This window comes from Xyrauchen texanus, chromosome 42, assembly GCF_025860055.1.
Source record: "Xyrauchen texanus isolate HMW12.3.18 chromosome 42, RBS_HiC_50CHRs, whole genome shotgun sequence".
NCBI classification, from domain to species: domain Eukaryota; kingdom Metazoa; phylum Chordata; class Actinopteri; order Cypriniformes; family Catostomidae; genus Xyrauchen; species Xyrauchen texanus.
Window position 1 is genome coordinate 13,626,669 of NC_068317.1, and position 288,358 is coordinate 13,915,026.

The window sequence follows — 288,358 nt, forward strand, 5'->3', positions numbered from 1 at the left end:
ATTTTAGGTAGAGTATAGAGTCGAGTCTGAAGTCATTTTAGGTAGATTCTGGAGTCGAGTCTGAAGTCATTTTAGGTAAAATCTGGAGTTGAGTCTGAAGTCATTTTAGGTAGATTCTGGAGTCGAGTCTGAAGTCATTTTAGGTAGATCCTGGAGTCAAGTCTGAAGTCATTTTAGATAGAGTCGAGTCGAGTCTGAAGTAATTTTTGGTAGAGTCTGGAGTCGAGTCTGAAGTCCTTTTAGGTAGAGTCTGGAGTCGAGTCTGAAGACATTTTAGGTAGAGTCTGGAGTCGAGTCTGAAGTCATTTTAGGTAGTCTGAAGTAATTTTAAGTAGAGTCTGGAGTTGAGTCTGAATTCATTTTGGGTAGATTCTGGAGTCAAGTCTGAAGACATTTTAGGTAGAGTCTGGAGTCGAGTCTGAAGTCATTTTAGGTAGAGTCTGAAGTAATTTTTGGTAGAGTCTGGAGTCGAGATTGAAGTCATTTTAGGTAGATTCTGGAGTCGTGTCTGAAATCATTTTAGGTAGAGTCTGGAGTCGAGTCTGAAGACATTTTAGGTAGAGTCTGGAGTCGAGTCTGAAGTCATTTTAGGTAGAGTCTGAAGTAATTTTAGGTAGAGTCTGGAGTCGAGTCTGAATTCATTTTGGGTAGATTCTGGAGTCGAGTCTGAAGACATTTTAGGTAGAGTCTGGAGATCGAGTCTGAAGTCATTTTAGGTAGAGTCTGAAGTAATTTTAGGTAGAGTCTGGAGTCGAGTCTGAATTCATTTTGGGTAGATTCTGGAGTCGAGTCTGAAGTCATTTTAGGTAGATTCTGTATTCAAGTCTGAAGTCATTTTAGGTAGATTCTGGAGTCGAGTCTGAAGTCATTTTAGGTAAAGTATAGAGTCGAGTGTGAAGTCATTTTAAGTAGAGTATGGAGTCGAGTCTGAAGTCATTTTAGGTAGAGTCTGGAATCGAGTCTGATGTCATTTTAGGTAGAGTATGGAGTCGAGTCTGAAGTCATTTTAGGTAGAGTATGGAGTCGAGTTTGAAATCATTTTAGGTAGAGTCTGTTGTCAAGTCTGAATTCATGTTAGGTAAAGTACAGATTCGAACCTTAAGTCATTTTAGGATAGAGTTTGGAGTCGAGTGTGAAGTCATTTTAGGTAGAGTATGGAGTCGAGTCTGAAGTCATTTTAGGTAGAGTATGGAGTAGAGTCTGAAATCATTTTAGATAGAGTCTGTCTCTAAATATTCTACCTAAAATTACTTCAAACTCCACTCCAGACTCTATCTAAAATGATTTCAGACTCTACTCCATACTCTATCTAAAATGACTTCACACTCGACTCCAGACTCTATCCTAAAATGACTTCAGATTTGAATCTATACTTTACCTAACATGAATTCAGACTCGACTACAGACTCTACCTAAAATGTCTTCAGACTCGACTCCAGACTCTACCTAAAATGTCTTCAGACTCGTCTCCAGACTCTACCTAAAATGTCTTCAGACTCGACTCCAGACTCTACCTTCGAGTCTGAATTCGTGTTAGGTAAAGTATAGATTCGAATCTGAAGTCATTTTAGGATAGAGTCTGGAGTCGAGTGTGAAGACATTTTAGGTAGAGTCTGGAGTCGAGTCTGAAGTCATTTTAGGTAGAGTATGGAGTCGAGTCTGAAGTCATTTTAGGTAGAGTCTGGAGTCGAGGCTGAAGACATTTAGGTAGATTCTGGAGTCGAGTCTGAAGACATTTTAGGTAGAGTCTGGAGTCGAGTCTGAAGTCATTTTAGGTAGAGTCTGAAGTAATTTTAGGTAGATTCTGGAGTCGAGTCTGAAGACATTTTAGGTAGAGTCTGGAGTCGAGTCTGAAGTCATTTTAGGTAGAGTCTGAAGTAATTTTAGGTAGAGTCTGGAGTCGAGTCTGAATTCATTTTGGGTAGATTCTGGAGTCGAGTCTGAAGTCATTTTAGGTAGATTCTGGAGTCGAGTCTGAAGTCATTTTAGGTAAAGTATAGAGTCGAGTGTGAAGTCATTTTAAGTAGAGTATGGAGTCGAGTCTGAAGTCATTTTAGGTAGAGTCTGGAATCGAGTCTGATGTCATTTTAGGTAGAGTATGGAGTCGAGTCTGAAGTAATTTTTGGTAGAGTATGGAGTCAAGTCTGAAGTCATTTTAGGTAGAGTCTGGAGTCGAGTCTAAAGTCATTTTTGGTTTGAGTATTGAGTCGAATCGGAAGTCATTTTAGGTAGAGTCTGGAGTCGAGTCTGAAGTCATTTTAGGTAGAGTATGGTGTCGAGTCGGAAGTCATTTTAGGTAAAGTCTGGAGGTAGAGTATGGAGTCAAGGCTGAAGTCATTTTTGGTAGAGTCTGGAGTCGAGTCTGAAGTAATTTTAGGTAGAGTATGGAGTCGAGTCTAAAGTCATTTTTGGTTTGAGTATTGAGTCGAATCGGAAGTCATTTTAGGTAGAGTCTGGAGTCGAGTCTGAAGTCATTTTAGGTACAGTCTGGAGTCGAGTCTGAAGTCATTTTAGGTAGAGTATGGTGTCGAGTCGGAAGTCATTTTAGGTGAAATCTGGAGTCATGTCTGAAGTCATTTTAGGTAAAGTCTGGAGGTAGAGTATGGAGTCAAGGCTGAAGTCATTTTTGGTAGAGTCTGGAGTTGAGTCTGAAGTCATTTTAAGTAGAGTATGTAGTCGAGTCTGAAGTCATTTTAGGTATAGTCTGGTGTTGAGTCTGAATTCATTTTGGGTAGATTCTGGAGTCGAGTCTGAAGAAATTTTAGGTAGAGTCTGGAGTCGAGTCTGAAGTCATTTTAGGTAGAGTCTGAAGTAATTTTAGGTAGACTCAGGAGTCGAGATTGAAGTCATTTTAGGTAGAGTCTGGAGTCGAGTCTGAAATCATTTTAGGTAGAGTCTGGAGTCGAGTCTGAAGACATTTTAGGTAGAGTCTGGAGTCGAGTCTGAAGTCATTTTAGGTAGATTCTGAAGTAATTTTAGGTAGAGTCTGGAGTCGAGTCTGAATTCATTTTGGGTAGATTCTGGATTCGATTCTGAAGACATTTTAGGTAGAGTCTGGAGTTGAGTCTGAAGTCATTTTAGGTAGATTCTGGAGTCGAGTCTGAAGTCATTTTAGGTAAAGTATAGAGTCGAGTGTGAAGTCATTTTAAGTAGAGTATGGAGTCGAGTCTGAAGTCATTTTAGGTAGAGTCTGGAATTGAGTCTGATGTCATTTTAGGTAGAGTATGGAGTCAAGTCTGAAGTAATTTTGGAAGAGTATGGAGTCGAGTCTAAAGTCATTTTTGGTTTGAGTATTGAGTTGAGTCTGGAGTCGAGTCTGAAGTCATTTTAGGTAGAGTCTGGAGTCGAGTCTGAAGTCATTTTTGGTTTGAGTATTGAGTCGAGTCTGAAGTCATTTTAGGTATAGTCTGGTGTTGAGTCTGAATTCATTTTGGGTATATTTTGGAGTCGAGTCTGAAGTCATTTTAGGTGAAATCTGGAGTCAAGTCTGAAGTCATTTTAGGTAAAGTCTGGAGGTAGAATATGGAGTCAAGGCTGAAGTCATTTTTGGTAGAGTCTGGAATTGAGTCTGAAGTCATTTTAAGTAGAGTATGTAGTCGAGTCTGAAGTCATTTTAGGTATAGTCTGGTGTTGAGTCTGAAGTTATTTTAGGTAAAGTCTGGATGTAGAGTATGGAGTCGAGTCTGAAGTCATTTTAGGTAGAGTTTGGAGTGAAATCTGAAGTCATTTTAGGTAGAGACTGGAGTCGAGTCTGAAGTTATTTTAGGTAGAGTATAGAGTCGAGTCTGAAGTCATTTTAGGTAGATTCTGGAGTCGAGTCTGAAGTCATTTTAGGTAAAATCTGGAGTTGAGTCTGAAGTCATTTTAGGTAGATTCTGGAGTCGAGTCTGAAGTCATTTTAGGTAGATCCTGGAGTCAAGTCTGAAGTCATTTTAGATAGAGTCGAGTCGAGTCTGAAGTAATTTTTGGTAGAGTCTGGAGTCGAGTCTGAAGTCCTTTTAGGTAGAGTGTGGAGTCGAGTCTGAAGACATTTTAGGTAGAGTCTGGAGTCGAGTCTGAAGTCATTTTAGGTAGTCTGAAGTAATTTTAAGTAGAGTCTGGAGTTGAGTCTGAATTCATTTTGGGTAGATTCTGGAGTCAAGTCTGAAGACATTTTAGGTAGAGTCTGGAGTCGAGTCTGAAGTCATTTTAGGTAGAGTCTGAAGTAATTTTTGGTAGAGTCTGGAGTCGAGATTGAAGTCATTTTAGGTAGATTCTGGAGTCGTGTCTGAAATCATTTTAGGTAGAGTCTGGAGTCGAGTCTGAAGACATTTTAGGTAGAGTCTGGAGTCGAGTCTGAAGTCATTTTAGGTAGAGTCTGAAGTAATTTTAGGTAGAGTCTGGAGTCGAGTCTGAATTCATTTTGGGTAGATTCTGGAGTCGAGTCTGAAGACATTTTAGGTAGAGTCTGGAGACGAGTCTGAAGTCATTTTAGGTAGAGTCTGAAGTAATTTTAGGTAGAGTCTGGAGTCGAGTCTGAATTCATTTTGGGTAGATTCTGGAGTCGAGTCTGAAGTCATTTTAGGTAGATTCTGTATTCAAGTCTGAAGTCATTTTAGGTAGATTCTGGAGTCGAGTCTGAAGTCATTTTAGGTAAAGTATAGAGTCGAGTGTGAAGTCATTTTAAGTAGAGTATGGAGTCGAGTCTGAAGTCATTTTAGGTAGAGTCTGGAATCGAGTCTGATGTCATTTTAGGTAGAGTATGGAGTCGAGTCTGAAGTCATTTTAGGTAGAGTATGGAGTCGAGTTTGAAATCATTTTAGGTAGAGTCTGTTGTCAAGTCTGAATTCATGTTAGGTAAAGTACAGATTCGAACCTTAAGTCATTTTAGGATAGAGTTTGGAGTCGAGTGTGAAGTCATTTTAGGTAGAGTATGGAGTCGAGTCTGAAGTCATTTTAGGTAGAGTATGGAGTAGAGTCTGAAATCATTTTAGATAGAGTCTGTCTCTAAATATTCTACCTAAAATTACTTCAAACTCCACTCCAGACTCTATCTAAAATGATTTCAGACTCTACTCCATACTCTATCTAAAATGACTTCACACTCGACTCAGATTCTATCCTAAAATGACTTCAGATTTGAATCTATACTTTACCTAACATGAATTCAGACTCGACTACAGACTCTACCTAAAATGCTAGACTCGACTCAGACTCTACCTAGATGTCTTCAGATCTCTCAGACTCTACCTAAAATGCTTAGACTCGACTCCAGACTCTACCTTCGAGTCTGAATTCGTGTTAGGTAAAGTATAGATTCGAATCTGAAGTCATTTTAGGATAGAGTCTGGAGTCGAGTGTGAAGACATTTTAGGTAGAGTCTGGAGTCGAGTCTGAAGTCATTTTAGGTAGAGTATGGAGTCGAGTCTGAAGTCATTTTAGGTAGAGTCTGGAGTCGAGGCTGAAGACATTTAGGTAGATTCTGGAGTCGAGTCTGAAGACATTTTAGGTAGAGTCTGGAGTCGAGTCTGAAGTCATTTTAGGTAGAGTCTGAAGTAATTTTAGGTAGATTCTGGAGTCGAGTCTGAAGACATTTTAGGTAGAGTCTGGAGTCGAGTCTGAAGTCATTTTAGGTAGAGTCTGAAGTAATTTTAGGTAGAGTCTGGAGTCGAGTCTGAATTCATTTTGGGTAGATTCTGGAGTCGAGTCTGAAGTCATTTTAGGTAGATTCTGGAGTCGAGTCTGAAGTCATTTTAGGTAAAGTATAGAGTCGAGTGTGAAGTCATTTTAAGTAGAGTATGGAGTCGAGTCTGAAGTCATTTTAGGTAGAGTCTGGAATCGAGTCTGATGTCATTTTAGGTAGAGTATGGAGTCGAGTCTGAAGTAATTTTTGGTAGAGTATGGAGTCAAGTCTGAAGTCATTTTAGGTAGAGTCTGGAGTCGAGTCTAAAGTCATTTTTGGTTTGAGTATTGAGTCGAATCGGAAGTCATTTTAGGTAGAGTCTGGAGTCGAGTCTGAAGTCATTTTAGGTAGAGTATGGTGTCGAGTCGGAAGTCATTTTAGGTAAAGTCTGGAGGTAGAGTATGGAGTCAAGGCTGAAGTCATTTTTGGTAGAGTCTGGAGTTGAGTCTGAAGTCATTTTAAGTAGAGTATGTAGTCGAGTCTGAAGTTATTTTAGGTAAAGTCTGGATGTAGAGTATGGAGTCGAGTCTGAAGTCATTTTAGGTAGAGTTTGGAGTGAAATCTGAAGTCATTTTAGGTAGAGACTGGAGTCGAGTCTGAAGTCATTTTAGGTAGATTCTGAAGTCGAGTCTGAAGTCATTTTAGGTAGATTCTGGAGTCGAGTCTTAAGTCATTTTAGGTAAAGTATAGAGTCGAGTCTGAAGTCATTTTAAGTAGAGTATGGAGTTGAGTCTGAAGTAATTTTAGGTAGAGTCTGGAGTCGAGTGTGAAGTCATTTTAGGTAGAGTATGGAGTCGAGTCTGAAGTCATTTTAGGTAGAGTATGGAGTCGAGTTTGAAATCATTTTAGGTAGAGTCTGTTGTCAAGTCTGAATTCATGTTAGGTAAAGTATAGATTCGAACCTTAAGTCATTTTAGGATAGAGTTTGGAGTCGAGTGTGAAGTCATTTTAGGTAGAGTATGGAGTCGAGTCTGAAGTCATTTTAGGTAGAGTATGGAGTAGAGTCTGAAATCATTTTAGATAGAGTCTGTCTCTAAATATTCTACCTAAAATTACTTCAAACTCCACTCCAGACTCTATCTAAAATGATTTCAGACTCGACACCATACTCTATCTAAAATGACTTCACACTCGACTACAGACTCTACCTAAAATGTCTTCAGACTCGACTGCAGACTCTACCTAAAATGTCTTCAGACTCGTCTCCAGACTCTACCTAAAATGTCTTCAGACTCGACTCCATACTCTACCTAAAACGTCTTCAGACTCGACTCCAGACTCTATCTAAAATGATTTCAGACTCTACTCCATACTCTACCTAAAATGACTTCAGACTCGACTCCAGACTCTACCTTCGAGTCTGAATTCATGTTAGGTAAAGTATAGATTCGAATCTGAAGTCATTTTAGTATAGAGTCTGGAGTCGAGTGTGAAGACATTTTAGGTAGAGTCTGGAGTCGAGTCTGACGTCATTTTAGGTAGAGTATGGAGTCGAGTCTGAAGTCATTTTAGGTAGAGTCTGGAGTCGAGTCTGAAGACATTTTAGGTAGAGTCTGGAGTCGAGTCTGAAGACATTTTAGGTAGAGTATGGTGTCGAGTGTGAAGACATTTTAGGTAGAGTCTGGAGTCGAGTGTGAAGACATTTTAGGTAGAGTCTGGAGTCGAGTCTGAAGACATTTTAGGTAGAGTCTGGAGTCGAGTCTGAAGACATTTTAGGTAGAGTATGGAGTCGAGTCTGAAGTCATTTTAGGTAGAGTCTGGAGTCGAGTCTGAAGACATTTTTGGTAGAGTCTGGAGTCGAGTCTGAAGACGTTTTAGGTAGAGTCTGGAGTCGAGTCTGAAGACATTTTAGGTAGAGTCTGGAGTCGAGTCTAGAAAGACATTTTTGGTACCAACCACCTCACAACCACTTAGACTATATAGCATTATTATACTGTCAAATGTTGAGAGTGCATTCATGGGAATATCCTACAAAACACCAAGAACACCTTTGAAATGACCAAGAAACTACTCAGAACTATTAGAATATAGATTTCTGTCCTTTTAATGGGGCATGTATTATTATAGCAGACAGTTGAGCGAGACATGGGAACCAACTGTAGTATCACAGCTTATTCTATTCATTATTCTATTATATTCTGTAACTTAAGCTAAATCACAGATTTTATCAAGTGATCTGTGACTAAAGCCCAGAGAAATAGTGAAAATGTCAAATGATCTGACGTAATACAGCTTCTGATCCTTTCTTGCTCATTTAAGGAATTTGATTAAGAATAGATTTTATCATCATGTTTACTTCACTGCTTATATTCATGATCAAATGAAGTTTCCTCTCTGAAAATTTACCCTTAAAATCTCTCTACAAATCTATAAGATCAGAAAAAAAACATTCTTATGGCATGTTTCAAAATGCTTTTTATATTGCAGTACATTAAATTATCTGAGATTCAGCATATGAAATTTCAAGAAATAATAAATTATGTTTTCCACAAAGTGGCATTTTTAATATTTCAAGTCATACTTGCCCTTTCAATATTAAAGTAATAGTTCACCCAAAAATGTTAATTACCTCATAATTTATTCACCCATATGCCATCCCAGATGTGTATGACTTTCTTTCATCTGCTGAACATAAATGAAAATTTTTGATTAATTTCACTGCTATTTTGATCCAAACAATGCAAGCTTCAAAAATCACATGTCAGCATTAAAGTAATTAATATGAGTCCAGTGGTTAAATCAATATTTTTAGAAGTTATATGATAGATGTGGGTGAGAAACAGATCACTTTCACACTCTTCTTCCTGTGTTATTGGTGATTAATATTCTTCAAACTTATATGGGCAGGGAGAAGAATTTCAAGCAAAAACTGACTTAAATATTAGTCTGTTACTCACCCACACCTATCATATCACTTCAGAAAATATGTATTAAAATATTGTCCAAGAGTTGTAGGGATTACTTTTATGACGCCTTATGTGCTTTTTGGAGTGTAAACATTTTGGCATTCATTCACTTGCATGGTATGGACCTACAGAGCTGAAATAATCTTCCAAAAATCATTATTTGTTTTCTACAGAAGAAAGAAAGTCATACACATCTGGGATGGCATAAGGGTGAGTAAATAATGAGATAATTTTCATTTTTGTGTGAACTATCCCTTTAAATTTAGCTTTGCAGATACAATGTAAACTAGTGTGTGTGTGTGTGTGTGTGTGTGTGTGTGTGTGTGTGTGTGTGTGTGTGTGTGTGTGTGTGTGTGTGTGTGTGTGTGTGTGTGAGCGTGTATTTATCACTTTGTGGGGACCAAATGTCCCCATAAGGATAGTAAAACCCGAAATGTTTGACCTTGTGCAGACATTTTGTCGGTCCCCATGAGGAAAACAGCTTATAAATCATACTAAATTATGTTTTTTGAAAATGTAAAAATGCAGAATGTTTTCTGTGAGGGTTAGGTTTAGGGATAGGGTTAGGTTTAGGGGATAGAATATAAAGTTTGTACAGTATAAAAACCATTGTGTCTATGGAAAGTCCCCATAAAACATGGAAACACAACATGTGTGTGTGTGTGTGTGTGTGTGTGTGTGTGTGTGTGTGTGTGTGTGTGTGTGTGTGTGTGTGTGTGTGTGTGAGCGTGTATTTATCACTTTATGGGGACCAAATGTCCCCATAAGGATAGTAAAACCCGAAATTTTTGACCTTGTGGGGACATTTTGTCGGTCCCCATGAGGAAAACAGCTTATAAATTTTTAATAAAGTTTTCTGTGAGGGTTAGGTTTAGGGGTTGTGTTAGGTTTAGGGGATAGAATATAAAGTTTGTACAGTATAAAAACCATTATGTCTATGGAAAGTCCCCATAAAACATGGAAACCAAACACGAGTGTGTGTGTGTGTGTGTGTGTGTGTGTTTCTGAAATATCTGATGTTGCAACAAACTGATTCTGAGCAAGAACAAACGTATGTCATTGCTCTGCCTGCAGACATAAGAAGCAATTAGGAGATACATCAAAGTGCCAAATCATGTTTAATGGGTCTGTAAATGGTGAGAGAACAAATACACCGATCAGCCACAACATTAAAACCACCTGCCTAATATTGTGTAGGTTCTTTGTCAGTTCGAACCAGCCTGGCCAATCTCTGTTGACCTCTCTCATTAACAAGGAATTTCCATCCATAGAACTGCCACTCACTGGATGTTTTAGTTTTTTGGCACCATTCTTAGTAAATTCTAGCGACTGTTGTGCGTGAAAATCAACAGTTACAGAAATACTCAAACCAGCCCATCTGGCACCAACAATCATGTCACAGTCCAAATCGCTGAGATAAAAAAATGTCCCCATTCTGATGGTTGATGTAAACATTAACTGACGCTTTTGACCAGCACATGATTTTATACTTTCCACTGCTGCCACACGACTGGCTGATTAGATAATTGCATGGATGATTGTTGGTGCCAGATGGGCTGGTTTGGGTATTTCTGTAATTGTTGATCTCCAGGGATTTTTTGTGTCTAGAATTTATACAGAATGGTGCCAAAAACAAAAAACATCCAGTGAGGGGCAGTTCTGTGGACAGAAATGCCTTGTTGATTAAAGAGGTCAATGGAGAATGGTCTACGACAAAGTCTACGGTAACTCAGATAACCACTCTGTACAATGTGGTGAGAAGAATAACATCAGAATAACATGAATGCTATTCTGTGAAACGGTTTGGCACTGTTTTTACGGAACCTACACAAATTAGGCTGATGGTTTTAATGTTGTGGTTGATCGGTGTGAGCACATCATTTCTGCCTGACAACAGGGTGACCATTTTTCAAAAATGTTTAATGACACGATTCCTAGTCTTGCACTTTTGCCTTTGTGATTCTTAGAACTATGCATTTATTCAAAACCATTTCATTTTCAACTTTCGTTCAATTGGGAATTCACAGCCAGGTTTAATCTGTCTATAAAACAAGCAAATCCAATCATTAGATAGTGATAGAGTCAAAGTAATTAATAATTAATAAAAAAGTATTAATATTTATTAAAACATATATTGCAGAATATACGAACAATGGCTTTCTTTTCCAAACATGGACAAATCCTTTGAAGCACTAGTTTCTAGTAAGTCTCTATCTTACTCAATTCAGCACACAATTGCATTAATCCAATGAGTCTTTAAACCACAATCCTTCAGTTATCAATGTAACACTTTCTGTTTAATTTTATAGCTCTCTTCTGAAAGAAGATTTCGGAATCTTTTATCAGGAGGACAGAACATACACAGTGACATCATCCATTTCAATGCTGTCATTCTCCAGGTACTCCAGAATGACATTGCCTCCATAGTGGAGAAGAAACTCAGAGTAGGAGAGCAGTGACTGTAGGCAGACGTCCATCATAAAGGACTCCCCCATTTCAGTATGACACAAACACAATTTCTGGACAGATTATGCAATGATAATAGAACCATATAGTAGTGGTTAATATATTAAAAGCATAAATATTAAGTAGCTGATTTCACTAGTAATTTAAAAGGGGTCAAATCATACATATTTAAAATGTAGTTTCCCTGAGGTACACTTATTTCCGTTTTCCATATACGATGTTAAACGGAGGTCCTGACTCTCTGTGGTAATAAAAAACCCATGGCATTTCTCATAAAGAGTGGGGGTGTAAATTTGTGTCCCCTGTGTCATGGCCAAATTTGCCCACTGGCCCTTTATCTATCATGGCCTTCTAATTATCCCCTATACATATGAATTGGCTCAACGCTGTACTTTCCTCACCACCAAAAGCTGGTGTGCGGTGGGCATTCTGGCACACTATGACTGTTGTCGCATAATCCAGGTGGATGCTGCACACTGGTGGTGGTTGAGGAGATTCTCCCCAATGACGAAAAGCATTTTGAGTGCCCAAAAAAGTGCTACATAAATGTAAGGAATTATTATTATATTAATTATAATGTAAGTTTTAAAAACAATTGCCAAAAATAATCCTATTTTACAAATTATTTAATAAAAAAAATGTCAAGGGCTGTCAAAAAATTTCAATTTTTAATCAAATTAATTGCAGTACATGATGTGCCAATTAATGAATCAAATTAAATTGCATATATCAATAATTGCTGAGAAAGTCCCCAAAATAAATATAATTTAATATATGATAATTTAAATAAATATAATATGTCTATGCCTAAAGCACAGTGCTATGCAATACATCATAAGTCAGTGGACATGGCCATGAAGTTTTTGTGTTTTCATGCAAGCATGTGCTAATTCTAGACACAAGTGTGTTGGCGAAATCCATTATTATTATTAATCATACTGATCTACTGATACACAAATCATGTCTAGTATTAAAAGTGATCAATAGCTCTTTGATATCATCTGCTGGTGGAATCCCCAAACTGCAAATGCAGGAAATTAGTTTAGATTTTGCGCCGAGATTAGACGTAGTTCTCTAGCGCAATTACCTATTTCTCAGGAATATAGCAATATGCGTTTTGCACCACTTCATAACATACAATGTACCCACAGTTTGTGTGCATACACCCACAGACAGCGCAAACACTCCCAACTACGCCCACTTGCGCTATGCATTGGCACGTAAATTGCGCTTGAAATTAGCGCTCTCACGAAAATAGCATAAGACGCAGCACACGGTTGTTGCGTGTAGCACATCGCCTAGTGTGGTCACAAAAACAGAGTTCATTGTGTGTTTTATTTCAACATTATTGAACAAAAGCCTATTATTGGTCTACTCTCATAATAAATACATTTTTAACTGAGTTTGTCAGTCTCTCACAAGGCGCATTCTGTATGCGTTTTTTTAAATACTTAAAATAACAAAAGTGGCATGTTAATGCTGAGAGTGAATTCACCAAATAACACATTTTGAACTAAGTTAATGTAGTGCTCTGTTGACTGAACTTAGCTGACATTAATGTTATTCGTCAGACTGGCCTGAGATGCAGCAAAGTCCACTACTTTGCCGACACTATTTGGAGCTGAAGAACATTGGCAAACTTCAGTCTTTAGCTTCTTTTAGCAGAAACACCTGGAAATAAGTCTCTGTCTGAAGAGGAGATTATAACAGGAATTTCAGGGGATATTACTATATCGAGATATAGAGGTAACTTCCATGAAAGTTGCACTATGGTATAGGTTTTGCTCTAGTACCTGTACCAGGCCTTTGTCTCCGGATGCATGCATCTTAATCTTCCTCAGAGCAACTTTTGCAGCAGTTGCAGCATTTTTCACTAATTTTCTGCCTTATCCTTCTGGGGCATTCTTCTTTGACTCTGTTGGAAATATCCTAGAAATTATTATGAAGTTTTGTGATTGTCACGAGCCCTCAAGACTGGCATTAATGTAAGTATCTTCTGCCCTCATGTGGACAAGAGGAGTAAGTACACAAAAAGGATTGTCACCCGACTTGTGATACCAGCAAAAGACAATTGTAATCCAAATGGGTTTGTCAACATGAAACAGCAACCAGTTTCAGTTTCAATGTGGTATGGATCATACCAGAATGGAGCCAGATAAAAATACGAGTTTGTTGCCAACAGAGGAGGACAACTACCCTGCTGAAACACCCCTGGAATACATTTTGGAGGAAGCTTTTTGGCTGGCACGTGAGCATGAAGGTCAAGTTCTCCTTTCAGAGTATATCAATGTATTTTAGAAAGGCATAAATGTGAAGCTTAGAATTTTATAAAAACACTTACATTAATTATTGTTAACTCATGTATTATTTGAGCTATAAATTGGTTTAAATGGTCATTTTTTTCAGTCAATTTATTGTTTTGGGCATAATATCGTCATAGCAACAAAGGCTATAACTATAACTTTCAAAAAAGGTTATTAAGTGATTTTATCACACTAAAATCATGTAAACATGTATATTGTTTATGTCTTGTGACTACACTTTTAAGATGTGAGTATTTCAGCATTTATGGATTGAACTTCCATTGTAAGTGTCTCACTGTAACCTAGATTGTAGCTTTTTTTTTAAGAAAAAGAGAGACAAGTCCAAAATATATTTTTGTGGTAATCAAAGTTATGCCACAAATGCTGCCGACTGAGCTTGGCATTTATTGAACGTTGTTTCAAAGGCAGAGCAATTTATGACATTTTAATGAAAGATTTTCTTTCTACTGATTTCACCAGAAACACGTATTACAAAAGTATATAAGTTCAATTTTGATTTCAAGTGAAGGAAATACAAATGAAGCCCCATGAACTGACCCTCTATTTTCTGCACCAGTTCTTGTGTTGCTGCCATGCGAGGCTTCGGTGTCTCCAGCTTTTCTCACTTATGGTCATCTTGATGATGATGCCTGAGAACAGAGGAAAACAGTCAGGTATTTATAGGAGCAGTGTGTATTAGATCAGGATACTAGGTCAGGATTATGTAAACATAACATGTTTTATTAGTGAAATAATTTGAATGACATCTATAATATTCACTACAAGAGACATAGTGTTACATGAATTTAGAAAACACTAATGAATTAAATGAGTACAATTTCTCATATCGGATTGCCTACCTTATTTTACAAGTTCTACAAGGTTTAAAAGTAGTTTGAGGGTGAAGGGAGACTGACTTGATAGGTGGGTTTGGCATGCTTTGTTGGATGCAATTGTCTGATTGGTCAGCAACCACTGACTGACAAACAATATTCATATATATACATATATATACACTGATCAGTCACAGCATTAAAACCACCTGCCTAATATTGTGTTGGTCCCCCTCATGCTGCCAAAACAGCACCAACCCGCATCTCATAACAGCATTCTGAGATGATATTCTTCTCACCACAGTTGTACAGAGCGGTTAACTGTGTTACTGTAGACTTTATCAGTTTAAACCATTCTGTCCATTCTCCGTTGTCCTCTTTCATCAGCAAGGCGTGTTTCCATCCGCAGAACTGCCGCTCACTGGATGTTTTTTTGTTTAGTTTTTTTGGCACCATTCGGAGTAAATTCTAGAGACTGCTGTGCGTGAAAGTAGCAGGAGATCAACAGTTACAGAAATACTCAAACCAGCCCGTCTGAACACTTTTTAATTAAATAATTATACTGATCATACCTTATTGTTTTCCAGATTCCATGCCACAATTTTTTCCAACTTTCATAACAATAACCTTATCAAACATTAGGCTATTAGGCGTCCAAGCAAAGTAGATTACTTCTATTTTTTCCCTTATTCCTGTTTACATGGTGAGAGAGTAGCTAGGGTTCCCACGTTTTGAAGGGGTGGGGATCACAGCCCATAACCACATCCTCCGCAGTTTTAGCAAGAAATGCGAGTTAATATACATTAGTAATAAAAAAAATAAAAAAAATGGAATATCCTTTCTTATATGCTAAAAATAGAACTTTCCTGACCCGTGACTATAAAAAAAAAAAAAAAAAAGAAAAAGAAAAACATAATTCATATGTTAAAATTATATTTATTTAAATTTGTTTCGATTATTGTCTTCTTTATCTTATTTATGTATACATTTTGGATGGTTTATAAATTTTTCCTTAACCTGTACTTGTCTTTATGATTGTATTTATACATTGTTTGATCTTATTGAACATTTATACAGAAAAAACTCCACAGTTTTACCACCATTTGTGGACTTTTCAGACGGTCCTTTACCAACCATAGGCAAATTTTCCAATTTATATCAATGTTAATTTGGCGATCTGGAACAATTTCACCATGACGCTATTTGACCAGATTAAATACGGGACAAATTGATTCAATACGGGATGCATCATTTTATCTTTAAATACGGGACGATCCTACAAACCTACACGTCAAAAGTGACAATGGACAAATTGAGTCACCACGTTTACGTCCACAATAATATTCCAGTATAATTCCGTGATTATGATTATGATAAATAATCACTTCAATAATCAATCAGGTCAATTTTAATAAGTTGAATATAGTATAGTACTACTGTTTGTGGGCAGAATCCAGGAAATAGCACCTGCCTGCTTTTAGAGGACCCTGACAACGGCACATGCATGTGAAACTTTTCACCCCGCACTTTATATTAAATTCTGTCCTGCCAAGTATGTTTATGGGCATTCAGATGGAGTTCATTTTTGTTTGAAACTAACCCCATAATATTTATACCATGATCAATGGAAACGTGTGTTCAAGCCAAATCTATGCCCTTGGTCACACCTGTCACACAAAACAATATGTCTTGCACACAGATCTCAAACACAGGAAACTATTTTAACACTTTCTCTTTCACGGAAACTGAAACTTAAGTGCTGTTGAGGTTAGGTGATTGTGTCTCTCTGTCCGTAGGTGTACTTGATGAAAAATGGCAGAAGCTAGTATTTTATGGGCTCAGGACCAGTTCAGCTGCCCAATCTGTCTGGATCTACTGAAGGATCCAGTGACCATTTCCTGCGGACACAGCTTCTGTATGGACTGTATTACAGGCTGCTGGGATCAGGATGATCAGAATGGAGTCTACAGCTGCCCTCAGTGCAGACAGACCTTCAGTCCAAGACCAGCTTTAGGCAAGAATGTGGTGTTTGCTGAAATGTTGGAGAAACTGAAGAAGACTGGACTTCAGGCTACTGTTCCTGCTCAGTGTTACGCTGGACCTGGAGATGTGGAGTGTGACGTCTGTACTGGGAGAAAACACAAAGCTGTAAAGTCCTGTCTAGTGTGTCTGAACTCTTACTGCCAAAATCACCTTGAGCAACATGAGAGTTTATTTAAAGGTAAGAGACACAATGTAATTGATGCAACTGGACGACTACAAGAGATGATCTGCAGAAAACATGATAAACAGCTGGAGATCTACTGCCGTTCTGACCAGCAATGCATTTGTTATCTGTGTACAATGGATGTACACAAAAATCATGATACTGTGACTGCTGTGGAGGAGAGGACTGAGAAACAGGTAAGAACTGTCAGAAGACACTTACAGTACATGGTATATTGATGGATGTTAAATGCTGACTGTATATTAAATAAGAAATATAAATGTATTATGTTAAATATGTTCCTAATATTATTATAAAGTGGTCGTAAATAATAAGAATACAAATATCGTCTAAGTCGAGGCACAATGGGAAGCTTTACTATAAGGGCAAAAGGTATGGTGGCCCAGAGGTGCACAACAAAATTGGCAAAGCAAACAAAAGTTGAAAACTCCTCAAATAAACCACAACACAAACAAATTAATTTGCAGCACAACAAAATGAAGCTAATTTGTGGCTTTTGGATGTGGCTTAATTTTGTTTTGTGCTGTAGCTTATTTCAGCTTGTACTTGCTTTGCTAATTTTGTTGTGTTGTGCACACCTGGGCCACCATAGTATAAAGCTTTAAAAATAGAGATAACAAATATTACTAATAATTGTAACAACTCTTATGTAAAATGACAAGAAAGTTATAAAGCCAACAGTGCCCACCCACTTTTTTACCTGCCTGGGTTCTGGAAATATTTTTTCCATTAATTTTTTTCCATAGGGATTTCAGAAATCCTTTATAAAAAGCTAAATAACCAGCTCTGAGGTGAATCACAACACTACAAACTTTGATGTTCAACAGCACAAGATTGTGCACTTACTGCTTTCACAAGGGAATAAACTTCAATCTGGATGAAAAAACATGGAAACAAATAAAACTATTGATTTTGTTGTTGATTACAAGTATAGAAACTATATATTATAAGTTTATTGCAATTCGGTTTTTTTACTAGTTTGAGGGTGAAGGGAGACTTATTTGATAAGTGGGTTTGGCATGCTTTGTTGGCTGCACTTCTCTGATTGGTGAATATATCTTTACCTGCTGCATCATGGATAGTGTAGTTGTTTACCATACATTTTATGTAGTTCACTATTGTGTAACGTTGGGTACTTGGAGATGAAGAGAGGAGACACAGGATTGAATACATTCAATATTGTAATAATAAATGCTGGAGTGGAACAAAACAATAATGCTAAACATGCTAGCGCAATGCAACACTTTAAGGACTGACAATGGAAGAACAAAACAGGAGGGTATTTATACAAACAAGGGCAGATGATGGAATGGAGGACAGGTGTGGATGATAGGGAACAGGTGGTAGTGAATTCTGGGAGATGTAGTCCAGGGGAAAACTTCAAAATAAGAGTCCTTGGAAGACATGATGGAGACTGTGACAACCTCTGAGCTAATGGTGGGTCTGTCTTTAAATATTTATAAGTTATTGTTAAAAGAATCTTTGCATTTGGTAAAAATGTATAGAATTTTTTACTTCCGGAACCCACCCGTTAAGCTCTATTTAGCCGCGATAGGCCATGTGTTACAGGTACATAGGTAAGGAGTGTTTTTAGTTCAATAAATACTTTTATTAATTATAATTATTGGAATAAATATAGTTCATTAACCTAACTGTAAGCTGTGTGTGGTTGCTAAGTGTGTGTTTATAAACATTTTGCAACCTAGCTCATCCAATCAGAATCTTGAAGAAATATAGTTTCTCTGCAAATTTGTTCTTTGTAATTTTTGAACTTACAATAGTCTGATTTTCCAACAGAGGCTTTTGGAGGAGACACAAAGAAAATACCAACAGAGAATCCAGAAGAGCGAGAAGAAGCTTCAGGAGATGAAACAGGCTGTGAACTCTCATAAGGTGAGTTTTTTGAGCAGAGGAGAAGAATTCAGCTGGCTGCTAAATAAGTGTCTGACTGAAGTAATTTTTCACTCTCACTGAAGCATACTATTGGTAACAGGCTGTGTATTTAACAGCGCTCTGCAAAGACAGCAGTGGAGGACAGTGAGAAGCTATTTACTGAGCTGATCCTCTCTATTGAGAGAAGCTGCTCTGAGGTGATACAGCGGATCAGAGATCAGGAAAAGACTTCAGTGAGTGAAGCTGAAGGAGTGTTGAAGCAACTGGAGCAGGAGATTGATGATCTGAGGAGGAAACACGCTGAGCTGGAGCAGCTTTCACACACAAATGATCACATCCATTTCCTGCAGGTAACAGAGTTCTGATAAGCAGGACAGTAAACAATAACAAGGTCTAGTCAATAGAGAGAGTTAATTTTACTGTAATTATAATCTTGTGGGTATGATGTAGGGGACTAAAGAACACAGTTGAGGTGAAACTAAATATAGTGGGTTTTTTAAGTTGACAGGAGTTAGTTAATTAATGTTGTGAACAGAAGGCAGCGAAGGCAGACAAGGAGACTGGATCTAAGCGCAAGCTTACTTTATTTAACAAAATCAAACAAACACAAAGGAAAACCCTCAATGGGGAAATAAACACAACACTGGGAAAACGGGCAGGGAAAACACACCGGGCTAACAACGTTCAACGAAAGACAAGGACTGAAACAAAAACCAGGATATAAATACATGAACACAGGAACAAGGGACCAATGAACAGACAGAACTCCAACAAGATGACGAGGGAATAAACAGAGGCAAAGGGCAAGTTAACGAGGGACAGGTGAAAACAATGACAGAGAACACCAACGCTGACAAGGAGACTATGGAACAAAACAAGGGACAAAAGTGAAAACTATGGAATGAAAAAAGGGACAAAAAAGGTAAACAAAGGGGCAATGGTAAAACAAGACAAGGTATATGTAACAGAGCCCCCCCTCAAGGATCGGATTCCAGACGATCCGAAAAAGAAAAAAACACACCAGGAGCAGACGGGCAGACCGGGGGGGGGCACGAGAGCAGGCAGGAAGTCCAAGGGGGCACAGAGGGCAGGCAGGAAGTCCAATGGGGCACAGAGGGCAGGCAGGAAGTCCAAGGGGGCACACAGGAAGTCCAAGGAGGCACAGAGGGCAGGCAGGAAGTCCTGGGGGGCACAGAGGGCAGGCAGGAAGTCCTGGGGGGCACAAAGGGCAAGGACTGGTTCAGGTGGTCTGGGAGCTGGCCACCGGGCAGGGATAGGTTCAGAAGGCCTGGGAGCTGGCCACAGGGCGAGGATAGGTTCAGGAGGCCTGGGAGCTGGCCACAGGGCAAGGATGGGTTCAGGAGGCCTGGGAGCTGGCCACAGGGCAAGGATGGGTTCAGGAGGCCTGGGAGCTGGCCACAGGGCAAGGATAGGTTCGGGGGACCGGGGAGGAGGCCACTGGACAGGAACAGGGTCAGGGGGCCTGGGAAGAGGCCACAGGACAGGGGCCGGGTCAGGAGGCCTGGGAGGAGGCCACAGGACAGGGACTGGGTCAGGGGGCTCGGGAGGAGGCCACAGGACAGGGGTCGGGTCAGGAGGCCTGGGAGGAGGCCACAGGTCAGGAACTGGGTCAGGGGCCCTGGGAGGAGGCCACAGGACAGGGGCTGGGTCAGGAGGCCTGGAGGAGGCCACAGGACGGGAACTGGGTCAGGGGGCCTGGGAGGAGGCCACAGGATAGGGGCCGGGTCAGGAGGCCTGGGAGGAGGCAACAGGTCAGGAACAGGGTCAGGGGCCCTGGGAGGAGGCCACAGGACAGGGGCCGGGTCAGGAGGCCTAGAAGGCTCTGAGGACGGAGCTGAGGAAGGCTCAGGAGGCGGAGCCGAGGAAGGCTCAGGAGGCGGAGCCGAGGAAGGGGGTGCCGTAGGAGGCTCAGGAGGCGGAGCCGTAGGAGGCTCAGGAGGCTTTGGGGCGGAGCCGTAGGAGGCTCGGGAGGCAGAGCCGTAGGAGGCTCTGGGGGCGGAGCCGTAGGAGGCTCGGGAGGCGGAGCCGTTGGAGACTCGGGAGGCGGAGCCGTGGGAAGTTCTGGAGGCTCAGGAGGTGGAGCCGTGGGAGGCTCAGGAGGCTTTGGGGCGGAGCCGTAGGAGGCTCTGGAGGCGGAGCTGAGGGAGGCTCAGGAGGCAGAGCCATAGGACGCTCTAGAGGCGGAGCCCTAGAAGGCTCGGGAGTCTCTGGGAGCAGAGCCGTAGGAGGCTCGGGAGGCAGAGCCGTAGGAGGCTCTGGAGTCTCTGGGAGCAGAGCCGTAGGAGGCTCTGGAGGTGGAGCCGTGGAAGGCTCGAGAGGCTTGGGAGGCGGAGCCCTGGAAGGCTCGAGAGGCTTGAGGGGCGGAGCCCTAGAAGATTCGAGTGACTTGAGGGGCGGAGTTCTGGGAGGCTCGAGAGGCTTGAGAGGCGGAGCCCTGGGAGGCTCGAGAGGCGGAGCTCTGGAAAGCTCGGAAGGCGGAGCTCTGAAAAGCTCGGAAGGCGGAGCTCTGGAAAGCTCGGAAGGCGGAGCTCTGGAAGGCTCGAAGGCGAGCTCTGGAAGCTCGAGGCGGAGCTCTAGGAAGCTCGGAAGGCGGAGCTCTGGAAGGCTCGAGAGAGCTCTGGAGAGGCGGAGCTCTGGAAAGCTCGGAAGGCGGAGCTCTGGAAAGCTCGGGAACTGGAGAAGCAGCCTGGGAGGAGGAGCTTGGACTGTGGAGGCAGCCTGAGAAGGCTCTGGAGTCTCTGGGGACAGAGCCTGAGGAAGCTCGGAGGTGGAGCTCTGGAAAGCTCGGGAGGCGGAGCTCTGGAAGCTCGGAGGCTCGGGAGGCGGAGCTCTGGAAAGCTCGGGAGGAGGCGGAGCTCTAGGAAGCTCGGAAGGCGGAGCTCTGGAAAGCTCGGGAGGAGGAGCTCTGGAAAGCTCAGGGAACTGGAGAAGCAGACGCCGAGGGAGGAGGAGCTGCGGACGGCGGGCCACGGCGGAGCCCAAGAAGGCTCTGGAGTCTCTGGGGACAGAGCCGTAGGAGGCTCGGGAGGTGGAGCTCTGGGAAGCTCGAGAGGCGGAGCTCTGGGAGGCTCGGGAGGCTCAAGTGGAGGAGCCCGGAAACTCTGGAAGAGGAGTCCTAGAAGGCTCGGAGGCTCTCGAGAGGCTGACGCCGTAGAAGGATGAGCTGCGGACGGCGGGCCGCGGGCGAAGCCCAGGAAGGCTCTGGGTCGGTCGAGGCTACAGGCGCTGGCTCTGGGACGGTAGAGGCTGCAGGCGCTGGCTCTGGGACGGTAGAGGCGCAGGCGCTGGCTCTGGGACGGTAGAGGTCGCGAGGCGCTGGCTCGCTCACAGTGACATGCGTAGGCGCAGGCTCGCTCACCGTGACAGGCGTAGGCGCAGGCTCGCTCACCGTGACAGGCGTGGGCGCTGGCTCGCTCACCGAGACAGGCGTGGGCGCTGGCTCGCTCACCGTGACAGGCGTGGGCGCTGGCTCGCTCACCGTGACAGGCGTGGGCGCTGGCTCGCTGACCGTGGAAGGCATGGACACAGGCTCCTTACAGTAAGCCGCTAGATCCATATGTGGGTCTTTCGTTCTGTTGTGAACAGAAGGCAGCGAAGGCAGACGAGGAGACTGGATCTAAGCGCAAGCTTACTTTATTTAACAAAATCAAACAAACACAAAGGAAATCCCTCAATGGGGAAATAAACACAACACTGGGAAAACGGGCAGGGAAAACACACCGGGCTAACAACGTTCAACGAAAGACAAGGACTGAAACAAAAACCAGGATATAAATACATGAACACAGGAACAAGGGACCAATGAACAGACAGAACTCCAACAAGATGACGAGGGAATAAACAGAGGCAAAGGGCAAGTTAACGAGGGACAGGTGAAAACAATGACAGAGAACACCAACGCTGACAAGGAGACTATGGAACAAAACAAGGGACAAAAGTGAAAACTATGGAATGAAAAAAGGGACAAAAAAGGTAAACAAAGGGGCAATGGTAAAACAAGACAAGGTATATGTAACAATTAACTATAGATAATTAATCACTTATATTACATTTCTGTGTGTTTAAAATGTATTCATTTTCTCTCTGTAGATTTTCAAGTCTTTCTCTGTTCCTCCTGAATCTACATATGCATCCAGTATCACTATCAATTCTCTCTTTTCTTTTGATGATGTGGGAAAATCTGTTTCCAGACTGGCAGATTTCTGCAAAGAAGAGTTTGGAAAAATATCGGACGGAGGTAAAGTAATAGTCGCTCAGTTTACCCACCAGAAAATATGAATATGGAAGGGATTCACATTATTTATACATGGGAACACTAATTATGTCTGTTTATTCCATAGTAACATACAGAAAAATCATTGCTCCCAAAGAGCCTAAAATCAGAAAGGAGTTCATACACTGTAAGTTATCTTAGCGCACACGCACGCACGCACGCACGCACGCACACACACACACACACACACACACACACACACACACACACACACACAAACCTCTTGTGCTGCCTTGATTGAAAACAATTCCTAATTGTCAATGTTATTATTACACTCTTGCCAGCTTCTAGCCTGACATAAATAATATGGTTCTGATATTATGGGTATATGTGTCAATTGCAACTATAAACTCTTTAGATAAAGAATGTGTTTTATAATAGACCTCAAAATACTGTACAGCAAAATACTAAAGCCAGGGCTTCCCCTCAATTGTAAAGTATGCTTTCTGGTAGCTGGTAAGTTTCCTAGAAAGTATGCCACAGGCTTAACTATACACAAAGCATCAGACTGTATTAAGGCTCCCACCCCAACATCACAAGCATCAATGTCTAACTTAAAAGGGACAGAGAAATTAAATGAGGAGCTTTCAGTACTGGTTCATGTGACAAAATGGCTTTAACCTTATCCAAGGCAATCACATTCCACAGACCACTCAAACTTAACCCCCCTTTTAAGGAGATTGGTCAAAGTTGCAGTCATGGCGGGGCCGGGCCGTGATTCCGCACACACGGCCGTGATTCTGCAATTCCGTCCACCGAAATTGCGGGGGCCGGAGGAGGCGTGGCTGTCATCCACTAGAGAAGTGTTCTGAGAGAACAAGGGAGGAATGTGGCAGGTCGGAGGGAGGGCTGGGCCGTGATTCCGCACACCCGGCCCCTAATTAGGCTGATTAAGCCCGAGAGGGATAAAGGCAACCGGAGACGGCAGTTCTCACCTCCTCCTTTCCATTAAACTGTGTTACACACAACATCCAAACGTCCAACTTCCAAACGTCTAGACACTCTTGCCTTAAACTGCTCCATCAACATGAGCTGCCGTAACTCTTGTAAAGTGTAGACCTCACATGCTGCTAGCCACCTATCAAATACAACTTCCTGCTGTCTGGCCATATGCATATATGTATACATTTCTGCCGATATGCCTCAGGTGCCATATCGGCAGAAGCAGTGGCACACTTCAGGTAGGCTTTTTATTTTCTGCCTTCAGACTCCTTGAGTGCCTTCTCGGGGCTTTTCTTTTTTCGGTCAGTTCAATGTCACAAAAACACTCCGTTAACAAAACTTCTTGAACTCTTCAGCTTCACAGTAAAATAATACAACACACAATAAGGCACGCCAGGTGCTGCACCCTTGTGCCGTTCTCTCTCAGCTCTCTGGCATGTTTTGGCTGTTTTGAAGTCTCTCCCCGCTATCACTGTAACAAGAAACAGCTGTTAGAAATTATGTCAACCAACTTGACGAGCCACACCACTCCCTCTCTCCTGCAAACAGACACACGACCACGCCCCCATCCCCAAATTGACTGACTGTGCCACAGAGATCATAGTTAGCCAATGTTAACTGCACTGAAGTTGATGCAATAAATTTGTTTGTTTTTATCATAACACCACACTTTCCCGTAGTGCTCCTGCCGTGCTCGACCTTCCTTGAGAACGCGATCTCTGAAGCAGTGCTGGAATGATGAAAATCCTCTTGGCTCAGAAATCTGAGGGGGCACATGCCCCCTCACTGTGAATGGGCACTGTGAATGGTCAGGGGTGCTACCAAGAGCTCTAAAATACCTGAAGCACTGTTTGGCTTAAGACCTCCATAAGGCCAAAATAATGTATCGTGGGGGTCCCCTGGTGTTTTTTCATACTAACATAAAACTAGATTTTTTACGTTGGAAATTCTAAATGTACCTGAGTGCGCAGTGTGCTGTTTTCAGAAGGAGCTTATAGACAGTGACACTGGAAGAGTGGATCCTCATTTTATCCTCTCAATAATGGTAAAATATAATTCTTCTTTGATGTATGATTGTTGGTTCTCCTAAATTACTAACGTAAAATCATATTTTATCTAAAAACTAACCATCGCTACGGTTAAGTAATATAGACACACATAATATGCACATATTTTTGCCGGTATTTATCTAACACTGCATGTTTGCTCACTATCACACTGTTGAATACAACTGTATACAATTTTATAAAATTTTCTCAGCAACCCTTTAACTTCCAAGGAAAAAGCTACATAAGTGTTACACAAGAATTTATTTCTTCTACATTTACAAGTGAGTTCAAATTTTATCTTCACCTTGTATTTTGGTCTTTAGTAACTATTATTCCTAGGTATGTAATCTGATTTTTCCCTGGAATGTTACACATAGAGGAAACATCACAACTTTTAATGACCAGACAAATGAGACACTGGTGAGAACCATAACACATGACAAGTCAATGTGATGATCACCCTGGAGAGGTAACACATGTGTGCCGACATGATGCAACCAAACACAACACAGCCCACATGGAAGATATATATAGATATATAAAAAAATATATATATATATATATATATATATATATATATATATATATATATATATATATATATATATATATATATATATATATATAAAAGTAAATGAATAAAACTGAAATTAAAAAGAATAATTTAATAAAATGTTGCAGTGCAGTCTGTAAGTACATCACAGTACTCAGTTAATAAATGCACAGTTAAACAGATGTGTTTTCAGTTTGGATTTGAATGTGGCTACTGTTGGAGCACATCTGACCTCTTCTGAAAGCTGGTACCAGGCTGCTGTTGGCATAATAGCTAAACACTGTTTCACCTTGTTTTGAGAGAACCCTTGGTATTTCTAACTGACTTGATCGTGATGATCTGAGAGGTCTGAGAGAGACCGGAGGACTGGAGTAATATGCTCAGATTTTTTGGTTCAGGTGAGAATCCTGGCAGCAGCATTCTGAATGAACTGCAGTTGTCTAATGGTCATTTTGGGAAGGCCAGTGAGTAGAGTAATCCACCCTGCTTTTGATAAATGCATAAACATGTTTCTCTAAGTCTTGACTGGATACTATTATTATAACGAATCCAAATTTTGCAAGAGTTTTTAAGATGAAAGTATGTTCAAGTGAATCAAAAGCTTTAAATAAATCAAGAAAGAGCTAAATGTTATCGTGAGATAAAAATAAAACTAACCTTACATTTTTTGTGATTAAATGTTTCCCCTAAACTCTAATTGTGATTCGTCTATGATAGTATTATGAACGTCTTACAATTTTATAATCATTATTTAGAAAGGTAATTGGGTGCCAGTTCTCTAAACATTACCCATCTCTATTGGGTTTTGGTACTAAGATAATGATTCCTTGTGTCATACTTGGCGGAAGTACTTCCATCCCTAAACTGTCTGCAAAAACCTTGACCAAGAAAGTGGACACATTTCTTATACTACTCTTGTAGGATGTCTGTTTGAGAGATGCTATAATTACAAGCTTGTTTATCTTCTTCTGAGATAACCTTATTGTGATTAATTGAATCCAAAAAAGATCTAGCTTATTTTTCATTATACCTTGGCGTATAGAAATTACGTGACTGTGGCAGGGCGGAGGGCGGGGCCGGGTCATGATACTACAAACCTGGTCCCGTATTAGGCTAATTATGCCTCCGTGAGGTTTAAACGCTGACTGCTTTAAACGTTTAAACGTTTCTTAAAGCATGTATCTGAGTGTCAAACAGCATTTCCTGTGTCATTCCGAATCCGAGACTTCTCACAGTTACCCACCATGCACATTAGTTTCGCTACCTGCAATTGAACGTCTTCTGTCAGTGCATGTAATTTGCTGCCTGTGTAATTTGATACACTGGTAAAGAACATCTGGCTTTCAATGCGTTATTTAGGTTCATTTATCAGGGGTTGCAAACTCTTAATTAAGCAACTATTCTTTATTTAAAGCTATTCTATTTGTTAGGCTATTGTATTGATAATGGAAGTTCCATTCATAATGTTTCCACCAGTATAAAACTTCACACCGATGTTGTCCCTTGTACCAGTAACTAACTTGTACTAAAAACCGGTAACACCGTACACCATGGCAACCCTAATCAGTGCATAATATGGCCGTGTATAGTGTGTATTACAATATTACAACATTATCTACTTACACATTATCTACTGCATAAACAGTATATTACTTTATATAATCACTGTGTAGTTAAAACAGCTACTCTTATTGATCTTGTGTGAATTCTACTCATAACATGAGGTATAAAGCCATTGATAACACATTTTAATATCATGTTAGTTGATGTTTTACATGTAGTCTTGTGCGTACTCATATTGAAATGTATGGTACTTCTAAATGCCTCTAGCTGCATGGCCGGTTTCTGAATGTTCACAAACAGTTTGTTGTTGCTCAGCTGTTTCTAACTTTCTTTTAGCTCTGAACGAAGAAGAACTTCTCCATTAGTGTGCTGGGGCCATGAGAGTATACCATAGAAAGGCTTTCACATGAACTAGTTCTGAATTCATCACTTGGGAACCATTAGACTGTAGATGGCTAAGATAATAAATAAAAGAAAAATAGAAACACAGAAAATCTAAAATATACATATGATATATGTCCACATATAGATATGCTGTATAAGTGTTATGTTATACTGATGCAATGGCTCTTGCCTTAGAATGAACAAATTCAAACCCAAGGAAATATGTTTGTAGGAAATACTGGACAAACCACTTTAAAATATTTTGCATTTTATCTTTATCAGATTCCAGTCTGCTCTCTCTGGATCCAAACACAGTGCAAATGAACATCTGTCTGTCTGAGGAGAACAGAGTGGCTACTTTCACTAATACAGTTCAGCAGTATCCTGATCACCCAGACAGATTTGATTATTTCTACAAGGTGTTGTGTAGAGAGAGCGTGTGCGGACGCTGTTACTGGGAGGTTGAGCGGAGCGGTGTGGTGGGTATATCTGTGACATATAAGAGCATCACCAGGAAGGGGAAGGGTGATGAGTGTAAGTTTGGATGTAATGATCAATCCTGGAGATTGTACTGCTCTGACTCCAGTTGCTCATTCTATTACAATAACAAACGCACTGCTCTCCCTGCAGTGTCCAGCTCCTGTAGAATAGGAGTGTATGTGGATCACAGTGCAGGAACTCTGTCCTTCTATAGTGTTTCTGACACAATGACCCTCATCCACAGTGTCCAGACCACATTCACTCAACCACTCTATCCAGCGTTTTGGTTAAATGAGGGCTCAACATTGAAATTGTGTAGATGTATCAATGTAGATGATACAAATAATGTTAAACCACAACTTTGACCTACATGACAAATCTGAAACAGAGAGCTCAACCTCATAATATGATTAAACCCTTCACTCCAACAATTACATTTTTAAACAATGACATTATTTTTTTTTCTTCTGAGTATTGTTATGCTTACAGCACTGTATAGAGTAGCATGGCTTTTCCAAAGATGCAGAATTGGGTTTAACCTAACTGTTGCTGAGTCTGTGAGTATGTGGTAATGCATTACTGAGGCATTTTAATGGGGCCAAGCAGCAGTTTGTCTTTGAGCAAGTGTCCATGCTCAAAGTACTGGCACCCTATTATTCAGAATTACAGTTGTACTTTTACTGCCTTAAAATGGAATGACCAAACGTTAAATTATAGAAACATTAAACGTGTTGATTGATTCATTTGATTTTAAATAAATTCCTATTTGATCTTTTGTTAATGACTTATGAAGTACAGGCCTTATGACTTTTATTTCATATAATTTATTAATTTCTTTGGAAATAAATGTGACAACATCCAAAATGTCTCTTACCTTGTTTTTTGGTTTGTTTGTTTTTACATTTAAACGCCCAAATGAAAATTTCTATACAGTGAAAATGTACATTATTCATATTTCTTTATGATTACACTTGATATAATTTTGCTCCACAGTGTAAAACTTACATGCCATGTCAGTTTAAAAAAAAATACTATACACCTGAATAATGTCACGGACAAATCAATGAAGTAAAAATATATAATAAAAAGTTACAATCGAGAATTGTTATTTAGATCTATCTGACCAATGATCAGGGCCGATATGCCACGCCCATTTGTTGCTCTCAGCTATGTGCCTTTCTCTCTCGCTCTATTTCTATGGGCGTGTCTTAAAGAGACAGTAGTGTGGAGCAATTTACCTGCGCATAGGTGTTGAATTTCAAGAAGATAGGGGTTGGCGTATCGGTGTTTTGAATTAGGTCTCAAAAGTAGACAATCAAGAATTGTCACTTTCTCTCGGGATACTGTATCAACTTGGTATTTTGAACCAGCAGCATCTTTAACTGGAATTTAAAGCAAACCTTAAAAAATGAGTACAATTTCAAAGTTGTTTAAAGTGAGATCCTCTTCAAGCTCGTCCAGCTCCAGGCCCAGTTCTCGATCTGGATCAAGCTCTAGATCTCGGCACCACCGGTCCAGGTCTGGTCCTTCACCCCAGGAGGCCATCCACCGACTGAGAGAGACAGAGGCGATGCTAACTAAAAAACAGCAATACCTAGAGAGCAGAATCGAGCAGGAGATCACGATTGCCAAGAAGAATGGCACCAAAAGCAAAAGAGGTAAACAGAAATTAGGATGATGTAGCCAACGTGTTTGTGTTACAGTCTTAAAATAATTTTCTCCCACCAAAAGTATTTTTATAATCAATTGTAAATGTGAGAAGAATTGAGAGGAAAAAAATAAGAGTTAAATAATCTGTCCATGAATGAGAAATGATATACATTTGGAAAGTGTACCAACACCCCAATGAAACATGTATCTGAAACATGGCTTTTGTTTCTGTGGAGTAACGCCCTGTTACACCAAAAGCATGCTGCCCAGCTGGACACTCCTTATTGCCAATCTTCTCTTTGTACGCCTACATCAACATGTAGTTTTCACCCATGTTTTCAAAATATTTCTCTCACTTTGAAGAATGAAAATGTCTCAAATTTAAGTCTTGATGTGTATGACTTTCTTTCTTTTGCTGAACACAAACTTAAAATGAATGGTGGCTAGAACTTTGAAGCTCCAAAAAGCATTTATAGGCAGCATAAAAGTAATCCATATGACTCCAGTTGTTTAATCCATGTCTTCAGAAGCATTATGACAGGTGTGGGTGAGAAACGGATCAATGTTTAAGTCCTTTTTTTTTTACTATAAATTCTCCTTCCTGCCCAGTAGGTGGCGATATGCATGAAGAATGTGAATTACCAAAATCAAAAGAAGAACTATTTGGTGAGAAGAGCATTTGGGATGGCTCTTTGAAAGTGGAGATTTAATGAAAAAAAATTATATTTGATTTAAACATTGATCTGTTTCTCATAGGGCTGGGTATTGATACAGATTTCCCAATTCTTTTCGATTCTGATACACAAGGTCTTGATTTGAATTCGATTCATATGGGTTTATTTCAATTATAATGTCCCTTTTGCTTGCATATAAAATAAATTAGCTCCTAGCTAATGCTTTTAAATCATACATGGGACCTTTTTAACAAGGTGCATTTTGAAATTAATAATTTTACAAATTATATTTTATTACTTTTTCATCATTTTGGTCACATTGGCTATATTATTTTTGTTACACATTTATTATTAAATTGCAAAATTTGCACTTTTTACAAGTATTTACATTGATTTATTGAACACGTGCTAAAACCGGTACTGTGTCTTTAACAAAGAACGGCATTTCTGTAAAACAGCACCTTTAAATGAGTGCATGTTAACTAGAGAGGACTCAAATGGCTTCACCTCATCTGTGCGATGCATGATTTGAATAAAAAAAATAAAAAAATTTGTTTTGTTTTTGATTAACAATTGACTGTAAAGAACAGAAACAATATTAAAAGAGACCGTATTCAATGTCATTGGGTTGCATGATCTCGTCTTGGACACACATTACATGGAACAACTTTTAGTCTCTACATGCTGTGAAAGGATCTCGCTGCTGAACACTTCATGACTAAACTACACAATTACTGGTGAGTGAAATGTAAACATTTTCCAGCCTGTTGCCAAAAATATTCACTTTAGTCACATAGCGTGAAATTGTGTTGCAAATGCGAGTGATTTCCTCTCATTGTAGTAGAGGGTTGCGCATTGAGTTAAAGATTGATCTTGGGATTTAAGAATCGAAAATCAAATGAAGATCACGAATAATAGGAAAAACAATAGTTTACCCAGCCCTAGTTTCTCACCCACGCCTATCATATGACTTCTGAAGACATGGATTTGGAGTCGTATGGATTACTTTTATGCTGTCTTAATTTGCAATTTGAGCTTCAAAAGATTTGGAACCTGTTGACTTGCATTGCAAGGTAAAAGGGAGCAGATGGGGCAAAAATGGTCTAAAAGGTACAAAGAGTTCAAAATAAAAATGACTTTAATTATAGCTGATCATGTTTTGAATGATCAACAGCATATATCCTAAAAACCTATATAAACTATAACCTAGTCAATTGTCTTTAATTTGTTCATTGAAATGTTTGATGTTGATGATAATGACAACAATAAGATGCTTTATACTGGTTAGATGAGATAGTGGTGTCAACATTGACTTTAATGTTGACCATCTTGTCTCTATCTCAGCTGCACTTCAGGCTCTTAAGAGGAAGAAACGCTTCGAGCAGCAGTTAATACAGATCGATGGGACTCTGTCCACCATTGAGTTCCAGCGAGAAGCTCTGGAGAACGCCACCACAAACACAGAGGTACTGAAGAACATGGGTTACGCTGCCAAAGCCATCAAAGGGGTTCACCAGAACATGTGAGTGTCATCATTTCTGTTCTTCACACTATCAATCATTCACTATAAACTCAATTATCATTGCTTATTCTGATAGTGCTCTGATTGTTGGACTGTTACATTTCTGTGTACAATTTCATAGTGTTTGATTTGTATTATTAGCTACTTGCTGAAATCACAAAACAGTATGTGCACTTTCTTACAAGTTACCTTTGTAAGATAGAATCTGCCATTAAAATTAAAGAAGCCCTATTATGCTTTTTGTTACAAAGCACAAAGTCCACATCAAAGAGAGTTACTCTCTCCCATAGAAAACACTGCTCCTGAAGTGCCTGAAACGCCTGGTTTTAGACGGTGGGCCGAGGGGAGATTTCATGTTTTCAGACGATCTCTGGGGATGGATTACCCAGTTTTTTATATATAACCACTACAATTCTCAACAAAGCAAATACAAATAGTTGCCACTCACATACTTTGCACATTACTATAATATCGGTAACTTTCTCCAGGTTATTTTCCCGCCGAATAGAGCAGGCGGCTATGTGTGGGGTCCGACATGCATGACGTATTTGTTGCCTTCATCCAATAGCGTGCGTGGGAAAGTGTCGGTGTTGGTGACGCGTTTGTCAACACACTGGCGCGCTGATATGAAGTTGCTGTCTGTGCACATCTTTTCGAGAAGTGCTTTTAGCCCAGGAAAGATTGAACTTGTTACCTCATTTTGCCCACTTATGCTACATATTCAGTTTGACACAAAATGTGAATGTAGAGGTAACGTTATGCATTTTCACTGTTTTTATTTTATGTAACCATCTTTTGTCATACGATGTCCTGTCATTTCGTTGTAATCTTTAATAAATATACCGTTCTGATTTCACACATTTGATCCATGGTATTGCTTGGAAACACAACATTATAAAAACCATAGGATACAATGTTAAAATAGCCTAAATATAGAAGAAGACAGTATTCATCTAGAGAGAAGGCAGTATTAGTTGGAGAAACTGCAAATGAAGGTTGGTATTATATTGTATAGACAGGAGGTGCAGTAAAAGACATACAGTGCAGTATTATATTGTACAGATAGGTGGTGCAGTTTAAGACATTCGGTACAGTGTAGACAGTAGTATACATTTAAGAAAGTACTATGTTTTACAGTAATATAAATTACATAAATGTGCATAATAGAAATGGATATGCAGTATGAACAAACACATACAGTTACTGCTACTACACTGCACATAACAGTATAATAGTACAAATAATATAGTTATATACAGTGTATTAACCGTAATATAATAAAAACATCCTGCAAAAATGTACCCTTCCAATTATGTCATTATTAACATCAACAAGGCCAGACACCTGAACACTGTGAAACTGGTTTATTAACCATGTTAAGGGAACAGATGAAACCAATATATGGAGCATGAGTTTTCCCCTGCTGAAAGTTACAAACCATTTTTCTTTAATCAGTGATGTGGGGAAGGGTGCAGAACCTCAATCTATTGTTTTGCACTTTTGTTTTAGTGGTAGAGGCGGAGGATGGTGAGGCAACTCCAGTAAAAACACAGGCTCTGAGGTCTAATGCCAGTGATCTCTTCACGTCCAAGCAGGCCCCACACCTGCTTCCAGTACAATGCATTATTTGCAAACATGAGAAGTACAAGGTTCAAAGAAAAACTAACACAGTGTGAAACACTCTATGCCGGGAAATTGCTTCTCGCCGCTGAAGGGAGAAGGGATGAGTCTCTCCTTCTCCATATCCAAGACAGGGACTTGGTGGCTAGTGAAGCACGGTATCACTTCACCTGCTATCGAGATTATACCCGGTACCTGACCACATAAAAAAAATGAGAGAACAGAAACAAACATATATGAAAATGGATACAAGCACTTCTGCAAAACAGTCATTGAGGAGAGGCTTTTAAAACACCGCGAAGTGCTTCAACTGTCAAAGCTGAATTTGCTATTCAAAAAAACTGTGGAAGAAACAGAGGGAGTGAACATTGCAGCTTATAAGGCACATTCACTTAAGGCAAGACTTCAAAAGTCTCATCCCTTCTTGAAGTTCCTGAAGGCATCCACAACCTATCTTGTATATGTGGACAATCTGTCAGCTGACGAGATTGTGCATGAAGTTGCTGTCTCCTCTGCTTCCTCCTCATCTGAAGAAAGTGAAGGAGAAATGACAAGTCAAGAAGCTATTGAAAATGCCACCATCAACACAAATGATTCTCGGGTGTTATATCATGCAGCAATGATACTCAAAGAAATCATAGAAAAGACATCAAAAAGTCTAGTGCCTCACCAACTTTTTAACTTTATTGCATGGACATCAGGAATGTCATTACAACCATCAGATGAACGTGTTGATGTCACTTCAGAGGACAAGATAGCGTCCACTTGTCAGGACATTATTACCTTGGCAACCAGAGGACGGTGGCTCATGCCAAAACAGTGCTCACTTGCAATGGCAGTTCGGCATATGACTGGCTCTGCACAGCTTATAGGGTTGTTAAATGGTCTGGGTCACTGCTCATCCAATCCCAGGTCCTTGAGCATGATACTGCCCTTGCTCACCTACAAATGGAGAGAGGAGAAATATACATCCCTGAAAACATCAATGCTGAAGTGCCTGTGACTCTTGTCTGGGATAATAATGACTTTGGAGAGGAAACTCTTTTAGGTAAAGGGACAACACATAACACCAATGGTATAATAATTCAGAGGGCCATAAACAGTTATACAGCATCCTTATCAGACACATTACCCAGACAGAGAACACGAGAACGGTCTGTTCATCCTCCTCCACTGAATCTTTCAACCTACACAAGAGGAAAGCGGTCTGGTCCACAGAATTTTGCATTGAAGATAGATCTCCAGCAGGACCAATACAGATATGCCCAAACTACCGGTAGAAGAATTGATGCTGCATTCTTTTTACCTGAGTCCCAGGGCAAAGTCCTTCCTGGATGGACAGGGTTTAATATCATGTTAAAGGAAGACACAGTCCTGTCATCTACATATGTTGGCTACCTGCCAGTGATTGACGCCAGCCAGACTGATCTCAACACTGTCCACACCATCCTGAGCCGCTCAATTGCCTTTGCTGACAGCTTGAAACAAAAAGAAGTTGTTTTAGTTATGGATCAAGCCATATATGCCAAGGCCCAAGAGATCCGTTGGCAAACAAATTCTTACTCTGAGAGAATTGTAGTGAGGATGGGAGAGTTCCACACAGCAATGGCATATCTTTCATGCATAGGAAAGTTGTATGGTGATGCTGGCTTTCAGGACATCTTGATCGAGTCTGACCTGGTGGCAGCAGGCTCAATCGATGGAGTGATCACCGGCCATCACTACAACAGGAGCATACGGGCTCACAAACTCCTGATGGAAGCACTCCAGAAACTGCGTTGGTGGGCATACTTGGACACACTGACACAAGAACAAAATGGAGCTGCTTTAAAAGTAACAACAGATATGCAGGATTGTTTTCCCTGTGAAGAGTTCAAGGTCATGCTAACATCAGACACATTTCAGCAATTACTGCAAGGTTATGAAGAATTTGTGGTGAAAAACAACTGTAACCACACATTCGCATTTTGGAGCACATACCTTGACATGATGGAGGATTTGTTTCTTTTCATCAGGGCAACAAGAGAGGGGAACTGGGCTCTCCATTTGTCCACTGTGCAAAGTATGCTGCCCTGGTTTTTTGCCTGTGACAAAGTAAATTATGCCAGGTATTTGACGGCATATTGGGCTGAAATGACCAACCTGGAAGACACACACCCTTCAGCACACCAGCAGCTTCTTTCAGGTGACTTTGTGGCACAAAGACATCAAAATCATGGTTTCGCATGATGCTAGCTACTGCTAGTTAGCCAGCTGAAACTACCCTACTTAAAACGACACTAACGAGACGCTTACATACGTTTGAACAACACAGTGTACGAAACAAAATTTTTTTATAGATATCATATTCTAATTAAATGAATACTTACAATCACAAAAACAATGTCCTTGGCGATAGTCACTGTGCTGCCGCCGCAGATGCTGCTCGTGTCTGACAGCTGAATCATCCGTGTAACAGCTGTTCTAAATAAGCTACATCTGATTGGTTAATAATAATCCTATGTCAGTATCTTGCCACGCTATTGGCTCGACTGATATAGTAGGCAACCGCGTTTGCCTGCATATTTACGGTCATGCATTATGATTTCGGAGGAAAATGTGCAATAAATGGGAGTGGCAACACTTTTCATATCGTTGAGAATAAAACAACCGTCCCAACTTTACAAATTCAGGTTCTCCCTCCATGGGGATCATCCATTTCGAAAAGTAAAGCAGATACGGGCCCTCGGCCCACCGTCTATTTGCAGTCCAGCCATTACTTACGTGACTTAGCTGTGTCACTATGTAACACATTTGCATAATGCCTGCCTAAGGGCTACTTCGGTTATGGTAAGGGACGTTACATTTCCGACACATGCTCTAAGTGGTTGACAAATCACAACAGACTGGACCAGCTGACCAATCAGAGCAGACTGGGCTTTTCGGAAAGGGGGGCTTTAAAGACACAGGAGCTACAACAGAGCGTTTCAGACAGAGGGTGAAAAGAGGTGCTGCAGCAATGTACAGCATGAGAAAAAGAATGTGTTTTTTGAACATTAAAGCATATAAACCTATTCTAGTGAACCCCAAAAATAAAATTATGAACCTGTAAATGAGCATAATATGGGCTCTTTAATGCAATTACAAATATGGCCATTAACTTACAGTATTAGTATCATGCTAATAACATGCTAATTTTCTTTGGCTCACGATCAATAGCAATTTCTAATCTATTCGTATTTTAAAAGCCATTATTTTTGCACTTTTTAGGCAGGCATATCAGTAATATTCAGTTTTACCTATAGGCCTCATTGTGCTGTTAACTAACTGCTTCAGTGGATGAGCAAATCTCTCTCTTTTGCTCTCTCAAGAGATCTGGATAAGATTGATTCCCTCATGCAGGACATTACAGAACAGCAGGAAGTCGCTCAGGAGATCAGTGATGCCATCTCACAACCTTTTGGTGACCAGTTTGATGAGGTATTATCGTCAGCATTAATTTATGTTTACATTTCATGAACACAGAGTTGACTTCTAATGGTTCTTTCACTAGGTAGGTAAGCAAGGAATGCCTAAATGTAAATATTACTATTGATATTCTGGGCTGTGCTCCTCATGGTTAGTCAGACACAAAGGAAAATTGGTAGACAGATTGTTTTAGTTACTGTTTTGGTGTTAAATGTCTTTTTTCCACATATGTAATGATGGGTATCACTGTGTAGTTTGTTGACTGATTAATAATAATTTCTCTCATTTTTCAAAGGATGAATTGTTGGCAGAGCTGGCAGAGTTGGAACAGGAAGAACTAGAAGAAAGTATGAAGAATATGGGTAGATTACCAAGTGTACCGACTTCCAAACTACCCAGCACAAGACCAAGGCACCCTGCAAGTAAGTATGCAAAGTACTCATAATTTTGTACAGCACATATTATCTAAACTTCTTATTGGTTTCTCACTTTTTCAGCATCCAAGAAGAGAGTGGAGGATGATCACGGCATGAAGAGGTTGGCTGCATGGGCTTCCTAGACAGAAGTACAGACCAAAACTTTCTCTCTCTTTTTTCACTTTGCATTCTCTTGTTTTCTCACATATGTACATATGCACTTGTCAAAATCATAGACATGCACTGCCAATAATTTGTCACATTGTTAAAACTTTTTAAAAAAAATGTAGAGAAATGAAGTTGAGACAAATAGTGGATTGTTACATATGTGAGTTGATCTTTAAAATGAAGGATTACTTTGCTGGAGTCAACTTTGTGTAAATAGCAGTATTTTATGAGTGAAGGATCATGAACTGTTTATTTTTGATTACATGTAAATGTTGAATACTGGTGTTTGGATGAGAATAAAATGATATTAACTACATATAGCAAGATGATTTGAATTATTTGATTAACAGAACAGTTTTGACTAGAGTGTAGAGAAAATGGTGGGACCCTGTTCTCCTCTGAGTAGAAGTGAATGGGGACAGCCCATGAATTCCAAAACAGTCATCATTTCAAAAAAATTACATGTAAATGATTTTAGTGTGATAAAATAACTTACTAACCTTATCTGTGTAAAGTTATATAGAATATTACAACTTTGTTGTCATGACAACGAAACCCTGTAATCCTAGTTTTGGATATAACATTACACAGGAAAAGTTGTTGCTATACTTTTGTGATTTTACTTTTTTAAACCGAACCCAATTCACTTCCAGTAAGGGCTTTAGTGTTAATAAATTAGGTTAAGTCAAAATTATATAAATAATTATAATATATAATTATATAACTAACAATTCCTTACACTGTTTTAAAAAATAAATATTGGTTTTGAGGAATAATTGTTAAAAGGGCCTGCCATATCTTAAATAGAAAGAACTGTTGTGGTGTCATGGTGCAGTGATATTTGTTACTTTGATACAGTGCTTGAATTGGGGGGCTGGGGAATCCAGGACCCCCCATTAGAAGTAAAAAAAAAAATAGACTTAGGGGGGTCCCCTAGATACTTATATTTTAGTACAAAATCATATTGATACATCTGATCAATTCATGCAGTGGATACAGTACATTTTGTGAATTATTTACAATAATTTATGTTAAGTTTGTTTATAGGCTAGTTGTCAAGTCTCTTTAAATGGAAATGCCCTGCCCCACATCAAAAGACCACTTGGAGCATGACATCATTGACATGACTGCCTGCTTGGTGCGGCTCAGGTGAAGCTAACTTTAGCTAAAAAATGGAGAATAATAAACCTCCACTCACAGTCGGGAAGAGAAAGCTTATTACTGACTTTTTTGAGGGGTAATTTTCTCTCTCTCTCTCTCTATATATATCTTTCTACTATATCTATCCACTCCATGTCGGTGCTTTTGTATTCCTTGCATAAATAGGAAAATTTAGGCTTACTCATCTACCTTGTTTGCCTGCTGAAGCTTCCCAGAACATTAAAGAGCCACACCATATGCACTGCAGTGACAATCAGTCTTTGTCTGGCCTTGAATGTTGAATTATTTACTCTCTGTGCACTCATGGAAGGACTCTTCATCGTTATGTTTTCCTGGATGTTATTTGTGTCTCAGATTGGACTTCAGATAAGTGTTTTCTACGAGTGCGGTTTATATTGAATAAGAGACTTTCCTTGCATTTCTGTTTGAGTGTCATTCCTCATTTGAGATTTTTTTTATCCCTGCCTCTGAAGAAATGTGATGCTTACCAGTGATACTTGCCTGTCCTGAGTTTTGGTTTATGTCTTCACCCACTGGTTCCTGAAATTACCGTGACTGCTGTTTATGGATGAATTCTGAGTTGACTTTTGAGATTCTCCTGTGGACAGGCATATGTTAAACTTATGAACTATAGACTGTATCCTGTTTGCCCAGTTGTCCTGCACTCTTTCAATAAAGCTCCAACACCTGGGTTCATACCAAATCTCCTCTTTATAGTATTGTTACACCCTGATGGTATTTTGCCATACTTTTGCTACTGTTTAATTACCGGTAATAATAAAAAAGTAATTTTAAACAGGTCCTTTGAAGTTACTGACGGCTCCTTTATCACTGCTTTCTGAGACAATATTTTTTATTAACAGTATTGTATGGTGCCCATAAGAAGAGAACTGGTTTTGAGGAATAATTGTTAAAAGGGCCTGCCATATCTTAAATAGAACTGTTATGGTGTCATGGTGCAGTGATATTGTTACTTTGATAGTAGTCATAAATAATAATCACATGTACTTCAAAGAATACCATGCTAGTACCATGGCGACACACATAAAACATTGGTACTGCCATTGCACTTTTTTTTTGGTACGTTTCTTAACTTTGGTTGATGATCCTTTAGTGCTGAAAAAGCTCACATTGACAGTCTTTCGCTAGGTGTCGTCATGTGCTTTATGTGATAGCAGGCGCATGCGCGCGCATGTACTTCCCGCCCTTCACACGAGCAGGAAATACCGCTCTTTCTCCCCGGTCACTGACACACACGACCAAAAGTTACATACACCGTACCGACATGAACTCAGACAGACCGTCAAATCTATCCGGTAAGTACTACAGTGTGTGTGTATATATGATTAATTTTTAGCACACCGATTGACTGACATAAGCTTATGTTCCTTTAAAAGTGTCATTCACATGTGTTTATTTGACATGGAACCACGTTTAGTCCTACATCATCCCTCTAAACATGTTTTTAATCTTAAAGAACCATTTTTAAGTTAAATCAAGTCTCTAAATATGATGTTTTTTGTAGGAACAAGGATACAACTTTTAGTTCTGATGGACTTGGCAGTAAAATATGATGTGTCTACTCTATTAAAAAGCTCACCTATTTCCTCTTTGGTGGAATTTGCTCAAGGAAAAACTAATGTCATAAGATCACGTTTCAGATGGGCACACTCAGTGCTTTTTGAGCTGACCTCATTGGGAAAACCTCATTCTAGGCAATGCTTGTTCTACAAGGTTTTTTTTTAACACCACTTTTGTTGTATTGGCCTAGCTATCAAAATAAGTAGGCTAATATTCGTAACATTGTTGTGTACCTTTTAATGTTCTTTTAAAAAGATATAGAACCCTTAAGTTGTCAGTGTATTAACAGATATTTATAGAATAAATAACATTAAATTTTACTTGGAAAAATTCAAGTTCTTAAAACTGAAGTATCCAACTTTATCTGTGCCATAATACTTTCTCCTATCCAAGCCTAATATGCAGAGACAACTATAAGAAAGTCATTAATACATTTTCTTGAAAACTGGAAACACGGTGTCTCTGTAGCACTATGAATGTTTCTATTTGTTTTGTGCAACCTACTTACGCCCACCCTAATAAAGTTACTCATCCAATGGTGTGAGTTGGGGGCGGTACTAGCGCTTTGTTTGCCCAGTGGCAGACAGGGGGCATATTCAGAAAGCTGTTTTGAAAACAAAATTTAATTTTGCAATTCTGCTTGTTTGCACTATAGTGTTGCAGGAATTACATACCACAGCTTTAAAATGATATTACGTTACTTACAACTTACAAATTACAATAAATATTATCTATAGAGGGTGGCTGATGACCAGTGAAACGAGGCTAGTACAAATAATGACATGTGAGATGTTCACAAAAACACAAACATTGAAAGCAGAACATTTTTATTAAATGGTCTGCACTTTTTAATTTTAATCTTAGAGGTTACCAAAGCGCTTTACACTGTGTCCCAATCACCCATTCACACTCACACTCATACACCAATTGCAGCAGAGCTGCCATGCAAGGCGCTAGCCTGCCATTGGGAGCAACTTGGGGTTCAGTGTCTTGCCTAAGGACACTTCGGCATGTGGAGTCATGTGGGCTGGGAACTGATCCTCCAACCCTGCTATTAGTGGCCAACCCGCTCCACCACCTTGTCAAACATTGACAAGTTTCTAGAGTTTGTGATTGAAGAAAGAATTTACGTTTCTGTTGATCATCAAAGTGAGCATGGTTATTGCCAGATGCAGATAATCTCAGATAGATTGATTAATGGGCCTATCATTAACGCTTATTAAAATCCATATAAATAATTCACACATTCTGGCTGCTGAATAGTCTGACGACCCTGACACTTTGTTTCTATAATATGCAATGTAACATTCACAAAAACAACTTTTGCCATTAATAATGTAATTATACCTTACAGCTGATGACCAGCTTGACCCTGAGGATGAGCAACAGTTTGCAGCAGCCACCTGTGAGTCTATCCGTCTCCCTGAGCTTCGTTTGATCCTGCTGGGGTGGAGATGGCCAGGTAAGAGCCTGACTGGCAACACCATCCTGGGACGTGAGGAGTTCCGTCTGGAGCGTGCTGCTGAATTCTGCGTGAAACGTGAAACCGAGGTGGATGGACGCAAGGTAACTGTAGTAGACACACCTGGCTGGTTCTCAACCCAGAACACACCAGGGGATTTCCAACAGGAGATGGTCCGAAGTGTAAGTATGTGCTCAGCGGGACCCCATGCATTCCTGCTGGTTATACCTGTGGGCATGTTCACAGAAACGGACAGGGCTCATATTGAGGAGAACTTGGCGCTGTTTGGAGAGGACATATGGAAGCACACCTTGGTGGTGTTCACCTGGGCAGAGGTTTTGAAGGACAGGTCCATAGAAAGGCATATACGAAGGGAGGGTCGTGACTTGCAGTGGGTGGTGGACAAGTGTAAAAAAAGGTACCACGTCATCAATAACTATATTTTTGCTGAAAACCTGCAGCTGCCCCAGCTGATGGATAAGGTTGAGAAGATGGTGGCTGAAGAAGGCGGTTACTTCACCCTTAAGACAGATGAAAAAAAAACACAAAGTCATGCTCAGAGTCTGTTCCAGGATGACAATCTGAACACCAATGGTGTGAAAGAGAACCGAGAGCTTGGTGCGAGACCCAAACAGAATGGTTCCTGCAACTCACTGCGTGCCATGGACGTCGACCCTCCACAGAGTGAGTTAATGTAGATTTGTAATAGTCAAGATGATCTCATTCCTGTTTGTACATGGTGTTCACATACATTTTTATTTGTTTGGACCGAAACTGTAATGTACAAGATCAACATATATTGCGTGCCTTTACATACACGATCATACACTGATTATACTTAATCCGACAACTTGTAAACACCTTAAATGGCTTTCCTTTATCGGGGTAATGGCATAAATGGTTTAAGCAAAGAACGATTGGCAATGCTTGCCCTTTACCCTGATTTTGTGTTGTGTGTAAACACATTTACTAGTGTTCTTACCAGCTTATCCGATGTGTGCAAGTGTCATGTGCATGCCTGTTTACATTTTGGCAAAAGTAGTGAATAATGCAATGACTTCAAATCCCATAAACACAGGATTATGTTGTCAGTTTTTTTTTTTTTTAATAAGCTGATTTTTTTTAATGTTATCAATGTATTGCTGTGCATGTAAACACACTCATTGACAGCATCTTAAACCCTATTATGTACTAGAGGTCAACTGATTGTTGATTTTACTGATACCCATAACTAAATTGGGCAGTACCTGATGATAACCAATTAACAACCGATAGTGGGGGGGGGGTGGCTTCAATAGACAGTTCACATAGTGTTACACTTGCACTGATTCCTACTTCTCCAGACTCATAATAACAGTGAAATGCCAAATTGTTTTTATTTAGTACATTTATATGTAGAGTAGCAATATTCACAGATAGCAGTGGTATTCGGCTGAACTCGTGGTGAAGCGGCTCAGACTATGAGCACAGGCCAGGGGCTGTTCAAACAGACAGAACACAATAGACTGGAACTGAACACGAGGATCTCAAGACACATTTTCAAATTGTACATCTTTCCTGACAAAGCATTTAAACAACTCATTGCTTAATCTGAGAAATGCTTATAAGAGAGCAAGACGGAACACCCAAATACTTCCACCAATGGTAAGGGGCTGTTCACACCGAATGCTTTTGCAACCATCCATTTGTTTTTCTATGTAAACACATGCTAGACAAACGTCTTTGTTTTTGTTTATTCAGGGTCTCATGCAGGAGTGCTTTTTGTTAGATGCGGAGTCTAATTAAAAATAACTTTAAAAGCATTTTGAGACACCTGCTTTCTGTTAAACTGTATTTGTTGCGCATTGTCTAGCCTTTTTTGTACAAGAATATGATTGATCTTAAGTCATTTTATTACAGTGAGGATACAAAAAATGGAATTGATATCAGATGCGTTTCTGATTTCTTTATACGTTTCTCTCGGCTGCATGAAGATATTAATTTGCTCTCTCACATCACATGCTTTAAATATGCAACTTAGCTGGCTAACAAATACATAAATGTGACCAGCTTGATTTAAACTGATGCAAATACACTGCTTGACTATTATTAGGCAAATTGTATTCCTCTGAATTAATGTTGTTGTTGAACAAAATCAATGCTCACAGTCAATCCAAAATGTTATTGAACCTCAAACCTGAATGTTTAACAAAGGAAAAGTGAATTTTGGCTTTCTACGGGGAATATATAAGGTTACACATTTATTAGGAAACTAAATTACAAAAAAAAAAATTCCTGACTCAATTGTTTATTCTAAATGTTTAGAGTAAGTGCAACAAATAAGTAATACACCAAATAAAACAAAATACTATATGAAACATCATAAAAAAAACATCATACAGAACAATCAAATACCCAAACTGGCCAGCTGTACCATCTACCGGAGAGTAATAACTGTAAATAGAGTTTGTTATGGATCTCATAGTATCTTTCATGCTTTCACTAGAATGGACTGCTTATAAAATAACTCATGGGACAGGTATACATTTACATCTTATGTCAGAAATTAAACATTGTATGTACTTAAAATTGCCAGGTATGTAGATTAGTCAAAAATGTTCTACCCCCCAATTTATTTATTTATTTATTTTATGGTTCAGAGAAGCACAGTAACATAGAATTTATATAATCTTGTGTATTTGTTTGTTTCTCTGCAGGTTTGGTTGAAGGAGGGAGTGAATAATGATGTACAGACTAGTCCAGTGCTGCTGTGTTTGTTACCTTAATTCCATTGAACTAAATAGTGCATAGATTATTGGCGAAATACCCAAATGTGGCCCAATTTACACCTTGCATTAACATGTGTTTTCTGTGATTGGATTGCTATCGGAGAGCATTGGATCACATTAAATGGCAGTTGTTAATGCACCCAAGATTGTGACTGGGTTGTGATCAGATAACAGAAACCACATTTGGAGGTGGTCAGGGACAGATTCTGAGCACATTCAAAGAAAATATAAACACAACTGCCTTTTCATAATCCAGACACAACTATGCAAGTAATTAATTGTGTGGTGAGGTTACGTGTTACAGTCATCCGTTGTTAAAGTGCTGTGATGTGGGTTAGGTTTGTTTTGCCATCGCAATGTGAAGAGCAACCGACACCGACATCTTTCAACTTGTCACCCAAACAATGAAAAATATCCCATGAATTATTCCATTTGAATACAGTTGGAATATCTCTTTTCAAATCCCACTCGTTCGTATCTCTCTCCTGTTTTTTGTAATCACCATGTGGCATGGGCAGCGTTTCAGATGAAAAGCATATTTGGCTAATTTAATTTTAAGCCACCAAAAATGTCCAATGAGGGAAATACCTGGACTGTAGTGATTAAGTGATGGAAAGCATTTTAATTATCCATCAATGTTTTTAAATTCGCTAAAAGATGAATAATTTTCAGTTACCACAGCCTCTGATTTAATATGTAAGTAGTGTTTTCCATTTTATGCTGTATCGGATCTCTCCCTCTCATCACAGTGGAAATGCGTTTGACTGCAAGGTGTGAGTGCAATCCAGCTAAAGAATATCCAGATCCTCTCTGGATATAAAACACATGTTTAAGCAAAGTGTAAATGGGGCCTTCAGTAAGGCTTACAGTAGGGAAATATCCATGTAACTACTGAGCCTAAAGAATTTAACACATACTGTGAAGTCAAAAGGGATTATCATCATCCGAAGTTCCATTATTGTTAGTAAATCCGTAGTTCAACCTCATATACTAATTGAAAGCAAGCAAATATTACTACTACTGTGCACTGGTAACACAGAGTCATCCAGTTGGCTTATCAGGATATACATGAATTAAAGCAGTTTCTTTAGAAAATTCTTACATTAATGGAGTCATCAGTTTGAGAGAAACACTCCATGCTCAATTGTTATTTGAATTATTGAATTTAAAAGGACATGATCGCCTGTGAAAATGCCTAAATGAATGCACTGATAACAGTCATTAGAGATGCTGTGTCTGTTGCATTTGGAATAACTGAATTAGTTACATTGGCGACAGTTGTTGGGTTTTATAAATTATTCCGAAAAATAATTTCCAGTTTGTCGCATCACTGTTTGTAGATGTTTTTCTAAATAATATTGTTATTGCTGTATTATTCTATGAGTATATGAAGTGTTTTCATGCCTTAATTTATGCATTTGCTAAATGTTTTGGGATTGCTGTGATGTTTTCTTTATAAATGTTTTTTAAGACAAGAATTTGAAATCACAGATGTGTGTTGGCCATTTTTTTTTTACCTAATTCTGTACTGTTTTCAACCAAGTAAGCAATCTCCAGTTAATTGGGAGATATAACTTTTTACAAATGGTTTATTCCTATGATTGAGGCTACATAGCTGTCCTTGTATTGGCACTCATCACTGTATTTACCTAATAAGATATTATTTAAAGAAACCAAACCAATTTTATGTATAACTCAATTTTCTTCTAATAACTATATTTGAGATTATATAATGTATTCCTTTTAATTACATGTTGAAATTTCTGAAAGCCATAAAATCTCCACCAGATGTCTGTGTGATCTCTTATCATGGACTGTTTTTTAAATAAATTGTTCAGTTACGTTAACTTATAGTATATATGCTGTGACTAGTACTGTAATACAGCCAAATACACTGAAAAAATGGAAAGCAGCATTATTGAATATACTAATACAGTACACTTAAAATCAACCTCACACATTTATGTTTGAGATGAGAACATAATTATATTGTGTAAAGTCCAAGTAAAATTCAACACTCATAAAAATGTGAAATGATTACATTGATATGATAATTCTAATGGATAGTTTTCACTGACTTTTGCTGCTTTCTCAATTTACTTAAAATTGAGTTAAACCAACACAATTCTGTAGTATTTTATCTCAATTGAATTTCATTGTTGTACAACGAACTATGCTTACTTAATCGAATTGTGTTGGGACTATGAAAAAGATTTGTTGCATCAAAGTATTTTGAAACAGGACAGGGGATTTACATTTCCCAGCATACTTTGTATGAGACTGGATTGGGAGAGTACATTTTGAAATGAAGTGCTATTTTAATGTATTTCTACACAAAATGAAAGTCGGAGACTTGTTAGTGTGTTCTGTTATGTTGGGATTTAGAGAAGTTTTTATCTTGGTGGATATTTTTTGGAGGTTACCATTGTGGAGAAGAGTGAAGCTAATTGTTAGGACGAGGATTGGTGATTATCAACTTTGTTTTAAGTTGTAAAAATTAGAAAATTTTGTGTATATTACTTTTGTCTTGAAGCAAAGACCTATAGCATCCAGCATACATACTGAATGAGGATCAGTATACCCTCAACAACAACGACCTTATCGTATTGACCAAAAAGCTATTTATATTGTAATGTAGAGTAGCGGTAATAACTACCACGCAATTGCGGTAGGAAATCTTAGCATAAACCGCTTGAAGTGACACGTTGTTCTGGGTACACGCGCGAACACGCCGGTTCACGTTAAAAGCTACCAGGTTCAGGTCAGTAGTCGGGATTGTAATTTATGAAAAAAATATATATAGGCCTTCCGATCTTGTTTCACTCACACGCTTGGATACACGCAAGCGGATGAGTTTGGAGCCGTTCACACCAAATGTGTTTTTGTGTATGTTTGCTCTGTTTTTTTGTTGTTGTTTTTTCCATTGTTTTCCTATGTAAACGCGCTGGACGAACGTCTTTGACTGCTGCACCGGGTCTAGCTGTTTCTTCAGTGTCTCACGTAGTGACCGACACATTTGTAGACACTGTTTGAAGTTAATAAGTTCTTCAGGTTTCAAAAACGCATGACGAGACGCGTTCTGTTTCATTCATTTCGCTGCGTCTAGACTGCTTTTAGTGCACGTGTCACAAAGATTTAACATTCCAGATTGTTCTGCACCAAGCAAAGTTTCAGAGCTTAATACACGGCAATGTTTTCCCCCTTATCTGGTATACTGAGGGGCCACCATGCGTGTGTGTTTACTGTTACTGATATGAATGTTGCCTACGATGCTAATAAAAACACCACAGCCTTTTGCAACATGGTGAACAATACACTGCAGCATTAGAATATGAGATCCAGGAGAAAGTGAGGTAAATAACACGGGAATATAATACTCAAGTATAAATCCGCAAAGTATTAATAATAATACTGTATCATGTTATAATGACAAACTGGACAACAATAAATAGCCTACTGTAATTGATGGATTATAATATTAATAAATACCAACTAAATTCCAAAATATTACTGGGTGAAGTAGTACGTTTTTGCACACCCTGTTCAAACAAATCTTTTTTTTTTTTTTTTTTTTAAATGTATGTAGGTAAATATAGCTTCTTTTTTTTTACCGGTGGAAAACATGCATTCATTTTATATAGCTAGATTTTGATTTCATTAAACATTTTGAATGTACTTGTCTACATGGCTGATGGGATGAATTTAAAATTATGATTTAAAATCAATTTTATGTAATTTTTTAAGCATACATTTTCAAAATGGGGCCCCAGGTTGGACAGTTACTTGGGGCCTCAGAAATCTTAAACCCGCCCCTGTTAATGTGCAACAATGCTAGCAAGCTGTTAAATTGAGCAGAGAAATTTAGTTATTTAAGTGAGATTAACTTAATTCCTTTGGGTTTATGCAGCACAAAACATTTAAGGAGTGCCTACATTTTCGTTTCATATTATGGAAACACATTTTTTATGTGGAATATACATTTATTTTGTGGAACTGATGTCCATAATTGAATTACGTAAAACCAATGGAATTTCTTTTGAGTGTACCTTATGGTTAACTTTTGACTTCAACACATAAAAGAATGGATATCTGAGGGACCGTTTCCTCAAATAGTTATTGGCATTACAGTATATCTAGCACCACCAGTCGTTATAATACAAGTATAATATTAATAGTTATTTAATGTATTATAACACATATAGAACATTTAGCATACTTATTTATTCATCAGAAGTATAAATGTTCATATGTAGTATCAAGCAGAGCCATATAGAGAGAGAGTTGCGACAACGGAAGTTCTAAATGCTTGATCGTCACGTGATTCACGTAGACTTCAGATAGTTCCAGGAAGTGCTTTGGCGGGCATTTCAAACTGTTAGAGTGACAGAACTGCAATTTCTGGTAATTAGTAGTCAATAAATGCATTTATTTTATATATTTATGTAACACACCAACATATGTATGTAGCATGAGTATGTTGTTACAGCGATGTTGTTTTTTTAAAGATCAAATCAGCTAATATTTGAGGATTAGTGTTCGCTTACCGTTATTTGCCTCAATTTATTTCAGGCTAGGGTTTCTGTTGCCTTTTTATGTTACCTCATGTTCATTGTTTTCACTAATCTCATGGTAACTAATGTCATATTTATGACTTTTCAGAGACCGGCTGGTGACAGGTGATTTCCAGCTCGCACCGCACAATGGGTCAATGAACTATTAACTATTAGCAGCAGTTACGTAAATGTAAAATTTAGTGAAATGAAGCTTATTGTTTACAATTCTTACAATTCTATATATAGTAATATAATTATTTATGTATTATAAATATTATACACTCACCTAAAGGATTTTTAGGAACACCTGTTCAATTTCTCATTAATGCAATTATCTAATCAACCAATCACATGGCAGTTGCTTCAATGCATTTAGGGGTGTGGTCCTGGTCAAGACAATCTCCTGAACTCCAAACTGAATGTCAGAATGGGAAAGAAAGGTGATTTAAGCAATTTTGAGCGTGGTGGCATGGTTGTTGGTGCCAGACGGGCCGGTCTGAGTATTTCACAATCTGCTCAGTTACTGGGATTTTCACGCACAACCATTTCTAGGGTTTACAAAGAATGGTGTGAAAAGGGAAAAACATCCAGTATGCGGCAGTCCTGTGGGCGAAAATGCCTTGTTGATGCTAGAGGTCAGAGGAGAATGGGCTGACTGATTCAAGCTGATAGAAGAGCAACTTTGCCTGAAATAACCACTCGTTACAACCGAGGTATGCAGCAAAGCATTTGTGAAGCCACAACACGCACAACCTTGAGGCGGATGGGCTACAACAGCAGAAGACCCCACCGGTACCACTCATCTCCACTACAAATAGGAAAAAGAGGCTACAATTTGCAAGAGCTCACCAAAATTGGACAGTTGAAGACTGGAAAAATGTTGCCTGGTCTGATGAGTCTCGATGTCTGTTGAGACATTCAGATGGTAGATTCAGAATTTGGCGTAAACAGAATGAGAACATGGATCCATCATGCCTTGTTACCACTGTGCAGGCTGGTGGTGGTGGTGTAATGGTGTGGGGATGTTTTCTTGGCACACTTTAGGCCCCTTAGTGCCAATTGGGCATCGTTTAAATGCCACGGCCTACCTGAGCATTGTTTCTGACCATGTCCATCCCTTTATGGCCACCATGTACCCATCCTCTGATGGCTACTTCCAGCAGGATAATGCACCATGTCACAAAGCTCAAATCATTTCAAATTGGTTTCTTGAACATGACAATGAGTTCACTGTACTAAAATGGCCCCCACAGTCACCAGATCTCAACCCAATAGAGCATCTTTGGGATGTGGTGGAACGGGAGCTTCGTGCCCTGGATGTGCATCCCACAAATCTCCATCAACTGCAAGATTCTATCCTATCAATATGGGCCAACATTTCTAAAGAATGCTTTCAGCACCTTGTTGAATCAATGCCACGTAGAATTAAGGCAGTTCTGAAGGCGAAAGGGGGTCAAACACAGTATTAGTATGGTGTTCCTAATAATCCTTTAGGTGAGTGTAGATCTAATGTATAATTCTTACAATACTTATTCATATACACAATATATTCAGCTTTAAAACAACTTAAGCATACTCGTATATAAACTGCCGTTCAAAAGTAATGAGGCTGAAAATTCAGCTTGGCATCACAGGAGTAAATTACATTTTAAATACATTAAAATAGAAAACAGTTATTTTAAATTGTAATAATATATTACGATATTACTTTTTTTTTTAAAACGATGGATGAAACTGAATCAAAAGAACAGATTTTACAATTAATAGGGTGTTCGTTACTAACGTTATCCAGCTCCAATCCTTGCCTAATCTGTTAGTTATCCGATAACATCCCTTATCTCCTAATTTAATGAGTAATACTCAACTATAAAGGTTTTAATTTACAAGTTATTTTTATTTAGATGTACTGATAATATTCAGAATAAGATAATATTATTCTTTAAACGTCTCACCTTTTAAAAGTGCGTCGCAAACGGTTTGTTCTACGGCGCGGCATGTGTTTGCTGCTACTTCCGTGAACTATTGATAGGCTCCACGAGCCGCCATTGCTGTAAAAAAAATGTTCCATTGGAGTCAATGGAGTTGTCGCAACTCTCTCTCTATATGGCTCTGGTATCAAGTAAAGCCCCTAAATATTTGCTGTGCATGTTGTATTAATTAACATGAGCTAACATTAAACAATACTTATTAATCTTGGTTAGTGTTAATTTCAACATATAGTCATTTTTAACATTAAAAGTTGTATTTTAGTTAATGCACAATGAAATTTATAAATAAATATAACCTAGATAAATAAATGCCGAATAAAATATTGTTCATTGTTCCTGATTCCCAATGCATTAAATCATTTTCCCAATAACCACTCCCTCCCTTGAGAGGATAATGACTTTATTGACTTACTTGAAGTGAATTATGTTTTTGCTTTACGTTCTTGCTTCAATAAAAGGATTATTTAATTATTATAATTTTTTGTATTATTATACTCTTTCGTTTAGTTTATACATTGCAAAACTTGCCACGTTGTTAATCTCTTTCTCACATGTTTTACTTTTGGTGTCTTTTTTTTTGTGTGCCATTACCCGCCGCCTCACCCCTTTTTGGAGGACATTGGCTATATTGGCTCATTGTCGTGTTGTTGCTCTTGCAATATGTGTTGCCTTGTTACACTGATATTTGATAGTGTTTGTCATTTTATTTGTATTTAGTGTTAAAAATATAGGATTGGTATAGGGCAAACTCTCCGACCTGCTCTAGCATGCTCAAACATGACTGCAAGAGATGTGAAGTCCTGCCATGATGTCCTGCCATCTACTGGGCAACCAGTAGAATACAAATACCAATTAGAAAATGCACACTTCAGTTTTTCATTTCACCCTCATGAACGTTTTTATTCCTTTAACACCCTTTACTAGACAATAATAAAAAATGAAAAAAATCTCTGTTTCAAAACCTAATACTATTATGTTGTAGTAGTAGCAGCCTATCACACACACTTTTGTAACTCATCCAATAACTCTTCTGTATATTATTATCATCACTTACTGATAAGCCTTTTCTTTATTGACTCCCAGAGCTGTGTGGATATCGATCCAGGGCTTTCTCTTATTTATTGTGTCAGTTGTACAGCTGTCACACCTGCTAAAATGTTTCTATCGTATGTTGAATCTGTAGCTCAGCTGCGTCCTTGCTGTCGCCATCTACTGGTACAAGCGAGGTTTATTTCGAGTATTTCAATTACTGCAGATACGGATTTTTAAACATAATTTTATTGATTTTCTGTCTGCATGTCTGTCTATCTAACTAAATGTCCAGTATAAACTTCAAACCTGTAAAACTATTTCAAGCTTTCAGACAAGGCTTTGTCAAGCCAACATCAACATACTTGCATCAGATAATCTCACATGAGTGCATTTTACTTCTTTTGAAGTCAATTGAGTCAGTCAAGAACAACATTTCAAACTTGCTAAAATATCTTTTAGGGATGAACGTCAAATTATATATCTCTAAATGTATTATATGTTAACCCTTGCATTTGTACCTAAATAACTGTGCCACGCAGTTGCGTCACACATATCTGTTTCTGCGATAGCCATATGTTACAAGCTGCCAGATTCAAATCGGCTTTTGCGCCGACACAGGCTGCACTGCTTAAGTGTCTGTATATTTGCTCAAACATTTAATCATACAGTCTTTTAAACCACAAAATAGGTATTTTATTTACATACATCCAGCTTTTATATGCACAGTGAACAAATACATCAATCACGATCTTCCTCCGATGCATGCTGCCGTTTGTTTACATTAGTAGCGGTTGTCATTCGTGAAACAAAATGCTACTCAGAGTCTTTTTGAACACATCATATGTTTATTTTATATAACAAAGAGCCAAATTGTCACCAAAGTACCATGATAACAGTTCACAGCTTGTATACGCACACTAATAATTTCTAAACACAATCTTCCCATGCACGCAGCCACATCTGCTTATTATAAGGTGCAGATGCGGTTTTCATTCAAACAAACAGCGACTCAAACAGTCTTTTCAGGCATATAATACGATTTACGTTTTTTGAAACAGTACCAAACTATCACAAAATTACCAAGATAAATATTTAATCTCATATAGTCACAGTGAAAGCATGCTGATCGAGCGTGATTATCCGATGCACGCAGCCAAGTCTGTTCACATTAGAGCTTGTCTCTCTCTCTCTCACACACACACACACACACACACACACACACACACACACACACACACACACACACACACACACTTGTTTGGTTTCCATGTTTTATGGGGACTTTCCATAGACATAATGGTTTTTATACTGTACAAACTTTATATTCTATCCCCTAAACCTAACCCTACCCCTAAACCTAACCCTCACAGAAAACTTTCTGCATTTTTACATTTTCAAAAAACATAATTAAGTATGATTTATAAGCTGTTTTCCTCATGGGGACCGACAAAATGTCCCCACAAGGTCAAAAATTTCGGGTTTTACTATCCTTATGGGGACATTTGGTCCCCACAAAGTGATAAATACACGCTCACACACACACACACACTGTAATGATTACCTTGTCTTGTTTCACCGTTGCCCTTTGTTTATCATTTTTTGTCACTTTTGTAATTCTTTAGTTTTCACTTTTGTCCCTTGTGTAGCTCCATAGTCTCACTGTTAGCATTTGTGTTCTCCGTTCATTGTTTTCACCTGCCCTCTTTAATTTGCCATTGGTTTCTGTTCATCACCTTGTTACCTTGTTTGAGTTCTGTTTGTTCATTGGCCCCTTTTTCCCTTGTTCATGTATTTAAACCCTGTCTGTTTGTTCAGTCTCTGTCGGTCGTTGTTTGTGAATGGATCGTTTCATGTTTGCTGTTCTTGCCCGCTGATGTTGATTTCGTGTTTGTCCGAGGTTCCCTTTCCCCTTCATGGATGTTCGTCAACTTGTGTTCACCTGTGTGTAACTTTGTGTTTTGAATTCACTTTTCCCATCGTGGACTTTTGATTTGTTCCAGAGTTTGTGTTCTTTTCTGTGTACATACATTAATAAAAACCGCGTTTGGATCCGCATCTACCGTCTGCCTTCTCCTGACTCCCCACACCGTGACAGAACGACCGACCACTACAATGGATCCAGCGGCCCAACAGGCCAACTACCAGCTGCTCTGCTTGAAGCAAGGGGACCGACCGATTGAGGACCACGTCCAGGACTTCCTCGAGCTGGCGTTTGTCTCCGACTTCCCGGACTTAATCCTGGCATCTTTCTTTCGGGGAAATCTGAATGCCTCACTAAGGGAGCGGTTGCCACCGGCGACGCTCGGCTGGACTTTGGAGAAGATGGTGGAAGAGGCTCTGCTGGTCAGCGGTGTCAATCATGGTGTACGTGGCAGAGGAGAATCCTGCCTCACCTCCCGCGGTGGCGACCCTCAGCTCGCCCTTGGCTCTTCCCATCACGCCAGTTCCACCTGTCAGCGAGCCCATCCCTACGCCAGTCGCCCCCCACGAGCCAGCGCGTTCATCTTCGTCTGCCCAGAGGAGGAGGAGAAGACGGGCTTCCGCCTCCCGGCCCACGCATGTCACGGTGAGCGAGCCAGAGCCTACGCTTGTCACGGTGAGCGAGCCAGAGCCCACGCATGTCACTGTGAGCGAGCCTGAGTCCTCGTCAGCCACGGTGAGCGAGCCTGAGCCCTCGACCGTCCCCGAGCCAGCGCCTGTAGCCTCAGACGTCAGTGAGCCAGTGCCGATAGCCTCAAACGTCAATGAGCCAGCGCCTGTAGCCTCAGATGTCCGTGAGCAAGCGCCTGTAGCCTCAGATGTCCGTGAGCCAGCGCCTGTAGCCTCGTCCGTCCCTGAGCCAGCGCCTGTAGCCTCGACCGTCCCTGAGCCAGCGCCTGTAGCCTCGACCATCCCTGAGCCATCGTCTGTAGCCATGACGTCCAAGCGCCAACGCCTCCCGAGCTTTCCAGAGCTCCGCCTTCCGAGCTTTCCAGAGCTTCACCTCCTGAGTCTCCCAGGACTCCGCCTCCCAGGGCTCCTCCTCTCGAGCCTCCCAGGGCTCCTCCTCTCGAGCCTCCCAGGGCTCCGCCTCTCGAGCTTCCCAGAGCTCCGCCTCTCGAGCCTCCCAGGGCTCTGCCTCTTAAGCTTCTCGAGCCTTCCAGGGCTCCGCCTCCTGAGCCTTCCACGGCTCCGCCTCCCGAGCCTCCTACGGCTCTGCTCCCAGAGACTCCAGAGCTTTCTAGGGCTCTGCCTCTCGAGCCTCCTACGGCTCCGCCTCCAGAGCCTTCTAGGGCTCCGCCTCTCGAGCCTCCTACGGCTCCGACTCCAGAGCCTTCCACGGCTCCGCCTCCCGAGCCTCCTATGGCTCTGCTCCCAGAGACTCGAGAGCTTTCTAGGGCTCCGCCTCTCGAGCCTCCTACGGCTCCGCCTCCCGAGCCTCCTACGGCTCCGACTCCAGAGCCTTCTAGGGCTCCGCCTCTCGAGCCTCCTACGGCTCCACCTCCCGAGCCTTCCAGGTCTCCGCCCCTAAAGCCTCCTACGGTGCCCCCTTCCTCGGCTCCGCCTCCTGAGCCCTCCTCAGCTCCGTCTCCTGAGCCTTCCTCAGCTCCGTCCCCAGAGCCTTCCAGGCCTCCGCCTCTAGAGCTGCCTACGGCGCCACCGCCCTCGGCTCCACCTCCTGAGCCATCCTCGGCTCCGCCTCCTAGGCTTTCCTCGGCTCCCCCTCCTGAGCCTTCCTCAGCTCCATCTCCTGAGCTTCCAGAGCCTCCCTCAGCTCCGCCTCCTGAGCCTCCCTCAGCTTCATCCCCAGAGCCCCTCTCAGCTCCGCCTCCGGGACCTGTCCCTGTCCGATGGTCTCCTCCCAGGCCCCCTGAACCGGCCCCTGCTCTACGGCCACCTCCCAGGCCCCCCGAACCGGTCCCTTTTCCTTGTCTGCCCCTCGTTGCCCCCTGGACTGCCTGTCTGCCCCTCGTTGCCCCCTGGACTGCCTGTCTGCCCCTCGTTGCCCCCTGGACTGCCTGTCTGCCCTTCGTTGCTCCCCTTGGTCTGTCTGCCCACCACAAGCTTCTCCCCCCAGTCAATGGACATTTGTTCTTCCTGTTTTTTGTTATGTCACTTTTGAGCGTCTGGAATACGCTCCTTTAAGGGGGGGCTCTGTAATGATTACCTTGTCTTGTTTCACCGTTGCCCTTTGTTTATCATTTTTTGTCCCTTGTGTAGCTCCATAGTCTCCCTGTTAGCGTTTGTGTTCTCCGTTCATTGTTTTCACCTGCCCTCTTTAATTTGCCATTGGTTTCTGTTCATCACTTTGTTACCTTGTTTGAGTTCTGTTTGTTTATTGGCCCCTTTTTCCCTTGTTCATGTATTTAAACCCTGTCTGTTTGTTCAGTCTCTGTCGGTCGTTGTTTGTGAATAGATCGTTTCATGTTTGCAGTTCTTGCCCGCTGATGTTGATTTCGTGTTCGACCGAGGTTCCCTTTCCCCTTCATGGATGTTCGTCAACTTGTGTTCACCTGTGTGTAACTTTGTGTTTTGAATTCACTTTTCCCATCGTGGACTTTTGATTTGTTCCAGAGTTTGTGTTCTTTTCTGTGTACATACATTAATAAAAACCGCGTTTGGATCCGCATCTACCGTCTGCCTTCTGACTCCCCACACCGTGACACACATACACACATGTCTGAGAAGTCAAATAGTGCATATAGGCAAACCGGACTGCTTAGATTATTTGTTAATATTGTTCATTAAGTAATTCAACTTAATACATTTAATAAATAAAACAAAGCAATCAATGACAAGAAATCAAAAAAAATAAAATTAATTAAAAAATACTCCTGTATACTCTGCCCCCTCTACTGGCTGTGCAGTGTCACATGCAAAAATAACTCACTCCAGGGGGCACTGCAGGGGAATTTAGACCTTACTCATGAAAAGGTTAATATGTTATCTTGTTATGCTCTTGCCTCAATAATATCATTTGTGGTATTAAACCTCCTATTACATGTGGGTAATTTTTGACCCGCTTAAGTGTTAAAAACAGTGAAAAACTAATATTGAACTTGTGTTTTGTCAAAATGCCTTTGTATTTGTTAAAATAGGCCTATATATAAAATGTTTATGACAATTGTTTATTTTTATGCAATGTCAGGGTGTTTTGGATAGTTACAAGGGTGTTGATAGGGTGTTGCGAGGTGGTTGCTAAGGCATTACTACAGGGTTTCAAGATGGTTGCCTATTGGCCCATGTCAAAAGAGACCATCCCCCAGTCTATATGATATTCTGATCCATAGAATTGTGTGGGGACCTTGTTTTTATTTTATATATATATTTTTTTTGCTCATTGTTTGTTCATATAATTTTTTTTAAAAACAAGCCTATAGAGATGTTTATAATCAAAAGTGAGGTCCTGTATATCTACAGTACTCTAACGTGTCTTTTTTGACCCAAACAAAACAGTTCTTTGGAATTTTATCCAAAACAGAAGGGTTAATAACAGCTAGGACTAATAATGTCTGCGACAGACGTCAAACTGTACTGTGACTCAGCATGCTCTGTATATGCAGATTAGTTTTAAACCAGAGCTGTAGAACAGTAGGACAAACCTGTCTGGACATCTAAAAATACAGAAACATTTGTCCACTCCACTGTAGACTGTAGGCATTTACTACCCGTAAACCCTTTCACTGTATTGATCAGTGAAACCACAAACACAGCATTGTTTGGTGGTGTTAATAATGCTTTGCTCTTCATTTGAGCATCTTTCCTACACTTCACAAATTAGTCCACATCTGCAAATATTCTGTGATATAGTGTTGATAGTGTTGAGTTTCTATATGATCACATATAGTTCTCTTTATATAGCATGAATGACAATTAGATGAGGATTCAACACCTTCAAAAGTTATAGCTTATAGAGATTTACTTACCATAATAAGAAAACCTTGAGATAAGCAATTGAACAGTTGGAAAGAGGAATTTAAGTATTCCTATAGGACTGTGCGGATTGTCGGGAGGCTCAAATACAGTGTGTTCCTTTAGAAACATGTGTGTGTTATAGATATCAACAGATATATTTAATAATCATTTTTAGGTTAGCAAAGATTGCAAATGTTCAGTAGTTTATAACAATAAATATTGTAAAATCTCAGAGGCATTGGCTGTATAATGCACTGTCCCATTGTTCTCCATGATAATTCAAATAGTTTTCTCTGCGCTGTATTCAATGTTTTTGTATCCTAATATTATACATGTTGTATAATCTGAGTCAGCGCACACAAAACATTCACTTATATTTAGGTACTTCCCAATAAAACAGTCTGAAATTTCCAGGAACCCTCTGCCTCAGCAGTTCCTACTTTGATGACGATGTGTCATCATATTGGTTTTGTAAATACACAGCTCTGGGTGAAATCATTGTTTCCCATCAAACCAAACCAAACCCATCCCTTTGGAAAAAAAAAAAAAATGACACAAATGACTCAAATAGTCAACATCAAAGTCATGGGTTTGATTATCAGGAACACACATACTAAAAAGAAAATGAAAGCTATTTTAAGTCACTTTGGATAAAAGTAAAATGTCAAATTCACTTCTAGGTTGAGCAACATAAATATAACCAGTTTTGTAATCTAAATGCCTGTGAAGAGTTATTCTACCCATGGGGTCAAGTATGACCCCGTGTTCCCCACCCGGGTGTGTGTGGTATATCACTCTGAGCATGTGAGGGTAGTCCACTTCAGTAGGCACTTTACACAGATCTCACATTTCCTGTCCCAGGACTCCTGGATTTCCGTAGTTCCTGAACCGTTAGGTTGTGGATACTGTAGCCATTGTAACAGGCTATTTTTCAGCACACATGGTCACTTCTCCCTTCCTCTCTGAGCAAGGAAGGGACCCACAGGCATATAGTACCCAATACCCATTAAACTCACCAAAGAGAGGATTGCAAAAAGACTCAGGCTAATATGGAAACCACAGGGAAACAAATACTGGAATATATTAACTTCAAGCGTGTGTTGCTTTAATCTTGGTGAGTAGCCAAGTTTGTAGTTATGTGGAAAGTTATGGCATTTATCATTGCTATTTTACTATATACTGAATATTTATTTAACCTTTCACTTATTTGTAAAGCGCTTTGAGCTGCTTCTTTTTTGAAAATGTTTATGTTTATGATTCTAATATTAAAAGTAGTGATTGACCGAAGCCCTGACACATAATGGAAAAATGAACAGTAGCTCCTTAAATTTAAACATGTCTGGGTGTATAAAGAAAGAGATTCATTAAACAAATGATTGAAAAGTATATTTAAATGATTTTCTTTTGTATATCATTGACAGTGTCAACATGTGATTTGTTTGTTTTTGTTTGAAATCGATAGACTAATATAAGGATAGACAAAAGTCAAGAATATCTGATGTATTGCTACTGATCCTAAATTGCCTGATCAAAGTTTGCAAGAAAAAAGATCTCATCAAGGAAAGAGCTCATCCCATGTGATCTGCATTTATTTCATTAAAGCTACAAGCTGAAGTCACAAGATGAGATTGTCATCTTCCTGCTTAAGCTTTTCCTCTAAGGAATCTATATGGAACCGGTAAGACATTTTGAAAATTGCTTTTTTGAGATGCATCAGATGTATGCAAATCCAATGCACTGACAAATATAAAGTAATAATAATGATTATTGTTAAGAATAATTTATAAAACAATTAAAAGTGATATCTACACTGGTACCAATTTTTCTGTTTCAGAACGAAATTGGTTATTTAATTCACCAAAGATCACAAAGTATAGTCAGGACATTACTGATGTAAAAAAACAGCACCATTACTATTTGAAAAAAGTCATCTTTTTATAAAATCTAGACAGGCCCCATTTCCAGCAGCCATCACTCCAACACCTTATCCTTGAGTAATCATGCTGAATTGCTAATTTGGTGCTAGAAAATCACTTGCCATTATATCAAACACAGCTGAAAGCTATTTGGTTCATTAAATTAAGCTTAACATTGTCTTTGTGTTTGTTTTTGAGTTGCCACATTATGCAATAGACTGCCATGTCTTAAGGTCAATATATGGTCAAAAATGGCAAAAGAAAATAAAAAAAGAAAGAAACAGCTTTCTCTAGAAACTCATCAGTCAATCATTGTTTTGAGTAAAGGCTAAATAATGCTTGAAATTGTCAAAAAAATGAAGATTTCATACAAATGTAAACACAATAATAGTCCTGAAATACAAAGGACAACTGGCTCTAACAGGGACAGAAAGAGATGTGCAACTAAACTAGAAGATAAGTACATCAGAGTCTCTAGTTTGAGAAATAGACTGCATCACATGTCCTCAGCTGACAGCTTCATTGAATTCTACCTGCTTGACACCAGTTTCATGTACAACAGTAAAGAGAAGACTCTCAGGCCTTATGGGAAAAATTGCAAAGAAAAAAACACTTTTGAAACAGAAAAACAAAAATAAAAGGTTAGAGTGGGCAATGAAACACAGACATTGGACAACAGATAATTGGAAAAGAGTGTTTTGGATCTTAACCTCATTGAGCTTTTGTGGGATCAACTAGACTGTAAGGTGAGTGAGAAGTGTCTGACAAGACATCCACATCTATGACAAGTGCTACAGGAAGCTTGGGGTGAAATATCTACTGAGTATCTGGACAAAAGTGGAGGATTTTTTTTATGCTAAATCTTTTTAGTAGTTTAATTAATATATATATAAAGTTAGCTTGCCAATTGTAAGTCATTAAGTAATAAATAACAGAAATAATATGTAACAGAACAAAATGTTTTAATGAATATTATCCAACTTTTCTGGGATTAGTGCAAAAAATATCAAGTAATAGACTGTCATTACATTTCTCAATCTCACCTGTAGTAGTCGCACTTGTAACATTAAACATACTGACTGTCAGTAGTGCTCTCTCCAGTAGCTCACCTAGTAGTTGATAAATTATTTATCATCGTTTTATGTCAAATAAAATGTATGTGTAACAACTTTACAAGAATGGTAAAATGTTTATATTGTAATATTTAAAATAGTTAATGTATAGCATGTCACACTGCTGTCACACCGGGTTACACCCCCAAACCGACTGACAGTAATAATATTCTCAATAATATAACAATAATAGAAAAATAAATAACAAATACACACTACATAAACACAGTTATGTAGCTACAGTAGGCTACTTGTATTTTAAATGTTCACCTCCATTACCATAATTTAGCTAACTTGCCATGAACTTGCCATTTTTCAGACGTGAATAAAAATGTGACTTATCCACCTTATAAACTACTATTCCTTTTATTTTATTTTGTTTAATTTTCATTGTTTCTTAGATTTAGACAGAGACATATATACATCTATAACGTTTAATAAAGACAAACCAATCACTGGCCTGCTGCCCACAGTACCAGTGTGAGTGGGTCTGGTGGAGAGCAGAGGCATGCGCAGAGGGGTGGGCGGATGAATGTAGAGCAGAGTGGGCGCGCGTGTGTGCATTTGCACGGATGTCACACTCACCGTTGCGCATTTCACACGATCTGAGTGCAGGGAGCTCGACAAGCAGTTGCATAGAATGCATACACGCACAAACATCCATGCACGGTTGTATTTTTCGGTTAAGACATTAGCAGACTCCTGGTCGTAATCATCACGCGGACAAACGTTATGTGGGCATCATTTCACGGCGCGTGCTGCTGGAATCGCGACTAAATAACTCGAATAAACTCTGAGCTTCAGGTCCACGCATCTCAAGGGGTTGAGCACCATCTCCCGAGGAAACAACTGATTCCCCAAATAACAGGTCGCGGAGTTTCCTAGAGACAGAATCGTTTAGCGCGTGCTTGTAGTTTGTTTTGCGCGCACCGTTAGCTCAACATCTCTCCGGCCTCGGAAGTTGATTTGTTTTTGTCGTTTTAATGCTTTTGGTCGGCTGAACACACATTTTAATCTATTCTCTGGACGAAATCACGATTTAGGATGCCAGATCAAATATCGGTGTCGGAGTTTCTGTCGGAAACAACAGAGGATTACAACTCTCCCACCACATCCAGTTTTACCACCCGTCTGCTGAGCTGCAGGAATACAATCAGCGTCTTAGAGGAGGTAAGAAACAGCTTGCTTTCCCCATGCAATATGGCATTAGTGTCTGTGTACATTCACGCATTACATTAGTATACTGCATCTGTTTACATCGGTACATTGCAGTAGTTTATTGAGTCTATTTACAATAGTATTTGCACCAGTACATTGTATCTCTTTACTCTGGTACATATTACAGTGTACTGTATCTGTTAATATAGAGCATGACATCTGTTTAAATTGCATTTCTTTACAGAGCTTCATTGAATTAGTAAAGTGTTTCTCTTTACATTAGTACATTCTGTTTCATCTCTTGAGTTAATCTGAAAGGCTAGCAGCAACAGTCTGCAGTGTGAGCTGGGGTTCTGGTCTGGCATCTGATTCCACTGATGAATCATTGGGTGTACTGCCACTGAAATACCATACCAGCTTTGAGACTCATATCTTGGATGGATGTGGGTGTTAGGGAGACACATAACAATATAGATGTTTATGAGGGTTATTTTGAGTTGAATTAATGGTTAAAGGCCACAGAATTGCACTCTGTTATGCATTTATGCATGCACCATTTTTAAATGCAAATTGGCACAGGCGCTTGCAAAGGGGGTTCTGGAGCTCTGTAGTGTTAACCATAAAAACAGACAACCAGAGGAATTAAATCTTTTTAAAAAGTTTGTTGTATTTTGTAGCATTCTTGCACAACCCTTGTATGACTCCGTACTTATTTTCTATGTATAAAATTTACACACAATAGCCACAGTACAATTTTCTGCCTGTCAAATAGGCATTCAAGACACAGTTTGGGTGATATACGCCACCTTAAACCTGAAGTAAGTGGGACTTAGGAAGAAGGTGGATAAATGTAGGCTGTCAATACTTATACCGCTAGTATGGCATATGTTTAGCATTTAACGCCACACTTTTGTACCACGTCTGCCCATATTTTGAAGACAGGAAGCTGTTCTTGCAATGATTTAAACATAGATTGCTGAAATATTACTTTGCTTAAACTCCACTTCCCTTTTAATGCATGGTGAGATGGCCTTTATCAACACATTTGGGTTTGTAGATTGAAACTGTATGCTTTCTTAGAAATCATACACATTGCCAAATCCAAAAGATCAAGTGACCGTTTTGGCTTTTTTTTTTTTTTTTTTTTTGAAAGTTAACAAAAGAGTTGAGGAACACTATTTGGTTTCTTTGGGTCATATGTTTTGATAAGATCATGTATTAGAAAATGCAAATAGTCTCGAGTGTTGTCAAAGATGCAAAGTCATGCTATTTCCATTGTGTCAACATGCATCCCAAGCCCTTGATGTTGATATTGGAGATTCTATGTGGAACCAAACCGCCAGTTGGGTTAGTCGTGTTATTTGGGCCACATTCCAGTGCTTAACTGTTTTTTATGCCAAAGATCACAGATGGTTTTAAACTTTTCTCCAAACAGTCAATGGCATTGTTATGAAAGTGAACTCATCTTATTATTGGATTGCCAGAATGTTACTCTAAAATCCAAATACTGTCACTACTATTTAGAAGTGAATTTCAGGAATCACTTCTGAAATTGCAATGATTGAAATAACCATATCAACGTTGTAGCGTCTCGTAGCTGAAGAAGCTAAGTAACAAGAAGCTAAGATGCCAACAGTATGACCAATTTGGTGTTGGCTACTTTTGGCCAAAGTTATATAACAGACCAAAGATGTATTGGCCCAGAATCATACTTTTTGCAAGTACGCGTACACAGATGTGAGCGCTTGGTCAACGCATGGCCAGCGCGCAGTCCAGCTGTTGAACATACATAACGTGTGCTCTTATTGCAGCGTTGACCAAGCACAGTACTCAAGGGGGTGATGCCATTAAACTGAATTTTGTTATTATTCAGGTGAGTTGCTATTAGTGCCCGACCGATTTATCGTTCAGCCGATATTAGCCTTTCACCGATATATCAGTATTGGCGTATATGTTTACCGATATGAAAACCTTTTTTTCAGAACACATAATGCTGAAAACAATGCTTGAAGTGGTGTCATAACGTAGTTTGTCCAGTATAGCACGCTCCGACTCACTGTTTACATAGCTGAGCTGAGCTGACGGTGGGTCTGCAGACAGGTCGGAGGTAAGTGGTGTCATCTCGGTTAGTTGCTAACTAGTTTGTGAAATACATACTGGGACATTGCCTAATTGGGTAACCCTGCCCTAATGGTTCTAGCCAGTGTAGAAATACTTACTGTTGAAAGACTAACACATTTCCATGGCCTTGTTTTATTGGATACACACTAGAGATTAGTCATGGGCACTCATCAATAATTTGGTATTCAAATATTTAAGCTCATAAAAACGAATATTTGAATATTCTATTGTTTAAATGAAGATAATAAGAGACATGTAAAAAAAAAATATTTTCATAAAGGTTGCGTCACCATAAAAAAAAAAAACAAGCTTCTAATTATAAAAAAAACAAGCTTATATCATGTTCTGTGTTTTATTTGTTGCAAATATTTAAACAAGCAATGCGTGAAATCAATAAAAGTACAGAATGAAAGCATTTAAGCTGACGCAAAGAGAAGGGAAAAAAAATGCTAATGAAGTAGACTGATGCAGTTCACGTACAGAATGACTATAAACACTTGCAATATGATAGTTATATTTATATTGTATCTCATGTCATGTGTTTGTTGAGAAAACAAGCATATCCATGTGCTCAGTAAACTATACTCATTTATACACGCCAGTTTAAATGATGGGACGTCTCTTACCCCAGCTAGAAAAGTCTTTCTCGGATGCCATGTTTTTTTTGTTTACAGAAGCGTCGTGGGGATTACGTTGCTATGGGGATGCTGCTTTCTGTCGAGCCGCACATATACGGGAGTAAAGTGTACACCGCTTATCCGGTAAATTTAAACTAGCTCTCTCACAGTAAGCCACATTCATAACCTGCTTTTTGGTGTCCATCTAAATGTACTGACAGAACCATTTGCCCATCAAATGCAATCAACTTGTGCCAACTTGCACCACCAAGTGCATTCTGTTATAACTGCCAGTTTTAGTTTTTGTGTTCATGATTTAACATGCATCTCAGTGTATATATGGCCAGCAAAGCAGAACTTTGCAAAATTCGAATAATTATTGCAGAATGAATATTCGAATATTCAACTGCTCATGCAAAGGTAATTTTTTTAGGTGGTTTCAGCAAGTAACCACCATGCAATAAAGGGCCACATTACAATAGAGATGATATGCACTCTCTCACACTGTTTGAAGAACTTCATGGTATGGCTTTCTAAAAAAAAGATAGAAAGTAGAACCATTTTTCCTTATGATTTTCTGTGTTCTATTCATGGTGGTTACTGTAAATTAGGTGAGTAACCACCATGTTTTGTCCATGTTACTATCTATTTTGCATAAATGCATAGTGGCAACTGTGCAAAACCACCACATTATACCTAATAATATTAATGTATTGTGTAATTTTTTTGAACATGAGGATCCAACTTTGCAGAGAAACTACAGCTATTACATCACTTTTGTGTGCCACCATTTTCTTACGCAAATTGTCATTAAATAGAAAGATTCCTATTTTAAACTAATGCAAATTTATTAATGAAAAAAAGAATAGGTAGTTTTGCACAGTAACCACTATGCCTGAAAAGGATAAAGAGTAAAATGTTACATCAGTGATGGAGTGGGACAAAAAATTTTCCCCGCAGAGGGCAATGGTGACACCAGTATAGAAATATAAATAATTCTGCCAAGCTGAAAAATTCATAATTATGTTAGATACATATGCTTGTACACTGTCACTGATTACATACATTAAGTATTTTAAATTAATATTGTAGGTTATAAAATAATATTGTCACTGATTACATTTTTCTAAACTATTCTTTACAAAAATATGTGTAGGTTTATCCAGTAAAATAATGTTTGCAATGATATAAATTTACGTGTGCAATCAGACATTACATGTGGCACTATCAGGGCGATCAAATGTCAGGACCATTAGCATTATTATGCATTATATTTGGCATTGTATACAGTTTGTTACAGTACAGTCATCTTTAAACACAGTGCAGATTCACTCTTGGTCTGAAAAGTCTCATCTTGGTGCTCACTGTATTACATGCGCTCGCATGATGAGAAACGATCTAAAACACTTTAAACCACACACATTGAGCGTAACATCAATGAATGCAACACAATTGATTACATTGAAACTGAAAGTGCAGTATGATGTTGCACAAGTTTAATCAAAGTGATTGCGCTTCCTTTCTCCATTGCGATCGGTTTGATTGACGTGGATGCGTGCGCAGGCACACTTGATCCGTGAAGTTTAACGGAGACTCGCGTGTGGTAAAAACAGTTTTGCAAAATACGTGTCTGATTTTAAATTCATAACATGTATAAATTATAAAACAGAATATAGCAGTAAAATGTAAGTCATGTGCTGGAGAGAAACAACTCTTAAATGCATCAAACAGCACAAATTATCACTCTTTCAATGCCCCTGATGCAGCAACCGCTCCTCCACATTAAACTGTTTGCTTACTATGATCTCCTTTGAAGTGCTTTATAAAGAGCTCTCGTGCACTGGACAGCTTGGGTTGTGTTTTTCCCACTTCAACTTGTCTCATTTGTTTTTCAAACGAGTTTAATCATGCAACACATTTTCCACTGGGCTGTAAAGTGATGCCACTGACAGAGCTGCTCCATGCGCATGGCATGTAGCCAACTAGTCAATGATGAAATTTGTTGCCGATGATGTACATGATCGATAATCGATTTTATTGATTTGTTGTTGCAGCCCTAACTGTATTGTTGTTGCCTTCTGTTGGAGTATTGGTTTTGTTAACTCATACCCAAGGCAGCATTTTCTTGCTGTTTTGGCATAATTAGGAATGAATAACCTCTCTGGCTGACTGCCTACTAGCTCCGTGGGCCATGGCCTAAACACAAACCATCTGTTGGTTTCAGGGAGCTGCCATGTGCATTGGGTGGTGGTGACTGTAGCTGCCCTGGAATTTGAGTGCAGAAGGCCAAGATCACATGACGCACTCTGTTCGGCCTGTAATAAAAGCTCCGGCAAAGTGCAACCTGTCTGTCTCAAACAATAAAACCAGTCCCACACGCTTCTCTCCAGATGACACAAATGAAATGTATACTTTTGGAGGCCATCATATGTTTGTGTAATGTAATGTCTAGCTCTGTACACTCAAAAAAAAAATTTGTTTAATCAAATGCACAGGCATTAAAGGGATAGTTCACCAAAAAATAAATTCTGTCATTAATTCCTCTCCCTCATGTCATTCCAAACACGCCTTTCAATCATCTTCAGAACACAAATTAATATTTTTTTGATGAAACCAAAGGATTTCTGAACCATCAATATACAGCAACATGATTGCAACTTTCAAGGCCCAAAGGTAGTAAAGACACAATAGTCCATGTGACGACAGTAGTTCAATCAAAATGTTATGAAGCGACAAGAATACATTTTGTGTGCAAAAAACCCCAAATGATGACTTTATTCAACAATTTCTTCTAATCTGTGTCAGTCTCCTACACTGTGGATGTAGTAAATACACTGCAGCGCTTCCAGGTTCTACATCAGAACTCCACCTCATTATTGGCTAGCTCCTTCGTCAGAATCACACACAGGCGCCATGGTGCTCACGGGAACAGCATCACCCAATGGTGAGCCGGCGTTCTGCCATAGAACCTGGAAGCGCTGCAGTGTATTTACTACTTACCTTAACTCTCCCTACCAGCTTTTTTAAAGGACAAGTTCGGTAGTTTACACTTAAAGCCCTGTTTTAAGATCGTTTCTGATGAAATAGAACGGTTAAGATTGAAATTTGGACAGATGCTGCTGTCCCGAGAATTTTCGGTTTCTGTGGTAGCACCCCCCCACCTCCACAATGGTTGCATAGGTGCACTGGAACAATCCTTCATAAAACGCATTAAACTTTAGTTTACAAAGACGTGAAACTCACCGAGTGGTCTGGGGTGTTCACTGATAAGCTCACACAAAAATCGCTGCAAAAGATGCTTTCCAACAGGTTTTATCGTAGTTTTTGTCCAACTCCATTGGACTTGTGTTGGATGTTCTGAGGTACGGTATTACTCCGCCGCCGGAGTGTCTATTATTCAAGCTCTCAACGGAAGAATGTACGAGTGTGAGGCGTTTGGAAATATAGGTCCACAGTTTTACAACGAATGGTAAAACACCTGTTGGAAAGCATCTTTTGCAGCTATTTTTGTGTGAGCATATCAGTGAACACCCCAGACCACACGGTGAGTTTCACGTCTTTGTAAACTAAAGTTTAATGCGTTTTATGAATGATTCAATCAGTGCACCTATGCAACCATTGTGGAGGTGGGGGGGTGCTACCACAGAAAGCGAAAATTCTCGGCCCAGCAGCATCTGTCCAAATTTCAATCTTAACCGTTCTATTTCATCAGAAATAGGCTTTAAGTGTAAAATACCGAACTTGTCCTTTAAATAAAGTTGCCAGCCAGTGTTTTTTATAATTTTCACAAAACTTTAATGGTCTCCAAAATATTTTGTTGTATGCATTTCTGGATAAAATATTTATCAAAAGAAAGAGGCTCTGCTTTTAAACAAACCAAACCGTTTTAGGCTCTGTTCACGTTGCGTCTTTTGCACATTCAAGTTCGTTATTAGTGATTATTTGTTTTTGATGAAAGAGAACTCCAACTCACCAAATACTACTCCACCAGATTATGTGGATCTTCATTCAGGTAGATGCATAGCCCCTTGAGAATGCACTCTCGCTTGGTCTCTATGGTGCCATTCTGAGAATACAGACATAATGATACATTTTATTAAAGATTTTTTTAGTGTTGGTTATGTACATTTAATTTACATAACACCCTCCTATACAATACACATCAGCCCTTATGCACTACAGAGCATTACAAAAATAGCTTGTTGTAGAAGAAAGCAATTTAATAAAACAAACAAATAAAAACAATATAACCTGAGACATTGGCACCATCACATCCTGAATACTCCACCCCTTTTGGTATACACCTTTAGCAGATCATCAGAAAACCGATCCAGTTGTGACAGGAACTTGGATTGTAAAGGAACGGTTGTGATGCGACGAAATTCAGCATTTATCTAAAGACATAAGTTAGAGAGGTCTTGTTTATGGGCAATTCAACATAGACTACAGGACAGCTCTGATAGAAAGGAAACGTCAAATCACTTACCTTGCGCACTTGAAAAAGAGCAGGCCATCTGCTTCTGAAGGCTGCGACTAAAGGGGAATCATGGACAATCTCATGCCTTCTGTAAGCGAAAGTCATGTCCATCATCTTCCTCACGGTTTCATCATTGTTTTTTTTCTTCAGTTCAGCAAGAAGATCCACCCTCATCTTTTCCTGGCTTTCTGCTGTTTCACCTGCAGGAAATCCTGGACAGTAGTTCACTTCTGCCTTCTTAGGCTTTTTTATCCCATAGGCAGGGCTGGACGTTCCTTCTGGTTTGTGCTTAAGGGCATTTACTGTAACTTCAGGGCATCCCAGGCTTCTCAATGTGCTCCTGTAGTTTGCAAGTTTATACTTTAAACTCATCTTCCATCCACTGTAGCCGCTGACAGAACCTTGCTCTTTAAGGCATGGATGTTTGGCTACCAATGCTTCTGCCACATCACTGAACTCGCTGTCAGATGGATATGCCTTGTAGTTAATTATTTCCTCTGCCAAAGCATCAAGGATACCTGACTTGAGTTTGGGGTCAGGAATGCAAAATTTGCCATCAGTCCTGAATGCTGAGTTGCCCTGATCCAGTTTCAATTGCACATCATAAGGGAAACGAGGTAGAATGAAAGGTGTTGGCCATAATGATGACCTAGCTGATGTGGACTCAGAAGACGACAAAATGTCAGTGTCTGCAGACGAGTTCTCAGCATCACAGGAGTCAGAAGAAAGAGAATGGGCAAGAGGAGTGGACTCAGCAGGCATATGGCTGAAGGAACTGGAGCTAGAGGTCAAAAAAACAACCCTGACCGTATCTTTGTCATTGAGGTCAGAGACTGATGTCAAGTTCATGAACTCATTGAAGTCTTTATCCATATATTGAAGTCGAAATTCCTACCCTTGGAGGCCACATTCATTTTCAATCTTTTTGGAGAGTGCATTCAGAGATGCTGGCATGCCATCACTGAAAATGAGCCTCTGTGAATTGTCATTTCCCCATATTATCCGGAGTTTGAATGATGCCATTTCCTTTCTTACCTAATCTGTAAAAGACAAGACCATGTTTTAGTGTCAACCACATATATGAAACCAATTTAGTAACATAACTTAAATCTGAACAATACATAGAAAAATTACAATGTTTATAACATCATTACATGACCACGCACAGGCCACAAAAATGGAAATGTTTTGCAGAGCCATGGACATTTTTACACAATGATTATGTAAAGCAGCCCATAAAGTTGAACTTAACAAAAAGGGAAATCGCCCATTAGCATTGCTTGGGCAGAACAAACATGTAGTACTACAAGGGAAAAGTATGACTGCTGGACAACAAACCTGTCACGGTCAGGAACCGTTTCAAAGTAACCATCCTCATAGATTCAGTGGAGTAAGCTGCCAAAGGATATGGATCAGGTAAATCAGCAACTTCAAGCAAGGCGATATCACGTGTAGCATGTATTTCAAAGGCACGGTAGTGTTCTCTGTACCATGATGACAGCCTTTTTACGATGAAGCACAACCTGTCCTGAACCAAGCAGATTTGAAGGATCTCACAAAAGTCTGGCAGCCCACTTGTAGAGCCTTGTGCAACTATCATTCCATTTCTGAGCTCAACACCCTTACTGATCACTTTTTTGGTCAGGTGTACTTCACTTGTACTTGGATACTTCAACTTAATTCTCTCAGCAGCTGCTTGATTCAAAATATCAACTGAAACAGTTGATACATCATGGACTTCAAAGTCAGGCTTCTGTAGGCTACAAGGTCTCATGTAGTAAGAAATCATCAGCTGGTGTTTCACTGCTAATGACAGTGGCACATTCTTAAAGCATTTTGTATGGCGTGAGACCTGCTTGAAGAAGCTGTGCTTAGCATCAAACCGCATGGTCCACTGCCCTACAAGTGGACCATATAGCTTTGTGAGCTCAGGGTAGTGCTCCACAAAATGATGTTTGGGTCGCAACAGAATTCCTGGAAAAAGCTCTGTGTACTTCTGTCTATGTTCAGTAATTTTGCATTCAAAATATGCAAGTGTGTCATCTGTGTGAAACCTAGCAACAGCAAGTTCCACAATGTCCTTTAAATCCAAAAGAACTTGCCATGCCAATTCGTCCTCTGGAATCAAATGACCTACCATCAATGGTAGCAACCTTAACAATGTCCAATTTTCATGCCCATTGCCTCCTATGGTTTTTTTGCTTGAAATGTTATGTGGTATCACGTTTGGTTTGTTTGTCTTATCTGTTCCTGTATAAGGAAATTTAACAATGATTTTGTTGAGATTTTCTACAGTGAAATATTTTTTGGATACAAGAACAGCAAGGCACTGTTCAAGCTCAATTGGCACGATTCCCTCCAAAAGATCGTGCAAAATATCTGGTGGATACCCAGAGGTAACACAGAAGTGTTCAAGATGCTTTGTGAATACACACTCTTTTTTTAACACCAAAGGAGGGAGCATTTGTCTGCTGAGCCAGCTTCACATGAGATTCATGAACTTCTTTTGACCTTTGTACAAAAGAACCAGAGCGGACATCATTTGTCTGAATATCTGAGCGTTTCAGCTAAGCAAAATCGACAGAAATATTCTCCAGAAAAGTTTTCAATAAAGCCTGCTATCCCATGCGCTCCAAGGTTATCTGCTACTACAAAATGAAGATCCCCTTTGAGGAATTTACCCAACTGAGAGACAAAGACTCCATGTCGCTCAAGAGTACACAAATCTTCAATGAGAGGTTCCAGAACTCTGTGGTACCCAAATTTCTTCACATCATCAGTTTTACAAAGCACTGCTAAGTAAATATTAGACAAAGCTGAATGTGATCCAGGAGGTAGATTGTTTAAAATCCAATAAATAGCACAGAGTTTGTGTATTTTCCTAGAGGTACCAAGGGGATTGCAAATTTCAAAATTGTCCACATATAAACTTAAAGACAGTCTCAACTCCTCCCCTGAGAATTTTTTCTCTTTGTGAACTTTGCCGTCCTGAAAAGTTCTGTACTCTTTACAATTTTCACTGTGCAGCTGAACTCTGTGGTTCTGTACAATGCTGTCCACTACATCTTTTTTTTTCAAGATCTGCTGCAAAGATTGTAGAATGGGGATATACTGATAGGTTTTGTTTTCTTTTAAACCAAGAATGTATTCAATTGGTTCTACAACATGAAAATTGTCTTTGTAATACTTCTTGCGGTGGTATGCAGAGTTAAGAGGTCCACCCTTGCCAATAGCTTTGAACAAAGTGTTAGATCCTGAGGCTGCTGAAGCAATTTCCTGTACAACTGCTTTATCAACAATAATGTTATGGCTCTGCAACACGTCCTGAATACTTTTAATCGAGAGGGGCACCGATGCAGATGTATGCAAAAAATGCAATTCCTCTAAAAATTCATTGACTACAGTAGCTGGCACATGACTAATATGCTCTAATTTCAACAATGCTGCAGCAAGATTTGTCAGAATTATTTTTGACAAGTCTAATACTTCAGAATCACTGCTTTGGTTAACACTGACTGTTGCATCTACAGTACACGTATCGTCATCCTCCAAAATGTCATCTTGCAAGTCCTGAGATTCCCCTGCAGGTTTAACTACACCAGGCTTGAAATCTTTGACTGAATGTGGAGTATGCTTTCTGTTCTTGTGAGACTGATAAGTTGCATATATATTTGTCTGAAAGCTACAACCAATAAATACACACTGAACTGTCTCGTTACTCCGTAAATGGGTATTCAAATGCAGAAAAAATTCCCTTTCAGATGCAAGATCACTACGTGCACATACAGGGCAATTAAATTCACTGCATTATATTTGTTGACAAGGGAATTTGTTCTTGTGAGGTGTGTTTTGTGGTCTCTACTTAAATGTATGTAAAGGCTATTCCATGTTTTGAAGGTATTAGGGCAAGTCAAATATGGACATGGATAACGCCTGCTACAACTATAATGCCTATGATTTAGTCTATAATGTTTAAGCAACCGAGAACTACTGGACTCTACAACAGTACACTCTCTACACTTCCACATGCACTGAAAAAGAAGAGAACAAAAAAAAAAAAAAATATATATATATATATATATATATATATATATATATATATTAGAAAAAGGAAAAAAAAAAAAAAAAATCGCTTTGGACAAACTACATAATGAATTTGCACTTACCTCTAGTCAATTACAAATCGTTGGTTATAACAATGGTTTGTGATGATGACAGTGTACTCAAATCTAAAATAGAAAAACAGGAAACAAGTCATAACCAGTGTTGTAAATAAAAAAAATTATCAATTACGCAAACACTAGGTTTTTTTGGAATCGACTTTGACTACCTTCGTAGGCAGTGACTTTTAGAGGTCACTGTCCAAATAGGGCTGCATAATATAATGTTTTGGCATCGATATCGTGATGTGCACATCTGTGATAGTCACATCGCATGATGTGCAATGTCAAGTATAGGGATCGTAGTTGATCCGTGATCCATACAGGCAGCTGCATCCCGGTTCAGAATGCATGATTCACGTATTAATTGCAAAGTTTGCCCATCATAGTGTAAAAGTTTATCTTTTGCATGTATTTTAGGTAGAGTTAGGCATCAAGCACAAGAGGAATCGCACGCTGTTTTCTCGTGAGTTTTCTGTAGTCTATAGACAATTATTTCAGAATTAAATAAACAAGGAAGAAGGCAGTCTTTAATGAATTCATCTTATTATAATGGTCATGTGATGCACATGATCATAGTCTTAAACAGTGCTTGGACAGAAGAGTTAAATATAATGTACTCTTATTGATATGTTTATTCTTGATGTGAGTTTTTTATGATTTATGGTTAGTTTGATTATGAACATAACGTTAAGCATGGAAAACCAAATCTATATTTATTGTATTTATATGACAATTTAAACTAATGTCATGGTGTATGTATAAACTATAGTCATTATTACAGTTAACTATTTCTAATGTAATCGATGTAAAGTTAGGATAAATGCACGTGACAATGTTTCTGCGACAGCTCTCTGACGCGGTAAAATACGCCAGTGTCTAAATTCCTCGCTTCATTTATTTCTGACACAGCAACAGAGTCGACAGCGCGAGTCGATTCCTGGGCTGGAATCGATCCTGACTCTGAGGCTATTGGAGTCAATTCCTCGATTCCAAACTCTGCACGAAAACACACACAAACCTAAACGTGTGCAGATCTAAATATAATGCAGTGAATTAACATCAATCACGTCTCATTTCACTTTAATCGCAACAACTGTAACGTTAGTTTTAGGGCTGGGATAAACGATTATTTTTTAAACGATTAATCTAGTGATTAATTTTTTCGATGCATCGATTAATCTAACGATTCATTTTTTTCAGTCCGATTCGATTTCAATTTGATTAATCGACTTGTGACAGCACCGGTAATACCGGTTTCATCGGGGGTGGGGGTGTATAAAATGTAAAAAAAAAAAAAAACATTTGCCGGAAGTTTGATTGACTGGTGATCTGATCAATCAATCATAATACGCCATTTTTGTCCGACAAAGTAGTCAGGAGAGAGAAGATTAACGTCGGTGGATTTCAATTTGAATAATGGATTGTAGGCTACTGTACTGACATCTTTCCGCGGTTAAAACAACAGTTCTTCTGATGTAGGCTACATTCATGTTTAGCCTATTTGATGCTATAAATTAACCAAGGAAAAGATGATCGGTTCACGAGCAGCTTTAACTGAGGCAATCTGTCACGACACATTAAAGAGCCACAAAATAGTAGGCCTATTTATGGTTTAATTTTCTTTGAATGACCAAATTTGAAAGTTGAGATTTTATTAAATGTTACCTGCTTGGTACTGTCTGTCAGCGCTTTGTCAGTGTCCTCTATGTATTTTTCACGACATTCATAGCTATAAGCGAAAACTTTAGGTGTCGACAATGTATTATAGCCTACTCCAACATCGAGTACAAAGTGGGGAGTTGAAAAAAAACCTTACGGTTCTCTGTCATCTGCAGCTGCTCCGTGGTGCTAGAATGGAAGGCCATCTCCATTTTGCAAAGACGACATATCACGGAATTGTTTCCTTTAATGTAAAAGAATTCCCATACTTTAGAGGAACGAGTGCCTTGCACTTCTGATAGTCTGAGGAGCCACTCGTGTTGCTACTATTCGCCGGCGCCGCCATCTTTGTTTTGGGTCCGACAAATCGACGCGCATATTTTGCGTCGACGTCATCAGCCCTAGTTAGTTTCATTTGTGTGGGGAATGTTTTTCCCCTTTACCTTCAATTTGTGATGCACCTACAACCCCCGTTCATTTCAGACCCTGTGTAGTTTGCATTACGATACGTTATCATATTAAATGCTTCGATACGTCAAATCTGACCTCGTTTTCTTTCAACGTTCACTGGAATGAGCTCTGTCTGCTTTAATTTGATTGGTCATCTCAATCATTTTGACATTGACGAGCAGTTATAGGTTTGAGGAAAAACAGCCTAAAATATAACTTTCAAACCTTTTTGTCATCCTAATAACAGCTGAATGCAGAGCAACAATTTCAAATATCGGGGAGACAATTTGGCTATTTTTAATGAACGTGTCTGTGACATTGTCTGTGACAATGGCTTTGCCCTTGATAGCATAAGTTACATTATCACGGCACTGAATATATTAACAGGGTTTTCCGTCCACTGTTCCTATTATACATCGAGATTCATCATGCTATATGTTACTTTTAGTAAAAAATAATGATTGAATTTGAATATTGCATATGAATGACTGCACCACATGTAACGTCATCTACAAAACGACACTATTACCAGCTATTTTTCATACTGAAAGTACATTTTCTTTCTGGTATGCAACAAGATAACAATAAAGCACATTTATTTGTTAAATAATTTACAAAAGTATATGGATGGTGATAGATTAAAATTACCACTTACCTGTCACTCTTCTGCTTGATGATCTGCGCATGCGTCAAAGTTTTCGTTCCGTTGATGACGTATAACCGGTTTAAGACGAACGAAAAATATACATGTTGACTCAATTAAATTTTTTTTGGTAAACCTAATTTTTTTTAAAATTACATTGATTACACTTAATGAAATTAAGCTGGAATGATTTCTATGAAGAGTTGTGTCGTATGTGCTCATTTTAATTAAAGAAATTGAACAAAGAGCTAAAATCATTTTTTTTAGTGTATGAACCCACCAGATATTAGAACATTGCGTCTTTAATTTATGGCCTTTGGCCCTGTAAAGACCAGGCAGAATTCCAGCTTTCATCCAGAATCATGGAGCTGAACCTGTAAAAGTGATGATAGGAAAATTATGTGTCTCAGGTTGTGCAGGTCTTCGTATTCTCATAATCAACAAGTCGGGGGGTTGTCTGAATGACTAGTCAATAGTACTGTGTCCACTAGACTCCGTTTCATATTGGGTGTTCACAAAGGACCTTTCTTGTGTTCAAAAACAGGTGGACCGAGCACAATAGAATGGAACCGAACTCTGTTAGTGGATGACTAGTTGACCATATTGACCCATCCCTACCATCAGTTAGTTTTTTTTTTTTTTTTTTGTGCAGTTGTTTACTGCACGTGTAAATTAATATGGTTGTTCAGTAGGGATGCACCGATATGAAATTTCTGGGCGGATACCTATAACCGATAATTGACAGCTCATTGTGGCCGATACGTTATTGGTGTTTTGGCAGTGCTCTTCTGGCGGATGCATCTCGTGATTTGAGATTACTTGGACATCGCTTGTGTGTGATCATGACTGGAGATATTCAGAACCGGAGTGATAACGTGCTATTTTCATGTTGATATAATGCTATACGATTAAACGTTTAAAACGGAAATATTACTTGCTTTGATGACGATAAACCACACTCTTATTTACATATTTTGAATTAATTAATTTTACATAGCACTGACACTACACTCAAAGCTCTTTTACATGGAGAACAGGGGACTCTTATCACTTCCAGTATATTTGAATATAATTGTTCAAGTGTTTTATCTACTATTAATATTTGTATTGTACTTCACTTATCAATTTAAGAAGTGATACTCGTGATATGGCTGATACGAGTTCAATGGAAGACTTATTATTTTTTATATTGTACAGCTTCAGTTGATAATGCAAGTGAACCTTAATAATACAATATTATGTCTATGCAATACACACAATAACACTGTAAAATAAAAACATATAAGGAGCATTCAGTAATGATGGGAATAAAATATACTTTATTAAACATGAAAATAATATGCGTAAAATGCAATGTAACAGTTACAAGAAGTCAGTTTCAGAAGTCATATATATATATATATATATATATATATATATATATATATATATATATATTAGTAAACATGTCATAGTAACTTCCCTGACAATGTAGATTTTGATCGGTTAACACACGAGTAATGTTTGATTCATAAAGGCATGACAAGCAATAAATGCTTCAACAACCCTACCAGGAAACATATCCAAGCATAAAAGAAGGTAAACATCTTTGCCTAACAGATAACCATCCATCCGGATTGCTGTCCGGTACAGTGTCAGTGTGACTTACACAACTGTCGATTCTTTCTTCTTTTTATAGGCTACTCGCAAACTAAAACTGCATTATCACCATCTACTGTTTACATGGAAACAAGACAGCCGGCTCTTCTTTCCTATGTTCACGGACATAGTGTAATGACGCAAGGATGTATGCCATAAGCCAGCGATTTCGTGCCAAATCGGACCCATAGCTCAAAATAAATTACATTTTTCTAAGCTTACAGAAGTGAATTGGGGTAAGGTAAGAACATTGTTTTGAACCGTGGTTGTTTATGTACTAAATCAATAATGGAAATTTGTTAACTGGCATTTTTAACCAACAATTCATACACAGTGCAGCTTTAAGTTTGGCGGATGTAACATGAACCATGTTCTGGTTCCTCAGCCCCCACCGAAGACTGTTTTTGACCCAGGAAAAACCCTGGAAATGCACATTAAACATCCAAACACACAACACAAACCCTAATCACTGTTTTTGCTAGCATCCAGACTGCAAGTGCAGCTGTTGTTTGTGTGTGTTATGTATGTGCGAGTCTCAGTCACAGACGCTTATTACAGTGCTCATATGTAACAGTTCCATTGTATATTGAAATGTGATCACAATCATCAAAATGGGAATATGAGCCATAACGTTAGAAAAGTTTCAACATAAAATTCAGCATGCACATTCGTTTCACTCACAAATTAGAGTTTTTAGCCACCTTATATTGCTCTGAGACAATTATTTCCCACATTCTGTATGTTTAATGAAGTAATAAGTGAAAGTGATTGTCCCCCAGCAACATACATATGGTTTTGTCACCTTTTTGTTTATTGCATGAAAATAATAAAAAGAATATGGTAAATGGCATGCTGTTACTTACAGCAGATGATCCCAGAACTAAAACCAGACCCAAATCTACATAACAATGTGCAGAGATGTTGAAATAATCCTCACAGAGAGACATAAACTTAACACTCACCGTCAGACACGCTGTGTTTGTGCACGTGCACCGTTTCTTGCGGCTACCCGTGTCCCTGATTTTAGGAATGAAGTTGCAGGCAGTCAGAGGTCACAGCCATAACAAGTAATCTGTAACACATTATTGGCAAGATAGTATTTAGATTTTTATATTGGCCGCCGATATAGAGTACATCCTTGTTGTTTAGTGCCACATACGTAAACTTCATGGCTCTGATACACAAAGTTCTGCTAAAAATCAGGTCAAAAGAGTTACGCAACGGTATACTTTTGCTGAACTTTCGGATGCCGCTGGGGCTGGCGTTTAATGAAGCAATTAAATATGAGACGGACACTATTCAGTCAGCAGACTAAATGGGAAATATTAGCTAATATCTCCTAAAACTACATGCTTTCTATTAACAAAATACACTTAATATCAGTGAAAGTGATTGGCACATTAAGAATGCGGCACATGGAACATGGGAACGTAGGAAATAGTAGATCAGATATACAGTATATCTATTTTACTGAGATACATTTATGTGGTGAAGTGTAGCTTAAATAAAATGTGCGTAACCAATCGGATAACAATCAGATTGATCAAGATGCATGAAGTGACTAGTGTAGTAGCTCATCGGTGAGCATTGCGGTTGACTCTGTGCCTTATGGGTGAAAAATGGCCAGTGTAAGGTTGGTGCTTCCTCTTTCTACCTATGTGTGAATTATGTGTTATGTGTTGTTGTTAGTATTCACAAAAATGTCAGAGATCTGCCTAGGAGGATTTTATTGTTTATTTCTTGCTCTCTTTTTCTCTCTCTTGCATTTATTTCATGCAATGATGCATATTGAGGCCCTACTCTTGCACAGTTGTAGAAGAACTTCACGGTAGCACTTTTATGAAGGTGGTTTCTTCTGACAGCACTCACACTCCTTTTTTTTTTTTTTTCTCTATCTCTCTATTTTACTCTCACTCTTCCTGTGGACAGATGTCTCTTTTTCTAGCAGAGTCATTCTACTGTGTGTTGACAGGGTAAATTATGCAGAGGTACAGAGTGAATATTTAATGCTGTAACCTGAAGGCTTGAACAGGCCCACACGCAGGGCTCCAGACTAAAAAAATGACTCAGGATCCATTGGCTCCTAAACTGAAACACAGACTTGTTCGATTTAGATTGCTGTTCAGAAACAATATAGGATGATAGCTCATTAATTGGAGGCTTAATAAACATTATACCGTATATAGTTGAGAAGATAAGTTTGCATTCCCCTTTGTCTCATAAATGTTCACACCCCTTTCATAATTTATACAAATATAAGAGATAAAAGATTTTTTATTTAATACTGCTCTTCACAATCTACATTACAGATAATGACATAAAATATAGTATGCATATAGTAGTTTGCTGTCTTCTTGAGCATCAATAAATGTTTGCACCTAATAGTTTTGATCAAGTCCCTCAATTGTCCTAAGTGTCAAAAGCTTGATCTCACACACACACACACACGTATATAAATTGTTTTACAATATTGCCTTAGTCTTTTACTGTTACCGGATGTCTGAGACACAGAGACTACCTGAATGTCGCTAATGACTAGATTTTTAAATTAGTTGCAATAAATAATTTTTGGTCTCATTTGTGACTTTTTTTAGTCGCAGTCTAGAGCCCTGACATGGGAATCAGCATAAACCACATCCACTGCATCAGCCGGGATTGTCTATGCTTCATGTTTACTAAAGACTAGATGTTAGGACCTGGATCCTCTAAATTGGCAATATAATGAGAAAATTAATTTATAACTTGGAAGAGTCCATGAGTTAACTAGATGACATTGAAGGAATACTCCCTAACAGTAATAAGAAGTTTTTGTCATTCAGTTTAAGTTTTCATTTTCCAGAAGTTTCAGTTATGTAGGATCTACTAAAAATGTTTTAATGTCATACATTACAAGCTGAATTATGAGTACTTTTAGTAAGAAACCAAGTGCATGAGATTCTACAAAAAATGTAGAATATGGCTCTTTAAATAGATATGTGGTACGTACGGTTTCAGGTAACATCAGATGAATAAGTGCTTTAATTTTCATTGATCTGTCACCTAAACAATTTCTTCTTTATTTACTGCCACCTTTTATATTCTTTTCAATGCATGAACCATGATTTTATCAGATTGAATCACAATTACATGGCCTGTTAAACCTTACCTTATTTAATTAAGCACACTTGGTGTTAACGGCACGCAATCAGAATTTTAATCTGAACATCAAATCACCCTTAAAAAAAATATGTATGTGATATATATATATATATATATATATATATATATATATATATATATATATATATATATATTATTTTTTTTTTGTTCTGTTGTGTCCTGTGGGCTTGCCTCTTAGACCTTTTGTAGCAGTTTATATCTCCGATCAGTTTACTGCCTGCTATTATTATAGCTTTCACAACAAAAGGGGGACTAGACAAGATCATGAGATAGGGTACACTAAAAAATATTCTGGCAGCAAACCTGCATCCTTTCCTGGCATGATGTGATGTCATAGTAGTTTAAAAGGAGTCTGATTAATTGGCACACGCACTCTTACTGTGTTTCTCCCTGCCTCTTTTAGTTTCTCTCTCTACTCGACTGATGTATTTCGAGAACAATATTTTCTCTGCCATATCTTTTGTCATCTTGATTTTTAGGGCATAGGACAGTGAATCCCTTTCATTTAGTCAAATTTATTTCTTTTTGTTTGAGGCATTTATTATATCTGTTATAGGACATAGAAACATCCAAGGGCATTGGTATTGTGCTGGGGCTGAACGATTTGGACAAAAAAAAATCTAATTGCGATTTTATTTTATTTTTTTCAAATATTGTAATTTTGTGATATGATAAACATATAAAAAAAAAATGCAAGTGATTACCTTTAACCAAAATGGTATGCTCATGCTCTACTACCGACCAAAAATAAAAGAATTCTTAAAAAGAACAAAATTATATTCATAAATATATAGAAAACTGTGAAACACAGAGGAAAAAACGTCATGCACATTGCATCTGTCCGCTATGTACATTTTTTTTTTTTGGTACAATTTGTGAAAAAGGTCAGCTCACTTTTCATCAATCTTTTAAAAACCCAGTTAAATTGAAAATGTAATTATTGTAATATAATAATATTAATGTTAAGTTAAGAAATGATTATTTATATTTATAATACTTATTTAAATGTTATATTCTAATTATTATTATTCAATAGTAATTTATTTCTTTAATTATTTCTAAACTTGCTTGTGGCATTGCTATGTAGTCCTGTTAAACCCTCAAGCCTTTTTTTTTTTGGCAGAAGCTTTTGTTTTGGTGGAAAACGGAAGGAACTGAAGTCTCTGTTGTATGTAGTTGTTGACAACAACCCTTAAAACTCTGTGTCATGGAGTTATTTTTGAGTTTTATTGGTACGTAGTATTCACTGAAGTAATATTATTAATGATAATATTGATATGAACAATACTAATAATACAAATTAAACAATATATCACAAGCAAGAGTGTGTTGCACTGAAAAGTTTGGTAAAGAATGCAATGGTATATTTAGAAGTTATTGTTCTTGATTCAGTTGTTAAATGTTTTAGTTTTATTTTGATGATGAAATTAAACTTTAAAACATGGAATAAAAATAAATAAATGGAAAACCGGATTTGGGTAAAAAATAAAACTGATTTGCTGATTTCAAATTGTTTTGTGTTACCCTTCCCTTACTATAGATGAAAATATTCTGGTTTAAAATCAAATCCTGTTTTTAAAATGTGCAACAGGTAAGTCACGACCTCTAGGATTAAACAACACAAGTCAAACACAACTACACACTGTTCTTGTATTCAAATGAGGAGTTGTATAAATATTTTAACATTACAGGAAATTGTAATTAGTAACTTTAATAGAACTCATTTTATTGCCATTTTTGCAGACCACATTCATAAATACACAGTCACAGATGGCGGTACAAAATATGCTGTGCTAGATCAAGTAAAAAGACCTTAGTCTGCAATTTTAATCATTAGTGGACAGCATTAAATACAGGTGCAAACGGGTCCGAAATGTACAGGTCGGTGAGAAGATGAGCTTAATTACCTTATTAAAAAGTACCCATCTTCTGGTTAATTTCATACCCTGTCTGAGAGATTGAAGTATTTTGGATATTGCGCAAGTGTTGTCTTCATCCCAATTGCCGGGTATAGGGAAAAAGCCAAAATGCACATATATTTGAGGTTCAAGTTTTGGCTGAGGTAGCAAGGGTCTCATCTAATTTAAATGCGGTGGTCTACTACTGCTCAGGTGATTGAAAGCCATTTTGTCATGTGATAGGCTGTACTCAAACTTGCAGTTTGCTGCAGTATCGATATGGGCACAGTTGAAATGATACACGCATCGGCATAGAGCACATGACAATATATAGCCTAATCGATATTTTGAACGCAGCTCTACTCGGCGGTTCACAAACTGTTAAACTATAGATCTGCTTTTTTCTTATTATGCTTAAATGCTATAAAGTCGCTTGCCAGATTTCGGTTGTGAACATCTTAAAATTATTCAATGACTCACTCATAGCACATAAGACACTCATTTGTTTCCACCTAGTGGCATCTCTAGTGGTTACTAAACTAGTTAATTAATGAAACTGAACAAATTTGTGAAACAGAAGCAAGCCACAACAAAGTAGCCTTTATTTTTGCAGCTAATTCAGATCATTTTCTATACTTGAATCATTAAAATAGGTTAAGTTGGTGCTTTTAGCTTATTCCTTAAAAAATATCCCCAGAAAACATGTCCGTGGATCAGTGTTTGTCTCACCTTTTTGCACTCCTCATGAGTTTGCATCCCTGTGAGTTATAAACTTTAGAGAACGATGACAGTCAGACCACAGATTTAATTCACACTGGGTTGGTAGTATGGTGTTTCTGCCTTAACACCTCAGGATGTGAATTCATTTTCAATAATTCAACGATCAGAGTCAGCTTCTACCGTGGTTTCCACATGTAGTATGTGGAAAACAGAATCTGGTTGTAAAAATGGCATTGGAAGTAAAACGCAGAATGTCGTGGAATGACATATTTGGACGAAAATGAATGTTTGAATATACAATTAATCAAATAAAAAATATGATATGTCCTAGTGTGATAATTAAATGAAAAAAGTCTCTGATTTAATTGAATAAATAAGTAATCTGCAAGTGACGCACGCTTCAAAATGAATGCGTTTAGCCAGCCGCTAATACACTGAAAACACATTATCATGATCACATTTGTGTGTGAGATGACAGGGAGCATTCTGAAATGTGCAGCACATACAGACTATGTATTTATTTAATTGAATCACAGATTTACTGGGATTAATAATCATACTGGGCCATGGAGCAAACTGCTTATCTGGAGGTGAGAAACTACCATCAAAAACACACAGAAACGGCAAAGTAGAAGCAAGCTCAATTTAAAATTACACATGTGTTTTTGCTTAAATATGACCCTTGTTGGGTGCATAAAATGTCCTGGAAATGTCCTTGAAAATTGTGCCTTGAAAAGAGTGGGAACCCTGATTTCAGCTTTTTAATGTTCTGTTATGTTGTGTGCAAAATAACAGACCTTTAAATCATGTAGACTGTGTAATGCTTTAGATCAACTGTTGGGCACCCTGATATATCATTATCAGTCATTGAAAAACCCATTTGATAACCACAATAAAAAGCTCAACCATGATAGGAACATGACTAGTTTCTTAACCTTAGGCTTAACCAGAATTTGGGCTGGGTAAAAATTATGATTTTCTAATGAATCGTGATCTTCATTTGATCTCAATACCCATTCTTAAATCCCAAGAATGATCTTTATGCACTACCCTATACAATGCAAGTAAAACTGTCACATGTGCAAACAAATTTTGTGCTATGCAACTAGGGATGCAACTAATGCTTATTTTGATGACCAATTAATCTAACGATTATTAGAACGGTTATTCAGCATTTAGTGCAATTATTAATCAGTAGGTCTTAACTGATTATTCAGCTTGCGCCTGACTTAAAAGGTTGTATTAAATATGCTTACTAGCAATACAGAGGGCAAACGAATATTGGACAGTGAAAATGTTTGTCGACGTTTCCGCTAACGTCGACTAATCTTTTCAACTCTGCTGCTAATTGTGAGGAAGTACTCATGCTTTGAGAAACATAGAAAGCATGTCAATGTAGACACAGTTATAATATGTCTGTGGTTATTAGGTCACCATAATGAAATTTACCTGAAGATAAGTTGTCAAACAAATTCTCATTTCTTATGGTGTGTATGTGTTTCACACCTTAAGAAGTAATTTTTGTATATTTAACTTCAAATATATAAATCAAATAGTAAAATAGGGTAAAGTAATATGATTTCTTTTTAAGACTTTAAAAACGTATGAATGACATAAAAATTTTAAATATCAAAACATTTCTAAATGCTTAATGTGTCTCTCTTTTTGGTTCGCTTTAGTTTTTGTAAATTTTATATTTACACTGTTCTTTTTTAAAATAATTTTTTATATTATATTTGTTTTTATAAAAAAAAAAACATTGTTTAAATGCTCTGAATAAACCCATGTTCCCTTATTTCTCATGAAGCAAAACCTTTGACATTTTGCTTCATCATTTTATCACTCCAGTGAAATAGAGTAAGCGCGTCTACTCTTCACGGTTAATCGGTTTTACGATTATTCGCAAATTGTGTTATTATGCAACACGATTTTAAACTATATAGGAGGTACTGTATATAATAAGAGACTTCGAGACAGTTTTATCTTCTGCAACAGTTCATTAAAGAAATCCGTTGTCTGTCAGACACCCCACTATAGAGAATCGGCTGCAGACTGTCCTTTTTATCTGTCCACAACACCTCACAAATAGACCTGATAATTGGAACTTTGCTAAAAGCAGGCGAATTAAAGTCCAATAATGACTCATTTAAATTTCATGCTGTATAATATGATGAATTTGCATCCATTTTATATTCATCAATTCAAATTCATTCACAATGGCTAAAAATATCAAACTTACTATTTGATTGTTGGACGACTATCGGAACGTCCTGTCCCGTTTGTAGGAGGTTCACCTTTATATATCTTCTGTCTGCATGACAGTCTTCAGTAAACTTCAGTCATTCAAATGCTCACAAACAGATGATTTAAGTCTCTTTTTCAGTGGATATGTGTCTGGTAGATCGAATTCCTCTATACTTTGGAGTTTATATGTCGCCCAAGTTTTATGTAAATTGAAAGTTCACGTTTAGGCCTTGATACCTGGCCAAGCACCACGTGGACAACATCCATAACCATAGTAACAGCTTCAGTAAACTCCCAGGCACAAGCACAAGAGATTTTCACATTTAGGCTTACACTGAAAACTCTTTTATATTATATATTTATGTATTGATATAATATTGACTATTGTCAGTATTTTTGCCTCATGTAAATGAAACATCTTAGGGTTTTTAACCATAGATCTACGGCAGATTGCAAGCGTTTTCTGTGTGTGTAAAGTTTTCGTGGTAAACCCAAGGGACGAAAAAGGTATATAAACCAGTGAATCTGGCATCTGTGTCAGTCAGGCCAAAATTGGGATGTTATGACAGAAAATCTATCACGAGGAGGGCATATCTGGCCACGATGTCGAAGTATGTGAGACAACAGTAGGGCTGCAAATGTTCACATGAACTGTTGCCCTCTGAAGGCATCAGTATGAAGTCAGTGTACCATGAAAACCCTGTGTATTCCTCAAACACACACCACAGATGCACAGGTCTGGAGGTCTTTTGGTGGCAGCCGGTACGGTGGAGATGAGAGGTACGTGGCTGTGGTCCAAACCTCACAGCTGTGTTCTGGTCTCTCCGTGGCCCCGGCCAATACTAATTGCTGGATAGAAACAGATCCTGTGTATGATTGTGTGTGCTATGGAGAAAATGGGATGTCACACACCATGAACGTAGAGTAACTGATGTGGGTATTTTTGTTTAAGCTTACTTGACCTAGGCTATAACATATGACTTCATGTATGGTGTTTGGCGTAGAAGCTAAGCCACAGGACTGATAACTAAAGCCCTGTTCAAATTGCTGCAGGTCAGCGAGTCTCTGTTCATTTGACATTGGTAGTCAATGCAAAACCAAAGTTCTGTAAACTTGCCTTATGAACAATGCGATAGCCACTTTTTTTTCTCAAGCCTACTTGCTTGTTTAACTTTGAGGTTATTTTTCACTTTGCTGTTCATGTTCTAAAGAGCTCTTACACAATGGTAGGGGACAGCTAATTCATAATGTCTTTAACGGCAGGAAATGTGTTTCTTCCTTTAACTGGAATATTGCTTATGTCATTGAGGGTTTTTGTTAGATATATTTGGCTTGTTTGGCAGCTTTTGAACATGGTTTCTTTTGGTCCGCTCTTTCGCTTTGACTCCAATATGCAAATGTGTTGGAGTTCCAATAAATTATCAAGACCTTATCAGTTATGTGGATTGACTTAAAACATTCATTATCACTGATTATGTGTTTAACAAAGGCTGCATCAATATTACTGGAAAGATGGACATGATGAAAAAAAATCTGTTTCTTCTGTAAGTTTAGAACATTAAAAAGTTGTTTAGACTGAAATGACTAAGACAATTTGATTTAGTTTATCTGGAAGTATAACACCATTTTGCACCTATAATACCAAGTCAACTAAGTAACATCAAACCTGCCCAGTGTTCAGAGCTGAAGTGTGTGTGTATAAATTTGTTTGTGCGGCAATCATTTAGGAGTGACAGTATCTGTGTGTCAGCCGCCTCACAGATGATGCTCCATCGTCCAGGCAACCGCTCAACTCAACAACTCCCTCATGTCCTCCCACACCACATGCTAATCATAGCATTCCAGAATTGGACTGAATCATGCAGCCGCGGAGCCGGATCGTCACGATTGCCAACAGTCTCTGTCATGTGTGACTGATCAAAGAAAGAAGCCACTCACTGCATTAAAAGACACTGATTATTGTGTGTTAATAAACAAATAACTCTATCTGCTCTTTATTAATGATGTAAGTAAAGACAATTTTTTATTTTCTTTCTTCCTTGGAGCACAAAAAAATAAATGATGACTGAATTTCCAGTGAGGGATAAATAATGAACCAAATGCAAGGGGACACACTTTTTTTGTTGTTGTGATGGGTATCTGTTTTGACTGCTAATTGTAAGGAAGTACTCATGACAAACGTAGAAAGCATGTCAATACAGACACAACTGTAATATGTCCGTGGTTATTTATTTAAACAATCTAAATTAACCTGGAGTTATTTAAACATGTCTTTTTATTTCGTTATGTCATTTACTTTTTATTCATTGTTTTCATCCAGTACTAGATTCTTTAAAATGTTCTTCATCTTGTCGATCACTCAGATGGACACGCCGGTTCTCTGCGCAAAGGTTGCCGTGTACTGCAGGTCCTCCAGACTGCCAAAGAGCTTTCTTTGCACCGTGTTCTCCACACAGATCTGGTGTCCGAGGCCATCATGTAGTGGGCAGGACTGCAGTAGATGTTCTGTTTTCATGCTGCCTGTCTGACAGGGTTACTGGTCTGACTGGCCAATTCTGAACTTGGTGAATAGGTGGTGGTTCATTCGGTTGTGGCCTGTCCTCAGCCTGAATATGAGAACTTGCTCTGCCCATGAGAGCAGGTGGTAGGGGTCATTTTTTTTTTATATAGTGGGTTCTGCTGCAGCCACCTGTTGTGTTGCTTTGCCTTGATGATGGTCTTGGCTTCTTTGTAGGTGGTTGACCTGTCACACTGTTCCTTTGTAGTTCCTTTGTAGTGCCTTTCTTTGCCAGAGTGTTTAGGGTTAGGGTTAGGTTAGGGTTAAAAATATTAAAATTCCATTTATTCTATCAGCAAATGTAATGTCATGAAATTGCATGTTGTATTGCATGTTTATTGTTTACATGCATCATTTGTACTACAAATGTACATGTATTTGCATTGATATGTAGAACAAGTGTTAAAATGAACGTCTCTTTAAGAACGGCAGCAGTTCAGTGACGTAGAAAGCATGTCAATACAGACACAACATCTCTCAGAAGTATTGTGGTGGAGCACATAATGAGTGAAGTTGCACGGTTTCTTTTCCACAGTCAAGCAATGTGCGATTAGAATTAAAACATTCTTTTGTTGTTTTTGATCAACAACTGACTTTTAAGAAATGATAGAGTATTAAAAGAGAAATTATAAATTTTTTTGTTTGTTTTTCTCCTCTTTTCCTCCCCAATTTCAAATGCCTAATTCCCAATGCACTCTAGTCCTTGTGGTGGCGTAGTGACACCTCAATCCTGGTGGCAGAGGATGAATCTCAGTCGCATCCGCGTCTGAGACCACCAACCCGTGCATCTTATCACGTGGCTCGTTGAGCGTGTTGCTTTGGAGACATAGCGTGTGTGGAGGTGGCATCCACGCACATCTCGCCACTGGGCCAATTTGGTTGCTTGGGAAACCTGGCTGGAGTCACTCGGCACGCCCTGGGATTTGAACTCACGAACCCCTGGGGTGGTAGTCAGCGTCTTTACCACTGAGCTATCCAGGCCCCCCCCAAAGAGACAATTATTTTGTGTTTTGAAAGAGACATTTTATTTTCAGCATTATTTTTGGTATTATATTTCAGTCAGCACTGCTGCATGCAGGGACACCCCAACCTTTTTTAATGTTGTGTTTTCTAGTACGTAGACATTAAAGTTATTTTTATCTGGGTGAGACGGAGTTCTTCAAATGTATCTTGATTAAATGTTGTTAGCTTTTGTGCTGGACCTTGTTGGATGTCTGGAATATCAAAGTGAACATTACCTCAATTTTTAATTTACTGAAAATGTGCAAGTCTACTTAATGTTGTTTAATGTATGACTGCATTGGTTTCCTGGCGAATCTCTAGACTGAATCTTTAATGCAATGCTATTTTTGGTGTCTTAAAAGTGCTCATTATTTTTTAGAATGAAGTGGCTACAGTTTATATGTGTTGATGCACTGTCAATGAAATGCGTTATTTAAAGAATAGACTTCTCTTCCTTAACATTTGCTTTCCTGTTTTATTCTACCTCTTTCGCTCTCTGTTTCAGTGCAAACCTAATGATTTGTTTTTGAGGCACACACTCGTCGTTTCAGTGACAAGGATATAGCAAAACAGCAACATCCTATTTTCAGCCTCTTACCTAACATGACTGCAGTTATGGCCACAGGGACAGATGTGAAGGGCTGAATTATTTAAGACTAAGAGGACTGCATTCATTAAACTGTTTTATTGTTACGCATGCAGTCTCAGTCATTACCACATGCCATGAGAGAGCTGCTGAGTGGTGACATTGGGTGCTCATCTGTTTTCATATTTCTTCTCTTCATTTTGTCGCCATAGCAGACAACTGTATCCCCCATGGTTGTGAACGCCCAGCAAAAACAGGATGTAAAAGCTTCACAACTATGTTATTGATCTCAAATAGGGGGTTGGGGTGTTGTCTGTTACTATAGACTGTACTTTACTTTTACTGTAGACTGCATAATCTGCGTATAGAGAGCTGCAGAACTGCAATTCTGTACATGTCGTAAATGGGTCATTCATAGAATTTGATGACATTTCGGCTTTGAAACTTTTGAAACAAGTTCCTTCATGTTTCATCATTACAGGGACATATTCAAGATTGTATTAGTCATACTGGTCAAGATAAATTACTAAAAGAATTAGATGTCCATCCAGTTAAATGGCCAGTATCAGGGTGGGCAATAACAGTGGATAACTTTCAGTGGAAACATGAACCACTACATGGTCTGTGATTGAATTCTTGGAAACATATTAGTAAATTAATATTTATGATTTTATTTCTTACAAATACTGTATAATGGAATTTTCAAATTATATTAATTTCCCATATATCTTCCCATAATAGTGTGGTGGACATGTTAAGCTTAACCATATGACTAACACTACAAAATAAAGGAAAACATAAATAAAACAATAGAGTTATACATTTAAAATAACTCAAAGTAATTTTGCAGAATGGCTAATGTCCACCTCCAGTGTGTGTGATGTCATATCCTAACATATATCTTCAATGAAAGGTCATGGTATCATGAAGTAACAGGGTGCACAATAAATCAAGGGACACACAAAAAACCTCTACTATCAGTGTTACAATTACACATTTACCACAAATGAATACATGTTAGTGAGAGAATGTGACATTAAACTCATAACTGTATGTGGGGAAAAAATAGAAATCCAATGATTTAGCATACATTTGTCAAAGATGTTTGACGTGCAGTTTTTTGGACATGATGAAATGACAAAATGTATCTTTTAAGCCCACAGATGTGTTTAACATTATAAAAAGTCTATATTCTTTTTAACAAGGCTATTAAAATTGTAATCAGGTGAAGTTAAACAATATAAATACCACACACACTTGTAATGGGGTCTTTAATGTAAAAGAATTGTAGGAATGACCATATTTATAGGCGTTCCTGCGTGAGACACTGCTATACAAACAGACGCAAAAACGTGTTCAGTGTGAACGCCCCCTACTAAACTTAAAATGAAAAACTCTTTAATACAGTGAACAGGAAGAAGAGAGAAAGGAGAAAAAAGGTGTCACATGAAAATACTGTATTTCTCATTTGATTAGTGTCATTGTTTTGGCAGTAAATAGTGTTTATCATAAGGGAAGTGTAAGAAAATCATGTTAAGTGTTTTAACTAAACCTGTACTACTGTACATTTATTTTGAATTAATGCAGTAATGCGGTTTTTCTTACCTCTCAGTCTCTTGCTCTCTTCCAGAATGAGCTCAGACAAATTTAATAAAGTGTAATGGCATGTCATGAATAGGTGCATTTACTGGTGTTTTAAAAATCCCAATGGTGGGAAACAATTAACATGCACTTGAATGCTATATAATTTTGACAAAATTATCATGCTTCTGACAATAAATATGACCGAAGACGTCCACTGATTGCCACTGATCTTTTTCCCCAGCTCTTTCTGTCAAGTGTATTATCCTTGTGAAGCAAAATTTGTCTCTTAATTACAGGACGTTTGACATATTTCATTAATTAAATTTGCCTGATACTGACTGTCCACTCATTGGCATGAATTCCCACAGTCGACGACGGCGGTGGCAGCGGTTGTCAGGGGTGGGGAATGGTAGAATTCAAGTGATAATCACCAATTACAACAAAGAATCTCCAGTTTCACAAAACAGCATCCAATAGAGTTAAAGGGAAACTTACACGGCAGTAGATTATGGACTTCTAAATCAGCAAAACAAGTGGTTAGAAGACTTAGAAGTCATTAAAACAGCCCTGGAAATAAGTAGTCATACGCCATATACGTGCGTATAGCCCTGACTACACCAATGAAATGCACAAGGCAGATGTCTTTGGCTGTTCTTTTGCACTGTTTTTCATTGTATTTTAATATGCATCTATTTAAAAAAAAATCAACTTTAAAAAAAAAAAAAAAAGAGAATGATATTCTCCATTCTGTTGCGCTCCAGCTGCTTTTGACCACAAGAATGCCATCTCACAAATCAACTTTCGGTTACTGGAGATCTAGTTGACCATCGGAACTCATCGCAAGTAATAACATTTTTGGTGTTTTAACTGAAAGAAGTTTTATGAATTTATACTTTTCTTTGAGTCAATCATCTTTGTTTCATGTTGTGGAAAAGCTTTTGTTCTCAAGATACAATATGTTGAAGTGCATATTCCAGTGTATTTCCTCCATGGCGGGGAAACATTTTTGTGACCCTTTTGAGATTGTCAGCACTGTTGGATGATGATGATTCAGTAGATATCTTGGATCCTGCTGGTTGTAAGACCTCAACACAAATACACGTCAGTTCATGATACAACAGCTTGTTCAGAAATAGCTACTTTACAGTTTGGTCCTTCTAAAAGTCTGCTTGTCCACGTTACTCATTTTTTGCCAATTTAGATCCACACTCCCATAAAGCTATCATCTGTGAAAATGCCAGATGTCCTGCTAGAGGTCAAAATCATGAGAGTAGTGTAAGCTTTAGCTGCCATGCCAGTGCATTAGGAATAGAAGGATAGACAAACAGAGATGAAGTCAGACATGTTTAGCTCTTTATACTTAAAGCATGTTATGTAGGGGTCTAACGGTTCTCTGTAAAAAACGTACGGTTCGCCACCCACGGTTCGGGAAGCATTGGCACCGTTGGCGGTTCACGAAAAACCCATATTGTGCGCAAGTCTTATGTACTACTTTTATGTTGTTGTTTATTTTTGTATGTTTTTGTATTTTTTTGCTATTTGGAGCTTGGCAGGCATGGTCACTATGTACTGTCATTCTATGGAAAAGAGTTGCATAAAAAATCCTCATAAATAACCTTTTCTTTTAGGCTGGAAAAGGAACCACGGCTTATTAAATATAGACAGTTAAAGTTTTTGGCTGAACTAGCCCTTTAATGAACAATAGCTGGTGAAAAGAAAAGCGTTTGAGGGATTTGAGGAAAAAGTATTAAGAGAAATGTTTGTGAAGGAGGGGTGGGATAGAAGGGTGAGGGTAATGGAGATTGAAGGATCAGGAAGTAAAAGCCTCCCGGCTGTTGCTAATCTGAGACATCAGTGGGGGGGTGGAGAGAGGTGGTCATAATCCATCCCCTCCATTTTAAAATACTTGTGTGAAATACATCGTGTGTGTGTGTGTGTGTGTGTGTGTGTGTGTGTGTGTGTGTGTGTGCGCGTGCAAATGGAACAGCGATTATCAGTAACACCCCATGACCCAAACAAATGTGCAGATGGGATCCAACCATAAGGAAGATAATCAGGACGCGGGTATCAATAGTGAGGAAAGAAGGTCACAATGGTTGGCCTTAAATTTCATGTTGAGCTTCGTCTGTGTCCGATGCCATACTGTGCCAACCAGATGCCACCCATGGCTGGATGAATTAATGCTATTGCCTGATAGAAACAAACATTTCACATTTATATATGCACATAGGGCTGGGTGATATGACGGGAAAAACTGTGCATGGTAGAAATATAGGAACCGGTAGAGAGACCATTTCTCACATACCATTTATACCACTTTACATACATTTTCAAATCTTTTAGTTGGCAGAACTTGCTCGTTCAATCAGAAGAGTCGTAACTTTGTGTTTTATAAAATTGGGTTTACCGTTTTTCAGTCTTTTGTTTTTTAAATGTGATGTGAAGTTGCTTTATGACTGCTCATTCATTTTTTTAATGAATGCATTTACATGCACATTCTTACACCGTTTATGCTTATTAAACCCACAACATTTAAGGTGCTGTAAATAACTTAAATATTTTTCCTTTATCAGGGTAACACATTGATTTTTGCCCATTACCCCGATTTTGCTTCGCATGTTAACACCTTTACCAGCGTTCCTTCTAGCTCTTCCAATGTGTGCAAGTTATGTGTGCATGCCTCTTAACATTTTGATGTTGAAAGCACAGAATAACACAATGATTTCAAGTCTCATGTAAATGCAGTTTTCATGCCTTGTCAGATTTGTTTAATAAACTGATTTTTGGCAGTCATCAGCATTTTGGTGTGCATGTAAACATGCATTTCATTTGTATGAATACTCATCTTTTGGTTTGCATCCATCAAGTTCCAATTAAAAACTTGATGGATATAGTTAAATGAGATGACACACCTTTCATTTATAAAGTATTTAATTCTTAATTCTTAAAATTAGTTTATCCAATGTAGATATAAACGCATGGTTATTTTGTGAATATAAACCAGGTTTTTGTTGAATTTCCAGGAATAATAGCTTTAGTATGATTTATACCGCTATCATGATATAAAATTACTGAAATATAAGATATTGGTCATACTGCCTTTCCACTTGAAGATCCAGTTGAGGTGTTGCCTTTGGACGGCAATTTAGCAAAATCGATGTTCTGCCAAGCCTTCTGTGATTTTAATAGGATGTAGTCTAAAGCCAAGAAGAGTGACAAGTTCTTTAAAGATTTTCAGATCCAAGATCATTTTACCCTTGTCAATTCAACTATGTCTTAAAGAATGGAGCCTGAGGCATATTCCTTCTATTTCTATTTAGCACAAATATTGCTGGGCATATTGTGAAAGTAATTTGCTGGATGCACTGCTGGTTATAAGGTCATATTTTACAGGCAGACATTACAGATGGAGCTAATGGGAAGCATGATTTAGAGCTGCTGTTGCTCAGAGGTCTATCTGGCACTTGTTTAGCATTAACCAATCTAGCAAGATTAGATTGTGTCCGGACATTATTTTCTGGACATACATTATCTGACATTGAGATTACAGTAAACCTAATTAGCGGTGCTTGCAAACGTCATTGCAAACATCATTATTATTGCTGCTTATATTTGAGGTCAAAGATTTGAACAAATACTTAAGCTTAAGTATTAAGCTTCATCATGAAAACTTGTCCAAAATGTTTGTGCTACAGACATGAATAATGCTTCAAACTTTCAATCATGTTTGTTGAGACATCTCTAAGCAATCAGACTTTCAATTTTCACTTTGTGTAGCGTATGCCTTCAAGTGCACCTGGGAAGCTTGTACCTCAGAGTTGAGCATTCATAACTACGACATGTAGAAAATAATGACACCAAAAGCTCTTTTTCTATTGTACCAGTGAATAAACATAAAGAGGATAAAGCTGCATCACTTATATGCAACATATATATGATTTATTAATGCATGTCATCTAACAAATTATAAATGAATTATAACCACAAACGATGAGTCATTAGTTGACTGTCACATATAACATATTCATATTATTGAAATAAAGCACGGAACATAAAACAACTTTGCAAAATCATTGCTTTCAATTATTTTTCATGTCAACAACTCAGAAACTTGGGTATCAAGCAATTCTGAGTTTCCCACTTATAAATACGACTTTGCTGGGTCATTCATGTGCTTGGAACTCGTAATTCTGATATAAAACTTGAAGGGCACAATAAAATCGCCTTGGGCCTCTGGCCATTGACTTGGGCCAGTAAGCAACCACCTAACATCTATTTAACAATGCACTCAAAACACCTAAGTGACAAGATGGAAACTCCTTGCAACCCCAAACTACACCCTACCATCATGCCAACGAGTTATGCATGGGCAAACACCACTCACTTTTCCTCAGAAAATGTCAAATGCGCAATACCATAGTGAAAAGGCTTAAATAAAAATTCAGAATCCGTCTCAGTTGATATGGAGATTTGGGTAATAGCTGTCCTTTTAATTGTGTTTTGGGAGTGCTTTGAGGTTTATCTCTGCAGCTTTGGTGTGCTCTTTTTTTTTTTTTTTAGAGGCTTATGAAGAGATAAGTGCGTGAACTTTTACAGGCTTAAACATCACTCTCCATCATGCTCAATTTAAAAGAGGAACATGCAAGTAAAAACTGCTGCGCTTTTTCTTGTCTTTCATAATCGACACCAGGGAAGTCAAGACTGACATTTAATTTTGATACCTGCTGATTACATTAAGAGAGTTCCTATGCTTTCATCTGTTGTTCCCTGTTAACTGTTTTGTTTTAACCCATTGCGTCCACAGTCCCTGAACCACAGATGCCATGTTAGTTTGCCACATTTAGGTAGATTAGATTAATTTAAAGCTAATCAAGTTGCAAATGGTAGCTCTCAATTAGTCATAGATATTTGGGAATTAAACTACATGAATGTTGAATAGCTGTTATTTTAATTTTTTTGTAATTTTTTTTCTCTGAATGACCAATAGTCTTCCAAATTGATGGCAGTATCGTCTCTGAATTTGAAAAACAAAATAAAAATAAAATAATAATGTCATGAGTGGTTTGTATTAGCTTTTATGTAACACTGAATTTCTGGAAAATCCTGCTAAAACCAGCTTCTGATGGCAGCCTAGCCGCTTGTGTGGTTTCTGGCTGGCTGAAGCTTTTTTGTTATCAGCTGGACTAAGGTGGTTTAGATTGTTGATCAGCTGGTTACATTAAGGTCAAACTGGTTGGAGCTGGTAGACCATCTTGGCTAGACTGGTTGGCTTAACCATGAAAGCGTAAATGATTTGATCAGTTTGCCCACGTTTGCTTTGTATGACCTGTTCTTTCCAGCAAATTTTGTTTCACATTTTCACATCCAGCCCTCTATTTAATATTTTATGCAGTCTTGATTAGGGTTGGGAATCAACATTTAAGATTTTCATGACATTTAGCAAAAGCCATACAAAAATACTGCTTTGACTGTTTTCTTTAATTGGAACTCAAACTACAGCTCAAAAGCAAATTATATTGAATATTTTTAGTCTTGATTAGTATTGGGAAAACGTGATTTTTTTTATTTTTTATTTTATTCATGACGTTTAGTTCTAATCATATTTAAATACTGTATTTTAAAATACTGCTACCTCACCCTGCTGTAATGGAAACAGGCAATGAGGCTCAATAGAACTATCTATCTTGCTAATATGATATTGTTGTGTAACGCACAAGATAGCGCTGACAATGCAATACAGCTACCAACTGAACAACAACTCCAGCATTAAGACCATTACTATTTATTTTCTGTATGTACGATTTAAGCATTTTTTCATGACCATTAGCGCTGTCACAGGCAAGAAAGTATTTCTTGTTGTGATGGTTATTTTTGGTTGGCAATCCAGCTTATAGTGCATTACCACCACCGTCTGAGCAGGAGTGTGGCACTTCACAAGAAGGTCTTTCAGAGGAGTCCAACGTCTGCTTAAGATGGTGAAATTGGTGTAATATCATCGAATCGAGTTTGCACACCTTTTGTAGGATTAAATCCTAAACTAAGTATACTTTAAAGGTACACTAGCTTACTGTCTGGTGTTTACATTCATTCTTGAGGTCTAACAAGCATGTGGGTTGCCTTTTCTCCACCATTAATTTTATGAAATGTATTTCATGATATATTGAATGGTATAAAAAAATATAATATTGTGATAACATTTTTGCCCATTTCTTCCAGCCCTAACTGACAATGTTTTCTTTTCACTGGAACTGTACGCTAAAGCAAAACATATTTAATATTTTTAAACTGTCTTGATTTGGGTCGGGAATTGACATTTAAGATTTATTTTCCTGACTAATTTGAATCTGCCAAAATAGAAAGACTTGGAGCTTTGTAGTAGTCTTATACAACGATTCGAAAATAGATTTTCATCCCTAGTTTTTATTTCCTTCTAATCTCACATCCATTTTACTGAATGTAATAGTTTGTGGCTCACTCTGTTCCTACAGTGTTGCTGGATGGCTGGCTAGCATTACTTTTGGTTGTACGATGCAGTTGTGGTTCAATCAGGCAGGCATACTAATGCTTGGGGCGTAAAAAGAGTCAGCTAGCATTAGCGTGGCTCTCAGTGAGGAGGAGGATGATCTTCAGACTGAGGCTGCTTCAGCCTCACGCTGAATTTAGCATCAGGGTGGAGACGCTAGTGGTGGTGGTTGTTGCTCGCCTTGAGGCTGCACCACAGGATCCAGAAGCGCTAGCTACCTCTTTAAGCTATAGTATAGCACAGGCTAGTTTAGCTAGCTCTCTCTTTGTTAGAGGATTATTCATTTGGCCCCTAGACACACAACATGCTTGTTTTTTTTTTCCAGCTTTACAAGCAATTGAAACCGTCTATGGATCTACAGTATGTCTACATGTTGCTCAGCAGTATTGTTTAATTAATTGTAAAAATGATCTTTAAAATCCCTAATGTGTATATAATGTAATTTCCATGCTTTTTTCTGACTGGTTAATCTGTGTATTTGTGTTTTGTGCATTTGTGAGGTTGAAATGTAGGTCACTGTGGCCATGACAGTAGGGTTGTATTCTGAGCTCTCTACAGTTACTGGTTTAAGAATATAGCTGGAACCACAGGCTGCCCACTATAGTTTGAGAAACAGCGTTACTACCACTAGCCTATATAATGGCCTTTTTCCTGAAGCTTTAGGTTACTTTTCATGTACATGCTTCACATTGAAACAGTGATAGTCTCTGTATTATGCTCTCTTGACAGGACTGGACTTGACTGTTTGAGAACTGTTGGGGTGCTATATGCAGAAAGAAATGGAGATAATGTGTAGAATAATGTTTTCCATGTGATGTGGCGTTTTATCGTGCTGGTCCCTCCCTCTACTGTTCCACTCGGATGCTCTCTGATTTAAAGCATTTGTGGCTTCAGTCTCAGAAGTCTAGGTGACAGATTTTCCAGCTTTAGATTTATGCCAGAACAGGCTTTGTTCCACTTTAACAGTTTGTTTGTGGTTTTGCAGAATTTTAATATGCCAGTTCTTCCTTTTTTTATTTTTTTTTTTTGTCATGGCATTAGGGCCAGAAGGGTTTCCATTAACATAAAAATACCTAAAAAAAAATAATAATTACTATGGTCTTGCTGCTCCTTTTTTCAGTTGATGATAAGACAGGAAATAGATAATGCATACTTTTTTTTTTTTATCTTAACCATAAATGGCTCAAATCCAAGTCACGCTGGATGAGTTTGTTTATAGCTGTCAATAAATCTGTAGAACACCTGATCACAAATCAGCTGACATTTATAATTATCTTTTTATATAGACTGTTGGCTCTGTACAACATTTGTGTAGAAGTTCTGGTATGGTGTAGTATCAACAGGCTTTGGAAAAGTATCAGTGGTCACATCATGTGACTGATACAGGAACATATTGTTCACACTTGTTGCAATTAAAAGAAAGCTTGTTCACTAGTTTGAATACCTTGAATGCAATGGAATTTGCTTTGGATAAGAGAGTCTTGCATAAATTAGCATACCATTTCAGCAGTGTCTACAATACATAAACCATTTAAATCAAAACTTCGGTCCAACATGCGTTTTTAAGAGTGTTTAGTACCTTGTTAATGCACATGTTGGCACCCAGCTCTAAATATAACTTCTTTACTTAATGATTTTACTTTCTATAGGTGTGTTTCGAAAGGTTATTTTAAAGAGAGGATGTGGTTTATAAATGTGTTTTGGTCTTAAAGGATGCAGTACATTGGTACATGCTAACTGTCATGAGTGTTTACATCCTATATCCCTGCTTAATTCATTCAGAGTTACTATTATAAAACAGACTATTCTGGCTCTAACTCATTTAACACATTAGTTTCCTTGCGTACAGTAAATAAATGAAATTTAATTCACTAGATGGAACATATAACCTGCCTGTCCATTATGCAAGGAAAATGTTGTTGTTTACAGAGCAAAAAGAGGTTACTGGCATGACTGCTGCCTTTATAAAACTCTTCTTTTGCCTCTTCTTCCACACTCATTTCCTGTCTTACACATGCACACAGACTGGAATGCAAGTAAAAGCAAAACTATGCTGTGAACGCCCATAACATATAAAACCCAGAGGGGTTGGCAGCAGATTTGCATAAAGAAACGTTTTTAACTTTTTCTAATGTTCTTTTGGAAATGTGTTTGCTGGAGCAGTGGGAAAATGTAGTGGACTGAAAATTCACAACCTGCCAGAGACCTTTGAAGCTAAATACATTGTTTTCGTTCTTTGTCACATTCCCACATTTTCTGCCTGACTCCAGTGTTGGATGGGATGTAAAATAAGTCTAAAAACATTTGCTCATATGTAGAGAGAACTTGGTGGACTTCCAGGATCTCTGCTTTTAGGAAAAGTAACAGTGCAGAGTGCAATAGTATATTTTAATGCAGAACCCAAACCCACGCTTATCTGGTTCTGGACATGCTTACAGGACACAGTGAATGTTTTCATGTAATTGGATTAAAACTGAATAGAGGTGCTCACAATATATCAGTGGCAGATATGTTATGCACCAAAAAAATTGCCAGTAAGTTTCAAGAATTGCCAATGCATAATTTTTTTATTTGCTTGCCATATTTATATTATAAATAATACATACTTCACTTCCAGGTATCTTATTCTATTGTTCAATTAAAAAATTTTTTTTTTTTTTCAAATCTGCATGTAAGACCTACTAAATTAGATGTGCATGATTTTAGTGCCTGGTCAATATATCGGTCGGCCGATATTAGACTTTCACCGATATATTGTTAACGGCGTATATGTTTACCACTATTCGCATATATGAAAACTTTTTTTTTCAGAACGTATAATGCAGAAAAAAATTTGTTATAATTGTTGTCATAACGTTGTTTGTCCAGCAGAGTTAAGCGGTGCAGTGTTAAGCGATGTCTTTTCGGTAAGTTGCTAACTAGTTTGTGAAATACATACTGAAAAATTTATAAACAATGACCCCATCATTTCCCCTTTTCAGTATAACTAATATAACTTTAACCCTGTCCCTGACAACCATATCACATCTGTTTATTATGTTTGCCAGCTATATTTTGTCAGTGCAGTAAGTAATGTAGCAGATTGAAATGTAAACATCAGAGCATCTTTTTGCAGATCATCAGATGGTGCGGTGGTGGATTGTGTCTGTTGAGTGTTGATTTCACACTGTGTTGTTTCCTAGTTGGTGAGACGCAATGCTGGTCCATCTTTTACTCTCCATGATAACAAGCTTATAGCTAACTAGCTAACCATGTAGCTACTTTTATTGCTTGTCAGCTGAGTGGAAGCTAATGTGTAAACATGTATTCACCAAACTGTTTTGTTCAGGATTCGTAGTTTGGTACCCCCTTCAATCGTTGCACTTACAAAATGTAATATTTAAAAGTCTGGCTATCCACCATTGAAAGGTTCCTCTAAACTTGTATATCAGAATGTGGTGTAACACCGCTGCTGCTGTTTATCTCTTGACACGGCAACCTGCCCCCTAAATGACTGGCATTATTAAAATAGTCAGCATTTCACTGATACTAAACAGTAATACTGATGTTTATTTAGCTATTTATTTTATTTGTATTCTTTATTTAAATGGTCAGCAACTGACTGACTGAACATACAGTACTGATGTTTAAACTTATTTATTCTTTATTTTCTGTGTTCATTTTAGGGAAAGGTAATTTTGTCTTCTCGAGTACTTGGACGAATTACTCGTTGAGTACTCAAGGGGCAATTACATGTTCATAACTATATATATATATATATATATATACACACACACACTCACCTAAAGGATTATTAGGAACACCTGTTCAATTTCTCATTAATGCAATTATCTAATCAACCAATCACATGGCAGTTGCTTCAATGCATTTAGAGGTGTGGTCCTGGTCAAGAAAATCTCCTGAACTCCAAACTGAATGTCAGAATGGGAAAGAAAGGTGATTTAAGCAATTTTGAGCATGGCATGGTTGTTGGTGCCAGACGGGCCGGTCTGAGTATTTCACAATCTGCTCAGTTACTGGGATTTTCACTCACAACCATTTCTAGGGTTTACAAAGAATGGTGTGAAAAGGGAAAAACATCCAGTATGCGGCAGTCCTGTGGGCAAAAATGCCTTGTTGATGCTAGAGGTCAGAGGAGAATGGGCCGACTGTTTCAAGCTGATAGAAGAGCAACTTTGACTGAAATAACCACTCGTTACAACCGAGGTATGCAGCAAAGCATTTGTGAAGCCACAACACGCACAACCTTGAGGCGGATGGGCTACAACAGCAGAAGACCCCACCGGGTACCACTCATCTCCACTACAAATAGGAAAAAGAGGCTACAATTTGCAAGAGCTCACCAAAATTGGACCGTTGAAGACTGGAAAAATGTTGCCTGGTCTGATGAGTCTCGATTTCTGTTGAGACATTCAGATGGTAGAGTCAGAATTTGGCGTAAACAGAATGAGAACATGGATCCATCATGCCTTGTTACCACTGTGCAGGCTGGTGGTGGTGGTGTAATGGTGTGGGGGATGTTTTCTTGGCACACTTTAGGCCCCTTAGTGCCAATTGGGCATCGATTAAATGCCACGGCCTACCTGAGCATTGTTTCTGACCATGTCCATCCCTTTATGGCCACCATGTACCCATCAACCCAATAGAGCATCTTTGGGATGTGGTTGAACGGGAGCTTCGTGCCCTGGATGTGCATCCCACAAATCTCCATCAACGGCAGTTCTGAAGGCGAAAGGGGGTCAAACACAGTATTAGTATGGTGTTCCTAATAATCCTTTAGGTGTGTGTATGTATATATATATATATATATATATATAAAATAACAGGCCTGACAAATGGCTGTTGCATTGCGTCTTGTTGTTCTAGTGTATTGTCTATTTATTATTATTGGCTGTTATAAAATATTATGTTACAAAATTTACAAAAGATTGCATAATCAAAATATAATGCATCATAATTTGTCATTATGTGAAGATTCGCTGGCCAACTCTGAAAGAATGTGCAAAACACGCTTCTTTCTGTTTTTCCTTCAGGTTACCTTAGTAATCTTAGTAAGTGTGCACCAGTTTTTTAGTGACCGTCTGAACAGTATGTTTTCAAATAACAGGAGATGCCATAACCATTGCGTTTTAATATGCGTGATAAGTTGTAGTTCAGTTTTGAAGATGCTGCATTGTGTTCCATTGAACTGCGCTCTGTCTAGCTGTTTGAAACACTCACCTGCTGTACACTGCCACATGCGCCTGGTGTGTATGTGTAAGTGTGTGTGTCCAAATGTTCGCTCTTGTGAGGAAAGCTGCTATGCTCTGTATTGTTGTTGCTGTGATTCATGAAGCATTCCATTCAATTCGGAGAGTCTGAATTTCCACCATTCAGCTTAGGAAAGTGCAATGGAATGACACTTTATATCGGATATCTAACTTGGAAACTCGAGAGGAAATCGAGTTTGCAGGTGTATGTTACAGGGCAGGGAGGTTTAGTCAGTGACAATCATTCACTTCTATTAAATAATATCCATTAACAAGTCAAAGTTCTTACATTACATGATAATAATGCGTGTTTAGCAAATGTTTTACAGAGACAAGTTTTCAAAACACTTCATTACACACTCTTTGTTTTGATTATTGTAAAGATAGCATTGCAGCGTTGTATCAGTTTGTTTGCCATGAGAAGTCTCTGATAATCAATGTACCCCTCAAAGGCACTTTTAATTAATCTCAAAATTAAAAATAAGCCACCATATAGGTAATCGGTTAATTTCCCCCCTCTAAAATCGATATTTGTGGTAAGGATGTGCAAAATTGGCTAGTCGGTGGGTTATGTTGACGGCACTGATATATATAAATAGAACTGAATCGCTGATGCATCGTGAAACTGCTAGCAGGAGGTGAAGCCACCGGAAGTGTTCGAGCGTCCATCTTAGTATGCCCAACCTCTCATAGAGCGTCAATGACTGACAGTAGAAAACCCCCGTTTTACTGACTCCGACCTGTGGATACGACAGTTGCATTTCACCCTCTAGTGACGATCATGTTTAATGTTTGATTTGCTTGTTATGGATACTATTCATTATGAGGGAGAAGATAAACACGGATCGCGATGTCAAAGGGTTCACCTGTCCTGGTGTTCAGTCTATCAGTGCAGCACAACAATCACCAAGGGAAGCAGGAAAACTTTCCACAAGTTGTAATGTAAGTGGGAAAAGCTGTAATATCTGCTTGTTTAGGGTGACAATACGTCCTTACCCCCAAAAGGGACTTTAAAAAAGTCGGACCAGGATTTCTAAATCACCTTAAATGCCCAAGATTAGCTTGTTTTCTTATTGAAGCGCTCTGTTTTTGTAATAAGTTTAATTCATTGTCCTCCAGTCGAAACGGTATCGGTTTAATTTTAACCAGCCTTGCTTTGCTTGTCTCCCTCAATCTCAGTGCCCACTGCATATGTGATAGAGGTAAATGGTATAGCGCCTTTTTTAACCTTTGTGCTTTTTTAACCAATGCACTTTACACTATGTCCCATTCACCCATTTACACACTCACACTCATACACCAATGATGGCTGAGCTGCCATACAAGGCTCTAGCCTGACGTTGGGAGCAACTTGGGGTTCAGTGTCTTGCCCAAGGACACTTTGGCATGTGGAGTCATGTGGGCCGGGAATCGAACCGCCAACCCTGCGATTAGTGTCCAACAGCTCTACCATCTGAGCCTCAGCTGCCCCTCACAAGAGGGATAGAGCGTGTGTGCGCTCTTATTCAAGGGACCACGAGAACAAGGCACTTTTTGATAAACATAAATCAAGTGAAACTCTGAACAAACACTTTGATTATCACAATAAATAAGTCTGAAAATCTGTGTTTGTATCGTACCTCAGTTTCAGTGAATTTGTTTAAATCCAGTTGATCTGTTCACCACTGAAGTTTTTGTAGAGGTAGATACTGTTTTATATAGATTTATATAACTTGCTTGGGCTTTCAAGAATCAGGAAAAATTCCTGACTTTAAATAAGTACATATTTAGGGCGTTTGCGTTGTAGGGATGTACATGCAGATTTCAGATATAAAATTGGTTATTGAATGACTAATGTTTACTCACTGAAATTAGATGATTTCCTATTAAGTCAATTGGAATGTTTGGGCATAGCAATATGGCAGTGCAGTGGCTTCACTGTTATGATCTCATGAGCAATCCAGATGAATATATATAACATTGTCAACTAGTCGATCAATAAAGCCCTGTATAATTAAGCTGGAGTAATTTCCACAAGACCCCAATCAAACGTGTTTCTTAATAATAGGTTGTGGACTCTAAGCACACCGCCTCAAACAGATAGGCTTTTCAAACCTAAAAAGATTAATAACTATAACCTTTGTGTGCACAAATCTGTCAAAGTCATTAAAAAAGAGACTTCTGAAACAGCAGGAACATTGCTCTTAGCCGAAAAATCTGATAGTAAAATATTGTTGTGGTGCTTTGTTTGCTGCAGTGATTTTCACCCTTAAATGCACGTTTTGCCAACACCTTTTGTTGTTTGTGGTAGGTAGACAAGGTAGACAAGTATCTATATCCACAGTAAAACAAGTCCTATATCGACATAACCCGAAAGACTGCTCAGCAAGTAAGAAGCCACTGCTCCAAAACCACCATAAAAAGCAAGACTACAGGTTGCAAGTGCACATGGGGACAAAGATCTTACTTTTTGGAGAAATGTCTAATTAAACCAAAATTGTTAGGCAATAATGACCATCATTATGTTTGGAGGAAAAAGGGTGAGGCTTGCAAGGCAAAGAACACCATCACAACCGTGAAGCATGGGGTGGCAGCATCATGTTGTGTGGGTGCTTTCCTGCTGGTGGGACTGGTGCACTTCACAAAATAGATAGCATCATGAGGAAGGAAAATTATGTGGCTTTTCTGAAGCAACATCTCAAGACATCAGCCATGAAGTTAAAGCTCTGTCGCAAATTGGTTTCCAAATGGTCAATGACCTCAAGCATACCTCCAAAGTCATGGCAAAATGAATTAATGACAACAAAGTCAAGGTATTGGAGTGGCGATCACAAAACCCTGACCTCAGTCTGATGGAAAATTTGTGGGAAGAACTGAAAAAGCTTGTGCGAGCAAGGAGGCTAACAAACCTGACTCAGTAACACCAGTTCTGTCTGGAAGAATGAGCCAGAATTCCAGCAACTAGTGTGAGACGCTTGTGGAACGCTACCCAAAATGTTTGACATAAGTTAAACCATTTAAAGGCAATGCTACCAAATACTAACAAAGTTTATGTAACTTATGACCCACTGGGAATGTGATGAAAGAAATAAAAACTGAAATAAATTATTTTATCTACTATTATTATGACATTTCACATTCTTAAAATAAAGTAAATATCCTAACTGACCTAAGACAGGGAATATTTTCTATGATTAAATGTCAGGAATTGTGAAAAAGTGAGTTTAAATGTATTTGGCTATAGTGTATGTAAACTTCTGTCTTGAACTGTAACAAGAAAACTTCATAAATGTGAATAGAAATTAAGTAAAATCAATAAAACTAATAATAACCAAATAATGTACCAGAACAGCGTGTGGGTAACAACTGCTTACTATCGACATGATAGCGTTCATATACATTAATATCTATGATAGCGTTTGGGTGTATAAACTGAGCACAAAACAAGAAAAATAATACTAAAAGCACTAATAACATAGCCCTAACAACAGGTGTGGAATAGTGAACTTACATAGGTGTGAAATAATGTACTGCGATATAATGAGCCGCAAATTTAATCTAAATTTATTTCATAAATGAATTCCAACGGCTAAACTCTTGTTTATATTTCAACTACAGATTATTTAAAAATTATTATAATAATAAAAATAAAGAAATGTATCAAATATATCAAATATCCGGCTGAACATCAGTGTTTCTAAATACCAAGTAATTAATTTTATTCTTTAAAATTTTTTAGTCGATGTCACTAATCGACTAGTCAGTTGTTGAATGACTAGTCAAATAGTTGACAATTCTTGCACATCCGTAATCAGTGGCAGGTATATTTTGCAAAATTAAGTTAATACATTTTTAGTTCAAATAATTAGTTGATTTGCTTGCACTGTTGTGGTTTTTTGTTTTATTTTGTTTTGTTTGGTTTGGTTTTTTACGCGGGACCGTATGCAAGCATGACCCGGAAATAAATAGTCCTTTTAGCCAATTTAGCCTATCATCATTGGACATGATTAACACACTTCATACTGGCTTATTTTGGCTATTACTATTAGTGTTTTTTTTTATTCATTTATTTATAAATTTAATTTGTATTAATCAGCTTATTACCTAGCCTCTCCAGTTAACATGGTTAAAGCAAAAAATTATCAGTATCAGCCACAGCAAGCTGTTGATTATAGGTTATCAATATCAGCCCAGAAATTCCATATCATCCCTTAACTAAATAATACATCACTGAAGATTTTTCAGAAATAGCAAGAATATACACCATCATACAAACTTTGATATTGGATTTTTGCTCAGTAAAGTCTTCATTTGTCTAAATATACATGAGTCATGACACAACATATTATTGACTATTGGAGTTGTTAAACATGTTACCGCTGTCTTTCAGAGCATGCATTAGCCAATTGTAAATGCATTATAAACGCATTGTCAGATTAACATTCATAGGACACCATCAAAGGATGTCTACGATTGTGAGAAAAGATGAGTTTGCTGGAAAGGGAGCATAGACCAAGAAGCTGATTCACAAAAGTGCTTCTTCCTCCTTTTCACATGCCTTGTTACTAGGGAATCTCTTGCAAAGAAGTGACCCATTTTCACTTCAGTTTGATGAGCTGTCAGGCTTCAGAGTTGAAGAGCTAAACAGGTCTTTTGCTGTTACCCTTTCTGCTTTTCTTGTCTCTCAGCCTTAACAGAGGCATGACATCTGCATTGTTTTAATTGCAACAGTTGTGAGATGGGAATATCATGCTGTACGCTCAGTAAACAAACATCTGTCCTTGATTTAATTACCCACTTTTCATCCAGGATCGTAATCGGATAAATGTGCACTTTAATCGAGTGGTTGTGAGCGCATATGCAGTCTTGCTCAAATCAGACCAGATGCATTAATTTGATCTGTGATGTATATGAGAAGTTGCGGCTTTCGTTCAATAATGTACATCTTTAACGTGATGTTTTGATCTTTGCAATGAGGAAGAACTAAAGGCAACAGATACTAATTTCTCCCTTGGCATATTGCTCATTGATTTAAAACAGCATCAAAATTCATCCTCACCTTTCAAAGAGGGTGCTAATGGGTGGGTGAAATACCATTGTAGCGTTGCCAGATCTCGCAAGAGAAACAAGCAACATGGTCTGGAAAAACAAGCCTAAAATAAGCCACTTGCCACACCAAAATAAACTAAAATAAACAATTAATTGTTTTCGTGTGGTGGATTTATCAGCATAGAAATCCTAACAAGCAGTTAATTAACATTTTATTTACAGATCTGGAATTACTAATATTTTTTTAACTTAAATGTGCACTAGTTTTTCATAGTTTATTCATAAGGGAATGAACGGTACTTTTGAACAATTTGTTGTTAATTCACATGTTATGTAGCCAAAACTCCAGTCATATCTGTAGCCTAATATAAGCACTTCAATTAGTTTTCTTTTATCTAATGTGACTGTTTTCCCACATCATATCTTCATAGTTCATTTTCAGTGATTTCCGTTTCTCATCTGTATCTCCACAGGCTTTGGATCAGGACAGAACTTCATTACAGAAGGTCAAGAAGTCCATCAAAGCCATTTATAACTCCAGCCAAGGTGCATGCACAAATACAAATGCCCAGATTTTGTTGATTCTCCAATACATCAAGACGCAAATAAACAAGCTTATTAAATTCCCATCCTCTCACATATTTCCAAGGCAGTTTTCATGTACATGCCAAAACATTATATTTAAAGTGCTTATAGAAGAGACTGCCTGTAGTACTGTTAAAACAAATGGCTAGATTACTTGTAGAATCATCATGTTCCCAGGCTGACACCATGCCAGCTATTTTCATCCACCCCCACACACCCACCTAAGCTCTCTCACATGCACACATAGATGCAATCTGCTCCCAGGTACAAGTGTTTAATCTATTTAGCTTTCCATTTAATATTGTAGCAGTGCAGGATTAGTTTATCCATCCAGAAACCTTTTACATAAGAGTTATTGCACAGATGTTTTGTACTATAGATATCTTAAAGCAGTTTATGACTTGATACACAATCAAACACAAATTCATTAACTAGCGGCAATTAGATTTTCCAATACACATTTTTAAATATATATATCAAACATGACATGAAACAGCATTCACAAAAGTTTCATTATGTGATACATAATGCAATGCATAACATAAAAGCCCCACCCACCTAGCCATAGTCAGCAGAAAAGTAGTTTTAGACACAAATTAAATAATAAAAAAAAAAAACATTTTATAAAAGGAATAGTTTTCTTCTTAACTCTTCCATAGCATGTTATTCAGAAGGATTATTGCAGACGCATGCATATCAATTCCCATTTGTGTAAATGATTGACTGTACATCATTACTGATCAATCATAAAAGAGATTTTGTGTGGCTATTCTGTAAATGTGTAGGTAGTGGATTATGTCTTTTGCATATTTTACTGTAACTAACTGATTTGTATTTATGTGATCATGATTGCTTTTTATTGTTCAGATCATATACAAAATGAGGAGACGTACGCTCAGGCATTGGATAAGTTTGGCAGTAACTTCATCAGTCAAGATAATCCAGATATAGGCGCTGCCTTCGTAAAATTCTCTACTTTAACCAGAGAGCTCTCTACCCTCCTCAAAAATCTGGTGAGTGTTCTGTGTGTAGGTGTGGAGAATACGTCTCCAAACCAAAATGAATGGATGTCCAAGATTGAATGAAGAACTCAAAAGTGTTCATTTGGTTTAATGCTAAAAGTGAGTTGCTTGTTTCTCAGAGTGCACAGGTTAAGTCCTGACTTGAACGGTCAAAATGCATAGTTTGTTTTAGATTTTATTTACAGGGCACAACGAGGCTGAAGTCTTCACAGTGTAAAAGTCTCCTGTGATTTTATTTTCCCCCAAAACACTATATAGCAACAAAAACTACTACTGTACTGTCCTAAACAGCTGTTTGTTACTATGAACTGCAAAATATTCCATGAGATCTTTGCATGTGGTTGATTTTGAGGCAAGTTGAGCACATTTTTTATATTTTAAAATTTTTTTAAAATGTTGCAAATTTATGTAGCTAAATAATATCCCTGAAATTAACTAATTTCTTCTGAGACAAAATACTTATTTATCATTTTCAGTTTTGTTTAAGGTCATTAAATCAAAAATGTTTCAATAACTGTAAGTATAGTATTTGGGGTAAAAAGCCCCTCTGTCACAGGGGCTAAAGGTCCCTATTAAACACGTTGTTTTCCTTAAGTGGTGCAATACATTTTTTATAAAACAATGTTCAAAGTGGGCTCACATTGACTCATCCAATCATAATAGAGATTAGTTTGTTTATAGAATACTTGAGATGTAATAAAATGCCAAATGTCTTTAACAGTGATTAACAGGAAATGGTTGACTTTTTTCTGAAGTGGTTATTTTGAGTAAGCATCATCTTAATTTGTCACTCAAAAAAGCATCTTGGTGTCTCAAAATTATTTGTATTTGTTGACAAATTGTGCCCTAGAGCTATTGCCCGGTATCTACACAATATCAATCTAACCCCCTTAGGGGCCTTTTACCCCAAATGTGGGGTAAAAGACTCCCTTACCACCTTTTTTTTAAAACAGAATTTTAACTGAAACAACCTTCCATTATTAATTCATTTATTTTTCACACAAATTATGTTGCTCTGTCAATAATCAATAAAAATCCTTTTTTCTTTTCTTTTTTAGCTTGTGACCCAGAAAAAAAGCTAAATTTCCTTAAGTTTGCCTTTTAGCCCAGTTGTACCCTATGTACAAATATAAGGAGGACAGATTGTAGCTAGATTTAAGGTTTAACAGCATACAAGATCCCTTTAAAGCAAATTAGCCTCTTTGAAAGGTGTTAAAGAGCTTAAAGTGTGTGCTTAAAATATATGTGTGTGTTTCTCTGTGCATTTTTACAGGTTGTAGAGATCTGTGCGTTGGTGTTTTTAGTGGTTGCATTCAGAGAACAATTGTGAGTTGTGAAAATTGTGTATTGTGAATGCGTGAGAGTGAGATGGGCTTTTGTAATCTACCCTGCTCTATCTTCCTGGCAGATATGTGGAGATAGAGCCATTAATTTCACGTGTGGGAGTTGCAGTAGCTACAGTGTGTCTCCTTTTCACCTATCATACACATAAATACACACATTCCTAAATCACTTTGTGAATGCTGGCAAGCGCTGCAGAAGGGAAATCATATGTGTGTGAGCAGATGCTCTGTGTTCCACGACTGCACAGCTGCTCAAGGTGTGATAAAGAGAGAGAGAGAGAGAGAGAGAATGCATTTCTTTAATTTTCACCTCTGATCTCACTTGTATTTTTTATCAGCTCTCTCTCTCTCTCACCCTCTCTCTCCCCCTCTCTGTGTCTCTCACTTGTTGTCCTTTGCCTTAACAAAAAGTGCTGTGGCTGTATCATGTAGCATTGATTGTATCAGATGGTAATACCATGGTACTTTGATACATTAATCATTTTGATGGTACTGAAAAATTGCAATATTCTTTCTTTCGTGCTTTCGTTTTCTTTCATTTGTTTCTTCATTCTCTTGTTTTTTGTTGTCTTCCATTCATTCTTTTGTTCTTTTTATCTTTTGTTTGTTCTCTTTTGTTTGTTTGTTCTGTGTATCTTTTGCGGTCTATTCATTTGTTTGTTCATGCTTTTGTTTGTTTATTTGTTCGTTCGTTCCGCCTTTCTTTTGATTTTTTTGTTCAGTCTTTTTTGTCTTTCAGTTGCTTGTTCTCTTTTTTTTTCTCTTTACATCTATTCTTGTGATTCTATTTGGTTCATTCAGTCTTTCTTTTGTTTGTTTTAATGTTCTCTTCCTACCATTCATTCTCTCTTTCGTTAGTTCTATTTCATTCGTTCTATCATTCTCTATCTCTTTTTGTTTATTCATGCTTTTGTTCATTCTCTTTGGTTTGTTCTGTCTTTAGTTTATTGGTTTGTTCTCTTTCCATATTTTTGTTTGTTCGTTCAGCTTTTGCATTCATTCTCTTTCTTTTGTTTGTTTTTCGATTGTTTTCTTTCTTTCATTTGTTCTCTTCCATTTATTTGTGTGTGTGTGTGCGTGCGTATATTCTTGCTTGCCTGTCATTCTTTCCTTACAACAGCAGGATTACTATTTCGCTGAATCATTTCCTCTGGTTCCTGTGTCATCAGTATATCTTCTCCATTTCCACAACATCCTGCTGAGTGCTGCAGCCTTTCTGGATAGCTCTCTAATATAGACACATTACACATACACGCCTGGCGTTTACAGCAGGATATCTGCCTTCACACTCTGCTTGGAAAGCCATGGAACTATTGGCATTGTGCTCGATGGCTAATTGGTTTCCACCTGCAAGTTAGGCTTGAAAGACACAACATTTTCAAGTGTTTTAAGCATAAAATATATTAGTCATCGAAGATGTATAGCTTTATTACTTGGGTTAAACTGTAAGATTAATTATTTTGGTCTTCTGCTACCTCTTTTCTCTCTCTCTCTCTCTCTCTCTCTCTGTGCTCTCTCTGCTCTCTTTTATCTCTTTATCGCTCTTTCTCTCAGTCTTTCTCAGAAGAGGCACTTTGTTTTCTGGCAGCAGGGCTTTAAGACTGTTTTGGCAGAAAGCTGTGGTATTTATCACTCTAAAACAAGAGCCCTCATTTAGAGACACTGAAAAATTATGAGAAAGAGAGTAGAGAGGAAATAGACAAACACTCACTCAGTTGTGGATTGTACAGCATTTAGTTTCAGTCCTCTAATCTGACAGGACAGGAGGAGTTCCAAGTGTGCTGATATTTAGTATAACAGCACTGGGATTCTTCACTGTTTTGTCTCTCTGCTTGTCCCTTGTTTATGGCATTCCAAACAGGCTTAGAGTCTTTGCAGTTGCTCAGCGACACACTACGGTTGATCCAGCTTTTGGTACTATTTTGTTAGCGGAGAGAAATTTGAACAATTAATTTATTATGTCTCAAAAAAGGTGGTACTTGTTTATAGAAACTTTATATTAAAGCAATATCACACATTTTTCTAAATATGGGTTGTTTATTATTTAGATTCTGTCAAGCAGCTGTCTATCAATTCTTTTGCTAATATGCATGTAGAACAAGGTAACACAAACGTTCTTTTGTGCTTCACTGGCCCCAGAGACCCTAATGATTTACATGTTAAAATAGTGTTTGAGTAATTTTAAAATTAACCTCACATGTTTCCATCTAATTCTTTACTTATGGTCTTCCAAGCTTATGTAAACATTTTTGAATAATATATTTGAAGCTTTAACCCTCTTAATTTATCACTAATTAGACATGCATTTTTGTGCAAACGTGACTGGTATCCATTTTAGTGAATGCTTTTTCTGGTATGGGGTAAATTTGATGCAAGAAATAGGACATTTTGTCTCTGTTCTCATAATAATAGCAAAATATAGCACGAGGTAGAATAATAGTCTATGCATTTGTCCTTAGTCTATCATTATTCTCTTTTTCAAGGGATGCAAATTTGTCTTAAGGGCATGCAAACTTGCAGCATTCACAATATTCACAGTATTTGTCTTTTGGTTATTTGAGTCCAACCTATCTGTCCTCTTGGTTCTGAAACATTAATGATGATTTATTTAAAAGATCTGTCCAGTAGAATCAAATGACAGCACAGGTCTGCGCATACTGACAGGGTTGTGTCTCTCTCAACATGCTCTTTTTATGGATGTCTGTATTTTGTATATGTTTGCTCTTATTTCTCCTGTGCTGTGCTTATGCTTTGCCAAGTGTCATGTATCATATTAACAGTCTGTCCTCTGTCTCTCTCTGTTATGTGTTCTTGCAGCTCCAGAGCTTGAGTCATAATGTGATCTTCACACTGGACTCACTGTTAAAAGGCGACCTCAAAGGCGTGAAGGGGGTGAGAAATATTTACAAACCTTCTCATAGACGCATGCACATAGGCAGAATACAAATGGGTAGTTGACATATAAAGTCACATGCCACATAATGCCCATTAACTTTTTTTACATTCACTATCAACATTTAATAGTGTACAACATGTATAAGGGAAGTTTTTCATCATTTTAATCACATTTGCCTTCAAGTTTATTTTAAATGCATTTTAAAAGAACAAATATGCCATGTTGTCCTTATAGAAGTGTAGTTTTGCAACATCTGTGTGTACACCAGCTTTATTCCTGTAAATAGATTCATGACGTCACATTCAGTCACTAGATTAGCATACCACAGTTCTAATTTAATATGCAGTCTGAAACTGTTTGAGGCCAGTTGCGGTTATCTCTGATGTCTTACCTATCAGATGATCCGTAGTCGGTCTACCACAACAGCAGCCAATCAGAGTCTGCTAATGGATCTCTCGGATTCCTGAAATCACTGTAATGGCAATTAGTCCTGACTGTGATCAGTGCTTATCTTATTGGTTCTCTAGATATTAATCATAATAATGATGTGATAAGGGTGTCACGTATGTGTGACGTTTAATATCTGGTCCCCGCGGAGTAGGGTCGCACATTTGCGTTTCTGCAACAGCCAGTTATGTTGCATGCTGCCGGGCGATTATTGCAACGATTAATCATTAGCTTTTAACCGACTATTCAGCTTGTATCTTGACTTAAAAGGTTGTAATAAACGTGCTTACTAATTATTAAGAGGCAAAATCGTTAAAGAAAATCCTCTAAATTGCTTTAACTGAATTAAAGGGAAAAAATATATTTTTGTTAGGATTAATTCAGTAAATGAATTCACTGCAAAAACCCTGTTTTAATCAAGTGTTTTGTCTGGTTTTCCATTTAAAAATATCTAAAACTCATTAAATCAAGATACATGGGGAGCCTGGATGGCTCAGCAAGTAAAGACGCTGACTACCACATGAGTCGCAATTTCGAATCCAGGGCATGCTGAGTGATTCCAGTCAGGCTTCCTAAGCAACCAATTGGACCAGTTGTTAGGGTGGGGAGAGTCACGTTGGGTTAACCTCCTTGTGGTCGCTATAATGTGGTTCTCGCTCTTGGTGGGGCACGTGGTGAGTTGAGCGTGGATGTTGCGGAGAATAGCGTGAAGCCTCCACACACGATATGTTTCCACGGCGACGCTCACAATAAGCCACATGATAAAATGTGCGTATTGACGGTCTCAGACGCAGAGCCAACTGAGATTCATCCTCCACCTCCCAGATTGAGGTGAGTCATTACGCCACCAAGACCTAGAGCGTTTGGGGATTTGGCATTCCAAATTGGGGAGAAAAGGGGAGAAAAAAAAAAAAAAAGATAAACTTACAACAACAACAAATCAAACAAGAATTTTGTTGCAGTGTATAATGGTGCGAAGACTGCCCTCTCTCACCTTATTGTTCACATCGATCCATCTTTAACTCTCAAAAAATGAATCTCTATTTTTAATAGAGCTGCACCATATCACCGATTTTCTTCATGATAAGGTACACACTGCAACACGTATGTATTATGATTCACTACGTGGTGAGCCATCACGTTATAATCTACCTGCAGCATGCGCTCACAGGTGTCGGGCATCCCCGCGCCAGAGTGTGCTTTAGCCGGGTGCAGTCTCAATCTCTCTACCTTCACATGACTCTTAGAAACGGTGCTGACTGCACAGAGAAATGTTTTGGAGTTTAAACTTATTTACATGACCTGCTTCCTTATTTGAACTTTTAGAAAGGATGCATTAAAGATATAATGGCAGAGTGTTTCCTTTAAAGGCACTCTGACATGCAAGTTTTGCTTAAGGGAATGGCAGCTCCGGCTCCGTGGTATTTCACAATGAGAGTGCTTCTATATTTAGTTGTTTGGTATTTTTGTATAATTCCCTCATACTTCGTGATCGACATCTCCTGAAGCTGTTTGGAAATTTAGAGTGCATCTGTACTACGAGCTGTGTTTTCTTCCTGTTCTCAGTTTTCATTCACACAAACAGCAACTAAAACCTTTTCAGGCAAATAATATGTTTGTTTTCTGAAACGGACAGCCAAACTATCACAAAAGCACCACAGTAACAGTTTAAAACTTGTATACTCACTGTGAAAGCATGCTGATCGAGCGTGATTATCTGATGCACGCAGCCAAGCCTGTTTACATTAGTGCTTGTCAAGCACGCACGCATGCACACTGTCTGAGATGTCAAAGAGTGCATAGGCATACCAGACTGCTGATATTATTTGTTCATTTGTTTTTTACAGCTATACAAAACAAAATAAATAAAATAAAATAGTACAGCAGACATAACCCATTTGTTCACATTTACTATATTATATACAGTATTGTTTATGACAATATAACATTTCTTTTTAAAATACTCATCTACACTCTGCCCCCTCTACCGGCTGTGCAGTGTCACATGCCAAAATAACTCACTCCTGATGCAGATGGCCATTTCTGGGTTAAAACACTACCTCACTCTGTGTTTGTCACTGGATCTGTTGTGAACACGAGGGACCCTAGCTGCTGGCTCATTCTGTGTTTTTCCCCTTTTTTTCTTCCAGGATTTGAAAAAGCCCTTTGACAAGGCCTGGAAGGACTATGAAACTAAGTTGTAAGTTTGCTTGTGTGTGTTTGTTCAAAATATGTTAGAAGTTACCGATTACTTTGACTGTGGGCTGATGAAATTATCAGATGCATTTTATAGCAATATAATTGCACAATCAAAAAACTTGAGAGAGGATAATTTTCCCCCGCAGATGTTATACTAATGTGAAATACAACAATTTACTGCCAGTTCAGATTTAAGACAACATGAAATGGCTCAATGAACGAATTTTCCCTCGTGTTGATGTATTTCCTATTGAAATAGGAAGTTGTGGCAGAACAAATCTTGAGGTTTAAAAAATATATATTTGCTGTTTGCTGTTGCTAGCAAAAAGTACATGATGTTAAGGGGAGGGACAGACTCATTCTAGAGAGCATTTTATTGGACAAAATGATCAAGTTATGACAAGTCTGTACATTTGAAATGTGTACATCTGTTCATAATTCATTTTTTCAACTTTTAGGAGTACACTAGCATATATATGGATTCAAAGCTAATAAACATGGACTAAAAGTGACAAATTCCAATAATTTCATAAGGTCTTATATTGAATACACAAACTTGTATTGCTGTTTATGGTCACATTTCTTTTATACTCTTAGTACCAAGATTGAAAAGGAAAAGCGTGAACATGCCAAGCAGCACGGCATGATCCGAACGGAGATCACTGGGGCGGAGATTGCCGAGGAGATGGAGAAAGAGCGGCGGCTCTTCCAGCTACAGATGTGTGAGGTTTGTAGCACTGTCAGTCTGGTTAATGGCCCACTTCACCTGAAACATTCAAATACTGCATCCAGAATTATTTTTTTGTGTATATATATATATTTTTTTTGTTTTGTTTTTTGTTTTGAATGAATCACCCCCTTTATATGGCAGTAGGGGGCAGTCAGCGCAACTCCAGCTGCACAGGCAACACACCTGGTTGAACCAACAAGCAGGCAGCACAATCTTCCACATATGTGCTTTTATGCTCAAAGATATCTTGACTGAGCACAACAGAATGCAGTGATCTCTAGATGCATTAGTCAATGTTTCAAAAAACATTTATTTTGACACAGCATTATAAAAACACAGTGTTCATGGCTAGAGATGCTCAAAACTAGTGAAACATGACAACCAAAGAGAGCCCAGAGGGAAGTTGGTCAATTGTAGGGTTATGCTTAATTATATGGAAATAAAACAAAATACATTTTGACATTTAAGAAACTTTTTGTATTGTAGAAATGCTTAACTGCTTATCTGAATTAGAATGTTATATTATTTTAATTGCCATATACAAAATTATTTTAATTTGGGGTCCTTTTTTTTGTAAATATTGATATGCGATTAATTGTGATTAAATCTCCACTGCATATAATTTATTAGTTTAAAAATGTTAAATCGATTGACAGCCCTAATATATTATTCATTTTATTTTCATGATATGGACTTTTATATTGTTAGTGAAATGCCAGCAGGGTTTTTTATTGTTCTTTTTACAAAATAGAAAGTTCGTTTGGTGTGGTTTTGTGTTTGAGCTGCATCACCTTAAGCATTACAAGGTGCTGCTAATAATGACCTCTCCTGGTCAATCAGTTTTTAGAATTCTATTTACCAGCTCAGTTTAACTAAATTACATCTTTAGTCATCTTCATTTCTCCTATAACCCAAAAGCCTCTTACTTTGGCCATGTGCAACTAGAGAGAGTTTTACATTATCACTTGTCAACTGTATTTTGCAGTAGTCTCTATTAGCATTATAATCCTTCTGTCACCAGCATGAGTTTACATGTAACAGGTATCAACAGGTTTCGATAATGATATCAGTATTCCGAAACCACTGCCAATCAGAGTTCTCTAATGGGTCTATTCCAGTTATCACTGTTTTAGTACTGATTCACATCAGCAGCTGCTGTTGGGACTTCTGATATAAATCAAAACCATTACTTAATACTGCCATCGTAATACTGCAATCTGCTAATGATATCTGTTTATCTTGTATGAAAGATGTGTTCCCTTAGCACTGGAGCAGATGGCTCACATTATTCTAGAAAGGTTTGTTTAGTGCCATGACAACCATCAGTGTCTTCTGTGTTCCTTAGGAAGGATAGCTATGTGGGTAATTTTAACAAATTAATAAATAGTGTGTGTAAGTTGAAGTTATTCTAATTTGAAATGAGTTCACTTTGCATTAGAGATTTGTGGGAGGTAATGTCGTTTATGATATTGCATCCAGAGTAGGGGCTTTAGAGGGGTTAGGATATCACTTTAGGGGAGAGAATATTGGGAAAATACATCTGCAGGCTGATAATCCAGACTGAAGGCGCAGTCACATTTACCTTTTCACTGTGGCGAGTGTCACAATTCCCAGGGCGAAGAAGGCGTGGGCAAAACGTGTGTGAAACCAGAAAAAAACGAATTGTCAAGCAGTTGCTTTTTATTGTTGCACTTTAGACTCTGGAAGAGTGAAGTTACAAAGAAATCTATGCTAAAATAATATCCTTGTCTGTTGTGAATATTCAGTGTAGCTGTGTATGAATTACTGCCCACACTGAGGTCCTGGCCAAACCAAAACACTTCCTATTGGTTTAATGTGGCCATGCGTTAAGCCTTTAATTATTTTTCAAATAGAGCAGAATCATTTGGAAATTGGGTATTCATATTGAATTGACCATTTGACCATACAGTAGTTTCTATTACAATTTGAGGAACATATTCTGTTATTGTAACAGAAAATCTATGACTGTAAAGTCTCACGTAGACACAGGAATGGCGTAAAAGCACAAACAAACACTTCTCTCTCTTACTTTTGTAGTGTTTTACATCCCTTTTCAGTGTTTCCTGGTGGTTCCAAGTGGCTCTCTCTCTCTCTCTCTCTCTCTCTCTCTCTCTCTCTCTCTCGGCAGTGAATATAATTTAAGGAAAGCTAAATGAAAAGTACAGTTGAATAATTTTTTGCTGATGCTGTAAGATGGCTCATTCAGAGGAAATGTTATGGAAATGCCAGACTCATGCATTATACGAAACAAAGATATACACACTTTTTTGTTATTAAAATTTTATTCCATTCACAAAAAACAATAAACTTAACATACAATACACAATCAGATATACAAATTATATCAATTATCTATACAATCTAGAGGGTGTCAAATATAATTGATTCAAAATCTTAAATTGCATCAGACGCACCCTTGAATCTCTAGATGTAGTCTTGACTTTTTTTAGAATCTAGTCCACACTCCCTCCTCCAATACCAAGCTTAAATCTCTCTCCCATAATCTCTTGAGAGAAGTTGATGCTCCGTCCTCCAGACTCTGAATTAACAGGGAGTAATAAACTGATGCCTCATGACCTTTTCCAAAAGCAGTAATCATCACTTCTAGAATATTTGCAATTTTAGAGGGGTGTATGCTACTCCCAAAAATAGTACAGAGCAGGTGGTGCAGATTTAAGTACCTGAAGAATTAAGATCTTGGAATCGTGAAATGTTGGACAAAATTGGCAAATGATCTCAACACGCCACTCTCATATAGGTCACAGAGCATATTAACACCTCTCACAATCCAATCCGATGAGCAGAACGGGGACTCAACAATATGCAACTTTGGGTTTAGCCATATGCTCAAGGCAACATTTAAATAAATGTCTGAACTAAACACTCGTGTAACATAACGTGTGCAGATGCGAGATAACGGGGTGCGACTTAATTTCTCTGATTAGTTTAATAGAAAGACTTTGCAATAGTAATAGAGGCAAGAACATTCTGTTAAATACCAAACCAGGGATGGTCTCTCTCAGGTGGAAGAGACCAATGAGCCAAATGTTTGAGACCGAATGCATAATAATAAAACGCAATCTTGGGTAGCCCTAGCCCACATTTGTCAAACTGCCTATGTAACTTAATGAAATGTAATCTGGGATGCTTACATTCTAAATGAAGGACTTCACTATGCTATCAAATTGCTTGAAATAAGAGAGTGGGACATCTACAGGGAGAGATTGTAGTAGGTAGTTGAATTTTGGAATACAATTCATTTTAATAACATTAACCTTCCCAATCATAGATAAATGTAATGAAGCCCACCTACTCATCACTCAAATCTTTTTATTAAAGGGTCAAAATTAACTCTAACTAAATCACACAAATTTGCTGGCAATAATATGCCCAGATTTGGGCCACTGGAAGGTACCCGTCTGAAAATCTGTTACTGGGCAGTATGCTGTCAGAGCCAAAGCTTTGGATTTAGACCAATTGACTCTGTAACCTGAGAACTTAAAAAAGGAATTAATAATTCTGTGGAGGAAAGGCATAGATCTAGTGGGATCAGAGACAAATAATAATATATTATCTGTGTAAAGCAGAAGTTTATGTGGCATACCTCCCTCCATCACCCCTGGAAAATCATCCTCCTTTCTTATCGTGGCTGCTAATGGTTCCAGGGCAAGACAGAACAATAATGGGGAAAGAGGGCAACTCTGCCCGGTGAACCTATCCAGAATAAAATAATCAGAATTTAATCCATTTGTGTCTATAAAGTAACTTAATCCATCCAATAAAAGTCTTCCCGAACCTTTTCGGCATCAAGTGAAATGTCCACGATCGGAGTCTGATTATTTGCCACTGTCCACATGATATTGATGAAACACTAAATGTTATCAGAAGAGCTGCAGCCCCACATAAACCCCACCTGATCTGTATGTAAAAGAGATGCCATAACTTAATCGGTTAGCCAAAATCTTTGACAATTTTTGCGTCTAGCTGGATCAGAGAAATTGGATGGTAACTCTTACACTTGCTTGGATCTTTGTCCTTTTTAAGAATCAGACTGAGCTGGGCTTGAGTAATGGTTGGTGGAAGCTTTCCATTCTTTAGTGATTTCGTATAAGCCAGTTCTGTAGCATAAGATCTACAAAATTAAGTGGCAAAGCCATCTGGACCCGGAGCCTTGCCTGTAGGCAAAGCCTTAATTACCTCACCAAGCTCCTCCAAGGTTAACTCCGAATCAAGAGAATTGTTTTGCTCCATCGTCAGCTTACAGAGTTCTAATGGTTCCACAAAGTTTCTAATATCTCCATCAGTAGATGAAGACATGAAATTACAGAGATCAAGATAGAACTCTTTGAAAGCATTATTAATATCAATGGCTGTGGTAAATATTTTAGTGGCAGATTTCACTGAGGGAATGGTAGAAAAAGACTCTCTCTGCTTTATATATCTATACAAATCGTCCCTGCTTTGTCCCCAGGCTCAAAATATGACTGTCTTGACCTGAATAGCCAAAACTCCACCTTCCATGACAAATTTGTATTATATCTGTATTTCAACCGGGTCAATTCTCTGAGGCCGTCAGACGACATTCGGCACTTTTAATATTCCCTTCCAACTACACAAGCTCTTGTGCATTGGATTTTTTTATGAATGAAGCAAACTGTATTATCCGACTCCTAAGAACAGCCTTAAGTGCCTCCCATGCCACGCCCACAGAGGATGCTGAGGACCAGTTGGTCTCCATATAAACATTGATTTCAGGCTTTGACATTTGTTGGAAATCAAGATTTTGCAAAAGTGATGCATTAAAGCGCCAACTATATGATTTATTTTTCTTTATATGTGGCAACATCTCTAAACTCTCCAGGGAGTGATCTGAGACTAAGATGTTTCCAATTGAGCAATCAATAACAGATGAAATGAGGGGATATATATATATATATATATATATATATATATATATATATATATATATATATATATATGTATATATATATATATATATATATATATATATATATAAAAACTGTTCTAGAATAAATCTTATGGACTGATGAAAAAAATTATAGTCCCTACCAGATGGGTTCAAAAGTCTCATAATATCTGTAAGACCAAGATTTTTACACATCCTGTGAAGCACCAATGTTGCTCTAGGTGTCTTACACTTATGCTTTTGCTTCACTATGATCAAGGACTGAGTCCATCAAAAGATTAAAGTCTCCTCCCAATATTATAACACGAGGGGTGCCAGCAGCTTGCAACATCCCTTCAAGATCCGTAAAAAAGCCCTGATCATCAGCGTTAGTTGCGTAAATATTAGCCAAATTCAACATTTTCCCCTGAATTTCTGTTAAAACAATAATGACTCTTCCTAATTGATTTTTAATCTCTTTGAGACATTTGAATTGTGGATGTTTATTTATCAATATAATGACACCCCTGCTCTTACTTGAACCAGCACTAAAGAAAACATGTCCACCCCATATCTTCTCAGCTTCCTGCGGGGAAAGGTGCATTTCTTGAAGAAACACTGTTTCATAATTCTTACGCTTAAGAAAATAAATAACCTTCCTTCTTTTTATGGGTGCCCCAATTAGAAAACATAGATTGTGTGTCAAAAACAAGATTATAGAGACCACATTCCCCATTAGTGCAACAATCAAACACCAAACTTCCCTCAGAACCAAACAAACTGAAAAAAGAAAAACATGCACATTAACCCCATGCACGACAATGCCAATCACCGTCCATCTCTCTCTAAACTCAAAGAGTCCATGTATGCCTACGAGAGCCCCCGTGACAACTTTGCCATCGGATTGCTCAAGTCCGGTGCTTCTGTTATTCCACAAAACAAACTCCAGCCGCTAGGCGGAACAGCACAAAAAGAAACAAAGCAAGAGTGTATTGAGTGAGTCTATTTCACTCACAAAAGAAACACACCATGACAGTCCATTGATTTTATGACAGACATCGCTTGTAGGCATGTAGATATTTTGCGACCATACCCAGTATACATTCTCAGTCTGTCCAGGAACCCCAGTGCAAAAGCGATCCACCATCAATGCAAAAGCTTCTTGAAGGAATGTTATTCCACAAAACATACTCCTGCCGCTAGGCAGAACCAACACAAAAAGAAACAAAAATAGTGCTCCGCTTCCTCAGACAGCCAAGAGTAAATACAATGAGTCTATCCACTTCCACGAGAAACACCAAATGGTTTACTTCCCCATTGTTTCTTTGAAAGACAAGGCTTGCTTGGGACATGTAAATACTTTGCAGCCATCCTTTATTATCTATTCTCAGCTTGAACATCAGAGCAAAAGCGATCTTCCGTTGATGTAAGAGTTTCTTGCATTCCTTGAATCAATCACATTTCTCTCTTGTGGAATTCGAAAGTCCGGGATTAAGGAAACAAGGAAATGTTGTGGTTCCAAGAAAGTTTTAATTTGCACCTCACTTCGCGCAACACAAGATCTTTATTTGGATGTTCTCAGAAATTTGGCCAGAATTGATTGGGGCCTGTCTCCCTCAGCGGATCTGCGAGCTGGGACTCTGTGAGATCGCTCCATTTCCAGCTTATGTCGTGTTATGACGAACAGACTTGGGAAAAGCTTGTCTAGGAATTTCATCTTATCTCAGCCTTCCTCATGCTCAGGAATTCCAACAATTCTTACATTATTTCACCTACTTCAGTTCTCCAAATCTTCAGCATTAGCTGCTGAAGCTAATTATCTCTACGATGACTCCAGGTAATCTATCCATTTCTCGACATCCAACACTCTTGTAACCAACTCGGAGAATTTTGTTTCCATCGCCATAATCAATCAACGTATTACAGCAAGATCTTCTATGTCGGCAACAACTTTCGTCAGCATCACAAACATGTTGGACAGTTGACGCTGGATTTCTCCTGCTGCGCCATCCAAACAGTGTCCCTGGCCCATCAGAGGTTTCAGCTTGAGCACGTTAGTGTCGTCTTATATCTCAATAGCCCGAGGATTTTAACTTCTTTGCCATGTTGACTTCAAAGAACATATATGTAGCAGGATGTATTGAATCTCAACGGATTATGACAAAAATAATTAAAAACTAGCAAAGTGGGCAGAGCTCACCGTTTACACATCTGCTCCTCGCACGGCATCACGTGTCTCCCCAAGATAAACACACTTAAACTTCATTAGAAAACTATACATATTTATGTAACAATCTGTGGCAGAATGATTATGTGCAAATACATATGCACACTCTGAAATAAGCTGGATGTGTGTCATTTGACCAAAAGATACAGTCAAGCAAACTTGGAGCCAAACAGGATGGATTATTTCTGTCCAAAAATGGTTTGCTGCGAGGATGTTGCAAGATGTTCTGAATTGTTCCACTTTTAGCTAACCAGGATAAAAAAAAGATGTTGTATTGATTTGCTTTGTGTTAGTAGATTTGTCATAAAATGTTATTTTCATATTTTTAGGAAGAGCAGTAAAAGGCATAATTTTTGTAATCATAATCACATTATCATAAGGTTCTATTCATTTATATTACTTAATGTATTAGGTACTGTATCATGAACATACAGTGATTTTTTTTTTAATCATTTTTTGTATCTTAGTTAATGTTAATTTATCAAAATGCTACTGTTATTTTTAGTTCATAATGCATTAACTATTGTCAACATACATGTACAACAATATGAAGTATTGTTTGTTAGTCCATGTTACAGTAACCATTTTGTTAATGTTATCAAGTACAACTGTGTTACCAGATTTGTCTTTTATATTAGAATATTTAACTATTATTCCTTAAAGTTTAACAAGATGTTCTCATAAGAATGGAGTTGTCACTATGAACCGATTTCAGAACACATAAATTTATAGCTGTTTGATTTTTGACTGTTTGTTATTTGCTGTCTGTTTTACAGTACCTGATCAAAGTAAATGAGATAAAGACTAAAAAAGGAGTTGACCTCCTTCAAAACCTGATCAAGTATTACCACGCACAGTGCAAGTAAGTAAAATGTTTGCTTATAGATGTGTTATAAATAGAAGTTTGTATTAAGTATATGCATATTAAGCATCTGCATGTTGTTTATGTATTCAAAATAAATGGACTAATGTTTGACAAGCCTATGCCTGCATGAAACACATCCATTAAGGTAATTTTAAAACAGTCTTTTTAGTTTGTAGAACTGTCACAAATAATCTGTATTTGATGTGACAGGAAAGCATTAACTGTCAAAACTGAAAGTGTTATTGATCTATATAGCCTTACAAGTGTCACTGGCCTCAAGGCCTGAAAAAGTGGTGAGCTGAGAAAAAGAACTGAAAGTGTAGCACTCTCCTTTTCTCTCAGTGTCTAAAGGTTAAGGATATTCTGAGCTAGTGTTGTCTTTAACCTGTAGATGTATCAGCAGAAACACGTCTGATTGATTTCTGCAAGCTTACTTTGTACTTCAAGGCTTGGATATTCCATCATTATACATACTTTGCAAAGCTCTCTCTCCCTAATGTACTTTATGCTTTGCTAAGGTCACTCAAATGCAGAATAATGTTTTAACATCAGACATCAGATTGGTCCTGATGTGTTGCCTCAATATCTGTAGCACGTGATAGTGTTGGCAAGATATTTTATTATTAATCTGTGTTAGTATTTAAAACTGGCCATTCCCACCACAAGTTTTACTTGTTAATTTAAAGCTTTGAATGCCTCAGAGAGCTAGTTTTGCTTATTAGAGACAAGTACCAGAGCACTTTTGAAATAAATTGAGTTTGAGCTAATTAATTCATGTTCATAAGTTTTTTTCTGATGTCAAGTCTGTCTGTTTTCTATCATTTTAATGGAAGAAATGCATGACCTCTGTTGAGAGCTGTTTGAAAATGTTGTTTCTGTGTTGTTTTTGTTAGCTTTTTCCAAGACGGCATAAAAACGGCAGATAAACTCAAGCAATACATTGAGAAGTTAGCAGCTGATCTTTACAATGTATGTATCACACGCACTTCAACCTAAAAGTATTGTATTTGAAAACCCTTTTCACATCTAAGTGAACATGAAGGCTGTTGTATGGTACTCTATTTTCCTTTGCTGCAGTATAATTTATGTGTAACAAGTTCCTTTTCTTTGGGTGTGGTTTAGATAAAACAAACACAAGATGAAGAGAAGAAGCAGCTCACAGCTCTAAGGGATCTTATTAAATCTTCTCTACAGTTGGACCAAAAAGAGGTAGGCAGACAGTTTGGTGTGCCACAAAGCTCTGTTTTAGGACCAATGTACTTACTGGATGATCTGCCCAAACTAGTTTGTAATGACTTATTTGGGGTTATAATATTTTTCCAAAGATGATTCTATTTATATCTGCATGTTGGAGTGAATATATTCAGTACTTAAAATGTGTTCCACTTGGATGAATGTCACAAAAACATGCCTGGATCTCATTCATTTAATAAAATGTTATTTTAACAAAGTAATATTTCTTATTTGTTTATTTTGATTTTGGGGTAAATTATGACCTGGACATGTTCTTGACAGGTTTATTTACATATTAAGGATGCACCGATCCTATACCTGGATCTGTATTGGCTCCTATACTGTTCTTTTTAGGCAGATTGATTGTTTGTCCGACGAGACAGATCCAGATACAATACTGTGTGTAAGTCATGGTCATTACTGTCAAGCTGCAAAAATGACAAGAAGGAACCATAAAAGCACAATTAGTTGGTTTTCACACTGGGCATATTTGCTGCAGTCCGAATCCGAGTACGGTTGTTCCCAGCATCCCTGGTTTTGTTTTTCTGGTTTCAGACTCTCATACGATTCAGTCGAACCCCTGTTCTTTTCCGTCATCAACTTTTGACATTACAAACATGCACATGATGGAAGGCACAATGCACGTTGCTATATTTGTGTGTTTTCTAATAATTTGGTGTCATCATGCACACCAGAGTAAATGAAGCTTGCGACTTTGTCGCATGCCGTAATTCAGCAGTTGTACATGTCCAAGAGAAGGTGACTATATCAGATGCTCACACACAATCTTTTTGAGGGCACACTCACTCAGGCATGTATACAAAAGGCACCTCATCTCTTTTGTGTTCCACAACGTTCCCCTGTCATTCATGGTACACGTGTGTTTGATTTTGGCAACTGATGATATCACTTCCCAGTCCTCAAAGCAGCTTTCACATTACCTACTTTTCATGTGAACCGTGCCCCATTCGGACTAAACTGACAGTGTGAAAGCCGCCTTTAAGTAATCCTTATGACTTGTACACTATTTTCCAGATACATATACAATGCATAAAAATGTGCAAAGAGAACCGGCTTGTGTAGAAACCCTCCCTAATGCTCAACCTGTACTGGGCAAAGTGTGAGAGGGAGTGCCCAGTGCTGTACCATGCTGGTAGCCAGTATGAAGTAGGGGTTGCTGGTAACCAGTGTTGTGCCCCACCGGTTGCTCAGAGAAAAGTTGCTGGCTTTATGACCATTTAATTTGGATAATTAATAAACAAATAAATAGCCATATTAAAGTTATTGGATAAATTAATGTATATTTTACTGAGTATATTTATTTACAATAATGCTCTGGTAACTCTGGTTCAGTTAACCCTGGTTAGTGTTAATGCACTAAATGGGTTCAGTTAAATGGTTCAGCAGTACCACCACACACACAGTAAATGCAATCCCTTCTAGTTCTATGATATGCAATTCACACCCTCTCCCATGTCTCTCTCACTCGCTGCCTGTGTGGATTGAAGTCTAGAAGAGTAAGTGTGCTGCATGCAGTGTGTTTGCAATGGAGATCATTGTGTGTGTGCTAGTAAATAAGTGGATATCAGATAAAGCTGATGTTTTTAAAAGGTTGCAAATAGATTCAAAACAAAAACTTTATGTGCTTCTATATTGAATTTAGAGATTTTGCATGAATATCCAGGGCTCCACAGTATGTGTTTTTACTTCCCAGCAAGCGCTTTCACTGGTCCAGTATCAAAATATGATGAAATATTTTGTATTTAATATAGATTGATATACTGTTATAGTGGATTAAACCGTATCCGTTTCGAGTTGTGCTTATGTTTTTAAGAGTGTGTGTGTGTGTGTGTGTGTGTGTGTGTGTGTGTGTGTGTGTGTGTGTGTGTGTGTGTGTGTGTGTGTGTGTGTGTGTGTGTGAGTGAGCAGGACTCTCAGAGCAAACAGGGTGGCTACAGTATGCACCAACTACAGGGAAACAAAGAGTTTGGCAGTGAGAAGAAAGGATATCTGATGAAGAAGAGTGATGGGCAAGAGCATTTACATCCACACACTCTCTCACAATAACAATATTAATGCTAATAGGTCTAATAATTTAATCGGCAATTGGGAAAGTGCAGGGAGTAGATCCCATTTAGAGATGAGCAGGAAAAGTTGACTCGAATGGTGATCCACATTGCACATTAAAGTTATTTTTAAATTTTTTACAGCAGGCAAAGTTGTGTACTTTTGTGTATCTGTATACAAAAAAATATATATAATAATTGTTGGAATAAATAAAACGGGCTATTAATACTGAGAAAATTAACTAGTATTTATGCATGACTCTTTTAATAATAAAAACAACAATAGTAATAATCATTATTATAGCGGCAACACAAACATTTTGTCATTACATTGAGAGCCGTAGCCCTTGACTTTGAATTGTTGACTGGATTTGGCCCTTGGTGAAAACTAATTGGGGAAACCTGGTGTAATTGTTGTGTTGTAGATTGAGGAAGGTGTGGCAGAGGAGGAAGTGCTCAGTTAAAGGAGGAATTCTTACCATCTCTCATGCCACTGTGAGTAGAACCACATGTACACTTTCTTACACAGGCTCTATTCAGTTTGAATCCATTTCTTCCTGAAATCAGCCTTATAAAACAGAGGTTTGACATATCAGTAAAAAAATGTCATGCGTTTTCTGAACTTTGGTCTTTGAAAAGGGATTTGAATGTAGTTAATCATGCACTTCTTGTCTCTTGTGTTCTTTCAGTCAAACAGACAGCCTGTCAAACTCAACCTGCTAACATGTCAGGTCAAGCCCAGCACTGAGGACAGGAAATGTTTTGACCTCATCTCCCGTACGTCATCAGACACCCACAGGGAGAGCTTCTTGTGGCAGACCACATGAGTGATTTAGTAGCTTAGTGTATTGTGTTTGTTTACCAAACTGATTCTTGGAAGAAAAATGTCAAATGAATTCTTTAATAGTTGTATAATAACAGTACATTTGAATTATGACTTAATTACTGTCCTCTGGTGTTTAATTGGTGTGAATCATTTCATGTTTATCTAGATAGCTCATATTTGACTTATCGTCTGTTTCAGATAATCGCACATATCACTTCCAGGCCGAAGATGAGCAGGAATTTATGATGTAAGGAATTGTTTTAATACATTTTTTACAGTTTGGCTATATCTTATCACAAGATGAGCTTTTTACATTTCTAAATACACAAACATTGTAATTCTCTGCAAACGTTATCTATAAGATATGTTTTATATGCTGTTTATGGGATTTCCTCACTGTAATTTAACAATTATGAACAATTATAGTAATCTTCCTGGAGCTGTTAAAGGTTTTTTTTGAGACCAAAGTACCACTTTTCTTTTTTATGCCTTGATTCCAATACTTTTATTGCAAATTAGAGTCCTGAAAATAGTTGTAGTGAAGTAATCGCAGATTGGCATAACCACAATGGACATTTTAACTCTCATTTAAGCCATTTAATATGATTGGTTCTGTGCGCCTCTGTGGGGAGAAGTTTGTGAAGTGGCGTTTGCTTGTCTTAAGTTGCCTCTTTCTCATTGATGTCATTGAGACCACAGTGACATTTCCCAGAGTCCTTTAGACGCAAACACACTCCCACAAAAACCAAAAGATCTAGCTATTTTTTTTTTTTTACATGTTTTGAACTATGCCAGCATTGCTTCATACCCACACTACTAGTAGTAACACACACACAAGTGTTTCCTGAACTGCTATTGTGATGACTGTATATTAAACTTTACCTGAGCTGAAAGCTTGCAGTCTGAGTTGTATGTGATAAATAATTCACATCTTTCAAGTTATCTGTATAAATCTGTCGAATCGTACACTGAACAATCTTGTTGAATTGATTATAGTGGTTACCGAATGATCTGACTCACATTCGTAACCGCAAGTCTTTGCTTTCAGTTATAGAATAGAATAGAATCCTTTATTTTGGTCACACATTATACACACAGTTTCTTGCATATATACAGTGAAATTTATTAGTTTTCACATATCCCAGCTAAGCTGGGGTCAGAGTGCAGGGTCAGCCATGATACATGGCCCCTGGAGCAGATAGGGTTAAGGGCCTTGCTCAAGGGCCCTGCTCAAGGGCCCAACAGTGGCATCTTGGTGGTGCTGGGGCTTGAACCCCCAACCTTCTGGTCAGTAACCCTGAGCCTCAACCACTGAGCCACCACTGCCCTGTCTGATAGATAGATAGATAGATAGATAGATAGATAGATTGAAAAGGATGGATGGAATTGATGTCAGAAGTTTACATACACTTATGTTGAAATCATAAAAACTCATTGTTTAACCATCCACACATTTCATATTCGCAAACTATAGTTTTGGCAAGTCGTTTAGGACATCTACTTTGTGCCTGACTCACATAATTTTTCCAACAATTATTTACAGAAGAGATTGTTTCAAAAAATAATGTCACGCCTTTAGACAATTAGCCAATTAGCTTTCTGATTGGAGGAGTACTGAATTGGACTGAACTGAATTGCTTGACATCATGGGAAAATCAAAAGAAATCAGCCAAGACCTCAGAAACAAAATTGTGGACATCCACATTCATGCTTGGGATCAATTTCCAAATGCCTGAAGGTACCACGTTCATCTGTGCAAACAGTTGTACGCAGGTATAAACACCATGGGACTACGCAGCCATCATACCACTCAGGAAGGAGACACATTCTGCCTCCTAGAGCTGAACGTAATTTGGTGTGAAAAGTGCAAATCAATCTCAGAACAACAGCAAAGGAATTTGTGAAGATGCTGGAGGAAACAGGTGGACAAGTATCTATATCCACAGTAAAATGAGTCCTATATTGACATAACCTGAAATTCTGCTCACCAAGGAAGAATCCACTGCTCCAATACTGCCATAAAAAATCCAGACTACAGTTTGCAAGTTCACATGGGGATAAAGATTGCACATTTTGGAAATTTCCTCTGGTCTGATGAAACAAAAATGTAACCGTTTGGCCATAATGTCCATCGTCATGTTTGGAGGAAAAAGGGTGAGGCTTGCAAGCCAGAGATCACCATCCCAACCGTGAAGCATGGGGTGGCATCATCATGTTGTTGGGGGTGCTTTGCTGCAGGAGGGACTGGTGCACTTCACAAACTAGATGGTATCATAAGGAAGGAAACTTATTTGGATATTTTGAAGCAACATCTCAAGACTTCAGCCAGGAATTCAAAGCTTGTCACAAATAGGTCTTCCAAATGGACAATGACCCCAAACACACCTCCAAAGTTGTGGCAAAATGGCTTAAGGACAACAAAGTCAAGGTATTTGAGTGGCCATCAAAAAGCCCTGACATCAATCTGATCGACAATTTGTGGGCAGATCAGGCCTACAAACCTGCCTCAGTTACACCAGTTCTGTCTGGAGGAATGGGCCAAAATTCCAGCAACTTATTATGAGAAGCTTGTGGAAGGATACCCAAAACGTTTAACACAATTTAAACAATTTAAAGGCAATGCTACTAAATACTAAATTTGTGACCCACTGGGAATGTGATGAAATAAATAATTCTCTCTACTATTATTCTGAAATTTCACATTCTTAAAATAAAGTAGTGATCCTAACTGACCTAAGACAGGGAAGGTTTTCTATGATTAAATGTCAAGAATTGTGGAAAAACAGAGTTAAAATAAACAAATAAAAGGTGTTAAAGGTGTATGTAAACTTCTGACTTCAACTGTAGATAGATCGATAGATAGATGTGTGGTACTCATTGATATGCTGCGTAATTTAGTGATATCACATCAGTAGGAAAGCTCATATAAAAACATATGCCTTTTTGAAGGATCTCGTCGAGACAGGCTTCAGACTTAACAATTTTTAACGTTAAGAAAGTAAAATATCTTGCCTCAATTTCCTCTGTTGGCATGCATGATTGTAAATAATCTAAAAAAGAATCAGCGCTCTGACTAGCAGAGTACTCTTAGATCATAGAGAACAATTTTCACTCCCAACAGGGAAACAGCCTTAGCAGAGCAATGTCAGTGAATTTCATCATAGTTTTTAGCTGCAGTAATTATAAATTATTCTCATTAGTGAGTACATCTCATAGACTGTTTTCATACGAAGTTTATATTTTCTGTACCCCAACCATGCCCCTAAACCTAACACCTTACACAAACCTGTTAATATCAGTAGATTTAAAGAATTTCATGATTTGGCTGATTTATGAATGAGGAGGACCACTTTAATTGTTTTTACTAGTGCGATTTATACTGTATATATGTTTCACTGTACAAACCAACACATTACAGTGAGCTCCCTGTTGTACTTTGAGGATGAGGACTTCCTTACTGGGCCATTTAACTACCATTTTAAAGAGCTCTTAAAAGCACAGAGGCTGATCCAAAAGAGTTCCCAACACCCCTTTCCACATCAACCCTTTAGACCCTTTACTCAACTTTGACCCTTTGACTTTTTTTTTTTACATTTGAATGTTTTTGAGCCAGTCGTCAGCCCCATCATCCAGCTAACAAGGGGCCATTGCATGCCTTTGAGCATGGTATATTGCTCTGCCTTACCAATAAATTTGAAATAAATGCCATGGGAGTAAGAGAGGGTCTAATAGAAGGACTCAGTCGGTAGTTTAGGATTTAGTAGTTTTATCACTGGTTTTTCAGTATCTTTCAACATGAGCATTGAGTTTATTTCCTGTCAAGTTATACATACTTCAGCTGTTTTTATGCATTGGAGCTGAGGGTGGGACAGTCATTTCATTGTATTCATTGTAAAAAACAAAAAAAATATTCAATAATTTAAAATTAAAATAATAACAATAGACAGTTTCAGACTCAAATATATTTATGTCATGGTACTCTTCAGTTAATTTGTGTTTGTGTTGCTTCATAAAACTGTTAACAAAAAAGGTGGAAAACATGGTTTATGAATGTTTTTCTCTCTCTGCAGATGGATCTCAGTGTTAACTAACAGTAAGGAGGAAGCACTTAACATGGCATTCAGAGGAGAGCAGAGTGGAGGAGATGACGGACTGGAATATCTCACCAAGGCCATCATAGACGATGTGTTGGGGATGTCCGGCAATGAAGTGTGCTGTGACTGTGGGGCTCCAGGTCTGTCTGTCTGTCCGTCTGTCTAAGTTGTCATTTTTATTTGTATAGTTCTTTTCACAACACACATTGTTTAAAATCCGCTTTGCAGAATATCATGCTTTTAAGGGATAGTTCACCCCCCCCAAAAAATGATCGCATTATTTACTCACCCTCATGATATCCTAGGTGTGTATGTCTTTCTTCACCAGAACACATTTGAAGAAAAACTTAAAAGCTGTGATTTTTGGACCTTCAAAAGAGAAATCACCATTCACTTGCATTTTAAGGACCTACTGAGCTGAGTCTTTCTCTTGTCTAGTACTCTGTCTCTCTGCCCCCTGTCTCTCATCACTCATCTTTTCCTTCTTCCTTTCACTCTTCTCCATGCTTCACTCATTTTTAGCCAACAATCTGTTTCTTTTTTAATCCCTGTGTTTTTATCCCTCCAATATCATTTAGATCAGTCTCTCTGCTCATGAGAACAACAGCAGCAGCAGTGTGTTGTGAGTGATCAGGCAGTCAGGACAGCGAGTGCTGTTACATCACTCTCTCTTATGTAATTGTCTCAAGCAAGCTATGCTGAAGTTCTGAGAGGGTGCCTGCTGAGAATTATTTGATCACTCTCTCCCATTCATTGTTTTCACTCTCTGGAAGAGTATAGACATGTGGTCCATGAAATAGCTCCAGGTCCTTTTTACTTGTCTTTTAGCACATATAAGTTAATGAATAAATAAGAAATCTAAAAATCAGATATTCCATGTGATTTTAAATATTTTCAGGGTTATCAGTGAAAACATTTTTCACTACACCAAAAAAAATTTTGTAAAATGATGTACGTTGACCTCGCCCAAAATTTTTTGGTGATGATTGAAATGAATCAATAAAATGATGTTTAAACTGTTGAAATGAACCATTCCAACAAACTTGATTTGCTACTATCAGACTTCTCAACACTATTAGATGCAGCACAGGTGGCAATGTAACTGTGTGTAAGAGGCTTATAGAACTACGTTGAAGTGTTGTTCAGCTGCTCAACACAGACCTAAATGCCTTTTAATGCTTTGATCTGGTCAAGGTCATGACTCCTCACACCAGTGAATCAGTTTGTTTGAATCAGTTTTAAATCTGAAGCATGTAATTTCATGTGCCTCTACCGTCACCAAATGGAATTGAAAAAATAATTTTCATGCAGGTTTCCCCAATGCTATTCTGTTCTTATTACGTCTTATGTTATTAAACAGTGACATGAATGGATTTGATGCTCATTGAATATGTGTTGGAGAGAAATAAGACAGAGAGAGAGAGAGAGAGAGAGAGCGCGAGCGCAATTGAGGGTTTCTGGAAGTTACTGAGCATGCAAATAAAACTGTCGGAGAAGACCTGTGTCTATATTCAGCTGCTGGTGTGTATATCCTCTTATCTTTTGTCTCCCTGTCACTGGTTCTGCTTTGGAGATTTCCCTGACACTCGGAGCTTGTCTCTGACTCTCTCTCACAAACACTCTCTGCTACCAACTTCAACACACGCTCATACAGACCCAAATGCATCTCAAACTGATCAGTGATAACATTCCCACTGTTTGACAGTGATCTGTTCAGAATTGAACTTGTGCAATGTTTAGCACTCAATGTTTCAGTCTGATGGCGACACCTAGTGGTGACAGAACAAAAATGCAGCCATGTATTATTAGTTTTTCCTTGTTTCTCCGTGCTCTCTCTCTCTCTCTTTCAACATAGTTTTTTGTGATGTTCACAGACCCCAAATGGCTGTCGACTAACCTCGGTATCCTGACATGCATCGAGTGTTCAGGCATTCACCGGGAGATGGGTGTCCACATCTCTCGCATCCAATCCATGGAACTGGACAAACTGGGAACCTCTGAACTCTTGGTTTGTTCATTGGCTCAGACATCCCCATTGCAAATATACATATACAGCAATTAAATAATATTTCATAAATTTCATTGCATTGGAACCATGACAACCTACATCTGAATTAAATACTTTTTACATTTTAGATTTGTTTTACTTTTTTGTATCTTTAGTCTCTAAAAATGATCCATCTTTCCTTGCTTTCAGCTGGCCAAGAATGTGGGGAACAGTAGTTTTAATGAAATAATGGAAGGAAATCTTCCTTGTCCCTCTCCTAAACCCACTCCTGCTAGTGACATGTGAGTATGCCAGGCCATAATACAGGCCAAAGTATAAAGTAAGTCATAATAGGCTGTGCATTACAGTGTTTTTACCACAAGATGACATATGTTACAATGATTTTACCATGATTATAGCACAATGCGAAGCAGGTATTCTTTACAGGGTCAAAATCTTTAAAAATGCCGGCAACAGCAATATAAAAAATACACCAATGTTCAACATATAGTTAAATGTATGAATAATAATAATAATAATCAGTATATACAAAAGCATGACATCTTGGTGAATTAATGTACATCCAATCAGAATTAAGAATAGGAACTGATCTGTTTTATATGATCCATGTATGTATGCTTACATGTTGCATTCTCTAACTTTATATTTTCCCAAATAACCATTAGAGCCCTATTAAAATGTTTTATTTTCAGCCCAGCATACATTTAACTGAAGTAGTCCCTCTAGTAAAAAAAAAAAAAAAAGCATTGGCTTCATTAAACTCAAAAAGAAATGTCCCTTTTTCAGGACAGATAAAAGATTAAAGATCATTTTGAAAAGATCCAAATAACTTTACAGATATTTATCGTAAAGGGTTTAAACAATGTTTTCCATGCTTGTTCAAAGAACCATAAACAATTAATGAACATGCACCTGTGGAACAGTCATTAAGACACTAACAGCTTACAGACGGTATGCAATTATGGTCATAGTTATAAAAACTTAGGACACTAAAGAGACCTTTCTACAGACTCTGAAAAAACACCAAAAGAAAGATGCCCAGGGTCCCTGTTCATCTGCATGAACGTGCCTTAGGCATACTGCATGGAGGCATGAGGACTGCAGATGTGGCCAGGGCAATAAATTGCAATGTCCGTACTGTGAGACACATAAGAGAGTGCTACAGGTAGACCGGAAGGACAGCTGATCATCCTCGCAGTGGCAGTTTACGTCTTTAGTTGTTGAATCTTTTTAGGTTCATACAAATATTTACACATGTTAAGTTTGCTGAAAAAAAAGGACGTTTCTATTTTTATATTTGAATTTTTGAATATTGTTGTAGAATAAGTGTTCATGTAGCATGTTTTTAAATATGAGTCTCTCTTATATTTTGTTTTAAGGACTGTTCGTAAGGAGTTTATAAATGCTAAGTATGTCGATCATAAGTTCGCAAGAAAGACCTGCAGCTCCGCAGCAGCTAAGATGAGTAAGCTGTTTGAAGCCGTCAGGTCACAGGACCTGCTAGCCCTCATCCAGGTGTATGCAGAGGGGGTGGAGCTTATGGAACCACTACCTAACGGAGGACAGGTAAGTGACAGCATTACATCTGAGTGTCAAGTTGATCAGTAGAGTCAAGTATGATTTAAGAACCGGTAACACAGGAACCAAAATGACAGATATCACAATTAATGTCCCTAAAATTAAAGTGTTTTGTGGCTTTTTAGTCCGTTTCTGTCAGTTCAAAGGCAATCTATATTCTAGTGTACTCCTAAAATATGACAAAATTAACTTTTAACATATATACACATTTAAAAGTGGTGATTAAAATTATAATTAACCATTAGTAGCCCTACTAAGGGGTCATACAAGCTTGTTTTTGAATTTGAAATGTACAGAGGATTCTGGTAGGAGACAGTAGGTCCAAAGAGACAGACAGTCTCACTGTGATTATCACATGATGAATGACCAATCCACATCAGAGCCTTTGAGCTCAGATTTTGAGATCTGCTGCATATCAGAAAGTAGACATGTTGGACATAACTTGAATCAGTAGCCTTGATCTTCTACCAGTTTCCTCTCTGAGAGAGACTCTTCATTCCTTTAGCCAATGACTAAGATAATGCTGCTGTCCAGCTTACAGATGAACAGCTGCCTCTGTGTGGGTACAGTCACAGAAACATCCACCTATGATTTAAAATCATCTCCATTGAGTTTATATTATATAGCGTCCGTCCTATGCATCAGCCCACAAACAATGCAGTGTCTGATTTTGGATTATTTGGGGATTTCTTTGAATCATGAAACCTGATGCACTGTCCATACTGTCACAATCAGAAATTTGTGGATCAATATTATAGAAACAATTCATCTTGTAATTCATAATTTGCTGACCTCATGTTCTATAGGTCTCTTATGATTAGGGCTGTACATTTAACAGCACAAAAATCATAATTTTCAATTATTTTCCTTGATATTGCAATTGCGATTAATGGAATTTTACCATTACTTTAATTGGGGTGGATCATTTGCTTGCCGTATTCTTTGTACTGGCTACATCCAAAATGAGTTGAGAACTGTTTTGAATGACTTAATTGGTGTTTTATACATCAGTAAATTTAGACTAGTTACTTATACTGTTTACTTCACATTGGTCATCTTAGCAACAATAAAAAAACAACGCTTTTAATCAAATTTTGAACAAATTCTACACCGAATCAAGCTATGAACATTGCATGCATCACGATCTGGTTGAATTGTGATAAGTAGGCTGTAATACTATTTGATAATATATATTTTTTCCCCATCCATATAGCTGAAATATTTATCTGTCAGATTTACTTAAAATATTACTTAAAAACCTGATACCCAAGTATCTGGTGATTCAGCGTTATTATAACAAAGTTACGTCACACAAATAATATTTAGCAACTAATAGCAAGTTGTTTCAAATGAACATTTAGGTCACTGTTTCTACTTTACGGATTTGTGAGCTAAAGACGTTCAAGGAACTTGTGATTGTTTATTTACATTATGTAACTCTAAATTCACCTTCAAATCAATATTTTGTGTTGTACATATTTATAAAAATTCCGTAAGGCTAAAAATGTGTATAAATATGTACATTTCTAAATAGAGGCTATTTATTTTTATACATTTTGTTTATTGAGCCAACAAACCATTTTTGGGTTTGTTGGAATAATGTGCTTGAGATGATTAATATTCTGTCTGAATGTGAAACGACTGAATTTGTTGTATATTTTGCAGTTTTATTAATTAAATTTTTGGGTCAGTTTTGATTTTAATGTTATGTTTAAACAGTAGCAGGTAGAGGTCGTGTGGGAGGAGTTTTTGGGAAACCTGTTTAAAACAGTTATTATTTTTGCTAATTAATTTGGTCCTGCTAGTGGCACAGAAATTACACAATTCACCTTTAAGACGCTGTCTATTAATAAATACATGCTTTCAGATTCAACTTTTAAATGAAAGTTGCTCTGTTTTTGTGGTTGTCCCCTTATAGGAAGGAGGAGAAACAGCATTGCACTATGCTGTGAGGACGGCTGACCACACCTCACTGCACCTGGTTGACTTCCTCGTCCAGAACAGGTATTAAGAATCAAACAACAAACACCTTATCTTGGTATGCATAACTTGCAATGATTTTATATCCAGTTTGTAAATATACTGTGTGTATGTATATGTGTGTGTGTGTGTGTGTGTATATATATATATATATATATATATATATATATACAACATATACACACCGATCAGCCACAACATAAAAAACACCTGCCTATTGTGTTGGTCCCAATCATACCAACACGCATCTCACCAAAATTGTAAAAATGCAACTATCTTATCAGCCAATCGTGTGGCTGCAGTGCATAAAATCACACAGATATGGGTCAGGAGCTTCAGTTAATTTTCAACCATCAGAATGGGAAAATAATGTGATCTCATTGATTTGGGCTATGACAGGATTGTTGCTGCCAGGCTGGTTTGAGTATTTCTGTAACTGTTGATCTCTTGGGATTTTCACACACACCAGTCTCTGGAATTTACTCTGAATGGTGCCAAAAACAAAAAACATCCAGTGAGGGGCAGTTCTGCGGATGGAAATGCCTTGTAGATGAGAGAGGTCAACAGAAAATGGCCAGACTGGTTTGAACTGACAAAGTCTATAGTAACTCTGATAACTAGGGATGCACCGAAATTTCGGCCACCGAAAATGTTCGGCCGAAAAAGGCATTTATTGTTTTGGCCAAAAGAGAAAAAAGGCTGAAAATATTAGCCGATATATATGCCTCTCTGCCCCTCAGTGCTCAGGTTTCACTCTCGATCGATCTAATCATAATCACGGTGCTGCCAAGCAAAGGCTGATTGCAGCAGTGTGGAAATACTATATGATCCTAATAAGCACTGCCACAATCTATACGTATACTACGCAATCTGCGTAGTGCACCAAGTCCCTAGATGTGCACCATCTTTACCTAGGAGGGCACTAGAAATTCCACCGGGTGCCCTTCCTCACGTTAAACGTTATTCAAGGACACGAAAGCAGTTGTGGAACACAGTCGATTGCTTCACGCTCACATTGCGAATGCGACAATCCTCTTGACTATAGGGGCATGAACAACGATCGCTTTCCATTGCTTGCGCGGATTGCACGCAGGTATTTATCTGCCCAAGCACCAGCACAGAGAGAGAGAGAGACTATTCAGTGCAGCCAGAAAGCTGAGCAACTTTTGTTCTTGAAGAGAAACCGGACACTTTTACTTAAATAGAAAGCAGTCCAATATGCTGTGTATAGCAATAACATTAAAATTTGTTTAGCCCTGCAAAACTTTGTTCTTCGCTTGAGGATACATCTGTCGTTTACAGTTGAGGTTGGTTTTAGTTCAATTACTATTGTTTTGCACAATCATTTTATGTTAAAGTGGAAATACGTTTACATAAACCGAGGCCCTCTACCGTTCTGTGTTCTGCCTTTTGTTATCATTAAAATGACTGTGTAGCATATTTCAACTTTTTGTATTTGCAAGATGCTACCTAGAGCTGCTAAGTTCATTACTTGACTGCTGTTTTGCATATCATTAGAGTTTTCTAGAACTATACATTTATTGGATAATTGGTAAAAAAAAAATTAAAAAAAATCTGTTCAATTTGATTGTTAAAGAACTGAATAAAGAATAATATATTTAATATTGTTATAATATATTTTCTGTCCAATTTTGGTGTGTTACTTTCAGTAAAAGTGTGATCATTTTATTGATTTGTAGTTTTTCAATTCAGATTCATTAAATTCATGAAATTAATTAAAAAGTATCATATTAATACAATTATATATCATTTAAAAAAATATATATATATTAAAATAGGTATTAAATAAAAGTCATTTTCGGTTTTCGGCCAAGTGCATCCTGAAGTTTAGGTTTTGGCCCAGAATTTTCATTTCGGTGCATCACTACTGATAACCACTCTGTACAATTATGGTGGGAAGAATATCATCTCAGAATACTTTTCTGCTGTTTTGGCGGCACGATGGGGACCTACACAATATTAGGCAGGTGGTTTTAATGTTGTGGCTGATTGGTGTGTATATGTTTGTTAACCAGGATGAGTTTTTAATATTCTTGTTTCTTAAGACACTGTGTGTTCCTAGATGTGTGTGAATGCTGTAAAAGCTCCAGAAACTTTGAAGGGATTATTATGCAGATAATAGAGTAATTTAAGTTCAGCTTCAGCTCAATTTGCTCTGTGCTGTGTGGATTAATGCTTGCATAACCACATTAGAATATCAGGTTATTCCTTAGCCTGAAGTATACTTGGCTCACATTTTAGTAAAGAATCATAATTTGATTTCTCTGAGAACAAGAAATCCAAAAAAGCATCCTGAAATGATTCCAGGTTTGCATTTAACGTTGTTTCTTGAAGAAATATGACAGCAGAGGGGAAACGATAAACCATTGTTTTGGAAAGATCCAAGCCAGAAAACGTAGATGGTATTGAATAACCTGTGTCATTCATTCAGATAGCTTGCCAAGAGTGAAGTCTGGACATTGCTTTGTACATTTTTTTGTAGACTCCCCTAAAAGATCTGCTAGTAATACTAAACCTGTCAATATAAATGTAGTCAAACACAATGTACATTCAGTGATGTCCTATATCTTAGAAGATAAAAGTTGAAAAGAAAAGAGATGTGTATTTTAATTGTTTTGATTATACCAGCAAATAAATGTTCATAAATTCAACTTTACTGCTTGTAATAAATTATTTTCATACTTTTGTGTTTAATTTTGATCCATAGTTACAAAAGCTGTAAAAATAAAACAAAATAACAACAGTTATGCAAGCCTTAATGCCCATTGTTGCAAGTTTGCAATGTTTTTCCAAAATTCACCCCGAAGCAAAATATTAATAACAATAAATAATTGTATAACAAGTGGCTTCCTACAAATTTTATGAGAATTGTATTTATTCATTTTCATCAGTCAATATCAGTGCTTGGGTCTGTCAAGGGGTTAATGTGTTTATGGTCAGACCACAAACAATCACCTACACACAGAAATTCATGTCTTTCGAAAGAGCGTCTCTGTGTAGCAAGTCAAACATTTAGCTGTATGAAATCACAAGATATGTGACACATTTCTGTAACCGTGTAGCTTCTATCTGATTTGTTTCTTCCTCTTGCTGTGATTCCCACTTGGTAAACAGAATTGGGTCACACACTTGCTTTCATACTTTGCTCACGGCTGCCCCAAATTTACTTAGCAAGAGTTGTAAGTGGCTCAGTAAATCATATATTAAATGCTTAAAGAGATCTATGGAGGAATGTGTTCAGTTATTTTGGTTTGCAGTAGGAGTCTTTTAATAAAGCGTTTAACGTTACTGTTTCTCTGTCTCCAGTGGGAATCTGGATAAACAGACAGAAAAAGGAAACACGGCTCTGCACTACTGCTGCCTGTATGAGAAACATGAATGCCTCAAACTTCTGCTGAGGGGTAAACCAGCTACTGACATCAGTGAGTATATACACAGTACAAAAGTCCTCACATGGCTTATGCATTTGCTAATGCCTAACCATAAACTCACTTCAACCAGGAGTCACAAACCTATTTGTGCACTATAATAATGCACAATCATGATATGCCTCTCTGATTAATAAAATGAAAAACCAAAAAAAGTATTTTTAATAAATTAATACAATTACATTTTTAATAGTTTTTACATAAAGCATATGCCTTTGCACTGCACAGTTTGGACACACTTGGCTGAGTTGTTTCTCATGGTTTTATAAACCTTATTCATTTAAAGTCTTATGATTAAATCCGTGAAATTAGTTTTACATGTATAAATTGTGCATACGTATAAATATAAATTAAAATGTAAACTAATCTATATGAATTTACATTTTAATGCATTGCAGGAATAGTTCACCCAAAAATGATATTTCTCTCATCATTTACTCTCCTTATGCCATCTCAAACTCATATGGTATATATCCATACAATGCAAGTCAATAGAAACTGCAGATGGCAAGAGTTATAGTGAAAAAAGAGCTACATTTTGGTCTATTTTTCACCCAAAACGGATGGAATCACTTCTGAAGACATGGATTAAACCTCTTGAGTCATATGGATTACCTTTATGCTGCCTTTATGTCCTTTTTGGAGCTTGGAAGTGTTCCTCCCCATTGGCTTGCATTGTATGGATATTTTCACATCATATCTCCATCAAAATATCTTGTTTGTGTTCTGCAGAGTTTGTCATACGAGTTTGTGACGGCTAATAAAATTTTTGTATCTCATATTCATATTTTGTTAAAGAGAATAATGACAAATACTATTTACACAGGATGCTGTAAATTTCGTAAATTAAATCATTTTGCTCGCATTTGCAAGTGAAAAGTACTGCTTGCGAATGCAGTAAATTATTTGGGCGCACCGGTGCGATTAACAGCTGATCTAACGCCCCAAGTTATGAACTTATTATTGTAGCCTACCATAAAAATTCAAACTCCCTAGTGTATTTTTCCTCATATACTAAAAACATTTAAAAGAGGTGTGTTAGATTTTATTGCATTAAAAGTGCCTTTTTTTCACTCACACGTGGCTGTGAGTACTGTCCTTTCCCTCTCTCTCTTTTCTTTGAGGGAGAGATATACCATGTGAAGATGGTTTAAGCAGAGTTTCTTGCTTGTTCTTTTATGTGGTAATATTACAGACAGTGTTTTAAATAATGATGGATTAATCCCACGCTCACACGCAAGATTCTGAGAAAACTAGCAAGTCAAATTAAAATGTGCGAATCCATAATATGCACGATAACAGTAAACGGCATGTCGATGTCCTCGTCTAACTCAACATAAGCAAAATCTACCAATAACAGCCTCTTTGCACAACTACGTGAGGATGACGTGCACCAAATTTACAGTATTCTGCTTCTAACGCAGGTGCTCTGGCTGTCGTGTAGAGGAGTGCTTGTGGGTTTCTTTTCCTTGGACCTTCAGTTGTCATGAAAATACTAGAACATCATAACCACACACTGCAACACTGTTAAAAACTCTTAAAAGGGCATATCTTGTTTGCGCTTTATAGCAAGACCATCAAGCAGCTGCATGGCTCTGCGTCAATGTGTAATAGACCGGTAGAAATGTCAACCGCTAGAAATGTATCAAGTGTCAAGTCTATCGCGTGGTTATGCAAAAACAGTGGCGAAGTACGCTCCCAAAAATGATTGGATCATAATCATCATTTTGCATTTCTCAAGGCCATCGATGATAGTGCTTTCTCGCACGCACACAAGCAAACACATAGAGCGCGAGGAGAGAGAGCGGGCATCCATGGCGTGAGAAATGCAAAATTAGGATTATAATACAATGATATTTGGGAGTGTGTATTGCATAACCTTTGTATAGCTGTAAGTGTAGACATACAGTATATAAGTAGAGGGGGGTTCAAGGTAAAAAGTTTGGAAACCATTGGTCTGGCTCATATTTACATAGAAAAAAAGAAAGAAAGAAAGAAAGAAAAACACAGTTGAAGAATTGTTTCTGGTAGTTTATGTCATATAAATATTAATATTGTATAACTTTCACGAATAACCCATTAAGCATTATTACATTATACAACAATTAAAAGACAGTTAAAACTGAAAATCCATTAATGTTGTTATGAATGTCCTGAAAGTTTGATTTGAAAGATTTAAATGTGGATGAACTAGCTACTAATCTGTTAATAATTAGTCATGCCTACAGTATTTGTTTGCTAATGGCAAATGGAAGTGTAATCTGTCATCAAATTATTTGATTATTTGTGGTTTAAGGAGATCCGTCAGGACTGATGTAGTTTGGTGAAGCCTGTAAGGTTAATTTAAGAAATGATCATTTGAAAAGGTTTATCAGAGATGTCCTTTTGTCATGGATGAATAATCTTTAGTTAATGAATCCTGTAGTTATTTAAAGGTAGTTCGCCTTGTTACACTTTTGGTGTTCCCGGCCTATACAAATTGCTTATAAATCTCTTGTTATGCTATATTATCACCAAATATTGGAATATATTTTTTTACCAAACTTGTTTTCTTTCAATTAGCAAAGGTTTGTATTTCTTTTTGGAGCTTGTTAATCGTTTACCTCATTGACCTGAGCTTATGCATCTTCGTTTTTGAGTGAAAAAAAGCATTATTTGTGGAGAAATTTGGAATAGGCTGGTAATTTTTGACCAGGAACACCAAATTAGGTAAAAAATGTTTAACACAACACAAGGGTTAAATGGATGAGTTAAAAATGGCTAATAAAACAGTCTGCAAGTGCCCAGTTAACAAGGGTGGCTTCTTTGAAAAACCTAAAATGCATCGTTTTGTGACATTTTTGCTCCGTATTTAATAAACCATTCTTCCATTTCACTTATTTCAGTTTTAATGACTTTAATATTGTTCTAAAATGTTGTAAATAGTAATAGTAAGGTGTGCCCAATCTTACAGCTGGGAACTGTAGATCAAACGTCTCCTTTCTCTTAGTTTCATAGTACATCTGATCTGAAAGCAGATCTACAAGTCAGTTTTAGGGTTGAAGAAGTTAGGCCTGAATCAGTGTGAAATGTTGTCCCATTAACAAAACATTGTGCCTCTCAAAGTTGTTAAAATGGTCTGGCTAATGTGTGTCCTCGTATTTCAGCCAATCAGAATGGAGAGACAGCTCTGGATGTGGCCAGACGGATGAGGATCGGCCAGTGCGAGGAAGCGGTGAGTGACTGCTGATGAGATCATAGTTTTGACAGCCTCTTAATAAATGGGGAGTTGACATATATATTTTTTATAAAAAAGAATTAATCCAAATTAGCTGTATATGTTTGTATGCACCTTGTATATATGTGTAAGATATCATCAATAAAATATAAAAATAAATGTGCAGTTGACGTAAAATTTTGGGGAAGTTTGACATGCCACACACCCTTTAAATCTATTTTGAATAGCATTTTGCTAATTCTCTTATCATTATGCATGCAGCTTTTATGAACTTATATTAACTGAGAAAATACATGGAATTTTTTTAGTGAAAAATCAAAACAAAAAACGATTATCACCACTGGACCATTTAAAATAGTGCAAGCAAAAGGGTGATACAGAGAAATTGTGACCATTCACAGCACCTAACCTAAAATCTTGATACTGATTAAAACTAAAAATCCATGGACATGTTATGTGTCTTCTGCTGCACGTTCTTTGTCATCTAATAACAATAGGTGGCAGCAAAGATTAGCCAATAAATATAGGCCCCAGGGTTGTAGCAACTCATTTGCTGTGAGGGGTGTGTTTGTGTTGAAAAAACTCCTGTGTGTGTTTGTGTGCTTTAGCTGGTACAAGCCGCTGCAGGAAAGTTCAATCTGAAAGTTCATGTGGAATATGAATGGAATCTCAGACTGGAGGAACTAGATGAGAGTGATGATGATCTGGATGACAAAGTGAGACATTTCCCCCTTGCACCATTTTTATAATATTCTACATAAATCATGTGCCACACAAACTGTATGATTTCTTTCTTTCATTCTCAGCCGAGTCCAATAAAGAAGAATCGTTCTCCTCGGCCACAGAGTTTCTGTCACTCATACAGTCTCTCTCCTCATGACAAGCTCTCTCTGCCTGGTTTTATTGGCCAGCATGATAAGCAACGGCTCTCGTACACTGCACTCACCAATCAGATGTACGGCGTTTCCACTGATTGCCCTTCCTCCCCGGTCTCGGATGCCCCACCTCTTCCCCCTAGGAATGCAGGCAAAGGTAACCCAGAAACCCAATAACCTCACAGCCAATTAGAAGCCATAGAATTTGAGCATAGAACATAACCTAACTAGGGCTGCCGATTAAACATGTTAATTTAGTGCGGTTTAAATGTATGAATATAATGTGTAACATAATTAATCATCCCCCGACATTTGTACTCGCATGTTGATCTGAACCTGTATGGCATTTCTTTCTTCTGTTGACCACAAAATGTTAGGTAGAATGTCAGCCTCAGTCATTCTTCACTATCATGGTATGGAAAAAGATGCAGTGAAAGAGAAGGGTGACTGAGGCTGACATACTGCATTTTGAACATTTTGTGTTCAACAGAAGAAAGAAATGCCATACAGGTTCAGAACAACATGGGGGGTGTAAATGATTACAGAATTAGAATCTTGAATGAACTTTCCCTACACTTCACGCTGTATGTTTCAGCTCATTGTTCTGTTGGAAAATGAATCGTCTTCTGAATTCCAGTTCTCTTTTAGTCCCTTTTGACCCCGCACCATCCCGCAAGGACGTTGTTTTTTGGCTTTGCTATGTGCTATGCATAATATAAATTAATTTAAAGCAACTGATCTCAGTTCTAGACACTCAAGGCTGTCATTAAAGTGTTAAACTTTCATTTGACAAAACATGGCGCCGATATCAGTTAAGTTTGTCTTTGGGAGAAATACGAAAAAAACTCCTGGAATGAAAACTTTAAACATTACGTTTTTACATTAAAATGTCTTAGTGTAAAAAGAGGAACATCTCTAGTTTAATTCGATATGCCATTTTGAACATTTCAGCAATTTATCATGAAACGGCACACTGCTAAACACAATGACCTCCTGCGAGGACAAGGAGTATTACTTACCTTAGAAATCCTATATCCATTGTGCATTATCACATTGAGCATCAATGGATGCATCCAAAAACTGGAAAATGTTACTGTCGGACGTTGTATACGGAGTTTGGATGAAAATAAAATGCATTCTTAACTGTTCTGAGACCAGTGCAATCAGACAACACACTGGAGGTTAAGTCATTCACTAATTAGGGAGCATCCTATAGCTTTCAGTTAAGTGCATTCACTCCAAACGTCCAGTGATATTTGCACCAATCAACATGGGTGTCAGACATGGGACAAAGGTAATCAGTACATAGATTCAGAATTTATAATGCTACAATTTATTTTAAAGGGTTGACAGTGATTGGACAATGCCGGCCTTCAGAATTAATTATGCTAATTTCTGATTGGTAAAATGCTCCAGCACTGGCTATCACTTTTTTGTATCACAGTGCAAAGAGAGAACATTGAGATTTTGTTCCCAATGTAGAAAAAACAACAACATTCTAACATGCAGATCAAGTAAAATAATTTGTATTTGTATAGTGTTTTATTTTTATTTGTGCTTTTCCCAATATACATTGTTCCAAAGAAGCGTTAAAGAAAATCAGCTATAATGTCTGTTATGTCTTAAAAACACGAATAACCAACACTCCTGAAACATAATAAACAATCTGATAAAAACAAAAAAATACTTTCTATAGCTTAATATTTTTTTTTACATTTCACAACTTAGGCCAGGTGTCCCCATATGAGGACATACATTTTTGGAAATAATTTGTTATTGTATATCCATGCCCTGACTTCTTTTTCAAGAGGTTTAAGGAATGCTTTTTGAATTCTTTGATTACAAGAGATGCCCCAAGACATGCCCAAATTGTGTATTTAGTCATCAGCGCACAGGTGGATACAATTTGAAAAGAGTTAATTGAGTTGTGTAAAATGTAGTGAATAGGCATGAATTCATTTTTGTTGTTTATTTAATTGTTGTAGTACATGGATTTTTTCTGCTGACATTATAGAGCAACAATTTTAGGCAAAAATTCTCAATTTAATTCAGCATGTTTTCACTCAGAGTCAGCATTATTTGAATTTACTGTATGCTAATTTAACTGATCCTAAAGTGCAAAAATGTAAAGCAAACAGTCCAGGATAGCTATAAGCGTAACAACTTGATATCTGTTCATTTTAATATAATATTTTTACTGTTTTCCTTTCTCAGACTGCTTTATGTTTTTTGTGTATTTACTTTCTGATATGACATTGTGTTTATAGGCAAACCTATGTAAAATGGCATCCTCTCTTTTTTGCCATCTTTGTCTTTGTTCCCATTTTTTTTCTCTCGCAGCTCCTCTTCTGGCTTTCCTTGGCTCTCATTCACACTATGCTACTCTCGCTAGCAGTCGGCCATACATCAGTGACTATCTGCTTTTTTATTTGCATGCACCACACTTGTTTATATAATCTATTTAATGACCTCATTCTGTGATTCTATTACCTTATGTGACACGTTTAGGGTGAATCTCACAATGCATTTCAAGAACATGCCTGTCTCATATTTCAATTATCCTACCCCCCCATAATGAAAATTATATTAGACTTAGTAGTTGCTTTACTACTACTAATTAAGATATTTTGCATTGTGGCATTTTCAAAACTGTTAAGCACATTTCCTTCTGAATTCTAATTACTATTATTGCTAATTATTGATATATGATTTGGACATGTTCTAAATGAGATTCATACAGTAAAAAAATATTTAAAGGTATATTCCATGTTCAATACAAGTTAAGCTAATTCAACAGCCGCAAGGCTCACATAATGTTTTATATGTTTTATATATTGTGATTATATCATGTTAATGATATATATCTCAATATATATTAAATTATTTTTCAATATTAACCATATCATACTGCCTATTTTTGGATAATCAAATAAGTGAATAAAATACATCCAAATACTTAGTTATATAATTTTCTCTTTATTTGGAAATTGACAATATTCAAAGTTAAACAAGCTAACAAAAATACTTAACTTGGTTTTAAAACATTCTTACCATAATGCAAATTTCACATTGACACATTTGTATGACTAAACTGTATGACCAAATTAATGCAGAGCGCATATTTTGCATGCTTCGTTTTGAGGTAATACAGAGAGATTATCGTTGTGCTACACAGTTTGCAGATTTTGCATTTTTCTGCTTTGTGTTGGCCTTTGTAAACTCACACCACAGATGTCGCACCTTTTTTAATAACAGGGTCCTCTTCATTTTCTTGACTTGTGTGGGAGTTATCCAGTTCTGTGGAAATCTGTTTTCAGGGTTTTTCCTGGCTCAAAAATGATTGAGAAGCACGAGTGATCCCGCTCTGTACTCTCCGGTAAATATTGAGAACCCTGTTGGGCTTGCTCACACTTGCGTGTTCCAGAGACGCTCACAAGAAACACAGATGCAGGCGTCAGATGAGAAGCATATTAAACACTAAAGAAGTGCCGTACACAAGAAGAATTACATAGATTTTTTTTATCTATACTTTTATGCCATAAAACCCCTTTTCATGTTTCTGAAAATTCTCGGTCTCATGTAAATTCCTGCCTACTGATAGGTAAGTCCATGCTGCACACATGGACATTTAAATTGCAATATACACAATATAGCAAAATTGATTGACACTATATTGTCAGCGCAATATATATTGTCATATTTCCCAGCCCTAGCCACGAGACATAAACAACATAATGTTAGTGTGATAAAACTGCTTTCTAACCTGTTCTGTGTAAAGTTATAGCCAAACTACTCCGTTTCCATGACGATATAATGTAAACAAACCCTAAAATGACTGTAAAAATGACCATTTGAACCACTTTTCAGCTCCGTTAATTTAGTTTGGAGTTTTCACAGAATAATTGATGTAAGTGCTTTTATAAAATATAAGCTTCACATTTCTTCCTTTAAAACGTACAAAAATTGGCCACATTCACTTCCACCGCAAGCGTTTCACTGTAACCTTTAGTCAAAATGAATGTTTGTGGTAATCAACATTATGCCACAAATGCTGTCGATTGAGCTCAACTTGTATTGAACCCAGAACATTCCTTTAACACTCCACCACTGCATTGCCATCACTAACAGAGCTGTAATCCAAGTTGTAGCGGTCCAGTCAGCTTCAGTTAAAATTGTGTGATTCTGCTACAGTTCTTATATTTAGAAAGTGAAAAGGTGTCATATCTTATGTACAGTTAACATAGCACATTGTTGTTTGCTAAAGTTGATAATAACTCGCTGCATTTGCTTACCTCTAAACAATGCATCACTTCCTTGTTCTCTCTGGCTGAGCTTTTCACTGGCTGTTGCTCTGATAATGTGGTCCTCCTATTGGGCCAACTAAATTTCTACAATTCTATAATGTAGAATAGCTCATTCTTCCATTTTTTTTTTCTGTTCTTAAATTGTTAACTGTCTGTCTCAAATAATTTAACGCTTTAATGTTACATTTCCCCCCTAGATACCCCTCTCTACTATCCGTTTAAAGCACCACACTTAACTGGCACTGCTTCAGTTTCAGTAACACAACATCCTATCCTGGTGGTTACCCACACTTACATTATTTCTCGTGATTTTCTTCCCTTTGATCCATCTTCCTTTCTCCCTTATACTCCACTTTATGATAAGCAATTTTTCCCCATGACATCATTTAATTTTTTTAAATTTTTTTTTATGTATGTTTGTTCTTTTTCCAGCCCCTCCCTTGTCGAACCCGACCCCTTCCACCCTCACCCCTGCGTGTCCGAGCCCTGGTAGTGGCAGCTCCTCTACCCTGTCTAAGAAGAGGCCCCCACCCCCTCCCCCTGGACACAAACGCACGCTATCTGACCCCCCTACCCTGCTCTCACACACCCCGCTCTTTAAAGGTGGGATACCTGCAGACCTTGGACCTCCTAATGCAGCTTTTTTTTTATCCCGGTTTCATTCATTCATTGCAACATGAGACATCTTTATGAATTCAGATTTGTTTAATTTATTTGAGATATTTTGTCTCTAGCCTAAATGGAGCTCTGGATTTGGTTTTGCGGCCTCATGGCCTTTATATGTCTGTGGCCGTGAAGTCCACAAGACTGTAGAGTGATATTATGATTTTGGAGGGGTGCTCACAAGCTCAGTTGCGCCCTTGATGAGCCCCCCCCAGCCCCACACACACACACCCACACACCAAATTCACACTTGTGCAGACTCCACAGCAAGTATGTGACCATTGAAGCTTCTAGCTATGCAAGCTCAAAATTGGTTAGATCGCAATTCATAACACGCATTGTATCAACGTTGCCACAAAAGGCCCTAAGCAGACATTTGTGCGAACTGTCCGCTTCTGTTGTGCGTTTACTCTCAAGTCAACTACTGTGATGGCAGAGCAACAGTTTGAAGACAATATTGCTTAGCAAGTGAGTTAAAGTTAAATGTATTTATAGAAATGTACCTGCATAAAGTATATGTCAGGCCTTTTGATTCACCAAAGTGAACTGTTAGTGCCACATTTGGGGCAGGGTCATTTTGCCTCTTTGTGGAAACACCGAGTCCAATTGCTTTTGGAAAAAGAAAAAAAATGGAAAGACTATCAGTCTTTAAATTGACCCTAAGTTATATTTTATCTCCATCATAGACTTGTCCCTTAGCCTCATGCATATATTTTCAGTTTATCTTGGAAATGTATTTCCACATCATCTGAATCCCATTCATTCTCTATGGTTTCTTTACATGTTGCACTGAAAAATACATTAGATATGATCAACCATACTGAAAGGACCATATTGCCATTGAGAGGTTCAGCCTAATGACCCCATCATTACCCTTTGACCTTTGCATTGAGCCCTACCCCATTGGTGTGCATTTTGGGTAATTACCATTTTGGGTAATGACAAAAAACAGGCATGGCAAAATAATGGTCCGGAGCTTATGGGTGACAACAAAATTCTCTGATTAAATTGCAGTTACATGCTTATATTTAGATTTAGAATTGTTTAAATTCCATTTCAGTGTTGATTGACTATTACATAATTTGAGATTGATATGGGAAATCCACAGTCTCTCTGTGACCATTATTGTGCATGGCCTGGTTTTAATGACTTACCTCTGCTATTGATAATACAGATGCTTTAAAATGTTGGGGTTTTGCCATGTAAAAGATCAGATAGGTACATTAATAACAGTAAGAAGCCAAGTTCATTTGGTAGGACATTCCGCAGTGCAACTATAATGATTACTGTCAAACAAACTCGTCATTCTAGGAAGCGATTCAACACCGCCACCAGTCAACAAGATTTCTCCTGTAACTAACAGATTTGAGGGCATTCCACAACAGCAAAGGTGAACCAACTTCCAACAAGTTTCTCACATACCAAATGAACTGAGTTTTGTAGAGCATGTATGTTGAGCTATATTTAGAGCATATCTGCTTATTAGCAGAACCATATTTGCATTAAAAATGTAACCAAACATCAGATTGCAAATTAAGTACATAGTCTTTCATGATTCATTTGAATATGTCCTTGTAACTTTGTCAACGTGTTATTTGGGAATGCAAAACAGTTACCTTGTATTAATTTGACTCACAGAATGCTAAATATGCTATCAGACATTATTTTCAGACTTGCATGTGTTCCATATTTCAATTCTAGTCTCAACACCTCAAAGCCCACACTTGGTCCACGGGTCCTTCCCAACCTACCTCAGAAGGGTATGTGACATGCTTTCTACCTGTGCAACATTTAAATTACCAAGATTTAATATTACAATCATTGAATGTTAAAATCCTAGAACATGTAAATCTGTAAACAGAATGAGTTAGAAACATCCAAATATTCATAGGCCTTTTTAAAAATTAATGCAAGGCAGTGCTTTCATAGTGGTGCCAATCATACATAAACATACACAACCTTAATCATAACCTAATGTTAACACTAGACTAGAGTATTTCATTTACCAGACTTAACTTTTGAACTGGGTATTGAAGAAAATATTTCCTCATATTTTCTTCCAAATTCATCCAGAATGGTACATTATAACGTATGAAACATAAGGAAGCAAATGCATAACAAAACTGCTGACATTATTTTGTTTGTCATTAGTTGCCCTGCGTAAGATTGACACCATCCATCACCCATCCGTGGATAAAACAAACCAGCCTCCTGAGCCAATCATGTTCCAGAAGACTCTGCAGAGCTCCGACACTCCACAGAAATTTCCGTTAGCTGACAAACCTCAACCTTGGGATATGCCTCCTAAACCACAGCCTTCAGAATTACCTCCTAAACCAGGAGAGCTCCCTCCTAAACCTCAGCTGTCTGACCTTCCCCCTAAACCCCAGCTGGGTGATCTACCCCCTAAACCTCAGCTGAAAGACCTACCGCCCAAGCCCCAACTGACTGACATTTCCCCAGCCAAACCTACTGAGCTTCTCCACAAGGCTCCATCTGGAGAATTTGCCCCCAAGCCCCAGCTGTCAGATAGTCCAACAGTCATTCAACAAGGAGAACTGCAACCTCAGCCTGTCCAGTCTAGTGAAGACACCAATGGAAGTCCAACATCAGCAGAGGAAACACCTGTACCATTGCCCAGGAAAATAAATCCTGTAAGAAGTTGGCAAATTGTTATTGTTTTTTTTTCCCAGCAACTTGGAATCTTCTAACAAAAAATCTTACTACAGCTTTGTTTAAAAACCTAGCGAGCCATTCACTCAAAATTTGTTTGTACTGTATTTTAAGTATTTTTTATGTTAACATGTGAGATGGACATTTTTGACCATTTTGCTATGTCTTGCTGTTTTTTTTAGCATGTTGCACTTGAACAGCATGTTTTTAGGGTGGTGTTTTGAGACCGGTGCATTCTGTTCCATTAGTTTTGCTGCATCTAGCTGTTTTAATGCAAGAACATTTTCAGTCAAGAAATGCCCCTAAGGCAGCATTCCAGGCCACATCCACACTAATACGTTTTCATTTCAAAACACATTTTTTATTGTGCCTATTATCTGGACTAGAATGGTGAAAAAGTAATTCCTCTGCCAAAAAAAGTAACACTTTGAAAACACTATCCATACTTTGGAAAATTATGCCATAAGAAAATAAATAGAAAAAAAAAGAAAATAGAGTGATTGAGAATCGAGACTGATTTGGAATGCTGTTCACAGGCAACAACTTCACAGAGAGTTGTGAGGATTGGAGCATGGGAGACTCAACTCAAATTGTTTGACAGTAACATGTTACTTTGTATGTGCTTAAGTTTCATGTTAGCATGTTGCTAAGCTAAAAACATCAGTGTTTGGTTAAAATAGTATGTTTGTAATTATATTTAAAAAAAAAAAAAAATCAATACTTGGATTCTTTCCACTGACCTTGTCACAATGCATTTTGGGACTGCCTTCTCCCTGAATAATACATACAAAGATGCCTTAGAATTTGTAAAAATAATTGCTATATCCTTCTTATCTATACACACATGTGCGTGATTAATTAAATATTTATAGTATGTATTCAATTCCTGCGCCAAAAAATATTTTACACATGAGATTGTCCATAAAATGTGGGCAAAGTTGATATTTGTAATTATTGCAGATCTACATCTAATTTTATTTCTTGCAAGTGAGAAAAGCACGCTTCAGCACAAATTATTCTCTGTCCGCATCTTGATATAGATTTGTATACATTCCCTCATTCACACAATCTGCTGAACCCAACAGTAACATATAATTCTGATTTGATATGTTAGGAACGGAATGCTTTAATATGTTTGCTACATAAAATGTGATTAAAAGCGATTGACTGTGTTTCTCCTGATCTACCCATGTAGATTCGGCCACACGCATTCATTTTCAATGAGTTGGACGCTTACCTCATTGTCATGGAAACGGTTCATGATGAAATCAGATTATGTCAGCGTTTGTTGGAAAATCATACCAGACTGCTCAAAAATTCTAAGGCCTGACAAACGGCAATCAGTGAAAACCGACACATCAAACGGCAATAGAGTGAACACACTCATCTGACCAAACACAACAAGTTTTGGATGTTAGTGTTTATTGGGGTATTGCAACTTGCCCTTAAGGGGCTGTTCAAACTGAACATTTCCTTGCTTTAAAAAGCTCGACACAACACAACAAATTAAACAGAATGCAGGCCTCTCGAGATGCATTTTTAAAAATGTAACTTGACAGCACTTGTAAAACACGGCACTCATGGTGCGAGATGCTAAAAAATACAGCATGGTACGGCACAATGGTCAAAAACTTCAGACTAGCTCATGTTTTCATAGAAAAACAATTAAACACTGCAGACAGATGCATAAGCATGCTCTGTATGAACAGCCTCTCAGAAGACAGCATAAGGTTACTGCTTACTTTTTAGAACAGTCTTCATGTCTGGAGCACCTATAATGCTATAAAACACTGTCTAGGTATGCAGCTCACTAGGTTTTGGAACAGAGCTCACATCTAACTATCTTTTTTTTTTTTCAGATCAAGAGTAAAATGCGAAGGGTGAAGACCATCTATGATTGCCAGGCAGATAACGATGATGAGCTCACGTTTGTTGAGGGTGAGGTAATCGTGGTAACGGGAGAAGAAGATCCGGAGTGGTGGGTGAGTATAAAACTACTTATTATTCAATTATTACATTATTTCTACATTTACACATTTGGCACATGCTTTCATCCAAGTTATACATGTATGAAGGAATGACACCTGTGACTGAAGCTTTGCATTACGCCATCCTCCTCCAATAGAGAGCTCTCTAGGATACTTGATTCTGATTGGTCAATCATGGCATTTTATATAATAAAAAAAATTACATAAATGAAATATTTTTGTATAATGACTACTAAACTAGAATTGACCGTTGTCCCAAGCAACAGCTATCCTGCATAGATGTGCATGTCTCTTGTATATCATAGTTGCTTTTGTCGGATGAAATCATAAAAATCAAATTAATATTTTTGTACGTTTATTATATTGGTTAGAAGCTGCATAATAAGTGGGATAATGAAAAGTCTGCTAGTCATTAGTGCATGAACGGCTGATTGTACCTTATCCACTATGTGTTGAATAGTTTGTAAATCACACTTGATTTAGACATTTACACCATTTTAAACCCCAGTAAAGTGTTTAAATGCCACATTCTTCTTTGTTCTCAGATCGGGCACATCGAGGGGCAGCCAGAGAGAAAAGGCGTATTCCCGATGTCTTTCGTTCACATCTTGTCTGATTGACACAGAGATGTTGCCTTCACTTCCTGTACAGTGTAAAATCTCTGCCTTTGGAACACACTTGACTTCAGCTTGAATCAACAATGCAAGCACAATGAATAAACACCTTACCATTATAGACATACAATACATAAACCGTGTCTAACTTTACCACTGTTACCCTTGCCGTTTTATTAAGTGCACCCACAAGACCAGCACTTTTCCTCCACAGTTACTGTATCTTTGTAAGATTGTACATACATTTGTGTGAGTGTTATACAAAGATGTTTTTTTTTTTTGTAAATGTAGAAACTTCAAGTCTGTAAAAGTTAATGTGTGAACTTGTACTCTACCTGCCACTACATTACGGCTGGGGGCAGTTTTGTTAAAATAATTAGAAGTTTTAATGTGGCCATCTATGGCAGGGACAAATATGTTGATTTCTCTTCCAGGTGGAATAACTGGATTTATTGTTTTCCTGAACATCAGTTCTCAGTTGTGTTTTTACCTTCACATTTCCTTATACACCACTAAAGCATGTCTAGGAGTTAAATGGTGTTAATTTAATGTGTGCTCCAGCTAACATGCTTACTATTTTGTGTAAAATAATTAACCTGTGGTCAAATGATGTGATCCCATACCAGTGTTTTGCCATCTACGCAAGTATTTTTACTGCCGTCTCATCTGTGAAGGTCAGTGGCTTTCCATAAACACAATCGTTACCATTGGTTTCTTATCTTTATTATTGTGACAAGCATTTGAGAATTCTTGGTTACTTGAAATATTTCTGTAGTTATGTTATATCTTCAAGTGTTAAGAATGCAAATGAATTGCAATTAGAATGAATGCAATTTTAATCTATGATATTCCCCATGCTTTTAGAATCAAGAACACTTTTGGCATGCCGTCACAACATCAAAACCTCTAATCATAGGACTACAGCCACTATGGTACCTAGTATTTGAATCACTCTTGCAATTTATATTCACCAGAAGACAATCTTTTAGACTTAAGAAATTAATGGCAAATTAAAATTAGGGAATGTATCCATTTTAAATGTCTTAAGATAACATCACAAAAATGCAAGTGTACCTTCCAAGTTATTTTTTTAGCCTCTTGGAAAGATGTCACATGGTCACCCTTTTTTGATACACCCAATCAGTTTTCAGATGTGGTTGTATTTTGATAGTCTACACATATTTGCTGTTGACTGCAGCTTCTGAGGACAGTGTCCACTGTCTAGAAGTGTTCTTCACAATTTATTAAAAAGAATAACATGAAATGTGACAACTTATTTGTGGCCCAGCAACACACTCATAATGGTTCATTTAAAATCAATACCAAATCTCAAACTGGGCCCACAAATCAATTTGAGCAACCCATTACTCAGTAACTCGTTTAAAAAGCAGCTTTACTTTTGGCAAAGTGATACCCTATAAAACTACACAAACAAACTTAACAGAACATTCTTGGTTCACATACCAGACTGCTGGTAAATTAGCAAATGTCTGTTTTAAATCTCTTGCTGCAAATTCGACCTGGAAGAGAAAGTAGAATTTGGGGGTAAAATTATATTTAAACGGTTAAAATTCCAAAGCTTCTCCCAGCAATTGTGTGACTCTTCAAATACTTGCATACCTAAAAGGTGGATAATGGAAGCAGCTCTCCAATCGAAGCGGTTTGTTGGGGACAAGTTTGACTGTGGCGGCATCTTCTGATGTCAGGTACTGGGGCCAGTCTTCTAGTTTCCGCTTCTCAAGCAGCTCAAAGTGACAGGAAACGTGGGTTTGTGGCAGTCAAGTACAGGGGAGTAACCAACCTTGATTCTATCCGGGTGGTTCAGCATGATTATCTGTTGAAATACAGAAAATAAATGATCTGAAGGATACAAATACAGCCACAGTTGAATATACAGAAGCATAGCTACTAGAGTAATAAAACGGTTAACATCTGAAGCTATTCACTATTAAATTTCTTAACAGCTACATTATGTTGAAGCCCACGTTGTGGCCAGGTAGGTCCGTTTGAAGGCCCTGATGATGCATCTCGATGGACTTTACCTCTGCAGTCAACTTCGACGGGGAGAAGGTCAGGACCATACCGGGCTTCAAGACACCTGTCTCAATCTTACCCACAGGGATGGTGCCGACACCTTGGAGAGCAATTTGAAATTTCACCCAATGTTTACATCATGACAGCCAAACATGTAGTAAATTAAGACCTTTAATTAGTTGGAAGTTCTACCTATCACCAATCTTCTAGACATCTTGAAGTGGTAGGTACAGTGGTTTGCTTGCATTGCATACATGAGGGAGTAGGGAATAGAGGACCTCCAACAGGGTTTGGCCATGAGTGGCCTTCTTTCCTTCTGAGCTTCTATCCTTTGAACTAGCGCATCTGAAACAAGCAATTGAGGTCAGCAGAACAGTAGATAATCATCTTCAAAACAAGAAATGTAATGTTGCATCACCTTCTGAGATGGAGCATTCATGTTCTCACCACTCCAACCAGACACTGGTATGAAAGGCTCCGCACCAACGTCAAAGCCAATCTTTTTGATAAAAAATAAATATGCTCTACTTCATTGTAACGTCTCTGTCAGAAAAGTGGTTCGTTCAGCATTTTGTTGATGCAAACCATGAGCTGTTTAACCTCAAGGGTGTAGGCCAACAAAGCATAAACTCTTGTCTGAGCATTGTGAGATATGCCAACCTCAAATTCACCCTCAGCAGCAGAGACAACCAGTAGAGCAGTATCAGCCTGAATGGGTATAAAAACAAGATTGCCATTTAGTTACCAAGTTACAACAGAAATGTGATTGTAAGCTTGTTCCAGAAGAAAAAACCCAATTTAACACCCTTGGAATCAACACCTGAGGTACATCACTACCTGTGAGGTCCCTGTGATCATGTTCTTGATGAAGTTAAAATGGCTAGGTGCATCAATTATGGTAAAGGTGAACTTCTGAGTGTTGAAATTTAACAAGGAAATGTCAGTGGTAATCCCACGTTCCATCTCTGCTTTCAGCTTGTCCAGAACCCAGGCATCCTTGAAAGAACTCATTCCCATCTTCAAAATTAAGAGATTAATCAAAAGGTTAGTCATTCAAACTACCACTAGAACATTAGAACTTGGGATGCAGCCTTCTCATATTGCAAGTGTTCTATGGTCCACCCCTCCACATTTGTAGACAGTGAGCAGTGGACTTGCCACTGTCCACATGACCAATTATGACTAAGTTAATGTGGATTCTTTATTTTGCCATTTTGTAAATAGTTCAGTTTCAAGATATAAAAAAAGATTACTGCAAATTGAGCAGTCCTGTGGCCATTTAAGTATTGAAAATTATGATTGTGACCTGCTGAGCCCAATAATGTCTGAAGCTGCATTGCTTTTGGTGCAATAATGATGGCCACACCCACAAATTAACTATAGTCCTCTACTAAATTATATATTGTGTAAACTACACAATTCTTTACAAAAATGTACCTGAAAATGTATTTGTGGCAGGTTATTCAATACAATTCTAAATAAAAATATTAATTTAAATGAATATATATATATTATAAGCCTAAACATAAGTTATTTCCCCTCTAGTAACATTTTACAAGAAGGTTGTATTAGTTAACAATAGTATTTGTTAACATGAACTAACAAACAATACTTTTACAGCATTTAGTAATTTTGGTTAATGTTGCTTTATACATATATATATAGAGAGAGAGAGAGAGAGAGAGAGAGAGAGAGAGTTATATATAAAGTTATATGTGAACAGTTAATGCATTCCGAACTACAATTCTATATTTTATAAATGAGCATTAACCAAGATTAATAAATGTATGATTATGCATTTACTTATGTTAACAAATACAACCTTATTGTAAAGTGCTACTCTTTTTCCAAGAAGCTTTTTTATTCATGTGTATTGTCCCTGATAAAATAAATAAATGCAAAAATGAACTTATGGAAGGAGTCATATAAGGAAGGTTTGTTTATTGGAAAATAAAAGGGAAGTTGGGGTCAAACACACACACACACACACACACACACACACACATAAATTACATACATACACCGATCAGCCACAACATTAAAACCACCTGCCTAATATTGTGTAGGTCCCCCTCATGCTGCCAAAACAGCCCCAACCCCTATCTTAGAATAGTATTCTGATATGGTATTCTTCTCAACTTTTTACAGTCCTTACTTCAGGTTTAGCTGATTTTAGTTTCTGCTTGTTTGTTGGAAGAAGATAAACCAGACAGTGACCAGAGAGTCCCAAAGCTGCTCTAGGGACAGTGCGATATGCATCCTTTATTGTTGTGTATCAATGATCCAGTGTGGGGAGTATGTAATGTGCTGTCTGTATTTGGGCAGTTCAAGTGTGAGATTTGACTTGTTAAAATCTTCAAGAATTTATAATAAATGTAATGGGTTGTTGTTCCGTGTCTATAATCTGATCAGCAAGCTGTTGCAGTGCTGCGTTCAAGCACACATATAGAGACACTCACAAGAATACACGTGGAAAACACCAGTGGCAAGTAGAAAGGCTTACAGTTTATGAATGTAATGCGCTATCCGGAGTGACTTTACTCAGCCAGGTTTCCGTGAAGCACAATGCAGCAGAATTTCCTAGGTCCTTATTTTTGGGGGTGAGAAGTAATTTGTCTGTTTTGTTAGAAAAAGAGCGGAGATTCGCCAGATGTATGCTTGGCAGCATGGTTCGAAAGCCGTGCTGTCGGAGCTTGACCAGCACGCCGGCTCACTTCCCTCTGATGCATCTTGCTGTATGCCAATGATTGACTTACAGTGGGTACGGAAAGTATTCAGACCCCCTTAAATTTTTCACTCTTTGTTATATTGCAGCCATTTGCTAAAATCATGTAAGTTCATTTTTTTTTCCTCATTATTGTACACACAGCACCCCATATTGACAGAAAAACACAGAATTGTTGACATTTTTGCACATTTATTAAAAAAGAAAAACTGAAATATCACATGGTCCTAAGTATTCAGACCCTTTGTTCAGCATTTAGTAGAAGCACCCTTTTGATCTAATACAGCCATGAGTCTTTTTGGGAAAGATGCAACAAGTTTTTCACATCTGGATTTGGGTATCCTCTGCCATTCCTCCTTGCAGATCCTCTCCTGTTCTGTCAGGTTGGATGGTAAACGTTGGTGGACAGCCATTTTCAGGTCTCTCCAGAGATGCTCAATTGGGTTTAAGTCAGGGCTCTGGCTGGGCCATTCAAGAACAGTCACGGAGTTGTTGTGAAGCCACTCCTTCATTATTTTAGCGGTGTGCTTAGGGTCATTGTCTTGTTGGAAGGTGAACCTTTGGCCCAGTCTGAGGTCCAGAGAACTCTGGAGAAGGTTTTCGTCCAGGATATCCCTGTACTTGGCCGCATTCATCTTTCCCTCGATTGCAACCAGTCGTCCTGTCCCTGCAGCTGAAAAACACCCCCACAGCATGATGCTGCCACCACCATGCTTCACTGTTGAGACTGTATTGGACAGGTGATGAGCAGTGCCTGGTTTTCTCCACACATACCGCTTAGGATTAAGGCCAAAAAGTTATATCTTGGACTCATCAGACCAGAGAATCTTACTTATCACCATCTTGGAGTCCTTCAGGTGTTTTTTAGCAAACTCCATGCGGGCTTTCATGTGTCTTGCACTGAGGAGAGGCTTCCGTCGGGCCACTCTGCCATAAAGCCCTGACTGGTGGATGGCTGCAGTGATGGCTGACTTACTACAACTTTCTCCCATCTCCCGACTGCATCTCTGGAGCTCAGCCACAGTGATCTTTGGGTTCTTCTTTACCTCTCTCACCAAGGCTCTTCTCCCCCGATAGCTCAGTTTGGCCGGACGGCCAGCTCTAGGAAGGGTTCTGGTCGTCCCAAACGTCTTCCATTTAAGGATTATGGAGGCCACTGTGCTCTTATGAACCTAAAGGGCAGCAGAAATTTTTTTGTAACCTTGGCCAGATCTGTGCCTTGCCACAATTCTGTCTCTGAGCTCTTCAGGCAGTTCCTTTGACCTCATGATTCTCATTTGCTCTGACATGCACTGTGAGCTGTAAGGTCTTATATAGACAGGTGTGTGGCTTTCCTAATCAAGTCCAATCAGTATAATCAAACACAGCTGGACTCAATTGAAGGTGTAGAATCTCAAGGATGATCAGAAGAAATGGACAGCACCTGAGTTAAATATATGAGTGTCACAGCAAAGGGTCTGAATACTTAGGACCATGTGATATTTCAGTTTTTCTTTTTTAATAAATGTGCAAAAACGTCAACAATTCTGTGTTTTTCTGTCAATATTGGGTGTTGTGTGTACAATAATGAGGAAAAAAATGAACTTAAATGATTTTAGCAAATGACTGCAATATAACAAAGAGTGACAAATTTAAGGGGGTCTGTATACTTTCCGTACCCACTGTATGTTCAATAATATGGTAGTAAACAATACATTGTATTCTAAAGCCGCTTTTTGTATTGTCTTATTAATGATTAACTCTTCTGCTACAAGAATGCATTTTAATTATCTGAATAATATATATATATATATATATATATATATATATTTTATACTATTTAAAGATAACTGTATAATTATATATTGATATAAATATGTATAATCATTATATATTGAATTATTGTTATATGAGGGCTTTTTCAGCAAATATTTGTAAATGTGATTAATTGCGATTAATTAATCAGGACAAAATGTAATTAATTCGATTAAAAATTGTAATCGATTGACAGCCCTAATATATATACACTGGTGGCTAGAGTTTGGAATAATGTACAGATTTTGCTCTTATGGAAAGAAATTGGTACTTTTGTTCACCAGAGTGGCATTAAACTGATCACAATGTATAGTCAGGACATTAATAATGTGAAAAATTACTATTACATTTAGAAAAAAATATTCAGAACTTGCTCATCAGAGTTCTCATCATCCTCAACGTGCAGCAATGACAGCTTTGCAGATCTTTGGCATTCTAGCTGTCAGTTTGTGCAGATACTCAGGTGACATTTCACCCCGCACTTCCTGTAGCACTTGTCAAAGATGTGTCTGTCTTGTCGGGCACTTCTCACGCACCTGAAAGTCTAGTTGATCCCACAAAAGCTCAGTGGGGTTAAGATCCATAACACTCTTTTCCAATTATCTGTTGTCCAATGTCTGTGTTTCTTTTCCCACTCTAAACTTTTCTTTTTGTTTTTCTGTTCAAAAGTGGCTTTTTCTTTGCAATTCTTCCCATAATTAAGTCCTGCACCCCTGAGTCTTCTCTTTACTGTTGTACATGAAACTGGAGTTGAGCGGGTAGAATTCAATGAAGCTGTCATGTGAGGATATGTGAGGTGTCTATTTCTCAAACTAGAGTCTCTGATGTACTTATCCTCTTGTTTAGTGTACACATTTGTATGAATTTATATTGTTGGCAATTTTAAGCATTGTATAGCCTTCTTTCCTCAAAACAATGATTAACTGTTTCTAGAGAAAGTAAGACTGTAAGACATGCCAGCCGCATATTGTGGCAACACAAAAACAAACACAAAGACAATGTTAGGCTAAACTTCATTTTACAAATCAAAAAGCTTTGAACTGTGTTTGATATAATGACAAGTGATTTTCTAGCAAAAATTATCAATTTAGCATGATTAATCAAGGATAAGGTGTTGGGAGTCATGGCTGCTGGAAATGGGGCCTGTCTGGATTTTATCAAAAATGACTTTTTTTCAACTAGTAATGGTGCTGGGTTTTTTACATCAGTAATGTCCTGACTAAACTTTGCCACTTTGGTGAGTTAAAGTACCAATTTCCTTCCGAAACAGCTAAATCTGTACATTATTACAATCTTATACACACACACATACATACATACATACATACATACATCTATATAAGCAGTCGACTACCGTCTTCGTGGACCGTGTATTGACAGTCAGTTGTAACCTGTCGCGTTTGCACTGGTTTACATAACGGTACTGACTGCGTGCATCAGGTGTGTCTCGCATCTGCAACAGCAGCATTTGACCAGCAGGGGGCGCATAGTATAGAACTGCACTAACTTCAGATACAAACAATAAATGATTGCATTTCGAATATACATGAATGCCTACCACTATATACCTAATATCTGGTGATTTAATGCTGTCATATTATATAATTCAAGTCGGTGCTAAAATTATGCCACAGAGCATTTGTTTGAAATTAATGAGAGATGCACAATGACGTTTTATTAACCCGGAAATAACAGTCGGTAAGAAAGCTGTGTGTGTGTGTGTGTGTGTGTGTAGAGAGAGAGAGAGAGAGAGAGAGAGAGAGAGAGAGAGAGAGAGAGAGAGAGAGAGATCTCCAAACCATTCTCTCCCTGGAACTTGTAGCGTGCTACCAGGAACCCATACGAGGTTTTCAGCACTTCACAATCAAAGGTGTGTCTTCGTTCCTTTCTTATGTCGATCGCACGCGCTTGTTCTCTTCTGTATGTGTGTGGCTTCATTGTGCATATTCATTTCTCATATTGCATTAGTGCATTAGTACAGCATGTGGCTGAGCGGTGTGCGTTCAGCGCGACGTCACCCATCCGTTGTTTGAAAGGGTACAGAGAGGAACAGATGAGCGTTTTAGAGTGGTATATAAATGCATTTATGACGAGCACAGGTGGAAACGATAAAGCAGCTTATGGATCACATAGTGCAATGCAGTCCAAGTGGAACTTCTCCCACTGAGTGCATGCATTGTGCAACATTGTTATCTTACCCATATACTGTATCTTACCCTCTTTATGACAGGCAGAAAGCACAGATCTGTGGTCCCAAGTGGGTCTGTTGAAAGTGTCCAGGTGCATGCTTAGTGCAACTAGGGGTCATTTATCCATCAGTGCAATGACATAATTTGCTAAACTTTTTCTGGTTCAGATATATACTTATATATGTGAGAAACGTGTGTTTGATTACAACTGTGCCTATCCGATGAGTTTGCCTGCCACCTCTACAGATTCAAATCATTGGTATTCTTTATGTAAATATTGGCATATATATATTATGCAAATCTAAATTGCCTTTGTTAAAGCAGTGGGACATATGGCAAACAGTGGCATGTTTTGCAATTATATAATGCAATTTATAGCACTTCCCTTTTTTTTTTTTTTTTTTTTAAAGCTTATTCTTTTATCTCTGAGAAGTCATAGTTAAATCATTGCTAGTGTGGCATAGACAGCAGGATTGTGTGATTGTATATTCACAACTCAGCTCTACCAATTTGAGATGGTTTAAACTGTAATCAAACATGAACCCTGGTGAATCCAGTCTCTATAAACCTCTTTATATATATTGTGTTATATCAGATTATATGGATAAATCATGAACCTCTGCCATCACAGTCATTTGCATGCTACAACTGAGTTCACACCATTCGATTAATGTGTTAATGCCCGTCCTTCCCTCTCCTTTTATGGTATGCAGGTAAGGCTTTGAGTCAAGCATACAGGAAGACTGTGACGTGGTGATTTCTGACACCTCGTTTTGTATTGCTGCTGTAGCCTATATATTTTCAGTCATATCCAGATTGAGATGGGTTTCTAATGTGGTAACATGTTTTGCAGGATGATCATGCCAGCATGGTTTGCCTTTAGATCATTCTGATGTCATGTAAGCTTAATGTTGGGTAAGGGACATATAAAAGGCTTTATAACTGACATTGTATAATAACAGAATTTATGATTTTGCAAAAGGGATACATTAAAGCGCCAACTATATGATTTATTTTTCTCTGTATATGCCAACACCTCACCAGGGCGTAATCTGAGACCAAGATGTTTCCAATTGTGCAATCCACAACAGATGAAATGAGGGACTTAAATATAAAAAAAATAATCTATTCTAGAATAAATCTTGTGGACTGATGAAAAAAATTATAGTCCCTACCAGATGGGTTCAAAGGTTTCCAAATTTCAAGAATTTTACACATCCTGTGAAGTGTCAATATTGCTGTAAAGGGCTTTTGCTGGACTGAGGTGGATCTCCTCCCAATATTATACCATGAGGGGTGCCAGTGGCTTGCAACATCCATTGAAGATCAATATATAAGCCCTGATCATCAACATTAGGTACGTAAATATTAGCCAAAATCAACCTTTGCCCCTGAATTTCTGATAAAGCAATAATGACTCTTCTTAATTTATCATTAATCTATTAGAGACATTTGAATTGCAGATGTTTACTTATCAATGTAATGACTCCCCTGCTGTTACTTGAACCAGCATTAAAGAAAACATGTCCACCCCATATCTTCCCAAATTTTTCAGCTTTCTGCAGGTTAAGATGCATTTATTGAAGAAACACAATATCATATTTCTTACATTTAAGAAAAGAATTAACCTTCCTGCTTTTTATGGTGTGCCCCAACCCATTCCATGTGGAGAGAGACAATCCACTCATATTAACATTACATATTAACAGAAAATAATCTATAAAACAATCTCCATCCAATAGGTGGGATAAACACAAAGACGTGTAGATTCATCCACATGTTCACCATACTGTGATATATACTCTGAGCCACATAAAAACATTTTGCAAAAATTGTACAGTAACATGATTCTTTGAGACCAGGTTGCTGAAATAGCGAGTCGGCTACCTTTGGAAAGCATTGGAATCAATGATCATAGTGCAGTTGTATTTACAATAATTGTACACTAAATCAAGCAGAAGCTCTTTGGATGTCTTGCTTTCTGGAATGACACAGATTTGTAAATGAATCTCTCTGCATGTCTAAACATAATTAGACATTTATAACACCATCACCCAGCTGAAAATGCCCATTTTAAAAAAGAAGCTAAAAAGTGAAAGCGGCTAAAGCCAGAGCTCAGAGCCAGCCACAAGTCAGCAGTAGTGTTGCCACCTGTCCCGGTTTTACCGGGATTGTCCTTCTTTTTAATAACCTGTCCCGGGAAATTTATCCACTCTCCCGGGACACTAAATGTCCCGGTTTTCGAAAGGCTACGTGAATATGTATATTCAACTATCTATTTTGTCTCCACTTGAAATAGCCTATGCGTTGTGCACAGAGTGGTCCGTGTCTCTGGTGTGTAGAATCCGCTATCATTGGCTCTGGGACGTGTGACGTGACGTAGGCTACGTCATCTAGCGCGTCTGTCTTCTTGGCAGCTAGCCAGTTACTACAGGCGGCAATTTGAGAAGCAGTGTGAAGAAGATTGTACGTCAACGTCGTTCGTTAGCGTTAACATGGGTGGCGAGACGGAAGAGCGAAGATGACAGTGTGTTCACAAAGACGGACAGGCCAGTAAAAAGAAAATGAAACATTCGACATATTTTAATAATGACTGGTTGAAAAATTACAATTACTCCACATGGCTAAAGCCAACACCAGGCGACCCACTTTATGCTACCTGCTCCGTATGCTCAGTTAAAATTCTGGTTAAACATGAAGGCAAAACTGCTTTGGATGACCATGCTAAAACAAATAATTTTTTAGCAAGGCAACTGAATCCACTGAGCTGTTGAAAGTAGTTGCTTTTGTTTTTCCATACCAGTCAGTAATGCCTATGCAGAAAGAGTGTTCAGTCATATGGAGGATGTTTGGTCCGATAAAAGAAACAGACTGTCAGTTGCAATGGTGAAGTCTGAGCTTCAGGTCAGATTGAATTTCAAATTGTCATGCACTGAATTCAAGACATTCATTGAAGAACAGAAACCACTGATAGCTGCAGCAAAGGGAAGCGCCAAGTATAGATGGAAGACTAGGTAAGCTAAGGCCCATTTATGTATGATTTTGTTATTCCAATGTCTGATTGAGACATACTAAATAAAAGTGGCTATAGATGTGGCTAAGGTATGGTAAATGCAAATCTAATGTCATCCCTCTACTTATTTCTTTAGCAAAGCAAAAGCAAGCACAAGCACCAGTATCTAAGCAACCAGGTAAGCTATAAGTTAAGATAAGTGAGAATACTTGAGATGTTTAAAATATTCACGACTATGCACAATCTTACTGCACAACGACCAATTGTGTCTTCTGAGTCTAATGTCTAATGGACATTTTCACTTGTGAGCAAAGCGGTGGCCGGGTCATTGATTTGTCCAGGTTTTTTATCAGACATAGGTGGCAACCCTAGTCAGCAGCCTCTCCTATCATTCCTTGGAATGAGCAGCAAAAAGACCAAAGCAATTACGAGGAAAATGATGGAATTCATGGCCCTGGATGACCAGCTGTTCTCCATAGTTGAGGACAGAGGGATCAGAAATCTGATAAATTTCCTCGATACAGAGTATGAGGTACTTTCCGACGTCACGTTGCCCGAGTTGTTTAATCTCGTGTCATGTCACACACGCAGCCTGTTATCTGTCAACATTTAGGTACACAAATCCGGGAGAGGGGAAGGGGGGTGTTGGATGGCAGAGGCAGGCTAAATAAATACAAATTGTGCCTTTGTGATTTAACATAATTTTTCCCACCATGTCTGATATTAAAATCATTGCGACACACATTTCAAAAGGCGTGGGCATTGTCGATATGGCTTCGGGATATGAAATTTAATTCTTCCATCCAGCTGTTGTTAAATGTACATGTATATTTAGTTTTTTTCACCGGAACACCAGCTGAGTCTTCTCCTCCCCTCTACCAGTGATGCTTGATTTAACATCCCACCTCTACTGCCTGCGCAGATATCAACAGCGCAACTGGGTTGTAGGTTGCCAGATTGTGGTCATAAATGATTTGTAATGTGTATGATGTGTTGATTGTGTGAGTAGGATGCGTTTCATTCAAGATCTGGCAACTGGACCACCTTGGAATAATATATTGATGTGATTATTCATATAACGTGGTTTGGGCCATACAAATTACGGGAGTTTTTTTGGGAGAAATAACAAAACGGGAGACTCCCGGGAAAAACGGGAGTGTTGACAGGTATGCAAGCCGTTCCCGAAGCAGTGCTCTGTTTTACAACTGATATTTGGACATCTAACGTAAGTTGAGCATATTGGACACTTCAGCTTTTTCAGATCTTTGGAATTGTTTTGTTAGACGAGTAATAAAGAGAAAAAGGTCCATTTATAGAAATAGTGGAAAATTACATCTGTTATATAAAGCAACTCATTTGCAGTTAATTGTTATTTCTACCTCTTTCTAGTCACAGAGCACTTTATTTTGAGAGTTGTTTAAGTGAGAGAAGATCCTGTAACTTAGTGCAGTTTGGGGGAAATTGTAATGTTTAATAATTGATTTTATTATGAAAATAAAATTTAGCATTGAAGAAAGGTAGATTTTGTTTGTATATGTGGTCAATAATAGTTCTTAGAAAGAAAATCGGAATCGTAAAAAAATCGGTATCGGCAGGTCACACTTGCAAAAATCGGAAATCGAAATCGGCCAAGAAAATTGCAATCGGTGCATCTCTAGTAATTGTATTTATTTATTTATTTTTGAGCAAACACTTAATTATTATTGAAACTTGAAACCATTTATTTTATTGAAGTATGAGTTGCACTTTTAAGAATGTTGTTGCGTCCACTCTTGGTACATATGTGCAAAAAAATCCCTTTTGAAAATAAATAAATAGAAAGAATAAGAAAGCTAACAGAATTTTAATAAACAGAATTATAAACATGATAAAAAATATAATGTAACTATAACGTGTTATATAACTAAAGCATGTTAGTTTACATGTTATAATAGCATGTTAAATGAAAAATAACATCAGCTGTGTGAGCTTTTAAAGTAATGTCCTATGATTATTAACAGTTAACATATAATGTAGGTGCATGACATTGAGGCCAGACTGCTCCTGTCTGTAACTTTATCTCAGTGGTTCTCAACTGGTTTTGCTTCAGGACAGATTTTATATTGGAAATCAAGTGTCGACCTGCCATAGATTAAACATAAACTGTATTTAATGTATCCTGGGTTGCATTTCCTCTTATGTTGTATAGTTTTGTTCATAGTTTTCAAGTACAAGGACATGCATCAAGTGACATTATTTTTGTTGATGATGTCAACCTCAAAGTCTAAGAGCATATTTATTTATGAGCCCATTATTATTCCGTTTGTTACCTAATATTACATATTTATACACATATTACACAGAAGGAAAGGCTCCTTGCTACCATGGTTAGGTCAGTGTGCTAGTCTTAAATAATAGTAATAATAATAATAATAATAATAATAATAATAAATTAATGTATTTATGAAAAATAAATATTAGCTGAAACACATCTTGAAACTTTAACTACAGCTGCCACTGTTGATATAAAATGAGGTCTAATAGATACTACATTTAGATTATTTCATATGAAACTATAACATTTTGTCAAAATATAACATTTACTCATGTAAAATCCTGAAACAAATTTGTAAAGTTGATTGTGTGTAATTATTAATAATTGTAACTATTTTGGTAAAGGGGCCACATCGGGCTGTAAGTAGTGTATAGGGGGCCACATTGTATTGCTTTTGAGATACAGTGTTCTGCATTGATTTGTTTTTTTTAATATTTTAAGCCCAGAAATAGTTGTGTACTCAATTTTCTGAAGTGTATCTGTGACTAGTGAGACTATTCTGCAGTATTTTATTGCTCTACAAAGATAGATACTTTTCTATCCGGCATTAAAAAAACTGAATATAGGTGGAGATTATGAATGTATTAATTATTATTTAATAATAATAATAAAAAAATTGTATAGAACTTTTAATGTTTGTGTGATGACGGGAAGTAGGATAAGGTAGACAGGGGTGTGGATCCAAAAGCGGATTTATTACCAAACTGAATAAAATAAACAAACACATGAACAAAAGAACAGTCCTCGATGGGAAAATACAACTAAAGCACGGACGAACATAAAGAAGCTACACGGGTTTGGGGAAACATCCACGAAGGGTAGAACGAACACTAATTAACATCCAGGGAATAAGAAGACCAAGAGTGAACATCAGGGAACGAGAAAAGCGAACGTGAAACGACATAAACATTCAACAAACGACAAAGGAACGGGAAAACAAGCGGGTTAAAATAGACCGGACTCGGTGATAACAAAATCACGAACAGGTGCGGACAATTACGCTGTGACAGCGGTGATGAGGAGTGAGGACGAAGGGAAGTGTAGTTCTAACAGAGACAGTGAAACACAGGCGGGCAACAAGGAAGACTTGACAGGGAGCGTGTTCGGTGAAACGGAAAACACGGGACGGACAACAAAGAAGAGTGACATGGGACGCGACTGGCGAGAGTGAAACGGAAAATGCGGGGCGGACCACAATGAAAGGTGACATAAACGTGACAGTGAAAACAGAGAACACAGGGATCGTAACGGAAAACGCGGGGCGGACCACAATGAAAGGTGACATAAACGTGACAGTGAAAACAGAGAACACAGGGATCGTAACGGAAAACGCGGGGCGGACCACAATGAAAGGTGACATAAACGTGACCGTGAAAACAGAGAACACAGGGATCGTAACGGAAAACGCGGGGTGGACCACAATGAAAGGTGACATAAACGTGACAGTGAAAACAGAGAACACAGGGATCGTAACATAGCCCCCCCTCAAAAGGACCGGATTCCAGACGGTCTAAACAAACTTACAAACAAAAAACACAAAATGTTCCAGGCGAGGGGGGCTAGAAGAGGGGGGTAAAAGACAGACCAAAAGGGGCACAAAGGACACAGGGACAGATCAAGGAGGCACAAGGGACAAATAGGCAGTCCATGGGGGCACAAGGGGCAATTAGGCAGTCCACAGGGGAAAAAAAGGAAAATGAGACAGTTCACGGGGGCACTTAGGCAGTCCATGGGGGTACAAGGGGCAGACAGGCAGACTCTGGGGGTGTGTGAAGGGAACCGGATCAGGTGGCCTGGGGGGCGCTCATCGGGTAGGGACAGGTTGAGGAGGCCAGGGAGGTATTGACCGGGCAAGGACAGGTTTAGGTGGTCTGGGAGGCGGCCACAATAGGTGGACAGGTTTGGATGGCCCGGGAGCTGGCCACAAGGCAAGGGCCGGTTCTGGGGGCCTGGGAGTTGGCCACAGGGCAGAGGCCGGTTTAGGTGGCCTGGGAGGCGGCCACGCTATGGAGACAGGTTTGGGTGGCCCGGGAGCTGGCCACAAGGCAAGGGCCGGTTCAGGGGGCCCGGGAGGCGGCCACAGGACAGAGGCCGGTTTAGATGACCCGGGAGCTGGCCACTTGGCAAGGGCCGGTTCAGGGGTGCCTGGGAAGCATAGCCGTGGAAGGCGAAGCCGTGGAAGGCTCGGGAGGTGGAGCCGAGGGAGGCAGAACCGAGGAAGGTTCGGGGCCTCAGGAGGCGGAGCCGTGGGAGGCTCAGGAGGTGGAGCCGAGGGAGGTGGCGCCGCAGGAGGTTTCAGAGGCGAAGACCTGGTAGGCTCTGGGGTCTCTGGGATCAGAGCCGTAGGAGGCTCAGGAGGCGGGGCCCTAGAAGGCTCAGAAGGCTCTGGGGGTAGAGCCGTAGGAGGCTCGGGAGGCAGAGCCGTGGAATGCTCTAGAGGCGGGGCTCTAGAAGGCTCTGGAGGAGGAACCGAGGGAGGTGGCGCCGCAGGAGGTTTCAGAGGCGAAGACCTGGTAGGCTCTGGGGTCTCTGGGGGCAGAGCCGTAGGCGGCTCGTGAGGTTCTGGGAGAGGAGCCATAGCAGGCTCGAGGGGCGCCCTGGGTGGCTCGAGAGGCTCGGGAGGCGGAGGCCAGGAAGGCTCGAGAGGCTTGAAAGGCGGAGCCCTGGAAGGCTCGAGAGGCTTGAAAGGCGGAGCCCTGGAAGGCTCGAGAGGCTTGAAAGGCGGAGCCCTGGGAAGCTCTAGAGGAGCCCTTGGAGTCTCAAAAGGCTTGATAGACGGAGCCCTGGAAGGCTCGAGAGGCTTGAGAGGCGGAGCCCTGGGTGGCTCGGGAGAAGGAGCCCTGGAAGACTCGAGAGACCTGAGAGGCACTGGCTCTTGGACGGTCCTGGCCGCTGGTGCTGGCTCTGGGATGGTCATGGCTACTGGCGCTGGCTCCGGGACGGTCGAGGCTACAGGCGCTGGCTCCGGGACTGTCGAGGCTACAGGCGCTGGCTCGGGGACGGTCGAGGCTGCAGGCGCTGGCTCGCTGACCGTGGCAGGCGTGGGCGGTGGCTCGCTGACCGTGGCAGGCGTGGGCGCTGGCTCGCTGACCGTGGCAGGCGTGGGCGCTGGCTCGCTGACCGTGGCAGGCGTGGGCCGGGAGGCGGAAGCCTGTCTTCTCTTCCTCCTCCGGGCAGATGAAGTGGACCGTGCAGGCTCACTGACCAAGGCAGGCGTGAAGGGACGAACCACAGGCCAATGGAGGGTTACCACTGTGGGAGGAGCGGCAGGGTTCTCCTCGATGACGCCCACAGTGAACGGCGAAGCGCAGACCAGCAGAGTCTCCTCAATGAACTCGCGGAGCGTCCAGCCGCGCGTCGTCGGTGATAACCGCTCCTGGAGTGCACCATTCAGGTTGGCCTGGAAAAACGCCACCAGGTCGGAGTCAGAGAAGTCAGTGGCACCCGCAATCAAGAGGAAATCGCGGGTGTAGTCCTCCACCGAACGGTCTTCCTGCTTGAGGCTTAGCAGCTTGCAGCTTGCACGTAAAGCCGCTGGATCTATGTTAGTGGTCGTTTGTTCTGTGATGACGGGAAGTAGGATAAGGTAGACAGGGGTGTGGATCCAAAAGCGGGTTGATTAACAAACTGAATAAAATAAACACATGAACAAAAGAACAGTCCTCGATGGGAAAATACAACTAAAGCACGGACGAACATAAAGAAGCTACACGGGTTGGGGAAACAGCCACGAAGGGTAGAACGAACACGAATTAACATCCAGGGAATAAGAAGACCAAGAGTGAACATCAGGGAACAGGAACAGCGAACGTGAAATGACATAAACATTCAACAAACGGCAAAGGATCGGGAAAACAAGCGGGTTAAAATAGACCGGACTCTGTGATAACAAAATCACGAACAGGTGCGGACAATTACGCTGTGACAGCGGTGATGAGGAGTGAGGACGAAGGGAAGTGTAGTTCTAACAGAGACAGTGAAACACAGGCGGGCAACAAGGAAGACTTGACAGGGAGCGTGTTCGGTGAAACGGAAAACACGGGACGGACAACAAAGAAGAGTGACATGGGACGCGACTGGCGAGAGTGAAACGGAAAACGTGGGGCGGACCACAATGAAAGGTGACATAAACGTGACAGTGAAAACAGAGAGCACAGGGATCGTAACGGAAAATGCGGGGCGGACCACAATGAAAGGGGACATAAACGTGACAGTGAAAACAGAGAACACAGGGATCGTAACGGAAAATGCGGGGCGGACCACAATGAAAGGTGACATAAACGTGACAGTGAAAACAGAGAACACAGGGATCGTAACGGAAAACGCGGGGCGGACCACAATGAAAGGTGACATAAACGTGACAGTGAAAACAGAGAACACAGGGATTGTAACAGTTTGTCGCAAAGTGGGCGAGTTTACTTATTTTTTTCTAAAACTTTACCCGATTACATGCTTAAAAGATCATGATGCGGTTCTCCTCGATGGATTGACTTTCAGCACACAACTGAATAACACAGGCTGCATGACTATGATAAATGATTACGGCAAGAGTTAGATTAACATACAGGTGCGAAGGGACTTCAACGTTTCTAAATTGCACAAATAAAAAATACATTTACATATTCGTCTCTGGCTTGCTTTTGCTCACATATCAATGATTACCCCTCCGTGTGTCAATGATACCGAGATCTACTTTTATATTTAATTTAATCACTGAGAAGGTTTACCTGTAAATTTAGAAGCACCAAACATCATAAGCAGCCTCAAGAATGGACACAGAGTAACCGTATAACACTTTTCCTTGAGCAGAATTATAAATATTAATAAATAATAAATATTGCACTACAGTTCGCTCGAGACGTGCGAGACGTGCATGGTTGCCAGATTGCACAATATAAGTATAATCTTAGGCAGAATATTTCCAATTTGCGCAAGTATAAATCTGGGGATGTTTCGTCTCTTATCTGGCAACCCTGAGCATGTTAAACGCTTTTACGATAAATTAGCCGCGGGCCACATTAAACCATGTGGAAAGCCTGATCCAGCCCGCGGGCCGTATGTTGGCCATGTCTGCTTTAGCTGTTTGTGAGATTATCATTAAATATACGTCGGCAGTCCTAAATAGTCTATACCTTGGGTGTCCGCCGAAATATCTTCAATGATCTTCAATCTTCCCTGCTGTCCGTGACCCAGTCCAAATAGACCAGTTGCAAAACACTGCTTTAAATCACACACACACTCATGTCAGATCCCCTCGCATCACTTCTCTCAGACATTTTCTCTGCCTGCGTGCATGTGTCGCAAGTTGACGAGTCTGACAGGCAGACAAGGAATAAAGGAGATGCACATGAGAGATTCTCTGTCCGGTTGCATTTTTTTCTCAATACCGTAGATAAGCAAATGTACAAGATATGATAACCATCAATTTTCAAACCGTGGTATACCGTGAAACCGGTATACCGCTGCAACCCTAGTTACAAGCCGTTCACACATTAAATGAAACAGACGAACACTTTAAAATTATGAGGTCAAATTTGTCTGCCGTGGCTCTGATATGCAGACTGTTTAAATGACACTTTTGCACACTGGTCTATTATTGTAGTAACACGACTATGAAGGAGGAATTGGGGCCAGGTGAATAGTCCACAAAAATCTTTATTTTTATAACTTCAGTGTAAACAAAATATCCATCTGCACCCCCAGCCTATGGACCACCTTGAACTTAAAATGCTGGAGAGCTAGATACCAATGGGTAATCCGTGCATTGGTATTCTTCTTGCGATGGAGCCACTGGAGTTTCACAGTGGGTGAAAGCATGCCCCAACAGATAGTACCAGTGGGTGAGGACTGTCCACTTGATGGCTAAACAATCCTTTTCAACTCTGATGTACTTATAACTATTGTACATCATTGGGCGCTCCTCCCTTCCACCCCTCGTTCGATGCATGTGTCTGCAAGATAAAGGAGAGAGTGAAGTCAAGACAGTGCAAAAACGGCCCACCGCAAAGTGTAGCCTTCACCCGCTTGAAAGCCTGCCGACACAGCTCTGTCCACTGGACTGGACCCCTTTTTAATCAGATATGTCAATGGGCAGGTGACGGTCAAATGGTAAGGCACAAACCTGTGATAATAGCCAGCCAGCCCCAGAAACTGTCTCCCCTCTTTTTTGGTCTTAGGTCTCAGGCAGACTGCAATTGCTGTGGTCTTATCAATTTGTGGCCGCATCTGCCTATGACCCAAGTGGAAGCCCAGATACCATACTTCCACCTGCCAAGTTGCGCACTTCTTTGGGTTTGCCACGAGTCCTGCCCATCTCAACGACCTCAGGACAGCCTTTAGGTGCCACTGCCAATCATTAATGAAAGTTATGATGTCATCTAGATAGGCAGTGGTGTAAGCAGCATGCAGAATGAGGATTCTGTCCATGAGCTGCTGAAACATAGCCAGGGCCCCAAATAAACCAAACGGAAGCATCATGAATTGGTGTAATCCGAATGGTGTGGAAAATGCTGTCTTTTCACGGAACATGGGAGTTAAGGGGATCTGCTAATATCCCTTGTCAATTGCAGTGTCGAAAAAAGTGAGCCACGTCTAAACGATCGAGCAGCACGTCAATCCGTGGCATCGGGTACGCATCAGATTTAGACACCGCATTGACTTTTCTATAATCCACACAGAATCAGACCGAGCTGTCGCTCTTTGGAACCAGAACCACCGGGCTGGCCCACTGTGGGATTCTTCTTTTACCCCCATATCCATCACAGCCAGGAAATTCTTCCCAAACCACCACTTTCTTGTAATCGGTAGAGACGACTAAGTACCACTACCTTTGGGGTCATTTCGATAAGGTGCTCTATGAGATTTGTACGTCCATAAAGAGGTGAGAACACATCGGAAAAATTCTCCTTGCAACCTCTGTGACTTGGGATGGTGAGAGGTGGTCTCCACAAGTGAATGGGGTGGCTCGATTGGTGGCTTTTAAGTCCACCTCTGGTCCAACCTCCTTCCTCTCTGTTGCCAAAGTCAAACAACAAAATACAAAGTGATGCTTGTGTGCAGACCGGTCTAATGGCCCGACGAGGTCTATACCATGCGTTCTAAGGGGGTCTCGATCAATGGAAGGGGGTACAATGGTGCTCTTGTGATGCCGGCTGATTCACCAGTTGATATTCACGGCATGCCACACACCACCTGCAAACATCCCCGCGAATGCCCGGACAATAGAAATGGGCCATTTGATGTTTAAGTGTCTTTTGCTGCCCTAAGTGACCCACCATTGGATTATAATGAGCTTTCTGGAATAACATTTCTTGATGGCCCTGCAGTATTAACAATCGGGTTGTATCCTCCTTTGTCCTGTATCACTCGATACAACCGATCCTTGATAATTGAAAAATATGGATATGGGAGTGCAATGTTTGGCTGGAGGCATTGACCATCAGTCACTTTTAATTGGCCAAAGGCGTGCCTAAGGGTCTCGTCTCACATCTGAACCAGAGGGAAATTCCCTACAGATAATCCTCTAAGGCCTGGGGTATCTGAGACTTCCCCCTCCCTTTCGTCCTCCTGATGCAGAGCTGACGTAGACGGCCCTGGCATTGCCTCTTCAGCCAGCGAATCACACACCACACACTGATACGCTTTGTTGCAGGACCCATCCACACATATTCCCCTTTATAAAGTAGTAAATGCCTGCAAATTCGCACCCAAGATTAATGAATGGGCGAGGCGGGAACTAACCACAGCTATACTCCCAGGTATCCAATACAATCCTGCTTGATCAGGGGCGGCCTGTGGCGCCAGGGGGTCTGGACCAATGTCACCACCTCCATCGTGGGGAATCGGTCATGGAAATACCCAGCTCCGCAGCTCCAGCAGACTGGCCCAGATTTCACACCTACACCCGCGGCAGCGGATTCACCATCCTGTGGGGGAGAGTGGAGAGGTTTAGGGAAACCGGTGGGTGGATTGGCCCATAGGACCGGGGAACCAGTTTTAAGGTCAGAATTCCCCATTTCCGGGGAATAGGTACAGGATGAAGGGAGGGGGGGGTGAGGGAAGAAGAGAGCTCGTCGGCCCCCGAATATGCTGCCATATGGTCCTCAGCCAGCTGGACCACCCCATCCAGTGACGCCGGTCGGTGCTCTGGACCCACTCCATTGTCCCTTTTGGTAGCTGTGCGATGAACTGCTCCAGTACCACCAGGTCGAGTATCTTCTTGGCATTGCGACCTTCAGCCAGCAGCCACCATCGACAGGTGTCACAGAGCTGATCGAGCTAATGCAAGGAACGCAGGAATTTGTTGGCCCGCAAGTTGGGCTTTCCGGACAACAGCGGCAGTAGTTGGGCTGGCCACAGGGTGCTCAGCCACTTCCATGCTTCGACCGTCACCTTGAAGAGCTCGATGAAAGCCAGGGTGATGTGTGGCACAGCCATGGGTGTTCCATAGCATCTGCCGGTCCTCCGCATAAGCCTGGAAAAGTGCCTGGAACCACTGTGCCTGCTCCATACGCAGCTCAAGCTGATGTTGGGATTGGTGGATGCTGGCGAGGGTCTTGAATGCTTCGGCCAGTGGCGAGGACTCCATGACTGTGTTCTTCCTCCTAATCCCGGTTTCACCACTTTTACAGAAACTTTTTTCACAGTTGTCACTACTGTGACAAGCCTCTAGCTATTCTATGAAGGAGGAAGTGGGGGCCTGGTGAACAGACCACATGAAGCTTTATTTTTATCACTTTTCAGTGCAAATGCACAAAATAAGGCTTTTCAGCCATCCTCTGAACACACACACACATCTTTGTGTGTCTCTGCTGACCGTCTGTGATGTTTGGAGCTTCAAAAAATAAATCTTTACTTGCATTTTAAAGACCTACTGAGCTAATCTATTTTTCATTTTCTTCAAATGTGTTCTGGTGAAGAAAGAAGGTCATACACACTTGAGATGTCACTATGGTGAGTAAATAATGTGAGAATTTACATTTTTGGGTGAACTATACCTTTAAGGTCACTCTCATCTACAAGAGCGTCATTCATTTTCTTTAACATAAATATGAGCAATTTTACACTGAAAGTCATAATTACACCAAAGGCTAGTGCTTTGTAGTCAAATATACTTGGTTTCTGACAGGAGAAATGTGCTGTCGATACTGTAGGGCTGTTGTTTTAAAAATGCTAATCTTTACAGTTTTTCTATGAAAGCTAAGCACTATGAAGCTGCTTATACAGTAAATGCTAATATTCACTCTGATCTAGCTCACCTGACTTTGACCTTTACAACTAAGATGCTGTTTAAGAGGAACTGTAGCTTATATTTCTAATAATGTCCATCTTGTTGAAATGGATAATAAACTGATAATCCTGAAAATTCAGGATTTTTACCCTCTGATTGATCATTTATCATTCTTTGTTTTTAAGTCTCAAAAGCAGAAATAAATGCCCATTTGGCCTATAATTCAGCTTAAAAGGAAAGTACATCCAAAAATGAAAATTCTGTAATTCTTAGCACACCGTCATGTTGTTCCAAACACATGACTTTCTTCTGTGGAACAAGGAGATGTTTGGTAGAATTAGGGACTTACAGCCTCATTCACTATTCACTTTTCTCCATACTATATCAGTTAATAGTGACTTGGACTGAACATTCTACAAGACATCTCCTTTTGTGTTCCACAGATGAAAAAGTCATGCAGGTTTGAAGTAAATAATGTACATGATGACAAAACTAAAATTTTTGGGTGAACTATCGCTGCCTTTTTTTAAATAATAAAACAAAAACCTCAGATGATATGTTCGCTCTTTATCTTGCAGCTGCATGTAATGCTGTTTTTTCATAATGTCATGTATTCACATGTTAACAGTTGAGTTGAGCGATGCAATTGTCATTGATTGCCACATCACAATATTTCAATTGTTAAATGTTGAATATTAACAATATACCACAATGACACGTTGGTTAGCTTGAGTGCTTGGAAGGGAACATTAGAAGATTATGGTTTTTCCCCTCTAATGGGGCAGTCACACTACACTTTGCACTCCATTCACTCCCATTCAAATGCATCTGAATGCGGGAGTCCAGAAATGTAAGTGTATGAGAAGAAATTGCATATGACGCTGTGTACCAAAGTTTAAGCTTGGTGAACCATGAACCGTGAATTTGTACAACAAGAGGGCGCGTGACCAGAAGATCGAAACATCACACACTGACCTCTTGGCTCAATATAAAGGATTATAAATCTGTGTGTTTTATTGTTGCAGGATATTTTTAATAAAATATTTATTGTTGTTTGTGATGCATTATTTATCATATCCTGGTTTGTTGCATTGCATTGAAAATATTTGTGTGCTCAAAGCCTAGTGTGACTGCCCCTTAGGTGCTTGTTTTTTAAGTGAGACGGTTTGCATTCTATCTTCCACTTTATCTAGCAAATATGCAGCGAAAGATAAAATATAACAGAAATATCACATTAACTCTTTCATAATACTGTCACACATATTTCAAACAGCCAAATTGTCACCTTATCTAAACTAGATCTTCCCATGCATGCAGCCATGTCTACTTAGATGCGGTTTTCATTCACATAAACAGCAACTCAAACAGTCTTTTCAGGCTTACAATAGGTTTGTATACTGAAACAGACAAAATAGCACCAGGATAACAGTTGCACAAAAGCACCAGGATAACAGTTACAGTTAACAGTTATGTATAAAACTCATTATATATTTGGACTGCTGATATTATTTGTTCATTTGTTTTTATATAGCTATATATAAACAAAATAAATAAAACAAATACAGTACAGAAGACATAACTAATTTGTTCACATGTTTACTAATATATAGTATTTTTCTTTTTTATTGACAAGAAATAAATTTTTTAAATAAAAAATACTCTTGTACACTCTAACCCTTCTACCGGATGTGCCGTGCCACATGCAAAAATAATCCCAAATAACTGACAAATTTAGACCCTACTCATGAAAAGATTAAGGTAGCATAAAACATCTATTATATTTATAATAAAATAAAAAAAACAGACAATCAAATGTGCTAAATATTAGAATTTAATCACAGAGATGACAACTGTCCAATTTCTTCCGATATTTTGTTGTTCAACCCTTTTTTTTTCAGATTTTGTGTCACTTTGACACTACATTTATTATGTGTCCCCTGTGTCCCCTCCCACTCGTTTCCATGGTGAGGATGGCTGAACAGAGTAACCGGCACAGATGACTTGGTAACGGTTGGGAAAGAAACCCAACTATATCCATCTGTTGCCTTTTAACATACCAATCTCCATTCAAGCGGAAGGGATACACTAGAATCCCTGCATCCGGTCATAATGCATGAGAGAAGCATTTAAAATAGAGCTGACAATAAGCAAGATACATATACAATAGTTTAATTCACTGTGACCCTATTGCTGATGTTATTACTGAGTGAGAATTTGATGGTTTGGTGACATTTGAGGTATTCACAATGTGTTGTAAAAAGAGGATGTGAGTCAAGCTTGTTTGCACCTCATTAGTCAGCCTATAAATGTCTCATGACGTTTGAGGCCTTGGCTGTTATTAGATATTCCACCTTGGCCTAACACTTCAGTATTTGTGCTATAAAGTTTAATATTAGTATTAAATATTAATAAAGTTTATTAATCTGTGGTTAGACAACTGCCTCTCTGTCAGTTGTTCCGCTGACATACAGTATATGCACCTATATGCATTTTCAAGCTTAATGGAATAGTGTAACCAAAAATTAAAAATCTATCATAATTTACCCTTCCTGACATTCATAATCTATCTGACTTGAGTTTGGAACACAAAAGGAGAAATTCATGTCATTATTTTTCATATCTGCGTTTCAGCTGTACTATGGAGCATTGGGCTCTCTATCAACATGTGTGTTTGAAATCTAAAAGTATCTTGCGTAGGAACATTTTATTTAATTTGTGTTTCGGCACTGCACTTCTGCGCAGATGAATCTCTTGGTTTGAGTTTACTTGATCTTTGACTGTGATCATCACTCAGAGATATTCACATGCAGAGCCGAGGGTATAACCTGCTATTTTCACTTTGATATTATGTTAGTAGACTAGACACTCAACAATATACCAATACTTGAGATGAGCCGAATGCAGGGAAGTAGCACAGGGAGTGACAGTGTTACTCACTAGGACAGTATATTTTAAATAAATGGTCCAAACGGTCACTTAAATTAGACCGTGAGCATGACACAAAACTGATGCGAAGCTTGAGGAGTGCCCGTCTGTGGGCGTTTATGGCGTGAGCATCCGCCACTGACACGGCAACATCTGCACATAGGTCAATAGATGGCATGAAACTAATTATGCTCAGCAAATATTCCAATGATGATCGCGATGTATGTATTTGGAACTATATCAGATGTTACAAATAAAACAACAGGAACTCTTTGCAGAGACATTTTTTTGCACCATATATTGCATTTCAGGGGCATTTTTGCCCAAAGCCCCCATTAATTTCCGACCTTGGATTGAACAATTGAGAGATGGGAGATGTAAAAGGTGATTAAGTGTCTCTCTTCACCATGCAGCTGGTACACAAAGCATGTTTGCTATTTCTGCCTTTCTTGACAAATGTGCTGCATTATGACTAATGATGGAGTGCCAAAATATGAAAGGCATTAAAACTAGAAATCACTCCAATGTCACGCGCTTGCAATGTTAACAGCTTTGTTGATAATGAACAGGAGCTTTAGTTTTATCATGTTGTTTGTGTGTGTACATATACACACATGACTTTTTACAGTTTTAAAATATTGCCTTAGACTTTCATTACTGTTACCGGATAGATACAGAGACTACAAGAGTGCAAATTAATGAAATCCCAGATGCAGTTTATTGTGGTACTCCAATCCCAATCAATAATTACCAGAAGAAAAAAAATTGGTACACAATACGGTACTTTTAATTATAAAGAAGCCTGAAATACACATGGGACTCTTATTTTGAAATGTTTGTGCTCCCAGTTGTAAACTCACTGACAGCTGATTCGCTGACAAATCGAATCTGATTCAAACTGCTAACCTGAGCTCCCGAGCTCAAACCCTTAGTTCTTTTAGGTGATTCATGAAAAAGATCATGAATATATGCACTGATCAAAAGAGTCATTTGTTCACCACACACTCACGCTGGGTTTGTTGTTGGGTACAGTGCAGCTAGCTCCTCAGAAACAGAACGGGTAAAAAGCGACTTGAAACACACTAGTGCATGCTCTAAAGATGTATTCTAGTGGGTCATTCATGAACGATTCGTTCATTCTGAATGAATCTTTTATGTGACTCAGAAGAACGAGTAGTCTCAGAGAGTGATTTGTTCATTTTGTGTTGGCCGTGCTTGCGCATTGCGCAACCTCTGTTCGTTTGTTAAGTGAAAACCACATAGGCGGGAAACAGAAATTTATAGTTCACCTTTCAACTAATTTGTTCCGAGTCGTTCGTCCTTTTGTCATGTGACAGTTGTATACACTATGCATTGCTCACACTGGAAACAGAAATGATTAGTTCACCTTTCAACTGTTTTGGTCCAAGTCTTTTTTTTTTTTGTCACTTGACAGCCGTATATGCTTGTCTTGGACCAGATGACTCATTTCTGTTTCCTGTGTGTGCATAAGTGTAGACGGCTGTCAAGTGACAAAAGAACTAACTTCTCGGACAAGAAGATTTAATCCAGAGGTGAACTAATATTTCTGTTTCTCATAATTTCTCCTTGGCTGCTTTCAAATTTTTTCCTTATTGGGATTATAATCAAAGTTTGCATAAGTAGACATGTTGGGGGTGATTTGATTATTGAAAATATAACATTTGAATTTAATTATGCTCAAATGAACAAAATGACTTGAATAAAGATTTGTTCATTTTGCTGAATGAGACTCAAAGATCCAAATCAGTAAAATGATCATTGCATTGTTGCCTGATTAATTCCGATCTCTTGCTTTAGTCAGTTGTTAGTTCAACATGATCAACACATACCGCTTTGGCCACTGTGGGCAGTGTTTCGAAAGTTCGGTCAATGTTTACTGATTTTGGCTAAAGAATAGTCTTTCTACTCTTTCTGATTTCACTGTGATATCAGGCTGGTCAGTTGTGCTTGTGCTTGCTGTGTCAGCTTCCTTACAACCCGTGTGGCTGGCCTTGTTTATTTCACCTTCACTGACAGTAATGCATCTTTGTGTCAGTGTTAGTGTGGGTCAAGGCAAACAGACACCAAATGGGGTGTGGAGGGGTGAAGTAAGGAATGTGGTTAATGACTCAACCACCCACTGCACACAGTTTCCTCTGCACTCGTTGTCTTTCAGACGAGGTCTGTCTTGGATAAATTAAATGCCTACTGGATGATGGCAGGGTAAGCTAAGGGCTGTGCATTTGTGTGTCCATTCTGGCGCTTTCAGTATTGGACAAAAAATTATCAATGATTCTTCAATACTGAGAGACAGATTGTAAGTTGTTTTAACTTGTACATTGATAATATTTTACAAACACACTTTACAATCTAAAAAATACAACCAAGTGTTGTTTTCTGGTTCGCAGGTTAGAGAAGGGAAAAAAGTTTATCTTGCTGTAAATGTGTTTCAGGATATTACCTATAAATTGTTGGGTAGAGGAATGTTCTGGGTTCATTACAAGTTAAGCTCAATCGACAGGATTATTGGCATAATGTTGATCACCACAAAAAATATTTTTGACTCGTCCCTTTTTTTATTTATTTTTTATTGTAAGACACTTATTAGTAAGACACTTATTATGGATGTAAGTGGGCCAGTCCATAAATGTTAAATTACGCTGTTTCTAAAGTATAACATGTAATGATGGCCAGATGAGATATTCCACTCCACTCCTTCCCCAATACACTTGGAAAGAAACCTGCTCTGTGTTTGCACCACCATAGCAACATTTGTGCCCAGTTATCACCCTACTCAAGCTTTTTCAATGTTTTTTCTTTTTTCTTTTATATAAAAAGTTTTAATAAATAAATAAGCAGAAAATACCTGGAGAGAATTTGAACACTTCATCAATATGAAAGCATTATTCCCTGAATTAAATAAATACAGATCTTACAAAATGAAAACCAATAACACGTTTAACATGTTTCTTAACACGTTTTTTTCTTTTTTTACATTTATCATGCATTTGCTTTACAACTTTATTTTAATTGCTATTTTACTGTTAATAAATTTACTTTAAACGTCTAAACTTCTTAAGTTAAAATTTCACACCACAAAAAGTTTGAGCAATTTATATTGGTAAGTATTTATGGGATGTTTTAATCCAAATCAACAGATACAGTTGGATGCAAATATAGAAATGTCGTGTTTGTGCATTATCCATATGGAATTTGTAAGCGTGATATATTATCAGCCTAAATACATATTCAAAATTTTGCATGCCGTAGGTTACCTAGAGGAGAAAGACATCCTATAACCCACCTTTTTTGTTTTCCCCAATGTGAATGAAATTTGTAATTTTTCGGGCTACAAGTCTTTTTATTTCCACAATGAATATTTGCTTGTGGTAGCTCATTATTACTGTTGGCTACTTCCCGCACTTGTGTTCATTCTCAACATCTGTAATTTATTTTGGTATTTGTGATCAGGCTGTCTTATTATAGACCTTTTGACAAAATCCATCTTTCTTTTGATATGCTTGTGATGGAGTGGTATTGGAGTAAAGGAAATGCTGATGTCCTGACTTTCAGAAAAGAAAAAAAAGCTCCTTCCGGACTGGCGAATCTCACCATTTCGCCTCTATTCCGCAACGCTCCCATAACATGAGTCACGTTCACTGATGAGGAATATTGGTACCACAGTCGGAAACTATGTGTATCATAAATTCTGACATGATGTCACACAGTGTGCCATGGCGATATTAATAAGTTTGGGTGTTGTGGGTGGTTTCCAGGTGGTATCTTACTTAGTAGCCCAAGTCAAATGAGCTCAAACCTACTGTAAGTCTTTGGGCATTTTCCAGACAGCATTTTTGTGAAGGGGCACTGTGGGGATTCCACTCAATGGGTAATAAAATAATTTTTTTTCACAAAGGGCCCTTCCACAAGACTATTAGCAAAAGGTACATTTGTACAATAATGCCATGCTACTATGAGAGTGCACAAATAAAGAGCTGTCTTTCGGGTGAATATGGCATAGGGGTGACCAATTTTTATTGGAATTCACCCTATGATATTCTATCCCCTAGGTGTGACTTAGGTTCAGGTAAGGTAAAAACATACCTACATTGACTGTTTCATTATAATATATCTGTCCCCTTCTAAATAAGCTGTGTTTCATTTATGTCCAAAGCACAAACTGTTCAGGGTGTTTTCCTTTGTGCCAAAGTTTTATACATAGCCTTAAGGATTTAGAACAAACCCTTAACTCCCACACTCTCTACAGCTCCACTTACACAACATTTACACTGTGATCCCTATGTAAACTGGTGATTAGCTAGCTTCACTCTGTTTAATAAAAGGCTTCACTACTTGTGTCCTCTCTCAAAGCTCCAGCCCCTCACAGCAAGGGGTTCAAGCTGTTGCTGTGTTGATATTCCAAGTACGTTTTTCTCAGTTTCCGAGTTCTGAATTCTCATTAGGCCTTCAGGGAGTTAGTCATTAAGAATCTCAGCAGCTGCCACAGGAACATAGTCTTCCCAGGTTTAATCAAGTGATAATGATTATAAAGAAAGCCACAGGAATGAGTTTATGCAACATCGGAGATGATTCATTCAGTGTGCTGGCAGAAAACTGGGCCTTGGATTTTAAAAAAATTTCATAATGCATTTGTAACACATTTTATTTCAATATTGTGCAATATTTCTGAGTTCAATAGATTATTCAACAAGAAATAATGTTGGGTGGGACTTTGTTTATTTATTACAATTGTATTGGTTCATTAAAATTAGGCAATGATATTGTTGGCTAATATAATTTTATTCTGGCCACAAACAAAGTTCCTTTTATCAGCAGAGAAAGTTATATTTATATACATTGCTTTTAGAATAATGATGAAACATGCACAATAAGGCCAGGAATATTTTATTAAGAAAGTAACTGGGTACATTTTTATTTCATGATACTTTTATGTGGTATAGATGAGAGCGAAGTCAGGAAGCTAAGGGTTTATCTACTGCAAGTGTGATTTTCAAAGTTGTTCTTTTTTTATCACCTCTTTGTATTGCATAAGCATTTGTCTCCATTTTTTGTACAGAATATAAATATCACTATATATATATATATATATATATATATATATATATATATATATATATATATATATACATGCAACATACAAATGTATGTAAAGCCTTCTACATGCAAGAAAAATGCGATATATGCACAGCTCACAGAGCATGATCTGCATCATGCCCGAGGCACTCCAGTGAATGATTTTCAGTCTGATGTGAGTAAAGTGCAGCTACAGTTTTCAAAAAGAGTACTGCATGCTTTCACAGTAGCAACACAATAGGCAGCTGATGGCTCTGATTGCACTCAAGCATCCGCTCTGCTAATTACAGTGGCTGCTACATTGGAGACTGCTGCTGTTCTGGATCAACATTGTTTGGAATCCTGAACAGATGTTGGATAATATTTGGATTGTGCTGGATGTCTGGCTTATCTGCTGCAATGTAGGCCAGTGAAAATCAACAGTCTTGTTTAAAAATCTCAGTCAGCTCTTTGCATTTGTTTATTTGTGCCTACAATGCATAGCCAAATGTTGTTTTTTGGCAATGCATTTTTGAACACTATGCATTTGTTAAATACAGTGCATTCATATCATAAAGTATTCAGACCCCTTAATTTTTTTCACATTTTGTTATATTGCAGCCTTATGGTAAAATGCTTTAAATTATTTTCACATCAATCTACACTCCATACATGAAAAAACAAAATCAAATTTTTTATAACTTTGCAAATTTATTCAAAAGAAAAAATGAAATATCACATTGACATAAGTATTCAGACCCTTAACTCAGTACTTAGTTGCAGCACCTTTGGCAACGATGCCAGTCTTCTCTGCAGATCCTCTCAAGCTCTGTCAGGTTGGATGAGGACTATCGGTGGACAGATATTTTTAGATCTCTCCAGTGTAGCAAATTTCAGTTGATGTATATGTACATGGAACGGATTAAAGTGCCGTAATTCTCCACAATTATATGTAGGGAAACAGTATGTGTGAGCTAGGAATTAATTTATACCTTATTCTACATCATTATAATGTAAGGAAATTTATAATGGAATTAGTTGCATTCGACAACCATTATAAGAAAGATAAATGACAAATAACTAGATTATTTGTCTGAATAAAATTCTCCACCATTAAAATCATAATACAATGTCTCATTGTATCCGCTCACAATTTCTATTGTAAGGAATTAGCTGATTAATTCACTTATTGGAGTAATATTAATCTCATGGCTTATTGAAAATAATATTATATTTAGGTACAGAACAGGGAAGAGAATATTAGAACAGGGAAGAGAATATTTATCAAAAAATACCACAGTGAAATTATCTTTGAATACAGACAAACTTTATTGGTATTCTAAACATAAACTAATCTAATACATAAAACATGAAACAGGTTGTTGAGTAAAGTGACAATATGTGAAATAAATGATCAATACAGCTAAAATGAATTTGTTGACAATGCCTTAAGAACCATTTATCCTTTTTTTGAGTCTAATTCGATTAGCAATCAAATTTCTCAAAGTATTCAACTAATACACCAGCACTTTGAGCAAAAGTCTGGAGATGTACTTGTGTGTCATTTGCATTTCCTTGCGTTGCGTTTCCTTGTGTTGCTTGGTGCTTTGGCATTTGAAGAAAGTTTGTTCCATCAATGTCTTGGACTCTGTTAGGATCGTGGATGGCTGATAAAGTGGGCTTTGAAGCGAGGCCTTCTGCAAGGAAGACTCGCGACTCCCGTTGGGTGTGTGAACCGTAGAGCTAGAGAATGAGAGGCTTCCTCTGGACTTTTATGTCCAGAGTTTTCCTTGGACTCTACATGGCACAGAGGATTCGGAAGAAGCAAGAGAGCCGAAGAGAGGAGACCAAGCGATGGTTCCAAGAGAGAAGAACAGAAGAGAATTCAAGAGTTCTTTCTTGGTAGGAAAGTTTTGAACTGAACTTGGTCGCACCCCAAAGGTGTCCTGAGCCAATCAGAAATGGCTTTTCAGAATCACATGGTTGACTGGTCTGTCCTTTTCAAAGTTGAGAGAATGTCTTTGGAATGTGCAGATGGGGAGAGGAGGTGTCCCAGGGGAGAAACAGATGTCACTGTTTTAGGTCCATGTGGATTCCGGGCCTTGGGACGGTCTTCACCAGTCTCCATTTTCTGATATGGCCGTGGATTTATGCAACAAGATCACAAGGTGTTATTTAGCCATTTGGTCTTACAGAGGGCTTAGCTTTGTGGAACAAAGAAGGATCTTCTTTATTGGTCAGCTCTGTTATAAGAAACCCTAGTTTAGATTAAGCAGGCATGGGAGAGATGGTCTCCTTCAGCAATTTGGGTGCCATGGATTCATTTTTATGACCCTCTAATGGCTCGGTGGGGATCTCGCTGATCTGTGGAGTATGGTGTTGTGTTCATTTGATGGATTCGTTCATGGATTATCCTACACCAGTGATGGGTTCAAGTCTCAGAGTTCACAGAGTTGTCCCTAAGCCCTATTTGCGTTGTCTTGGCTGTGTGCTTAACATTGTCTTGTTGGAAAGTAAACCTTCAGCCCAGTCTGAAGACCTGAACACTCTGGACCAGATTTTCATTAAGGATGCCTCAGTATTTTGCTGTGTTCAGCTTTCCTTCAACCCTGGCCAGTCCCCCAGCCCCTACCGCTTTAAAATATCCGCACAGCATGATGCTGTCAACACCATGCTTCACCATTGGGATGGTATTGCTCAGGTGAGGAGCGGTGCCTGGTTTCCTCCAGACATTATGTTTAGAATTGAGTCCAAACAGTTCAATATTCATTTAATCAGACTAAAGAATCTGGTTTCGCACAGTCGGAGAGTCCTTTAAGTGCTAATACCAAGCGGGCTTTCATGTGCCTTGCACTGAGGAGAGGCTTCTGTTTTCCCTCTCTGCCATAAAGCCCAGATTGGTGGAGTGTTGCAGTGATGGTTGTCCTTCTACAAGTTTCTCCAGTCTCCACACATGATCTCTGGAGCTCAATCGGAGTGACCATCGGGTTCTTGGTCACCTCTCTTACCAAGGCCCTTATCCCCCGATTGTTCAGTTTAGCCTGGCAGCCAGCTATAGAAAGGGTGCTGCTTTTCCAAACTTCTTCCATTCACTGCTCTTGGGAAACTTCAACGTAGCCAACATTTTTGTTGCCTTCCCCAGATCTGTGCCTTGACACAATCCTATCTCTGAGCTTTACAGGCAGTTCCTTTTGAACTCATGGATTGTTTTTTCACTCAATGATCACTCAAAAATCACTCATTTTTCATACTGTCGGAATTTGGCTTGTAAATGGGAAATAAAAAAGTTAGGACTAGGGGAGAATGTTTTTTTTTACACTTGGTCACTTCATGTGTTTTTACTGATCGGAAAGCTATCCGATCATAAAAAGGCCAGATGTAAAAGGCCTCCAAAGCAGATTCAAGACAGTTATAAATCTGATCTTACAAACCACCTCCAGAAGTGGTTTGAGATGCATTCCAGTTGAAACTTGGTCAAGTGTAAATGCATTTGGCTGTTCAAGCCACATATGTAAACTTTACTCCACCAAAACAGCGATATATCCGCATAGGTAAATTACAGAATATAATAGAAGTAACCTAGCATTTGCATAGGACTCGTGTCGCCAAATAAATAATAACAGATTAAGAAACAGATGCACGTTGTAGGGGAGACAGAACCTTTTTCTTCATTTATTTGATGCAGATTGCTGATGAAACTAAACACCGATAAAAAGCACAGCTGGACATATCTTGCATACAACAAGCCCAAACGGGAAAAATACACCACACATGTGCACTGGGCACTTGGACTCAAAAATTACATCACAAATTTTAAATTCGCTGCACGGAATGATCAAAATCACAAAAGTAAACAAATTTTATTTACATATAGTGCAGGATTTGAAGATCGGATTTACATTATATCCATGTGACGGAGACAAATTGATGTGGCCAAGTGTAAATGGAATGTTTTTTCAACATGATCACACAGGAAGTCGGCATGTTGTTTATGAGAGTTCTGGTAACCTAGGATCAGTTGCATTATGCCGACTTACTGACAAGCGGCATCTCCTGTAAGACATTTTTGAATCTGCTGCAGTGTGTTTATCTTCCCTTGTGGCATGACGAGAAGCATGTTGTATCAGCAGCATGTGAGTCCCGGGTTCAGATCCTGCGCTGCAACCAGGAAGTAATCGCGTTTGCATTATCAGTGAATAGAGTTATTGGAGGTTGCATTTTTCCCTGTAACGTAAAAAAAAAATTCTGCACTGATGGTAAGGCTTAATTTTTGGGTTTTGGGTGGGGGGGTTTCAGTTTATAAAATATGCATTCCTGTTCACTGTATTACAGCCTGTACAGCTAAAAACAACTTGCTTTACAACTCTCTTTTAGTGCCCCTCCGTAGATATTACAGCTGGAATATGAAGCTCACATGTGCCCATATGCCCAACACACTTACCTCTTTGGACACTCGGGGCAATGTTATGAATTTTAGCAAGCACAGACCAATTTTAACTGGAGAAAAGTCAACCTACTGTTTTGTAGTTCACTAGATCATCACTCTGGATTATAAATGCAATGGCATTTATGTAAAGCAGTGCATTTCAACTGGTTTTGTGTCAAGACCCAGATTTTATATTATACATCAATTTGCAACCCAACATACTGCCAAAGTGCATTATCTTTCAAACATAACCAAAATATTTTAATATCCAAACATGAAATGTAGGCCTATTTTATTTAAATTGGATTGGATTGGGAAGGAGGTATTGCCCCAAGTGAAGGAGTTCAAGTACCTCGGGGTCTTGTTCACGAGTGAGGGGACAATGGAGCGGGAGGTTGGCCTGAGAATCGGGGCAGCGGGGGCGGTATTGCACTCGCTCTATCGCACTGTTGTCACGAAAAGAGAGATGAGCCGAAAGGCAAAGCTCTCGATCTACTGGTCAGTTTTTGTTCCTACCCTCACCTATGGTCATGAAGGCTGGGTCATGACCGAAAGAACTAGGTCACGAGTACAAGCAGCCGAAATGGGCTTCCTCAGAAGGGTGGCGGGCTTCTCCCTAGAGATAGGGTGAGGAGCTCAGTCATCCGTGAGGAGCTCGGTGTAGAGCCGCTGCTCCTTTGCGTCGAAAGGAGTCAGTTGAGGTGGTTTGGGCATCTGGTAAGGATGCCCCCTGGCTGCCTCCCTAGGGAGGTGTTTCAGGCATGTCCAGCTGGGAGGAGGCCTCGGGGAAGACCCAGGATTAGGTGGAGAGATTACATCTCCAAACTGGCCTGGGAACGCCTTGGGGTCCCCCAGTCAGAGCTGGTTAATGTGGCTCGGGATAGGGAAGTTTGGGGCCCCCTGCTGGAGCAGCTGCCCCCGCGACCCGACTTCGGATAAGCGGTTGAAGATGGATGGATGGATGGATGGATGGATTGGACTATCTAGGCCTAATAATATGTACAATTTTTAGCATGATAAAGCCTTAACAGGAATATGTAAATTTTTGTACATTTATAAATAGTTGCAGCGTAACACACGGTTTACCAGCGTAACCACGGAACAAACACCGAGCTAAATTATTTTGAAATTTGTCAAAATAACAAATTTCGAAGTTTGACATTAACATAAAAAATATGGGAATAATTTTCTCCCTTTTAAAAAGCTGGTAAGCGTATTTATTTCCTAACTTTGCATGATTATATAGTTTGTTGCATTTTATTATTGCATTGAACATTGTTTTTCCCTATCAGAATGAGTCCCAACCCACCAGTTGAGGACCATTTTCTCTTCTCTCAATGTAGAAGCTTGCAGGCAAGGTTAACGTTTAACATCCTTGATGTGTTTTCTTAGGCTAGATTACATTTCCAACAGCACAGGCTCATTAAACTTTACCAACACACCCAACATGCCAGCTTGGCATTTCAGTTAAAGATATAAAGTCCATTAGATAAGCCTGGCAGACTTTCCCACATAGTGATCCGTGTCATGCATCCAAATTATGAGATGCTTATCTAAAACCTCCCAGATTTTGGAGGCATTTTACATTTATTTCTCCAGATTTGTCTTTTTGCTTATTAATACTTAGGATCTGTATTATTGAATAGGCCAAGATCTTAGTCTGCATTTTATTGTGGTGATTGTAACAGGGAATGATATTAAAAGTCTTGTGTGTAGTCTCTAGAGACAAGATCTGGAGCTGTTCGACAAAAACGTCCTTTGTCATTGAGAAGCCTTGTGTCCAGATATCCATCTCTCCGTCTACTGATGATAAAAACGTGTTATATCCTGTATTGATGGTTTGTTTGAAAATATAAAGCAACACACTAATCTGTGACTGTCTCTTATCTCTTCTGAGTTCCATTTCATTAAAGCAAGAGGACCACTGAACCAATGTGTGTACGGTCGCCTGGACCAGCCATGTCATACAGTGTGGTTGGTTAGTCATATGGGTGGGCTGTATGATCAAAATGAACATATGAGTTCACGGTATGAGTAATTTCCTTTCACAGTTACGGTATAAATCACAATATAATTATTTTGGTATACTGCGGTATAAACGGTATAGCAAAATCTGTACCGCTATCACTTTGCATCGCTACCCCATGGTATACCGTCATACCGGCCACCCCTAGATAGCTTCACCCTTTTTTAATTGTTTTTCATTTTCTAAGTGCTGTATCTTTATTGAGCAATTTTGTGCATTTCATTTGGAAAAATATTGGGAATTCTTGTTAGACTAGAAAATATGATTCTGAAGATTGTGAAACTAGTAAAATGCCATTTTTGCAACATCAATGTCAGAAAAAAAACCTACTGACCTCAGATGTGTTTATGAAGGGATAAAATGATGTCACTGCTCAAGGAAACTTGACACTTGTTCACATTTTAAATGCCTTTGTAATCTGACCTTCTGACAAAGCTGTTAAGCTAACTGTATTTTACAAAGACTAACATTACACACAGTCAGGAATTTGCATTTTTGTTATGTCAAGCGTTTAGAGAGCCATGGTTCTTCTACTGTCGTATTTGCTTTTGACACTGCTCAGAACACTGTGAAAGTTTGATTTAGATTTAAAAACCTTGTGAAAACAGTATGGAGAGGGCTGTTGCACTTCATTTGGCAGTAAATTAATTTAGTTCCATCCACATGATGAACTGAATTAACATTTTAGATTGCAGTTTAAAATTTTAATTTCTATAGCAAAATGAAGAATGAAAAATCAAGAGTTTTTGCAAACACCTGCACATTTGTCACATTTGCAGTATAATGTTATGTTTACACTAAATAATTGAAAAATTGCTAATATTTCGGACCACAGAAGCAAATTCAATTACATGTGTGGAGCATGCAAGTGCGGCAGTCCAGCAGGCTGCCCTTGGGATCACACGCACTACTCAATCTATGAAGCTCAAAACTTACAGTTGAAGTCAGAAGTTTATATACACATAGCTCAGGGGTGGACTGGCCGTTGGGAGCATTGGCTGTTTTCCTGGTGGGACGGTGGGTAATTTTGGCTGTGGCAGCCCATTCTACAGGCAATATAGGCAGCCGCCCTGGGTTCCAACATTCTCACGCAGACCCCATTAAATCTCTGTAAGGTAAAACCAATATATTGGCTTTTATTTTGAAAAACTAAAAGGACTCTTACTTTACTGTAAATTACAAGTGCATGGCCTTGTGAGCGCATTAACTTTTGGTTAAAATATTTTATTTAATGACAACCTAAGTGTATGTAAACTTCTGACTTCAACTGTATGTGTAGGTGGGTCTGTAATACAAGCATTAAAATGTATTGTTTTTCAAAAGATGCGTATGTGTAAAAGTGTGTCGGAATCATGAAATAGCAGGGTCCTGCGCAGGAAGCTAAAGAAACAGTGAGATGCGGTGCAACTGTCTAAGATGTCGGTCCAGCATGTGTTTATATAAGAAAACAGTGGAAAAACGGAGCATACACGTTCTGTGTTAGCGGCCCCTATCTTATCAGTTCGGGCATGTCTGTGTGTTAGAGCCCTTGCGCTAATCAAGTTAGCTAGGCCTTATTAGTCATGCATGAAAAACTGACCTGAACCTGGCCAGTAACCTGGTGGTTCCTCTGGTCCCGTTGGGCCCAGGTCGGGTTACAGACCTCTATTGCTAAGTAGTTGCTATGACCCAGTTGTGTAGGGCTCTTTTCCAATGCGAGTCTATGGAATGTTATTGTCAGGCAGACAAAAATAAGCCACAAAATTTGAGTTGATATTCATGTATGTAGCACAAATGATGCCACATGCCAAAGTTTAATTGTTTGGGTAAGGGGTTTTGAAAAAACAGCACTAAAGAGAGTAAACTGACATGAGGTGAGGGTGATGCCAGCAAGAACAATCTAAAGCTGTAGTCTGCCGTGAATGGGAGGAAGTGTTGCACAAGAGGAAGTGGCCAGAGCACCTCCCACCACCGGGGTATTTATACAACCTACATATGATACACGAGGATGGGAGTCAATAATTACTTGAATATTAAGCCAACTATGAGCTATAATCAACCAAATCTGCTCTGACTCATCCCCTACCTTGATTAAACTGCGCAAATGCATTCGCTGCAGGCTTGAATCTTTTGTGGTTTTAAGGGGGTTGATGCCTTGTAGCCGTTAGACCGAAGTATTAAACGCAAGTTGTCTTTGACTTTGACATGGCACAGTTTGTGTCTGTGGTAATGGGCAAACTATGAACATTCAGGCAATGGTGCAGTGATGATGCTGTGTGGTTTAGCTGGCCTAAATGAATTTGAAGGAAGTCTGAAGCAAGTTTGAATTCAGGAACTTGACATGCAGTGAGAACCGGTTTAGTGATTAGTTGAAGAAAACATGAGCCTGAAGGCTTTAGTGTGTGAGGGCATATTTTGGGGTTAATTATGTGGGAGAAAGACTATAAAAGACAAACGCTGCATGGAATTGAAATGAGGAAATGCAGCTTGAAAGCATTTGGTTTATTGTTGAACGCTAGTGGCTGGATTACTGAAGTGTATTTCCTCATGAACTACTGTTAGTGAATGATGTCACTAAGCCCTATTTCTTTTGTATTTACTTATGTTTAGTGATTATGATGACACTGACATGATTTATTTTTTCCCTCTGTTTTGTCTCCTGCCTTTCTCTATTTGCAGAGTGTTAGTATTTTAGTCGGACTGCGACCTCGGCCGAGTGCCTAGGTAGGCCTCCCTTCTGTCATCTCCTCAGCTTTATTGTGGGTAAGCTAGAACCTTGCTATATTATATGTATTGTGTAATCTATTATGAATTCAATGTTTTATGACAACTGCTAAAAGCTAAGACATAGAATAGACTGTACGATATATTGTGCAGTCACTACTTTGATATTTATAGTAAAACTGTATAACTATTGTGTAATTATTGCTCTGTGACTCCTATTAAAGCTGCAAGCTACTCATAACTTAAAGTAGTTAACCCTTAAATGCATACCTTGGGTCTTTAGAGACACGAGACCTCATTCCACCCCTTGTACCTTAACCATTTTTTGGATTTGTTCCCAACCCAGTTTAGTATTCCTCAATCTATCTCTTATAAAGAGTGTAGCAATTATTTTTTTATATAATGGTGTAAGTACCCGAAGCGAGTAGGGTACCAGAGGTATGTAAGTGTGTTTTTGTTTTTTTCCGCACTTCCATAAATTATATTTCTTATGATTATTTAATACCTATTTTATGATTATTTCATATCTATTTAAGTTAACTAATACAGGATATATTTTTCTCTGTTTATTACAAGAGAAATTAATACTATATTCTTACAAATAGTTACTATATCACATTGAAGCTCCATGCAGCAGTGTAATATCAACAATGGTGAAATATCAGTAGTCCATATGCATGTACACATACATATTATACATGTTATTTCTTACTCAAGGTGGTGCTGATGTTTCAGAGATTCATTTGATTAGCATATGATATTGTTGTTTGATGAAGAAACGACATCGAAGTAAACTATAGCAAGTGTAACACATGAACAGTATTTGGGTGTACTACTGAAATAATGTTGTGCATCTATTTAGACTCAATAAGTGCCTGAGAATATACATATGTGTAATTTACTTGTAGCTTTTGTGTAGCTTATGTGTACATTGTGTTATGTGTAGCTCAATATGTGTTTGACAGCCAGTTGCATCTCGTAAAATTCCAGTGTGAAATTCATGAATCTTGTTGTAGATTTGTCCTGGTTTGTTGCATTATCTCTTTGTTTTATGAAAAATTAAACATAAAAATATGCAAAAATTTGACACTATCTTGGCATTTTGTACATACATTTTTGATAGATATTAGTAACGGATCTCTAAAGACCCGAAAATGTAAGCGTGTTTTGGAAAATTACCACACATTTAAAGGGTTAATCTGTAGTCAAGCTACTTTTTTTATTTACATTTTTTTTTTTTTATATATAAAAGTATTTGGACAAACTACAAGCTACCAACAAAAAGTTGCTAACTTGAAGCTATAAAATTATAGATACATAACAATTAAATGATTATATTTAATTCAGTAATATCACCTTATATTTATATATTTAATTAAGGTGACATTCCCTTATAAATTAACATACTTTTACTTTATTTGTAGTAAATCTATAGTAACCACAAAATTATCCATGGTTACTAAAGTGATGGTTACTGCAATATTGCTAAAGTAAAACCATTGTAAATGTATATAAGGTTTAATCAAATAAGGTGACATCAAAACAAAAAACAACTTTATTAACCGGACATGATTGCTTCTTTGTAGTCTTCTATGTTAAAGGGTTAGTTCACCCAAAAATGAAAACTGTCACATCATTTACTCAACCTCATGCCATCCCAGATGTGTATGACTTTCATCTGCTGAACTCAAATTAAGATTTTTAGAAGAATATCTCAGCTCTATAGGTCCATATAATGTAATTGAATGGGTGCCAATATTCTGAAGCTCCAAAATCGACATAAGGGCAACATAAGTTGCCATAAATACTCCAGACGACTCTGGTGGTTAAATCCATATCTGAAGCAATATGATAGGTGTGGGTGAGAAACAGATCAAAAGTACTTTTCCTTCACTTTCTCCTTTCTGTTTTTGGTCATCTACATTATCCTTGCCTTTTGCACCCTAATAGGCAGGTAGAAGAATAAATAAAAAAACAATTGATGAATTGTAATTTAAATATTTTAATGGAATGACCGTATAAAAAATCATCTCACCTATTCATTACCTAGCTATAATTTCATCTTTACAGTTATCATATATAATTAGCATATTCATCTATAGAATTTGGCTTGCAAAATGTAATGTTTATATATATATATATATATATATATATATATATATATATATATATATATATATATATATATATACATATCACATATTGAATTATATAAAAAAGCCAGTTTGAAATAAAGGATTGCCGCAATAAAGGAAGCTGCACTCTCTCTCTCTCTCTCTCTCTCTCTCTCTCTCTCTCTCTCTCTCTCTCATCATATAGAATCTTGTTTTGGAATCTTGGAAGTTGTTTATTGCACAAACAACTTCCTCTCTTCTGCATTCTCCTGATATTTTAGCAGTGAGCCTACATTGGCCAGTGAACCAATCTGGGTCCATTTGCTCCCATCTGATTCTGTTGTGTTTTAGGCAGCTGAATCGGGGTATGGGACATTCTTGGTTCAGTGTCTTCTGGTATGCTGAGTCCTCCTGACCTTATGGCTGTTGATGTATTGCAGGTGCAAAGCAGTCTTTGTTTATCATTCATCCTATACTGGTTTGCACTTTGAGATAAACTTGAAATTCTTTATTTTAAACCTTGTTCAAAATTGCCAACCATTTCTGTTAGTTAATTGTGTGTGTGTGTTAAGTGTTACTTCATGCAGCAGTGTTTGTTCGCATCTATTGCATAAAGAGTTTGTTCTTTTCAAGTACACTTAAAGGGATAGTGCACCCAAAAATGTAAGTTTGAATGAAAGAAAATCGGGTTTGGAATAACAAATGACTGGATCGTCATTTTTGGGTATCCTATCCCTTACAGCAATCTGATGAAGCAGAGTTATTTTCTCAGCAGTGTACCACTTGTTTCTGCAGATTGGATTCCTGACACACTTCTCTTTTCAACCAGTTCTGTCACAATTGTTTAACACTTTAGTAAAAAAAAAGAACGTCTTGCTTTACAATCATTTTTCCATCAGAGTTGTGATTTGAACCCGATTGTGTAACGTGGCCACTGCGGAAGTTAACAGAATTGTGGGACATAAAGAGGACTTGAGTAACGCTGCTTCCTGTTCCTCTAGAATAGCTTCTTATGTAATCACAGGGTCCGAGTTTACAGAAGGTGGCCTCATTTATATGCATGATGGAGGGGAGTCTATATCTACACAAATCATTGTTTTGTGGCTTCTCTCAAAATGTGGGTACTGAATGTGTTCCAGCTCTCAGTCGGGTGGGCAAGAATGCTTAAAGTTGTTACATTTGAAATGTGTGGGGATGGGACAAGGGATTATTCAAGGGCCTTGAAAAGTGTTGAAAGCTGCTATATTTCATTGTAGAATTATTACATAACCTGTTACTAAATACATTTACACTGGTTTATATGTACCCATGAGGATTCAGTATTTCGGTGAATCTCATGAAATCATATCCATGTTAAATATATAAATCAATAAATAATAATAAATATATATATATATATTTATTATAATTTATTGAGAACAGTGCATCTATTGTAATGCAAAGTATTGCTCTGACATTGTTTGCAGCCACTTGATGTGATATTTTGTAATCTGATGCAATGTAAGACATTTGGGAGACACTTATCATTAAGATGACAGCATGCCTCCACCCTTATGACTCTCTTGGCTTGCATTTTGTACCCTCTACCCTGTTTTATTATTTTTTTATTATTGTATTTATTACTTTTTTCCCCACCCGTGACTATTTTTGCATTTGTTCCCATGGATACCCTGATAAGCCGTCACACACACAATTGATGACAATGAAATGGAGAACACACCTTTTAATCAACCAACACATACAAAACATGGTGTTGCGCGTTACAGGAGATGCATCTGGATTATTCCAAAAATTGTGGCTGGAAGCCAATGTAAATGCCTTGTACATTTTAAAAGAGAGGATGGATTATATGTGTCTAGCAGTGGAGCCTGAGGTGAAATTTGAACTGTCACCCCCTCCACATGCATGTCAGCCAATGCTGCCTCTTTCTGGTAATCTTAAAAATTGCCACTGCAAGAGGATTCTCCACTTAATAGGTTTTGCATGTTTGCTCCAAGTGATTTGTTGTTGGAATAACAGTGTCAGAAATGGCTGGAGGTATCAGTATCAGTTTACAGTCAATGTTTAATCAAAGCATTTTGACAAGAGATGAATTAGTGCAGATATAATAAATACACACAGCTTCAAAATATAGCCACAAAATGTGAACATTACAAATGTTAACATGATTTTAGTGTGATAAAATCACTTACAGGTTTTACGGGCATTGTGTTGTCATGGGACAGCAAGTTTCAATATTGGATAACTTTATAACTTTTTATAATTTATTATATTTATGTATCACACTAAATCACAAATTATAACTTCTTTATCACAATTAAATCATTTTAACATGTACAATTTTTATGTGGCTATATTGTTGTTACAGTGTGTATTTTAGGTCCTATTTATGGAGGGCATTTGCACCTGGTCTTCATGATCGTATAGCTATCCAATCAGTGAAAACACATTAAGTAGCCAAGTGTAAATACCCCATTAATGTTTCTGGACTGACCCCATTCACTTCCATTGTACAGTGCCAAACTGTAACTGATATATATATATATATATATATATATATATATAAAGAGTTTAAATGATTTTTTTTTGTGGTAATCAACATTGTGCCACAAATTATTTCAACAGAGATAAACTTGAACGTAAAACAATCAGTCTGAGTAGCTAGAATAATATACTGCCTATAGTTGTAGTGGAACAGTGATTGTAACTTTTTGTAGTTGTAACTAGATTTTCTGTGGTAATTGCCAGTGCAAAACTCATCAACACAATGCTAGGGTGTTGTGGTTGGTTGCCAGGGCATTGCTATGTGGTTGCATATGTGTTTTGAGTGATTTTTAGTGCGTTGCTGTGTGGTTGCTAGGGTGTTCTGGGTGGTTGCTTATTGCCCCATATCAAAAACCGGATAAAACTCACATAGTAAGTTTTAACTTCGATTGTGTATGGCTTATTTTGTACACCAGGTGGCACCATCTACAAAGTTATAATCATGTGTGGGTGTGTTATCCAGAAATTGCAGTCTGTATTTTTGGTATCTCCATCTGTTTCACTACATAATACTGTTTTTTGCACATCATTATCCCATATCATTTCTGATCAGATTCTGACCTACTCTGGCTTAATCAGAATTGAATCAAACTACAAACTGTACCCAAGTAGTCAAGGGTGGTGCTAGGGGCAGATCCTGGAAAGATTTCTGGATGCCATTAGACAACTATAACCTGTAACTCTATGCATTACCTTTTCAATAAAGACTCAACTCTGCATAAGTGATTACCCCAGTAAGATGCATGTCTTGACTATCACAACTGGTAAATGCATCTGCAAGACATTAGTCTCCTCTATAGAGCAAGCGAGAAAAACAACAAGCATAAGAGTTTAGTGCACTGAAAAATTTAACTTATGACATTATTTACACACTCTAAAGTTGTTCCAAATGTATGCTATTATGTTTTTATTTAAAGAGTAGAATTTTAGAAGAACCTTGTTATGTTCCTCTTTCTGTACAACCAGCTGTTAAGATCCAAAAACGGCACTAAAGCTTCATAAAAAGTAATGCATATAACTATGCACTTTTCTCCTTCATCTTTTAAAGCCATGCAATAGGTTTAGTTGGGGAAAAAACTGAAATTGATGTTGTTCTTCACTGATAATATTCAGCGCCACATCCAGATTTGAAAATGGCCCATCAGCGTTTCTGTCAAAACGGCATTGGTTTTCATGTATGTAGTAACAAAATGTGACTCTCCATATTGTAATTCTGGAGGCGAAAGGATCTAGATATAAACTTCTGCAAAGGTGAGGATTGTACAGAGAATAACAACGTAAATTTTGGTCCTTTACTCACATAGAGCTTTTGTTTCGCTTTAGAAGACTTGGAATATTGCGCAAAAGTTGTATGGACTAATTTCATGATGTCTTCTTTATTCGTTTATTTTGGTATTTATGGGATTCTTTTTTATATATATTTATTTTTGTATATTTGTATATAAAAAGAGCTATTTTAAGTTATTTTTTGTGTTAAAAAATACAAACGTAAAAGTTTAAAACAACATGAGTTTGAGGAAATAAGACTTAATTAAAAATTGTGGGTGAACTGTTCCCTTAAAAACACCTTACACATTTTTTCTATATGACTTCTGTACCACTGACTCACTTGAAAAGTGAATGTATATTGCACTGTTACTTTTCCGTTGACATTCAGCAATAGTTGCCCTTTAAAGAAATGATGTGAGGTGAAGTGGTGCTGTGAGAGAGCAGACACAGACACAGCCACTGCCTAGAGTTCTGTGCGACATCTTTTAAGTATGAGATGCATCCCAGTGTGTTTTATGAGTCAGTCAGCGCCCTGCTCTGAGACATGTTGATGCAGCTGAAGGGAGGGGAAGGATTAGTTAAATATTCATTGGGTTAGCTCCCCTTTCATTTACTGTGTGTCATATACACACTGCACTTACCGCCCACCCATGCATACCACAGACATTTTTTTTATGGACGCTGTTGTTCCATTGCTGAATAAATGTCAATGACAAAATCATTCTCCTTTGACTGTCTTCAATATATTTCAAAGTTGAAACTATGTTGTGAAATATAAACAATGCTTGCCTGCAGTGTGCACCTGGTATCATAGTGATCAATTCATCAGTGCACGCTAGTCCAAAAGATAAAATATTATTCTTCGTAATCTTTCATCAAAATGTAATGCTTCTCCACCTCTGAAACAACTTTGCTTTTTTCTGACGTCATCTAGGCCAGAAATGTAACTGTAATTGTAATTCTAGCAAGAGACTTGCAGCTGTACATCATCACGCCGTTATCTATTTATCTCCTAGCCAATCACATATCAGCCATTGCTTTACAGCCTGCTTACAATCTACCACCTTGCTGTTTCTGTGTGCCAACACGGCAACCTCCTCCTCCCTACCACCACCTGTTTAGTCCCGTCCTGCCTTCTATCTCTGGCAGGATCTGGCAGTTCATGTTATAATTTTATCGGACTGCCAGATAGGGCTTGCACCGAAGAGACAGTACATTATTTACTTCAACTTTACTTTAGTCTGCGAGTCTTCCTGATAGAAATAATGTTAAACAGTTGCCAAATATCAATTTAGGCATTGTTTTAGGCTGCTTTTAAAGGGTTATGCAGCCTTTGAAAGTAGTTAATGTGGTAATTTAATGCCAATTAATTTGGCTTGGTGTCAGTTTAATTCAATTACAATTCACAAGCTCTCGATATGATTCCATTCCGACTGAAAAGGTTTCATTCGGATTTGATTCGATTTTACTAGACTTATTAGATTCATTTGAGGATATTTCAGTTATGGTGTTCAATTACATTTGAAAATAATTTTGCTCTCAGATAATTTTGTGCATTATACAGGGAAGCTTTATTGCTAAAAATTACAGATTGGTCCACAATTTAAAAAAGAAAATATTTTTTATTCATTTGCCACTTTCAAATGATATGTTTGGTAAGTTGAGTGAGTTTAGCAGAAAGCAGTGATAGTGATGCCAGACGGCAGGTGCTCTACTTCACGCAGCCCCTGAAAATATGCATAGAGTAAAAAAATTGCAATTAATTGGAAAACCAATATTTTTTACCCTGCCCTACAATATACCTACTTTTCACAATTCCAATAAATTCCTGATGAAAAATTTGTTTTTCCCTTTTTTTTTTGCTTCGTCACATTATGAAAACAAATGTAGGTCATTTGAAACTTTTTTTTCCCTCCCTTTACCCTTCTCTCTCTCTCTTACCTGATTATGACATTTACTGTACATCTGTCCTTTTAATTCTGGATATAAGGGGTTTCTTATGTGAAGTTTCTTATGCTGAAATGCTACCCTAAAACCCTTGAGTTAAAATATGTAAAAATTATTTGTAGAAACCTCTGAAAATAGGGAGTGGCCCTCTGCATGTGCCACTTCACAATCTGTCAACAGAGGGTGCTCCGTCCCTAGAAAATGAATTTGAGCCTTGTGCTCTAAACCAAATTAAAAAAAAAAAGCCATCTCAGTTTGACAGTGTCCCAGCCCTCTCACTGAGCATGCACAGCACCCCTCCATGCCAAATACTTGCTCAGAATTAAGAAAACCGATAGACGCTAAAGTGAGCATTCAACTTTTTTTTAATCATAGTACAGCATAACAATATGTGTCAAATGTGTTAAAAACCATTTACAATTTATAGTGCTGAGTCAGCCAATATCAAAAGGGATTTACTGCTTAGAAAAAGGGTTAATGAATGCAGAGAGACTTTAGTTGTGACACATTCACACAGCTGCAATAACATTTGCATTCAACTTTTTCTCCAAATCGCTACCTTCAGGTTGTGCGAATGTGTCCCTGGACGTGTTGGGGCGACAGCCCATGTTTAATCTGTACGCAGAGGCTAAATCTGTGCTTGTCTTGCACCAAATTAATTTCTCGACTCCTGTACAGACTTTGACAGCAAAAGAGGGAATGTTTTAAGAGTTCCTGTATTTTCCAGTTCTGCTGTTTCATGAAATGAAGAGTCCAGTGAAGAGTGTATTCACTTACGCTAGTGGTGACATTTGAGGGAATGTTTAAATGCAGGATGCGTAAAGTTCTCTCACTGTACACTCGACGTCCTGTAATGTTATTTTTGTCGTTTTAGGCTTGATTTTACAAAAAAGGATAATTTTCAAGATTACAATAATCTAAGCAGCTTATATGGAAGTGACGCATGTTTGTTGATTAAACACTGAACGCTTGAAACAGGGGCGGCTTTTCTCCCAACATTTCAGATGAGGTGCGCCTGGTTTGGCTTATGATATTCGGTTGCCATGGTTTCCTGCTTTTATCATGAGAGGTACAGTGCAGCCTAAGAGGTCCTATTGTAGATGAGATTAACCAAAAATGCTACTCCGAACATTGCCAGTTATCACCATACACTACCATCTACTTGAGAATTATGTTAATTTATTTTTTGAAGTAATAACAATTATAATGGATGAAGTGAGAAGCAATTGAATCACTGAAATACTGACACTGTTTGAGTGGCACCAAAGCTAGTTTGCGTAAAAAGTCACAGTTGCCATTTGTCGGTGTTGTTGTTGCTGCAATAACAGTCAAACCGCCAGCACCAATCACAGACATCCTTCAAAAATGCTGCGTCTTCACTGGCTTACTCTGCAGATTGTTACGATTTGCCACAACATGCTTAATGAAGGCATTAAAATGAGGCTGTTTACTCCAGTGTCGCCATTGAGGGTGTGTCTACAAATCGCAAACAAACACACGCTCTCCGTTTTTCTACTAATCAAATTATGCACCCTTCAGTTTTTTAATGCTGGGTGGGGTCAGGCAGGTCATGGGCTTGGTGTATGCAAGTTTCGGGGGTGGATGAAGTATATTGCTCCCTCATTTTGTGCCCCTTCGATTGGGTGAGTGTCAGGGGGTCGGGTGGAATCAGTGCACATCTACTTGGCTAATACGATGTGGCTGCAAGCCCCAAGAAATTTAGGTCAAGTTTAAAACTGCAGACAAGGATATAAGTGATGCTGCTGAAGACTGACACTGCAAGATGCATTACACACACACACACACACACAAATTATGCATACCTGCATATACTTTATCAATTATCACTAAGCTCACTGTCGTAAATGATAGTCAAGTCAATAAATACATATTTTAAAACCTGTATTACTAGATTAATATGGCTGTGCTCATGGCTAAGCCTCTCTGAATTTAATTTTAGGAAATGTTATTATGACAAGTGTCGCCCCTCTGCAAATAAGCTTGCAATATTCATCTCCCATTCAGTTCAATTCTACGGAATCTCGAGCACCTTTTCTCATACATGAATGGGTTATAGCATCCTCTCACTCAAATGAGTGTGCACTCAAAAACACGGAGTGATTGGCTCTCTCCCCTCACCCTCTTTGCCCCAGGCAGCCGGTTAGCCACTCCACGGCTGTGTGACGGAGGGATTGAGGGAGGGGAGAAATTGTTGTTTTGTTTTTCTAATGGCACCAGAGTAGTAGCGTAGTATGGCGGTGCACGTGGAATCCCACGCTGCAGTGCTCCTGCAGAATTCCAGCTCTGCCAGACTGTTTATCTTCTCTGCATTATTGGGGGCACTGGTGATGCATTATTGGGGGCATTGGTGATGTGTTGCTTGCATGCATTGGTGTATGCACAGATTTAGAAAATTAGAACAGTTATAAATATAACTCATTCTACTACTAAAATGTATTTTCTTAATATTGTGAGTTTATAAATAAAAAATAAATTTAAATTGCACTTGATATTTTGTGCATATATATATATATATATATATATATATATATATATATATATATATATACCTACTTAGGTTACAATCATGGTGACTTGTTAAATCTTGGTTAATTTAAATATGCACTGGACTGGGATGTCAAACATTCGTAGAATTCCATGATTAATCAGCTTGTCGTCGTTACGATTACCTCATCACTATTCATATATTCATTTGCAAGCTCTTATGTTAGACTACTGCTCCAGTGCCGTCATCCTTCCCCCTCCTCGTCCGCATTCTGATTGGTTGATGGCGTGTTTTTGGTATCACCAGCTTTTTTCAACTGCATGGATACAGTGGAGTGCAGGGGAACTTGCACGCAGCCAATCAGGATGCAGTAGTGAATCGTAAGTGCCCAGCAGGCTTAAACAATCCCCTGTTTGCCCCCTCTTTTTCTAGATACCATCATTGCTCCTCTCCTCCTGCACGCAATCTCCCAGTAGGAGGCTTCCAAAAGAAAACAAACAGGTCAGAGCATCGCTACATTGGAAAGAGCTTGTACAGCTCTTTCATCCTTTGGGACCACTACGAAAAAGCTGAGAGGCAAATGCACAGTTCCTAAAATTATCTGCAACTCTGAAGCTTTCACTCCTCTGTTGGCATCCCTGTGGCCTATATATCCTGTTTTTGAAAAGAGCCATTTTGAGGTGAATTTTAGCACCTTAATAAATGTTTCCACTTCTGATTTTTATCGTTATTAAAAAAAACCTCTTTAGTGCCTTTACACACATCTCTAAAACCTTTGTAGTATTAAGTCAGTGATGTCATTAATCTTTTTAATAGTTACACACACAATTAAAATACAAAAGTCTGTGTTCTCAATATTTTGTTTCTCAAAAAAAAAATTTTTTTTAAATGAAATTCCTTTTATATATCCTATTTATATATAAAGGAATAAAAGATATAGAGATGTTGCTTTACAAATGTTGTAAAATATTGTGTTATTGAGATATTATTGTCCTTGGAATGACCGCCTAAAGGTTTAGGGAGGGGTGGTTGGGAATTGGGGTTGGTGCTTTTGGCAGTGATGGGCATTTCATTGGCATGGCTTGAATTCGGGACAGATTTATTTAACTTTCTACATTTACGCATTTATGCATTTTTCAGACGCTTTTATCCAAAGCGACTTACAGTGCAATTATTACAGGGACAATCCCTTTGGAACAACCTGGAGTTAAGTGCCTTGCTCAAGGGCACAATGGTGGTGACCGTGGGGTTCGAACCTTCGACCTTCTGATTAACAGCCCTGTGCTTTAGCCACTATGCCACCACCACTCCACAGCCACTTCTAACAGTGTATGAGTACACACAGTACAGCTGGGCGCAGTATTGTAAAGCTGTTGCAAACATATTATTAAACATTTTATTTACATTTTCTAAATAAATAAATAACTGTTTCTTGCCTGTGCAAAACTCAACACCAGGATGCTAAGGTGTTTTGGGTGGTTGCCAAGTTGTTGCTATGGATGGACCCTTTTCACATCACCGGGTTTGGATTGCAGAAGTAAACTAGATGATGTTATGGTTTACAAACAAGCAAATTCTTTTGGCATCCCAGAAAAGAACTGCTTTCAATTGGTGCTTTGTTCAAATTGAGCTGAAAATGTCCAAAAAGTGCTGTTTGTGGAGTCAAAATATTTTACAATCATAAATTTTGGGCTTGTATCTGCTCTAATAAGTCCAATTTGCCCGCAAGTACTGTTGGTATATTTGAACTTTTCATGGAGCAATCACACAAACTCCAATCACACATTGCAGTTTTTAATTTCCAAATTATGACTGCAGAGGCCAAATATGATGATCTTATATGAATAAAACAACCATGTAAGATCTAACAGGATCCAGACTCCATCTCTCCACCAGCACAGTGCATACTAGCTGTTTGTGAAAGGATATGTAAATAAAATAGTGTACTACCTCTAAAATGTTAAACATTTGCAGTTATTATGAATGCATTACATTTTTCAATATACACTCATAGAGCATTTTATTAGGAACACCTGCACAGCTACTTATTCATGCAATTATCTAATCAGCCAATCGTGTGGCAGTAGTGCAATTCATAAAATCATGCAGATATAGGGTTAATGTTAATGTTCACACCAGCCATCAGAATGGGGAAAAAAATGTGTCGGTGATTACGACCATGGCATGATTGTTGGTGCCAGACAGGCTGGTTTGAGTATTTCTGTAACTGCTAGTCTCCTGGGATTTTCATGCACAACAGTCTCTAGTTTACCAAAAACATCCAGTGATAGGCAGTTCTTTGGACGGAAACACCTTGTTGATTAAAGAGGGGTCAACTGAGAATGGCCAGACTGGTTGGAGCTGACAGAAAGGCTATGGTACCTCAGATAACCCCTCTGTACAATTGTAATGAGCAGAATAGCATCTCAGATTGCGCAACAGGCCGAACATTAAGATGGATGGGCTACTACAGCAGAAGACCACATTGGGCACTTTATTAGGACCATATTGTTCCTAATAAAGTGGTCTGTGAGTGTAGGACAGCTATTAGAATATTGCTGTATTCTATTGTGTACTAAATGTGGACCAATAATTTAAGCAGTAAAGATGCATATTGCTTGCTGTGTGCAATTTCGTCTATAGCATGGTAAACTTATATAAAGGTACATTTGAAGACCATAGCAAATATTATTTTGCCTTTCCATTTGCTCCAAGAGCAAAAGAAAAAAATCCACTATTACATTTCCACCTCTTCCCAAAAGAGGAAAAAGGCAGAGAAAGATGGATTATTTACAGTCAGAAGAGAGAGAGGTGCTGCAGTGTACTATCCCTTATAAGATTATAGGCCAAATCTATAAAAACAAGTTTTACACAGCATCGTCTATTCCCAGCTGTTTGCATGAGATCAATAAATAACTCATGCCACTGACCTTGTCCTCTAATCCTGAGCCTAAACCCTGACCACAACATGATCTGTAGCATGTCTTTAACCTGTCACTGACCCTCACCAGTTTGTTGTCTCTCTTGAAAAAAGTGTGATTGTCTGATTGGGTTAGTGTGTATAACAGCCCACCAAGTTCTTGCCTCTGTTAGGATATGTTAGAGCACTTTTCATCAACACCTATCTGTCAGCAACTTCCCTGTTTCTGTTCAAGACACAGACAGACACATAGAGTTTGCTAGTTCAGAGGCTCACCTGTTTGCAACCTCACCTGCGTCACTCCTCGTGAAGTCTCCTGCTGTCTCTTCGCCTCAACATCCAGACATTCACTCTTTCTGTCTTCCTGTTCACCTGTCTACCCGTTCACATCTAAACATTCTACCTGACAGCAGCCTGTGTTCTGTCACTCTGTGTGTATGTTACTCTCTCAGTCTCATCTCTCTCCTCTGGGTTCTCAGCGTTGGCATAAACATTCTAACCACCAACCAGTGTTAGGAAAGCTACTTTGAAACTGTAGCTTGTCAAACTACAAGCTGCTCATAATTTAGTAAGGGATAATCCATGGCTATGTGTGTTAATGATTTTAATGCACGACGTGGAGGCGAAGAACCACCTGACGCAAAGTAAATTCAACTTGTATAACGCACACCTAGCCATGGGTTATCCCACTTATAGCATGGTCACATGTCAGCATTGATTAGTTACAGATGTTATTGATTTTTACTGCACAAAGTTTGACTGGAAGAAGAACAATAACTGTTAACTTTATCTTTGGGTCGTTAGATCTCGAGTTCTGCCCATTCCCAGTTTTTGGAGACCAACCATTCTTTAAAAACTGTGAATTGAAATACTCAATCCAGAAATAATATTAGATACATAATTTAAAAGGGTTGACACTCATCAGAACATATATTTAATTCTTATTCTGTCATTGCTGACGTGACCGTTGTAAAAGTAGCACATACTGTTCATGATGAGGAGAAAATCATCTAAGATGCTCTAAACCTGCAGACTTTGATCACTGAGACATCCATATGTTATCCATTAAGGCTTCAAGATTGATAGAATTAAGAATAAAATCTCGATGTGGCCTTACAAAACAGAAAAAAGGCTGTTTGTTATGAAACAGTCTCCCTCCATTCATGCAGAGCTTCAAGCAGCGATGTGTGATTGTGGGGCGCCCTCTAGCGGTTCGCTCTAGCGGCACATGTTTAGCAGTGCAGCAATTTTTGAACATATAACTGTACTCTAAATACAACCAATAAAACTGTTTGTTGTGTGTGTATATATATTCGTAAATGTGGTTGTGGCATGAGGACGTGGTCATGTGTCGGTCTGTGGGAGAGAGAGAGCAGTAAGGCTTGTCACCTGGTTCATAATTAACCCCAACACCTGTATCTTATTATAGTGATGCGGAGGGAGACATAAAAGGCACGCAGAGTGTCCAAAGACTGAGAGAGTAAACAAGAAAGCGCAACAGCTACGGAAGAGATAGATCTTTTCCATTTAGTTGTAAAGTAGTGTGTATCGATGTTTACTGTCGATTTTGTGTGTTTTTAAATTATTAAATTATTATTATCCAAGCTTAACCAGTTGACTAAAATGAATCAGACTTGCCAAAGCTTTATGTGAGAGTGTGGATATTTAAGGCCAACCAGTTTTAATATTATTACCTCAGTTTTCTAGGCTGTAAAGATGTGCATGCTACAATGTAAATCACCTTTTTTTTCTTTTTCGGGGAAAGGTCATAACGGCATATGCTAATTGGCAGTCATCAATTTTTGTAATTTAGTAAATTCCCTTATCGCTGTTATTTCCTGCTTTTTTTTTTGTGCGCAAGTTTTGTGTGCATATCTGTTTTGATGGAACACATGTACAATAGATGAGGGTTTGTTGCATTGTCTAATTTAGCTAATTTTTGCTAGTTATCAGCATTTTGGTATGCATGTAAAAACAATATTATAGCCATTATTATGGCCATTATAGCCAAAAATAGCCATCATTTTCGCATGCTACACTTTATTGGAAATGCTACACTGTTTATTGAAATTAAATGAATGAAAACTAGTTAGTTAGTAGCATCGCTACTTTTAGTTATTACTCTCAAACACTGCATACCAGTTACAAAAACCAATTGTAAAACATCATTCCAAAACATGTACTTGTAGTGATCTCTGTATTTACTGTGTACTATGTGCCTGCAATTTTGCATTCAAGTGCACCTGCAAATTTAGGTGGCTGTCACATTCATTGTAATGTCAGGAGCGTGTGATGTAGGTGCGACTGTTTATCCCCTTTGCTTTCCAGATTTGCATCTCCTTTAGGAGTGTCCTGTCTTACCGTCAACCATATTATTTAGCACTCACTCACATATACTCATACACACACACACACACACACACACATACACACACTCTCGTGACCTACATCTAGGCTGTCTGCATTCTCATGTGTGTGACCTTATATTCCTGTCCCTTCCTGCCAGAAGCGCTGGAATCGTGGGTGATACTCTTATGTTGTTGTTGCCTAGATTGACCCTTTCCCTCTCGTTTGCATCCTCCCTCCTCTTTCATCTCTTTTCACGAGCTGAATGTAAACAAGCCGGGCTTTTGATGTGACTTTCAGTCTTTTTGTTCGATACAGCTACCGTTACGACAGACTGTTAAGAAAGAAATATTGAACACAAAAAGATGTTGTGTACGTCTGTTTTTTTTAGATCAACTGTGTGGGTGTTCAGCTTTTTCACCTGCTCAACCTGGTATAGATACCGAAAGACCTGTGTGAATATGATAAATTCCATTAGTATGGAAACCTTTGGAAGGTCTCTCTCTTTTGTGTTCATCGCTCTCTTGAGGATCTATTATAAAGACGAATTATTTGTTGTAGTTTGACTGAAATCAAACTTTTCAAGTACATGTAAAGTGCAACACTTATTGTACCTAGACAACTGAGATTTGTTACCATCTGTAATGCCAGAACTTGCGTAAATATGTACAACAGGACAACTTGCATGCAATGCATTGGCCAAGTTTTTGTGTCTTATTTTGCGCCCTTGTGTAGTATTTTTTTGGCGTTGGAATAAGTATACATATACTGTACATAAAACTCTTTTTTTCCAAAAGAGCAAGGTATACCCTGTTTTTCTCCTCTCTTTCTCGCCAATTTGGAATGCCCAATTCCCAATGTGCTCCAAGTCCTCGTGGTGGCATAGTGACTCGCCTCAATCTGGGTGGCGGAGGACGAATCTCAATCTGCACATTTTATCATGTAGCTTGTTGCGCACGTTACCACGGAGACCTAGGGCGTGTGGAGCACCGCGCTATTCTCCGCAGCATCCACGCACATTTCATAATGCACCGAGAGCGAACAACATTATAGCGACCATGAGGAGGTTACCCCATGTGACTCTACCCTCCCGAGCTACCGGGCTAATTTGGTTGCTTAGGAGACCTGGCTGGAGTCACTCAGCATGCCCTCGATTTGAACTCACGACTCCAAGGGTGATGGTTAGCATCTTTACTCACTGAGTTACCCAGGCCCCCCGGTATACCCTGTTTTTCTTTGTATGTGCCCTTTAAATTCAAACAACAAGAAGGTCTCCATCTTTCAAATGGGACCTTGATTAAGTTCACAATTGTAGAAGGATTGTTTGGCCTTGCTTCTGAACCAATGCCTCTGTTTTTCATTAACTGAATGCTAAATACAAAAGAAAATTAATGGACCCATTAGACAGTTATCCCAAGAGTATTCATGCTCTTTAGGTTGCTGTTGTTTTAGATATAAAAATAGTGGTGACATCTGGTCTGCTCAGGGCCCTGCACAGGAAAACCACTGTGTCTGGAGAGTGGAAGCTGTGGGGCAAGGGGAAGGAGCATCGACTGGTGGTTGGAAGGGTGATGTTTTCTTGATAAAAGGGGAGATAAGTGCCATGTTGGAATCATAGTAGAGCATTATAACCACCCTTTAGCCTAGAACTAGGTATGGGGGGGAAGTCTATATTTCAATGTTTTGTGATATTTAACCTTGCAGTATTGTAGGGTTAGTCCATGCCAAATCAAACAAATTTCAGAAACGCCCCCAGCTGATTTTTTATTTTTTATTTTGTTAGTACTTTTTCTGAAGAAAGATAAACATAAATTATGAAAGCCAAAATATTGAATGTCATGATCAATATTTACTGAGTAACGCATCATTTTGTAGAGGAGGGTCAACATGACAATTAAAAAAATAAAGAAATAAAAATAAAATAACCTTAGAAAGGTAGCAGCATTATTATTTTCACACAGAGGTTGGTAGTTCTATTACTAAAATCAGTTAACTTCAGCAGCCCTTGTTGCATTAAATGCCAATGGTTTGAGTCCAAATTTGGAGAAAAACACCTTTTTTGTGTTTTTTCTCCAAAGATGCGTTGCTTTTAAACTTCAAATGTATTAAAGATATCTTAATGTCTTTTTAGATTCTAATTTCAGAACAAACTTTCCTTTATCTATATTTATTTTTAAGGCCATTTATGGTTAAATCCCAGAGATATGAGGCTTTTAACATTGCTCTAAATGTGTAAATTGTTCAACCATTTTCAGTGGTAGAAAACCAAATGTGGGCCACATGGTATGAGGCTAGTTTTTCTTGTCTGACATAGCAAAGATCTAAAGAACAAATAATGTTGAAACTAGAAATGTACCTTTTATTTTTTTTTTACATATAAACAATAATGTTATAAACCTTGATTTTCAAATCCAAAATTACATTATTATTAGGAATAAGCAAAACATGTTGCTCTTCATTTAGTGCAGTATATATACAGTAAGTAGTTTTTGGATTTCAGAAATGTATACCTGCAAAGCACTGAAAAGCATAATTTAGGGGTCCAAACACCAAAGATGCTGACACTTGTAATGTACTAGCATTAGATTAAAAAAACACTCAATTATTTTTGTTCAACCAAAATGCAAACTCAAAAAAAGCAAAGAATATAACATATTACATTTGTAATTTGTCTCTTTGCAAAGGGTTTCGTGCAATGATGAACATGCTGGAGCCAGGGAGCGCTATTCCCTCACATGATTTTTTTTTTTACTGACACTGATGTGCTCTATGCTACTTTGATGGCTCTACGATGACATAAGGCAAGAAGTCCAAAGTCCAATGAAGATTAATGTGAAAAAAGTGAGGAAAATATTTAAGTTTGTGTCGGAACACATTTAACAAAGAATCGTGACCCTGATATCACCATAATGTTGTATTGCCAGGTCCCAGCTGAGCTCCACCCCCATTTCGTACCATCTCACTTTGATCTAACTGTCAAATTTGCAAACATCGCCAACAACTCAGACATGCATTGTACTTTCTGTTCAAGTGATGTCATTTCAATTCTCTCCATCTCTTTCTCTCTACCTGTAGGTACGTTGTCATGGGGAACCTCCTTAAAGTTTTAACATGCACAGACCTTGAACAGGAGCCCAACTTTTTCCTCGATTTTGAAAGTAAGATATTTCTCCTTATTCGTTTATCTGCAAACAAACCTCTATTCTCAAACGTTCCCTCACATTGCACTACTTCAGTAGCTGATATCAAATAACTAAAGCCTTGTTGGCATTTGGGCACATTCCCATCAAGTTGGATACTGGGAGACCTGATGTAGGTCATTGCCTGGTCACAATATAGGATGCCAGTTCCCTTTTGGATGCACCAGTGGTCATCGTCTCAAGTTTGGGGTTTGATAGGATCTGAATCTCCCTTTCCCTTGAGACTAGATCATGAGCCACACACAATCTGCTACCTCCTCATTTGTTTGAGTCAAAAGTTCACTCCAAAGCTAAGGAAGGTGAACCAAAGAAAAAATACAGAGAGTGGAAAACAAGAGTTTCCAGCCTCTATTACACTTACCCACAGAACATCTCCACCCCAACATGTTTTCCTCCATGTTTAGTCGCATAGCATTTCTTCTGGATAAAGACAGGGGGCTATATGGAGTCAGTTCCAAACCACTGGCTCATTCATGGGTCATCAGTCAGTCTCCTATAAGAACAATTCCTATAGTGTCTACTCAAGGGTTATGTAAAATGTAGAGAGTGAGGAACTGCAAGAGAAACTTAACGTGCAGAACATATAGAGCATAGGAACAGAACCTACTGTATCAAGACCAGACAAGCTAAAATATCTTTGTATTCTTAATATGTTGCATTCGAGTGCTTCGAGAAAGGAGGTGGCCCTTAATTTCTTAAATTGTACATGAAGACAGCTGTAGTTAAAAGCTGGTAATGTCTCATTGAGTCATCTCTTTAGATGTGGGACTGAGGTTTCCACCATTTAAAATGCCAAACTTTGCCTTTTAAACATGAAAACCGACTTAGCTGTAGAGGTTTGACTCAAAAACTCTGTAACCTCCTCAGTGAGACCAACACTTGGCCAGTGGTAATGTTCCTTTTGGGCTGTATATACATAACAGGGTTGAATGTAGCACATGAAGTGTCAGTAAGCTCAAAGCTGTCTTTGTTCTTTCCTTCATTTTGATCTGTGGCTCATTATCTAATGTGTAAAGCTCTGATACATGGCCATCAGTTGCAAATAAACGGTATTCAGTATATCCTCACAGTGTATCAAACAGTGACAAACTGTGATGTTGAAAGACCTTTTGATTAAAGACCTTGAAGAGGGTTCCATTCATTTTCTTTTTCTCTCACTCTGTCTCCAGATGCCCAACCGACAGACGCAGAGCGAGAGACATGGGAAGAGGTGGATGTGGTCCTGAAGGATACAGGGGGAATACTTGACGAATTACAGGCATATAAAGGCGCCGGGCAAGAGATACGAGAGGTGCACACACACTCTTAATTTAACAGAGAGAGATCTACCCATGTATCTAATCAGGCACCAAATGCAGTACCCAAAATATTTTCCCAGCCAATCAATTCACTTTGGTATCCGAGGAGGAGGATTTGGCACAACATCTGATTCCCTTTAGGTTTACTCGCATTGCTTAAATTTTTTCTATTTACAATCTTTTTTTTTTCCATCGGTTAAGCATTATAACCAATCGCAGAATTGTCCATTGAGCACATGAATGTAGTGATGAATCAGAAGTTAATTGATTAGTTTATATGCCTGTTAGTAAGGACTAACAACCAATCCGAATGAGTACCAATAACTTTGAAGCAGTCTGATCCACATATGTTTGTTGTATATTCATTTCATTCCACCAGTGACAAACATAAGTGCTAAAGAAATTACCTGACACTCAAAAATAAGGCTAATAACCAAAGCAAAAAGCATCAGCCATAATTTGGAATTATTTTGGATTCGCAAGATGCCACTAAAACACTCCTGTTAGGGTTTTAACTGTATAATGAACAAGGTGTAGACATGGTGTAATTTATTTTTTTAAGTTATACATTAATTGTTATTAAAAAAAGATGTATTGTGCAATGTAGACAGCTTCAAGCATTCTCTAAAGTGCAGAAGTTTATATGCAAACAGTTACATAATGACAGCTTTGTGATTATAATGGGATGCAGTGATCATAATACACAGATGAATTATTTTGATGTAAATTCTCTAAAATGAAATTATTATTGTGATTTATCAAGGAGAGTAATTGTACAATATGATTTTTGTCAAAACTATGCACCCCTGCAAATATGCTGTTGTACATGCAAAGTTGTTTATAATTGTCTCCTTATGTTTCATTGACTCTCTCAATCCACATATATTCACTCAAATTGAACTGAATAAGGAACAGTGCTGGTGGCTTTGAAAATCTCTCCGTTATTGAAATTCTTAGCTCTGCTCAATCACACCTCACTGTGAGTGAGCATCAGTGTGATTGATGCTCTTGTTGCCATGGATACCGTTGCTGTAAATGTAACGGGAGCCAGCTGGTAGATAGCTGTGCAGTGTGTAAACCTCACTCTCCAAGGAGGCTAAAGGCTGTAGCACCCGCCTCCCACGCCGGAGACCCAGATTCGAGTCCCGTTCGGAGCGGGGCGAGTAGGACCGGTTACATTGGTGCCGTGACCCGGATGGGAGTGAGGTTTAGGGGGGTGAGTGTAACGGGAGCCAGCTGGTAGATAGCTGTGCAGTGTGTAAACCTCACTCTCCTGACCTCAAGAGGTGCCCTAGCGACTGATGTTAGAGCACCTGCCTCCCACGCCGGAGACCCAGGTTCGAGTCCCGTTTGGAGCGGGGCGAGTAGGACCGGTTACATAAAGATATAGTTGCCATGGACATGCGTCCTCTGCAGAATGAATGTGAATGTTTTCTTTTATTTCTTACTTTTGTTTAATCAAAGGAGTGTGATGCATTACATTTTATGTCAGCACTCTTAAGTAATTATTTTAATGAGCCGCATGTATTTGAAAGCTGAGAAACAGAGAGAAAACGGTGACTAGATGTTCTGACCAGTGTCGTCGTGGAAAAAACATAATGAATAAACTTAAAACCTCATGTATATTTGGATTTGACAGAATTTACATCCACAAAATGCCACCCTTACAATTTAACATCATCACACATACTCTGTTGTAACATAACCTCACTATGTCATAAAATAATATGTCCCATTTTGACTTGTTTATAACTTGCCAGATGTTGTATTATTGTGATGATGGGTTTGTTTTTTTCAGGCAATCCAGAATCCCAATGACGAGGCATTACAAGACCAGGCATGGGCTGCTGTGGTGCCTTTAGTAGGCAAACTAAAGGAGTTCTACGAATTTTCACAGAGATTAGGTATGTTAGATCCTTTAGAAGAATAAATCACCCAAAAACTTTACATTCACATGTACACACCCATACCAAACCAGTATGAATTACTATTATGATTAATATTTTAATATTCCTTTATTTCTTGGTTTTTCATGGAGTACAAAATAAGATATTCAGGCTGCTCTTTTCCAATCAGTGAAAGTGAATGAGGATGTTGGCTGTTGCTGAACATTCATTTGTGATATCTATTTCAGTCAGTTTTCTGAACTGTGAAGATCTGACAAATTAAACACACACATACTGTGTGTACACACCTGAGCAGGCCCAGGGAAGTAACACAGCTGGTTCTCTTTTGATCACACACCGAACAGTAATTCTAGCGCCCCAACACATTGGATAACAAAGGTTGGGGTAACAGTAAATGGTTGAATAGTCATCTTGGGGAAGTGTGTAATATTTTCAGTGCTCAAAGTTTTTCTCCTAACCTAGTTTAAGATGCAGAGACAACTATAAGAAAGTAATTAGAATTTTGATTCAGCTCTGTGACACTTTCAAAACATTTCTGTTTGTTTGAGCATCGCAACCACCCCAACATGGCAATATTGGCCAATGGTGTAAGTTTGGGGCATGGCAGTCTGTTTGTCCTGCCAGTTGCAGATGAGGAGTGTGTTTGGAAAACCTGTTTGAAAAGAGTCAATATTTTTGCAGTTGCGTTTTTGTGTCACGGGTCGCGCAGCAACTAACACTCATAGAGAAAAATTGGTCTCCATCTTTGTGCTAATCGACATCTTTGTTTCTTCTGTGGTCCTCTGGCTTCATTACTGTTAGCTGTTTCTCCAATCTAGACAAAAATGTGCATGAGGCTGAATAAGACTGACTGAATCGACTGCGGTCGTGACTTGCCCTGAAGCCCTTGTAACTTTGACCTTTACATCCCTGTAATGGCTTCTGAATGTGTAGTCAATGAATACACCCCCAACGCTAGCCGTCTGGGGTGCGTTACGTAACTTGCCAAATTGGGTCATATAGCTTTCCCGCGCTTTACGCTCCAGAACACTAAACCGGCTTTTGGCGCAAGCTCTCATGCCTGACATGCTTCGCTAAACTACACTGATTTCTTGGCATGTAGTGCACTAGTCTGACGATGAACCTATCTGTGCATATTAGGTCAAGATTTGGGTTTTTGGGTGTCACAGCTTTTATAATTGTAGATGTCTTTACAGCATGACTGAGGCATGCTGCACTGTACTAAAAAGTTAGAGACTTCAGGAAATGACATGATTGGAAAGCAGCGTGTCAAGGTTTATGATAGATTTACAATATAATTGTACAGTGTCACACTCGCTTGGATCTTTGTCCTTTTTAAGAATCAGACTGATCTGGGCTTGTGTCATGGTTGGCGGAAGCTTTCCATTCTTTAATTAATCCGTATACATTTCTAGCAAAAGTGGAGCCAGATCTGTAGCATTAGCTCTAAAAATTAAGTGGAAAAGCCATCTGGCCCCAGAACCTTGCCTGTAGGCAGGGCCTTAATTAACTCGTCAAGCTCTTTTTTTTTTTTTTTTTATACAGATTTCGAAAACACAAACCATATACCATTTGGCCAGACAAACAAATATTCCCACCCGAAACTCATGCCATTGATTGAACCAGTGTTATTTCTGGCTGGTCGAGATGCTTCAACAAACAGAGCGGTCTTTTGAAAGCTCCATAGAGCAAAGTGTTTCCAGTTTTCAAAGGAATCAACCAACTGTATATTAAGCAGAGAAAGAAAATATTTGAACTTTTTACCAGTTTGCATCCTGTTTGCCACCTCAATTCAAATTCAGAATTGGAATTTAAAAGGCATTCTCAATTCAGCTCTGAGAAGTGTTTGTATACAAAAATGTATATGTCAGTTTTAGTCATGGAGTGTATGTTTTGTTTGTCTGGTTTAAAGTAGGTACTTCGCAATATATACTTTCTCGCCTTTGACCCCTGTCATTCCTGATATCTCTTTGTATTTCTATCATTTTTCTATGTACCTCAGTTCTTGTCTTTGGCTTTCTCATGATCTGATCAGATGTGACATACACTCGCTCACCCTCCCCTTCCCTTAGTCTGATCTGCTGTCCTCGCCTCACGCTTCATAGTCGGCATGCACCCGTAAAAGCCGCTCATCTCAAGCTCTGTTTTGACTGCGAGGAGAATAGTGTGCTTCCATGGCCATTTTTAATCAGCTCTTCAGCCCTACCAAGCTGACTAAAGCAGATGGAGGTTATTACCGAATGGCAAATCTGCTCAATTTACTCTACGAAAAATTTTCTCTCTCACTCACCCTGCTTTGAATAGGGGACCGTGTGACTACTGACTTGGATATAAAACTTTACATCTTAAAACTCTTGATTTTCTTTTAAGGCTGTATGAGAATAAACAGTCTAGCTAACATAGCTGCTCTCTGTCTAACCTTATGGAAAAAGGGTTGTTAGGCTTAGTTAATGTTAATTTCAACATACTAATACAGTTTTCATGGTACCTTATGCGTTATCTAATGTTAACGAATGGAACCTTAATAATTTTTTGCATTGCAATTTAATGCACTTAAAGAACCTGATGGTACTACCATGTCCAAATTTAAAAAAAATAAAAATACTTTAACTCTACAGAATGTTTTATTTTGTGACCTGATATCTGCAGAAAATAACACCACTGCAATTACAAGCAGCAAGTTAATAATTCTTTTCAGTTGATACTTTTCAGTGAATCAGTCAAATCCATGTTCTAACCATAGCACTTTTTGGTACTTTTTTGTTTGTGTACATTTTAACAGCCTTGATTGTTGCAATGTCCATATGAGCCATTGAAAATAAGACCGGAAATCCCAAAGATTATTTGACTAGAAGCCTTTTGATGAGGCTTAAACTGAATGCTCATTTGTTCATCAAGTGTAGTTAATACATGGATTTAAACCTCCATAACCCATCCATCACTTTTCTATTTCCATTCCTGTTTCCCTCCACCACGTATGACTTTTTGGAGGAAATGTTCATTACTAACAAAAGCAATAGACAGAATCACTCCAAAGGCAGCTCTGTTCTGTTTTGTTTGTATATTTTAAGACTTGTAACGTTAGGTCAATGCAGTCGGGCTGAGATCATACTGTACCTCAACCATAAACTAATTTATGGCTGCTGGGCTGAATCTTGTTATGTAATGTAATTGCTCTAGCATGTTGCCTTGTACCATATTGACTCAATAGAGCAATGGAGAGAATGAGAAAGGGAATTGTGGGTTAAGAACAGCTTCTGTTGAGGCATCGGCTCAGAATATCTAGAAACTTCAGATTAGACTTTATGTAAGAGATGTGTGTTTTTTGTGTGACTTTTGCATAGCCTTGAGTATGTCTTAGTGAGGAAATAGCCAGGTCAAATCAGGAAATTTTTATTTGTATAACACTTTTAACAACACATAATTTCAAATCTGCTTTATAGGAAATCAAGCACTAAAAAATAAAAACTAAACAAAAAATGAAACTGTAATATCTATAATGTCTTACAATGTGTAGTTTGATTAAATATGATTGTAAAATGTGTATAGAAATTAAATAAATAATAATTGTATTTAGAACCCATGTGAGCAAGCTGAACGTGATTGTGGCAAGGAACACAAAACTCCATAAGATAAAATAACCTTATGGGAAACCAGGCTCACTGTGGGGGCCAGTTCCCCTTGCTAAACAACATGAATGTAATGTCAATAATGATTATTTATGTGCAGTGGAAGTCATAGTTTTAAATTTGTAAATTAAGCAAGCATTAATGTCCAGTGTTTAAAAATAAAATATTTTTTAGGAACTTTAAGATTAAAGACTAATGTCTTTGAAGTTCATCCTGGATTAACTACAGAAGTTCACACAGATGCATTGTCCTTTGTTAGTTGTCTGATGAAGGCTTTTGTTGGCAATTAAATGATAGTCTGTGTATTCATTTTCGAGAGTGTAGTCCATCAATAGATAAAGGTGATGCAGGCAGAGATAAATTATGTGGTGCATCGCAGTTCAACCTGCAGGTAATTTCAGTGAGTTTCGGTGGGGTCCATCCTAAATCCAAGGTCAGGCAGTGACATATGAACAGGGTTGGGTAGTTACGGAATACATGTAACGTGATTACGTATTTAAAATACAAAATAGAAGTAACTGTATTCCACTACAGTTACAATTTAAATAATTGGTAATTACAATAGTTACATTCAAAAAGTATTTTGATTACTGAAGAGATTACTTTGCATTTTATTGTCATTTGTTTCATTTAATATTTAGTCCTTTCAGATGGAAAACATTTATACATAGAAATTATGCGATCTAAAGTGCATTTGAACAGCAGTGAAACACTTTCTTATGATGTGTTACATTCATACGAGCAGACAAAGACGTAAGTTTGAAGTAAGTTTGGAGCAGAAGAAATATAAATAATCCTTGTGTAAATTGTCAGCTTTACGCTAGCTAAAATGCTATTTCTAGCCATTTTACATGCACATGTTACCAGACATGATCATATTTTTTTTTATCAAGAAAATTCACATTGGATCATAATTTCTATTTTTCTAGCAAGACGTTTGATATTAGGGCAAAAATCATATTTTTGATAATGATTTTTGTATTGTTTTCCTGTAAAAATATACACAAATCCTTAAAACAAGATCAGTTTGATTTAACTTGTTTTAGAAACAACACTGCATAAGATATTTAGGTTTTTCAGTGAATGTATTTTGTCTTGCTATACTGGCAGAGTTTTATAGTTAAAACAAGTGAAAGAGTCTAAAAGTAATCCAAAGTATTTAAATATGTTACTGACCTTTAGTAATGTAACGGAATACATTACAAATTACATTTTACAGCATGTATTCTGTAATGTGTAGTGGAATACATTTCAAAAGTAACCCTCCCAAACCTGCATATGGAGTATTTGATGTCTTACAGTTGGAGTTGGCATCAGTTCATCCTTTTAAGTAAAAAAACTGAAGTGACATCTGGCTAGCACCGGCTGTAGTTTGCCGTCATCTCTCAGCAACACATAGCAATGGAGTCCGACACCAAGCAGGAATGGAACTGGATCTGGCAGGCTCTGGTAACCTTAGGATATGACATGGAAACAAATAGAATAATATTAGCATAGATGCCATTCAATTTTATGCAGAGTTATAGATCATGATGGATGTTTCTGGTTCTGGCAGACCAAACTAAAGTAGCCTAATTGTGAGTTGAAGGATAAATTAGGTGTATGCCAGGCTAAATAGATGAGTCTTTAGTCTAGACTTAAACTGAGTGAGTGTGTCCCGAACCATGTTAGTGAGACTATTCCATAGTTTAGGAGCCAAGTATGAATAGGGTCTACCTTCATTTGTGGATTTTGATATTCTTGGAATTATTAACAAGACAGAATTTTGTGATCGTAATGAACGTGACAGAATGTAGCATGTCAGAAGGTCACTTAATATTGTGGAACTAGACCATTCAAAGCTTTAACAGAAGTATCATGTAGTTAACATAATTTATAAATGAATACGATGATAACGATGATAAAATTGGGCTAATATGACCATATAAGTTCTAGGCAGCACTCTGTCAGCTGCTTTTTGAACCAATTGAAGGTTATTTATTGAATTTGCTGGACATCCTCCCAGTAATGCATTACAATTATGTAGTCTTGAGGTCATGAATGCATTAATACATTTTTCAGCATCAGCAACAGAGAACATGTGTTGTCATTAAGCAATATTTCTCAGGTGGAAGAATGCTGTTCTACAAACATTGGAAATTTGATTTTCAAAGGACAGATTGATATCAAACATAACACCTAAGTTCTTTGCTGTAGAAGATGACGTAACAGTACAGTGCTAATTTGGAGAGTTGTGAATTTTTTTGGGTTTAGAAGAAATATAATGTTGGGTATTGTCGGCATAACAGTGAATCTTATTCCATGATTCCTGATAATACCTCACAGGGGAAGCATGTAAAAGGAGAAAAGCAGAGGTCCTAAAACTAATCCCAGTGGCACTCCATACTTAACTTTTGAATTGACAATACCTCATTTACACATACAAATTGGTAGTAGACTGACAAATAGGACCTAAACCATGCTAATGCAAGTCCAATAATGCCAACATATTCCTCCAGCCTATTCAAGACAATGTTTTGATCTATCGCACTAAGATCTAAAAGCACTAAAAGAGAAATGCAGCTGTGATCAGATGATAAGAGCAAGTCATTTGTTACTCTGATAACTACAGCCTCTGTACTGTGATAGGGCCTAAATAAATGACTAATTTCCTGACTGAAATTTTTCATATATTCCATTTCTCTGTGGAAATTAACATAGTTGGGAGGACACTAACTTTGTAGTATATTCAACATAAATTGTAGATTTGAAATCAGTCTGTAATTAGCCAATTCTCTTGGATCAAGTTGTGGCTTCTTAATAAGCGGTTTGAGAACAATCATTTTAAAGTTTCTTGGGACATTTAGTGAACAGTTAATAATATTAAGAAGGGGTTTTGAGATTACAGGGAAGACCTCTTTTAAGAGCTTAGTTGGTATTGGATCTAACATTCAGGTTGTGACATAATTTTTTGATAAGTTTTGTTAGCTATTCATGACCTATGAGTGTGAAGGATTGAAGTTGCTTGTAAGCAAAATTATGAGACACTGTTTTCTGAGGTACCGTGACAGATGATTGCCTAGTTCTCGGCCTGCATCACCTCGGTCTAACGATGGACTATACTCTTCAAAATGGAATAAATAGACTATCAATAAATTGCCAACAAAAGACTTCATCAGCAACTAACAAAGGACAATGCATCTACATGAGCTTCTGCAGTAAATCCAGGATGAACTTTAAAGACATTAGTCATTTATCTTATAGTTCTTACAAAATCTTTGTTTAAACTCTGGCCCTGAACACTTACTTAGTTTACTCATTTTAAACCATGACTTGCACTGCACATAAATAAATAATATTGGCATTATATTCATGTTGTTAGTCAGAGGGGAACTGGCCCCCACAGTAAGCCTGGTTTTTGACAAGGTTATTTTTCTCCATAAACCAACATCTTATGGAGTTTTGTGTTTCTTGCCACAGTTGCATTCGGCTTGCTGACTGGGTTTCTAAATACAATTATTATTTAATTACTTATTTTTATACACACTTCATTATCATATCTAATAAAACAACACAATGATGACTAAGACTTTATAGATATTGTGGTTTCATTTTCTGGTAATGCATGATTTTCTGTAAAGCTGCTTTCAAACTGTGTGTATTCTGAAAGGCACTATACAAATAAAATTACGACTTGACTAGTTCCAATTTTATTTCTGATCATTTAAATTTTATCAATAAAGAAATTATTTCTAACCAGTATTCCTAACAAATAGTTTGATATTTTGTATTGTTAGGTCTCATATCATCTTACAAGTCATGTTATTTACATTGTTGGATGCAATTGGTTGCATCGGGTTTGTAGGCATGGCATCTGCAAACATATGTTGCTAGACATTTTCTCAGAGCTAACTTCACTTTTCTTACCCATTTTTGCAATTGCAGTATTTTTAACAAACAGTTCTTATGGTAATTTTGAGTGCATGTATGAAATCACATACGTAGGTGTCATAGCAGAGTAACCGCAGGTGTAGTTCATCACATTAAATATGGAGAATCTAATGCTGCGTTCCATTCAATGTCAGATGTGGGATATTCCTACTTGATATCTCAGATCTTTGACCATAAATGTATTCCACTGCCAGATGCTTTGAAGATAACTGTAAGGTAACAAAACAGCAATGCTCCCCAGAGACATCTCCTATAGCAACCCAATTGATAAACAATGCTGTAACGCTAGCACTTGTGCTTCAGGTGTAGTATATTCAAAAGAGAGCACAATTTACTGTGCTTTGTATACCTGTCTCTGCAAACATTTGTTAAACAAGCATAAATATCCTGAATTCTAGAAATGTTAAATTATTGATTGATATTTTTAATAAAAGTAAATGCTTATCACTGACTTTTTGTACTCCTCCATGGGTGCCTGCCGACATGCTTGTGTGACGTCACGCACCTGCATCTCAGAGAAATCAGAATTGAAAATTTCCGCACAAGTTTCCAACTTAGACTTTTCCTAGTAGGAAGTAGGAAATTCTGTCTTTCTGAGTTTAATGGAATGCTGTATGAGTTTGACAACCAAATACTTTTTGTCTTAACATTTTAACAGTGTATCTATCTGGTATACATTGTGTGCACCTGTGACTTTACATCAGTTAAATGTTGTATTAATCTGGCATGTGGCTCGCCAACTGTAAACAGCCTGTCGTAGGATAATGAACTATAATTATTTGTCAATTGTTATTTTCATTTATTATTGTTAATAATGTATTTTTTCTGTTCTTTTATTATATTCCTGTTTCTATTATTTTATAAAAGCAGTAAGCCACTTGAGGCTGTGTGCATTACATTGCCAACAACAACTCATTAATCAGTACAATCATTGCCACGCATGGCCTCTTGTGACTTATGGCTGTATGAGACATGTTACCTATGCTGGCATGGTATCTCATTGCAGCTGCAAGCTTATGTAGAACTTTTACAGTTGCACTCAATGAAAACTTAATTGACCCTGACTGACCCTCAGTGTCTGACTCTACAGAAGCAGCGCTCCACAGTCTGTTGAGAGCACTGACCAGCGAGACATACAATGACCCAACACAGCACCTGGAGAGAGAGCAAGCCCTCGCCAAACAGTTTGCTGAGATCCTCCACTTCACACTGCGCTTCGATGAGCTCAAGGTGACTACAACACTTCAAGAAATGGTCAGAGGTTTACACAGTTACAATGATTTATATTATCATTATTATTCAGTAGTAAGAGAGACTAATACATGCAGTACAGGTTAATCCTAACTGATTTGCATGGAATCAGTCGTTGATTGAATTTGCATGTGAAATCGTTGTTTGTTTGGATGTTTATACAACAATAGATGTACACCAATACTAGCCATCTGACACAATGTAGGCCAATAGTGAGGTTTTCAACATTTGAAATGTATTCCACTACAGATTACAGAATACATGCTGTAAAATATCATTTGTAACGTATTCCATTCGATTACTCAAGGCCAGTAACGTATTCTAAATACTTTGGATTACTTCTTCAGCACTGGTAGATTTTTTTCACTTGTTTTGACTATAAAAACTCTGTCAGTACAGTCAGACAAAATACACATGTTAAAAATACATTCTCCGAAAAACCTGAATATCTTATGCAGTGTTGTTTCTAAAACAAGATCAATCAAACTGATCTTCATAAGAAAATGTTTCACTGCTGTTCAAATGCACTTTAGATGCATAAATGTTTTCCATCTGAAAAGATTAACTATTAAATGAAACAAATGAATATAAATATAAATGAAATGCTAAATAATCTCTTCAGTAATCAAAATACTTTTTGAATGTAACTGAATTCTAATTACCAATGAACTGTAGTGGAATACAGTTACTTATATTTTGTATTTTAAATACGTAATCCCATTACATGTTCCTTATTCCTGTCATTGATAATAATCATAAGAAACTTATAATATAAAAAGAGTCATTTATTATTATTTATGAAAAAATATTTATTTGTTAATGTTTTCCAAAAGGAAAAAAGTTCTATCTTTCTTTTTATTTTTACCAATTTTACAAAATATATATATAAAAAAAATTGTTATTCAAGCTTATATAAAAATATATATTATATACTGTAGTATATTTTATATATATATATATGTACAGTATACTGTTATTACACAACGCTCTGGAATACTCAATTCTGATTGGTTAATGGTGCCATCTAGCAGTCTGATATTTCTCAGTAACATCTGTCATCCTCGTATAAGACTGCTTCTGATATTTCACTTGCATTTATTTGGCAACTATAAAGAGCAGTCAGATGGTCATTAATTACAATATAAACACCAAAAGAGCTCGCATAATTACATAGTTTCAACGCAAATCAATGTTTCATGTCCATTTATTTGTTTATTTGACTTGCAGTCTGGTAAAACACTGGATAATGAGGAGTCAGACGGTAGTTTTCACAGAATAAACACCAACAGAACTCTGATGCAAACCGGTGGTGGATTTCAGCTGTTCAGCAATTTATTTCTTCTCACTTAATTACATCACTTCAATGTAAATGAATATTTAATGTCCATGCTTTTATTTATTTGGTTAGTAGCCATGTAATAAGTGGAATACTGTACAGTCAGCCGGTTGCTATTGTAAAATAAACCCCTTCAGAGTGATATAAAAGTCCTCTGCTTCACGTCGGGGTCCTGATCCTGCTGTCGGGGTTCATTTTGCGATAACAACCTTATCCCTGTACCTTAGACCGTAGACTGTATCTTATCCCTTACTTGGAACATAATGTGTACCAGGTTTTAATTGTAAATTATCCATACATTATGGTTGTATTTGTTGTACTGTATTTACGCTGATTTCAAAATAAATAATTAATAAAACATTGTATTACAGTAATGAGATTCTAATGAAAATCACCTTTGACAACAATGGGAATTAGAAAAACAAAAACAAAAATTATAAATAAAACATCCTGATGTTATGATTGGAGGAATTTTGAGGAAATGTGCTTAATGATAAATTCACAATAAATTTACAATATAAATTTATTCAAAATATATATAATTTCTTATTTATTTTGATTTTGATTCAAATGTGACCTACAGTAGACATAATTTGTCAGATTCACCCATTTAGTGGTCTGTAAATAGAAGTTATTCTTTAGTTTGATGTTTTTTACTGAAATGAAATGTGTTCGGTAGTTAAAATGAGCTAAACTTGTAAGTTAGAATATTAATATTCAGCCTTTTGTTATGAGACTGACCAAAATGTAACGCTTTAACAAGCTTCCACTTCTCACTAGTGACATGCTTATTGTGATTAGAGAGCAGCTAATGAGAAAATAATTTCTTTCCAGTTGCCCAAGTCAGATATCGCCTCCCTAGGTGGTTTGCAAACCTTTCTCGACATTTAAGATCACAGGAAAAAATTGCTTTTTGATCCCATAGACTTGTTTTATTCTTTTATCATTTGATTTATCACCTGCTGCTCCTTTTGTACCAGATTAACATTGCAAAACAGACACAATTAAAGTGCTAAGAAGCTGAGCTATAGTGTGATTTTTCTACTACTCTTTTTACAACTCCTTCTACACCGTTGTCAAAACCTCAGACACTTACACAACCTTTAATGACCGAAGATTAAACCACCTAATTTGTCCCGGATTTTGTGTCCAAAGAAATAAAATAATATTTTGTTCAGTCGGTGTCTTGTTTGTCTCGGGGCCAAACTAGTGCCTTTATTTCAGTATCTTTCTAATACAAATATTCATCCCGTTCACACGATACACCCCTATGCCCTGCGGCACAGAACTGGCATGTCCCGAATTGAAGGACCCGAATTTTAGGGTTGCAAATGTGGTTTTGTAGGGGGTGTATGGTGGCATGCCAACCTCCATTCACTCCTGCCCTCCTTTCAGCTTGTCGCAGTGATCTAGTTCAGCCCGCCAATGCTGTTGCACCATACACTGCAGGGTTACGACGGGTATGGCACTGCCAGAGTTGATAGTAAACAGACTGAATACCAGCTCTCAGATGCAAATAAGACTAGGCGAAATAGCTATTTGATGATATTTAATGTTCATCTAGATGTTATGTAGTTGTTTTGAAATGGATTAAAAAGGGTGTTTTTTTTTAATTATTATTATTTAAATCAAAGGAACCATAATTTCAACCGTATTTATTATCTATATACATGTTTATTAAACTATTTTAAAACATAAAAAAATGTCATGCTGAGACTTTAAGAAGATTTTTAAGTGATTACCAACTTTCACCGTTTTTGCTACTGAAGTTTAAATCCAAGACACTATTCAAATAAATCCGTGCTGAAACAATTAATGTATAAAATCTAAAATATTCAATAATTAAAATAATCAAACTACAAATTTCCTTATAAATTATTCGGATATCTGTATCGTGTACAGAGAAGCCCTGGCAGTGAATTCAGTTTACGGTAGCTTATTGAATACAAGGTATAGAATGCAATGAAAAATGTATAATTTTTTTTATAATCTTTTTAGTCATTTAATCTAAGAAATAATCAGCAGATTAATCTAGTACCAAAATAATCGTTAGTTGCAGCACTATTCTTCATACTTGCATGTTGTGATTCTAGAAGGGCTTGCAAAACTAGTCAAATGATGACAGACTTGTGGAAACTTCATGGCCAAATAAAAAGCACATTAACAGACTATATTCACTATGTTGTCTAATTTTTATATCCGCAGCAAAATCATTGGGAATGTATCATGAATATTAGATATACAGTGGGTACAGAAAGTATTCAGACCCCCTTACATTTTTCACTCTTTGTTATATTGCAGCCATTTGCTAAAATCATTTAAGTTCATTTTTTTTCCTCATTATTGTACACACAGCACCCCATATTGACAGAAAAACACAGAATTGTTGACATTTTTGCACATTTATTAAAAAAGAAAAACTGAAATATCACATGGTCCTAAGTATTCAGACCCTTTGCTGTGACACTCATATATTTAACTCAGGTGCTGTCCATTTCTTCTGATCATCCTTGAGATGGTTCTACACCTTCAGTTGAGTCCAGCTGTGTTTGATTATACTGATTGGACTTGATTAGGAAAGCCACACACCTGTCTATATAAGACCTTACAGCTCACAGTGCATGTCAGAGCAAATGAGAATCATGAGGTCAAAGGAACTGCCTGAAGAGCTCAGAGACAGAATTGTGGCAAGGCACAGATCTGGCCAAGGTTACAAAAAAAATTTCTGCTGCCCTTAAGGTTCATAAGAGCACAGTGGGCACACATAACAGCCATAATCCTTAAATGGAAGACATTTGGGATGACCAGAACCCTTCCTAGAGCTGGCTGTCCGGCCAAACTGAGCTATTGGGGGAGAAGAGCCTTGGTGAGAGAGGTAAAGAAGAACCCAAAGATCACTGTGGCTGAGCTCCAGAGATGCAGTCGGGAGATGGGAGAAAGTTGTAGTAAGTCAGCCATTACTGCAGCCATCCACCAGTCGGGTCTTTATGATAGAGTGGCCCTAAAATGGAGTTTGCTAAAAACACCTGAAGGACTCCAAGATGGTGATAAATAAGATTCTCTGGTCTGATGAGACCAAGATAGAACTTTTTGGCCTTAATCCTAAGCGGTATTTGTGGAGAAAACCAGGCACTGCTCATCACCTGTCCAATACAGTCCCAACAGTGAAGCATGGTGGTGGCAGCATCATACTGTGGGGGTGTTTTTCAGCTGCAGGGACAGGACGACTGGTTGCAATCGAGGGAAAGATGAATGCGGCCAAGTACAGGGATATCCTGGACGAAAACCTTCTCCAGAGTGCTCTGGACCTCAGACTGGGCCGAAGGTTCACCTTCCAACAAGACAATGACCCTAAGCACACCGCTAAAATAACGAAGGAGTGGCTTCACAACAACTCTGTGACTGTTCTTGAATGGCCCAGCCAGAGCCCTGACTTGAACCCAATTTAGCATCTCTGGAGAGACCTGAAAATGGCTGTCCACCAACGTTTACCATCCAACCTGATGGCAGAGGATACCCAAATCCAGATGTGAAAAACTTGTTGCATCTTTCCCAAAAAGACTCATGGCTGTATTAGATCAAAAGGGTGCTTCTACTAAATGCTGAACAAAGGGTCTGAATACTTAGGACCATGTGATATTTCAGTTTTTCTTTTTTAATAAATGTGCAAAAATGTCAACAATTCTGTGTTTTTCTGTCAATATGGGGTGCTGTGTGTACAATAATGAAGAAAAAAAATGAACTTAAATGATTTTGGCAAATGGCTGCAATATAACAAAGAGTGAAAAATGTAAGGGGGTCTGAATACTTTCCGTACCCACTGTATCGCCCAGCCCTAGATGCAACACTGCTTTGTTCACATGCATGTTATTCTAATGTTGCCTTTGGGTTTCTTCAGCAGCTCATTTTCACAAAGTGGGTTTATATTTTGTCATTCTCTATGTAACAGTTGTTTTAATAACCCAATGTCTGGCACTATCTCTGTCCAAAATTCACTGAGCTGGTAATTTGTGATAATTAAAGGTGACCTTTGCACTCGCAAATCCTAAAGAGGTAATTCCTTACCGTGACCTTTGTTCTCAAACCCAAATTCACTCTCGTCTTGACGAGCACCCCCTCCAAATGTCATTGAATGTGCCCCCAACCGTAAACTGAACATGACTCCGTTCATTAAAATATATTTATCCATCTGTCACAAGCAGCATATATACAGCAACAGGGTTCAAGTTCAAACAATACATCTATTGGGAACAAATAGGTCCTAGACAATCTAGGTCCTGACAGATAAAGATCGCTCTGATTATCTAAGGGAACTGTTGCTCATTTTAGCAAAGCTTTAATTAGTCCTGTAAGTGTACCACACTGCATTTGTCTACTTCAGTACTCTCACAGAATCCATACTACTATAATTATTAATTGCCTGGAGATTTGCCTCCCTTTCAAACACACACACATGCATTTTTATTAATGGTTCATGTTAGGGCAAGCATCACTGTTATTATTGATCTTATTAATGGTCAGAGGTCTATAAAATCTCTTACCCTGAGTATTAAACTTTTACCATGTTACTTGTCCAGCACCGTTTGTGCTAAGGACACTAATTTTTCCATTTATTTATGCATCTTATTGATTTATTGTGAAAAAGAAAACTTTAATAGTCCTGGAAATATCTGTACATTTTGAAATTATAATTATCAGGCCTGGAAATGTCATAAAAATTTATAAAATCGTAAAGTCATGGAAATTTCAAGTTATGCACAGCCCTAAAATATTCATTGGCTAGACATTACTCTTTGTGAGTGCTATCTCGAAAAATCTGTATCCAGAAATCATGAAAAAGTCATGAAAATCCATTGGTCAAACCTGAAATGTGTTCCTTTTAAATCACATTATACTGGAGTTCTTTTAAAAAAAAAGATCTGTGTTCACTGAAGGCTTTCACAAAAAAAAACAATAGATAACTAATGAGATTTTATTATGTTCCGGTTTTAGAGGTTCATCAAAGCAAAATCAAAACTTTTCCTTGTACTCCCTGGAACCTGCCTGGGGGCACATACACAACAATTACATGCTGACAATTACTGCTCTATACTGACTAAAGACTTTGGGTTTTCATTATATTTCAGATGACAAATCCTGCCATTCAGAATGACTTCAGTTATTACAGGAGAACCCTGAGTCGCATGAGGATCAATAACGTTCCTGTGAGTTTCTCAAGAATAGAAACTGTCACCTCTCTATTGCTTTGACTTTCCTTTAGTCTATTCTTTAATCCCCTCCCCTCTTCTTTTGCCAACCCCTGTTTCTTTTTACCTTTTGGTATAGTTCACCCAAAAATACAAATTCTGTGAAAATTGTAACTTTTAACCCTTACATTGTGTTCTGGTCATTTTGATCCAGACAACTTTTTGTTGTTTTACTTAATCCAATTGGATTCCTTGACTTTGTTCACACGTGATATATGAAATCACAAAACTGACCATTTTCTTTACATTTATTTTACTTCAATTGTTGTGTTATCGGTCAAAAATGACCGAGCATTGGAAATGAATGAATTAGACTACAAAATGGAGAAATATTAAGTGTTCAGGAGCATCCCAGTCCTTTAGATGAGCACATACGTGGATGTGTTTTTGCACACAGAAAGTTTACTTGGACAAACAAACAAATTGTGTGTTGAGCACCTTCTTGTGCATCGTCTTTCCATGTACACACTTTGAGGAATATTTCAAGATCTACTTATCATATTATGTTGCGTTTTAATCAAGTTATGATATATCATAACATCAAGTTACATGTATGCTTCAGGAAGTAATGGAAAAACCTGACAAAATGACATTTCTGTTTATTTTATTTAGGTGTGTCTGTGGGAATTTCATACACTCATTTTATTTTGGCCTTTGCATGAATAAAATTTGCTATTGCATTCTACTAATAGAGGCCTTTCCAATGATATGTACGTAACACATGGCGCTATCATCTTTTTATGGCTTTACCAATTCTGAATATAATTGTTGTGATAAATTAGCAAATGATGAGAATGAAATGGTTCTAATTTGTCAGCAAATTAAAAAGCATTATTTAAGAATTGGTAGGATCAGCTCTGCATTGTAAACAACAGATTCCAGGCTTTAAAATGACATCTATTTTGTTAGATCAGATCAAGCAAGTGGTTATTAATTTATTACGTAAGTTTTATTATTTTATTTTATATATATATATATATATGTATATATATATATATATATATATATATATATATATATATATATATATATTTGAGTCATAATTACTAAAAAAGTCATAGATAAAAAGATCTAATGCAATATCTTGTTATAATATATGCAATATGAGAGATTTTGAATGGGAACACAAAATGTGTTTGCACAAAATGAACACAACACGAGTGTTAAAGGTACCCATTTGAAGGGGTATCACCAATTTTATAATTTTATAATCTGGTACAAAAGAAGCAGAAGGAGTTAAAACAAACACTTATCTTTCTTTCTCACTCACATACTCTGCCACTTGCACTTACCAAGCCTCAGGGGACCACTAAGGATCCAAACAGAAAATGGTCTCCCACTGGGAGAGTGAGTTCGAAGTTGCTCACTGAAGTGTATTGAGGTGCACCAGTATGGTGTGGCACCTGATCTGTGGTCAGCTTCATGCATGTCCTCCCCAGAGACATTCAGATCTCATAAATAATCTGATCTGAGAGCAGACCTAACACATACCCTTAAGAGGCACCATGCAGTTCAGATACCTTGTTTTGTCAAGTGGCACTGGTTTTCCCCTCATTCTCCCAGACTGAATTCAGAAGCCCACCATAACCCCCATGGGCTCTCCCACTGAAAGAAAGCTAAATAAATCACTCTAGTGGCTAGTGCTTTGCACATCTGCCTCTGGCCACATTTAAGACTATTGTTTAATATATGAAAGTATTTTTAGACTCGAAACACCAGAATGTGCAGGTGTACGCAGTTTACTGTAAAGTAAAACCGCTCGTTTATGAAATAAAACACATTTGTTGTTTTCTGGTTGTCCTCATTTTGGAGCTGATGTGTTTTGCTTGTATGAATAGCTTTCTAAATTAGTCTAGACTTTTATTCAGCAGAATACAGTCCCCCTTACCGTCCGTAGAATTGGATTTCATAGTGCTGCAGATCTTTTAAAATATTAAAGGTGTATTTTGTGAAGGGAACTAAAGCTTAATTCTCTTTTTATGTCTGGGCACGTCTTCACTTTTCCCATTTGTGTTCAATTCACTGTTCCTCTGCCCGGAATCCATCTATCCCATTAACCGACAGGAATTGCTATATTCTGGGGCTTTCCACGGTTACTTGGGTTATGACAGCACAGAAATCATCCGATAATGCCATATTTGATGAGCATGCCCATGTCGGTGGTGAACCCAAAAATTGTCCAACACTCTTTCCCTGTCCTTCTGAGCAGAAAGGTTGAGAACATCAGTGCATAATAGAGTGAATAATTTTTTAATATGCATTACATGAAAGTTGTATTAGAGTTTTTGGACTGATTTTCACCTGAGAAATTGGGCCACTGAGCAAAAGGCTCTTGGAAGCATATGCATTTTCAAATTTCTCTCTTTATGAACTGCTGTTAACTTCAACATGCATTAGCATCATCTTGCCATACTTTGACAGTAGCTGTTTTTGCATCCCTTCATTAATATGTTGGGTTTTCTTTTTGTCCATGTAGGCAGAGGCAGAAAACGAAGTGAATAATGAACTGGCCAATCGGATATCTCTATTTTATGCTGATGCCACGCCTATGCTGAAGACATTAAGTGATGGCACAACAAAGTTTGTATCTGAGGTAAACAAAAATGTTTCTATACAGTTAAAACTGTCCATATTTCCTCGCAAAGACATTTCTTTTATTGTTTTTGCACAATAAACAATAGCTTATTGTGTTTCTTTGCAGAATAAGAATTTGCCCATTGAAAACACCACAGATGTATTAAGCACTATGGCAAGTGTGTGCAAAGTTATGTTGGAAACCCCGTAAGTCTACCATTTCCTTTTTACAGATGGAAAAGTATAAGTCCACTAGAAATCCACTATGTGAAATATTTATTCACACGCTTATTCTCTGATTATTCAGAGAGTATCGTAGCCGATTCACCAGTGAGGAGACTGTATCTTTCTGTCTGCGTGTCATGGTGGGGGTCATCATCCTATACGACTATGTCCATCCCATCGGCGCATTCGCAAAATCCCCCAAAATAGACGTGAGTAAAACCATCAGTTCTTGTTACAGCAAACCCATCTCTGGAGTTCTTGCCCTGGGGGCCTGACACTGACTCACAATCATAGTGCTTGGATAACACGGTGATGGCTCTCTCTCACAGCATTTTGACTCATCAGTTTGAGGATTGTCATTTTAGTGCCACTTAACCATGGCTGCTTTTTGCCCCCCCAAGCAGATGAAAGGCTGTATTAAAGTGCTCCGAGATCAGCCACCAAACAGTGTGGAAGGTCTACTAAATGCTCTCAGGTACCATTTTGACCCAAACAACATTGGTAACACTTTACAATAAGGTTACATTTGTTAATGCAGATGTCTTCTTTAGTAGTCTGTTTTAGAGTTTGATTTCAGTCGCTCACATCAGTGAGAGTCTGACTGTTATTGTTACAATTTTATTTAAACCATGTATTATGCTGCAGTGCCTAATAAAGTTAATGACCAACTTATGAGTAACATTTTATTAACTCGCCCAAGCCAATTTTTACTCTTATTTAGCACTTGACGAGTAATGATTTTGGACACTTTTTATGCTATTGCTGACTATCGTGTAAAAAAAAAAAAAATTTCCAAATAGTTTAGTGTGATCTGTGTTCAGTTTATCTGAACATAATGTCTGACATCGTAACCTTTATTCTGAAAAAGGGGCCCATGATAATGTTCTGTTGAACAGTAATGTATAGGAAGTTTAGATCATCAGGACCGTACTGGTTTTGGCATCAGTGCTACAGATTGCTTGATTTGTATGCCCCTTGACAAAATACTGCAAGTCAAATATTTAATAATGAATGTCTTTTGTGCAGGTACACAACAAAACATCTAAACGATGAGTCAACCAATAAGACCATAAAAAGCATGCTGCAGTAGCAACAAACTCTGGGACATACACAACTGGCCTCAAGTACATGCTCAGGAGATGCTCTCTCTCTCTCTCTCTCTCTCTCTCTCCCCCACCCCGGACTGAAGCGAACACACAGAATGGTTTTCTTTTTTGTATTAAACATAAAAGAATCAGACAAAAGCTTCTCTTTCTAAGCAGATGATACTGGCGTTATGTGTGGTTTTCTGTGCCAAAATGGTTTTGCTGAAATCCTTGTTTTTAACATTTCTGAAATAAGCCGTGCTACTGATGGCAGCTACTGTATGAATGCATTGTTAGGTTATATTTGTGGTTATTGTTTTAATTGAGCTTTTTTCCCTGTAAAGGGAGGGTGAGTGTTTTGACTTGAACATAAAAAATATCTATATATTATCTATATGATCTAGATATACACATTATATTAAAAGAGAGAAATATATTATTTTTGTCTGAATTAATATTTAATGTTACATCCACTGCATGGCGACATGATTGAATTTCTTCTATTTAAAATATTCAAATTCATTTGTTTGCTTGAATGTGCAAAAGAAACGACGCTTAAATGATGTTTTGAAATTAAAATGGTACTTGCATATTAAAAAGTGGAGATTAATTGATAGATATTTTCAAGTTTTATATATTTTTTTATAGTTCTTGATTTGTTTTAGTTTTTTTTTCTTAGGTGTTATAATTATTATTTTATTTTCTGAAAAATTGCTTTCAAAAACTGTGATAGGCTGTTATCTTTTTTGTCAGATGTAGTGACTTGATGAATATGATCTTGAGATTAAATAAAATGCTTTCATTTTTGTAATATAATGGTTTGTTTACTATTTTAAATGCTTTGTAGCCAAGGTATATGCAAACAAAGTCTGCTTTTATTTGGTGTTATTCAAATCAACTGTGGTGATGCACTACTAAACATATGGTCACTCTTACTGGTGTAAGGGATTGTGCTTGGCTGCATGTTTGCACTGATGCTGATATTCACTGCACAGCTTATACACATTCTTATGTATATATATATGTATGTATGTGTGAGAAAGAGAGAGAGAGAGAGAGGTGTGGTCATAGGCTGTAACTCTGCAGTAAGTAAGGGCATGGATGAAGGTCGGAAAGGATGGAGAGAGACAGACACCTCAGAACAGCTGTGGGTGGGCACTGCAGGGCTCTCTGCATTCTGACGGTGGACCTCTTGGGCTTGTGGAGGAAGAGACAGGGTGTGTTCTGTATCAATGCAGCCCAAGAGTGCAGATGTTGAAAAATAGTTCAAGAAAGCAGGTCATGTAAGGGGTGGGTCTACATGTTCTTCAGCACCACTCAAATGTGTTAAAGAGAAAAGGATCAGAGTTCTTGCAAAAATCTCGAAATGTCAATGAATTTAAAAAGTATGATTTTCAAGCCTGGAATTATCATGGAAATACAACCACAGAAAGTTGCTGCATTTTTAAACAACTGAAGTTTATTTATTAAACCTGAAGAACATCCACCTAGTAATGCATTACAAGTTTTGAGGTTATGAATGCATTAATACATTTTTCGGCATCAGAAATAGATAGCATGTGTTGTAACTTAGCAATATTTCTTAGGTGGTAGAATGCTGCGCTACAAACATTGGAAATTTGATATTCAAATATAACACCTACATTTTTTGCTGTAGAAGTTGACATTACAATACATCCATCAAGAGTCAGATTTTATTTTTTTCCAACAACTAGTACTTCTGTTTTATTTACTTCTAGCCATCCATTCTTTGATATCATTTATACACTCTGTTAATTTGTAAAATTGTAGAAATATAAAGTTGGGTATCATCAGCATAATAGTGAAAACTAAACTATGGTTCCTGATAATGTATCCAAGGTGGAGCATATATAAGGAGAAAAGCAGAGGCCCTAAAATTGATACCTGTGGCACTCCATACTTAACTTTAATTAAACTTTAAATGTCAGTTCCTCATTTACACAGACAAAGTGGTAGCAGTCAGAGAAATAGGACCTAAACCAAGCATCCACGAATGCCAACATAATTCTCAAGTCTATCCAAGAGAATGGCATGATCTATGTGTCGAAGGCAGCACTAAAATCTAAAAGCACTAGAAAAGAAATGCAGCTTCGATCAGATGATAAGAGCAAGTCATTTGACGCCACATTAGCACAGTTTATTCTTTCGCCATGATAAAAAATAAAGACCATTTAAATAAACTTGCAGCAAATTTTGTCTTACGTAAACTACTGTTACAGAAAAAACCCTGTTGAAACCTGTATATACTTGTATGAAATAAATAATTATGCACTTTAAAGACTTGTAATACCCCCAACCTTTAGTTTTGACTTCCTTTGGCAGGGTTCAAACTTTAATTAGGGTGGCTTGAGCCCCCCCCCCCCATATTTCGCACCTTGATCCTTGTCTTCAAAAGTATGCCGTTTTAATATTACTAAGTACCACTTTCACTTTGTGATAAACCTTGTAGCTCATCTCTCCCTCTTCTTAATTCATTGATACTTTTTAAAGTGTGTCACGCATTGGTGTGACCTCATGTAGTAAGAGGAGTGGATATGAAACTGTTACTATACAGTTCCTGAGAATTCACAAGCCAAGAACAGGCACATGCTATCTCATGACACAAGAAAATGGTAAACCACAAGACTGTTACTTGCCAACTCTCACAACTTTTAGTATTTATTAAAAGACTTTGCAAAAGGAAGGTCTTGTTCTTACAAAATTAATGTTCACAAAGGTCAACAGTTACTATCAAGAAATTTGCTAGAACTCAATTATGATATTCAAATCAGTCTGATGATGGACCAAATGATACCTGAACAGATGAATATGTTTGTTTGATTTGTTAAATGGTAGAAACCTGTTCTTTCATCATGTACCTAAGCATAGTTTTAAAATTGTTTTAAAACCTATATGCTGGCTACCTAAACACCATTGTAAAGGAATATTTTACCCAAAAATTTAAATTATGAAATTTAATCTGCTATCTCAGATGTGTATAATTTTCTTTCTTCTGCTGAACACATGTTTAAATCCATGTCTTCAATAGCAATATGATGGGTGTGGGTGAGAAACAGATCAATATTTAAGTCCCTTTTTACTATAAATCTCCAATTTCACGTTCACTTCCACATTGTTCTTCTATGCTTTTTTTGGCAATTCACATTCTTTGTGCATTTCGCCACCTACTTGTCACCGCTGGTCAAAGGTGGAGATTTATAGTAACAAAAGTACATAAATGTTGATCTGTTTCTGACCCACACCTATCATAGCACTTCTAAAGAAAATGATGTAACCACTGGATTCATGTATTGCTTTTATGCTGCCTTTATGTGCTTTTTGCTTCAAATTTCTGGTCACCATTCATTTACAAAACAAAAAACAAAAAAATCTTCAATTGTGTTCAGCAGAAGATAGAACCCATACACATCTGGGACGGTATGAAGGTGAGTGAATTAGGTAAGTATTTTCATTTTGGGGTGAACTATTCCTTCAAGGCATTATATGTGCTCTTGCAACACTAAGGCTGTTCCAAAAGGTAGGCAGCAACATCATACTGCATTCTTTAACATCCACACTAATACGTTTTGATTGTGTTGATTTAGTTATTTTTATGCCTCTCAGATAGAATATGCCACTTGATACAGTTTGATACAGCAGTCTGTAGAAATGTCTATTTCTGTTGCAACCAACTATACAGCTCAAGGACCTCCACTGATTTAATCACTGTCAGTGTGAACGCACCTTTGAAGGAACATTCCTATACACGCAGTAGACAGCATCATTTTGGAACAGAGCTCCTGTCTTTGTTTCATACCATTCTGATATTCAGGCACATGGTTATAGTTCACCAGTGACGTGACTGAGACTTGAAAAGGCTTCTGTTGTTTGAGTAGACAGTGAACACCGTAGAGGATGTGGTTGGATGTGGGGCCCCTCAGAAAGTGCCGGCCCTGTCAGCATACAACCAGAGGTGCAATTTACACATCAACAACTGCAGGACTCTCTCTCACCCTTTACACCCACACACTGACGGGATCTCTCAGCCATAGACAGTTTTTCACAGTTATGTGAATGTCTGGCCATCTTAAGAGTATTGTCATCTAAAAAGCATGGGGTGTTTCGCAAGCCCTTTTGGCATTCAATCACATGCAGGACATGAATTATAAATATCTACAATTCAGTTTTCACTAAATGCTAATGCTAATTCTTGATATCAGCAATGGTATGGCATCTTTAATTTTTGACAGGAATAAAAACAAGAATGAGGTTGTACTGTTCTTATTTAAAGTGTTTTGGATCATTCCACTGAACAAAAAAAAACACATCTTTTCAAAAAAATTCAGTTGACAAAATGTTTTCAAAATTTTATTTAGGTGTGATCTTGGAGCTTTACTGTAATGAAGACTCAGGTTGGTTGGGATCCATATGCGGCTTTATTTAAACAGCAAACTCAGATAGTACAGGCAAGGTCGTGGGCCGGCAAACAGACGTGGTAGGTAATCAGGCATAACGAGAACAGGCTAGAGGTCGGGGCAGGCAGCAAACAGACGTGGTAGGTAATCAGGCTAGAGTAACTGAGCTGGAAGCTAACTTTCGATGTAAGACTTCATGGCTAGGGACTCGGGTTCAGACAGGGGGAAGACTCGGCATAGGGGCGGTATTGCTTACGGCTTGAGTTCGATGGCACAGTCACTTGGTCGGTGGGGCGGAAGTAAGGAGGCCTTGGCCTTGCTGAAGGCTTCGCTTAGATCAGCGTACACGGGGGGTATCTGAGCGGAGACGTCAGGCGCCCTCTGGACGTTGGAGGTTCCCACGGTTAAGGGGAGGACAGTTCTCAGACATCTTGTCGAGCAGTCCGTGCCCCACTGTGTGATTCGGTTGTGCCGCTAGGAGATCCGTGGGTCGTGAAGACGGAGTCAGGGGAGGCTGAGGATTACCGGATGGTGAGGGGAGGTGACGACGTGCAGACGGATGGTCTCGGTGTGCTGCACTCCCACCTGCAGGCGGATGTCGGTAGTGGTGTTACACACTTGACCGGTACCCAGGGGACGCCCGTCTAGGGCCGCCACTGCCGAGGGAGGTTCACATACCGTCAGGGGAATGCTATGTTGCTTGCAAAAGCTCTCATCAATGAAGTTACCAACCGCACCAGAGTCGATCATAGCGTGGGTATTTAAACTAGACGATCGGTAACTGAGTGAAATGGGCAATTTCAGGCTGGAACTAGTTAGGGTGGAAGAGATGAATAAACTCACCCCAGGTTGTTGCCGCTCAGGCGGGCGCGTCGGGCAGTTGGAGCGGATGTGCCCGGCCTGGCCACAGTAGAGGCAGAGGCGGTTGGTGAGGCGGCGTTCTCTCTCCTCCGGAGTGAGGTGGGTGCGGTCTAACTGCATGGGTTCTGGGGCCGCTTGGCGCTGGGGTGCCGGAGCAGGCTGCGGGAGCCACCTAGCTGGTCATCGGGAACGGATGAGGTTGTCAACGCGGATCGCCAGCGAGATGAACTGGTCCAAAGAGATCCCCTCATCGTGACACGCCAGCTCAGATTGCAGATCCGCGCTCAGCCCCTGATGGAAGAGGAGTTTGAGGGTGCATTCAAGCCAGCCGGTTTGCGTGGCGAGGGTGCGGAAGGTGAGAGCATAGTCTGCCGCTATGCGATTTCCCTGGCGGAGTGCCAGGAGCTGCTCACCAGCGCTCTTGCTGCATTCGGGGTGATCGAAGACGTCGATCAGGCTCTGTATAAAAGAGTCAAAGGAAAATTGAGTGAAGCCCTGGTTGGTCCAGACCGCGGTCGCCCAGTCGAGAGCGCGGCCCGTCAGCACGGAGCTGACGAAGAGAATCTTGCTCTCATCAGTCGGGTACAGCGCCGGTTGCTGCGCGAGGAAGATGGAGCACTGCATTATGAAGCCTCTGCACTTCGAGGGCATGCCGTCAAATTTCTCCGGAAGTGCGAGCCGTGGGCTGGCAGCGGCGTGGAGGAGAGGGTCGGCTGCTGACGCTTGGCTAGCTTGAGGAGCCGCAGGTGCGGGCGCTGGTTGGTGTGTTGCCTGGACGGTGCGCATTATCTCTTTGATGGCTGAAGTGAGGCGCCCGAGCTGGAGCTGTTGCGCGGACAGCAGGCTCGCCTGCGTAGAGAGTTCCTCCGACATGCGGGTGATCACCGCTGGATCGATGGGTGGCGAAGTCTTCTGTAATGAAGACTCAGGTTGGTTGGGATCCATATGCGGCTTTATTTAAACAGCAAACTCAGATAGTACAGGCAAGGTCGTGGGCCGGCAAAGAGACGTGGTAGGTAATCAGGCGTAACGAGAACAGGCTAGAGGTCGGGGCAGGCGGCAAACAGACGTGGTAGGTAATCAGGCTAGAGTAACTGGGCTGGAAGCTAACAAACAGGGTCAGGGAAACGCTAGGTCAGTACACGAATAAACTAGAGAGGTTTCTAAAGTTGCTTGGAAATGTCGCCGGGCTAAACAAGACTTCGCAAGGAAGGAACAAACAGACACGGTTAAATAGGGTGAGGTAACGAGAAACAGCTGGGCGAGTAATCAGACCTAGGTGTGTGGGCTAGAGGGAAATGTAGACTATGAGATCAATACTCGGGTGAATGCGATCTCCGGAGGCTCGAGGAGGAGGTGCCTTCACCGGTGTTTGTGACATTTACACACTGGATGCCATTGAAGAGACTGTAAGTCAATCCCTCAGCCTTATTTTATTTCAGGGGTGTCAATTTAAAGTGTTAATTTTGTGTGGTTAATGTTCTAAAAACACTTTGAAAATATTTAAAAAAATATTTTGCAATGAATCATTCCACCCCACCCATACATAAATTCCATAATTTAAGTATGTTTTACTGCCATAAGAGCCACATCAGTAGGGGGCAGTCAGCATGCCTCAGTAGCAGCATTGTGACAGAATGAGAGCCAGGAGTACATAACAAATAGATGAAGCACAACAGATTGCAGGGAACTTATTTTAACTTGCCACAACATCCTAAAAATGTAAAAGACACTGAAAACCAATGAGATTCTCCAAAAGCATTTGTCTGACGACTGTGTACGTAGATGTCAATGTAATAAAATAATAGCACAGACAGAACCTAAGATCACGTCTTGTGAGAACAGGAAAGTATGTTCAATGATATGGGAATATAACAAACAATATAATGACTTCTAAAGGTACTTTTTGTATAGTCTAATCAATAGTTTACTCCTCTGCCACACTATTATATATATATATATATATATATATATATATATATATATATATAAAAAATAATAATAAAAAAAATAATATATAAAAAAAATATATATATATATATATATATATATATATATATATATATATATATATATATATATATACAGTGCATTCATAAAATATTCAGATCCTTTCATCTGTTTCACATTTTGTTATGTGGAAGCTTTACTGTATGCTAAAATGCTTTACTTTATTTTTTATTATTATTAATCAATCAATATTCCATACCCCCATAATGACAAAGCAACAAACTGATTTTTTTAATAACATTGCAAATGTATTAAAAAGAAGAAACTGAAATATCACATTAACATATGTATTCAGACCCTTTGTTATGACATTTGAAATTTAGCTCAGGTGCATCCCATTTCTCTGGATCATCTTTGAGATGTCTCTACACTTTGATTGAAGTCGACCTGTGGCAAATTCAATTGATTGGACATGATTTGGAAAGGCATACCTGTCTATATAAAGTCTCACAGCTGACAATGTAGATCAGAGCAAAAACCAAGCCATGAGGTCAAAGGAACTGCACACAGAGCTCAAAGTCTGAATTGTGTCGAGGCACAGATCTGGGGAAGGCTGCAACAAATGTTCGCTGCATTGAAGGTTCCCAAGAGCACAGTGGCCCATATAATTCTTAAATGGAAGAAGTTTGGAACAACCAGGACTCTTTTTAGAACTGGCCGCCTGGCCAAACTGAGCAATTGAGGGAGAAGGGCCTTGGAAAGAAGGGTGACCAAGAACCCGATGGTCACTCTGGTTGAGCTCCAGAGGTCATGTGTGGAGACTGGCGAAACTTGCAGAAGGACATCCATCACTGCAACACTCCACCAATCTGGGCTTTATGGGCTATCAGTGCAAAACACAAAAAAGCCCACTTGAACCCATTGAAAGGCATTGTCTAAAAAGCCCACTTGAAATTTGCAAAAAAGCACTGTGAGAAACAAGATTTTCTGGTCTGATGAAACTAAAATTGAACTGTTTGGCCCCAATTTCAAGCATTATGTCACGAGGAAACCAGGCACCACTCATCACCTGTGCATTATAATCCCAACGGTGAAGCATGGTGGTGGTAGCATCATGCTGTGGGTGTGTTATTCAGTGACAGGGACTGGGGGACTGGTCAGGGTTGAAGGAAAGCTGAATGCAGCAACATACAGGGATATCCTTAATTAAAATCTGGTCCAGAGCACTCTGGACCTCAGACTGGGCTGAAGATATAGATTTAGACAGGACTATGATCCTAAGCACACAGCTAAGACAATGCAAGAGTGGCTTATGGACAACTCTGTAAATGTCCTTAAGTGGCCCAGCTAGAGACCGGACTTCCAATTGAACATCTCTAGAGAGACCTAAAAATGTCTGTCCACCGACGGTCCCCATCCAACCTGACAGAACTTGAAAGGTCTGCAGGGAAGGATGGCAGAAATCCAGCAATCCAGGTGTGCGAAGCCTGTTGCATCATACCCCAAAAGAATTGAGGCTGTAATTGCTGCCAACTAAGGTGCTTCAACTAAGTACTGAGTTAAGGTCTGAACACTTATGTCACTGTGATATTTCAGTTATCAAAACTCTGGTTTTTGCTTTGTCATTATGGAGTGTAGTTGATGTGAAGAAAAAAAAAATATTTAAAGCATTTTAACATAAAACTGCAACATAGCAAAATGTGAATTAAAAATGAAGGGGTCTGAATGCACTGTATATATATATATATATATATATATATATATATATATATATATATATCGGATAACAGAAGGTGTTTGCACTGACCAAATTTAGAATGTGAATGTGTGATTTCTGCCACTTGATTTTAGAAAAACACTTTTTTGTACCCACTGAAATCATGCAATTGAATTATTAAAGATAAAAGACAAATAACTTTGTATGAGGAAGTTGCAATGAAAATCCATTTGTGGGCACATGCATGAATGGCAGGAACATTACTGCTGAACTTTCAAAAACACCTTGGCTGTAGGCCATTTCACATCGTTCATGTTAGGTTTTCAACATCCACATGAAAACCATTGCAGCTAACATCACAGATGGTCAATTTGACTATTTGTTCATTAGCATAGAATGTCTAATGTGTATATAATGACTATTCTCTTAATATAATTGTATGCTCCCAACATTATGTAGTGCTACTCAATGTACACACACAGTCTCTGTTTCATCTTGTTTTGGTTTTCACGCTGACACCGCTCAAGCAATGTTACGTCATGCTAATTGTACGAAAATCATTGGATGTGCTTCAAAATGTCAGTGGTCAAAGATGAAATTATTCAAACGTTGAGCATCACATTATAATACTTGACCTGCATGCAACATTGCACCAGGGGTGGTGCAGTTGCTTAATCCTTTGCTTCATAGAATTCAATACATTGGGGAATGTTGTTGCAAGCCAATAGAAAAGGACGTGTGTACATTTTAACTCAATCCAACCTGTTAATCCCACCACAAGGATGCATTGAACTAATAGCAAAGAGCATGAGAAAGCACATGACATTGTTTCACAGAAACACAAACAGTTTTTTTTTGGTGGAGTGCCCACATAACCAGTAAAGAGGTTAAACAGCCACTGGTTTCACTGAAATTAATTTTGGGGGAATTCTGCTGAAAAGCAGAGAGAGAGAGAGTTGAAGGAGTTTGACTGTACGACTCAACCTTGACAGCCAAACCACAATGCCCTTACACATTGCAACCCCACCTCTCCAGGGTGTACTCTTCTAAGAATGACAACGGCTATCTGCTGATAACCCCTCAACGCTCCGACACTTGTAGAGCCACTTCCTCTAATTCGTTGTCTTAATCAGTGAAGCTTTCCCGCAACAGTTAATCAATTATGTAAAAACATTAACGGCTTTGTTCTGTAGCAGTAAGGAATGCTATAGTAGTGGTTTGCTTTCAACAGATAATGTGGTGTAATATTTTATGCGTGATGATTTATTCAAGTCTAGCTGGTTTATTACACTGACATAGGAAAGTTCCTCCTGCTTTTGGGAAAGTGATATGATCTAAACAAGATATTTAGAATGTTAGATCAGATGACTTGATGGTCAATTTAGGCCACATCCACAATATGTTTTCTTTTCATAGTTTTCCAAAGTATGCTGTATTAGAGTAAAAAATCAAAAGTCTCCTTTTTCGGTTAAGAAAAATGCAGTTTCAGTGTGGATTAGAGGTGAAAACATAGCAAAACCAATGGGTTTTCAACTGAAAATTATTAGTGTGGACATGGCCTTAGACTAATCTGTTTTTTGTGTGCAATGGACCTAGACAGGGTAGAAGCAATAGTTAATGTAATCAGAATTACTGCCATCCAAAAGTAGACTGATCTCACAGTGAAATCATTAACAATAGGTTGAATTTATTCGAGGGGTGCACGAGCGTCCGATTGACCCAGCTCATGCCTGGGCCTTCCTATGGACACTACCCTGCCCTTTCACGGAGCTCTGTTCACCGTGAGGATGCCAGATTCCCCCTTTATTATGAACACTATTTCCCCTTGGACACTTTATTACCTCTTTTAGACATTTTACGTTTATTATTATTTCCAATAAATGCCTCTTCGAGGCTTGACACCACACCCACTGTGTCTGTCTCTTGCTCACCCTGCCACAGTCACAAAAGCATTAAATATTAAAAATGTTCACACTTTTTTATGTTTGATTCTTGCTAAAGGTTACATTTACATTTATGCATTTGGCAGACGCTTTTATCCAAAGCGACTTACAGAGCCCTTATTACAGGGACAATCCCCCCAGAGCAACCTGGAGTTAAGTGCCTTGCTCAAGGACACAATGGTGCTGGCTGTGGGGCTCGAACCAACATCCTTCTGATAACCAGATTACCAGTTATGTGCTTAGACCACTACACCACCACACTAAAGGTTAGTAGCTGGATATGAATAACACAAACTGGGACTTAATAGAGACATTCATAAACCAAATGAGAAGTTCAATAGCAATGGATGCTCAATCACTGACTTGACATCTTATATTTAGTGAATTTCTGTTTCTTGTGAAGCCAATAACACATTTTCTACTCTCTTTGGGACAGGAGGATGAACCTGATCTTTCCCACCATCCATCTTATCTGATTATGAGTCTTCTTCAAAGACTTCAAAAAGCATCTCCGTCCCAGCCCGGAATGTCCTCAGATGAGTGATCATCCTGAACCTGGTCTAGCTTAACCAGTCTCAGCGCAACCCTTCCTGACCTCACATTGCTGTGTTCACACCAGCTGTAAGCACACACGCATATACACACTACCAACCTGCTAACAGGGCGTGTGTGTTCTGGTGTGCAACACTGATTTGATGCAATGGAAAAATGAAACCTCTCCATCTCTTTCATGGGTCACGGGTGTCTCATCCATGATCCTGAGAATTTATGTAATCTCTTCTGTCTTCCACTCCCACCCAGTTTGTCGTTTATTTCAGAAAAATAAATGGTCACATTATACGTTGCCTGTAATCTAATCATCCTTAAGAGGCCCAATTTTGTAAGGAGGGAAAACATGGGAGCTGTAAAATGGGCACCAATCAGATGCGCTCATGTACTTCCTGCATAATCTGTTCCCTGAGTTAGTGAGGGTGAAAAGATGAACTATTTATCAAACATTAATGTATCTAGCACATAATAAAGAACACTTTTAGTGCAATCAGATGTGCTAAAAAGAGTATATATCATAAAGACTATTTGTATGATACTATTATGATGCCTTTTAATCCTTTTTAGAGCAGCTTGACAGCCCCTAGCAGTATCAATGTAACCCATCTAACACAGTAACATTGCGACAATGTAACCAGATCAGAGCACATTGGTCTGTAGGCAAATGTAGGCATGTAGGCAAAATGTTGATTTAATGTTGATATATCAACTACAAAGTATAAACTTTGAAACATTGTCATATAAACAACACAATTCTCCTTTTGTTTTTAAAATCCCTTTCATACCTACTGTCACACATATGTGACAGTTAATAACTTGGCCCCGCAGAGTAGTGTCACACATATGTGTTTCTGCAACAACTGTTACATTACAAGCTGCAGATTCAAATCCGCTTTCGCACCGACACAGGCTGCGCTGGTCAAGTGTTACTCAAACAGCCTTTTAAACCACAGAATAAGTTTAGTTTATATACATACCGTACATCTAACTCATCACCAAAGTACCACAATAAAAAATGTACTGCTCTTATATGCCAATGCATCAAACACGATCTTCCTCCGATGTGTGCTGAAATGTTTGTTTATATTAGTAGCAGTTGTCATTTGTCAAACAAACATCTACTCAGAGTTTTTGAAGCACATAATATGATTATTTTATTAAACAAACAGCCTAATTGTCACCAAAGTACCTCAAGAACAGTTCACTGCTTGTTTATGCACAGCCATCATATCTAAACGAAATCTTCCCATGCATGCAGCCACATCTGCTTATTATTAGGTGCAGATACATTTTTCATTCACACATAAAGCAACTCAAACTGTCTTTTCACAAACACACACACACACACACACACACACACACACACACACACACACACACACACACACACACACACACACACACACACACACTCATGTTGTGTTTCCATGTTTTATGGGGACTTTCCATAGACATAATGGTTTTTATACTGTACAAACTTTATATTCTATCCCCTAAACCTAACCCTACCCCTAAACCTAACCCTCACAGAAAACTTTCTGCATTTTTACATATTCAAAAAACATAATTTAGTATGATTTATAAGCTGTTTTCCTCATGGGGACCGACAAAATGTCCCCACAAGGTCAAAAATTTCGGGTTTTACTATCCTTATGGGGACATTTGGTCCCCACAAAGTGATAAATACACGCTCACACACACACACACACACACACACACACACACACACACACACACACACACACACACACACACACACACACACACACACACACACACACACAATGTCTGAAAATTAAAATGGTGCATATAGGCAAACTAGACTGCTGATATTATTTGTTCATTTGTTTATACAGCTATAAAAATTCAATAAATAAAGCAAGTACAGTACAGCAAACATAACCCATTTGTTCACATGTTTACTATATTATATACAGTAATTTTGGTTCATGAAAATAAATAAAAAATACAAATAAATATTTGTCTTCACTCTGCATTATGCATTTACTCTTTGGCTGGTTGAGGCTGTAATATTAATTAGCGTTTGTTCTCTGTTCCCACCCACGTGCGAGTGAGGGGAATACGTTCTCATAATGTAATGTAATGCTGACAAAAGGACTACTAAGGTTACATTGTCAAAATGTACTGTGTTTGCTAGGTAAGATCTGACTTACGATTCTTTAAAAATGTATATATTTCAAATTCCATTTAAAAAAATAGCAGCATACAAGTTTGAAGTTCAGCATCAAGAAGCAGAATTCTCTTTATTTGGCTTTGATTTCTTAGTGATGGTTAATGTTCAGAAATGCTAGCTCTTTTGTCTATGCTAGCTGCTCATTGTAGAGTCTTAAATACTCTATAAAATTATGAGTATTTCTTCACACTGCGGTTCAGAAGAAGGCAGCGGCAGTTACTTGTCTGTCAATGGCATATAAATCTTTGGGAGAGCCCCTGATGACTGTGCAAACCATGTCTTGTGGCTCTGGGATGGCCATTTTGGGTAATAGTCACCTCCGATTTCATGAAAGAAGCACTGTAAGCAATGAAGGATGTGTGAAATCAGAGAGAAGCCGGGTCCCTACAGCCGGAGAGGGTCTGGGTTGTGGATGGGCCTTCCTGTTTGGTGGTCGTCTGACTACTGGCTCTGTGTCCTGTAAGTTAACAGTTTCTGTCACAAAAGAGGATGTTGGACTGCATGGGGGAAGTGTGAAAAGGAACCATGTCATTCAAAAAAAGTGAGGGAGGATGATTAAAAAAGTGAAGCGCAAGCAAAGTTTAATCGTATGTACAATTATTAAAAGACAGAGAATTGTGAAATTTAACCCAATAAAATAACATACTTCCACCTTATTACATTGTTTGAATTATGAAATATTGCTGAGCCCATTCATGTGCCATATAATGCAATCTGTTGTTTCTGCAACACTTCCGAAACCTGTGTTTCTTCAAAGAAATTAAGCCCCTTGTACAGCTGTCACATTTTAATCACATACTGTAAACATGTATTTTTTGTAGTAAAGCAGTACATTCTCACACTCTTATGCTCTTTTAAATTTATGCTGTTGGTATTATGATCTTCATATCTGACCACTAGAAATGAGACAAAAATGACTTACCTGAACTGTGTTCAAGTCTTTTTCCTGCCCTTTTTCCCCCCGACCCACATGTATTGGACACTTGGGCCCACCTGATTGGACAATAAGATTTTTAACATTAAACATTTAAAATGATTTGCCATATTGTATCTAAAATGTAAGTTACTTGATATGAACGTCTTGTTTATAGAACTGTTGCATAAAAGCAACATCACATTCACAATCTTGCTGTTGTACTGTACTATTTATGTTATAAATGTAATATTATGAGAAACTTGTGGGAAACTACACACACATTTGCACACTTCCCCACTCAAATACACTAAATATACATTTGGTGCCTGCAGGTGGAGTAGTCGCACCAACTTAATTCGTTTTTTCTCCCTTACACTTTCTATACTGTATGTCTCGCTCTCTCTCTGTCTCTCTCAAAACACTAATTCAGCACTGGCACACACACACACACACACACAAACATACACACACCCCCAAGTCTCAACTCATTGGTACACACAAGCGACACTGATGCTTTACTCACATCATTGCAAAATCTAAGGCACATTGGGACAGGTAACTCAGTCCAACATGATCTTTTACATTCAGGGGTGTAAAGTAACAAATTACAAATACTCACTTTAATGTAATTAACTACTTTTTCCTAAGAATTGTTCTTTTTTAAGTAGTTTAACTTTTACTTTTACTTGAGTATATTTTAAGTGCTCTAACTGTACTTTTACTGCGCTATTTTCCCATCATCTGTGCTCGCTAGTTCCCTGTCCTGTTTTTATTTTTATCTATCAACATGATTGTCTAGTGAGAGTCTCGTGACTCCCGTCAAATCAAATCACACAAAAAACTTGAACGGCACTTCAAGTCAAGTCAAGTCAAGTGGTTTTTATTGTCGTTTCAACCATATACAGTTAGTACAGTACACAGCAAAACGAGACAACGTTCCTCCAGGACCATGGTGCTACATAAAAACAACAAAGGACCAACATAGGACCACATGAGACTACACAACGAAATAAAATACCTATATAAACTACCTATATATACCTATATAAAGTGCACGTGCAAACATGTGCAAAAAGTACAGGACAGTACAACAAATTACTGACAATGAACAGGACAATAGACAGTGCAGCGCCGACCAGTACTCAGTAGTGCAAAAAGATGACAGTTTCTAAAAATGTAAACATAACATACTATGAGATAATGTTCTATGCACATAGCAGTTATTGAGGTAGCAGACAGTTATAAAGTGACAGTTATTAAAGTGCAACTCAGGACACGTGTGTGTCAAACCAGTCTCTGAGTATTGAGAAGTCTGATGGCTTGGGGAAGAAGCTGTTACACAGTCTGGCCGTGAGGGCCCGAATGCTTCGGTACCTCTTGCCAGATGGGAGGAGGGTAAAGAGTTTGTGTGAGGGGTGTGTGGGGTCGTCCACAATGCTGGTTGCTTTGCGGATACAGTGTTTTTTGTAAATGTCTTTGATGGAGGGAAGAGAGACCCCAATGATCTTCTCAGCTGTCCTCACTATCCTCTGCAGGGCTTTGCGGTCCGAAACGGTGCAAGTCCCAAACCAGGCAGTGATGCAGCTGCTCAGGATGCTCTCAATAGTCCCTCTATAGAATGTAGTGAGGATGGGGGTTGGGAGATGTGCTTTCCTCAGCCTTCGAAGAAAGTAGAGACGCTGCTGGGCTTTCTTGGTGATAGAGCTGGTGTTGAGGGACCAGGTGAGGTTCTCCGCCAGGTGAACACCAAGAAATTTGGTGCTCTTGACGATCTCCACAGAGGAGCCGTCGATGTTCAGCGGAGTGTGTTCACCTTGTGCTCTCCTAAAGTCAACAACCATCTCTTTTGTTTTGTCGACATTCAGGGACAGGTTGTTGGCTCTACACCAGTTCGTCAGCCGCCGCACCTCCTCTCTGTATGCTGACTCGTTGTTCTTGCTGATGAGACCCACCACGGTCGTGTCATCGGCGAACTTGATGATGTGATTCGAGCTGTGCATTGCTGCACAGTCGTGAGTCAGCAGAGTGAACAGCAGTGGACTGAGCACACAGCCCTGTGGGGGCCCCAGTGCTCAGTGTGGTGGTGGTGGAGATGCTGTTCCCGATCCGGACTGACTGAGGTCTCCCAGTCAGGAAGTCCAGGACCCAGTTGCAGAGGGAGGTGTCCAGGCCCAGCAGGTTCAGCTTTCCAATCAGGTGCTGGGGAATGATTGTGTTGAATGCTGAGCTGAAGTCTATGAACAGCATTCGAACGTATGAGTCCTTATTGTCTAGGTGGGTGAGGGCCAGATGGAGGGTTGTGGTGATGGCATCGTCCGTTGAACGGTTTGAACGATACGCAAACTGCAGTGGGTCTAGTGAGGGGGCAGCTGGGTCTTAATCTGCCTCATGACGAGCCTCTCGAAGCACTTCATGATGATGGGTGTAAGTGCGACGGGACGGTATTCGTTGAGGCAGGACACTGAAGACTTCTTTGGCATGGGGATGATGGTGGTGGCCTTGAAGCACGTTGGAACAACGGCGCTGCTCAGAGAGATGTTGAAGATGTCGGTAAGAACATCTGCTAGCTGGTCTGCACATCCTCTGAGCACTCTGCCAGGAATGTTGTCTGGTCCAGCAGCCTTCCGTGGGTTGACTCTACGTAGAGTTTTCCTCACATCTGCCGTGGTAAGACAGAGCACCTGGTCGTTGGGAGGAGGGGTGGACTTCCTCGCCATCACGTCGTTCTGCACTTCAAACCGAGCGTAGAAGTCGTTCAGCGCATCTGGAAGGGAGGCATCTTTGTCACAGGCAACTGATGTTGTCCTGTAGTTGGTGATGGCCTGGATGCCCTGCCACATGCGCCGCGTGTCACTGCTGTCCTGGAAGTGACTGTGGATTCTCTGGGCGTGTGCGCGCTTTGCCTCTCTGATTGCCCGTGACAGTTTGGCCCTAGCTGTTCTTAGGGCTGCCTTATCGCCTGCTCTGAAGGCGGAGTCTCGGGACCTCAGCAGCGTGCGCACCTCCGCAGTCATCCACGGCTTCTGGTTGGAGCGTGTTGTGATGGTCTTGGAGAAAGTGACATCATCAATGCACTTGCTGATGTAGCTGGTCACTGATGCTGTGTATTCCTCCAAGTTGGTAGAATCGCCATATGTTGCAGCCTCCCTGAACATGTGCCAGTCAGTACACTCAAAACAGTCCTGAAGAGCAGAGATGGCTCCTGCTGGCCAGGTTTTCACCTGCTTCTGAAGCGGTTTTGTGCGTCTGACGAGCGGTCTGTATGCTGGAATTAACATAACAGAGATGTGGTCTGAGTAGCCGAGGTGGGGGCGGGGCTCCGCCCGTACACGCCTGGGATGTTTGTGTAAACAAGATCAAGCGCGTTCGCCCTCTCGTTGCAAAGTCCACATACTGATGGAATTTAGGGAGCACTGTCTTGAGATTTGCATGGTTGAAATCTCCGGCGACAATAAACAGTCCGTCGGGGTGAGCATTCTGCAGTTCGCTCATAGCCCCATACAGTTCACAGAGCGCTTCCTTAGCGTTAGCGCTGGGGGAATGTAAACTCGGTTATGCAAACAGTGGTGAATTCCCGTGGTAGATAAAAAGGTCTGCATCTAACAGTCACAAGCTCCAACAGCGATGAACAGTAACTAGAGACTAGCATAGAGTTCTTGCACCATTCCGTGTTGATGTAAACACACAAGCCACCACCGCGAGTCTTACCGCAGAGAGCTGTATTTCTGTCGGCACGAAACGAGGCGAGCCCGTCTAGCTGAATGGCGGCATCCGGAACTCTGTCGCTGAGCCACGTCTCCGTGAAAACAAAGACGCAGCAGTCTCTAAACTCACGCTGTGTAGCCTGCTGGAGTCGGATATAGTCCAGTTTATTGTCCAGGGAGCAAACATTTGAGAGCAGGATAGACAGGAGAGCCGGCCGGTTAGGGTTTGTTTTTAGCCTAGCATGGACCCCCGCCCTCTTTCCGCGCTTCCGCTTTCTCGCACACCGCTTACGACGTCCTCTCCCCCGGCCACCGGCATCAGGCGACGCCGAGGGCTGGAGGCCTGGTCTCCGCAGCAAGCCGAGTACGCGTAGCGCCTCCTGCAGGTCATCATGCAGCTTGGTTTTTGCATGAGTCTTATATTTGAGTAGTGTCTGGCGATGGTAGACACGAACACTGGTTGCTCCGATGTCCATGTGTTGCAAAAGTCGGGCTTTTTTAACAAAAATAGCACCATTGTGGATCCGGAGTGGCCGCTGCGTGCTACCGCGCCGCCATCTTGGATCAAGAATCCCTTGCAGATCTGGTGCCAACTGTTATGGATGAGAATGCCTCAAGCACAGTATAGAGCTGAACATAACCGGCCGCACCCGGAAGTGCTTTTCGCAGCGAAAAAGGCCAATTGCTAGAATATGTCATGTGAGTTTAACGTACTCAAGCCAGATATCAGCATTAATCCTGCCTCTAATTTGAAGAAACATATCGAGGTCAATTTCATATTTCTGCTTACTAGATTCTAATGTCTTCTAAAACGACACGATTGATTTTGGTGCGAATAGATAAATATTTAAGTACTTTTTTTAACGAAATCATGCTTCCGGTCAGGAGCAGTACACAAGTGTGACGTAATCCCATTGGCATTTGAAACACGTGAGAACTGACGCACGTGTGTCATAGCCATAAGAGCAGCACTGTTTACAAGTGAGAAGAGGAACGCTGTACAGTACAGTAGCTTGGTTGGTTTTGGTTTGGATCTGTATTTATTTGTTTCTTTACTCACAATAATGCATTTGTGTGCTTATCCAGAGTGGAGAACGTGTGAACTATCCCTTTAATCTATTATTTTGCTGTTTTATAGATTTAACAACAAAGCAAAATCTTCATCTTTCCAAGTGCCCAATGGACTCTGCTTATGTCTTTTCGGAGCTTGGAAGTGTTGGCTTCATTGACTTGCGTTGTTTGGATATTTGGTATTTATATCATATCTCCATCAAAATGTCCTTGTTTGTGTTTCCACGGAAGAAAGAAAGACTAGATGGCATAAGGGTGAGCAAAGGATTATAGCATTCTCATTTTTGGGAGAACTATCCCTTAAAGTACCCCCTTGGGAATGAAAACCCCTAATTGTTCATAGATAACCACTAGAATCACTGGACTAAATGACAGATATGATATGAATAGAATGGTTACATCCTAGACACCTTTTATAGAGAGAGAGACTATCATCTCTGCCGTTGCTGCAACTCAGCCACACCTTATCCCTGCATCTCTCTCTCTCTCACACACACACACACACACACATACACACACACAGCATCAGTGAGCATGAATAATGCAGTTAAAGCTGCATCGACACAAGCATCGCATGTTTTATTCATTACTGCCGGTGACGTCGTAGGCCGCAGCCCCGTCATAACCGCTCGATTTCGTCTGAGACGGTTGAGCCTTATATGTATCCTGCTTTAGAGATGGTTGTTTTGACCCTGGTGTCCCTTTGTATCCCTCTCCAGGGAGATATGGTGTGACTTTAGCGTCCCTTCCAGCATGAAGGATTACTGAATCTCCTCTGACTCCAGGGTCAAATCCCAATGGAATATTTTGAAATGCTGAAGTCACAGAGGGTGAAGCTGACTCATGAGTTGGTCTGCACGGAATCTGTGCCAGCAGAAATGCACTGAGGGTTTCACAGATTTTTGTATAAATCAAAATGGTCATTCGAGTTTTATACATGCCCTGTCCATTGTGTATTCACATATCAAATATTAGTTACTGATCTAAAATTAGTGGTTTTGGGCAAGAAAGAAGGGAATTTGGTCAGACTGGAAATTTCATGAAAAGTTTATTTTAAAAATGACAAATTATTCCAGTTAGGTCACACGATAAAAAACAGACATTAGGGTTTTAGAATGTGTTAAATCGTATAGAAGTCACAATAACATGTTCTCATTCAGTTCAACAGACCACAAGTAAACTGACAACCAGCTGCGCCTTTTAAACATTTTGTACATTGTACATCTGCGTGACTGGTTTTAAAACAAACTCTTTTTCCTTGTTATATAAAAAAAATCTGATTCTTATGGCACTGTTTTGGATTTAAAAGTTGACAAAGCAAATTATCAGAGTCTGTATCTATCCTATCATGCATTCTGCTGAACCTTTTCTGCCCTGTTTGATTAATCACGACTTGGATGAGATCACATCAATAGCGTGGCAACAGGTGTGCTGTGTGCAAGCTTATACAAAACACTCATGCATATGCACACATGATACTCACATATGCAGAGTTGCCCTGAAAAAATTACTTTTAAATGACGAAAGTCCTGTTGTTATTGTTATTATTTTGCATTGTGTAACATGTACACGCAGTATGTTTATACACAACAAATACTGCCAGTAATCCTCAACCTCTACACTAAACCGTCATCCTGGAAATACCCAGGAACGTCAAAACACCAATACAACGCCAATGTGTCATCCTTGTTTTTTCAAGTGGTTACAACTCTTTCAGGTCAAAGGTTGAAGACTGCAGACTGAAGACTGCATTACAGTGTGAGAGTCTTGGTTTTGGTCTTAGAAGGATCTGGTATTGTTCAGGGTTTTGGAGGGTCTGGCATTAGTCTGGATTTTAGGGGGTCTGTTATTGAGCATGGTCTTTGTTTTAGGACAGTGTGGTATTAGTCTAGGTCTTAGGGAGTCTAGTATTGCTTTGGGTCTTAGGGGGACTGGTATTGTCTACGTCTTAAAGTGTCTGGTATTTGTCTAGGTCTTGGAGGGATTGGTACTGAGTCCTAGGGGGTCTGGTATTGCTTGGGGTCTTAAGGGGTCTGGTGTTGGTCTAAGTCTAAAAGGGTCTGGTATTGATCTGGGTCTTGGTGGGTCTGGTATTGATTTGGGTCTTAGGGGGTCTTGTATTGGTCTAGGTCTTGGAGGATTACTCTGGGTCTTAGGGTAGCTGGTATTGGTCTAAGTTTTAAAGGGTCTGGTATTGGATCTGGGTCTTGGAGGGTATGGTATTGGTCTGGGTTTTAGAGGGTCTGGTGTTGGTGTAGGTTATAAGAGGTTTGGTATTGGTCTGGGTCTTGAGAGGTCTTGTGTTTGTCTGGGTCTTACAGAGTCTGGTATTGGTTTAGGCTTTGATTGGTCTGAGATTATTCTGGGTCTTGGATGGTCTGGTATTGGTCTGCAACTTAGGGGTTCTGGTACTGGTGTAGGTTTTAAGAGGTTGGTAATGGTCTTGGTCTCAGGGGGTATGGTATTGGTCTGGATCTTGGAGGGTCTGTTATTGATCTGGGTCTTGGAGTGTCTGGTATTGGTCTGGGTCTTAGGGGTGGTATGGTACTTCTCTGGGTCTTGGGGGTTGGGTATTGTACTGGGTCTTAGTGGCATACCGATATTGGTATTGGTTTGGGTCCTGGTCTCAATGGGTCTGGTATTGGTTTGGTTTTTGGATGGCCAGGTGTGTCCAGGACTAAGCCTTGGAGGGTCTGGTCTTTACTCCAGCTCTGCTAAATAATCACTACTCACCAGGGATTGAAATCAAAGCTTGAAACCTCAGCACAACTTGTCTGAGAATTTGTTTGAACAGCAGTCAGTAGTCATTATTTATCTCAGATCATAAGGATGAAAGTGTTAATGACTCGATTTCTACTAGACTCAGCTGTATACTTCCCTCTTACAGTGCTCCATTTAGCCTTATCTGAACTCTCACCTACATCTCTTAAAATGGGCACTGCATGTTCGTAGAGGTTGGATTACTGGCGATGTTGTTGTGCTGTTTGTAAAACCGGAAACTTGTACAAAGTGAAAATAGGTCTCAAATAAGGTGTGTTTGTTTTGATAACAAGCCAGGGTTAGTGGAACCACAAAGCTGACAGGGTTAAAACTCAGAGAAGCAGAAAGATTGTGTTTACATTACATGCACTACTGGTAAATCAGACTGACAATATTTGGTTTTGTCAGTTGGAAAAAAAGAAGGAGTGAGTAATGTGATGCCTAAACATTCGCCCAATATTTTCAGGTTTATGTAGGTAATGAACCATTTTCAGGTTTGTTTGAAAACAGAAGCGACAGAGCATGATTTACTGATCTGTGAGCAGTGAGTCAAATGAGCGAGGAGTAAAAGGAAGGAGAGGTGAAAGGGTCAACGGGATAAAAAGAGTTAGATGGAGATAAACAAAGGCACCTGTTGCAAAAAATATATTTTATTTTAATTTTTATAAACATATTTTCTAGCTTACACACTCTATTTGAAAGACATAATCAGTTTACCAAGCCTCAGGGTCAGTCAGGTTATTTACAATAACACCATGTGTCATTTCACACAGCATCAGTTAATAGCTATTAAAGCAGCACTTTATCATAACTAGCTTGTGGCTTTGATTTTGTTGAAGCTCTGCATTTTGGAGACTTAAAAATCGACATCTTCATTAGTCTGTAAAATATTGGGTTTTATGGCTTGTGTTTTATTTCCACTATAAAATTGAGTGCAATAAAAAAATAAATGTTGGATTCACTTAGTTCCATATATAGAAAATTAACCTATTGTTTCCCCATCAATTTTTAAAAATGTTTCCCCTGACCTCAGAGGTGGATTAAGGTGGTAAGGGGCCCCTAGGCTGCTCTTTGTGGGATTTTACATGACAACTGCCCCAAAACTTGGGGGGGCTGTCCCCCAAAAACTTTTCGCTGTCCTTTTCTGCATATCACGATGCCGTGTTATGCAGAACGGACCGTTCTGCATAACACGGCGGCTCATTTGAGCTTATCGCGTCCATTCGGCACATTTCGCGGCCGACCCACTGGCCCATGCACTCTGCCGATGACCAGTCTGCCACTTATCGGCCCCAAAGTGCGTCGGCCCACCGGGAAAATGCCCGGTATGCCAGATTACCAGGCCAGCCCTCCCCATCATGGATCTCAGTCTATTTTTAATTAGTCCCAGTTTTGAAAAAGAGCGCTATATCAACATTTGGAAACACTGATTTTAGTTTCCTTGCTCTTATAAGTTGCAGCAGTGACCTTGCGTGGTGGAAAACAAGGTGTCCTCATTTTCTTTGATAAATTGTTCAGTTTCATTCACAAAATCCTCCACTAGATCACCTGAATATTTCTTCTGCAGATTAGCTGCTCCTGTGCGAAGATCTTGAAGTATCCAGTTAATTTATGGATTTTATTTCAGTATATCTTGGTCACGTTATTCCTTTTAACCTTTGCATTTTCCGTTTTTGTGCTCCACTATCGAACTTTCTTTCTGACATTTTGCCGCTATGCCATCTAGCAATAACAGTGACGTAAATTAAAATGATTGACATGATTTGACCAGCAGCTGATTGGACAGATGTGACCCAAGTCACATCTATCCAATCACCTGCTTATTTTTATTTTTATGTTTCTTATGGGCAAGTAAATTTAAAATAAAAAAAAATAGTCTGGCCAATCCGGGGCCCCTGCTCACGTAGGGCCCCTAGGCTCCAGCCTATGCAAGCCTGTGCATTAATCCGCGCCTACCTGACCTAATCAAAGCCCATTTGAAAGCTATTTTTGAAGATTAAATCAATTTGTTGTATCAAACATTAGGCATGCACTTTTCAAAAATATGACTGTTTCCAATATAGTAATGTTGTTTCTGCTTGGGGTCAATTTAGCCCCGTCAATAAGTTTGTTAATCCAGTAAATCCAAATTCTGTATTTGTCTTAAGTAATTTAATTGAAAGGGGATCAATTAAAATAACAAACAAAAAAACATATATTTCTTTTTTTGTCCATTAAGAAGGTGCTACAAATGTAGGTGTTACAAATTTGTATCTGGAACTAATGTATTGAATATACGATATGGTGTTGCTTTGCATGCTGTTTTGGCACTTTTCCTTTTTTTTGTGTACATGATGGCTCCTTTCCCTCTCTCAGACAGTATTTGTCTTTGTCCACCCATTGTGAAAACCCACAATTCTCTTTGTGGCACATGAAGAGGCCTCCATTATTGTCTCTCAAGTGCTCCACATGAGAAAGTCTGAACACTCAAGTGTATCACAGTCCCTTTGAAATCAGGCAATGAAGGATCTCCTCGAGCTTTAAGCGTTCTTCAGACAGGTCAAACAGAAACAACACCGGGCTGTTCCCTCTGAAGGCGGATTCTTTACCTGAGTCAGTGGTTTCCAAGGCAGCACAGAAATCACCCTGGCATGAATAGGTAGATGGAGGACAGATGCTTAGTGTGAGTAGCTTGTAATCTTGTATTATGGTATGTTTATTTAACTGGAGGGTTATGTTCTGAACATTTCTGGTTAGATGAATCATGAAGGTCTCAACACTGCACATTGTGTCTTCTATGATGCTTTGTGACTGTTTTGTCACAAATAAATGTATGTGTGAGTATTTGTATAACATACATAATCATTAGCATACTTTTGCTCTCAAAAAGGCAAAAATACAGAAAAAATGATAGAACATTTTTAAATAATTATATGAATGAATGCACTGATACCATCAGTAACAAGGGTGAATTCAGTTGAATTGGGCCACTGAATCATCATAGGTAATCTTAATTTCAAGAAGTGGTCCAGTTCATCTGTATTCACTGTATATTAATGATGATGGATGGATGGATAGATAGAATAAACAGCTCATCCATACACTGAGCTGTCAGGGCCCTTTCTAGTGTGTGTGCACGTGTGTGGGTGTGTACACGCATGTGTGTGCGCGTGCATGTGTGTGTGTGTGTGTGTGTGTGTGTGTGTTGGGATGAGAGGCAGTCAGGTATCAGTGCTTCATGTTCTTTGTGTAAGGCATGAGCACCTGTTACTTTCTGTCACAAATAGAACAGGAAGTCCAAGACCTCAAAGAGTTCCTTAATATATTGCCAAACATAGTGTTAAATACTTGAAAATCTTTCTGCTTGACAAAAAACTCCCTCTCACTGTGACCTGCTTCAGATCTGCTATAATTATTTTATGTTATCAAATTATACATTTCAATGTAATTAATTCATTGTGATGCCATTAAAGTCTAATTAGCCTATAGCGTGTTCAGGGTATTAAGGTGGATGTATAGTGTTTTATTATGGTTTGAGTGTATCTTTGGCATTTCTATTGTGTTTTATGTTGATGCAGAATTGGTTTGTGCCGACACAGCCACCAGAGATAGATTTTTCAAACAAATAAAAGGCCCATCGTGATTTTTTCCTTGTCGACATTGTTTGGCATGTTGTAATATAAAGCAGATGAATAAAATTGTTAGCTATTCAACAAACAGGAATTTGTGATTAGAATTTTTTTCATGTCATTCAGTTAAAGGGGTCATGACATGCTCTTTTTAACCTGAGGTCCACTTAAAATGTCAGTGAAGTTTTTTTTTTGCACCAAAACATTCATAATTTAATAACATATGATCATTTTCCACACTGTCTCTGAATCTGTCTAAAAGCTCTGTTTAAATCTATCTGCCCCTTTAAAGGAATAGTTCACCAAAAATGAAAATTTGCTGATAATTTTCTCACCCTCAGTTCATCCACAATGAGTTTCTTTCTTCATCAAAACAGAATTTAAGATTTTTAGGATTTAATTTCAATCCACCTCCGCAATGCAAGTGAATGTACTCCATCTTTTGACAGTCCAAAAAGCATATTTAGGGTGCATCAAAATAATCCACACGACTCCAGTCAATAAATAAAGTTCTTCTGAACCCAAACAATTAATTATTTTTAGAAAAAAAACAATACTTATATAGTTTTTACTACAAATGTTCACTTCCGTACATCTCTGTGACATGCGCTGATGAGAGGGATGATGTAAGCTCGTCACGCGTCACCTGGAGGAGGCAGGAAGCGTGTCATTGTTTACAAGAGAAACTTGCACAGACCAAGCGCAGTTCACAAACCAAAACAGTCCAAAACTATTTCAAAACAATAATAAAAAAATAATAATAATAATAATAATAAAAACATTACTGCAGTAAATAACCATCCTTTATTTTGGAGCAATGCCATTGCGTTATCTAGCTATATGACTGTCAGGAATTCAAGCTACACAATCTGTAGTTAGTGAAACCATGTGCGAGAGCATTTACTGAGATTCACAGGTTTACACAGTGAGATCAATGGTACAGGTGATATCACACAGATGAGAAGCTTCATAAACTGAAGCGAGTGCAGGGGTGGTGAATTAGAAATCGGGTGATGAGGAGTGGAGCACTGAGGGAGGTGCAGAGCCCGAGGGAGGTGTGACAATGACAACGTTTTCACACATACCTGAGTTCTCAAGAAAAACAGCACGGGCACAGCCAATGAATTCAGATGTCAACCCTTTGTTTCTTTCGAAGGTCTGAAATCCACAGGGGTAAAATGTTCACAGCACACCCTCCAATATTTGAGAGAATGTAGGGGGTGTACTAATATCCAGTTTCAGCTTGATAAGCAAGAGCTTCAGCAGCCCGGAGAAACAGAATGAGAGTGACAAGGAAACTGTTCTCTCCCACTTAATTGGTGTGAAAGCTTTATGACGGTGAAGATAAGATCATGCCTCCGCTCACCCATTTCCCATGTATAGACAATCGATGAAAAGTTAATATTTTTCCCGCCGTGCATTTTCTTTGGGGTTTCTGAAGGTTGAAGCATCCAGGATACACACACCAAACGACCATTTTGAACAATACACTTATACAAATACAAATCTACAGCAAATAAAATTAAACTTTTGTACAGCACTCCTCTTTTAAACAATGACACACTTCCTGCCTCCCCAACGTGTGACCTTACGTCATCCCTCTCATGAGTACGCATCATAGAGATGCACGGAAGTGAACATTTATAGTTAAAAAGTAAGTATTGTTTTGTTTCTAAAAATAATCAATCACTTGGGTTCAGAAGAACTTTATTTGTCGACTGGAGGCGTGTGGATCATTTTGGATCGTCCAAAATAGTCCAAAAGAGTACATTCACTTGCATTGTTTAAAGAAGGAGGCCTGAAATGAAATCCTACAAATCTTAAATTCTGTTTAAGAAAGAAACTCTTACCTAAGGGTAAGTAAATTATCAGCAAATTTTCATTTTTGGGTGAACTATTCCTTTAGGATTTCAATGTAAATTCCCTCTGTTCTGATTGGCGAACTTCGTGCAGTCCCTGAAATACAGCCATATTTGAAACTCAATTGGAATAAAATTGGAAAAATTGAAAAAAAAAACAAGAATCCCATTATAATTTATAAAACTACATTTAAGGGTTAACAAATAATGTACACCAAACACATTTTATCTGAATGTCTCTATAGCGGCTGTAGACAACGCAAAAACTAAAGTTGCAGCCGCGAGGGACTAAACACTGAGAGACTGAAAACACTGCGATGCGCAAAAACTCATTTCCACTCAACTGTCTGACTTCCAGCATTTATTTCACTTCAACACTTAAAAGTACAACTGGCACTGCAGTTACCACGTCATAAAGATTGCTGTGAAAGTGCGCGAGTGCGTGAGTGCGGTCAACAGAAAGTGTTCGCTCCCAGGCTCACCCCCTCTCTCCGTCCAAACCAAAAAACAACCCAGGTGAACAGGTGAAGCAAACAAATAGACCACTGTCACTTCCGCCCAAACCCCGGTGGACACACCCACCACCCACAATCTGAGTGCAGTGAAGTTTATGAATGAGACCATAAACCTAGAACACATGGGAGACATACAGGTGGCTCAAACAGTATCAAAAAGTTCCCTAAATCACAACAACTATCAAACAGTTATGACATTTGAAACTTTTGTGAATTAAATTATTTACTCATGGGTCTGGTAGTATTTAACTGCCCCATCCTTCAATAACAGTTCCTTTGCAAAGCTTGAATCATATTGTAACTGGTTCACAAGCAATCCGCGCTGATATGAGCCATAAACACATACAATATACGCTGAAATGTTCTGAATACACAAATGTAATACAATCCATGGTGACGTTGGGTGCTTCAATCGGCTTCAACAGGCCAGAGCAGAGACACTGGTCTTCACATCTTCCATGTTTGTTTACACACAGAACAGCATGTGTTTCTCCCAGTCAATTCTCTCAGTGGCAGCAGCAGAATGTGATGCATTTTTAAGTTGCGCATGTACCACTCTTAAAATGTGCCGCACATTGCCAGAAATGCATTGAAATGTTTAAAGCCATCCATATTGTGCATGTGTACAAAAGACCTAAAATTAGAACAGATAGGTGCAAAATCGGTCTGGGATGCCTTCAAAACAGCACAGCAGCAAGATAAAACAGGATGGAGGTCTACTTTTTTGAGTCCTAACTTGACATTGCATCCTTTAAAAGTGGCGCAAGATCAAAAGGTCAAAGCCATTCATTTATTGCAGGTTTATGTAGAAAATCATTTAAATCCAAATCTTGTGTAAGTCCCCTTTGCTGTAGATGAATCTCCCATGACAGGTCCCCTTTAATTTTCACCTGTGACTGACTGTAAGCATCAGTGGGTGGGGCCACGGGTGCAATGTAAAAAAATTGCCGTTGATGTTTTGCAGAAGAGGCAGTCATATGCAGATGTATTTGGTCCTTGTGACATCACAAGTTCCACAAATTCCAAACGTCCCATTTGTGGAGTTTGTTTTAAATAAATGCTCTCTTTCTATTATGGAAGAAGTTTTTATCGTACAATGACCTCCTATATGTCAAAAGATCAAGGACAATTTGAATCCTCATGTCATGACCCCTTTAATGTTATATATTTAGTTTTTGCCCCTGTGGTCCCCCTCCTCAATCTATTGGAAAAACCCATCGTCAACTTAGATTTCGAATTAACGATCACAAAAGTGGCATTAACTATGGTGACAGTAAATCACCGGTGATGCAACACTTTGCAGAAGTACATCATTCAGTATATCAGTTGTCATTTTGTGGGACTGACATGGTACATCCCATCCCATGAGTTTATTACTGTCTGAATGTAGATTCATTTATAATTTAAATACTATTCAGCCACAGGGCCTAAATAATTAATTTAATCATGTTTTCTATAAAAAATGAATTCTCTCATACGATGGTGGCTGTGTGGACATGTGATATAATGGTCATATGACTATTAATGTGTTCCCCTTCTGTCGCTCTCTCCACGTTGTATCAGAGAAGCGACACTAGGGGTCTCTCTTGAGCGCCGATATTCACCTCTGGACTATGAAAAAAGGCCAATGAGAGTTGGCAACCAGTATTTGCATGTCCGCCCCGGACATACGGGTATTTAAGCGGCGCAAATACGGGAGTTCATTCAGAAAATTTCTTCGGAGCCGATGGTCGTGCATGCAGTTACACACCAAGTTCCTGTTTAATCCTCTGACGCTCTGCATGCTGTTGGATCTGACGGCGCACAACAGCGGCTTTCTCATTCGTGCACGGCTGTTTATTCTTGCCCCTGGGCGCTTCGACAGCGCAGACAACTCGAAAGAGTTATTCTAAAAGAGTGAATTTCGCTCTAAAACAGCAAAACACAGCGGCGTTGAACGTCCTTCTCAGGACGCGTCTTTTTAAAGACGATTTCCGCCTCTGTGTAGTTTCTGGATGCGTTGATTCTCCCCACCTCTGATGGCCATAAAAACTGCCTTGCATTCCTGGGTTGCGTTCACACGCAGGCAGCGTTTTTATGAATGGTCTATGTTTTCAGTACGAGAACATAGCCATGACAGCATTGCGGTCGTAGGCTTTTTCTTGTAGTGAGAAAAAGCCGCTTCAGCCGCCCCCCGCACCTCGCCTCCTTCCTATGGGATTGAGGCAGGCGCGCGGGGGATGAAAACGATCTGGGGACAGTGACAGGCTCTGTTTCGCCGGGTGAACCCCCTCGAACCCCCCCGCCTCCCCGGCACGCTTGCTTGTTTCTGTCCGAGCTCGGGATGAGCATGCTCTCCAATGGGTTATGTTTTCAGAGTGAGAACATAAACCGTGGCAGCGTTGCGATCTCTGCTTTCTCTTGTAGTGAGAGAGAGCCATTTCAGCCGCCCCCCGCGCCTCGCCTCCTTCCTACGGGATTGAGGCAGGCGCCGCGGGCAATGGAGAACGATCTGGGTAGAATAACGGGACGCGTTCGCCGGGTAAATCCCCTCGAAAACCTCCCGCCTCCCCGGCACGCTTGCCTGCTTCCCCCGAGCTCGGGATTAGTGCGGTCAGCTTAACAGCCTACCGCCGGTCCCTCGAGCTCCCCGGCATTGGATGATGACATCACCGGTGCATCGGAGAGCGCAACAGCGGCGCCGAATGCGGATAAATCGCCTGGGCCGCAACCTTCGGGTCCCCCCCCAGGCCGCAACCTTCGCCCCCCCCCCCCCGATTCCTTCCCGGATGTGCATGACGAGGTGAGCAAGCCCAGCTTCCTCACTCCTCCACTCTTGCTACCCTCGGTGGTAGAACGGTCCCAGACCGCTCCCCCCTGCACGCAATGGCCCCCTCCTGCAAGTCCACCGGGCCAGGGCACTTCAAATCTGCACTTGGGTAGTCCTGTTCTTGACGTGCTGCAGGAACTGCACTCAAACAGGCGATGGCCACTCCGTGGTCCAGAAACGCAACGATGGACAGGCAGTACGGGAGGCAGACAAAGCACGCTTTCTCAAACGCCCCCGTCTCCCAGCTCCGTCCATTCGGCGACACCACTTGACGACTTCACCCAGCAGTCCTCAGTGGTGAAGAAACAGACCAAGGCTATTTTCAAGCAAAAAAGCTTCCTGCCCTGCCGCAAACCTGCCGCCAGGGGCCATGCCCTGTATGCTCGCCGAGGGCGTCCTCCTGCGGCTTTCAAGAAAGAAAGAAAGTGGTGCTCCGCCTCAACTAACAAGTGAGTGGGCCCAGCTCTCAGCCCCAGAGTTGAGCTCCCTGCAGAAGTTGGATGCCCATCATCTCACGGACCCCCTTGAGGACCCAGAAGGCTCCCAGGCACTCCTGAGACAACGCACCCAGAGCCCAAGACGTTAGCTCCGGAGGTGGTAAGACCGCTCCGTTCTCCGGTGGAGGGCCGGGAGGAGAATCCTTTGTTTTTTCATTTGCCGCACCCCCTAACACGGGCTGCGGTACCCAGATTCTCAATAAAAGAGCTATTTCCTTTGTCTCTGGGGCACATGGCCCGCAAATGCCGTTCTCACGGCACTCTGCTTTCAGGCCTCAACAGTCCCGGCTCCATGGACGCGGTGTCCCCGCCTTCAGCGCCACGACTGTTCCCGGCCGGCCGGTTCAGAGCGAGTCCAGAGGACGCCAACATCAGACCTCCTCCTCAGTCACAAACCCGCCCCCTGCGGGTCGCGTGAGCAAGGTAAGTGCTTTGAGTTTATTCTCAGCACCAGAACCTCGGGACGCCACGCTGCCTCCCGACGCCGGCGTTACCTGTTCCATAGCGCTCGCGAAGCCCGCCGGATGCGTCCAAAAACCCGTCCCCTTTGGTGCCCCTAGCACGGAGTTTAGAGGCGTGGCTTTCACTGCCCAACCCGTCACACTGGCTGCACCAGACCATTCGACTTGGTTACGCAATTCAGTTTGCCAGGTCTCCGCCCCCCTTCGTGGGCGTACATTTTTCCGCAGTACACGCCAACATGCCCTCTCCCTGCATGAAGAAATCGCCTCCCTTCTATTAAAGGACGCGATAGAGCCTGTCCCTCCAACCGAAACAAAGAGGGGTTTCTACAGCCCTTACTTCGTTGTACCCAAGAAAGGCCGCGGCTTACGACCGATCTTGGACCTGCGAGTTTTCAATCGGACCTTGTCCAAACTCCCGTTCAAAATGCTCACCCAGAAACAAATTCTATCTGGCGTCCGGCATCTAGATTGGTTCGCATCGGTAGACCTGAAGGATGCGTACTTCCACGTCTCAATTCGCCCTCGACACCGCCCCTTCCTAAGGTTCGCGTTCGACGGCCAGGTGTATCAGTACAAAGTCCTCCCCTTCGGCCTGTCTCTGTCCCCTCGCGTCTTCACGAAAGTCGCAGAGGCTGCTCTTGCCCCGCTCCGAGAAGCCGGCATATGCATACTCAATTACCTCGACGACTGGCTCATACTGGCCCACTCCCGAGAGTTACTATGCGCACACAGAGACCAGGTGCTTAGCCACCTCAGCCGTTTAGGGTTTCAGGTCATCTGGGAAAAGAGCAAGCTCTCCCCGGTAAAGAGCATCTCTTTTCTCGGTCTGGAGTTAGACTCAGTCCCAATGACAGCACGTCTCTCCAACAAGTGTGCTCAGTCAGTGCTGAAATGCCTCGCTTCCTTCAAGCCAGGTGCCGTGGTCCCGCTAAAACGTTTCCAACAGCTCCTGGGGCATATGGCATCCTCCGCGGCGGCCGCGCCGCTGGGGTTGATGCATATGAGACCACTTCAGCACTGGCTCCGGACTCGAGTCCCAAGACGAGCATGGCGCCACGGCACGCACAACATAAAAGTTACCTCTGCCTGCCGCCAAACCTTCAAACCCTGGACAGACCTCTGCTTCCTAAGGGCAGGAGTATTGGGTTGGGGCGCCGTATGCAACAGGCGCGCAGCCGCAGGCCGGTGGAACCGAGGCCCGCTGCGCTGGCACATCAACTGCCTAGAGCTGCTGGCTGTTTTTCTGGCCCTGCAGAAGTTTCCATTAATTCGGAACAAACACATCCTAGTCAGGACAGACAGCACCACGGTCGTAGCCTACATAAACCGCCAAGGCGGAGTACGCTCCCTCCACATGTCACAGCTCGCCCGTCGTTTCCTCCTTTGGAGTCAGCAGCGACTGGAGTCACTGTGCGCCACTCACATCTCCAGCAACCTCAATGTGATAGCGGACGCGCTGTCAAGACAAAGCTTGCCTGGCGGAGAGTGGAGGCTCAACCCCCAGTCAGTCCAGCTGATTTGGGACCGGTTCGGCAAGGCTCAGGTAGACCTGTTTGCCTCCCAAGAAACCTCCCACTGCCCGCTCTGGTATGCCTGGACAGAGGCTCCCCTCGGGGCAGACGTGTTGGCACACAGCTGGCCTACGGGGCTGCACAAGTACGCATTCCCCCCAGTGAGCCTTCTTGCACAGGTGCTATGCAAGGTCAGGGAGGACGAGGAGCAAGTCATTCTGGTAGCCACTTACTGGCCTACCCGGACTTGGTTTTCGGACCTCACGCTCCTCACGACAGCCCCTCCCTGGCGAATTCCCCTGAGGAAGGACCTTCTTTCTCAGGGACGGGGCATGCTCTGGCACCCGCACCCAGACCTCTGGAACCTCCACGTCTGGCCCTTGGACGGGATGCGGAAGATCTAGCCGGCCTACCACCGACCGTCATAGATACAATCAGTCAAGCCAGAACCCCCTCTACCAGGCATCTCTACGCTCTAAAGTGGCGTCTGTTTGCGGACTGGTGTTCTTCCCGAGCCGAAGACCCGCAGAAGTGCGCAGTTAGGTCAGTGCTCGTGTTTCTTCAGGAGAGGCTGGAGAGGAGGCTGTCCCCCTCCACCCTCAAGGTGTATGTTGCCGCTATCGCGGCCCACCAAGACACGGTAGACAGCAAGTCTCTTGGTAAGCACGACTTAATCGTCAGGTTCCTAAAAGGTGCCCGGAGGATAACTCCCTCCCGGCCTAACCTGTTGCCCTCCTGGGATCGCTCGGTCATCCTTACGGGACTCCAGAGACCCCCCTTCGAGCCGCTTGACTCAGCTGGACTCAGGGCCCTCTCTCTCAAGACTGCCCTGCTGATCGCGCTCGCTTCCATCAAGAGGGTCGGGGACCTGCATGCGTTCTCTGTTAGCAACGCTTGCCTGGAGTTCGGTCCGGCAGATACTTTCATGATCCTAAGACCGCGACCGGGCTATGTGCCCAAGGTTCCTACCACGCCCTTCAGGGATCAGGTAGTGAACCTGCAAGCGCTGCCCCAGGAGGAGGCAGACCCAGCCCTTTCACTGCTGTGTCCAGTACGTGCTTTACGTATTTATCTGGACCGCACACAGAGCACCAGTCGCTCTGAGCAGCTCTTCGTCTGCTTTGGGGGACAGCAGAAAGGGAATGCTGTCTCCAAGCAGAGACTCGCCCACTGGGTTGTCCACGCCATTTCCCTGGCTTATCACACCCAGGGTCCGAGCTCACTCCACTAGGAGTGTTGCGTCCTCATGGGCACTGGCTAGGGGCACTGCCCTAGCAGACATTTGTAGAGCAGCGGGCTGGGCAACGCCTAACACTTTTCTTATTCTACAATCTCCGAGTTGAGTCAGTATCGTCCCGTGTTTTCTCAGGTACCGAGCCCGTAGAACTCGGTGGCACGCCCACGATCTGACCGGGTGAATCGCTTGCACCTAGTGCCCTTCCCCCTAACCAGGGGAAACAGTGCGCTTTCATTCCCAGGAGATCTCAGGTTTGGGACACTGGTCAATTCCTCCCTAGCCCTCGTGGGTCGCAGTTCAGTGGAGGAACTCGCTGACCCAAGCCACTGCGGGTACCGCAAGCTACCCTGTACTGGTATAGGTGCTCCACAGGTAAGGCCTCCTCCGGACTCCCCCTGTGTGTAACACCATGGTTCTGTCCCCTCTGGTGAGCTGACTCCCGTGTTTCCCTTAGGCAGTCATGGCTGCCTCGGCTGCCGTGCTGTATGTTTCCCCCTCTATGAAGCTGGATCCACCACCGCACCGACTTTTCCACATAGGCCCTAAGCAGGCCTCTGATGGTTTTGCCACTTAAACTTGCCTCCCCTCTCGGGTAGGCGTGGCCTCCACAGGGTCTTCTCCTCCCTGAATAAGGGCTAAGACCCCCTTCCCTCAATGCGTGTAAGGGCCCTGGCCTTAGTTGCTCTATGCGAGAAACATAGAGAGAAAAGAAGCCAGGCTTGGCCCGTTCCCAGGTTGGCGGCCAGCACCTTGTTCCCCCCTCCAGGGTAATGATAAGGAATCCTGATGGCTTAAATGGGGCATTGGGGAAGGGTACGTGCAGCCTGATACAGTTGGTCGTCCTGCACGTAAGAATACCTGCTCGCTCCTGTATCAGCAGTTCACGTACACGGCTCAGCGCATGGTACTTTTATAAGTGGACCACTAGTGTCGCTTCTCTGACACAACGTGGAGAGAGCGACAGAAGGGGAATGTCTAGGTTACGTATGTAACCTCCGTTCCCTGATGGAGGGAATGAGACGTTGTGTCTCCCCTGCCACGTCGCTGAGCCGAGCCACTGTTGTGGCCGGACCATTTCCGGCTCCTCAGAAAAATCCTGAATGAACTCCCGTATTTGCGCAGCTTAAATACCCGTATGTCCGGGGGCGGGACATGCAAATACTGGTTGCCAACTCTCATTGGCCTTTTTTCATAGTCCAGAGGTGAATTTCGGCGCTCAAGAGAGACCCCTAGTGTCGCTTCTCTGACACAACGTCTCGTTCCCTCCATCAGGGAACGGAGGTTACATACGTAACCTAGATGTTTTTGCTTGCATTAAATCAATTGATCACTCGTGTGTTGGATTGTATATATGAGTATCAAATGTGAAATGTTCTTAGACAGAATATGAATATACTAAAGCAGGTCCGGTGGGACCGAAACATCAGTTACTTGTTTTAAACCATGCACGAAGCACTTTATATGCAAATTCTAGGCAAAGAGTGACTACTTTGAGGCTGCTAAAATACAACACAGTTTTTATTTTGGATTTTGTTTAGTCACAACATAATTCCCATAGTTCCATATATGTTATTCCATAGTTTTTATGACTTTAAAATTATTCTAATATGTGGAAAAAAAAAAAAAGTATAATAAAGAATAAGTGTTTCAAAACTTTTGACTGGTTTTGTAGCTCGATAATGTGTCATGATTCATGAATATTTACTCGTAGTGTACCATGACAGTGCAAATTTACAATCAATATAATTCAGTATTTCTTGCACACATCCTGAAAAGCTCTTTTAAAAGCTGTCAGTTGGCCCCAGGCAGCAGCCCGGAGAAACAGAATGAGAGTGACAAGGAAACTGTTCTCTCCCACTTAATTGGTGTGAAAGCTTTATGACGGTGAAGATAAGATCACGCCTCCGCTCACCCATTTCCCATCTCAGTGCTGGAGGACTTGAGCAGTGCTTAAAAGCCATTCTCAGAAGAGTCAGGATATGGGGCCCCTCTCACCACTACAGATTTAAGAGTCCTCTGTACCCTCGGAGCCTCTCATTCCAGGAATAACACTCATTCGTCAAAGTGTGAGGGCTAAACATGTGCAAAGGAGAGATGGTGATGTGGAGCGGCAAGCTGTCACTTTTAAAAAGCCATAGCCTTTATGTTCATAGAGGTCAACTCTCCAGGTCAAGAGAGAGAAAGATAGAGAGAAGCACATTAAAAGATTAATACCCAATCTGAAATCCAAGAACAGGAGCAGTAACTTAATCATGAAATCTGTATAAGAGGATACCAGTCAATGATCTGAAACTAAGATTACCTGCACTGACAGATTTATTTTCTTTTTTTTATCTTATCACAAACTTTGGGGCTCTACCTGCCAAAAGTGACCCATATATCACAATATCTAAGACCTATCCTTCTTTATAGAACAGTGCTGCCCACTTTTTCAGCCATCTTGGTTTCAGTAGTATTGTTTTACATTCATTTTTTTCTAAAGGGATTTCATAAAAAGTTGTGAGCCATGAACCAAACCAACTGGCTCTGAAGAGAACCACATTACAAGCTTTTATTTGAAGCAAAGAAGTATTTGAAAATCAAACCATAAGAAATAAATGGTACAAGACTGTGTACTTCCTGTCTTTCATGAGGGCATGGACTACAATCCCATGAAGCACTGAGAATGACGTGATCAAATTAAAAACAATACAAACATATACAATTATTAATTTTAGGTTGTTGATTACACATTGAGGAACAATATATGTTGTATATAGTATATTGCAAAATATTGAGATGTCCACATATATAAGTAGTTTGAGGGTGTAGTGAGACCAACTCGATTGCGTAATTCACAGTCCGTAATGAGAGTGGGTGGTCGCTCTTGGGCTCTTTGGATAAGCTTTTTTGGCCACGATTCTCTGAGTGGTGGATATTTCTTTCCTGCATCATGGCGAGTGTAGTTCATCAACAGGAATTCTGCTATAAAACATGCTTTTTAAATAATGCTGTTGAAATAACTTGGACTGGTGGCTTTAACAGAAGCATGTACCATTGATGAATAACATTAGATCACACTGTAGGTCTGTATTTAAAATGTATCGTTAAAAATCAATGTGCCTATGGAGAAAATGAATGGGATTTCATTCAACGCAACAGACTGTTCTCTGGAATACTTGAATCTTATTGGTCAGTCATAGCATTCAAATATGTTTGTATTATGACCGCAAAACTTTATAGTTGACTGTTGTCCCAGGCAACAAATTTCCCACATAGCTGTGATAGTTTCAGGTCTCTCGTTTCAATCTGTGGTTTGTATACAATCGACAAAATATAAAACTATAAAATTACTGTTTGACTTTCTTTCTTCTGCAGAACAGAAATTAAGATTTATAGAAGAATATTTCAGCTCTGTATGTCTATACAATGCAAGATAATGGGTGCCAAACATTTGAAGCTCCAAAATCCACATAAAGAGATCACAAAAGTAATCCATACGAATCCAGTGTTTTAATCCATATATTCAGAAGTGTTATTATAGGTGTGGGTGAGAAACAAATACATTTTCAGTAAATTCTCCTTCCTGCCAGTAGGGGGTGATATGCACAAAGAATGCGATTCATCAAAAACAAAAGAAGAATGGGAAAGTGAAACTGAAGAGGAGACTGACTGAGCAAAGAGGAGAATTTATAGTTAAAAGACTTCAATATTTATCTGTTTTTCACCCACACCTATCATATTGCTTCAGAAGATATGAACCTCCAGTATTTTTATGTTGCCCGTATGTGGATTTTGGAGCGTAACAATTTTGGCACCCATTTACTTACATTTTATGGACTAACAGACCTGAAATATTCTTCTAGCAATATATATCATTTGTATTCAGTAGATGAAAGAAAGTCATACACATCTTGGTTGGCATGAGGGTGAGTAAATTATTTGAGAATTTTCATTTTTGGGTGAACTAACCCTTTAAGAAATCCCTCAGTTCTCAACCCCTTAAACATTTTTGGCTTTTGCCTGTAATGGTTTATTCTAAAATTAACTCTTTGCTCTTTCTCCCTGCAAAAAGTATTATTTCATTCTGCTATGGTAGCAAGTTACAGTAGCCGAGGGGTGCACAACACAACCAAATAAAAGCTGAAAACACAACAGAAATAAGCCATAACATAATTAAATTCAGCCACAACAAAACAAAATAAAGCCACAAAACAACATAAAAGCACTCACTCTCATGGCGAAATCGTAAGGAGTCTAAATTTGGCTAATTTGTATGATATTGTACGACTGCATTTTCATGAGATCGGGTTGGATATAACAAAATGGAAATAAGCCAAATTACAACTGAAATAAGCTACAACACAATGAAATTAAACCACAACATTACAAAATTGAAGAAAAAAACACAACAAAACAAAATTATTTGAAAAGAAATACTTATAAAAATGCTGTACTTATTTGTTCTTAAGTGCTTTGGCCAAAACCTGGCTGGGTTTCTACCATAACAGTAAATGTACATAACTTCAACATCAACATTTGCTTGAATCCATACTGGGCAATGATGCGAAAATGACATAACAGTACCTACAGCTATTGTTGGTAACCAGCAGCTCTTAGAAGGTATAAATCTCCTGCGTAAAAGGGCTGTATACGCAGGCTCAGGGGAAACGCTCTGTTCCCCAGTTAATGCTCTCTTGTGATGCGTTGACCCGAGAACTTGTCTTGTAGTGACTTGTAGTGGGACGAGCAGATCTAAGCATCTTTCGAGCAGCCTTATGACCTCTCCTGAATTGAGTCAACATGACACATGACATAAACTACAATGCTTAAAAATATATATATTTTCTGTTCGCAACTTTGCTATGTTGTAGCTTAATTTTGCTGTGCTGTGGCTTTTGTGTTTTGGTATATTTGTTTTGTGATTTAATTTTGTTGTGTTGTGGCATTATTTCTATGTGTTGAGGCTTATTTTCTTTATATTTTCAAATAGATAAATAGATAGATATATTGATTGATTGATAGATCGACTGATAGATTGATTTATAGACCGATTGATAGCTAGTACTAGTAAATAACGACAGACAGCACAAAACATTTAGCTTAAAATGTTGATTCTATCTTTGATTTATGCACAGTATGCTGTTTAAGTAAATTTTAAATCACATTTTTATTAAATTTACAGATGAATGAGATAATTCTAATGGCTCAGCTGGGAGGCTTAATCCACCTGGCTAAAAACAAACTGTGTGCACAGCCACAAACCTCAATCAAAACAAAAACAATGTTGCCACGTGATCATGACCAAATATGGGCTCATTGCGTAATGAAGGGCATTATAATGCTGATGGGATTACAGTCCATTTTGAGAAATACACAGTAACACACTAACCCAATGAACTGCTTGCCTCTCTATAACACAAATAACAAACACACTACACCTAACTCTATCTGTTTCCTTCACTCTGTCCTGCTATTTCAAATTAGGTGACCCCTCTGCGGCCCCTTACTCCCCTTTCTGTCTTACAGTCTTACTCTCTGAGCTGTCTCACTTTCAGTATCTCGTTTGCCCCCCAAGCAACCCCCCGATCTCACTGATCTGTCTCTCTCACATCACCGGACATAACCTATTTTCCGTCCCCAGCAACCAAACACTTGTCAGAGGAGAAACCAGTAAACAAATTCTGACTGGCCAGCCCCTTTGCTCCGGTTGGCAGTGTTGCTAGGAGACATTCGACCTTCAGATTGCTTCTAGACACACATGAAATAGTGACCCGAAAGTGATTTTGCATGGCTATTTTGAATAATAATATCAGTTTTGCATAATCAAATCTATCTATCTATCTATCTATCTATCTATCTATCTATCTATCTATCTATCTATCTATCTATCTATCTATCTATCTATCTATCTATCTATCTATCTATCTATCTATCTGTCTGTCTGTCTCACCGAATTTACAGCGTACATTTTTGTATTAATAGTGTAACTACACCATATGTACTTGTAGGTAAAAGGGAACAATTTGCAAAGTTTGGGGAATAAAGGGGTAACAACCTGGAAAATTACAAATAATTTATACTATAAGTATTTTATTACTAAGTGGTAACTATTCTAATATGACGTGGTGTATGACCTTATACTAAACAAAAACCTTACTTTGAGAGCAATTAATCAAGAACATACACAGCGTACCTTTTTGTAATAATAGTGTACCTACACATATTGTTGTGAGGGTAAGTGAGGACCCAAAAGCGAATTAACAAAAGGAGTCTTTTAATGTAGGTTCAAGTTGCCAATAATGAAAAACATAAATCTCTCCTTGAGAGAATAAATGTGAACATAAACAACCCGCAGAGTGGGCGATGCAAAAAACAGAAAACTTCTTAATACGCTGAGAGGCGAAACAATGTAGCAGCCGAGGGTAGCAGTGAGCGGCAACTGGCTGTAGGTCTCCCCCAGGGTTGACAGGGGTCGAGGAAGCAATAGTGGTAGTCCGCTTCTCTCGCAGCGCCAGGCGAGCTGGACAGAATACAAATAACGGGTGTTAGGAGTGAACAGGTAGTTATGTGAGGCGGATGCCTACAGGACAGGACTGGACAGCGACAAACCGGACAGAGCATGTATTCCTAAGAGAGAGAAACTCAAGTGAGAATTCGACAAAGGAAGCAGCGAAAACAGAGAAAGAAGTAGAGAAGACAATCAGAGGAAAACGGGAACAGGTGGGAAGAGAATTAGCGGAGTATTCAGGGAAGATAGGGAACAGCTGGAGAAGGAGAGAAGAGGGAAAGGAGAGGTAACGAAAGAGGGCAGCAGAGGGCTGACAGAGTAAAGAGAAAGAACAGGGACAAGACATACCATGACAAAACATAACACGACATAACAGTACCCCCTCAACGAAGCCTCCAGGTGCTCCCGAGGAAGAACCCTGGCGGCTCCGGAGGAAATCATCGATGAGCGAGCAGTCCAGCACGTCCCGAGAGGGAACCCAACTTCTCTCCTCGGGACCGTATCCCTCCCAGTCAACCAGATACTGATGCCCACGACCCCGAGAACGCATATCCAGGATCCTGCGGACCCTGTAGATTGGAGCGCCCTCAACCAGAATAGGGGGGGAAACAGGACGAGTGGAAGAACGCACAGCGGGTTTAATGCAAGAGACATGGAAGACCGGGTGAATGCGTCGGAGGTGGCGGGGGAGGAGTCGTACCCTAACGGGGCTGATGATTTGAGAGATACGGAACGGACCGATGAAGCGCGGGGTCAATTTACGAGAGGCGGATTTGAGGGGAAGGTTGAGAGTGGAGAGCCATACCTTCTGGCCTCGGCAATATCGAGGGCTCTTAGTTCTACGCTTGTTGGCAGCTCTCACGGTCTGATCTCTATAGCGGCAAAGGGCAGACCGCACACCCCTCCAAGTGCGCTCGCAAAGTTGGACAAAAGCTTGGGCGGACGGAACGCAGGAATAGGCGAGTTGGGACGAGAAGAGTGGGGGTTGGTACAGTGGCTACTCTGAAAGGGAGACAAACCGGTGAGACAAAACATAACACGACATAACACATATAGGCTTCTATAGAGTTCATACTCTATATTACAGGATACATGAGTTACCTGTAATTACATGGAGCAAGGGGATAACAAGTACCACTTCAATTTACAGCCCGCAAATGTTGCACATACCCTATAACTACAAGGAGTTGGACTTACACTGTTACAACACGGAACAATAGTATGTTTACACAGTAACTACAGATTTTTTTTTTGCAATAGTTCATATTTTGCTTGCCTTGATTTCTCTAGTTGCCTTGCCTAGTTTTAATTTTGCTTGACGACCCAACTAAATCCACTGGTGGCTCAGCGGTTAAGGCTCTGCGTTACTGACCAGAAGGTCAGGGGTTCAAGCCCCAACACCACCAAGACACCACTGTTGGGCCCTTGAGCAAGGCCCTTGAACCTATCTGCTCCAGGGGTGCTGTATCGTGGCTGACCCTGCACTCTGACCCCAGCTTAGCTGGGATATGTGAAAAATAAATAATTTCACCATGTATATGCAGAAATGTATGTATAATGTGTGACAATTGATCAATTTATTATTTTATTATTTTTAAATAAAATCATAGTAGAAACTCATGAACTTATTTCCCTAGATTTCAAGTTTTGTTGTTCAGTAATTTCCTGTAATGTATCCTGTAATAATAGAATATGAATTCCATGGTTGAAAAAAAAAATACCAAGGCCTATATATTATATTATATTATAATACCTATGTATTATTACAAAAAGGTACACAGTGTATGTTCTTGCTATATTGCAAGCAAACGTAAGATTGTTGTTTAGTAAAGTAGGTATATATATCACCTAATATTAGAATAGTTACAACTTAGTTATAAAATACTTACAGTATAAATTATTTGTAATTTTCCAGGTTGTTAACCCTTTATTCCCCAAACTTTGCATATTGTTCCCTTATACCTACACGTAAGCAATTTATTGGTACACTATTATTACAAAAAGGTACGCTATAAATTAGGTGTATTTACACTGTAAATTGCAGGCTGTAATCTAAAGCGATATCGATAAATTTCCATAATAATGAAAATTCTTACATTTATATTATTTATATGTAAGAGTGCCAGTCATTAAACAGCTTATGTCTTGGTGTATCTGATATGTGTATGATTTCCAACTTTAGATCACTTGGCCAAAGAGGTATTTCTTTAAAGAAAATACAAAAAGGCCAAACTGTAACTATAAATACAAAGTGTACGTCATAGCAGAGAATGAAAACAGCTGTGATGTATTATATAACCACATTCTTAAGCTTTATCTTAATCTGCTCCAGGCTGTTTAAAATCCAGCAATGGTCTTGTGACCTCATAATTTCCTCAACCTTCATCACTGGCACACTACTGGAAAAATATAGCCTGTTAGTACCACCGTTCTCTTGCTACATGGCTCTCTAGGAAACTGCTAAACAGTGGCTGATATAAATGTAAGTCAATTAAATAATTTTTGGGATCTATTAATTTATTCAAAAAAAGTAATTAAATGCAATTCACTTAAAACAATTGCTTGAATACACATATACTATGATGAACATGTTTCAAAGTTTTTATATATATTTTTTAAATATAAAGATTTCAAGTAAAAAATGTCTAATAAATGTCCAGAAACAAAAACAAACAAAAGAAATATGATGATGATGATGATGATGATGATGATGAAGAAATATAAGGAATAATATTATATTATTATTTATTAGAAAAAAAGCAATTTTAACAATTGTGTAAAGGTATAAATGGAAAGGAAGAGGCGAGAACCGGCTTTTCAATATAAATAGTAGTTTAATGAGAAACTTAAAAGAAGACACAAACACACACATGACGGACATGTCCGTAAACGATCTCACTCTCCCGCACGATCCTCTGCAGTCGACCTTTAAACCTCAGAGGCTTGATTAGCCTAATACGGGACCGGGTGTGTATGATCACAACCCGGCCCCGCCCTCTGCCCTGCCACAAATTGAAAAAATGAAATAATTAGTTTTAAAATATTCTCAAGATTTGATGTCAGGTGGTGTAACTAACATGCAGGTAGCCATTTTGTTGTAATAAAAAAATAAATAGATAATAAAAAAAACTAAGTAGATCCATTTAAACTCTCCTGACTGTGTACATTTTTTATTTTATTTTAATTATATCAGCTGCATTCACATTTTTAAGAAAAAGCACATTTTGTTTAGGTAAAATGGAGTAATCCTAAGAAGAAGTGGTGTCGGTGAATCACAACTTATAGATATTCATGATATTTGGAAATGTATTTACCTTTGTAAAAAAATTATTGGAAATTTACTTACCATGTATGTTGTGTACACTCATGTTTATTCAAGGAACAAGGAATATATTTTTATACATGTACTTGATGGTTACCCTACACTAAGTTTGAAACCAGCATGGGCATAATAACATACACTCACCTAAAGGATTATTAGGAACACCATACTAATACTGTGTTTGACCCCCTTTCGCCTTCAGAACTGCCTTAATTCTACGTGGCATTGATTCAACAAGGTGCTGAAAGCATTCTTTAGAAATGTTGGCCCATATTGATAGGATAGCATCATGCAGTTGATGGAGATTTGTGGGATGCACATCCAGGGCACGAAGCTCCCGTTCCACCACATCCCAAAGATGCTCTATTGGGTTGAGATCTGGTGACTGTGGGGGCCATTTTAGTACAGTGAACTCATTGTCATTTTCAAGAAACCAATTTGAAATGATTCGAGCTTTGTGACATGGTGCATTATCCTGCTGGAAGTAGCCATCAGAGGATGGGTACATGGTGGCTATAAAGGGATGGACATGGTCAGAAACAATGCTCAGGTAGGCCGTGGCATTTAAACGATGCCCAATTGGCACTAAGGGGCCTAAAGTGTGCCAAGAAAACATCCCCCACACCATTACACCACCACCACCAGCCTGCACAGTGGTAACAAGGCATGATGGATCCATGTTCTCATCTGTTTACGCCAAATTCTGACTCTACCATCTGAATGTCTCAACAGAAATCGAGACTCGTCAGACCAGGCAACATTTTTCCAGTCTTCAACTGTCCAATTTTGGTGAGCTCTTGCAAATTGTAGCCTCTTTTTCCTATTTGTAGTGGAGATGAGTGGTACCCGGTGGGGTCTTCTGCTGTTGTAGCCCATCCGCCTCAAGGTTGTGCGTGTTGTGGCTTCACAAATGCTTTGCTGCATACCTCGGTTGTAACGAGTGGTTATTTTAGGCAAAGTTGCTCTTCTATCAGCTTGAATCAGTCGGCCCATTCTCCTCTGACCTCTAGCATCAACAAGGCATTTTCGCCCACAGGACTGCCGCATACTGGATGTTTTTCCCTTTTCACACCATTCTTTGTAAACCCTAGAAATGGTTGTGCGTGAAAATCCCAGTAACTGAGCAGATTGTGAAATACTCAGACGGCCCGTCTGGCACCAACAACCATGCCACGCTCAAAATTGCTTAAATCACCTTTCTTTCCCATTCTGACATTCAGTTTGGAGTTCAGGAGATTGTCTTGACCAGGACCGCACCCCTAAATGCATTGAAGCAACTGCCATGTGATTGGTTGATTAGATAATTGCATTAATGAGAAATTGAACAGGTGTTCCTAATAATCCTTTAGGTGAGTGTATTATAAAACGTCCAAAAGCCACCAATGCCAAAATACCTAACAACAAATTGATTTTATCAATGTGTGTGTATAGTCAGAAGGTTTTTTTTTTATATCAATATTATTCAGATAAGTTCCAGCATAGAGTTTGGTAGATATTCAGAAAGATGTAGGCCACATCCACACTAATACATTATCGTTTGAAAACACATTGATTTTGCTAAGTTTACTCCTTTCATCCACACTAGAACAGTGTTTCTATAATCTCAAAAACAATCTCTATTACTGCATACTTTGGAAAATAATGACAGTAGGAAACTTAAAAAGGGTTTTTCAAATGGAACCAGATTATTGAGAATGAGGCCTCAGTTTGAAAAATCTAGCGTAGTGTTGATTCCTGCATGGATGTGGCAGCAAGGATGAGGTGTATACCATTATCGGCATTGTCTTTGTGAGGACTGTGTGTGCTCATGTACAAATGTGGGCATTCTAGTGATTGATGATCCTTGGGTTTGCTATCAGGGGAAACCTCTTGCCATTGTCCTGGTTTACTACTGACTCCAAACCAACACATTTATCTACCTGCTTTCTTTCCAAGTCAAGGTTAATACATACAGTATGTCTTTGTCCCTGAAAATAAAACATATCTGCAATGCACATCACACATATTTATTCAAACGTAATATAAACCCATGATTTCAAAAGAACATCTTTAAATTATTTGCACACAAATGACACTGTAGGATCACATTCCTGTTTTTTAATTAACAGATTTTTTAAGCATAGTTTTTTAAAACATGAACACCCTTGCAGTATGGTACTCAATATACTGTAGTGACTGAACAATTGGTATATCAGATACATTTGCTCTTCAAAGCCCTGTTTATTAGTTCTAAACTATTTATTGTCATTATGTAAGTTATTAGCTGTAGGCACCTTGTCAGATACACCGCAAGGACCATTATTCATATTTTTATCAGCCTGCTGATCTGCTGTGAGAAAATTTAAACACGCCTCTTCAGCTACAGATCGCAGTGAAGAGGCCTCTTATTCCTCACATCAGTCCAGTGCTTTGACAATACGAGTGATTTGGAAATAACTTACCCTCTAATTTACAGTGACACCTCATATTCCTTATGTTGTAAGTGATTTATGGAACACCTGCACATTATAGACAACTGGGAAATGTTTAGATATTTATTGTTTTAGATATTTAATACAAGTTTCCTATGAGGCAGCTGTTCGGTTAATGGGAAGAGTGTAGGCCTATTTAAAGTGAAGGTGTCATGGGTCACATGGGCTACAGATAAAAGTTATAATAATCATAAGGGAATATACTGTACATTGTAAAGGTATGCAGATGAATTGCTCATGGTAAAGACAATTTGTCTTAAGAAAATGTTTCACTTGTTAAATTCTTCTTGGGATTTGTATCACACTTTGACACCATAAAACCCCTCAGGACATATTCTTGGTATTTTTGGTTAAAGGACTGCTGTCTGTCATTCACACTTAAAATACATTACCATAAATGCAAACAAATTTCACACTATTAACCTGGGAAGGATGTTTAAACAAACCAAAGTTAAACCTATGCCAGTTAACTTGGAATATGATGCAAAAGCACTTTTATGGTGCTTTTGAGTGCTTTTTAAGGTTTAAAATGTGATTCAGTATCCAATGCCATTGGATGAAATCAGCAAACTGAGCATTCTTTAAAATGTATACTTTTGTGTTCTGCAGAAGAAAGAAAATCATGGGTTTGGTACGATATGAAGGTGAGTAAATTATGTCAGAATTACTTTTTTGGTTAACTATTCCTTTAAATGTAAAATCTATTTATTAAGGTAGTTCTTTCTTTTGCTCTCTAGAAGAAAATGTCCACACAGCGATGTAAATTAGACTTAAGATAACACAGTGGTATATCATTATATTTACACACAGTGAGCAATTTATGTGTCAATGAGATCAAAGAAAGATTAACCAACCTCTTTAGCTGTCAAGCTCTACTTCCTTTTTGCATTGATTTTATTGCCTCTTTAGTATGTCACTGTGAAGGGGGACGTAGTCGTGTGTCTGTCAGTGGGGAGAGAGGAAGCGGTAAGAGCCATCACCTGGTGATTATTGACTCTAAACACCTGTGTCTCATTTCAGTGATGGCAGAGATGTGCTTTAGAAGGCTGGTGGAATGCCAGACTGAGGGAGAGTCTGAGACGCACATACACACCTAAGCTGTACGCTGAAAAGCTGTTTGATTAATTATTGAATTTATGTTGACTGTTATCATTGAAGCTGTGTGCTTAAACTGAAATACTTGCTGGAGGGCATATTTTGGTTAAAACCCTGAGAATAAAAGAACACTCACATGGACTGCAACACCGGCTCCCACTCCCTTCTTGCCTCCCACGCAAGTGCAGTCGGAAAGCCTGGGCCAGTCTGTTGGAGTTGCGGCGTACAGGGGTGTACATACCAAGCCCTGGTGGATTCTGGCTGTAATCAAACCTCGATTCACAATGGCTTGTTTCATGATGGGGTTTGGTGCAAAACACAAGGTGATGGTGAGGTGTGTGCATGTATCCGATAGTGACAGCCATTACTCAATTCCAGGGGGAAAAGCATAGAGTGGAGGCCGCAGTTAATTCCTGCCTCACCCATCCACTGATTTTGGGGACCAATTGGCCAGGTTTTAAAAGTTTATTAAAAACATTACATGTGGATGGGTCCTGTAAACTGAAATCTTAGTGTGTGATGTGTGACGCGATGGCTGGGGAGGCGGAGCAGGTGCCGTCTATGTCTGCTCACCATCAGAGTGACGCAGGTGGGGATTCCTCTGACATTGAATCAAACCCTAAAAAATATCATTCGTAAGTTTATACACAAGTATGCCAGAAACTGGGACAAATGGCTGGAAACCCTATTACTTGCAAGCCTCCACTGGGTTTTCCACTTCGAGCTCCTGTATGGACATCAGCAACGCGGGGTGCTTGAAGTCATATGTGAGGTGTGGGAGAAGGGACCTTCCTAAAGCAAAAATGTAATTCAGTATGTCCTTGACCTTCGAGCAAAGCCACACATGCTGGGATGGTTGTCACAGGGAAATTTGCTCCAAGGTCAAGAGAGACAAAGCTGGCTCAGCTATGAGAATTTGCACCAGCAAACTCTAAAAATTGTGCAATTGGACGGGTAAAAGTATAGTATCTGGGCTTCCACTTCGGTCACGACCCAAGATCAAAAAGGAGGTGAGACAGTTTACAGGGCTGGCTGGCTACTACCAAAGGTTTGTGCCTAATTTCTCTGATATCACCAGCTCCTTGACTGATCTCACTAATAAGGGGGCACCAGATCCAGTCCAGTGGACGGATGCGTGCCAACAGGCTTTCACGAGAGTGAAATCTGTACTCTGTGGTGGGCCGCTATTACATGCTCCAAACTTCTCTCTCTCCTTCATTTTACAGATAGATGCATCCGAGAGGGGATTTGGGGCCATGCTCTTGCAGGAGGTGGAGGGGGTGGAGCGGCCTGTGCTGTACATAAGTCATAAGCTCTCTTTGATGGAGACTAACTACAGCACGATTGAGAAAGAGCACTTGGCCATCAAATGGGCTGTCCTAACTCTCCGCTATTACCTGCTCGGGCGGGCCTTCATCCTCTGCTCGGATTACGCCCCATATGAAAGATACCAACCTGGCACTTCAGCCGTTCAAATTTAGGATGATCCACAGGCCGGGCCCGCAGATGGTTGTGGCTGATTTCCTATGAGGAGGGGGACATGGCCGTGTGTCTGTCAGTGGGAAGAGAGGAAGCGTTAAGAGCCATCACCTGGTAATTATTGACTCTCATTTCAGTGACAGCGGAGACAGGCTTTAAAAGGCCGGCAGAAAGCCAAACTGGGGGAGAGTCCCATACACACACACACACACACACACACACACCAAAGCTGTATGCTGAAAAGCTGTTTGATTCATTATTGAGTTTATGCTGACTGTTATCATTGAAGCTGTGTGTTTAAACTGAAATACTTGCTGAGGAGCATATTTTGAGTTTTT

At 38.9% G+C, this 288,358-nt stretch overlaps 5 protein-coding genes and 2 pseudogenes across 9 annotated transcripts; 5 read left to right on the forward strand and 2 right to left on the reverse strand.

The window, feature by feature from the left end:
- Positions 1-10,910: 10,910 nt before the first annotated feature.
- On the reverse strand, positions 10,911-14,274 carry LOC127634817 (AN1-type zinc finger protein 1-like; annotated as a pseudogene).
- Positions 13,908-28,402, forward strand: LOC127634869 (E3 ubiquitin/ISG15 ligase TRIM25-like). The gene is made up of 7 exons (XM_052114594.1): positions 13,908-14,011; positions 15,967-16,573; positions 18,195-18,290; positions 18,407-18,640; positions 22,401-22,548; positions 22,652-22,711; positions 27,358-28,402. Exons 2-7 carry the CDS (start codon positions 15,983-15,985, stop codon positions 27,918-27,920), a joined length of 1,692 nt encoding a protein of 563 aa, XP_051970554.1. The 5' UTR covers positions 13,908-14,011; positions 15,967-15,982; the 3' UTR covers positions 27,921-28,402.
- Positions 28,403-28,828: 426 nt separating this feature from the next.
- Positions 28,829-37,358, forward strand: LOC127634876 (charged multivesicular body protein 4c-like). Its single transcript, XM_052114605.1, has 5 exons — positions 28,829-29,213; positions 31,224-31,401; positions 36,372-36,480; positions 36,764-36,890; positions 36,966-37,358. Exons 1-5 carry the CDS (start codon positions 28,964-28,966, stop codon positions 37,025-37,027), a joined length of 726 nt encoding a protein of 241 aa, XP_051970565.1. The 5' UTR covers positions 28,829-28,963; the 3' UTR covers positions 37,028-37,358.
- Positions 37,359-39,430: 2,072 nt separating this feature from the next.
- On the forward strand, positions 39,431-45,806 carry LOC127634874 (GTPase IMAP family member 4-like). The gene is made up of 3 exons (XM_052114603.1): positions 39,431-39,529; positions 41,149-41,940; positions 43,953-45,806. Exons 1-3 carry the CDS (start codon positions 39,499-39,501, stop codon positions 43,976-43,978), a joined length of 849 nt encoding a protein of 282 aa, XP_051970563.1. The 5' UTR covers positions 39,431-39,498; the 3' UTR covers positions 43,979-45,806.
- Positions 45,807-58,492: 12,686 nt separating this feature from the next.
- On the forward strand, positions 58,493-157,938 carry LOC127634865 (arf-GAP with SH3 domain, ANK repeat and PH domain-containing protein 1-like). Its single transcript, XM_052114589.1, has 30 exons — positions 58,493-58,606; positions 59,095-59,170; positions 61,564-61,690; positions 108,470-108,542; positions 109,449-109,594; positions 113,764-113,838; positions 116,440-116,489; positions 117,086-117,215; positions 125,149-125,234; positions 126,131-126,206; positions 126,360-126,446; positions 128,400-128,500; positions 128,962-129,031; positions 129,226-129,313; positions 129,561-129,609; positions 133,433-133,596; positions 135,331-135,464; positions 135,654-135,745; positions 136,844-137,030; positions 138,961-139,046; positions 142,350-142,465; positions 145,618-145,685; positions 146,297-146,404; positions 146,495-146,720; positions 151,300-151,470; positions 152,842-152,920; positions 153,232-153,290; positions 153,682-154,184; positions 156,063-156,185; positions 156,737-157,938. The coding sequence occupies exons 2-30, from the start codon at positions 59,115-59,117 to the stop codon at positions 156,809-156,811; spliced, it is 3,405 nt and encodes a 1,134-aa protein (XP_051970549.1). The 5' UTR covers positions 58,493-58,606; positions 59,095-59,114; the 3' UTR covers positions 156,812-157,938.
- Positions 157,939-158,521: 583 nt separating this feature from the next.
- LOC127634873 (elongation factor 1-alpha-like) lies at positions 158,522-160,052 on the reverse strand (annotated as a pseudogene).
- Positions 160,053-165,095: 5,043 nt separating this feature from the next.
- Positions 165,096-239,361, forward strand: LOC127634872 (CYFIP-related Rac1 interactor B-like). Of its 5 annotated transcripts, none has more exons than XM_052114597.1 (12): positions 165,096-165,228; positions 197,212-197,295; positions 215,978-216,060; positions 217,272-217,393; positions 219,199-219,304; positions 227,957-228,096; positions 234,580-234,657; positions 237,176-237,292; positions 237,401-237,480; positions 237,581-237,707; positions 237,903-237,973; positions 238,525-239,361. In XM_052114597.1, the coding sequence occupies exons 3-12, from the start codon at positions 215,988-215,990 to the stop codon at positions 238,586-238,588; spliced, it is 978 nt and encodes a 325-aa protein (XP_051970557.1). In that variant the 5' UTR covers positions 165,096-165,228; positions 197,212-197,295; positions 215,978-215,987; the 3' UTR covers positions 238,589-239,361. The 5 variants fall into 5 exon arrangements, with proteins under 5 accessions (XP_051970557.1, XP_051970561.1, XP_051970562.1 ...); XM_052114601.1 differs by having other exon boundaries at positions 197,212-197,256; XM_052114599.1 differs by lacking the exon at positions 165,096-165,228 and adding an exon at positions 169,767-169,785.
- Positions 239,362-288,358: the final 48,997 nt, after the last annotated feature.

Coding starts and splice junctions, on each gene's coding strand:
- LOC127634869 (XM_052114594.1), top strand. CDS start 15,983: ATGGCAGAAGCTAGTATTTTATGGGCTCAGGACCAGTTCAGCTGCCCA. Junction 18,641..22,400: donor ATCACATCCATTTCCTGCAG/GTAACAGAGTTC, acceptor TTCTCTCTGTAG/ATTTTCAAGTCTTTCTCTGT. Junction 22,549..22,651: donor TGGAAAAATATCGGACGGAG/GTAAAGTAATAG, acceptor TTTATTCCATAG/TAACATACAGAAAAATCATT.
- LOC127634876 (XM_052114605.1), top strand. CDS start 28,964: ATGAGTACAATTTCAAAGTTGTTTAAAGTGAGATCCTCTTCAAGCTCG. Junction 29,214..31,223: donor TGGCACCAAAAGCAAAAGAG/GTAAACAGAAAT, acceptor TCTCTATCTCAG/CTGCACTTCAGGCTCTTAAG. Junction 36,891..36,965: donor AAGACCAAGGCACCCTGCAA/GTAAGTATGCAA, acceptor TCACTTTTTCAG/CATCCAAGAAGAGAGTGGAG.
- LOC127634874 (XM_052114603.1), top strand. CDS start 39,499: ATGAACTCAGACAGACCGTCAAATCTATCCG. Junction 39,530..41,148: donor CAGACCGTCAAATCTATCCG/GTAAGTACTACA, acceptor TATACCTTACAG/CTGATGACCAGCTTGACCCT. Junction 41,941..43,952: donor GGACGTCGACCCTCCACAGA/GTGAGTTAATGT, acceptor GTTTCTCTGCAG/GTTTGGTTGAAGGAGGGAGT.
- LOC127634865 (XM_052114589.1), top strand. CDS start 59,115: ATGAGATTGTCATCTTCCTGCTTAAGCTTTTCCTCTAAGGAATCTATA. Junction 113,839..116,439: donor ACCTCAAAGGCGTGAAGGGG/GTGAGAAATATT, acceptor TTTTTCTTCCAG/GATTTGAAAAAGCCCTTTGA. Junction 126,207..126,359: donor TAGCAGCTGATCTTTACAAT/GTATGTATCACA, acceptor GGTGTGGTTTAG/ATAAAACAAACACAAGATGA.
- LOC127634872 (XM_052114597.1), top strand. CDS start 215,988: ATGGGGAACCTCCTTAAAGTTTTAACATGCACAGACCTTGAACAGGAG. Junction 219,305..227,956: donor CGAATTTTCACAGAGATTAG/GTATGTTAGATC, acceptor CTGACTCTACAG/AAGCAGCGCTCCACAGTCTG. Junction 237,481..237,580: donor AAAGTTATGTTGGAAACCCC/GTAAGTCTACCA, acceptor CTGATTATTCAG/AGAGTATCGTAGCCGATTCA.